This window comes from Molossus molossus, unplaced genomic scaffold, assembly GCF_014108415.1.
Source record: "Molossus molossus isolate mMolMol1 unplaced genomic scaffold, mMolMol1.p scaffold_m16_p_19, whole genome shotgun sequence".
NCBI lineage: Eukaryota > Metazoa > Chordata > Mammalia > Chiroptera > Molossidae > Molossus > Molossus molossus.
The window spans coordinates 1,764,526-2,041,239 of NW_023425354.1; the positions used below are offsets into that span (position 1 = coordinate 1,764,526).

The 276,714-nt window shown below is 59.5% G+C and overlaps 8 protein-coding genes and 1 long non-coding RNA gene across 14 annotated transcripts in view; 3 read left to right on the plus strand and 6 right to left on the minus strand.

Annotated features, from left to right (window-relative positions):
* Nucleotides 1-233: 233 nt before the first annotated feature.
* Nucleotides 234-99,931, minus strand: RNF213 (ring finger protein 213). Of its 5 annotated transcripts, XM_036267868.1 has the most exons (67): nt 99,719-99,931; nt 94,676-94,882; nt 94,458-94,543; nt 82,898-83,335; nt 82,559-82,681; nt 81,910-82,064; nt 81,062-81,220; nt 80,672-80,874; nt 79,161-79,444; nt 78,282-78,538; nt 77,465-77,662; nt 75,505-75,727; nt 75,023-75,078; nt 73,587-73,740; nt 66,052-66,222; nt 60,691-60,780; nt 59,964-60,086; nt 57,214-57,394; nt 53,945-54,118; nt 53,061-53,210; nt 47,848-48,437; nt 46,991-47,156; nt 45,512-45,729; nt 44,530-44,670; nt 44,288-44,452; nt 42,543-43,698; nt 41,742-41,935; nt 41,399-41,554; nt 36,452-40,054; nt 34,853-34,989; nt 33,868-33,963; nt 32,674-32,792; nt 31,840-31,959; nt 31,272-31,348; nt 30,801-30,948; nt 30,498-30,636; nt 28,946-29,137; nt 28,324-28,469; nt 26,632-26,786; nt 25,101-25,307; nt 24,671-24,849; nt 23,919-24,039; nt 22,221-22,321; nt 21,951-22,133; nt 20,907-21,076; nt 20,715-20,814; nt 19,105-19,216; nt 17,162-17,369; nt 16,752-16,942; nt 15,931-16,053; nt 14,966-15,076; nt 14,346-14,582; nt 14,157-14,238; nt 13,497-13,531; nt 12,636-12,730; nt 10,875-11,034; nt 10,230-10,410; nt 9,245-9,336; nt 8,659-8,910; nt 7,617-7,749; nt 7,318-7,401; nt 6,399-6,579; nt 5,877-6,156; nt 5,112-5,306; nt 4,686-4,775; nt 4,425-4,603; nt 234-1,905 (listed from the first exon to the last, which is right to left on the minus strand). In XM_036267868.1, exons 1-67 carry the CDS (start codon nt 99,813-99,815, stop codon nt 1,752-1,754), a joined length of 15,483 nt encoding a protein of 5,160 aa, XP_036123761.1. In that variant the 5' UTR covers nt 99,816-99,931; the 3' UTR covers nt 234-1,751. The 5 variants fall into 5 exon arrangements, with proteins under 5 accessions (XP_036123761.1, XP_036123760.1, XP_036123762.1 ...); XM_036267867.1 differs by having other exon boundaries at nt 94,458-94,882; XM_036267869.1 differs by lacking the exons at nt 234-1,905; nt 4,425-4,603; nt 4,686-4,775; ... (5 more) ...; nt 8,659-8,910; nt 9,245-9,336 and having other exon boundaries at nt 10,314-10,410; nt 10,875-11,030; nt 94,458-94,882; nt 99,719-99,930.
* A 12,248-nt stretch (nt 99,932-112,179) lies between these two features.
* On the minus strand, nt 112,180-130,674 carry SLC26A11 (solute carrier family 26 member 11). The gene is made up of 17 exons (XM_036268622.1): nt 130,623-130,674; nt 129,411-129,642; nt 128,823-129,015; nt 128,409-128,494; nt 125,434-125,513; nt 124,366-124,508; nt 120,495-120,670; nt 119,471-119,543; nt 119,180-119,230; nt 117,480-117,540; nt 116,159-116,214; nt 115,595-115,735; nt 114,575-114,702; nt 114,286-114,385; nt 113,766-113,899; nt 113,318-113,390; nt 112,180-112,728 (listed from the first exon to the last, which is right to left on the minus strand). Exons 2-17 carry the CDS (start codon nt 129,591-129,593, stop codon nt 112,637-112,639), a joined length of 1,770 nt encoding a protein of 589 aa, XP_036124515.1. The 5' UTR covers nt 129,594-129,642; nt 130,623-130,674; the 3' UTR covers nt 112,180-112,636.
* A 112-nt stretch (nt 130,675-130,786) lies between these two features.
* Nucleotides 130,787-137,842, plus strand: SGSH (N-sulfoglucosamine sulfohydrolase). Its single transcript, XM_036268320.1, has 8 exons — nt 130,787-130,877; nt 131,791-131,951; nt 132,505-132,610; nt 133,161-133,311; nt 133,575-133,731; nt 134,015-134,096; nt 134,832-135,035; nt 135,549-137,842. Exons 1-8 carry the CDS (start codon nt 130,787-130,789, stop codon nt 136,106-136,108), a joined length of 1,512 nt encoding a protein of 503 aa, XP_036124213.1. The 3' UTR covers nt 136,109-137,842.
* Nucleotides 137,843-143,863: 6,021 nt separating this feature from the next.
* Nucleotides 143,864-158,053, minus strand: CARD14 (caspase recruitment domain family member 14). The gene is made up of 16 exons (XM_036269050.1): nt 157,962-158,053; nt 155,485-155,674; nt 153,274-153,499; nt 151,971-152,108; nt 150,840-151,165; nt 149,918-150,085; nt 149,114-149,233; nt 148,659-148,784; nt 148,276-148,425; nt 147,380-147,487; nt 146,823-146,965; nt 146,605-146,687; nt 146,158-146,218; nt 145,807-145,999; nt 144,352-144,469; nt 143,864-144,105 (listed from the first exon to the last, which is right to left on the minus strand). The coding sequence occupies exons 3-16, from the start codon at nt 153,482-153,484 to the stop codon at nt 143,864-143,866; spliced, it is 2,187 nt and encodes a 728-aa protein (XP_036124943.1). The 5' UTR covers nt 153,485-153,499; nt 155,485-155,674; nt 157,962-158,053.
* Nucleotides 158,054-158,172: 119 nt separating this feature from the next.
* LOC118634532 lies at nt 158,173-161,565 on the minus strand. Its single transcript, XR_004960371.1, has 3 exons — nt 161,413-161,565; nt 160,735-160,939; nt 158,173-158,419 (listed from the first exon to the last, which is right to left on the minus strand). It is a non-coding gene; the product is annotated as an uncharacterized LOC118634532 (long non-coding RNA).
* A 2,456-nt stretch (nt 161,566-164,021) lies between these two features.
* Nucleotides 164,022-174,119, plus strand: EIF4A3 (eukaryotic translation initiation factor 4A3). The gene is made up of 12 exons (XM_036269388.1): nt 164,022-164,236; nt 166,267-166,339; nt 167,744-167,810; nt 168,460-168,522; nt 169,037-169,169; nt 169,319-169,399; nt 170,268-170,409; nt 170,544-170,682; nt 171,226-171,341; nt 173,517-173,624; nt 173,703-173,830; nt 173,918-174,119. The coding sequence occupies exons 1-12, from the start codon at nt 164,068-164,070 to the stop codon at nt 173,932-173,934; spliced, it is 1,236 nt and encodes a 411-aa protein (XP_036125281.1). The 5' UTR covers nt 164,022-164,067; the 3' UTR covers nt 173,935-174,119.
* A 4,811-nt stretch (nt 174,120-178,930) lies between these two features.
* On the minus strand, nt 178,931-191,889 carry GAA (glucosidase alpha, acid). Of its 2 annotated transcripts, none has more exons than XM_036269538.1 (20): nt 191,880-191,889; nt 188,948-189,504; nt 187,988-188,133; nt 187,417-187,582; nt 187,239-187,335; nt 186,670-186,789; nt 186,476-186,594; nt 186,258-186,389; nt 185,305-185,415; nt 185,103-185,192; nt 184,912-184,996; nt 184,396-184,513; nt 183,991-184,124; nt 182,515-182,666; nt 182,236-182,384; nt 181,275-181,416; nt 180,689-180,838; nt 180,126-180,290; nt 179,726-179,878; nt 178,931-179,330 (listed from the first exon to the last, which is right to left on the minus strand). In XM_036269538.1, the coding sequence occupies exons 2-20, from the start codon at nt 189,470-189,472 to the stop codon at nt 179,271-179,273; spliced, it is 2,814 nt and encodes a 937-aa protein (XP_036125431.1). In that variant the 5' UTR covers nt 189,473-189,504; nt 191,880-191,889; the 3' UTR covers nt 178,931-179,270. The 2 variants fall into 2 exon arrangements, with proteins under 2 accessions (XP_036125431.1, XP_036125430.1); XM_036269537.1 differs by having other exon boundaries at nt 185,079-185,192.
* Nucleotides 191,890-193,463: 1,574 nt separating this feature from the next.
* CCDC40 (coiled-coil domain containing 40) lies at nt 193,464-235,302 on the minus strand. Its single transcript, XM_036268321.1, has 21 exons — nt 235,176-235,302; nt 225,961-226,082; nt 225,388-225,483; nt 222,596-222,892; nt 220,581-220,701; nt 218,878-219,050; nt 218,168-218,251; nt 216,608-216,827; nt 210,543-210,700; nt 210,249-210,371; nt 207,304-207,425; nt 204,605-204,848; nt 204,336-204,518; nt 202,339-202,584; nt 201,839-202,052; nt 200,594-200,763; nt 200,396-200,487; nt 198,401-198,521; nt 195,187-195,375; nt 194,719-194,877; nt 193,464-193,712 (listed from the first exon to the last, which is right to left on the minus strand). Exons 1-21 carry the CDS (start codon nt 235,300-235,302, stop codon nt 193,464-193,466), a joined length of 3,510 nt encoding a protein of 1,169 aa, XP_036124214.1.
* TBC1D16 (TBC1 domain family member 16) overlaps nt 226,018-276,714 on the plus strand; it is a 58,850-nt gene continuing 8,153 nt past the window's right edge. The window contains exons 1-5 of the mRNA XM_036268697.1: nt 226,018-226,063; nt 238,467-238,705; nt 239,857-240,454; nt 274,934-275,095; nt 275,997-276,144. Coding sequence (XP_036124590.1) covers nt 238,528-238,705; nt 239,857-240,454; nt 274,934-275,095; nt 275,997-276,144 — 1,086 coding nt within the window. The 5' untranslated portion in view covers nt 226,018-226,063; nt 238,467-238,527. The remainder of the gene's footprint in view (nt 226,064-238,466; nt 238,706-239,856; nt 240,455-274,933; nt 275,096-275,996; nt 276,145-276,714) is intronic.

Genomic DNA, 276,714 nt, shown 5'->3' on the forward strand with positions numbered 1-276,714 from the left:
CCGAGGCTGCCGCTTTTGGGGAGCGGCGTTAAACTCCGGGGTTCCTCAGCTCTGCTGTTGCCTTTTACCCTTGTGTTCTGAACCAGAGTGTACATTTTCTGTCTGGAACCTTCCCCGTGCTGGACACCTCTACAGGGGCATTTGCATAGTGAGGGACACAGGTCCCCAGAGCCAGCTGAGGATGGTCTGCCCCCAACAGAGGCTCTGCCCCCACAGAGACAGTTCCTTGGCAGCAAAACTCAAGTTTATTAAACAGGTATAACAAGTATAACAAAATTTGCATTTGTGTGTGCTAGGCCTGCGCACTTTTATACAAATGAGGTCACGCTGGATAACGACAGTTAAGGCTTTGAAAGCATAGCACACGCAATAAGACATCTTAATTTAAAAACCTTCATAAAAGCGGAGAGAAAAGTCCCCGTGCCCCCTCTGCTGAAAAAAGGGTCTTCTGCTCCAGTGTGGCAGTGAGGCACCAGAGTGGCACCTGCTGGCCTGGCCGGCTCCTCCCGCCTGAGGTATCACGGGACTGCCAGGTGCCAGCTGGAGGCCTGACCAGGCAGCCCCCTCTCCTGAGGCAGCGGCAGTGATGACGTGGCGCTCCAGGATGCAGACGCCGGCAGGAGTGCCTTTGCATAGTCGGGACGATGGGCCCACCAGATGACAGTGCAGGTGGGTCGTAGCAGGTGAATGCCCAAGGCACCTGGATCACTTGTACTCCCCTCGCCAAGTGCGACAGTGACGGCAGGGTGCGGGGTTCTTGGTGTTGGTGCCGGTCTCATCACCCATGGACCCGCTTTCAAGTCCACGGAGTCATGAACTCACTCAGAATGTACACTGAGGACCTTGCCTGGCTTGTAAACAGTTGTTTCTCAGTGGTCACCCAGGAGAACAGGAACTGGTCCAGAGAGGTCAGTAGGCATGTCACTTCCGGTGGGGACGTGCATGGGGTTGGGGCTGGGCGCCCTTGTTCCTTTTCCAGAAGCCCCACTGGCTTTGCGTTCTCTCTGAGTCTGTCTTTACGCCTCGGCCAGGAGCCCAAGCCAGCACCGGACACGGGCGCCCTCGGGGAAATCGAGGCCGGGCGGGGATCACGTGCATTTGGCAGAATGCCAGTCAAATGCTTCCTGCAGAAATGCCAGGAAGGGCTGTGCCCCTGACCCGAGTCCACACGGACAGACTTGCATTCAACATTTCAAAACACCGGAGAGAGGAGGGCATCCTCGTGCCAGTTCCTTCATTGCACAGGTGAGGAAACAGCCTCAGAGCGTCCGCAGTTCTAGTGCCCGGACCCTGACTGTGTGGCCGTGGCTCAGGGCAGGGCCCGCGTGAGGTCTCGCTGGTTTGGCTCGAAGTCCCATTGCTCCCAGGAAGCCCTGACGTGTGAGGAGGCAGCAGAGCCTTTGTTCTGTGTCCTTGGGAACCTAGGAACATCTGTACAACACTCAGAAGTTAAAGGAATGGAAGAGAGAAGAAAGCCAGGTTCTCTTCTGTGAGTGCAGAACACGTTAGAAAAACAAAAACAAAAGCGGAAATTAGTAACCCCGCTGCCTCTCCCTCGGACCAGGTAGTCGTCTGAGGAGGAGGCGGCCTGGGGCTGGGATGTTCCAGTGAAGAGGCTGGAGGCCGAGGCAGCCTGTCCGTTCGGCCGGGGCGCAGAGGACGGTGGCGCTCTCAGACCCCCTCTCGTGACCAGCGGCCGCCACCCGCTGAGGACAGGTGTTCCGGGGCAGAGCCGGCGCCCGGGAGCAGCTCTATCTCGCCTGTCGGCTCCGCTTCAGCCCAGCTGCCGTCTTCCACACGGAGACACAGTTGCAGAGCAGAATCTCCTCCGGGAACTGGGACTCCAGCTCGGGGGGAACGTCACCATATTTAGTTTCCATGTAGCTCACTAGAGTGTCTCTCAGGCTGAAAAAGCAAGGACAGGAGTCGGCCTTGAGAACAGCCTCCAAGATCACCGACAGACACATCGGCAGCCACCCTCCCAAGCCATCGATGGACCCGAAGGGCGCTTGGGACCAGAAACCCTGAGGGTCAGCTCCTGGCCGCCCTCGGCCGAGGGGGTGCTGGCGCCGGAGCCTGCTGCTTCCCGCGCGTCTGGGCACACCGCAGGACGAGCCCCTCGCCGAGGCCCGCCCAGCAGGGCGACCTGCCACCCAGCAAACAAAGCCCCCCCAGAACCGCCGCTACTCTGTTCCATATAAACAAACATCAGGCGTCTCTAGGAATGGGCTCCTTCTCCTCCACCACAAGTCCAGCGGAGTAAAGACTCCTTTTAAAAACATTTTTTTAATTAATTTTTTTATCCTCACCTGAGGACATTTTTCCATTTTTTTGTTCAGATAGAGTGGAAGGAAGAGAGAGGAAGAGAAAGAGAGAGAGAAACATCGACGTGAAAGGGACACATGGAGTGGCTGCCACCCACATGACCAACCAGGGCCGGGGACAAACTGCAACCGAGGTGCGTGCCCTTAGCGGGAACCGAACCCGGGTCTCTCTGGACAACAGGCCGATGCTCTAACCGCTGAGCCAAACTGGCCAGGGCTAGTGAAGACTTCTTTAAAAATCTAAAGATTGGTTGGCTGGTGTGGTTCAGTGGTTGAGCGTTGACTTTGCACCTAGAGGTCGCCAGTTTGATTCCCAGGTTGTGGGCCTGATCCCCAGTGAGGGGCATGCAGGAGGTGGCCAATCGATGTTCTCTCTTATCAATGTTTTTTTCTCTCTCTCTCCCTCTCCTTTCCTCTCTCTCTAAAATAAAAAAAATAAAAATTCAAAGATACAGCACCGGCTGATGTGGCTCAGTTGGTTGGAGCATTGTCCTGTACATCGAAAAGTCTTGGGTTTGATTCCTGGTCAGGGTGCATACAGGAGGCAACCAATAAATGTTTCTCTTTCACATCAATGTCTCTTTCTCAAAAATCAACAAAGGGCCCAGCCAGTGTGGCTCAGTGGACTGAGAGGTCCCGGTTCCATTCCCAGTCAAGGGCACATGCCTGGGCTGCAGGCTTGATCCCCAGTAGGGGGCGTGTAGGAGGCAGCTGATCTATGTTTCTCTCTCACATTGAGGTTTCTCTCTCTCCCTTCCTCTCTATCTCTCTAAAAAAAAAGAACATATTTTAAAATAAAAATTGGGTTGTCTTTTTTTTTTTTTTTTTTATCCTCACTTGAGGATATTTTTCCATTTTTTGTACAGATAGAGTGGGAGGGAGAGAGAGTGAGAAACATCGACGTGAAGGGACACATCGAGTGGCTGCCACCCGCATGACCAACCAGGGCCGGGGACAAACTGCAACCGAAGTACGTGCCCTTAGCGGGAACCGAACCCAGGTCTCTCCGGACCGCAGGCTGACGCTCTAACTGCTGAGCCAAACTGGCCAGGGCAAAAATTGGGTTGTCTTGAAAAATAAACAAATAAATGTAGCCTCAGGTGAGGATTTAAAAAAAAATCCAAAGGAAAAAAAATTAAAAAGCCCTGGCCAGTTTGGCTCAGCAGTTAGAGCATTGGCTCACGGACCCAAGAGTCCCAGGTTTGGTTCCCATTAAGGGCACGTACCTTGGCTGCAGTTTGTCCCCGGCCCTGGTTGGGGTCATGTGGGTGGCAACCAGTCGATGTGTCTCTCTTCATATCGATGTTTCTCTCTCTCTTCCTCCCTCTCGCCCTCCTGCTCTATCTAAAGATAAATGCAAAAAAAAAAAAAAAATCCAAAGATATAAATGTGTAGAGGTACATGCCACGCAGCACAATGGAGAAAACTGGCAACTCTGCCTCGTGCTGGCGAGGGAGCTGGGGTTTAACGTCTGCGTAGAAAACCAGCCAAGTCAAACGCCTGCCTCACACCACACACGGTCCACTGGTTGGCCACACAAACAGACGACTGAAATCCCTAGACGCGCAAGAGGCAGGAGCAGCAGACTGTCTCCCGGCCTTGGGATAAGAGAGACCTTAGGACTCTGCACCCCTCCAGAGGGCCCGCAGGAAAACCTTGTCACTCTGGCTCCGTGACATTCAACACCAAGACAGAGCCTTTGCAGCAGAACCGATGATACGTTAATCAGAATCTTTTAAGATCGAGAAACATTATCAGCAGATGTCAAGTGGTCACTTAGAGGAAGACATACAAAGGGCTGGTAAACAGAAAAACATCTTCAGCCTCACTCGTGAGTAGGAAAATACGAGGGAACACGAGACACCATTGTTTGGTGAAAGATGGCTAGTATCCATCTCACGCTACACGTGGGTGTCGCTTCTGCTGGGAAATTTAAAACGAATGCCTCTTTGACTTAGTAAGTCCGCTTGCTCTAAGGAGAACATGACTTTTGTGATTATTTTAAAAGATCCAGTAGAGACAGCCACCCCCAAAGCCAGCCCTCGGGTGTGCCCTGGCCACGGTCACGGCAGGAGCCTCGGCGGCCCGAGGGGGCCGTACCTCCACTGGGGGTTGAAGTCCTCCTTGGTGCGGGGGTTCTTCAGTTTCAAGACGATCATCTCGTGTAGCTCCAGAAGGAAGGTGTCCAGGCTGCTGTGGTTCAGGAACGTGCTCAGCAGCTTAGCATTTTCTGGGCTGAGCTCAACTCTGAACTTGGCGTCCATCTCCCCAAAGGGCTCCTGCGGCGCGGGAAGCAGCAGTGAAGGGGGGCCCAGGGGTGCGCGGCTGGCCCAGCCAGGGGGAGCGGAAGGCGGGGCTTACCTTTCTCAGCCGCACCTGCTGCTCAGACCTGTGCGCAGAGAGGAGTTGCCAGAGGGCGATGACGTGCTGGAGCTGACACCTGTGGAAGGCCTGCGCGGGGAAGGGGCTCCTTAGGACCGGCCGCCCAGTGCTCTGCCCGCGGGCGCTTGCATTTCTGCTGAGCTCATCCCAAGTCCCTGGGCACGGAGGCCACCCTGCTCCAGCCACTAAGGGGCCGCCTCTCCGAAAGGCTCCCGCCGGCGCATCTCGGAGCCCGAGCATCAGTCAGTGTGCAGGTGGCGGGCGCCCTCAGTCACACACGTGGCACGGGGTGGCTGGAGTCTTCTGTTCCCAGCGCACCTGTGACTTTACCTCCAGGGTCTGTTCTGTTTCCAGGCTGCCTAGACCAACCCTCTCGGGGCGGTGCTGACCTCCTCCAAGACCCACCTTTAACACCTGCTCTGTCTGGTCGCCCATGCGCAGCTTGTCCTGGATGTACATGTTCAGGTCCATGTTGGGGTCCTCGCCAGCGGTGCTCAGGAAGCCCAGGGTGACCTCTATGACAGACAGAGCCTCACAGGCGTCGCTGTAGGACTGCAGCTGCCCGCAGATGGCGCTGACGGCCGCGTTGGGGAGGGGGCTCTGGGAATGAGAGGGCAGCACGGGGGTCTGTGGCAGCTGTGCAGCAGGGTGGTAAGACGCCCACCTTCTCACCGCCAGGGCCACAGGGACGGGCTCTCCGACACCAGCCTCCAGAGTGGCAGCAGTGTCCCAGCCGCTTCTCAGACACAGATGGGGACTCGCCAGACCCTCAGAGCAACTCGTGAGGAGGTGCTCATGGACACGCGCACACACACACACACACTCACTCAGCACGGACACACCAGACACAGAGACCACACACACACATGCACACGGCACACACACACATACTTGGCATAAACGTACTACACACATGCATACACACTGAGCATGCACACGTCATACACACATGCAATGCCACATACACTCAGCAGCATCTCAGAACATGCACATGCCACACAAAGATACCACACACACACACACACACAGGCTCCCTGGCTTCTGCATCCGCTCACCCGGCCATGTCACCAGGGCCCGCGGGTTCAGAACGGAAACACCCAGCACGAGAGCCGCCCGTGCGAAGGGGCCAGCCCGTGTCACACGCGCACGGAGCAGGCCGCGCACGCTCACCTGGGCCATCTTGTCCCTGATGCCCATGAAGAGACGCTCGTGGTCCCAGTCGCGCCTGTACACCAGCGTGGGGATGCCCTTGAGGGTCAGCTTGGGTTTGCCCTGGAGGAAGCGGCTGATGACCTGGCGCTGGATCTTCTCCAGGTCGAACTCCTGCAGGTTCTCCTTGCCCAGCTCCACTCGGTACTGGCAGTTGGACAGGATCAGCGGCATCAGGTCCCGCTCCACCTCGTAACTGATGACGTGCAGGTCGGTGACCTCGGAGGCGTCGACGGAATAGCTGAGGACAGCAAGACACCGTGCTCGGGGGACCGTCAAGGGCTGTGGCCCTGGACCCTGGGCGGCAGGAGCCACGTCCTCTCCTTGCTGTGCTCGGAGTTTGAGCCGATGGAAGGACACATGGCCTGTGGACACTCGTGCATGGGGCTGGACGAGCGTCGGCCCCGGGAGCGGGCGCCTGGCCTGCGGACCCTGCTCCGGGCCCTGGGCTGAGAGGGCAGCACCCGCGGGCGGTGCGCTCACCTGCTGTTTTCCCTGGAGAACTTTTCGACCGTGTAGACCATGTCGTTGTGCAGCCTGATCAGGTAGCTGACCAGGGCTGTGGAGCAGAGGCCCGCGCCCTGGCGACGCGGCAGGATGACCTCGAACTCTGAGTCGAGGTCCAGGTCTGCGCTGCAGCAGTCTTTGGGCAGCTTGATCTCGCCTGGAAGGGCAGGGCTGTCCTTCAGCAGAGGTGGGGCTCCCGCTGCTTCCCGCTCAGCATCAGGGCCCGGAGCCCGCAGCAGGTGCCACAGCATGAGGGCTCCCAGCCTGGCTCGGCTTGGCCCCGCCCAACCCACCCCACCCAGCCCCGCCCCACCCAGCCCAGCCCAGCCCCACTCCACCCGCCCCACCCAGCCTAGCACAGCCGCACCCAGCCCAGCACAGCCCCACCCCACCCCGCCCCGCCCCAGCCCCACCCAGCCTAGCAAGCCCCACCCCACCCCACCCAGCCCAGCCCAGCCCCGCCCAGCCCCACCCAGTCCAGCCCAGCCCCGCCCAGCCCAGCCCCACCCAGCCTAGCACAGCCCCACCCCACCCCACCCCGCCCCAGCCCCGCCCAGCCCCACCCAGCCCCGCCCCACCCCAGCCCCACCCAGCCTAGCACAGCCCCGCCCAGCCCTACCCCGCCCAGCCTGGCAGAGCTACACCCAGGGACGCTCTAAAATCCCGCCCCCAGGTCTCTTCTGTGCTGACCAGTCCCGTGTTCTCATCTCCCTGTGGTTTCCACGTGGACAGAGCCAGGAGGCCCGAGGCTGGGTTTTTCGGGCCCTGCGCCTTTCTGTCCCAGACAGCTCCACCCACAGATGCAGGTTCCCTGCAGCGCGGACAGGGGCCTGGGGACAGGCTGTGAGGACGGCTCCTCCTGCCGTGCTGTGTGGAAGGGGAACGTGCCACTCACCGTGGGTCTCCAGGGACCTCCTCAGCTTGTTCCACGTGGACAGGAACACCTGGACTCTGTCTAGGAGCAGCCGCTTCAGCCCCACTGTCAAACACACGCCGGTCCAGGTCAGACCAGCGTCACCCGAGACCTCTCACCAGCGCGACCCAAACGCCGTGTGAGCGCCCGGGCTGCGTGTTCCGGGGTTTACACGCCCCAGCTCATGCGAAACGCGCCCAGTGCCCCGGGCTGCCCCACCCCCAGCTGGAGTGGCCCTCCAGCCAACACTCAGGTGCGCTGCCCTGTGACCAAAGTCCTACCTGAGTGGTGGCTGTCAATGAACCCTCTGATGGACTGGTACTCAGCTTCCGACACATTCTGGAATTGTTTCACTAGACCCCTCTGCAGGGCCAGAATCTCGGGCAGGAACTTCACCAGTCTGAGCTCTGCTTCCTGGGGGGGAGACCACCCGGTGACACCTCTCATCTGCGAGAGAGTGTCGCTGGGGGAAGGACGTGGGCTTGTGTTTCCATCTGTCTATGTGGTGCTCTGTATGTGAGCCTTGAACACGGGGGGAGGCTGCCCACTTCTTCAGCAAGCAGCTCCGGATGGCTGCCCTGTGTCAGCACGTCCTGCATCCCGGAGCCGGTGGAGCCGGACAGAGCCCTCTCTCAGACCCACACGCCCGCCTCGGGGCCACGTGACGGCTGGGTGCGGGGAGGGCAGCCCACCGCCCAGGGCCCCGAGTCCAGCACTGGTGCCTGTGCCACCCCAGGTGCCGAGCTGAGGCCCTGGACCCCAGAATCTTCACCGGTGACAGAGCGTGGCTTTCACGTGAAGCCCTACTGCTGTGACCACCGAATTCCTGCGGTGTGTCACTTCCTGCTGAGCTGTGAACACTGGTCCGTGGACGGCAACGGCTCCGTGGAAGGAAAGCTCACAGACGGAAGGGCACGGCGGTATCTCTGGTTCTGACTGACACGGCCCGTAGGTACGTTTCGTCTGCCCCCCTGCCCTGCCCCTCGCTGAGCCCTGATCTGTAAGCCCGGACGGCTCAGGAATGGGGAGATTTTGCCTCATTTTGGACGTTTTTCATTCAACCCCCAGGCATGGGGTGGGGGATGGAGAGGAGCGGACGAGGCAGGAGAGACTCCTGCTCTTTCTTGCTGGATGACGGGGAGACGCTCCCCAGGGCCCTCCGGGTCTTTGCGGATTCCTGCTACCACCACCTGAGCTCTACACCCCCATCCCTGCGTCCCCTGCTGCAGACGGTTCGTCCAGGTCGAACATGGAGGCGGCCGGTCAGCTGCCCCGGCCTCGGTCGGCGGGAGATCAGGCGGGTGGCCACGGCGAGGCGCCTACCTTCTGCAGGAACTTCCAGAGGACAGGCATGGTCTCTTTGCCGTTCTTCTGCTCCACGATGTGCCGGAGGTACTCCACGGTGATCCTGGTCCTGCAGTTCCACATCTTGGAGCAGTGGACCATGCTGCGCGGGGGCAGGCTGGACAGGAAGGACGCCGGGTCCCCGAACACGATTCTGGCCACCGGGTTGGAGCTGACACGCTCATCGCCACTGATGAGAGTGTTCACCGCCAGGAGGGTTTTATCTAGACGCTAGGTGAGGAAAACGTACGGGATGCTCGACGCGAGGCCCCACGGAGGACGGGGGGTCACCTAAAGATGACCAGCGGGCGAAGGAGGGCATCTGACCTACGCGTCTTACACGTACTCAAACCCCCACGGCTCACGCTCGCTCTCATTCACACGCCCGTCTGCAAGTTGCTGTCTTCCCAGGTAGAAGGACGCTCAGACCGACACCACTCCCGCCCTTGGACCCACTGATGTTTATCTCCTCGTGGGCTTTGTGACCTTGGCTGAGTGCCCCCCGGTGGCTGCCCAGGAGAAGGCCCTCGTGCGGTGCAGAGGTCGCTGGCACCCCCTCACGCACCTCCAGCACAGGTAAGAGGAGGGCTTCCACAGCCTTCTCCCAGGAGTTCCTCTTCTCTCGGGTCGACAAGACCGCATCCACGTCGAACGCTCCTGCGGAGAAAGGTGTGTGGGTTGCCCAAGGAACGAAACCCACAGCGGTCCCCACGGAATCAACACCACGCAGCTGTTAAACCGAGATAATGTTCCCTTTTGCGGGGGAGGGATACATATCTTCCGAATCAACCTGCGTGTTATTTTATTTATTTATTTACTTATTTATTTTTTATCCTCACCCGAGAACATTTTTGATTTTATCTTCAGATAGAGCAGGAGGGAGAGAGGGAGGAAGAGAGAGAGAGACGTTGACCGGTTGCTGCACACACGACCCCAACGAGGTTGGGGACAAACTGCAACTGAGGTACGTGCCCTTAGCGGGAACCAAACCCGGGACTCTCGGGTCCGCGGGCCGATGCTCTAACCGCTGAGCCAAACCGGCCAGGGCTTAACCCGCGTATTTAAAAATGGCTCCTGCCTGGCCGGTGTGGCTCAGTGGTTGAGTGTAGACCTGGCACCAAGAGGTAGCCGGTTCGATTCCTAGTCAGGGCACATGCCCAGGGTGTGGGCCTGATCCCCAGTGTGGGGCACGCAGGAGGCAGCCCGTTGCTGTTCTTTCTCATCGATGTTTCTCTCTCCCTCCCTCTCTAACTTCTCTCTCTGTAATATCAACAAAGAAAAAAAAAATTAAAAATGGCTCCTGCCGTGTGCTTGGTGAAGATCCCCGGTCTCTGACTCTGGACACTGCAGAGCCTCCCACATGCACCGGACACTTCTGTGCAAATGAGCGACTGTCGCAGGCCTTGGCCCGGCAGGTGCGTGTCTCCGCCCACAGACACACCGCTTCCTGCTGCCCAGCGGGCATGGCGCCACCCTCATCCTCCTGTCTCCCCTAGACCGGCGTGCTCTGCTGCCCACGGCCCCCGCCGGCCCCTCGCCCAGCCCCTCACTCTGGCCGGAGAGGTGGCCCTGGTCCTCGAGGAGGCTGCGCAGGACGATGTGGACCACGGTGGCCGCGTCGTCGGCCCCCTTGCCCAGCGTCTTCATCAGCTGCTGCAGGTCTCTCTGGATGTGCTGCTGCAGAAAGCTTCTCGGGTCCCTCACCGAAGGCTTGATGATGTTGGTCAGAGCCTGTGGGGGCCAGGGGACAGCACGTCAGATGAGGCCTGGCCTGGGGCGGAGACCAGGAGGGAACCCCGGCCCTGTCAGGAGCCGGGCTCGGACACGAGCGACGCCGGCTGGTTTTCCCCGGGAGGCGGAAGGCGGAGGAGCGGACGGGCAGGCTCGGGCTGGTGGTGGGAAGCAGGACTCAGAGCTGGCCCTTCCTGCCGTCGCGGTTCAGCGGCTTAGAGGACACGCCTGCCCCGGCCGCAGCCAGACGGGAGAGACCGTGATGGCATCCCCTCTCCGCGCCCAGCTGGACACCGGACTGCGCGCTGAAGACAGACTTGCGAGGGCAGGTGCGCACTTTCCGGTGCCGGGACAGCGAGGGTGGGCGATTTCGTGTCTCCGTGCGGGGTGGCAGCCCACGGGAGGGGCTGGGGCCTCTGAGGGAAGGACCCCGGGGCACAGGGCCGGGCAGGGCGGCGCGGTACCTGCGGGCTGTGGGCCGCCCCCAGGAACATCGCCAGGTGAGTGAGCAGCCTGGCGAGAAGAAAGACCCCCGGGGAGAGCTCGCGGTCCGAAACCACCACCTGGTCCCTGGCGGGTGGGTTTCCCAGCACGTGGCCCGTCTGCGTTCTGTCTGCGCTCTGCCTGGAAGACAAGGTCAAGGCTGAAGGTCACTTCTGCTCCGTTCCAGGGGCACGTCCAGGTCCTTCGGGCCCGCAGACTGGGTTCATGTGTTGAGAGAAAATCATGCCGAGCACTTTCCCTGCTAAGCCCAGACCGACTTCCTTCCTTCCTTCCTTCCTCCCTTCCTTCCTTCTTCCTTCCTTCCTTCCTCCCTCCCTTCCTTCTTTCCTTCCTCCCTCCCTCCCTCCCTCTTCCTTCCTTCCTTCCTTCCTTCCTTCCTTCCTTCCTTCCTTCCTTCCTTCCTTCCTTCCTTCCTCCTCCCTTCCTCCCTCCCTCCCTCCTTCCTTCTTCCTTCCTTCTTCCTTCCTTCCTTCCTCCTTCCTTCCTCCTTCCTTCCTTCCTTCTTCCTTCCTCCTCCCTCCCTCCCTCCCTCCTTCCTTCTTCTTCCTCCCTCCCTCCCTCCTTCCTTCTTCCTTCCTTCCTTCCTTCCTTCCTTCCTTCCTCCCTCCCTCCTTCCTTCTTCCTTCCTTCCTTCCTTCCTTCCTTCCTTCCTTCCTCCTCCCTTCCTCCCTCCCTCCCTCCCTCCCTCCCTCCTTCCTTCTTCCTTCCTTCTTCCTTCCTCCTTCCTTCCTTCCTTCCTTCCTTCCTTCCCTAATCCTCACCTGAGAACATTTTTGCATTTATCTTCAAATAGAGCAGGAGGGAAAGAGGGGGAAAGAGAGAGAGAAACGTCGGTGTGAAAGGGACACATCGAGTGGCTGCCACCCACACGACCCCAACCGGGGCCGGGGACAAACTGCCACCGAGGCACGTGCCCTTAGCGGAACCGAACCCGGGTCTCTCCGGTTTATAGGCCGATGCGCTAACCGCCGAGCGAACCGGCCAGGGCCAGACCACTTTCTTTCAGGAGTCGTCTTCTTTCCAGAACCACCGGCCTGGCCGACGGGTGAAAAGAAGCTGAGCGACGGGGCTGCGCGTGCGCCCGTCTCCTGTGCCGCCATCGAGGACGGGACCCCAGGCCTGGCGAAGGGCTTCCCACCACGCCCAGACGGCAGGTGCGGGTGACAGACGTGTCCCGCTGCAGAAATACTGGGGATCCTGGGGCATCCCTGCGGTCCCTGGAGACACCGACCACACCAGCAGAGCCAGGTGCTGTCTCGAGGCAGCACCGGAGGGCGGTGTGGCTGATGAGACCAGGTGTCTCTGGGCCTGCGGTGTTGGAGAAGACTGACGTCCTTCCTTCACCTTCTCAGGAAGAGGGAACTCAGAGAGTCTACCCATGGGATGGCGTCTGCCCAGACAAACGCCCGCTTGGGTTTGCAGACTTGAATGTCCCTCTGAATTAGGTCACCTGCCTACGTCAACAGGGCTCTGGCCCCAGGCAGGCCCGCGGAAGACACTGCACTAACGTGTGCTCACGTTAAGGACTCGTGCGTCTTCTGCTTGCATTTAAGAACCCGGGGGCCGGTGGCAGATCCAACATGTCACTGCAGTGTGACAGCAGGGACCGGGCCGGGCCACCCCATGTCTCTACAGCAGGGACACTGCACTCCCTGCCAGCTTCCCAGCTGCAACGGAAACCCCCACAGCCGGTCTGAGCGAGCGGCGACGCGGGCACGTACCCGATGGCAGTGAACCCTCGGTTGGCCTTGTGGTTCACCCCTCCGACAGGCGCGCCACAGTCCACGCAGACGCTCTGCTCCATGGGCCTGCCACACTGGGACAGAGGCGGGCACCGTCAGTGCCGGGCACGGTGCGTGGGCATTTGTGGGTCTGGGGCACATGTTCCACGCAAATGATGTGGGACGTGGGCATATTTGGACTTCCCTTCCCAAACAGAACAATGACGGTGCCCATCCAGTCTTCCCTCCTGGGCTTCGTCTGCTCCCAAAGTGACCCCGACTGCCAGCCTCAGGGCTTTGTTTTCGGGCACGGGGAACGTGGCCCTCAACCCCACCATGGACTTTTGACTTCATGAAACAGGACAGGACCTCCCACCCTCCCCAGCCTCCCCTGCAGCACCCACGTTAGACTCAGGGACGAGGAATTCACAGGTCCTTCCCCCACGGGCTGGCGAGCTCTGGGTCCCTTTGTCCTCTCTGAGCTAGTGCCAGCTTCCGGCCCAGTCATCAGTTTGCCATCACAGGGGACACCTATCCCTGCAGCAATTCTGTCTCCAAGGGATCCATGACATCTTTGGATGTCACCCTGGGGGAGACGGGGTGTCCCTGGCATCTGGTGATGCTGCTCGCCACCCTCCGTGCACGGGCAGCCCCCATAAAGACACGTGCAGAGAGCCGAGGCTGGGAGCCTGGTGGGATGCCCTGTGCTGCTCAGGGTTGGATGCACACCTTGAACAGCCCTCAGAAGAGTCTGCGTTCCCCTGGAAGGTTGAAGCCCTCATGGTCCCCCTCCTCCACACCCCAGACCGGAAGGAGCACACCTGTGAGCCCCCCAATGCCTGCCCCGAATACAAGACTCACCTCTCCTACAGTGCACGGGTGACCTCTGGGACACACTGTTGAAAGAACAGGGCACACGTTGGCCGACGGTTCACCCAAGGGCCCGCGTGGCCAGAGGGGCAGTGACTGTCTCCTCTCTGGCCTGACCACACCGGACGCCCAGAGCAGGGGGACTGTCTCTGAGCTGAATTCTACGAAGCTGGGAAATGAGTTCCAGGCCCCCCAGGTTACGGGGCGGCGGGAGGACAGTGTTCTCACGCCTCTGTTCTCTTTGGCTGCTTTTGACCATGAGCGTGTTTTATAACAGCTTTGAAACTAGTGGGAAAGGGTTCTTCACTCTGGCACCAGCAGAACGTCCACCGAGCCAGGCCTACATTGCTCTGCCTCCCAGTTTCGTTTTCCTAAAGGAACTACCTTGGGGACAGACGCTGGGACAGCCCCAGGTGTGGTTCTCAGTCCCCCTCCTCCAGGGACGAGACACACGTCCTGCAGGCCCACCCGCGACCAGGAAAGACATGACGAGGGTCATGTACACCCTCCTGCACACATGCACGTCCTGCCACAGCACCCACAGAACCCACGGCACCCGCCACGTGGGCCCTCACTCTCGGCCCACGGCTCCCGTGGCATCAGGAGGTTCGTCACCACGCAGAGGACAGTGACTGTCTCGCCAACACTTACCGTACCAGTAGACGTATTCCAGACCCTGCCAGGTCCGGGCTTGAGACAGCAGGTCCTCAGGCATGGTCGGGAGAAAGGCCCGCTGAAACGGGAGAGGAGGGGGCGGTGTCGTCGGTCCCGCACAGGCTGGGTCTGCGCACGCCCCGCCCTGGGGCCACCGCACCACCGCCAGGCCCGGTGCCGTCTTACCGCCATGGTTTCTGGGGAGAAGGCCAAGTTCTTCAGGGGCTCCAAGAGCCTGTTCTGCCCACAGAGGAGGACGACGGCAGCGTGAACGGCCACTTCGGTCACGGCGCCTTCCAGGCTGTCGCCGGGCACCATCTTCAGCAGCGGCAGAGTGTTGGTCGCGAGGGATTTTGCAAAATCTCTCATGTCAGGGGACAGGGCCTGGCTTTCTTCAATGAATTTGTTCACGGCCTCACGTTGCTGACAGAAACACGTGTTTCAATATCAAAAGGTGAAGACGACCCATCATCAGTCACGCATCTGACCCCAGACGCCCGTCAGACGTGGCGGTGAGTGGGCCAAATCGTCCCCTCGGAGGGGCGTTGTCCAGGGAAGGAAAGGCTGACATGCAGATGCACCCCAAGCGCTCATTCTGGCACCCCCTTCCGGGCAATGACTAGTGCCGTCCATTCTTGGCGTTAGTTCTGACTTCCCTCTAAAAGCTCTGGGTGAAGCAGACAGAGGTCCCTCCACAGAAGAAGGGTGAAGACCCCCAACCCTGAGAAAAAACTAGGCGCACAATTTGTGTTTGTGACATTTACTTCTATTCAGAAAGTGCCCCCGAGCCCCGGGTGGACACTCACCTCCGGCGTGGGGCGCAGGCTGGCGTTGCGGGACCGGTACAGCGCGGTGACCTCTCTGAAAAGCGCCAGCAGTAAGCACACAGCCTGCCGCGTCCGGGAGTTCCTGCAGGCCTGGGACAGCGGGGACAGCGCGGGAGGCTGGGCAGCGAGGTCCAGCTCTACCCAACGCCCCAAGCTGGGCGGGGGCTTTCCCAAGACCCCACAGCCTGCACCTGAAGGACCACCTTTGGGCCTCAGCTGAGATGGCGAGGCCCATCAACCAGTCTACCAAGCTCAGTGCGTGTGTACCGGGCGCCTCGTGGCAGCCGCTCTTCACCATCCACCCCCTTGCGGACGCCGTCACTGGTCCGGGAACTCTTCCCGAGCATGGGAAAGATGTCCCCCTTTGCTGGCACGACGCCAGGGTAAACGGGGCTCGAAAAAGAACGTCGGCCAGAACCCTCCAACGATGATTAGAAAAGCCAGCATCTTTCTTAAAACAAGCACACACAATCCCGGCCGGTGTGGCTCGGTGGACTGGGCGTCGTCACAGGCCCGGGTTCGATCCCCAGTCCGGGCACAGGCCCGGGTTTCGGGTTCAATCCCCAGTAGGGGGCCATGCAGGAGGCAGCTGATCAATGTTTCTCTCTCAGATTGATGTTTCCATGTCTCTCTCCCGAAGAAATTCAATAAAAACATATTAGGAAAAATAAGTGCACACAGGGTCACATGCACACAGAACCAGCCCACGCAGGACGGTGGTACGTGGCTGAGTGCTGCTGGTCCTGCCCACACCGTGTCCGATCAGAGCGACCTTGGAGGACGCGACAGAGCAGGGTTGGGGAGGAAGTGACCAATGCAGATGTAGCGCAGTCGGCCTGTGACCACCAGCGCGGCTGCCACCCTGCGGGACGCCTTCCGTGGCACCAAGGGGAGAGCACGTTCGGAGGGGTGCCACTGCGCCGAGGAGCCTTGACCCATCCTACCTCCAGAGCAGTCGGAACGGCCAGGGGACTGCTCCCCAGGACAGCTTTGCCCACCGCGTCACGAACAGCCTTGTACTCCAATCCGTGCACCAGGTAGCGGTCCATCTGGCTCGGGTGCGCCTCCTGCAAGCCCAGGAACACAGGGTTCACCACGGTGGGGATGGTGGGGAGCTAGTGACACAGGACCTCAGAGCCTGATTAGCAAAGAGCCGTCCGCACGGGTGAGGACGCAGTCACCCCTACAGGTGCAAAGGCGTGGAAATAGGTTGTGTGCCGGCCCCAGGCAGCACGGTGCAGGGCTGGGGAACTGGGGGGCGGGGCGGGGGGCTAACCCCACAGTGGCCGCCTGTCTCCAGGGGCCAGGTGACGTCACACTGTCGCTCTAAGCTCCAGCTGGCAGTAAAACAGCCGGGGTTTTAGTGCTGTGTTACAGCCCAGGACAGTAACAACGTGTTCACTCCTGAGCATGACGGAAGGACCCCCGCGCGGCCCCAAAGCCAAAGTGACCCTGGTCCTCCTGGTCTGTGACTGCCGAGACAGAAAGGCCTCGTCCCACAAGCCGTGGCACTGCCCCTGGGCCGAAAGCAAAGCCACAGAAGCCTCGGCCGGGCCCGACTCGTCGGGAGGGACGCCGGGAAGCAGGTGGCAGGGCAGGGCCCACACACCGCTCTTCCCCTCGCAGGCTGCTAAAGGCCGCGGCAGCAGGGTGCCTGGGGACAGAGGCAGCCCAGAGCAGGTGCAGGCCTTCCCCTGGGGGGGGGGGCGGTCAGGGAAGGAGGGACAGGTGGCACAGTGCCCAGGCTGCAGGGCAGGCTCCTCACCTGCAGGACAATGACTTCCTTGGGGAACACCCACTGGGCCGGGTGGCCGGGCCGGGAGAAACCGTGCACGAACTCCATTCCCTGCTGGCTCGCGAGCTTCCGCACCAGGTACACCCGGTACCAGTCGTTCCTGGCCTGCGTGCAGAGGCGCTGCACCTGCCCCAGGTACTGCCGCCTGTCCTCCGCCATCTCTGCGGAGCCCGGGACAAAGCGGTCAGCGGCGGGGCTAAGGGCCCTGTCCTCCCCGTCCCAGGCACAGAGCTAGTGAAACGACCTCAGAGTGAGACACTGACTGGGAAGAAAGGGGCCGGGAGGATCCTGAGGGCCAGTTTGCCCTGCTCCCCGAATCTCAAAATAATGGGGTCTCTGAGCTGAGGCAAGGAAAGGGGCAGATGAAGACTTGTCCCAACCTTCCCAAGGCTCAGAGAGGAGGTCAGCAGCCCTGTCCAGGCAGAGGCGGGTCCTGGCCACCTCCTGCAGGTGCTCCACAGAGGCCTCCGGGGCGGGCTGCCGGCCGCGCCCCCCGGGCAGACACGCCTGCAGGAAGCGGCCGTCCTCCTTCAGGGCCCTGGCGGGCTCGCTGGCCCAGAGCGCGCTGTTCTTCTCATGGATGGAGTCCTAGGGGCCAGGCAGAAAGAGAGGGTATATTCTTTGACATTTCTTTAAAAGCCTCACGAGAGGCTCTTTAATTGATCCTAAAAAGAGGAAGGGAGAGAGAGAGAAACATCAATGTGAGAGAGAAACATCGACTGGTAGCCTCTCTCGCGCCCCCTGACTGTGGGATCGAACCCGCAACCTAGGTAGGGGCCCTGTCTGGGAATCAAACCCACAACATTTTGGTGTATGGGACAAAGCTCCAACCAACTGAGCCATCCAGCCAGGGCGAATACTGTTCTTCTTATTTCTTTCTTTATTAATTTTTTTGCTTTGTTTTATCCTCACCCGAGGACATTTTTGCATTTATACTCAGACACAGCGGGAGGGGGAGAGAGAGAGAACCATCAATGTGACAGAGACACACTGAGTATCTGTCACCCACACGACCACAACTGGGACTCTGGTCCGTGGGCCGATGCTCTAACCACTGAGCAAAAGTGGCCAGGGCAAATACTCTTCTTTTTTATTTTATCCTCACCCGAGGACATTTTTCCATTTTTTTGTTCAGATAGAGTGGGAGGGAGAGAGAGGGAGAGAGAGAGAGAGAAACATCAATGTGAAAGGGACACATCGAGTGGCTGCCAACCGCACGACCCAACCAGGACTGGGGACAAACTGCAACCGAGGCACATGCCCTTAGCGGGAACCAAACCCGGGTCCCTCTGGACCGCAGGCCAACACTCTAACCGCTGAGCCAAACAGGCCAGGGCCGAATACTGTTTGTTTTTTTAACATGCGAGCCTCAACCCTCCAAAATGTCTCGTGTGACCGTGGAGAATAAAGGAAGGATGTAGAATGTTGTGGGTTTCAGTACGCATTTTTTGCATCATGGAAAAGTATTATCCCTTTTTACTTGAGGGGCAAGAAAGAGGGGACAAAGAAGACTGATGAGGAAAAAAATTGTGTATCATGTAAATTTTTTCATTCGCATTGTACGATGTTTGGAAGTGACAAAAACACAAAGAAAACGAAAATGGAAGGTAGCCATCGCCCTCCACCTGGAGCTGGGCATTGCAACTTCAGTGGTGTGTTTTTCTAGCTTGCTTTTTATTTTTTCCTCACCCACATAAATGCCAATGTGGACCATTACCGAGGGCAGAAGCCCTGTTTCCTGAAAGGGTGAGTAACGTTTTAACAAAATTAAAACTCCATCCTGACCAGTCATTCCTGCACGTAAACACCTGAGCAGTCTTGTAAAAATCCCCAGGACTGAAATCCAGAGGAACCATGAAGATAAGGGGTTAATGGGGGCCTTGGAAAACTTGGAGGGACCATAACAAAGAGACTGATGACTGCCCCGACCTCTGTAACAAGCTCATCTCTACCCTGCAGCAGACTCCTCCCTCACCTCGGTAGCGGTTCACATCAGCCCTGGGACCACAGGGCGGCGCCAAGAGAATGCAGTTTTTGGCAGATTCTGTAGTTTTGTGCCTATGCAAGCCTGAGAACAAAGAAGGCTGGAGCGGATACCTTCTCGGATCAGCCCGCCCGCACCCAGGCGCGTGCAATAAAGCCCGTTTGCTCTTGTGGATGTGATCTCTCGCCAGCTCGGACCTTTGGTTTCTGAGATCATTTTTTCTGCGGGGACCACCGCGATGGTTCCCCGTAACAACTACAGTGCTGCTCTGTGGATGTTTGGCAGCACTTCGCTGTGGCACGAACCACAGGCTTCCCAGGGAAGGGGCAGCGGGCTCACCTCCAGACAACTGCTGAACAGCACGTACAGCTCCGTCTTATCCTCCGGCAGGAACGATTTCCTTTCCAGCTGGGTCAAGTACTGCTGAATGTAATCCTTGACTTGGTGGAAGCTTCGGGAAGAGAGTAGGAGAGCTGACGATCAAAGGTCTGAGAATTCATTTTGCCGAAACAAAGTAGCTACCTGCTCCTCTCTCGATCTCCCTGTGTACACACAGGTGCACACACCCACACAGTATGGAACGTGATTTTATTGGCAACACTGTAGCACAACACTGGAGGGATAGAAAATGCCTTATTTCACACCAGCTGTTCTCAGACACCTTGGTTTCAGGACCCCTTGGCAGTCCTAAGCATTACTGCAAGCCCTGGCCAGTGTGGCTCAGCAGTTAGATCATCAGCCCCTGGACCAAAGAGTCTTGGGTTCGATACCGATCAAGGGCACGTACCTCAGTTGTGGTTCGGTCCCCGGCCCTGGATGGGGTCGTGTGGGAGGCAATCGGTCGCTGTGTCTCTCTCACATCAATGTTTCTCTCTCTCTAAACAAAATCAATAAAAAAAAAATATTAAAAAACATTTTTTTAAATAGTTGTGGCCTCAGAAGGAAGTGGCAAGAAATATTCAGAGTGATGAAAAGCAAGAACCTACAACCAAGATGACTCTATCCTGCAAAGCTGTCATTGAGAATCGATGGCCATAGAAAGAGTTTCCCAGACAAGAAAAAGTTAAAGGAGTTCGTCACCACCAAACCATTATTATATGAAATGATGAAGGGTCTTTTTGAAGAAAAAGATAAAATATATAAACAAACAAAATGGCAATGAATACATATGTATCAACAATGGAATCTACAAACAAAATGAACAGGCAGAACAGAAACATTCTCATAGATACAGAGAACATTTTGTTGGTTGCCAGATGGGAGGGGGTTGGGGGAATGGGTGAAAAAGGTGAAGGGACTAAGAAGAACAAATTGGTTGCTAGACTGACAAACCTCAAAGGGAAGGGGGTTGGGGGGGGGAGAAATAAACCAAAGAACTTATATGCATAACCAATGGACACAGACAACAGTGTGGGGAAAGGTGGGAGGGGATGGGAGTGGGGAGGAGGGGTCAATGGGGGAAAAATGAGGAACATCTGTAATACATTCAACAATAAAGATTAAAAAAAAAAAACCTTAAAAAAAATAAATAGCCGTGGCCTCACGGACCCCACAAGCGTCCAGACACCCACACTTTGAGAACCAGTTCCCTCTCGCGGTTTCCCAAGAGCTGAGGCGAAACCCTTTTCTCCGAAGAAAGCTTGGTCTTCCTCTCTCGCGAACACTGTATCCAGAGCTCTTCACCCAGGACCCCTGCCTCAGGGGCTCCCGGCCCCGGCCCCCTCCCCGCCGTCTGCTCGCTTCTCCCTAAGGGAAGCGGTGGCCGTGCCCAAGGCACTGTCCCGTGCGGACCGGCCGGCTCACCCCCACGCAGAAGCGAGGCAGGCGGGCTGTCCCCGGAGGGCCGCCCCGACCGTGGACTAGCCACTGTCCTGCAAGGCGCGCTGGGCAGCAAAGACCAGGCCGCGAGGACAGAGCACAGTCTGGGCCCCGGGAGGCGGCTCCCTCACCTGTACTTCAGGAGCAGCTTCAGGACCACGGAGCGGATGACGGGCGTCTTATCGACGACGTCGTCGAACGGAGACAGAGACTTGGTGAGTTCACAGTGTCCTTAAACCAGAGAGACAGGCACGGGCGCCGTTAACATCAGACACACACGAGAGGGACGGAGCTGTCAGGTCTGTGGGAAGAAAGTCACTTACGCTGGGGCGCGTCTCGTAAGAGCGTCTTCTGCACGAAGAGTAAGGACAGCAGAGCCTCGACCACATCCTTGTGCGGGGGACAGTTGTCTTTGAAGCACATGGTGGACACCAGGTCCACGAAGAAGCTGGTGCACAGGTGTCGGAAGTAGGCGTGCTTCTCAGTGGCGTGCCTTGGGGACGGGTGGACAGCAGTCAGACGCTTGTAGGATGGGCTCTGAGGTCCCTCCACACAGTGCTTAGGATGCCTGGGGCACTTGGATTTTTTATAAATAAAAAGATACAAGTATCTGCCCGGGCCGGTTTGGCTCCGTGGTCAGAGCGTCAGCCTGAGGACGGAAGGGGCTCGGGTCCGATTCTGGTCAAGGGCCTGCACCTGGGCTGCGGGTTTGATCCCTGGCCCTGGTCAGGGCATGGGCTGGAAGCAACCACTCGATGTGTCTTCTCACATCAGTGTTCCCTCCCTCTCTTCCTCTCTCTCTGAAAATCACTGGAAAGTGTATCCTCGGGGGAGGATCAACAAAGAAACAAAAACAGATGCAAGTATCTCCTTACGCTGGTTAGAGCTGGTCTGGAGAATGGCACCAGGCAGCGGTCACTGAGCGCTTGGACCAGCCGGCCACACTCTTAACATCCTAGGAGTGAGACACAGGCCCCACCGAGGGGTGTGCCTTGTGCGCCTTCTTAGGGGGCTCAGGAGGGGGGAAAGGGGAGGGAACCCAGCTGCCACGGGGCTCCTGCTGACGTGAACGACCGGCCCGGAGCGGGGCCTCAGTCACAGGAATAAACAGCGGCGACACAGTAAGAGGGTAAACGCCTAAACCCCGAGAGCTGCTTGTGCTGGCTTCACCACTGACGACCCCTGGTTTACCTCCTCCAACTGTGCCGTGTCCCCGGCTGCACACGTGCGTGTCTCGGGGACACAGTGACCCCGAGGCACATCCTCTCTCTCACGACTGTCCCGAGTCAGGGTGTCTCAGGCGAAGAGGTCTAGCTCTGAATAGTGTTCGCGAAAAAGGGAGACAAAGAGAGGAAAGGGTGTCTTACTTCAGCTCCTGGGAAACCTTGAGGGGGAACGGGTCTGGCAGTTCGGTTAAACAGAAGGGACAGGCCATCTGGCCGCTGGTGAGCCACTGCCGGATGCAGGCCAGGCAGAAGGCGTGATCACAGGGCAGGCAGATGGGCTCCTTCGTGTCCTCCAGGCAGACGGAGCACGGCCGGATGCCGAACCTGGGGCGCAAGGGCAGCGTCAGCGCGCAGGCCGAGCAGCGGGCTGGGAGGTGCTGTCCCTTGAGGGCCCCACACCGGAGGTCTCACCGGGTGAAGGTCCTGCTGGCCTTATCCTTACACTCACAGAGAGTGGCCATCACTGCCCGGAAAGGCCGGATGGTCTTGATGTCCGAGTTCTCTTGCAGACACTGGAGGAGAAAGGCAGAGACCGGGAAGAGAATTAGCAGCGGAGAGGGTGGGCTCGGCCAGGCCAGGCGAGTCAGCCCCGCCCCGCAGCAGAGGCGCCCCGCCCTGCTGGCGCTCAGGACTGTCCTGTCCGTCTACAGGCGGGCCCCGTGTCTGCGGAGCTTTCTCTAACTCTGAATGCTCCCGGCAACGGTACTGCCTTCGGGAGAGAGACGACATTCCCCACTCCGATCTTCCCTCTTCCTGTTTCTAAGGTCTTAGCCCCTCCTCCCACTATGACAGATTTCAAACTTTAAACTATAATATAACATCCACCTGTGTATTGACCACCAAGCTTTAAGAAATCTTTTTTTTTTTTTTTAAAGCCTGACCCAAGGATATATTTCTATTTATCTTCAGACAGGGTGGGAGGGAGGGAGAGAAAGAGAAACATGGATGTGAGAGGGACACATTGACTGGCTGCCTCCTGCACGACCCCAGCCAGGGCCTGGGACCGAACCACAACGGAGGTACGTGCCCTTGACTGGAATCGAACCTGCGACTCTTTGGTCTGCGGGTCGACGCTCTAACCACTGAGTAAAACTGTCCAGGGCTCATTTTAAGAAATCTTATCAGTTTGGGAACATTTGCTTCAGGTCACTTTTTCTTTTCTTTTTTAGAGAGAAAGGAAGGGGGGGGCATCAATGTAAGAGAGACACATCAATCGGTTGCCTCCCATACCAAACCCCTAAACCCGAGCGTGGCATGTGCCCTGACCGGGCATCACACCGGCGACTTTTTATTGCACAAGACAATGCTCAGCCAACTGAGCCACACCGGCAGAGCTAGATCCCTTTGTAGAGAAACAAAATGTTAACAACACCGTTGCAATGCAAGTGTATCCTTCCCCTCCCCAGAGAGAAGGGACACTTGCAGGTGTGGGTGAAGATACTGTTATCATTTGAGTAGTTTGGAACTTTGCATCACACTGTATCCAAGCTTCTGCAACACACTTTCTCCGTTGCTAAGTGAGGGTCCGGACCATTCATGGTAACTGCCGCATGGTACCGTATGATGGGTATACCAGTGATCTTTTCCTGTTGTTGGGCTTTTAGAATGTTCCCAATTTTTCACAGGTGGTGGCTGGGCTGGGTTGGGGCCCCTGGAGGCCTGGGCGGAGCCCTTCCTCCGCCCTCACTTTCTCTGTACGAATTGTTTCTGCCCTGACCTAGCACTCAGGACAGGGCGCACCACTGGGCAGATAGCACGGAGAACCCCGTGGCCTATGAGATGAAATCACTTTCCTTTGCACTTTATTTTATTTTTTAAAATATGTTTTCATTGATTTTCTAGAGAGGAAGGGAGAGAGAGGAACATCGGCCGGCTACCTCCTGCACTGGGGATCGAGCCCACAACTCGGGCATGACCGGGAATCGAGCCGGGACCTCTCAATCCCCGGGACGACGCTCAGTCCACTGAGCCACTCAGGCAGGGCCCTTCGCACTTTAGATAAAGCTGTCGGAGCCGAAAGGAGCCCGGACCCTGCGGGTCAGGCTGTGCCCGGGTGCGTTAGCCTTCGTGGGCAGACCCTGCCTGCTGAGCCCGGGCGCGAGCGCGCACCTTGTTCAGTAGGAAGACGAAGTCGGTCACCAGACCGCGCAGCTCAGGCACGCGGCTCTCGATCCCCAGGCGCACGTGCTCCACGAAGAGCGCGACGGAGAAGACGCGAGTCCACTGGCCCCTGTGGAGAGAGGTGCCCCTGCTCAGCTCTGACGGAAGGGCACGAGGCGTCACACGGAGGGGCAGAGGGTGCAGGCGGAGGGGCAGCGGTGTGAGCCCCGCGCTGTCTCCCGGCCCCCACCACGCCGTCTCCCACCAGGCCAACTCCCGGCCCCCACCACGCCATCTCCCACCAGGCCGTCTCCTGGCCCCCAGCACACCGTCTCCTTCTCAACTCTGCGCGGCTGTAACTCGGGGTCACACTCTTGTCTCAGCCTGTGCCTGGTGAGTCCCGCCACTCCCGTAAGGCCAGCACAGGACTTATCCCCCGGGGACGACCGCCCTGTGAGTCCCTCGCCGTCCTGCTTAGGGTCCTTTCCAGCTGCTCCCCAGTCACAGTGCCCCCATTGGGAGCACAGCAGCCACCCACCTTTCTGTCACCCCATCATTCCTGTGCTCCCTGAATGCGGTTTCTTCTTCTCTGGGTCTCTAGCATCAATGTGAAGCCTAGTGTGGGGTGGGGGGCATGATGGAAGGGAATGGAGGGGAAAAGGGCTCCTTCCATGCAGGGACCTGTGTCCTCTTTTTCTGTGACAAGCCCGGGGTTCGCTGGGCTACTATGAAGGGACCTGACGCCGGCCGCAGAAGCTCACCTGACTTCCCGGATGAGGTCCCCGGCCTTGCTCTGGTCTGGCGCATACCCGTCGGAGCAGAGCAGGTCCAGCGGCATGGACAGGTTCTTCACCATCTGCAGCCACGCCTGGGGACTGGGCTTCAGGAGGTCCCTGGTCAGCAGCTCGGCGCAGGCCACTGCTGCAAACGCGTCTAGAGTCTGGGAGACCGGGAACAGGCCCGTGACGCCGCGGGGCCCCGGCCGTCAGCAGCCGCGCTCCACATCAAGGCCCGCAGCCCGTCCTCACGGCCTCAGCACGGCCGACACTCGACGTGTGTCTGCACATGTGCGGGCGTCTCCCCTCGCAGCGGCCCCGCCAGCGTCCCCCCGGGTGGCCCGCAGGGCCCCTCCCACCCACTCACGGAAGGCCACCCCTGGCGGGGAGCACCCAGGGCCCCAGGAGGTCATACCATCTCGGGGCCAGTGCAGTCGTGGTGTTGTGAGGCTTCGGTGAGGCTGTCCAGGACCGGGGGGTGGAGAGTCAAGATTCTGGAGAAGTTCTGGAGTCGGATCCTGAAACTCTGATAGGCCAGGTGCACCCACGGGAGGGACAGCTCCTCCATGGGGCTTTCTGCCCCCAGCTGGCGGATGCAGGACCACAGGGCCATCTGTAGGAACTGGAGGGGAAAGCAGCCTTCCAGTGGGTGTTCGTGAATATCACACTCGCAGACACAGATACACACACATAGACAGAGATAAACACACAGAGAAACTCACACACACAGATACACACGCACAGATAAATACACACACATAAACATACACACAGATACACACGCACAGATAGACACATACAGAACACACGCACATACACACGCAGAGATAAATACACACACAGAGATAAACACACATATAAACATACACACAGATACACACGCACAGATAGACACATACAGAACACACGCAGATACACACACAGACACAGACATACACACACAGATACAATCACACAGATACACACGCGTGCGCGCACACACACACACACACACACACACACACACATATATATATATATACATGCTTCTCCCAGGGGAAAATCAGGACTATTCAAAATCAACAGAAAAGAAAATTAAAACTCACACGCACGAGGACCGTCCCGGGTCTAATTCCTGGTGGTCCCTTTAGCCCTGTTATATGCAGACCTGTCCTCCCTGTGGCCCTAAGTCAGGGCCAGAGCGTGTTCCTGACCGTCCCCACCTGGCATCGCCCACTTCGCCGTGAGGCGTGTCCTTTCCGGTGGCTGCACAGTCACCCATCCGGTGGCCGTACTTCAGTTCGTCCAGCCCTTAGTTTGGGACACTTACCTGTTTCTACTCTTCCGTGTTTAGGGACAAAGCTGCAAAGAACGCACCTGGTCTGTAGCCACGCTCCCAGGACAGAGACGCCGGCTCGGACCCGTCAGGCCCGGCTGGCCCGCCGGGGGCGCTCGGAGGCCCGCGCGGCTCAGCGCAGTGGCGACCGCGGGACAGGTGAGATAGTATCTAAATTTGCTCAGGTTCTTTTGATTTAATAGTGAGTCTGGGCAATTTTACAAGTGTTTTCTGGCAGTCTGTACAATGCTGTTATAACTTTCACCCGTTTTTTAAAGTTGGGGGATTTTCTTACTGAGTCCGAGAACGCTTTATTGATTAATCTTATTGGTTACATGTGCTTCTCAGATACGCCCCTTTCCCTGCGCATACTGACGCTTAAAGACGTGACTCTTTCCATAGACGCTTCCCTTCCTGTTGCTACCCTGTGACGTCAGTTAAACACTCATTTTCCTCGAGAGAAACCAAGCATTTGGGAAGAGGCCGCTCCAGGGAAACCGGCGGACTTGGCCGTGTTCCTGAAACCCTCCGCGCGGCGGGGCCCTGGGGCGGGCTGCGGGCGGGTCCTCGGCGCACGGCCGCCCACACCCCGCGCCTGCAGCCCGTCCATCCTGCCCGCCCCGGCTCTCACCTCCAGTTCACGCCCCGCGGACACCCTCATGGTCAGGAGCAGAAAGTCCCGGAGGTAGCCCTGCAGCAGCTCCTGCCGCTCGTCCGCCCGCCGCCGCGCGATGAAGCTGCCCAGCGGGGTCCGCTGGAAGATCTCCACCAGCTTCCTGGGCAGTTCTGCGGGGGAGACCACGAGTGGCCGGGGTGAGGACGCAACCCACGCTGTCCCCTCGCTCCGGGCACGCGGCCTCTGTGGGGAAGGGTCTCCGCGACAGCAGCCAAGGACAGTGTGCGGCAGGCTTCTAAGAGCGTTAGATACTTTCCCAAGGGAACCACAGACGCAGAGGTAGAATCGAAGTTAAATTTCGGTCGCGGACAGCCTCACAAGCCCGGAAGGGTATGACGACCTGAGCTGGACCAAGTGCCTGCCTAGCAGGCTGTGACACGTCCCGGAACCCCAGGATCCGGGAGCAGGTGGCCTCCAGGGGCTCACATGCTGCTCAGACCAGAGGTCTGCCTTCTCGGCACAGGGTGCTCCCCCACGGGGCATCGCCGCGGGGCGTGGCCTCGAAACAAACACTCTGCTGGGGACAAGCTGCTTCGTTTCCCCAGAAAAAGGGGCGGGAGGCTTACTCAGAAGAAGCAGCTCATCTTCAAGCATCCCGACCCGTGTGTGTTTTTTTTTTTATCCTCACCCGAGGACATTTTTCGATATTTTGTTCAGATAGAGTGGGAGGGAGAGAGAGAGAGAGAGAAAAACATCGACGTGAAAGTGACACATCGAGTGGTTGCCACCCACACGACCCAACCAGGGCCGGGGACAAACTGCAACCAAGGTACGTGCCCTTAGCAGGAACCGAACCCGGGTCTCTCCAGACCGCAGGCCGACGCTCTAACCGCTGAGTCAAACCGGCCAGGGCATTTTTTTTTTTTTTTTATCCTCACCTGAGGACATTTTTCCATTTTTTGTTCAGGTAGAGTGGGAGGAAGAGAGAGGAACAGAGAGAGAGAGAGAAACATCGATTTGAAAGGGACACATCGAGTGGCTGCCACCCACACAACCGACCAGAGCCGGGGACAAACTGCAACCGAGGTACGCGCCCCTAGCAGGAACCGAACCCGGGTCTCTCAGGACTGTAGGCCGACGCTCTAACTGCTGAACCAAACCAGCCAGGGCCCGACCCGTGTGTTTTAAAGGCAGTCCGTGTCAATCAATTTTGAAAAGATTATTTCATTATGACCAGCGACTTTTCCCAAAGCGCTGTGTGACTAATGGTGTTCCAGCCCTGGCTGGTTTGGCTCAGTAGTTAGAGCATCGGCCCTCGGACCAAGGAGTTGCAGGTTCGATTCCAGTCAAAGGCACGTACCTCGGTTGTGGTTTGTCCCTGGCCCTGGTCAGGGTCGTGCAGGAGGGAACCAGTCGATGTGTCTCTCTCACATCGATGTCTCTCTCTCTCTCTCTCTCTCTTCCTCCCTCCCTCCCACTCTATCTGAAGACAATTAGAAAAAAAATATATTGGTTTTCCTGGAACACCGATGGCCAGACCCCTGGTGTGTGATAGCAAGGCGTCGGGGGCTCAGGAGGGACGTAGACAGTCGTCACTGGCCGTTGTTGAGAACGGCCCAGGTGGGGACACTCCTGGGCCCTGGCCGTCCAAGAGCCTCGAAATGGGCCTCTCCCTGCGGACCACGCCCACCACGCCCCTGGTCACACCTTCGGCCTTGGAGATGTACTGCGCCTGGACCCACAGTTCCTCTATGTAGTCCCTGATCCTCCAGCTGAACGGGATGGTGCTGTGGTCCTGTTCTGAGAGCGTCATGTGGCTCGGCACCAGGATGTGGGACATCTCGCTCTGTGACCTGCACTCGGCGAGGGAGGACAGTACGGCCCGTGAGCTGCCACTTGAGACACGAGACAGAAGCCACCCGAAGCCGAGCTTCTCGGTCCTCAAGACCGCTCGTGCCTGAGGCTACGAAGATGGGCCGCACAGCTCACCGTCTGCTCGCGAGCCAAGGACAGCCCGGCCCGGCAGACAGACAGGCACAGACCACGGCTGGGGCAACTCACACCGCTCGTGGGTGCTCACACTGCTCACTCACATCTCTCACACGGCTCGTGGGTGCTCACACCGCTCACAGTGTTCGTGGGGTGCTCACACCACTCCTGGGGCGCTCTCTCACACCGCTTGTGGGTGCTCACACTGCTCACTCACAGTGTTCGTGGGGTGCTCACACCACTCCTGGGGCGCTCTCTCACACCACTCACTCACACCGCCTGCTCACACCGCTGCTGCAGCAGGCTGCCCTGTGACCACAAGAACAAAGCCCATGTTCACCTTGGACTAGCCGTCACAAGAGGAATGTTCAGCAGCTTAATGTCACTGAAAATAAACATCCAAAGATCTCTCGCCCAAGACGGAGAATCGGGCCTGGCCAGAAGCTCCAGGTTGCTGTCTCTGTCGATGACCGACACCATGCTCGCCAGCAGAGGGGTCACGGCGCCCTGGACTCGCTTCCAGAGGGTGTGCCTGCAGCGGGGAGACAGGGCCCGGCTCGGAGGGTGACCGAGGCAGGAAGGCACAAGGCTGCCCTGCGGCTCACTGGGGGTCGCTGGAGCGTGTGCACGGGGCCTGGATGTGATACGCAGACGTGTTGTTTGCATGAACCCTGCCACCCTGCTGCTACAGTTACGTTTACATACAACAGACTACAAAGCATTGAAAAATTCTTGTGGTGCCCTGGCCGGTTTGGCTCAGTGGTTGGAGTGTCGGCCTGCGGACCAGAGAGTCCTGGGTTCGGTTCCCGCAAGGGGCACATACCAAAAAAAAAAAAAAATTCTTGTGGTAAAACATAAGATGTCTACTGTTAGGTAGTTAACATTGGGGAGGAAAATGCAGGAGCTATTTTTTTTCTTTTTCTTTTTTTTATCCTCACCTGAGGACATTTTTCTATTTTTGTTCAGATAGAGTGGAAGGGAGGGAGAGAAAGAGAGAAACATTGACATGAAAGGGACACATTGAGTGGCTGCCTCCCACACGACCCCAACCAAGGCTGGGGACAAATTGCAACCGAGGTTCGTGCCCTTGACCAGAATCGAACCCACGACTCATTGGTCCACAGGCCGACGCTCTTTCTGTTGAGCCAAACTGGCCAGGGCTCAGACGCTATTTTCAAAAAAAGAAGATACACACTTTATTTTTTAAAAACAGAGCACATAGGAACCTGGAGAGAATTCAAAGCCTTCTGCAAAGGAAGCAAAGTGTGACCCTGATCACAGAGCTCAGTCGATTGAAGGGGGAAAACGCCGAACAGGCAGAGTGTGGAAGCCACGACGGTGAAGGGTAGAAGCGGGAGGGCCAGGTGGGGAAGGCGCACCCGGACAGGGAGGGCTGCACCAGACAGGCGTGCAGACACGTAGCTCTGGGTGTTGGAAAAACCCGAGTATAAAGACGGCAGGATCTGCACTCGACTCCTGAGAGGACACAGGAGGGCAGTCCAAGACAACTGGAGAAAGGGGTTTTATTGCCCAAGGACCATGGGCACTACTGAATTCTCCAGGCTCTGGTCCTTGTCCACCTCCAGCATGGGGTCTGGGAGAGGAATCCTCCTCCCGCCCTGCACACATCGCCACAACCTGACACAGCGTCCGTTTGCACGGTGTGACGCGAGCGCAGACGTAGACACAAACGTAGAGAGAAGACTTGGCAAACCCCCACGTAACCACGACCCCGACCATCGTGTGTGTGTTTTTTGCGGGGGGTGGGAAGACCACTTTGAATCGCTCAGAGAAGGAAGGTCTGGGCGCCCTGACCTCGGCGGGGAGAGGTCGTGAGCGTGGCTGCCCGACCCCCACGGTGTCACGGCCCCACGGGGGCTCTGACCAGGTACCTGAAGGTGCCTGCCTCCTGCAGGGCGTCGGGGTTGGAGGCTTCCCGCACCACCCAGTCCTTCCTGTCCAGCGTGTGGGTCTCCTCCTGCTTCGTAAGCAGGTCCTGGAGGCGCATCTTGGCTGCCCGCAAGAACGCGGCTGGAACACGGGAGAGGGGAGGGGCGTTGGCCGCGTGCCGGGACCCTGCACTGGGCCACCTGCGGGGGCCCGGTCTCCCCCGGTTAGAGCCAGGCCTGGGACCGCTCCAGAGGGCGCAGCGGGCAGGCCCTGCCCTGGAGGGCCAGCTGGGCCCTGGGACACACCTTTGCGCTCATCGTCCTCATTGAGGTGGTCGAGCAGGATCTCCACCCGCCTCACGTTACGCTGGTGGTGCGGGCTTGGGTCCTGCAGCAGGCCCACCGCGCTCTGTATGCAGCTGCGCAGCAGGCTGCCACTGTCCAGGGCCTGCGCCTGTCACGGGCACAACCAAGCTCCCGTTAGCCTGGCTGCGGACAGTCCCGTGGCACCTGCGGGGCGTGCCCTGGACAAAGGTCCCCTGCTGTCCCCCTGCCCAGCTCCCCTCAGAACCCCGGCGGGGCGGTCGTGTGAGCACGGGAGTCAGCCAGGTGACGGCAGGAAGAGCCCACGTCAGACCCTGTCCTGGAGATCTGTGTGCTTACGCAGCACGGAGGAAAGAGGGGATGGGCTACCCTGTACCCTGTGTCTGGCCCTCAACTCCCAGGGGGCACCCAGCAGCTCCTGGGAGACCCACGGAGTGAGAGAGCTGAACTCACGTGGCTTCTCGGGGGCGCAGGTGGGTCGACTTCCATCGGCTCCTCATGGCCCTTGCTGGCCCCGTGTCCCACCTTGGCTGCAACAGAAGCAACACGTCAAGCTACTGCCAGGCGCGGCCTGAGTGCCGGTCCCGTGCTGTCGGGCTGTGTGCAGGGCACTGGCTAGCGGCAGATCCCGGGGTTCCAGCTGCAGCGGGGACCCAAGGAGAGGCCAGGGCACGGCGATCCGCCTCTGGACCGCCCCTCGGGGCTCCTGCAGCCGGAACCCCTCACTTTGGCCTCACTCTGAGGGCTGATGCAGGAAGGGACTGACGTATGCGACAGGTACTCACCCCCAGAGCCTCCTGCACCCAGACCTACTTTCCCCGCTGGAGACACTGCCTCCTGCTTTGCCTTGGAAAGCAGTCGGGGTGCCCTGGGAGTCGTCCCAAGCTGCTGCTGCAGGGCGGGGGCAGGACTCGGGGGACAAAGGGCGTGGCCCGGTTCTCACGGCACGCCACAGCACTCCCCACGGCCTGGTCGCCAAGCCTGCCACCCCCCATCCCCACAGGCTTTCCCGGAGACGTACCCTCGGGTCCGCCGTGGGGATCGAACAGCTGGCTGATGGTCATGCCCTGCAGCTTGGTCACATCCGAAACCATGACTGTGGACTGCCGGAGGTCGTCAATGTGCACAGACTGCCACAGCCCTGCGAAGGCAACGCCCCCGGAGTCTGCGCGCCCGCCCGTGAGGAGCAGGGAGACCCCAGGTCCCCGCGGCTCCCACGCCGCTGCCGAGGGAACTCGTGTCCTGAATCTAAACCCTCGAGCACACGCAGAAGCCCCGCCCCACGCTGCATTCTGCACCTTGAACAGAAATCACGCCGGCTGGTTACCCCCAGTACAGGGCCGTGGGGCACGGTGGCCTCCCGTTACCCACGACACTACTGGAGTACACCGTTCTTGGCCTGGTTCTAGAACACCAGCTTTTTGACATAACACATTTTTGGTGAGTCGTTTTGCAGGAGAGGGGGCGGGGGAGACGCGGGGGGAAGCTTGATCTGAGATGGCATCCCCCCCACCCCAACACAGGCACCCAGTGTCAGTGTGTCCATGACAGGTTAGCCGGGAATGCCGGCATCACCCGCACGGTGCCCGGTGAGGACCCAGGGACCAGTGGGGTGCTCATCCAACGGAACAGGGGAGACGCTGCGTGGAGGCAGCGAGTCCAAAGGGGACACATGCCAAAGGCACCCACTGCCACAGCCTTTGGTCCCAAAGTGGGGACCCATCCAAGGGCCTCTGAAAGGGACACTGTTGAGGTGAACGTGGATGTCCTCGTTTCGGACTCGTGCACCCCAGGCCGAGGCAGAAATACGTCAGATGACACTATGTCACCATTTCCCCCAAGGTGAGTGTCCTACCTCCGTGGAAGCCCACGTAAGAGGTTCCGCTTTCCATCCGGGACAGTTTGGTGATGAAATAGATGAAGATACAGCCCTGGTCTCCCTGGATCTTGTTGATCTCGTTGAGAGCGGAATACCTGTTTCAAAAACACGGAAAAGCAAAACCAGGCAAGGCCGATGAACAGCACGGACGCGGCCGGAGCTGGCGTGTTCGGTCTCACTTCTTCCGTGTTAAATTCACTTCTCACCCTGTGGTGACCTCTGTGATTGCCAGACAATGAGGGCACATGCTCTCTAACCGGGCGTGTTTCTCCCCCCATACCTGGGTCCCTCGGCTTTGAAGAGGCATTTCTTACCGGTCAGAAACCCTGACCTGCGGCCCTCGACGGGCTTCCCTGACCCTCCTCAGGGCAAGTCTAGCGGGACCTCGCATTTCCGGGAGCAGGGTCTGGGAGCAGACCACCGGCGGCCCAAGAGCCCTGACATGGCCCGTGGCTTCCGGTGCTTTGGACGGTCCAGCATCATGGGGAAGGCACTTTGGAAAGCACCCATTTCATCTACGGACACTCACACCTCCAGTAACACACAGGACACCACTTACGTCCTGTTCCTACCCTTGACCTTGCAATACATCCAAACTGTGTCCTTTACAAGGAATAACTACCTCCCTGGCCGGTTTGGCTCAGCGGTTAGAGCATCGGCCCGCAGACCAGAGAGACCCGGATTCGGTTCCCGCTAAGGGCACGTACTTCGGTTGCAGTTTGTCCCTGGCCCTGGGTGAGGTCGTGCGGGTGGCAGCCACTTGATGTGTCCCTTTCACGTCGATGTTTCTCTCTCTCTCTCCTTCTCTCCCTCCCCCTCTATCTGAAGATACATGCAAAAATGTCCTCGGGTAAGGATTAAAAAAATAAACGAATAACTACCAAAAGACGCCTGCAAACCCACGCTCCACGGATAGTCTCACGTCCCACGGACGCCCTGTGATCCATACTTCACGCCTTTCGCCACATTTGCACGGTCACCAGCCCCTCCCATCACCACCCCTCCTGTTTCAGTTTCCACAAAAGGGAAGACGGAAAGGGAGGGTCGTTCTCATCGTCATTTCCGCGTGTATGGTGACACTGCGCTGTTTCAGGGAAGAGACTCTTGAGGAGCTCACAAATAAATTTCGCATTTCCTATGCGATGTCGGAGAAAAAGAACAAAAGCGTACTTGGCCGAAGCGATGAGCTGGGCACTGTGAACACCATCTTCGAAATCTGTCTGGATGATGAGGATCTTGCCCGTGGCTGAGCCTGTCAAGCAGTTTCTAAAAAAGGGGAAATTAGGCAAGTGAGTTCTCCATCCTAAAGAATGGGTGGTAAAGCCCCTACACCCCTGAAGGATGGGAACTATAAGGACTGCATAGGGAAAAAAACCGCCCAAGAGGGGTTCTCCTCTATAAAGTGAACAGACAACCCAGCCGAGAAAGAATGAACCCCAATAAGCATGTCCCAATGAAATCTGAGGACCAGGTTTCTTCCTTCTTTTTTTTTTCTTTATTGATTTTAGAAAAAGGAAGGAAGAGGGAGAGAGATAGAAACCTTGATGAGAGTGAACATCGATTGGCTGCCTCCTGCACACTCCCCACTGGGGATCGGGCCACAACCTGGGCATGTGCCCTGACTGGGAATCGAACTAACGACCTCTTGGTGCAGGGTCGATGCTCAACCACTGAGCTGCACTGGCCGGGTGAGGAACAGGTTTCATAGAAGGATGTTCATACAGAAGAAAACAGTGATGACAAGGACACTGAGAGTTTAACAACTGTCTTCCAGCCGGTGTGGCTCAGTGGTTGAACATCGACCCTGCACCAAGAGGTCGCCGGTTCAATTCCCAGTCAGGACACATGCCCAGGTTGTGGGCCTGAACCCCAGTGAGGGGCATGAAAGAGGCGGCCAGTCGATGTTCTCTCTCATCGATGTTTCTATCTCTCTCTCCCTCTCCCTTCCTCCCTCTCTAAAATCAATAAAGAAAAAAAAAAATATATATATATATATATTAAAGAATTTAACAACTGTCCTTTTCATAGTGATGGGACCTCATGTTCATTAACCAGTGCTGGTGACATCACCAGGGGTCACTCCAGCCACATGGGGGACAGACAGCGCAGCCAGGGCCGAGGACACAACGCAGAGGGAGGGGACAGGGGACCTCACCGAACTTCTCTGAGGAATGAGTACTCGGTGTCAAACTGCTGTAGCGACAGGATCATGGGTTTCAGGGCCCTGCCGGTTACTTCCGCTTCTAGAATCTCACAGTCATGACTGGTGAGCAGTCTGGAGAAAGTGGTGATCTGAAAAGTCAGGGAATGTAAACTACTGGCATGTCTCCTAGGTTTAGATCCCAGAAACATGAGGCTGTTTAGCAGATACCTTCTGTGGGCGTGGCAAGGTGCTGCTGGCACACAGACAGAAAAGAATCCAAACCCAGAGTTCTAAAAACGAGGCAGTGCTGAGGGGAACACTCCATGATCAGAAGGCACGAGGAGAAGACACCCTGTCCCTAGGGTGGAGTCTCTTGCTCAGACTCTGGCATCTTCTCCTGCTTTGGTCCCAACCCCAAATTCTGACAATCCCTTAGGGCTCAACACAAATGCCACCTCTCCCCTGGCATCTTGCTTCACACTTTCAGATGAAGTTGGCCAACGATGGCCCTTCCTTCCTACGGCAACTCTCTACCACTGGGCCACGACACTCAGTGCAACCAAAACACTCCTTATGGGAATGTGGATCTTGCGGCAGCGGCTGGATCCGTTGTTAGGCTGGCCTCACCGCTGAGCTTCCGACCCGATATCCAACTGCACCATAGTCATGTCCACCTTGGTGTTAGTGGGATACCAAAGGGAACTTGCTACTGCTCCCCCAAACTCACTGCTCGTCTCAGGATTCTCTATTGTGATTAACCAAACCTCTGGCCATCCAAGGAAAAACCCAGGGAGTCATCCCCAGACTCCTCCATCTCCCGCTGCTCTTACACGGGGTCAGTGGTTCCCTCTGTCCATTTATTCCTAACTACTTCTCATGTCCACCCACCGTCATCCACTCTGAACGCTATGGCAGCTGTCCTGTGGGTATACATTTTCGATGATAGTCTCTTATCAGATTGCCCCCCACCTGCATCTCCACACACATTTCTCCATCACTCCCCTGCTTATAGGATGGATCAAGCTCCCCAGTGCTGCTGACAAGGCCCTCGTTGCCGTCCCTCCAGCGGTCACTTGTCCCCACCTCTCGGCACTCACAGCGTGAACGGTAAGCTCCATCCGTGACCAACTCCTGGTCTCCTGCACAGACTCTGTTGTTTCACATGCTAATACCTTCACCTACAGTAGCTTCCCAACCACACTTCGCAATCTGTTTGGGGGCCAGCTCTTAACGAAGACCCCGTCCAACCTCCCAGCCTGACCTGCATTACCCCCCTTTGCCTGGACACTATGAAAGCAAGGGCTAGAACTGTGACAGGCGTTCACGTGCCCAGGGGCCCGCGCACAGTTCCCGGACACGGGCCTTCCTGTGCTGGGGCTGTGGTCCCACCGAGAGCTCTGCACAGGCACAAGCACCCGGACTTCGGTCAACCCGAACTTCTACGAACATTTAGGTGCCTTCACACTTTAGGTGAACAGGAAGCAAACATCTCAACGTCTCCCTTAATGATTGCTGGACACTGACTAGAGAAGATCCTTGGATTTCTGACACCAGGGATCAAGGTCTCTGAGGAGGAAGAGGGTGAGAGTCAATACCCTGGGAGACAATTACCTCCGTGAAGACGGCATGGCGCCCCGGATCCAGCGCACGCAGGTGAGCCTGGAGGAAGTCTGCAAAGGAGTTGTGTTGCTGCGTGTAATAGTACACGTTTGACAGGGACCGGGCAGCAAACGTGTCCAGGGCGGAAGCACTGAGCCGGACCACGGCGTCCGGTGTGGCGCAGTCCAGCAGCACCAGCTTGGCATCTTCCAACGCCTGCTGGTAACACTCGTGGGTGAAGGCCCTGGGACCGAGCCTCTCTATGACCTGGAGCACCACAGAGGCGCAAGTGTCCGAGTGGTAGCCGATGAAGACGTCAGGAGGGCTGTACCTGGCTATGCTCTGCGGTGCTTTGATATCGATGAACTTGTCCACCCAGGCCTTGAGCTCCTTCACAATGTCCTTCTGCCATTTCTCCAGAACGGTGTTGATGTCCAAATAGTGCTTCTCTAGTCGGTTGATGAGGGGGATGGGGAAGTGTTTGCAGACCACGTCTTTCTCTTCGATGACTATCAAGCGGAACTGTGGGTGAACCCGACACTTGACCCGGTGGGTCCCCAGACCGAGGTCCACGTACTTCTGACCCCCGAGGTAGACGTAGTACTGGTTGAGGGCGTCGTAGAGGCTCTCGTAGAGGCTCTGCAGATTCAGCAGCACCACCGTCTTGCCGGTCTCCATGCAGATTTTCACGCGGTTGATGTTTCTGCAGACCTGGGTGTACTCCTGGTCCCTGGGGAAACTGGAGCCAAAAATGATCTCCGGCTGTTGGTCCTCGCCGAAGAGGGTCCGCTGCAGGATCTGCAGCGCCACGTAGTTCCTGGTCAGCACCAGCAGGTAGCGGGACTCGGAGTCCCCCGGCTCTTGGCCTGGCGCACTCGGGAGGTCGCCGTGCACGTTCTGCCTGATCAGCTGCATGGTGCTCACCTCCTCCGAGAGCTTCGCCTCGGGCAAGCTGGCCGCGAAGATGTCCAGAGCTCGGATCTCGTCGTTGCCGCTGAAGTTGCGAAGGACGGCCTGCGCAATGTCGTGCGGGGACAGGCTCCTGTTCGAGGCCTTCGCGGTGGCGAAGACCATCTTGATGAGGCTGTAGTAGTCGCGGAGACCGAAGAACTCCTTGTCTTGCTGGCTGCACACCGTTTCGTAGGCTTTGGCAAAGGGTGCGAAGTAGCCTTGGATCCGCTCTTGGACGAGGGGCTCTGAAGAGCAGATGCCCCTGGCGCTCTGTATGAGCTCCTTCTTATTGGGGCTGCCACGGGACACAAAAATGCCCCGGTTCATCTTGGCGGGGTCCAGAGCCCAGTTGGAAATGCCGATGAAGCCAACCTTTTTGTGGGGGGCAGGGTCGTCTTCGATGCACCCGTCTTCCAGCAGCGGGTGCAGAGTCTTGAGGGGCATTTTGGGCGAGTCTTCGGCCAGCCCGACCTCGTCCAGCACCACCACGGAGACGTGCTGCTGCAGGTCCTTGTCCTGCTGTAAGCGGGCGCAGTGCTTGAAGGTGCCGATGATGCCCTGGGGGGTGGAGTGCGGGCTGCACTGGAAGGACACCAGGTAGACCTGCTTCAGTCTCCGGAACAGGTCCGAGTGGGCGGCCTGGCCCTGCATGGCGTCCGCCACGATGGTCTTGGCGAGAGATTTGGAGCTGCCGGGCTTTCCCACCAGGAAGAGCGGGATCTTCAGCTCGATGCAGATCACCATCATGAAGACGTTCTCCTTCAAAGCCAGGTTCTTGGCGATGGTTTTCCTCAGAGACACACCGTCCAGGAACAGGTCCTGCGTGCGCGTTATCTCGTCCAGCAACGCCCTGCCGTCGTCGTACGGCCGCGGAAAAAACTTGCAGATGGCCTCGCGGTACAGCTCCTGCTTCTCCAGCGAGGCGTGGTAGCACACCCCGACGGCCAGCACCAGCGACCAGAGCACGGGGTCTCTGTCGAAGTCCTCCGGGATGGCGTCGGACGCGCAGGCAAAGGCCTCCAGCTTGGACAGGAGCATCTGGCTGTGGTCGTAAAACCACCCGAAGACTTTCACGCAACGCTCCACGTCCCGCAGGCTGACGAAGCTGCACTCGTTGTCCCTGCTCCTCATGAAACACTGGGAGGCAGAGAGCACGTCGGTGATCACACGCGTCTCGGCTGGGCCTATCGCCGTGGCGTCCACCAGCCTCTGGACGATCTGCTGGATGTAAATCTTCTCCGTGATGTCATTCAGCTGCCCGAAGTCCCACACCAGAGGAACCAGGCTTGGCGGCAGAGCGTGGACGCGGTACACCAGCTGCCTCAGGGGGATGGCGCCCAGCCGGTCCTTGGTCTCCTCGGCGCTCACCCGGTAGCCCAAGCCGGCCGCCTCCAGGCGGGAGATCATCTCCTGGGAGTGCTTCCGGTACGGGTTGCAGGCCGCGATGATGTGCAAGCCGGAGTTCTCCGCCAGCGGCAGGCCGTCCACCGTGCGGTCACACAGGACCTCTTTGATGCAGCTGACAGCTTCCGTGGTGTTGGCCTCATCGAAGAACAAGACGGTGTCCAGCTGATGTCTGCTCTTATTGATGAGGGCAAGTCTTTCCGCCTTCTTGACTTGGCTGTAGATCATGGCTGCACTCGTTCCCCCGTGGACCTTGACCAACTTCATGGTTTCGGCGTCGACACCCCCGCGCCGCAGGTCGCTGAGGAACTTGATGAGCCTGGTTTTCCCACAGCCGGTCTCCCCCATGACGATGACGGGGATCTCACAGCGGAAGCGCATCTCGATGGCAAGGAGCTTCAGCATGTTGTCTGTTGTGAGCTCGTACGTGTCGTCAGGGTCCATGGGCCACTGGATCCCGAGTGCCAGGCAGAGTCGCTCCAGTTTCTCATCCCTGGGCAGCTGATCAAAGTCGATGTTGAAGGGCACCCTCTGCAGCAGCAGCCCCTGGTACAGCTCCACCGTCATGACGTTCTCCTTGATCACCTTCCTGGTCCCGTGATGGATGGCGTCGACGGTGCCATTCTTGTTGGGCTGCAAGTGGAACCCTATGAACGTCATGGTCGTGCGGTCATGGTTGAAGAACACGTACGGGTGGGGCTCCGATTCCCACCGCTTTCGCAGAGAGAAAGGGGCTATGTCTTCTTCCCTGACCCCGTCCATCCTGACCACGTGCTTCCCTGGGCTCTGGTCGGACATGTGGAGTGTCGGTGTGGCGAAATCTCTTGCCATGAAAATCATGAAGGTCACCACAAAGTTCTTGAAGCCCACCAGCGTGTCCCCGACGACCGCCGGGTTGCAGAAGAGGGAGGCCTCGCAGTCCCTGAGCTGGCAGTTCAGGAACCGGGCGAAGTTCCAGAGTTCCGACCAGGACGGGTCCATCACCCCACAGTAGATGAGGAGGTGCTGCAGGCACTCCACGGGGGTCCCTTCCACCCGGCCCTCTTCGTACTGAAACGTGTCTAGGTTTTGTTTCTGATGGAACCGTTTCAAATATTGGAACGGTCGCTGGAAATTCTCGCTGCGGAACTCAGTCGGATCCATCCCCGGCTCTCTGGGGTTCCGCCGAGGGTCGAGCTCCATGCTGATCACTTCCTTGGGAGGCCGGCAGGTGACTTTGGGGAAGATGTCAAGAAAACTGAACTGGGGGGCACGGGTCCTCTGGAAAGGAGAGAGATGGATAAAACGGTTAAGACGGAACCCTCCACCTGGCCTCCATCAGACAGACCTCCGTGAAAAACCGCTTTTCAGAAAGCGATTTCTGTGGACACTTCTCGGCATAGGTGACCGATGTCTGCACTCGGTCACCGTGGGAGCTGCGTCCCGCCAGGAAGTCCATGCTGCCTGAGCTTGAGGAGCGAAATCTCTCCATCATGCGTGTGTCTGTGTGAGCGCGCACGCGTGTGTGCGCAGGTGCATAAAATTCCTTTTGTTAAGAAATGTATGTGATGGCCCTGGCCGGTTTGGCTCAGCAGTCAGAGTGTCGGCCCGAAGACCAAAGGGTCAAGGGTTCAGTTCCCAGTCAAGGGCATGTACCTGGGTTGCAGGTTTGATCCCAGGCCCCTGTCCTGGTTGTGTGGGAAATAACCAATCAATGTGTCTCTCTCACCTGGATGTTTCTCTCTCCTTCCTTCCCACTCTATCTAAAAATCAATGAAAAAAATATTCTTGAAGATTAATAAAAAAAAAAAAGAAAGAAATTTATGTGATGGCCTTGCTTAGCTTGGCTCAGGTGGTTGGAGCATCATCCCCGACACAGAAAGGCGGGTTCAATTCCTGGTCAGGACATGTACTCGGGTGGTAGAATTGATCCCCCACTGGGATGCGTATCGGATGCAACCGATCAATGTTTCTCTCTCTCCCCCTTCCTCTCTCTCTAAAAAAAACAATCAAAACATATTTTAAAACATCACCTTATGTGATAAAACCTTATGGGATAAAAATCTCTTTTCTGTTCTGACTGGGTCCCAGCAAGACGAACTTACCTCGCTCAGAGGTACAGCTGCTACTTAACCCAGACACACAGCATCCACAGCAAAACAAAGCAAATTTAAGATGATGCTAATTATTATTATTATTATTATTTTTTTATCCTCATCCGAGGACATTTTTACATTTATCTTCAGATAGAGCGAGAGGGAGAGAGGGAAGAATAGAGAGAAAAATATCGACGTGAAAGGGACACATCGACTGGCTGCCACCCACACGACCCCAACCAGGGTTGGGGATAAACTGCAACCGAGGTACGTGCCCTTAGTGGGAATCAAACCCGGGTCTCTCTGGACTGCGGGCCGACACTCTAACTGCTGAGCCAAACCGGCCAGGGCTAAGATGATGCTAATTAATAAACCTATTTTTATTTTAGGCATTTAAAAATGTGAGTTTAAAGATGAGTTTTTCTTGACGAACCCTGCACTCAGCCACCTCTTTGAGGCAGAAGTCGGGATGGCAGACGGGTCTGAAGGGACCCCCCCCACCCTGAGGGGACGGCCCTGCGGTGCGCACCAGTTTTGACGACGTCCTAGGCAGAGCCGAATGCCCTTCCAGGATTTCGACGACGTATAAGTGGTATGGGTTTCGAAGCCACATTTTCCCGCTGGTGTCCATTAAGTACTGCAGGATGAGGAGTTTGAAAAGAAATACCCAGATTCCAGTCTGCACCTGCAGAGAGAATCACAGGGGTCTGTAAACTCGCGTGCGAAAGACCAGTTCCCCCAGCCGCAAAGACCTTCTCGCTCTGTCCGTTCATACGATGAGACTGATTATCAATACACGATAAAGAAATTCTTTATGCTGGGGAGGAGGAGGGGCAGGACGTGGCCCCGGGGCTGGAGTCCAGGGCACTTACAGAGGAGGTCACGTCAAAGTGGAACATCATGGGTCTCGTCTGATACTGGGTGCCCAGGTAAGGCAGCAGGGAGCCCAGAACTTGGTCTTCATCCACCTGAGGGTCAATCAGTCGAATAATTTTCAGAGGTACTTTTTTCCCCGTAAACTTCCTTTTCAGCGCTTCATGCAATCGCTTCACGTAGAGAGACTTTCCTGTAACATTAAAAGACGGAAATCAGGTGCCAGGGCTGTGGACGAGAGTGAGAGTATCTAGAAAGATTCAGTACACGTCGCTTCTCTGTGTGCACAATTCAAAACCGATGCAACATAACCCGGGATTAAAGGGCCCTCAGCTCTCCGGGCTGTTCCCTGCTCGGGGGGGCCCCTGCGGGGTGCCTGGGCCCAGGGCTCGATGTGAGTGTGCCGTGGGGGGCGGGGGGAGAGGCACTGTGAATGAGAGGACGTCACCAGGACCAACTTGGTGACGGAACAAAGGGAGGCACAAGGGGCATCTGTTTCTTCTCCAGACAGATTTCGTCTCCTCCTGCTCTCATAACCCACATCAGCCCCGAGGTGGCCAATGGAGTTAAAAACAAACCCACCAAGGAACTGCGGAGAAGCCTGTTTTGAGAAAGGTGGGTAGGCTCCCAGGAGCCACCTGAGCCGGAGCCAGGTGAGTGTCCCCTCCCAGCTTGGCTCTAATTTGCAGATGAGCCACACCTCCCCCAGACTCATCATCGGAGTCGCCTCCCACCCGCGTGGGACAGGGAGGAGCCACCAGGGGGCCCGCCGGCCCCCGCAGCGATCATTAGATTATTACCAACACCGGCTCTCTCTGAGGTCACGATCCCCACACACATCTGGTTCCTGAAAACCGTGGCGGCGGACGTGACCCCCGCTGGGACCTGGTAGTGATGTTCCAGGTAGGCCCGGATGGTGTCGAGGGGCGCCTGGGGGGTGACGGGGACTTTGTGCTGGCTGAAGGCCGAGGGCAGGTAGCAGTGTTCCCGCTCACAGTCGCAGACCATGACGAGCCGGTAGTCCTCCCGGTGAGGCTGCGTGCACAGGCTCAGGAAGAGCGCCTCCGCCCGGCAGGCCACCTCGTAGCTCAGCTGGTCGGCGTGCAGCAGGCTGTAGATGCCGCGTCCCCCGGAGCCGGGGCTCAGGCAGCGCCGCAGGAGCAGCGCCACCTCCTCGAATGTGGTCCCCGGGGTGCACAGCAGCACCTCATCGTAGGTGGGCAGCGGCTGCCCCGGGCTCTGCGCGTAGACAGCCAGGGCGGCCAGCAGCACCTCCGCGTGGTCACAGACGATGAGGTTGGGCTGGCCGACCTGCAGGCCTTTGGGGAGCTCCCGTGTGACCAGCTGGCCGTCCATCTCCGCCAGGCGAGCCAGGCAGAGGCCCAGGGCCTCCAGGTCCAGGCAGTGAGGCAGGAAGGCGGGCATGCAGGTCAGGAACTGGTGCATGATGACCCTCAGCTTGCCCGCCAGGCTGGGCTCACAGATGAGCATGCGCAGCAGCTTGTTCATGACGGTCTGCGGCGGGCGTCCGGCGGCCTCGCCATCGGGCCCCCTGCAGGCCTCTGCGACGTCGCGGGGGCTGCATTTCCGCTTGACAAAGGACAGCATGGTGAGGGCCTCGTGACTGGGCGGCTGCCGGCTGAGCTGCGCGCCCAGGTACACCAGCTGCTCCGCGGTGTAGTAGTTGAGGTGAAAGTGCTCAGCTCGCTTCTGGGCCACGAAGTCCTCCCACTGGCCCAAGAAATGCTCCATCTGCCGGCACACGGCCTCCAGCAGCGAGGCCAGCGGCCCGCACCCCATCAGCTTGCCCGGCAGCTCCAGGCCGAAGTCCATCCGCACGTGCGAGTCCTTCCGGGAGGAGCAGAACACCTCGGCCCTCCAGCCCCGGAACAGAAAGTTCCCGGCCGAGTACAAGTTTATGAAGGACTCCATCAGCCTCTGCACGTTGCAAAACACCTGCAGCGAACGGAAGCCGGAGGCGGCGTCACAGAGCTGACCAGAGAGCAGAGGACGACACCGACCTGGAGTCTGCAGGACCCCTGCCCCCATCGCTCGGGCTCTTCCCCAGGGAGGCCCGAAGTTGTGAAAACGGCTCAGGCGTGTAGCAAGTGCAAATGCACGTGAAAGAAAAATCTCAGAACAACGCCGAGACCCTGTTTTCTCGTCTCGGTTCCTTCCGACCTCCGGCCTCCATGAAGCCTGCTCGCCTCTCTGTGGTTTTGCATTCTTGCCGATTTGAATAGTAAGGCGATTTGATTTAAGTTTCTAAGCACCGTGCCCCCCGGGTCATCTCCCCTCAAAGTGGCGGATTCCCTGACAATGCTCTCTCCAGATACACAAAGGAACCACTAACCAAAGGGTCTGTCACACCTGAGCCGTCCCTTCGGGTCATGAGGTCGGGTGACAGGCACCCTGCAGACTCATGAATTTCAGAGAAGAGCAATTCCAAGCAATCCAATCCAAACTCAAACCCTCCTTACTGTCTGGGGCCACTCAGCAGGGAGTCCCACGCCCCACAGCCTCGATGACGGAACAGAGCCCCCACCTCGGAGAACAACTCGACTTCAGCGCTGTTGTGGTCTTTCTTGCCAGACATCAGCATCAGTTTGTTCAAAAGTTCCTTTAGCTCCTCCAGGGAGTAGATCCGCGGCTCCTTGCTGCCTCCGAGAGTCTCGGAGAGGAAGAGACGTAGAACCGTGTCTGGGGAAATCTGTGGAACAGGACAGGTTTAGAGGTGGCTTTCTGGAGGGAGAAGCCCCCCCCGATTCCCAGCGGCAGGCAGCTCACCCTCCGGCCGTCGGAAGGCGCTTCGATCACGTAGATGCCTCTGCTGTTGATGTCCGTAGCCAGCGCCAGGGACGAGCGTTCCACAGACCCGTGACTCTCCTTCACCGTCCTTAGCCAGTCCAAGTTCCGGGCGGAGTCACGCTGTCGGGCAGGGGAGAAAACAGGGATCGTGTCCTTCCTCTCTGCCCCGGCCCCCCCCTCGGCCTTCCGGGGCGAACGCTCCCGGCCCTCTCCGGTCTGAAGTGGGGGTAGGGCCTCCCCACCCGCTGCCCAGGACCCGTGCGCTCCGGCCGCCGTGCTCAGGACCCTTGCGACGTGGTGCTACTGTGTCCCTGTGTCCCACCTGTACTTGTGTCCACCTGGATAAAGTGGACAGAGGCTTTGTTCTGCTGGGCCCCCAACTGGGGGTGGGGGGCTAGAGATAACAGGGCCGTAACCCTTCTGTTCTAAATGACTTTTTGGGGTCCCCAAGTCCAGCCAGACGCATTGAGGAGAAACTACAACAAAGGCCTTTTGTTTGGACATGAGCATCCAACAGAGAAAAACAAATCCTACTCCCCTGCTCCCCAGTGGATCCAGCCGTCCTGGGGATGTGTCTGCTCCTAAGGCAGGTCAGGGAGCAGGGGTCCTCGGACCCCAGGGAAGACGGTTCCCTTACATGAAAATGTGTACGTCTTCTAATAAAATACTAATCGATCCCACGTGTGGAAAATACCAAAGAGTATACAAAGCTAAGTCACAGTTATCACCACTCAGAGAAAACACGGGTAACATTTTAGGAGGTTCCAGTCTCCCCCCACCCCCCGAGTTTTGCATAACAGAAATTAGACCGACTTACATGCACTTTCCTATCCTATTTTGTAACATGTGAAAACATTTTCATACAGGAAGAAACACTGTCCGCAAACACTGTGTCAGCGTCTGCACGGAAGCCACACAGCGGGGAAGACCTGCGGAGCCGCGGGCCGGAAGCCAGACTCACCAGTTTGGCAGGCAGGTGCGTGTCGTTTTCCAGAGCCTTCCAGAGCTCCTTCAGCTGGTTCATGAAGTCGCGGAAGTCTGCGCTGGGGTCCAGGTTGTAGAGAAGGGCGGTGTAGCCCTGGACGGCATCGTGGAAGTAGGCCACCCGGTCCACGTCCATGTCGTTCTCGCCCGCAAAGATGAAGGCCAGGTCCACAAACACCTTCAGCTCGTTGATGCCTTGGGGCAACAGGCGCGTTGAGCCTGGGGCCACACCCTGCCGGCACCAGGCTCGTGGACAGCGATCTTTCGTGAAGCTATACATGGGTGTTTAGTGGATTTTCAGGTGTTTTATCCTCTTTTACTTTCCATAAGAACCCTTCTCTTTGCCCTGGGCGCTGTGGCTCAGTGGTTAGAGCGTCGGCCCACGGACCGGAGAGTCGCGGGTTTGATTCCGGTCAAGGGCACGTACCTTGGTTGCGGTTCAAGGTCGGGTTGTGCAGGAGGCGACCAGTCGATGTGGCTCTATCACACTGATGTTCCTCTCTGTCTCTCTCTCTCTCTCTCCCTCCCTCCCACTCTATCAGATGATAAATAGAAAAATATCCTTGGGTGAGGAATAAAAAAACAACAACAAAGAATCCTTTTCTTTTGCTTATTTGGATGCCACGGACCAAGAGCAGTGTCCACGCACAGGCACCTGCGTGCACCGGGCTCCGTCTAATCCATGTGGCATCACCATTTTGTAAACATTTAAGCCTCGCACAAGGATATTTTTCCATTGATTTTTATTTTTATTTTTATTTATTTATTTGCTTAGATAGAGTGGGAGGAAGAGAGAGAGAGAGAGAGAGAAACATCGACGTGAAAGGGACACATCGAGTGGCTGCCACCCACACGACCAACCAGGGCTGGGGACAAACTGCAACCGAGATATGTGCCCTTATTAGGAACCGAACCTGGGTCTCTCTGGACCGCAGGCTGATGCTTTAACCGCTGAGCCAAACTGGCCAGGGTGTCCATTGACTTTTAAATAGAGCAGAAGGGAAGGAGGGAGGGAGAGAGAGAGAGAAACATCTATGTGAGAGAGACACATCAATTGGTTGTCTCCTGCACGACCCTAACAGGGGCCAGGATCAAACCTGCAATACTTCAGTCCTTGGGCCAACTAACTCTAACTGCTGATCCAAACCGGCCAGGGCAGGGGCCAGATTTTTAAGAAAATGACCCCCACCTGTTCACAGCAAGCGTAGAGAGTGGGGGGAACAGTAACCAAAAAAATAGTTTTTACACCAGAGCATGAAAAATATTATCCTGATATAAATTCTATCAATAATCACACACAGCATGAAAAATATTATCCTGATATAAATTCTATCAATAATCACACACAGCATACAACCTAAAGAACGAAGACGGCACCCGTGTCCTTCACACGGGACAGCCACCCCGAGCGCCATCGGAACACCCCGCTTCCTGCAGGCCCCAGTGATGACCGTACCTTCCAGAGCCTCCCGGACCCAGTTGACGAACTCCTTCCTCTGGGCCAGCTCCAGCAGACACTGGTACCGGGCCTCGTCGATGTCCTGCAGCAGCTGCTTGGCACGGATGATCCCCTGATTGATCTGGGCCAGTTTTTCATGACGAGAGTTCTCAAAGGTGTCAGTCTGTAAGACAAGGGCTGGAGCTGGTCACCTGGAGCCCAGGGTCTGGGAAGGAGTGCTGACTGACCCAACGGCCCCGGCCCTCCTGGATTTGCGGCGGCCAGGATGCTCTCATCCCAGCACTGGACAGCGCCCCCTGCTGTCCAGGGGTAACTCCTACAGCTGTGTAGCACATTCTGCTAAGCAGCTTCCACAAGAACCTGCCGGGCACATATTACTTTCCTGTCTTGTAGGTAGAGAGCCCAGAACCGACCCACTCCAGAGCCCACCGCTGGAGTTCAAGCCATGTGTGTGTGTGATTCCAATCATCGTCATCCCTGTCTATACTATCATATAGGTCACAGTGTACCTCATCAATGCTCGTCCTAAAAGAACAGAGGCCAAAAGACTGACTTCCGACAGGGATCACTCGTCGCGCGCCGCCCGGAGATGGGAGCAGAGTGGCCACAGGCAAGTCTATAAACATCTAACGACTCAAAGGACGTCTCAGTCCTTCCCTGTGTTCTTGACCTTTGCGCCAAGAAGCAGTCACCCACTTTATGAACAAGAAAACCAAGCCCCTGCCGCAGTCAGCATCAGCCACGTACGAACCAGACACTCCTGTCCACTTTGTAAAAGCCAGAGAGCCCGCGGCTCCCGGGAAGTCTGAGCTGGGACCCCACCCCCACCCAGGAGTCCCTGGCGAATAACTTACAATTCGTAAGAGTAAGTGGAGGACACTGAAGTCTCCGGTCAGGCCCAGGTTCTCTTTGATCTGCAAGATGACATTTGCCGCCCTGGCAGCCTGGTGCAGGTGGTGGTACTCCCTGATCTGCCCGACTCGCGCCTCGATCCAGTCCTCCTGGTCCCCGGGGTCCAGGGCACACATGACGCGGAGGTCAGAGGTGAGGTCGCTGTATTTATTCACAAAGACGTTGAAGATGGCTTCGACTTCCCCCAAGGTGACCTCTCCTGACTTCAGGTCCTTGTACAGTTTCTCGAACTTGCAGAAACTTGGGAGAAACAGCCTCTTATACGCACATTCCACGTCCATCACTGGCCGTTCCGACACCTGCCCCGGCGGCCTCCGCAGCCTCGCGGCGTCGGCCCAGAAGTTCCGGAAGACGTGACTGTCCTTGAGCCAGTTGATCTCTGTGGCCATCTTTTGGACGTTGGAGCTCAGGTGGTAATGGGTGCTCATGCTCTGGGGTGAGGAAGTGGGCGGCCTGTCCAACAGCACCACTGTGTCCAGCGTTTTCCGGCCGAGGTCCTCTGCGTGTCTCTCCGCGATCGCACTGCAGTCCACTGGGGAAACCGGACAAGAACGTCACAGTCAAACCTCCAGGCCGGCACGACCTGCCCTGCTGCTCGGAGGAGACTCAAGTGAACACCCTCCACCCTCGTCGGCACTTTGTTCTCGGTAAGAATCCGGACAGCACTGCCCCCGCCCCGCCGCCCTCTCGTCCATCAACTTTTACAACAAAGAAAACGTTGCAAGTTCCGGGCTGAAGACAGGTGCCCACGTCCCTGCCTGTCCCACCTGCTGCAAGGCCCGAACAGAGAGACTTCGGCAAAGTCACGACCGACAGGGCAGGGAGGGCAGACAGGAGCTCGGGGCAACAAGATGCTGGACGCTGGCGCGGGTGGACCCGGGTGGGTCCACGGGGAAGCTGGGGTGGGGGCGTGGAGACGAGGCCACGAGGGAGGACGGGCTGACCTCACCCTTCCTCCGCGGCAGCGGCAGGAGGTCACGTGCCCGAGACGGCACGGAGGGTTTAGGAACCGGAGGTCTCGGGTCCATGGGGGAACAGTGGCCTGCCCAGACCTGGTGCGGGAAGCCCTGCAGCCCACCTTTCTCTCCTGACCCCCCGACACCTGGCAGCAGCCTGTCCCCTCCAGGCCAGGACGGACGTGCGAGACGCCCCAGCGACAAGACCTTAGGACACAGGCCATTCGCGGCCACAACCTACTCTGAGTTCTCGGTCAGCTTGCGAGGCTGCTCACTTGTCTTTTTTGTTAATCCTCACCCGAGGATAGTTCTGTAAATTTTTAGATACAGGGGAAGGGAGGCGCGGTGGGGGGGGGGACATTGATGTGACAGAGACACATCAATTGGCTGTCTCCTGTATGCACCCCAACCATGGTGTAGGGATCAAACCTACAACCCAGGTATGTGCCCCTGACCAGGAATCGAACACGCGACCCTTCAGTGCGCGAGCCGACGCTCTAACCACCGAGCACACCGGCCAGGGCATAGGCTCCTCTCTTTAACCTAAAAAGTAAACCCAGACAACCGGTACCAGACTGGCTTCAGAACTCTTCTTGAAGACCCGTTTCACAGATTCGCCCAAAGGGGCTGGTTCCAGAAACCACCTATGAATTGGCCCCTGCTGGGATTTTCACCACGAGCACGCTTCCTCTGGGAGCGGCGTGGCCGTAAACACAGGAGAGGGTGACAGGAAGACTGGACACCATCCGGTGGCTGGGACACCTTCCCGGAAGCCCCGACCGCCTTCCACAGAGAGCAAGGACTGAGCAGACCTCAGCTTCCCACTTTTCCTAGCTCCTGGGGATCCACTGATGGAAGGGCGTCTCTTCGGACAGACACCTTCACTGCACAATGAGCCTGCAGCCTCCCCGGCTGAGCGCCAAGCAGAGGTCAGCTACCCCGCCAGCCGGGACTACCTGAGAGGCCCAGTGACCACTGAGTGTGGGCACGACTCCGCCGTTCCTGCATCCGCTAGCGATGGGCAGGTCTACAGGACTGCCTCCCCTGTCCTGTCTGCCTCCACCACTGCCCGGACAGGGACTTCAGGAGGAACCCCCAGCTGTGTCACGTGGCTGAGATGGTTAAGCAGATTCCCACCCCAGGGAGCCAGAGGAAACCACGGGAAGAAGAACCCCTGTGTGAGCAGCACAAGGAGGATCTGATCCCGTTCTGTGAGAAGGTCCTGGAGCTGTTGTGTCCCCAGTGCAAGGTCTGGCCTGACCAGCCACATCGGCCCCTGAAACCGATTGCGGAAGCTGAGCTCGTCACAGGAGGAAACTCCAAAGCTCCCACGGAGCCCCCGAGGATCGATGTTGAAGATGCGGAAGTGGGTTCTGAGCACCAAGCGGCAACAGTTTTGAGAGCAGAAAGAACTGCACGACGGATGGACAGAACGTTAGCATTCCCGGGAAGGAGAGCACGATGAGACTGTTGCCAGCCTACCTACAGACGAGAAGGATGCTGCAGAGAAACTAACGGAACACGGAAGGCAAATTTCAAACCATATGTTCACACGAAACCATCTGTTCCATGAAATGGCAGAGAAGTGTTTGCAGACAGACCTGGGTTTACTCACAGGTACTGAGAGGATCCACAACAGGTATGAAAACCTAGAGCCTTTTCCTATGAATTAAAGAAGGAGAGTTTCACGCTCCCCCTACATTATTTTGGTCTGCATAAAATGATCAGCATGTTTCAGGTAGATCTGACCCTGGATGCTGAACCTGCCCATCCGAGTCTCATTGTGACAAGAGGTAGAAGAAGTGACATACAGGACACGAGAGGGTCTTCATGATCCCCAGGCACTAACTCCTCACCCCGGTGTCCTGAGTTCGAGGGATCTGACGCTGGCAGGCACTTTTGGCAAGTAGAAACTGCCAGGACAGGTGACCGTTTCCTAGGTGTGTGTAAAGAATCTTTTCCCCAAAATACTCCCCTAGCACCACCTCCAAGCAATGGATGCTGGCATCATCAGCTCTGCACTGGTACCCACGGTTCATGCCACACAGGCTACTGCAGCTTGGCATGCATCTGGACTCTGCGTTGGAGAGGTTTCAGTTTATAATTTAAAAAACAGGTCATGTATGCGTAGCGTCACTGATCGGTTTACAGAAAAAATTGTGCCTTATTTATCTTGTGCACATTCTTCAGAATCTCTTAGAATCACTATCATGAGAGAGAAACAACTGGAAAAAAAAATTAAAACCAGAATCTCCAGACATGAGGGGAGAGTCAGGTGAACAGTAGATACTAACATTCACCAACAGGTAAGATGACTCAGAAGCAGTAAGAAACTCTATAAAAATAGAAAAGTCGGGCCCTGGCTGGTTTGGTTCAGTGGTTAGAGCGTCGGCCTGCGGTCCCGAGAGACCCGGGTTCGGTTCCCGCGAAGGGCACATACCTCGGTTGCAGTTTGTCCCCGGCCCTGGCTGGTTGTGCGGGTGGCAGCCACTCGATGTGTCCCTTCACGTCGATGTTTCTCTCTCTCCCTCCCTCCCTCCCACTCTATCTGAACAAAAAATGGAAAAAAATGTCCTCGGGTGAGGATAGAATAAATAAAAATAGAAATAGAAATAGAAAAACCTCTAAACCCAAGTGTCAGTAACCTCAGGAAGAGAAAACACCGTGACCGCGAACAAGCACAGGAGAGCAGAGAGGAAGGCTGTCCAGAGAGAACGGGTGTCCGTCCGGCGGCAAAGCTTCCTGTCCGCTGAACTGTGAGAACAGCGACGAACAAACCGGCGCACAGGCTGGAAGGGGAGCGGAGCAGAGCGCTCGGACAGGAGAGCGAGAACCAGAGGCGCGGGAGAGAGGACCGTGGAGCGCGAGGACCCTCCGGAGGTCCAGTCTCCAATCCGTGTCAGTCCTGGCAAGAGACAAGACACCCAGTGAAACAATTCAAGAGAACGTTCCAGAACTCGAGGACTTGAATGTCAAGACTAGAAAGACCCACCTAAGCATGCGCAGTACAATGGACAGAAAATGAACCCAAAGGCAGGCCCACATTCCAGTAGACTGGGACCAAGAGAGGGAAAAGGCCCCGCAGGAGGGACCCGTGCTTGGAACGGCGTCCAGCCTCACCATAGCAACGCAGCACAGACGGCAGGGCCCCATGTCCCCCCGTGAAGGGAAAGGACCGCCCGTCCGTCATCGTGACAGCCCAGCGACCGCCCTCGAGTGGGGGTTGACACCCTCAGACCCGCCGGGACTCAGGAATGGAGCCCCCTGCCCCTTTTCTCGGAAGCGTCATGGAAGATAACATTCAACCAAAACCCAGGAGTGAGACAGGATGACAGGATGCAGGAGACAGACCCACGGAGGAGGGGGGCCAAGGACAACCTCAGGATGCCGTGTGGGGGGACGGCTCCCAAAAAGAGCAACCCAAGCACATGCGAGGAAATTACAGTCTGGAGTTAAATGTATGGTCGTCATCATCATCATCATCATGTTTAGTAAGAATAGCATTTTAGGACATTTTAGCATTTATCTTCAGATAGAGCGGAAGGGAGAGAGGGAGGAAGAGAAAGAGAGAGAAACATCGACATGAGAGAGACACATCAACTGGCTGCCACCCCACACCGGAGCCGGGGACACACTGCCACCGAGGGACGTGCCCTTAGTGGGAACCGAACCCGGGTCTCTCTGGTCCGCGGGCCGACGCTCTAACGGCTCAGTCAGACCGGCCAGGGCTGAGTCGAATTTAAAATAAAACCCACTGAAAACACAGCGTAGGCCAAGACGAGGATTTTCCTTCTGGAGAAAACCCCGTCTGTGCAGGAAGGTAAGGAGGTCGCGGTCGCCCTCCCGGCTCCACAGTCTAGGTGTGGTCCGCGGCCCTGGCCACGCAGGCCCGAGAGAGAGCCAGCGGCGGATGCCGGGAGCCCGAGAGGTCACAGAGTGTGCGAGGCCGACACCGGAGGGACCCTCAGCCCTCGTCCCCCACAAGGCGCAGCGCTGCCTCGGGAAAATCAAGGAGGGGTCTCGGTGTGCTGCGCAGAGATGGCGACAGGTAAGAGCAAGGTGACTGACGAGTCTGGCGCGGTTTGGAATGAGCACCTGACAAAGAACCTGCTCTCCAAGAGAAAGACTGCAGAGGTGACAGGTGTCCGGGGTGTCTCTGACCCCGCCCCGTCATTCGTGGGGACTCCCTGGGCTCTCACCGGTCACCCAGGTGGACACCTCTTCGCACAGCTTCAGGAGACTGTCCACACAGCTCTGCTGGGTCTTCAGAAACTTCAGTTCTTCCCACCTGCAGTCCAGCACGTCCCTCATGTCGTATGCCTGCTCCCGGGGCGAAAGACCTTTTCTCTCTGGGGAGGAACGAGAAGAAGGAACTCAGAACAGACGTGACCTTTTCCACGGCGACCATTTCTTCCCTCTCTCAACACGCCGCACGTTCTGGGGCGGAGCGAGGGGGCGCAGGCCGGGCCCCTCCGTCCAGGTGTCCGTGAGCTCAGCCACGTGGACGCAAGCAGAGGAGCACCCCGACCTTGTCATGATCGGACCCCGTTCCTGTCCTTTCTCTTGAGGATCAGAAACCAGGCCACAGGCGATGCAGCCAGGTGCTGACAGAGACGTCTGTGCTGCCGCAGCCGTCCTGAGACGCCGGCACGCCGGGGCGGGCGTGGGCACAGCGCAGGCACCCCACCTGTTCCCCCACTCTCCCGCTGTGCTGTGGCTCCGTGGGGAAATGCTCCTATTTATAAGGAAACACACACTGAATCTGCAGGAAGGGAGGGTCGTCCGGGCGGCAAGTTATTCTGCAGGGGTGGGGGGCTTTCTCAAAGGGGGCTTTCCAATCTAGTTACCGCCTTTCCTAACGTTGTGCGGGTTTCAAGATAAATAATAAACGCAGTCGTTAATCTTTTCTTTTTTTCCAAAAGAAAAAAAGAAAAGAAAAGAAAGAAACCACCCCGTCAATTTAAGGGCAAGAAGAGCCCCTCACTGTAAAGGGGACGAGACCCCCCTTCTGCTAAACCCCGAGAGCGCAGACACCACGGTCCCCGCCTCGCAGCCTGGCGTCCGCGCTCAGCTCCGCACTCACTCAGGTCCCAGATGTCGAGAAACTGAGTCCTGTTGCTTCTGATCAGCTCCAGCTGTTCGACCAGCACCGTCCTGCTCAGGAGATCGGCGGTCACCTTGGTGAACACGGAGTCGGCGGTGGCCATCAGCTCCTTGCCTTCCTCGGAGATGTGTGCCAGGATTTTCTCATTGGTTCCTGCCCAGGGAGAGGACACAGTAAACACCAGCGTGTCCGATTCACGCCCGCCTCCCGCCACCTCCGCAAGCCGCTCTGTCCCGACGCCCAACCATCCAAGCAGAGGCCACGCCCAGTCTCCGGGGCTGCTTCTCCCCTCACTGGGGAGGTTTGGGTCTTACCCAAACTCACTTCCCCAGCACTTCCTTGGTCCAGCCAGGAGAACCATGTCCCTGGGGCTTTTAAAACCCATGTGCCCTTCCGCAGTCTCAAATCACACATCATCTCCCCTCAGACCCCCATCTCGAGAGCCCCCAGGCAGAAGAATGAACCCCGCCAGGCGACGGGACGCAGGTGGCAAGGGACCAGGTGGTTCCCTGGAGGTGTTTTCACGGCCCGTGGAAACACACATCGACCAGGCCCACTCCGCACTATCTTGCAAGATTCTGAATGTGAATTTCCGGATCAATCTAGAGGGCGAGGCTTTAAAATAGACTTGGTTTAACCACCAGGAGATTCCCCTCTAAGCGATACCCGGGTTACAAGATCAAGAGAAGACCAAGTCCCTCTGTGCCACTGAAAATCGACACAGCAGCTTTGTTGCTGCGAAACCCTGGGGGCATCCCAGGTGCCCTTCAGTGGGTGAAGGGACAGATCTGTGGTCCATCCGACGGCGGAATATTGGCTGGTGATGGAAGAAAGACGTGAGCGGTGGAAAGGAAACTTCCGTGCGTGTTGTTCGATGAGCAAAGCCAGTCTGCAAAGCCCACGTAAAGATTGCGAATACATGCTGTCCTAAGAAGCAAAACTGTGGTGGGGGTGGGGCACGAACAGGCAGAGCGCGGGGCGTGTCAGGGCAGGGAGATGGCTCTAGACCGCATCGCAACGGCAGCGCCCATCTTTGCCCATCTGTCCCAAGCACAGAGACACGACGGCAAGAGGGGGCCTCGGTGAACTTTGGCCCTTCAGTGTTAACAATGTGTCAGTGTCAGAGGTGGTGAGGGCTGGACCACACCCAAGCCAGTGAGGGGAAGTTCTGCGCTGGGGCGGGGGAGGGGTGAGTAGGGAACTGTGTACTTCATGGGTCGTTCCTCTATAACCCTAAAACTGCTCTAAAAATAATGGCTGTTGCCCTGGCCGGTTTGGCTCAGCGGTTAGAGCGTCGGCCTGCGGTCCTGAGAGACCCGGGTTCGGTTCCCGCTAAGGGCACGTACCTCGGTTGCAGTTTGTCCCCGGCCCTGGTCGGTTGTGCGGGTGGCAGCCACTCGATGTGTCCCTTTCACATCGATGTTTCTCTCTCTCTCTCTGTTCCTCTCTCTCCCTCCCACTCTCCCTGAACAAAAAATGGAAAAATGTCCTCGGGTGAGGATAAAAAAAAAAAAAAAATGGCTGTTGCTTTAAAAATACACAATCTTTTTGTTTGTTTTTTGTTTGTTTTTTATCCTCATCCGAGGACATTTTTCCATTTTTTACTCAGATAGAGCGGGAAGGAGAGAGAGGAAGAGAGAGAAACATCAATGTGAAAGGGACACATCGAGTGGCCGCCACCCACACAACCCAACTAGGGCCGGGGACAAACTGCAGCCAAGGTACGTGCCCTTAGCGGGAACCGAACCCGGGTATCTCTGGACCACAGGCCGACGCTCTAACCGCTGAGCCAAACCGGCCAGGGCTACACAATCTTTTCATGTGAGCTTTTGATAATGTTCATAAGCCCTAGCCGGTCTGGCTCAACGGTTAGAGCATCTGCCCTTGGACCAAAGAGTCGTGTGTTCGATTCCAGTCAAGGGCATGTACTTCGGTTGTGGTTCGGTCGCCAGCCCTGGTCGGGGTCGTGCGGGAGGCAACCAGTCGATGTGTCTCTCTCACATCGATGTTTCTCTCCCTCTGTCCCTCCTACTCTAACTGAAGATAAATAGAAAAATATCCTTGGGTGAGGATTAAAAATAATGATGATGATGACGATCCCCATAAAAGTCCCACATCAGTGATCTTATTTGATCCCTACAAGAACCCTGACATGGAGACAGCCTAGCTTTTATTTTGGCTCTTCAGCAATTTGATGAAACTGAGGCTCAGAATCAGCCAAATTGGGATTTTTAGATCTAAATCCAGTGCTTTTCCACTAAACCTGGACCTGAGGGCTCACACATACACCTGGATGTGCTGTGTGCCGGGCCATGGGGATCTCCGCTCTGCCTGCAGGCGCTGGGGCGTGGGGGGGCCGACAGCCAGACACACTCAGCTTTCTGTCCAGCTCAGCAGCAGGGGACTGTGCATTTGTCCTCAGAACAACAGAGTAGGTTTTATTTATCTATCTTTTTTAAAATCGATTTTAGAGAATGAGGAAGGGAGAGGGAGAGAGAGATAGAAACATTGATGAGAGAGAACATCGATGGGCCGCCTCCTGCATGCCCCCCACTGGGGATCGGGCCCACCACCTGGGCGTGTGTCCTGACCGGGAATCGAACCGGTAACCTCTTGGTGCAGGGTCGATGCTCAACCACTGAGCCACACCAGCCGGGCTAGGTTTTATTTATGTATTTATTTTTGTTAACCTTCACCCGAGGATATTTTCCCATTGATTTTTTTTAGAGAGAGCGGAAGGGAGAAAGGGAAAGGGGGAGAAGGAGAGACATTGATGAGAGAGAGACACATCAACTGGTTTCTTCCCGCACACACCCCAACCAGGGCGGGGATCACACCTGCAACCCAGGTACGTGTCCTTGACGGGGAACAGAACCCGAGACCCTCTGAGGCACAAGTCAATGTTCTCACCACTGAGCTTACCAGCCAGGGCCACAGAGTGGGTTTTAGAGCCAGACATGCTTGGGTTCTGAATGCTCAGTGTCTTGGAGACCTTGGGTAAGTCACACCCCTACCTCTACCTCTACCTGAAACACGGGACCTCCAGGGCGCACTGTCAGAACAGCTTCAAGGACACAGCAGCTGGTGCCGAGCAGGTGCGCCAGGGGCGGCGACCTTCCGTATTGGTTCTCGTGCACACACAAGACAGCCTGGTCCTTGCTGGGCCCCTGCATCCACCTGCTTCCTTGCCAGACAGCAGCCCTTCCTCAGTGTGTTGTCAGGACACCGAGGGGACCCCCCAAACATACCGTACAATTTGTAGAGATGCTTGACGTCCGGCCAGGTGAGCAGATGCTTCAGAACCTCCCCCAAGTCATGCACGGCCTCCCCATGGCTCCTCGGCCACGACTTGGTGATCACAACAGACACGAGAGTCCCAAATTTCCGCAGGTCACTAAGAGACAGTGCCCCGAGGACACTGGTCTGAGACTGTAAGAAAATGAGTGACGAGGAGGGAATTTAGATAGTGTTTTTTTTTTTTAATTAATTAATTTATTTATTTTTGGTTAATCCTCACCTGAGGATATTTTTCATTGACTATTTTAGAGTGGAAGGGAGGGGAGGAGAGAGCGAGAAAGAGAAATATCGATGTGAGAGAGACACATCAACTGGTTGCCTCCCGCACAACCCCAGCCAGGGCTGGGGATCGAACCTGCAACCGAGGTACGTGCCCTTGACTGGGAATCAAACCCACGACCCTTCGGTCCGAGGGCCAACAACCACTGAGCCAAACCCACTGGGGCAAAATGGGTGTGTTTGTTAATAATAGAAGTAACTTACTCAATAGTGTTTCAGAAATCTTTTGTGACTAGTTTTACAAGACTTCAGGGATAAAAAAGGAAAAAAAGCAAGAAGCAAATACTTAACTTCTGTAGGGCATTTTGCTCCCCTGGGACAGGTCTGGAGCGAGGAAGACCAGAGCCGCACAGACACCTCCCACAAGTCACCCCCTCTGGCTCACTGCCAGCCCCCGCGCTGTCCCTGGACTGTCGCATCAGGAAACAGTACCCACCGCCTCGGAATCTACGGCGTCCTGTACTTTGTATTCCCACACTGCCATGCTTCCCAAGGCTGCCCGCACACCGTAGACATTTCAGTGCACTTTCTGCAGCCCCACCAAGAAACAAAATGTTTAGGTTCAAAGTTTTTACAGAAAGTTTCAGGAATTACTTAAAAAAAATAAAATAAAGAGGTCGGGTTTGTTTGCAATAGATACTTCCTCGTGCCTAAAAGGATAAAAGCCTTCTCCAGGAATTTAGGAAAAGGATGGAACACCATGACCAAGTGGGATTTATCCCAGGGACGAAAGGTGGGTTTAATGTAAGAAATCAGTTAAGCCCTGGCCAGTTTGGCTCAGCAGTTAGAGCATCGGCCCTCGGACCAGAGAGTCCCGGGTTCAGTTCCCGCTACGGGCACGTACCTTGGTTGCAGTTTGTCCCTGGCCCCGGTTGGGGGTCATATGGGTGGCAGCCACTCAATGTGTCTCTCTCACATCGATGCTTCTCTCTCTCTCTCTCTCCCTCTCTCCCTCCCGCGCTATCTGAAGATAAATGCAAAAATGTCCTCGGGTGAGGATAAAAAATAAAAAAAGATATCAGTGAATGTAATACATCAATCATATCAATAGAAAAAAAATAACTCGACGATCTCAATAGACACAGAAAAAGCATCGGGCCCTGGCCAGTTTGGCTCAGCGGTTAGAGCGTCGGCCTGCGGTCCTGAGAGACCCGGGTTCGGTTCCCGCTAAGGGCACGTACCTCGGTTGCAGTTTGTCCCCGGCCCTGGTCGGTCGTGCGGGTGGCAGCCACTCGATGTGTTCCTTTCACGTCGATGTTTCTCTCTCTCTCTCTGTTCCTCTCTCTCCCTCCCGCTCTACCTGAACAAGAAATGGAAAGGTGTCCTCGGGTGAGGATTAAAAACAACAACAACAACAACAAAAAAAACATCGGACATATCCAACAGCCTTTCATGATAAAAACACCCAAACGAGGACTGGAGGGACTCCCCACTGGGTAAAGGGCATCCACCATCTACGGAAGCCCACAGAGAACTTCCTACCCAAGTGGAGAAACAAGACAAAGATATCTCCTCGCCACTTCTATTCTACATGGTCCTGGAGGATCTGCTCACGGCCACCAGGCAAGGACAAGGTACAAAAGGCACCCAGATTGGAGAAGGAAGAAGCAGAACTGTCTCTGTTCACAGATGACATGACCTCACACGTAGAAAACCCTGAAGAACCTCCCGTCCCACACACCCACACAGGAGGCTGCCTATGTGAGCTGGTATGGAGCGGAGCATCCTCTCACTTTGCAAAAAAAAAAAAAAAAGACCCTAAGTGAATGCATAGGATCAGACAATTTTCTTCCTTAAATGTTTTGTCAACCTTTGGTGTCTTTTTCTTTTTTTAATTCTCACCCAAGTATATTTTTCCATTGATTTTTAGGGAGAGCGGACGGGAGGGATGGGGGAGGGAGAGAGAGAGAAAGAGAAACATCAATATGAGAGAGGCACATCAACTGGTTGCCTCCCGCATGACCCCCACTGGGGCCAGGGATCAAACCTGAAACTGAGGTACGTGTCCTTGACCGGGATTCGAACCCTTGACTCTTTGGTCCACTGGCTGATGCTCTAACCGCTGAGCCAAACCGGCCAGGGCAGCCGTACCAAGCAGTGTCAGAGACAACAAATACCAGGAGCAGGGTTTTCACGGGGACCTTTAGGAGTGGCCTGTGACTCCCGCCAGGCTCAAGGTCACAGGCCTGTGATTGACGGCACATCCCTGTCATGCCACCGCAGGAAGCGGAGCGGCATTTCGAGGAGCTGGTCGAGGGTCCTGGGTTCCAGAACCAGCCCTGCAGACTCGGACGGGGACGCCCCGTGCCCTGCTGGCGGTCGGAGCCCAGTCTCAGAACGGGCGGGCACGTAATAGCCCTTCCTGTCGACATCGGAAGGCAGCGGTAACCCCGAAGGGGTCCCGGTGGGCGAGCCTGCTCACCTGGCAGGCCACGCTGACGGCTTCAATGACGCAGTTCTCCAAGCACTTGTACACGCTGTCCTCTGGGCCCTCGGCCTCCCACTGGGTGTTGCAGTAGGCGGAGATCTGGGAGGAGAGCGACTCCTGCAGGCGCAAGGGGAGCGATGAGAGCCCTGGGCACGGCCCCCCAGCGCCGCGGGGCACGGCCGCCCTCCTGCTGCTTCCTGTCCCGCTGTTCAATCAGTTCCCCGCTGCTCGAACCTTCTGCCCCCGCAATGGCCGTGACACCAGCGAGACTGCGGTGCAGTCGCTTCCCCACTGCAGTTTGCAGAAACAGGGAGGGCTGGAAAACGGACTCGATTTCTCCTCGCTCGCGTGTTCCGACCGAGACCCGTGGGACGTTACCTACCAAATCCCCACGTCATGCTTAAAAACCAGCTTCGACTTTCCCAGGGTCACGAGCCTGAACTAAAAGGAATACTTTCTTGTTGCCTGTCGCCGGGTTTCATAGAGTCCTGTCACCTCCAGGCCACCCGGTGGCAAAATCCTGTTCCCTTAGTCTTCCCTGGAAGGCCATCTGGGGTCGAACAGCAAGTGGACCGGGAGCAGACACACAGTCCCATCTACCTATCCCCGTGCCCGGGGGCTGTCCCCCCTTCAAAGGACCCTGCATCTCGCCGGCTGTCATCAGAAGTCTGGTCCTCTCATTGTGCCTTTGCCCCCGAGAGGCACCCCCCGACCTGGGTACCTGTTTGAGCCTCCCTTCCATGTCCCTCAGCAGGGACTGCTTCCAGAGGTACTCTTCGGGGAACTTGATCTCCACCAGCCGCCGCCAGACCTGCAAAAGCCACAGTTGAGTGACAGCGCCCATGACAAGGAAATGCCACAACGCCACAAGGAAAAACTCCACCCTGGCCGGTCTGGCTCAGCAGTTAGAGCGTCGGCCCGTGGACCAGAGAGTCCCGGGCTCGGTTCCTGCTAAGGGCACGTACCTCGGTTGCAGTTTGTCCCTGGCCCCGGTTGGGGTCGTGGGGGTGGCAACCAGTTGATGTGTCTCTCTCACATCGATGTTTCTCTCTCTCTCTTCCTCCCTCTCTCCTTCCTGCTGTATCTGAAGATAAATGCAAAAATGTCCTCGGATGAGGATAAATTAATTCATTCATTCATTTAAAAAACAAGGGAAGACTCCTATGGCAATGCGAAGGGCGCTGGACTGTGAGGTCACCTGGCTTCGGATCCGCGGCTGTCACCGAGCAGTCGGCGGGTGTCAGGGCCCCCACCTTAGCCCAGAAAACAAAGGGCCCTGATTGGACAGGTGACCACGCCAGTCCTCTGCTGTGTAAACTGGTTTTCATTTGGAAAACATTTCCCGCCAATGTTTTGTTTTGAAATATGACGCGGCGTGATGGACCTCCAGCAGATTCCAGCTGTTAACCCCGAACACGACTCCCCCTCTTCAGTCGGTCCCTGGGCGTTCCCGCTGCTGAGCCCCTGGGAGGGGGGGTGCCAATGCCATGTCGCTGGGCCCCTACGTGCTTGGGCAGGTGTCTCCTACCGTGTGGTCCCCCCGCTACACATCACAGTGGGTGGCACGCTCAGGACAGTGCACGTGGGTGACACAGTGCTCTAGGAGGGTCCCTGTCCACAACCCCCATTGTCCACGCACATGGTGACTCTCTGGGTCCAGGATGCAGGCCGGGGACAAGCTCTGCATGCGGTGATCGCATCTCTCTCCCAGGGGCGTCCTCGGGGGCCCTTCTCGTACAACGCGGAGCTCTGAAAAGCTCAGGCTGCCTGTTCCAGAGACCGTCTCTCAACCTACTCGCCTCCAAATTCTCCCATGATTAGATTCAGATTGAATTCTCTTCGGTGGGTTGAGCCACGCTGACAACATGCTGACGGACATCAGCACCTCCCTGTGACCACGCCCCATCTCAGGGAGGCTGCTGCCCCTGAGATCCGATGCCAGGAGGCTGAGGGTCCTGGTCTGGTCGGCCTGAGGGTTAGGTCTGCCCTTGGCTACCACGTCCTCGGTCACATTTCCACGTCCTCGGCCACATTTCCACGTCTTCGGCCACATTTCCATTCCTCCACTGTAAAATGCTTCCTGTGGTGCTGGGGGCGGAGGGCTCTGCATCCTTGCTCCCTAACACTTCGCCCTGCGGTCCCAGCATCCTGAGTAGATCAGCCTAGGTCAGTGATGGTCACAGTGATGGTCTCCCATTGTAACTGCTGCTTTGACATTTATTAGCATTCCTGCATACACTTTTTTTTTTAATAAAGAGCTTTCTTTTCTCCGTCCCCTTTCGTCCTGTAAACATCTGTAAAGGATCGATGAAGTCGAGTATCATCACACTGACACACATTTGGCTAGTGAGGGCCCCTTTGGGCTAGCTTCTGCTTCCTTTTTTTTTAATCTTTTTTCTTTATTGATTTTAAAGAGAGGGGAAGGGAGAGGGAGAGAGAGATAGAAACACTGAGGAGAGAAAACATCGACCAGCCGCCTCCTGCATGCCCCACATTGGGGATCAGACCCACAGCCTGGGCGTGTGCCCTGACCGGGAATTGAACCGGCAACCTCTTGGTGCATGGGTCAATGCTCAATCACTGAGCCACAACGGCCGGCTGTTTCTCTTTCTTTAAAGTGAGGACACATTTTTGCCCTGACCAGTGTGGATCAGTGGTTGAGCACCGTCCCATGCACCAAGAGGTCCCTGTTCGATTCCTGGTCAGGACACGTGCCCAGGTTTCAAGCTCAATCCCCAGTAGGGGGCGTGCAGGAGGCAGCCCATCGATGTTTCTCATCAATGTTTCTCTTTCTCTAAACTCAATAAACACATATTTAAAAAATAAATACAGCCCTGGCTGGTTTGGCTCAACAGTTAGAGTGTTGGCCTGCAGTCCAGAGAGATCCGAGTTCGGTTCCCGCTAAGGGCACGGACCTCGGTTGCAGTTTGTCCCCGGCCCTGGTTTGGTCGTGTGGGTGGCAGCCACTTGATGTGTCCCTTTCATGTTGATGTTTCGCTCTCTCTCCCTCCCACTCTCTCTGAAAAAAAAAAAAAAAAGGAAAAATGTCCTTGGGTGAGGATAAAAAAAATAAATAAATACAAAACAAGATGGAAAATTTCAGATCTACAGAAATGTTGCAGCGAAACCACTGAGAGTTCCCCTCTGCTCATGTCTTCCCCAGCAAGGACCCCTGCCAGGGCCGGGAAATGCACCGACAGTCCCACGATCTAAAACGCAGACTTGATCGGACATCGCCGCTGTTTCCCACGCATGTCCTCTGCCCTCCCGGGGTCGCAGCCAGGAGCGCACCCCGCCTCCAGGCCTGTTTCCCGCTGAATCGGCCGCTCCTTCCTGAAGCAGGGGTCTGTCCGTGGGAACCGCCCTTAGAAGCCACGATGGGCTCTCAGACCCGAGTGTCACTATTTCTAGGTCCTTTCAGTGGGTGGAGTTGGAACTGTTTTTGTTTTTTTCTTATCCTCACCCGAGGACAGTTTTGCACTTGTCTTCACATAGAATGGGGGGAGGGAGAGAGAGAGAGAGAAACTTTGACATGAGAGAGACACATCAACTGGCTGCCACCTGCACAACCCCAACCGGGGCCGGGGATGAAACGCAACCGAGGTACGTGCCGTTAGCGGGAACCGAACCCAGGACTCTGGTCCGCGGGCTGACGCTCTAACCGCTGAGCCAAACCGGCCAGGGCTTCCTTTTCCATTACAGTTCACACTCTATATTATTCTGTATTAGTTTCAGCAAAGTGGGTAGAAAATCATGTACTTTGCAGAGTGGTCCCCCCCTGCTTCAAGCCCCCACCGGCCCCATGCACGGCCACCACGCTATTACGGACTCCGTCTCCGGTGCCGCATCCTGCGACTGTTCTGTAAAGACCGACCCGTCTGGACTGCCGGACCCCTTCACCTTTCCACCCAGCCCCCCAGGCCTCCTCCTTGTTGGCAACGATCGGTCCGTATCTAGGAGCCGCTCCACCTTGTTTGCCGGTTTATCTTGTTCGTCAGAGTCTAGGTATAAGTGAAGTCATATGGTGTTTGTCTTTCTCTGGCTGATTTCACTTTCTCTGGCTGATCGAACCGGGACCTCTTGGTGCACGGGAAGGGATCATACCCTCTAGGTCCATCCATTCTGTCGCAAAAGGCACGACTTCACTCTTTGCAACGACTGAGCAGTGTCCCACTGTGAACGCCCAGAACTCTTTCATCCACTCGTCCCGACGGACACTGGGGCTGCTCCCACGTCTTGGCTGTTGGACACAGCGCCGCAACGGACCCAGTCATGTGTCACTCTCCTTCCCGAGCTCCGTCCAGCCCACAGTGCTGCCGTCTTCCCGTCCACACACCCCTCCCACCGTGCGGGAGAACCCGCTCCCGACAGCAGCGAGCCAGGCACACGCGCCCCGTCTTACACACTCAGAGCACAGCTCCGCGACCGCCACGCGCCGCACTTCCAGCGAATCGAGGCTGCCGTGGTCCCCTCCGCTCTGAGGGCCTTTCCCCACCGCAGGGACAGCTGATGGGTGCGGGGACGCAGGGACGGCAGATGGGTGCAGGGACGCAGGGACAGCAGATGGGTGCGGGGCATTTGTCTCTGTTCCGTTGTGGGATTTCCTGACCATCCTGCTGACGTCGGCAGGCTGCAGTCTGGCTCGGTGCGGTCAGAGGGGCCTGGGTTGGGCGGCTGGTCCCCCTTTCCACGACTGTGGCCTGGAGCTGGCGGTCGTGGGGACGCAGCCGAGCTGCCCACTGGGCTCTGAGGCTGAAGGCGAGGGGCCTGTTCTCGGGGCGCTCTGCACGAGCCGGGGTCCGCCTCCTCCAGCTCAGGTTTCCTCCTCTGTGAAACGGGGACAGCTCAGGACGCTTTCATGGTCACATCACCATCACCGCTCCGAGCTCAGTCCTTCTCGTCCGTCCGTCCGTCTGAAACTTGCCGCGATTACAGACGCTTTTCGAATCCTTTCATTAAAAGTCAGAAGCTGAGTGAAGTGTTCAGCTTTCTCGCTGTCTTCCTAGAGCACCTGTTCTGGCCCCGCCTGTGTCAGGGGGCACCACCTGCACACACTTTCTGTCTTCCCGGGAGGCAGGCGTGGACCTAGAGGCCTGGGTCTCCCTTGGAGGCAGAGAAACGGCTGGAAATGACGTGTGAGCCGTCGATACGGGTGACAGCGCCCCCGGTGGACACGGGGAAGAAAAACCTCAGCTTGGTCCACAATGCGACCAGGGAAGCTGCTCCCGTAGTGACCACGTGTCGCATACCTGTCACGGTCCCGCTGGCCACGGGCCAGGCGAACAGAGCAACCTTGATCATGACCTTTGTCTGCTGAAATTTTCCAGAGGGCCCTCACCCCTCTGGTTTCTGAGGGAACGAGGGGAAAGGTTTTGCTTTCTAGAAAAAGATGCGTGGGTGAGACTGCAGGACCGAGCCCAGTCCACAGCCAGAGGCGTCACGCTCCGTGGGGACAAGGCCTACAGAAACCTCACCTCACGGGGAGACATCTACGAGGGGTCCGCGGTCTGCCCGACACCCTGGCCCGCGTCGTAACTTCCGGTACGCGGAAAGGGAGGCGCTCCGAAGCCAGCGGAGCGGGAAGGGCTTCCCCGCGGCCTGTGCAGCCCCGCCGGCCGCTCAAGGTGTCACCGCGAGCTCGAGGCCGAATCCACGGGAATCCTCGGCCGCCCCGGCCCTGCACCCTGCTCCGCGCCCGAGAGGCTCTTCATTGCCTGGGGTCCTGGGGACCCTCCCACCTCCCTGAGGCGGACTTCTCTCTTTCCCGTGTCCAGATGCCACTCTGCCCAGTGTCCCTTTCAAGGAGTCCCCGCTCCCACCTCCTCTACGCCCACGCCATCAACTTAATTCATAACCTCAGCCCTGAATCAGGCCCCAAACACCCCCCTACAAGCCCCCGCCCTGGACAAGGTGTGCCCGCCGCCAGGGCGCCCCGCAGGCTGGGTCACCAGCACCTGCCTGGCCTCCCCGAACCCGCTGGGGATCGGCACAGGATGGGGCGCCAGTGAGGTCCCAGTGCGGGGGAGGCAGACGGGCCCACCTGTCGCCTCCCTGCAGCCACACGTCACACGCCGCGGCTCACCTGGATCTCCAGTTGGTACGTGAAGTTGGCGGCGGTGGCCTGGGAGCTCTGGAGCATGCTCTTCTTGAAGACTCCCCGGAGCCACTGCTCCGTCGTTCCGAGGGTCTGCTGGACCACGGTCCTCACGGACTCCTTCGTTCCCGGCCCACTTCCCTGCGCATCCGCTGGATCCTGTTCCCACGGGGGGGGGGGGGATCGTCCTGAGGTGTGGGGAGAGACCTCTGGCCCCCACGTTCAGGGTGGACGCCCGATAAGCCACATTTAGGTCACACAGACGTTCACACACTGGCCTCGCCAGCAACCCGTTTCCAAAGCACTTTACTGTCCCCAGAACTTCCCGGTTCACCCGAGTGGGTGACATGGGGACAGGTGAGGACAGGGATGCGTGCACATGGGCACTGAGCCTCCAACGACAGCTCAGGGGAGTCGGCCGTCTCATCCCGGGCCCATGGGCTCTGCCCCAGGAAAAGCCTTCACGCTGTCTCCAGACTCGGGGGAGAGACGCACCCCAGTGCAGCTGCCGGCAGCTCGGAGGCCGTGGGGACACCAACAGCCCACCTGTGAGCACGGAGTGAACCCACGGCCCCTTCCATCGCACTTTCCTTCCGTGCGGCTGCTCCCTCCCACCTCCACTCCCTCCACACCCCATCCCTGGGCCCAGGCCTGTGCGATGCCTCCCTCCCTCCCTCGTTCCACGAAGCACTCACTGCGTACTCCGAAGCCTCTCCCAAGGCTCTGTTCTGCATTCCAGAGAGCCCCCCAAATTGTGTGAGCATCAGAACCCACAAACTGGGTCTGCGGGCCCCTCTCCCGCCCTCCAGAGATGCTCCCTGAGAGCACCCCCATGCCCTCTGCCCCAGGGCAAGGGACACTGGCAAAGCGCGGCTGTTCCTGCCTGGAGCTGACAGGCGGACGGACAGACAGACAGGACACATGGTCATTAACCGCGGTAAGTGCCAAGGCAGGCAGGTACAAGGCATTTCCAGGCACCTGCAGGGCACTGGACCCAGCCTGGGGGGCGGGGCGGGGGAGGGGCTCTGCCCTGACAGGTGAGGGGTGGGCAGAGCGGGTGGGGTGGGCTGAGGTGCCGTGAGGCTGAGGCTGGAGCACAGCACACCAGGCGACAGTTCTCTGCTGAGAACTGGACGTGCCACCCTTGCGCCAAGTCCCCGAGCAGCACAGCACCTTCCGGAACAACCCAGAAGCTTCCGCAAGTGTGCACGCCCTCCGTGCTGGCCTCGCCTAGACCTGGGCTTCACCCCAGACACACTTGGCTGCCCGCAGGCCCTCCAGACGGATGAGAGGCCCCTTGTCCCTTGTTCTGCACGGATTGTCTCCTGTGGGGAGGCAGCCCTGCTCCAAGGCCCTGCCCTTTGCTCCCAGAGCCCCCGACAAACAACCTGCTTCTCATGCACCCCCACCCCCGTGCTGCCTGGGCCGTGTCTGTTCATCTTGGGGTCCCTGCAGCCAGCACAGGCGTAGCTCAGAGCCTGCAAATCTCCACGGGAACCTTCCCCTTCTCTCCTTGCTCCTCTCCTGCTGGTCCTTGGACCCCACTAACCCTTTATATCAGCACCCAACCAAAGCCCCCAAGCTCACCACGGCCCTCCGCTTGGCTGCGGCTCCGCAGGGTTGTGTTTTACGGCTCGGGCGGAGTATTTCAATCACCCTGTGGGTTATCTAATCTGAGATCCCAAACAACCTCTAAGAGCCCTCCAGAGCTGAGCGATGGCTCACACGCAGCCGACATGGAGGCTGGTCCTGCCTAGGGTTCTAGCGCCCAACTCGGGAGCCCACAATCCCCTCACCAACCGTGTCGATGACAAACGCGTCTCTGGCACCTTAAAGAGAAAAACCCAAGCCCTGGCCGGTTTGGCTCAGCGGTTAGAGCGTCGGCCTGTGAACCAGAGAGACCCGGGATCGGATCCTGCTAAGGGCACGTCCCTCGGTTGCAGTTTGTCCCCGGCCCCAGTTGGGGTTGTGCGGGAGGCAGCCACTCGATGTGTCTCTCTCACATCGATGTTTCTCTCTCTCTCTTCCTCTCTCCCTCCCGCTCTGTCTGGGGATGAATGCAAAAATGTCCTCGGGTGAGGAATAAAAATAATAAATAATAAATAAATAAATAGGAAAACCTGAAAGGGATAACGTCACAACACATCATTCTTTCCCAGCACCGAGGCTCAGTTCCGAGGTGGAATACGGGGCCCAAGTGAACGGTGCAACCATGACATCCGACACCACCTGCACACTGCAGCTGGCGAACTCGGGGGGTGAGGACCCCCCACACTGCAGCTGGCGAACTCGGGGGGTGAGGACCCTCCACACTATAGCTGGTGAACTCGGGGGGTGAGAACCCTCCACACTATAGCTGGTGAACTCGGGGGGTGAGGACCCTCCACACTATAGCTGGCGAACTCGGGGGGTGAGGACCCTCCACACTATAGCTGGCGAACTCGGGGGGTGAGGACCCTCCACACTACAGCTGGTGAACTCGGGGGGTGAGGACCCTCCACACTATAGCTGGTGAACTCGGGGGGTGAGGACCCTCCACTCTGCAGCTGGTGAACTCGGGGGGTGAGGACCCCTCCACACTATAGCTGGCGAACTCGGGGGGTGAGGACCCTCCACACTATAGCTGGTGAACTCGGGGGGTGAGGACCCTCCACACTATACCTGGTGAACTCAGGGGGTGAGGACCCTCCACACTATACCTGGTGAACTCGGGGGGTGAGGACCCTCCACACTATACCTGGTGAACTCGGGGGGTGAGGACCCTCCACACTATAGCTGGTGAACTCGGGGGGTGAGGACCCTCCACACTGCAGCTGGCGAACTCGGGGGGTGAGGACCCTCCACACTGCAGCTGGCGAACTGGGGGGTGAGGACCCTCCACACTATAGCTGGTGAACTCGGGGGGTGAGGACCCTCCACACTATAGCTGGTGAACTCGGGGGGTGAGGACCCTCCACACTGCAGCTGGCGAACTCGGGGGGTGAGGACCCTCCACACTACAGCTGGTGAACTCGGGGGGTGAGGACCCCTCCACACTATAGCTGGCGAACTCGGGGGGTGAGGACCCTCCACACTATAGCTGGTGAACTCGGGGGGTGAGGACCCTCCACACTGCAGCTGGTGAACTCGGGGGGTGAGGACCCTCCACACTATAGCTGGTGAACTCGGGGGGTGAGGACCCTCCACACTATAGCTGGTGAACTCGGGGGGTGAGGACCCTCCACACTATAGCTGGTGAACTCGGGGGGTGAGGACCCCTCCACACTATAGCTGGTGAACTCGGGGGGTGAGGACCCTCCACACTATAGCTGGTGAACTCGGGGGGTGAGGACCCTCCACACTATAGCTGGTGAACTCGGGGGGTGAGGACCCCTCCACACTGCAGCTGGTGAACTCGGGGGGTGAGGACCCTCCACACTATAGCTGGTAAACTCGGGGGGTGAGGACCCTCCACACTATAGCTGGTGAACTCGGGGGGTGAGGACCCTCCACACTGCAGCTGGCGAACTCGGGGGGTGAGGACCCTCCACACTATAGCTGGCGAACTCGGGGGGTGAGGACCCTCCACACTATAGCTGGTGAACTCGGGGGGTGAGGACCCTCCACACTATAGCTGGTGAACTCGGGGGGTGAGGACCCTCCACACTGCAGCTGGTGAACTCGGGGGGTGAGGACCCTCCACACTGCAGCTGGTGAACTCGGGGGGTGAGGACCCTCCACACTACAGCTGGTGAACTCGGGGGGTGAGGACCCTCCACACTACAGCTGGTGAACTCGGGGGATGAGGACCCTCCACACTGCAGCTGGTGAACTCGGGGGGTGAGGACCCTCCACACTATAGCTGGTGAACTCGGGGGGTGAGGACCCCTCCACACTGCAGCTGGTGAACTCGGGGGGTGAGGACCCTCCACACTTCAGCTGGTGAACTCGGGGGGTGAGGACCCTCCACACTATAGCTGGTGAACTCGGGGGGTGAGGACCCTCCACACTATAGCTGGTGAACTCGGGGGGTGAGGACCCTCCACACTGCAGCTGGTGAACTCGGGGGGTGAGGACCCTCCACACTATAGCTGGTGAACTCGGGGGGTGAGGACCCTCCACACTGCAGCTGGTGAACTCGGGGGGTGAGGACCCTCCACACTATAGCTGGTGAACTCGGGGGGTGAGAACCCTCCACACTATAGCTGGTGAACTCGGGGGTGAGGACCCCTCCACACTGCAGCTGGCGAACTCGGGGGGTGAGGACCCCTCCACACTGCAGCTGGTGAACTCGGGGGGTGAGGACCCTCCACACTGCAGCTGGTGAACTCGGGGGGTGAGGACCCTCCACACTACAGCTGGTGAACTCGGGGGGTGAGGACCCCTCCACACTGCAGCTGGCGAACTCGGGGGGTGAGGACCCCCCACACTATAGCTGGTGAACTCGGGGGGTGAGGACCCTCCACACTGCAGCTGGTGAACTCGGGGGGTGAGGACCCTCCACACTATAGCTGGTGAACTCGGGGGGTGAGGACCCCTCCACACTGCAGCTGGCGAACTCGGGGGGTGAGGACCCTCCACACTATAGCTGGTGAACTCGGGGGGTGAGGACCCTCCACACTGCAGCTGGCGAACTCGGGGGGTGAGGACCCTCCACACTATAGCTGGTGAACTCGGGGGGTGAGGACCCCTCCACACTGCAGCTGGTGAACTCGGGGGGTGAGGACCCTCCACACTATAGCTGGTGAACTCGGGGGGTGAGGACCCTCCACACTGCAGCTGGTGAACTCGGGGGGTGAGGACCCTCCACACTGCAGCTGGCGAACTCGGGGGGTGAGGACCCCCCACACTGCAGCTGGCGAACTCGGAGGGTGAGGACCCCCCACACTGCAGCTGGCGAACTCGGGGGGTGAGGACCCCCCACACTGCAGCTGGCGAACTCGGGGGGTGAGGACCCTCCACACTATAGCTGGTGAACTCGGGGGGTGAGGACCCTCCACACAGCAGCTGGCGAACTCGGGGGGTGAGGACCCTCCACACTGCAGCTGGCGAACTCGGGGGTGAGGACCCTCCACACTATAGCTGGTGAACTCGGGGGGTGAGGACCCTCCACACAGCAGCTGGCGAACTCGGGGGGTGAGGACCCTCCACACTGCAGCTGGCGAACTCGGGGGGTGAGGACCCTCCACACTACAGCTGGTGAACTCGGGGGGTGAGGACCCTCCACACTGCAGCTGGCGAACTCGGGGGGTGAGGACCCTCCACACTATAGCTGGTGAACTCGGGGGGTGAGGACCCCTCCACACTGTAGCTGGCGAACTCGGGGGGTGAGGACCCTCCACACTATAGCTGGTGAACTTGGTGGGTGAGGACCCTCCACACTATAGCTGGTGAACTCGGGGGGTGAGGACCCCCCACACTATAGCTGGTGAACTCGGGGGGTGAGGACCCTCCACACTATAGCTGGTGAACTCGGGGGGGTGAGGACCCTCCACACTGCAGCTGGCGAACTCGGGGGGTGAGGACCCTCCACACTGCAGCTGGCGAACTCGGGGGGTGAGGACCCCCCACACTGCAGCTGGCGAACTCGGAGGGTGAGGACCCCCCCACACTGCAGCTGGCGAACTCGGAGGGTGAGGACCCCCCACACTGCAGCTGGCGAACTCGGGGGGTGAGGACCCCCCACACTGCAGCTGGCGAACTCGGGGGGTGAGGACCCTCCACACTGCAGCTGGCGAACTCGGGGGGTGAGGACCCTCCACACTATAGCTGGTGAACTCGGGGGGTGAGGACCCTCCACACAGCAGCTGGCGAACTCGGGGGGTGAGGACCCTCCACACTGCAGCTGGCGAACTCGGGGGGTGAGGACCCTCCACACTATAGCTGGTGAACTCGGGGGGTGAGGACCCTCCACACAGCAGCTGGCGAACTCGGGGGGTGAGGACCCTCCACACAGCAGCTGGCGAACTCGGGGGGTGAGGACCCTCCACACTGCAGCTGGCGAACTCGGGGGGTGAGGACCCTCCACACTACAGCTGGTGAACTCGGGGGGTGAGGACCCTCCACACTGCAGCTGGTGAACTCGGGGGATGAGGACCCTCCACACTACAGCTGGTGAACTCGGGGGGTGAGGACCCCTCCACACTGCAGCTGGCGAACTCGGGGGGTGAGGACCCCTCCACACTGTAGCTGGCGAACTCGGGGGGTGAGGACCCTCCACACTATAGCTGGTGAACTTGGGGGGTGAGGACCCTCCACACTATAGCTGGTGAACTCGGGGGGTGAGGACCCTCCACACTATAGCTGGTGAACTCGGGGGGTGAGGACCCCTCCACACTGCAGCTGGCGAACTCGGGGGGTGAGGACCCTCCACACTATAGCTGGTGAACTCGGGGGGTGAGGACCCTCCACACTGCAGCTGGTGAACTCGGGGGGTGAGGACCCTCCACACTATAGCTGGTGAACTCGGGGGGTGAGGACCCTCCACACTGCAGCTGGCGAACTCGGGGGGTGAGGACCCTCCACACTGCAGCTGGCGAACTCGGGGGGTGAGGACCCCCCACACTGCAGCTGGCGAACTCGGAGGGTGAGGACCCTCCACACTATAGCTGGGGAACTCGGGGGGTGAGGACCCTCCACACTATAGCTGGCGAACTCGGGGGGTGAGGACCCTCCACACTGCAGCTGGTGAACTCGGGGGGTGAGGACCCTCCACACTGCAGCTGGCGAACTCGGGGGGTGAGGACCCTCCACACTGCAGCTGGCGAACTCGGGGGGTGAGGACCCTCCACACTGCAGCTGGCGAACTCGGGGGGTGAGGACCCTCCACACTATAGCTGGCGAACTCGGGGGGTGAGGACCCTCCACACTGCAGCTGGCGAACTCGGGGGGTGAGGACCCTCCACACTGAAGCTGGCGAACTCGGGGGGTGAGGACCCTCCACACTGCAGCTGGTGAACTCAGGGTCGGGGAAGACCCCCCACACTGCAGATGAATCCCTGACGTGCATGCCAGGGTGTATCTCAGAGACATAACGGGCGTGGAGAAAGTAGAAGCAAAAAGCAGGAATTTCAAAGACAAGGGAGCCCCTGCATTGGGAGAAACCAGTGGGAGGGGCACGGGAGGGGCTAGAAGTGGGAGGAGGGCAGGGCACCGTGCCGGCACGGGGGGTCGGGGGGTGGGGGGGTGGGGGTGGGGGGGGTGGCGCATGTGGCCTGTGCTACTGCATCTAAGTTCAAGTCCACGGGGAAAAGCTGAAGTGGGAAAGACCATCCGCTGATGAGCAGAGGAGTGTCACCTGCTGCCTTGGCCACATGCTCTGCTCTGTAACTGCCCAGTTACCTGACACTCTGCCCTTTAGCTCCTCCCTCCCTCCCAAGTAAGACCGATCAGAACCGGGCGGACCCACCCGGCACCAGCAACATCGTGGACAGAAGCAGCCGCTCTGCGTCATGCCCGCAACCCTCCAGGCGGCGGAGCGCCTCTGCGAGGGAGGGTGCCCGCAGCCCCGTCCCGTGCTGGGCACGGCGCTGTGCTCTGCTTACCGCCAGCGGCTTCAGACTAACGATGGCGCGGACGATCTCGGCGGAGGAGGCCGGCACCTCGTAAAACGTCTCGCTTTTCGTGAGTGTGCAGACAGTCTCGTGAAGCTTCAGGCACACGGTCAGGTAGGGCTGTGCCGAGGTCTCCTGGAGAACCCTGCCCGCAGGGAATGAAGAGGGGTCACAGAGGGCCCGGGAACAGGACGGCACCCATCACCCGAGGCGAGTTCCTTCCCTGTAAAATGCCAACAGGTAGCCCTGGCTGGTGTGGCTCAGTGGTTAGAACGTTAGCCCTTGCACCAAAGGCTCATGGGTTCGATTCTGGTCAAGGGCACATACCTGGGTTACAGGTTCAGTCTCCAGCCCTGGGCAGGGGTCGTGTGGAAGGCAACCAATCGATATCTCTCTCACATGACTGTTTCTCTCTCTCTCTCTCTCTCTCCCCCCCCCCTCCTTCCCTTCCACTCTCTTTAAAAATTAATGGAAAAAATATCCTCAGATGAGGATAAATAGATAAATAAATACATAAATAAAATACAAAGAGGAATGGCATTAATTTGATCCCATATAGGATAACATCAGGGAAATTTCATCCATCTCTCGAACTTGCAACCAAGACAAAGGACATAGTCCTTGGCGCTGCCTCCCTGGTGTGACTTACTGCAACAGAAAGAAGTCAAACTATCCCAAGGGTCTCCGCTTACTTGGAAAAAAAGCTAGGGATGTACATTACTAGAGAGTAAACAATCAGGTCCACTTGAAAACAATTCTGAGACCGTGGGAGGGAGGAAGGCTGGACGGCCGTGTGCGACGGATCCTCCGCCAGTTGGGGACCAGGTGTCTGAGGCCTGGCACGCAGAGGTGCCACCTACTGAGTCGCTCAGAGTGAGGCTTAGAAGGCAGGAGCAGGGACGTCCGAGTGAGGCGGCCGCCAACGCACAGAGTTCGCTGAGGTCCCTGAAGTCGCCTGACACCCCCACCTCTGGCCTGAACACCTCAAGAACTCAGGTGAGGCAGACGGGAGGGGCCTCAGGATCTCAGAAATCGCCCGCCTCCCACCCCGTGAACATCACCGTATTCTGCACACTGTCCCCTCCAGGTGTCAGAGGTCACACCAATGTGCTAAAAATTCTGGATAACTGCGTAAAGCCACCTGGACATTTACGTGTGAAGACAGAGTGTGGAAGGGACGCAGGGTCCCAGCGTGGGTGTGCAGTGTGGTGACAATAATTTAGAACTCAGTGGAAAGTGCATAGGAGACAAAGACCAGATGGAAATAACCCCAAATCTCAGCCGTTTAGAGCTATGATTTCCCCTTAAGAAACAGGACAGCTGCGTTGATGACTCAAAGGAAGGACCGGGGTATATACATCGGGTTGTGGCTACAGCTATGGGACCCCCAGGGAGGGACACCTAGCTCCTTTCCCTTTTCTACTTACTTGTCCTGAAACATGTTCAGGAGGTGCAGCAGCATTTTAAAAAGACTCTCAATGTCCTAGGTGGTGGAGAAAAGAAAGTCAGGGAAGGCTGGACCCCGGCAACCACAGCCTTTGCTGAAGCAGACCTGCCAAAACCCAGCAGACAGAAGGCCCAGCAGCGAATTCTTTTGTTGCTACAAACGACTTTTCAGGTGCTGGGGCACTAAACTTGATCCTTTGGAAATAAGATTCGGGATTTAAAATTATACCGTTGTTTCCACCCCCAACACGGGAGAGGAAGCCGGAAGCTGTGACGTGGACCAGCGCTCAGGGGTGACTTCGCACCCTGCCCCCCGCAGACGTACGTACGGAGAGGCTGGAGTTTTACTGGAACAGCAGAAGCGGGGACCCCTCCCCGTTCCCTGCTTCACCCTGGCTCTACACAGTTACTGTGGGGCCGCTTCTGCTAAGCGAGAACTCCAGAGCCTCTGGCAAGGACAGACCTCCAGGTTTCTCTGGGAGATCTCCCTCAGTCCCTGAAGCCGGTACAGGGTCCCCACGAGGCAGTCCAGGACTCGCGCCGGACAGCTCCGCAAGTAGTCGGTGAATTCTCGGAGGTAGGCAGCCAGGTTGCTCAGAGGCAGCAGACTGAACCAGGACCGGAACAGGTGTCCATCCACGGCCAGCAGGTGTTTCTTCTCCTTCATCACTTGGAGCAACTGCTTCCTGTGTGAGGGGACACGGGGGCGGAGATCCGGGAAACGGACTGAGTGAAGTCGCATTAGGAGGGGGCGAGGAAGTTCAGGCTTTGAAAAGTAATTTAAATGCCAATTAGTAGATCAAAAGAAAGGTAAACAATAACATGTTCAGGATTCATAATCACGGTGAGCCTTGAAAACACGATGCTCAGTGAATCAGCCAGACACAAAAGGACAAGCGCTGTGTGACTCCACTCATGGGGCACACCCGGTGTGGTCAAGGCCACAGGGACAGAAAGTAGGAGGGAGGCAGCCAGGGACTGGGGAGGGGCTGGGGAGTGAGTGTCTCAAGGACACAGAGCTTTGGTTTGGGAGGAGGGGCCAGTTCTGGAGATGGTGGTGGTGACAGCCACGCGGCCACGTGAATGTGTGGAATACTCGAGCCGTGCCTGCAAACACGGGAAAAGCGGTCAATTGTATGTTGTGTCTGTTTTACCACAGTCAAAAAACGCTAAGAATGAAGCCTTTCCCAGCTCTGGAGAGAGAACTGATACATAACATTGTGTCCCTTCCAGGTAAGGGTGAGTTGGTTCGATACATTGTATCGTGCGCCGTGTGGGGCGCTGGGGCCTTAACCACACCTCCATCCTGCTGCTTAGCCAGCATCCCCTGTGGTGGCGAGACACCTGAGATCTCCCCAGCAGCCTTCAGGTGTCACCAAGATGTACGTTAGCCCCGCAGACCTCACCTCATAGCTGGACATGTGTCCTCTGACCGACGTCCACCCTTTTCCCCAGCCCCGGTCCCTGGTAACCAAAATCAACTGTTTCTGTGAGTTGGACTTTTTAGATATCGATGAGTGAGATCAGACAGTCTTTGTCTCTGTCCGACTCACCTCACTGGGCATAACACCCTCAGGGGTTATCCACGTGGGGGCAAACGGAATAACACTGTTTTGGACACACACTTCTTTGTGATCTACCCTGTCTCCACAGGGAGACTGCTGTGAGCCCTGCTGCAATGGCCAGGGGGTGCAGAGGTCCCTGAGGTCGCTTCCTGGGGATAGCTGGATCACACAGGGTAGTTCTTCACTTTCTGAGGAACCCCCTTACTGGTTTTCAAAGAGGGTGCGATAGTTCACACATGATACGCTCTGGTGACTGAGTGAGTGCCTTGGATCAGAGTGGGAGCGAGCCCAGGGCAGGTCACAAAGCAGGGTGCCAGAGAGGTGGCAGAGGTTGGAAAACAAGTGGCTAAAGGGGCAGGACAGAAGAAAGCCCACTTCTGCCAATAAGGCAGGCTCCTAGGGCCACGGCTGGTATCTGGCCACGTCAACGGCTGTTTCTTCCACCGGTCCACACACTGAAGGGCATTCGCTCTACGCGGCACCATCTACGCAATCTTACTAGGTTTTCATTTCTAAAGGTCCCAAAGGTCGTGAAGGAGGAGTCACTTATTTTAGCTCACGCTTTACTAGGCCAGAGGCCGTGGGGCTGGGGGCGGGGCGCGCCCCGGGAGCAGTTTCCCGGCAGGTGCTCGGGAGTGAGGGCCTCATTCACGGGCTTTTCTTTGACCCCTGAGCTTAAACTGGACTCCCCGTTTGCTCTTGCAGTTTGTCACGGGCCATTTTTGTATTTTTCTGTATATTTCTTCTAGGTTTCAGATTCTTTAAAGGAGTCATTTCCCGAGAAGGGACGCACTACTTGTGTCCCTAGAAGCGGGACCAACGCGCCACGGAGCGCACCGCGGTGTTCACACCACTTACTCGTGTGCTCTCGTTTCCCGACGCTCCGAGAAAGAGATCCCTTCGAGGGCTGCCCAGGTGTCCTCAGACTGATGCCTGGAGTGCCTTCCTCCAAGGCACTGCCCCACACAGTGGTGGAGCACAGGCAGAGTGCCCACCCAGAGGAAGACCCCTTCGTCCATGCTGTCTTGGCACAGGCTCACCAAGGACTCTCGCCACCTGGAAATGGAGCAGAGATCCCGTCGTGAGCTGAGTGCCAACCTGGCTCACCTGAGGCCTGACGCCCCCGGGAAGGGCCGGCTCCTGCACAGGAGCACCCAGGGCGAGGGGGGGGGCTTCGCAGAGACAGGCCTGGGGAGAAACACATGCAGGGAAGACGGGCACCCTCTACATCACCCCCCAATGCATGGGGCACCAGACAGGCCCCCACTGAAGGCCCACAGCAAACTCCATCTTCCTTGACAATAGGGGAAACTGAGGCTCAGGTCGGCTAAGTACTCTACACATAGCCATCCAGTGTGAATGGATAAAAATTACACCTATTTATTTATTTTTATCAGATCAGCAAAATTATATTTTGGGGGTGCCGCAGAATTTTAGTCATTACTTTATGTGCCATGAGGTGATAGGTTGGCAACCACTGGGCAAGAGGAATGAATGTTGAAATGACAACAGTGAGGGTAACAGTCCAGAGACTTTTATTTCTTCTATGTTTTCATCCGTTCTATGGCCAGCACTTACTTTTATAATTGGTGAAAATCATTGGAAATGGCTAAAATCCTCTCTCTCTCTCTCTCTCTCTCTCACACACACACACACACACACACACACACACTACCTCTGAGACGTTCCAAAGATGTCGCTTAGGTCGGCGTGCAGGTGGCCCGGGGAGAGGGCCGCCGGGCACAGGAGGCTGCAGAGCGAGGCCAGGTCGTGCCGAGTCAAGGACAGCTGCAGCTCCTTGGCCAGATGGAGGACGATCAGCCCCGTCCTCAACCTGCTCTTCACCGGGAGGTCTGCAGGTAGAGGCTTCTCACTTTTTTCCAGAAACGGTGCCATTTTCTTTTTTAAATGCTCCCATAGGTCTTTCTTCACCTGACCCGGGAGAAAAGGGACACCCCGAACGGTGGAGCAGAACACGCATGCGCTGCCCCGTCACTGCCCAGAGGCCCACATCCCCGAGGGGCAGGGACAGCTCTGGGAAGGGGTCCCTGCCTTGCACTGCCTCACCACTGAACCCCAAGCACCTCCGTCTCCAGGCCTCACTGCCCTGGACCTTTGAAAGCCGCCACCAATAACGCCATCCAGAGATCCCCGCGAGGGGAGGAGCTTTCAAGTGAGGGGGCCCTGAATGCTTACGAGGGTTCAAAGGCTATCTTAGATGTGGCCCCAGATGTGTCTCCAAACTGCCCAGACCACACCACAGGCCAGAGGGGGAGGCAGTGAGGGAGGTGCCACCCTTCTTTCTACTCTGCCTGGAGGTCATGTGTGGAGGTGGGACCAGTGGGGGGTGGGGCCAGGCGAGGAGGTGGGACGAGCGGTAGGAGGAGGAAGAAAATGGAAACAAAAAATTCCCCAGAGGAGGCATTTGGAGAAAAGGGGCAGAAGGTCTACCTGCCACCATCTGCACCTCCCCACTGAGTGTAGGGGTCCACAGGCCACAAGGGGGCTGCTCAGAAGGTAGAGGAGGGAGTGACTGGCCCCTGAACCCCAATACCTGCTTCTCATCATACTGCAGGGAGCCCCAGAACCGCTCCTGGTCTTCATAGACCACGGGCTTGTGGACAACAGAATAAAACTGGCGAAACTGAGCGAAGAAACTGTTGAGGTTGTTGGCACTCCAAGCCTGGAGGATGCTGAAGAGTCCGTCCAGCATGACGCCGGCCGCGATCTTCTTCCCGTTCACAATGCTTTTTGTTGTCTGGTCCGTGAAATTATTTAGGAATTTCCGTATGCTCCCAGGGGGCCTCATGCAGATAATGTCATCGTACTGATGCCAGCCTAGGAGGGAGGAGAGGGGTATCACAACCCACCCGGCCCGGACACTCTGCCCCGGCTGGCGCAGAATGAACAGGAAGGGAAGGGAGGACGGAGGGGTGGGGTCCGCCGAAGGCTGCCGGACTCATGCCAGGCGGGTTCGCGCCATGGGGCCTGGCCCGCGGGGAACACGCTGTGTCTAGGACAGTGTGCAGGCACCGCACAGGGGCAGGTGAGACTGAGGTCACATGATTCAGCTGGCCTGAAAGTACTAGCAACACCTCTTTGGCAACCACAACGGCTCGGCAAACAAGGCACACAGCTCCCTAAAGGAGGACTGCTCGGAGGGTGAACACTTTATACTGAAACCGTGTCACCTGCTAGCAAGTGAGCACCACTCTGGAAGTGACTCGATGCCACTGTCCTCCCTTTCAGGAACCGTGATGCCCACCCATGAAGGATAGTACAGGAGACATGGCAGATGGAGCCCTCGGCCCAGGGCTCACACACACACACACACACACACACACACACACACACGGCTGCATGCAGTGAGTATAAAATACAGCAGAGCCCAGCGGTGTGGCTCACTGGACTGAGCATCATCCCAGGCACTGAGAGGTCCCGGTTCGATTCCCGGTCAGGACACATGCCCGGGTTGTGGGCTTGATGCCCAGTAGGGGGCGTACAGGAGCAGCCCATCAATGTTTTCTCTTGATGTTTTTCTCTCTCTCTCCCTAAAAATATCAATAAAGAAAAACAACAATTTCTCACTATTAAAAAAAAATAAAACAGGAAAGATAGAAAAGATATAAACAAGAAGAAGAGCGGAGAATAGAAAACAAGAAGAAACAACAGTGTCTGTGATAACAGTGAGGCAGTAGGTGGGCTTCTCCCAGTGTCTCAGTCCCGGGCGCCTTTCGGGGAATCTCCTGGCAGGGGGTCACCCCCCCCTTCACCTGCCCTGTCACTACTCCTGCACCCCCGCACGCCCAACCCCTGCTCCCCGAGCAGCTTCCTTCCCTGTCCTTCCCTTCACTATAAGCCCTTTCCCTGTTTCCTCTTGCACCTGAGCCTCGAGGTTAAACTGAGGACAACCTGCTTCCAAACTCAGGTGTATTCCACATGGAGGCAGGGTGGGGCCGATGCGGAGCAGAGAGGACCCCACGGGCCGAAGGAGCCTCTGCGCGGAGGGAGATGCCCAGCCCGGCCCTGCACGTCCACGGTGGGCACAGGCCGGCAGTGACTCACCCCTGGAGCTCAGCAGCTTAGACTTTACGTGCAGACAGCGGTTGACGTGCACGTTCTCCCTCTCTTGACGTTTGTAGATGAACTCATACTGGACAGTGTCCTTGCCAAGCTCAACCACGTACTTGTACGGAATGGGTCTGTCCAGGTGCTGCTTGGAAATGACGGTGCTGCCCTCGACGAGGAGCCCGTGGCCATCTAATTGTCTGTGGACAAACGGGACACCTCCAGGTTACCAGCAAGGTCCTCTGGGAGTTTTAGTTCCTCTCAGACACAGCATGGCGTACCGACCGAGACCTGTGTCGCTCACTGGGCTGAGTGCCGATTCAGTCCATGTCTACACTGGACGACCGCTACTTTCCCGAAGGACTGCTCGCCAGCCCGGACACTCACTTGGTGGTGAACATCTCGCACACGTTACGCTTCCACTTGGGCTTCCCAAGTTCTTCTCCGCCCCAGACGAACATTCTGTGCTTGCTGGGGTCGAAGTTGAAGTCCTTGGAGATGATGGCATGGAAGTACACCGTGACTCCTTCCTGGGGGCTCAGGGGGCTGCAGCGGAGCCACCAGGAAACACGATTAGACCTGGATCTGTCTACCCACCCGTGTACACGCACGTACACACACAAACACGCACCTGCACACGCAGGAATACACATTCATGTACACACATACACACAAATAGCTCATGCAATCACAAACATGCACACACTCACGCATAAACACATACACACATGCACACACAAACATGCACACATGTACACACATCCATGCATACACAACATGCATTCATGCATGCATTCTGATGCGTGCACATATAAACACACATGCTCGTCCTACACAAACATGCAAATGCACACATACATGTAAACACACACGCACAGAGTCCTTATGACCTCACCATGCATTGACACATACCCAGCAAAAATCAAGTCCATCGACACTTCAGACATACTGCCCACAGTGTGGGTCCTCTCGTCTCTCCCTCTAAGGGCTGGGAGGGTGGGCACAGTGTGGGGGCAACCTCCCTGCTCTTGAAGTGCTGGGGGGGGCTGACTTGTGCTCTGATATGTGACAGCTCTCCCCTGAGTTCTGTCAGGCCCTGGCTGCCTCTGGGGCCACGTAACTGGGCACTCAGCCCGTGCAGGACACTGGCAGGCCCTCCGCTGCCTGGGAACCCTGAGAATGCCTCTGCGGGGTCGGCAGGCTGCCCCGTCCCCTCCATGCCAAGTGCACCCTACCTCCCGGGACCGGCGCAGGCATCTGCTTTCTGGTTCTGTTTCTTCTCAGTCCTTGCTGCAGCCTCGTCCTTCCTGTGGTCCCCTCCAGGTTTCTTCGGGTCCTCGGGCTTGGCCTCCTCTCCGGAAACGGCGGTCTTGCCCTTGGTGTCAGCTTCCTGGGACCCGACCCCAAACCCCAACCTTTAACACCAACCTCCAAGTTTGCCCCCAACAGTCTGGGGCACCCACCACGGCTCCGGGACCCCGCGCCCAACCCTCTTCGCCTCGTCGCTCCTGGGGCCACCGGCCTCCTGCTGATCTTGGGGCAGCCACCAGGCTCTGCCTCAGGGCTCTGCGCTGCCCTTCCCTTTGCCGGGGACACCCCCGCTCTCCCCGGAGCTTGCCCCTCACCCACCCAGGTGCCCACTGCAGAAACCCTTCCTCAGAGGGGCCTTGCCCAGCCATGTGCCCACCTCGGGTGCCCGCCAGCCCTCACCCTCTTCCCTACAGCACGTCTGAGGGGAGCTCCGAGGGAGAGCGGCTGTTCACGGCCCCCCCACACCTAACGCATGTTCGGGGGACAACGAGCCGTGGGAGGAATGAGGCCGGAGGGGCCGGCCGTGGGGCAGGCTGCAGGGATGCGGACACCCCCCGCAGGGTGGGGCACTACCTGGCGGGGTTCTCGGGAAGCCGGGGCGCTTGTGGGCGGTGGTTTCGGTGTTTGAGTCTTATTATGGGCTTCGCTCTCCGTCCCCTTCTCTGAATTCACTGGCTCAGCTGTGCCGCCAACTGCCTGGAAGAAATAAAGACCCCAACACATCAGGGCCAAGTCCTGAGCGTCAGCCTGCAGCCCGGTGGAGGGCGCCCCCTCCCACAGCCCCGATCTGGGAGCAGGTCCCGGAGGACGACGCCCTCCCAGACAGGGAGGCCACCGGGAACCACACTGCACAGCCAGGCGTCCAAGACGGAGCGGGCCTGCCCTGCTCAGCACACCTTCCCCACGACTCACCCCAGAGGGCAGGGCCCCAGCCGGCTGCCCCGCGGCCTGCGGCTCTTCCCTGGGCTCCGGCAGCAGGGGCTCCCGGGCGGCGTCCTCCTTCCCAGGACCACCTTCACCGGCAGGGGCGGTGGGACCAGCCCCCTCCTCAGCCTTCCCTTCTGGGGGTGCATGTCCATGAGTCTGATCCTGGGGTGCTGAGCTGCCTGGAGACTTGCCCCCCAGGGCGGCCTCTGGGCCTCCTGCAGCCACGCCCGTGCCTGAGGGCTGGCTCGGCTGGCTGGGGGGGGCCCCCTGCTGCGCCGGGCTTTGGGGGGGGGCTGCATCCTGGAACCCAGGGTCTGCCAGTGAATTCGGACTACAGGGGCTGGAGGGGGCCGGGGACAGGGACTCCAGCCCCGTGGAAGCTGCGGCTTTTCGGTTCTTTTTCCTCCTGCTTCTCCTTTTCCTCTAGACAGAAGAAGAGACACTGGTCTTACTCCCTCGGTGCGCTCGCCTCTCGCCATGCCGGCTCCCCATTCCCTTCCAGTTGCCCCAGGGGGCCCGCCACCTCTTTATCTCGGGAAGAATGAAGCCGAGTCACAATAGCAACCAGAGCCCTGGACGGTCTGGGAGCATCGGCCTGCGGACCAACGAGTCCTGGGTTCGATTCCGGCCAAGGGCACATACTTCAGTTGCGGTTCATCCCTGGCCCTGGCCCTGGTCGGGGTCGTGCAGGAGGCAACCACTCGAGGTGTCTCTCCCTCTCTCCCTCGGTCTCTCCCTAAACATCAATAGAAAAATACCCTCGGGTGAGGATGGAACAAACAAACCAGAGGACCAGGGCGGCGGACAGAGCTGAGGGCCCAGCGGCTGGCGGCCTTGCTTCGGAGGGGACGGCCCGTGAGGACGGGCTGGGACGTTAGGAGCCTGCGTGGGCTCCGTCGGGTGCACCATGTACACGCGACTGAAACAGGGAGGGACGAGGCAGGAAGGAACGGGCGACCGGCGCCACCTGCCCGCGTGCAGGTGCCCCGAGCCTCTCAGGACCCTTGCTCGAAGGCGGGAGTCCCCAACTATGGAACCAGAAACGGTGATTGTGTGGCAGGACCTTCCGAGGACCCCCCAGGTCAATGCGCTGGACCGAGTGTTGATCGGTTCCTTAAGTGTGAGTGACCCGTGACTCCCCCAAAGCCGCTGTGGGCCCTGCGCCTGCCTGGGTGGAGTCACCTGGGACAGGGGGACGGGAGAACATGGGGTGTGTGCCCATGAGGTGGGGTGCCTTGTTCGGGTCAGCTCCTGGGTTTCCTCCAGTAATCTTGACCAAACCTCCTGCAGGTCTGCCCACAGTGACGACCAGGACACAAGGCTGTGCCGGGCAACCTGGAGGGCCACCTCTGGGCCTGCTGCCGCTGCGTCTGTCTCCACACACTCACACACATGCAGATTCACACACACACGCGCGCAAACACGGACGTGCATACACAGGCACACACGCGTGCACGCGCACACACAAACACGACACATTCATTTGCTTGTTCCCTCTGCCCTCGGGAAGGGAAGTTTGAGAGTCTGCAGTTAGTGCTCTGCCCAGGGTCCAGAGCAAGCCCCGGCCACCACAGGTGCCAACGTGCCTGTGCCACTGGGCAGAGCCGTCCACGGGAGCTCTGCCTCCCCGAAGGCCCGACCGCTTCCTCTCCCAGCGGTGGCCGTGAGGGCCGAACCTCAGCCCTCGGGGGGCGCTCAGGTCTGGGCACGGCTTGGACTCCCAGCTGGCAGCCTGTGCTCGTCCTCGGACCTTGCTTTCTTTTTCCTATTCCCACCTGACGCTCCCCGAACGCTGCTTCAAGACCTCTCGGGGTAGGGTTCGGGCCCAGCATGCAGGGCTTGGGGCTGCAACCTAAGCTTTCCTTTGACGAGAATCGAGTTTCAACACGGTGTGTGTACGTGAGCTTTGCACATGCGCGTTCCTCATACACCCCGACGCGTGTCCCCTCTCCACCTGGCGTGTGACCCAACACCTCCTTCCGCACACGGGCACTGCAGAGTGCTTCCTCTGCCGTCACACCTCAGCGGGCAGGGGCCCGAGGACCCGAGCACCGCTCCCAGCTCCCGATTCTTCTCTGTGGAGCTGAGGTGACAGGTCAGGAGGTGGGGGGACACCTCTGCGCAGACGCTGTGGCTTTGAAGTGGCAACGAGAGCAGCGGTTTCCAACCTTTTTACCTCGCGGCACATGAACCAGTGACTCAAACTCTGCGGCACCCCAGAAAACATATTGTGTGCCGATTAAATAGGTTTAATTTTTTTTTTTTTTTTTCAGAGCAGGAGGGAAAGAGGGAGGAAGCGCGAGAGAGAAACATCAACACGAGAGAGACACCTCGACTGGTTGCCCACACACATGACCCCAATCGGGGCCGGGGACAAACCGCAACCGAGGTACATGCCCTTAGTGGGAACCGAACCCGGGACTCTCCGGTCCACGGGCCGACACTCTAACCGCTGAGCCAAACCAGCCGGGGCAAATAGGTCTCATTTTGATTCACAGTGGACGGCGACTCTTGTGTTAGTGTTGTCACTTTTTTATCTGACAATCTGAGGCCAACGAGGTCGGTGCCCCGACCACGTGGTCAGGTGTTGCCTGTTTCACAAACTCGCCCAGCGCCCCAGTGGAACACCGATGCACTGGGGAGACGTCTACACAGAAACCAGAAAGACCAGCTGACCCGCAGATTCCACACACGCCACGCTGGCCCGGTGGCTACAGCATGCCTCAGTTTCCCTATCTGTACAATGCAGACAACAGGCTTCCCTATGTTATTAGGACACTACGCGGACTGGGTGGGAGAAAGCACACCAGGCACCTTAGAGACATGTGGCACACATGCAGCCGGGCTGGGCAGGGTTCCTTCCCACACGTCGGGGGCCCCGTGCCCCGGGCCCCCGGGGTTCAAGCAGGATTAACTCTATTCCAGCTCCACAGTCACCCAAGCACCCCGGCCACAGTGATTGGTTCAGGGATGGGCACGTGACCCAACCAGAGCCAATGAGACTTGAGGAATGCTTCCCCCGGTAAAGAGATGCTCCCTCTGTCTTCTGTAAGAGCCTCCAAGGGAGGTGCTCTCCTGTCCCCGACCGCTGTAGGGGGAGTGGACAACTATGGACGCCACGATGTGGCACGTGGAAGGGTCCCGAGTGCTGGAGGAAGAAATCAACCTCAGAAAGGCAGTGCAAGGACACAGGGAGACACCTAGACTTGAGGACAGACATCTAGCGCCTGGATCAAGACTTGCCTGCAACCATCTACTGGAGGGTGTGTCAGTTCTGTGAGTGACAAATCCCCTGTATTACATTAATCTGAGCTGGGTTTTTAGTTATTTGTAAGCAAAAGGGTTCAATGATTAAAATACTCAAACCTCAAATTAATTAGGTTGTTTCCAGCCTAAGTCAAGGTAATCAATGTTCCCCTAGCTTTGGTCAAACAAGAGGTCAGGTTCTCATAGACAGACTCGAGCACAGAATCCTCAGGGCTCGAGACCACCGAGTCAGCGCGGTACAGGAGGCCACGGTGCAGACGCCCAACCCTCCAGGCTCCTCGGAAGGTGGTGGGAGGGGTCTGAGCTCACGAGCAGGTGCCGGCTGCCCCCAGGAGACCTGGGTCAGGCCTGCCACCCGAAGGAGAGGAGCAGTGAGCAGGGAGGAGGTGAGAGAACGTGCACCACAGAGAGGGCAAGACCCTGCGATCCCAGGCGGCTGTGGGAGGGGCGGCGGCGTGGAGCCCGCAGGAAATGTAGGTGGGTCCTTTGGAGGGACAGTGACCAGTCCCTGGAAGAGCCTGTCGAGGGAAGTGTGACCGTCCAAACAGCAGCCACCAGGGGAGGCCCAGACCACACTGCACCAGCAGCAGACTGGTGGATTTCAGAGCCAGACGGCAGCCCCCAGCCCAAACCCCCTTCTTAATAAAAACAAAACCCCACCCTTTGGGAGGCTTCTCCTCATAAGCAAAGACACTTTCATTACCTATGTGAGCTAGTTTCAGTCTAGATATTATTAGTGAGCTAAGTAACCCCATGGCTGCGGTAACCCCAGCACTGCGGTAGCCCCATGGCTGCGGTAGCCCCATGGCTGCGGTAACCCCAGCACTGCGGTAGCCCCATCGCTGCGGTAGCCCCATGGCTGCGGTAACCCCAGCACTGCGGTAGCCCCATGGCTGCGGTAACCCCAGCACTGCGGTAGCCCCATGGCTGCGGTAGCCCCATGGCTGCGGTAGCCCCATGGCTGTGGTAACCCCAGCACTGCGGTAGCCCCATGGCTGCGGTAGCCCCATGGCTGCGGTAACCCCAGCACTGCGGTAACCCCAGCACTGCGGTAGCCCCATCGCTGCGGTAGCCCCATGGCTGTGGTAACCCCAGCACTGCGGTAGCCCCATCGCTGCGGTAGCCCCATCGCTGCGGTAACCCCATGGCTGCGGTAGCCCCATCGCTGCGGTAGCCCCATCGCTGCGGTAACCCCATTTCTTCAGTAACCCCAGCACTACAGTAACGCCAGCGCTACAGAAAATGAACCAAATCAGGACCTGAACTTGCAGAAACCAGAGGCTGAGCTCGGCGGCACCCACCGCTCCACTGTGTTGAGAACCGGGGCCCGGAACCCCAGGCGCTGGTGGCGGTGACGGGAGTCGTGGAGGGTTCTGGCCCTCACAGGGGACCTGGGCCCTTGCCCTTTGCCACAAACAGCACCTCGTCCAGCTTGTGGCACTTTGGGCAGGTGAGTTCCCCGGACACAGGGGCTAGTTTCACCAGAAATAAAAGGATTGGACAGAAAAACAGACAAGGGGGGACGGGGACACAATAACTGCCGAAGTGTAATGTCGGAATCCGGCCACGAGAGCAGGAAGCCAGGGGCGGGGCTCTGGCCCAGCCCAGCCTCAGCGCCCAGGCCTGCCTCCCTGTCGGGGGGCTGGCTCTGCAGGCGCTGGGCCCGCTACTGCCGCAAACTCCCGGCACGGGCTGCAGGGGGCGTGCCAGCCACCTCAAGCAGGTTGTGTCCTTTTCTCCTTTTGCTGGGGGCGAATTAGCAGCCTCCGGCTCATCAGATGTGAAGGCAGCTCAGCTCCCTGTAGAAGCACGACCCCCCTCATTCCCACGAGGCGGGTGGAGCAGCGGCCCCTCCTGCAGAACCCTCAGACCGCTGGGCCGGCCCGGCCAGCAAGCAGGGGGTCCCGAGTGTAGGGAACCCCAGAAAGGGCTCCTGCAGGTAGGCAGAGCGAATCCATGTAAGGGAGGTGCCCGCGCCGGTCAGTGCCTGTATGAGTTGGCATGCTTGACTTGCCATGCAAGGGGGCCTGGCCTGGCTCCCAAGGGCTTCCACCCCAACGTCTGGGCCAGTGCCCCCCACAGGGCACGCAGCTCGGAGCAGGCAGCCAGGCGGCTAAGGCAGAGCCAGGCCGGGGCTGTCGGGAAGTGGGGCGGCCACCCCCATCTGGGTGGCACTGCGCTGGCACTAGCCAAGGGCACCCATGTCCTCCTCCCACCAGCCTCCTCCTTTTTCTGAGGAAGAGGGTGAGGCCCTGAGGGGCTTCCCGATATGCCCAGGCCACACAGCAGGACAGGGCAGGGCGGGTCTGGCAACTGGCCGCTGGGCCCAGCACTGAGGCTCTGGTGCCGCGGACAGGGAGACGGCGGGGAGGCCTTGGGTGTGGGGTCTGGCCTCAGCCTCACCGGCGGGGACCAGGGCGTGTGGGACACCCAGGACCTCCAGGCACTGCCTCCGGGATCGGCCACAAGCCTCTGGACCATGTCCTGGGAGGCAGACAACTGGTATTTCTGCAAGGGGCCCTTGGGATGGGCCCAGTGGGTGAAGCAGTGCCCAGACCCAGAGCCCGGGCAGGAAGCTGACAAAGGAGGAGGCACAGAGTCACTGGGCTCCTCCGCCGCATCTCCCCAGCTGAGGGAGCCACCCCAGGGGACAGCATGGACAAGCAAAGGCACCCAGGTAGTCTGCAGCAGCAAGGTAGGTGTAGCCGGTCAGCCCAGGTGACAGGAGGGACAGCGACTCCCTGCCAGCTTGTTAACGGCCACACCCGGCACACACCCCATGACCCCAGACAGAGGACACCTCACTCCGTGGCTAGGGATGGGTCCAGCCTCATGGCCCGTGCCCAGCTCTAGGGCCTGCTCCCTGGCTCCCCAGCACTTTGTCCCCCAAAGCCACAGCAGCGCCACAGGCCAGGTCCTTGGCTGGCATGTTCATAACCCATAATTGATGATTGGTAAATTATTGTGCTGACTTGTTTAAAGCTCCATAATTGATGATTGGGAAAGTCACTGTGTGCCCGCTAGCTGAACCTGTTTTGTCAAGACCCCCTGAACCAAGAAATTGTTGGGAGCCGGCTACATGTCTGACAGAGTCCACGGAGCCTGGAGGCCTTGAGTCAGAGACTCGACCCCCGTCCCCCACCCACAATCTCAGGGAATTGGGCTTGCATTGTGTTTGTGCAGCTCGGGGCTAAGTGTGACCCGATGTACCTTGAAATACGTGAGATAACAGACTGGGTGCACCTGGGTGTTCCCGTTCTCCGCAAGGCAAACTAATTCTGTACAGCATTGTTGTAGCCCTGGGCATGGTATCAAGAAGATCCTATTTTCTGTGAGGCATAAAAGGCATGTAACAAAGCATATCGAGGCTGACCCCGAAGGCTCTGCCACAGGGGTGTTCGGAATCAGATGCCCCGGCTAATAAACGGCTCTTATTTGGACTTCTACTTTCTAGTGGTCTTTCTTTGACTCTGTCGCGCCACAACAGTCCCGACAAGTCACACACTTCCTGACCAGGAAGGTCATGTAGGGTCACTCCAGGGATTGGGGACAACCATAGGCCCCGAGAGCTCATCCCGGAGACAAGCCCACCAGCAGGCATCGGTGTGCTGCGTTCGGCTGCCCTTCGTGTGTACTTTTAGGCCTTTTAAAAAATGTCCTCTGTGCCCTGGCCGGTTTGGCTCAGTGGTTAGAGCGTCGGCCTGCGGTACAGAGAGACCCGGGTTCGGTTCCCGCTAAGGGCATGTACCTCGGTTGCAGTTTGTCCCCGGCCCTGGTTGGTCATGTGGGTGGCAGCCGGTCGATGTGTCCCTTTCATGTCGCTGTTTCTCTCTCTCTGTCTCCCTCCCACTCTATCTGAACAAAACATGGAAAAGTGTCCTCGGGTGAGAATAAAAAAATAAAATAAAATAAAATTTAAATAAAGAAATAAAAACGTCCTCTGTGACAACACCCTCCATGGCTTTCTTGTATTGAGGTGGAAAGTCACACGGCCCCTAACACTGCATCACCCCGAAAGGAAACCCCGCCCCCACCAAGCGGCCGGGGCAGCCCGGTGTCCCTGCGGCTTTCTCTAGATGCCCGGTGTCCATGGGAGCCTTCCGGCCCAGCTTCCCGCCGTCTATTTGCCCCCAGCGGACCTGGCACCCAGGTGGCAGCAGCTTCCTGCCCTGCGCTCGGTGTTTCCTGCCGTCTCTGCTCCGCCCACTTTTGGAACCCCAAGCGGAGGCAGGCAGGGGTGCCTGTCGCTGCCTCGGGGAGCCCCTGCAGCCAAGGCAGACCAGCAGGACCGGGGGCGGTCTGCTCTGCTCCCTCCGAGCCAGGACCCACAGCCGGCCGCCTTCAGACCCCACAGGCTCGGAGGCTGGACAGCCCAGAGCCCCGCCTCGGCAGCACCTCTCACTGGACACTGGAAGCCGGGGGCTATTCTTCGGAACCCCAAACAAGTTTATCTTGGTTTTGCTCTGGCTTTTTAATGCTTCTCAGGAGGGTCAGGCCCTGGGAGTCCCCTCTCGACCATTTTCACGGCTGGCGGTCTACTGTCGATTTTAAAAAGTTGAGCGTCGACCCTGCACCAAGAGGTCGCCGGTTCGATTCCCGGTCAGGGCACATGCCCAGGTTGTGGGCCTGATCCCCGGTGGGGGGCATGCGGGAGGCGGCCAGTCAATGTTCTCTCTCATCGATGTTTCTGTCTCTCTCTCCCTCTCTCTCTAAAAAATCAATAAAGGGAAAAAAAATTAAAATTAATAAATAAAAATAAAAACATTAAAAAAAAAGAGTCTATCTGATTTAGAAGTACAAATTGGGAATTAGACTGATGAACCTCCAAGGGAAGGGGGGCGGGAGGGTGGGCTAAGATAAACCAAAGAACTTCTATGCACATATGCGTGATCAATGGACACCGATAATAGTGTGGGGAAGGCAGGAGGGGTCGGAATTGGGGAGGAGGGGGTCAACGGGGATAAAAAGAAAGGACATCTATAATACATTCAACAATAAAGAGGAGTTTTTTTAAAAAAAAGTCTGGCCAGTGTGGCTCAGTAGTTGAGCGTTGACCCTGCACCAAGAGGTCGGTGGTTTGATTCCCGGTCAGGACACATGCCCTGGTGGTGGGCCCAGTCCCCAGTGAGGGGCGCGCAGGAGGCGGCCAGTCGATGTTCTCTCTCATCGATGTTTCCATCTCTCTCTCCTTCTCATTTCCTCTTTCTCTAAAATCAATAAAGGAAAAAAAATTAAAAAAGAAAAAAAGAGTCTAGCTGATTTGATCGCAAGAATGCCCTCACCTTTTTGTTTTTATCCTCACCTGAGGACATTTTTGCATCTATTTTCAGATAGAGCGGGGGAGGGGGGGAGAGAGAAACATCGAAGTGAGAGAGACACATCAAGTGGTCACCACCCACACAACCCTGGGTCAACCAGGGCCGGGATACACTGCAACCGAGGTACGTGCCCTTGACCAGGAATCGAACCCGTGACACTTCAGTCCGCAGTGTCACTTCAACACTCCGACTGCTGAGCCAAACTGGCCAGCGCCAAACGTACTAATCTTTTGCTTGTGTTTTTCCTCTGCATTCATTACTAGAAAACCTTTCCCCATCCAGAGATCAGACAGAAATTTATGTGTATTTTCTCCAGCTGGTTTTACATGCACCTGATTCCACTCCGGTTGTCTGTGCTGAGGTGCCCATCACCCCAGGGTGCGTTTTCATGACTGTGGCTTTGGGACGGTTTTGCTTGATCGAGTACACAGCCAAGACTCACTCAGGGCCTTTCTTTTTCACTATTTTCTTGGTTATTCCTGCCCATTTTTTCTCCAAATAAAAACCTTGAACTTAATTAACCCTTTCACCCCCAAAACCCCCACCTAGTCCTGATTCTCCTTTCAAGTTTCCCAAACTTCCAACGTCCTACAAGGCCCAGGCTCGGAGCTGGCCATGGGCACAGAACAGGTTGCTCTGCAGGGGAAGAACGCTCACACTAGCACACACACACGCTAACGAACGCACACCCACTCAACACAGCACACTCACACCTCCACCCATATGTACACACACACACACACACACATCCCAATGCACACCCACTCACACACAGCACACTTACACACCTCTACTCATATGTACACACCACACACATACAAACACACACACTCACACAAGCACACACATCCCTGATACACTCCCCCAACACCCACAGACACAATGTAACCCAACACAGCCACCTGCGGCCAGTCCCACCCCAGCCCAGCCACTACGAGGAACACAGGACCAGACAGGAAACCGCCCAACCCAGACAGAGAGACAGCGTCCCCCGATTCCTGCAGGGACCTCCCTCCTGCCTGGATGGCTGGGCTTCGGCACAGGCCCCTCCCCATCGTCCCTGAACCTGTCCAGGTCACTGCCCTGCAAGCCTGGCCTGGGGCTCCAGCCTGGCCCATGGCCCAGGAGTCACCCGAGGTCTGACCCTTGTCGGCGACAACAGCCTCCAGAGACATTTCCCCAGCACCCACCCTGTCCCGAGCTTGCAGGCACTGCAGGGTCAGCACCGGCAATGCAGGAGGACCAGAGAGGGCAGACACCCGCGGGCAGCACAGGCGCCCACACTCCCTCAGTCAGGGTCAGCGCCGGCAGTGCAGGAGGACCAGAGAGGGCAGACACCCGCGGGCAGCACAGGCGCCCACACTCCCTCAGTCAGGGTCAGCGCCGGCAGTGCAGGAGGACCAGAGAGGGCAGACACCCGCGGGCAGCACAGGCGCCCACACTCGCCCAGTCAGGGTCAGCGCCGGCCATGCAGGAGGACCAGAGAGGGCAGACACCCGCGGGCAGCACAGGTGCCCACACTCGCCCAGTCAGGGTCAGCGCCGGCAGTGCAGGAGGACCAGAGAGGGCAGACACCCGCGGGCAGCACAGGTGCCCACACTCGCCCAGTCAGGGTCAGCGCCGGCCATGCAGGAGGACCAGAGAGGGCAGACACCCGCGGGCAGCACAGGTGCCCACACTCGCCCAGTGTCAGGGTCAGCGCTCGGCCATGCAGGAGGATCTAAGAGGGCAGATCAACCCGCGGGCAGCACAGGCGCTCACTACTCAGCCCAGTCAGGTCAGGCGCCGGCCATGCAGGAGGGACCAGAGAGGGCAGACACCCGCGGACAGCACAGAGGCGCCCCACACTCGCACAGTTCAGGGTCAGGCGCCGGACCCATGCAGTAGGACCAGAGAGGTCAGGACAACCCGCGGGCAGCACAGGTGCCCACACTCGCCCAGTCAGGGTCAGCGCCGGCAGTGCAGGAGGACCAGAGAGGGCAGACACCCGCGGGCAGGCACAGGCACCCACACTCGCCCAGTCAGGGTCAGCGCCGGCGTGCAGGAGGACCAGAGAGGGCAGACACCGCGGGCAGCACAGGCGCTCACACTACTCTCCCAGATCAGGGTCAGCGCCGGCCATAGCAGAGGACCAGAGAGGGCAGACACCCGCGGGCAGCACAGGCGCCCACACTCGCCCAGTCAGGGTCAGCGCCGGCCATGCAGGAGGACCAGAGAGGGCAGACACCCGCGGGCAGCACAGGCGCTCACACTCGCCCAGTCAGGGTCAGCGCCGGCCATGCAGGAGGACCAGAGAGGGCAGACACCCGCGGGCAGCACAGGCGCCCACACTCGCCCAGTCAGGGTCAGCGCCGGCCATGCAGGAGGACCAGAGAGGGCAGACACCCGCGGGCAGCACAGGTGCCCACACTCGCCCAGTCAGGGTCAGCGCCGGCCATGCAGGAGGACCAGAGAGGGCAGACACCCGCGGGCAGGCACAGGCACCCACACTCGCCCAGTCAGGGTCAGCGCCGGCAGTGCAGGAGGACCAGAGAGGGCAGACACCCGCGGGCAGGCACAGGCACCCACACTCGCCCAGTCAGGGTCAGCGCCGGCAGTGCAGGAGGACCAGAGAGGGCAGACACCCGCGGGCAGCACAGGCGCCCACACTCGCCCAGTCAGGGCTGCTGGGAGGCACGTGCTGGGTCTGGTGGGAGGGAAAGGCAGCTGGAGGCCCAGAGGGACAGGAACCCAGAGACCAAGAGACGGGGCCAGCACACGGGACGGAGAGCCACTCCGCCGCCGCCCAGCATGCCGGCGTCACGCTGGGCTGTGGGGCAGTTCTGGGGCAGTGCCGTGATGACGTCCCAGAGAGGACACTGTGGGGGCCGGGGAACCATGGTCAGCAGCTGAGGAAACCACAGCAAAAAGAAGTATCCGGGCAGAACCAGGAGGCCCACCCGCCAGGGGCCAGCACTCACTTGTTTGCTGTTACAGGAGGTCTGGGAGGAGGGCTCGTCCAGATCTTTCTGCTCATCACCTGAGTCCAGGGATGGGAAGGGGCCACCTTCCTCCTTCAGCTCCAGCCCACTCTCCATCTCTCCCTCGGGGATCGACGTCACCTTGGGGCCACCTTCCTCCTTTGGCTCCAGCCCACTCTCCATCTCTCCCTCGGGGACCGGCGTCACCTTGGGGCCACCTTCCTCCTTCAGCTCCAGCCCACTCTCCATCTCTCCCTCGGGGACCGACGTCACCTTGGGGCCACCTTCCTCCTTTGACTCCAGCCCACTCTCCATCTCTCCCTCGGGGACCGGCGTCACCTTGGGGCCACCTTCCTCCTTCAGCTCCAGCCCGCTCTCCATCTCTCCCTCGGGGACCGGCGTCATCTTCGGGTGGCTCTCAGGCTCTACGAGGGCAGTGAAGGGGAGCAAAGCTCAGCCTCTGGAACAGGATCCTGAGCTGGTGAGTTTTAAGAAAAGGCAGACGGGGAGGCTCGGAGAGCTGAGTCCATAGGACCTGGGCCGAGGCCAGGTGACTAACCGACTCCATTTTCATCACCCGTGGACCTCCCTCCATATTTTCAATAATAGGGTCGTTACCCCGAGAAGTAAAGGAATTTTGCCTACGGTCACAGTTGCCCTATGTGTTGGGGGTTATCTTGCAGTTGCAGTATCAGAAACTGAAAAGGAAACTGAAAATCGTGAGCCCAGTGAACAATGCTAATTCTGACGTCTGTAATCGCTGTCACACCCACTATTGTACCCACGGGGGAGGGGGGCAAAAGGGAATAGGGCTTCTGTCTTTAAAAGTGGACGGACGATGATGTTTCTCTCTCTCTCTCTCCCTCCCACTCTATCCGAACAAAATATCGAAAAAATGTCCTCGGGTAAGGATTTAAAAAAAAAAAAAAAAGCCCTGGCCGGTTTGGCTCAGCAGTTAGAGAGACCCGGGTTCGGTTCCCGCTAAGGGCATGTACCTCAGTTGCATTTTGTCCCCGGCCCTGGTTGGTCGTGCGGGTGGCAGCCACTCAATGTGTCCCTTTCACATTGATGTTTCTCTCTCTCTCTCTCTCTCTCTCTCTCCTGCTCTATCTGAACAAAATATGGAAAAGTGGACGAACAGGAAGAATCAGGGCTGCTGATCTGAGGGGAGACCATGCCCCCCGCAGCCCACCTGCGAAAATAAAGTGCCCAGCTGTGCGTCTCATCTCGCGGACACATGACAACAGATGCCCTCTGGGGAGATGTCTCCCTTTGTGAAGGAAGTCTCCATGTGTGCGGGGTGCCCCTCACAGCACCAGGATGGAGGGGACCTCACCCCTCGGAGCTCTTCCCAAAGCAGAAGGCAACCACTTCGATCGGCACGAGGACTTTCTCGGTTGCCCTGACTGACTCCCACCCCCAACACCTCCTCTTGTCTTCCTCTGAGGCCGGTGTTTAAGGGAGTGCCTTCTGCCATTTGGGGGCATTCCTTGGCTTTCCTGGCCCTCCCCCAGGTAGGCGGGAGGCCTTCTGTCACTCACTGTTTTCTTCTGCGAATCAGCTCAATATGAGCTCAGCCAGGAACCTGGAAGGTAGAAGTATATGCTTCCTGCCCCTACAGCAGATGCCCGTGGGTCAAAGGTCTGGGGAACACCAGCGAGCATTCCAAGAGATTCCTGCTGTGCGCCCGGGCTGCCCAGGGCCGGCACCTGCCACACTCACCCAGACCTCCCACGGGGTCTCAAGAGAACGTAGAACATGTGTGTGTGTGTGTGTGGTGGGGGATGGCTGGCCGGTTGGGCTCAGCAGTTAGAGCATCAGCCTGCAGACTGAAGGGTTGTGAGTTCGATTCCTGGTCAAGGGCACGTACCTGGGTTGCAGATTCAACCCGCAGCCCTGGTCTGGGTCATGCGGGAGACAACCAAACCAATCTACGTGTCTCTCTCCCATCGATGTTTCTCTCTCTCTCTCTCTCCCTCCCTCCCACTCTCTAAAATCAATGGAAAAATATCCTCGGGTGAGGATAAACAACAACAAAACATATCCTTGGGTGAGAACTCAAAATAAATACATACATGATAAATGTATGTACTTCAAAAAGGAAATCGCCCTGGCCGGTTCGGCTCAGCGGTCGGAGCATCGGCCCGCAGTCCAGCGAGACCCGGGTTTGGTTCCTGCTGGGGGCACGTACCTCGGTTGCCGTTCATCCCCGGCCCCAGTTGGGGTCGTGTGAGTGGCAGCCACACGATGTGTCTCTCTCACGTGGATGTTTTCCTCTCTCTCTCCCTCCCACTTTGTCTGAGGATGAATGCAAAAATGACGTCTGGTGAGGATAAAAAAAAAAGGAAATGCACTACCCAGAACACCGCCCTCCCCATAACCTTCCAGCTCTCAAGGTCCCCCCTGGAAGCCACACCTGAGCCCTCAGGGCACTGGCTGGAGCAGTGGGGACTGGGGCTGGGGAGGCCTCCTAACCCCCTGCCCCGCAAATGCTGACTCTATGAGCATTCGAAGCCCTTCACTGTGAGACCAGCCCAACATCCGCCGTCCCCGTAGGCCTGGGGGTCTGGAACTGGCAGAGTCCCCTTCCACACCTTCATCTGGGGGCCTCCCTCTGGCAGGCCCCACCCACCTGCCCGCAGCCTCCCCCCAGGGGGAAGGAAGCCGTGGTCAGCAGTCTTGGTTTCACTTTCTATTCCTGTAAACAGAGGCACGGCACGGCAGGGAAGCCAGCAGACAGGATGTCCTGTGTCCCTGGGGTCACGCCCACGAACCCCTGGCCCTCAGGGGTGGCGTGTGCGATGCTCAGGGGCAGCGGAGCCAGGCAGGGTCTCATCATTCAGGCACAGGGGTTTGGCCCTACTGTGCGCCCCACAGCGGGACCAGGGCCAGCGCCTACTGCACCCAACAGTGAGTGAGAGGCCACCCACAGTCTCAGCCCAAAGGCCAGAGGGGCAGGTGTCTCCCATACGGGCTGGTCTGCAGGACCCGACTCAGATGAAGCCACTGGGGCTCCTCTGTTCGCCCCCCAGCTCATTCCCAGCCACCAGCCAAGGACCACACTCCTTGACCTAGTTACAGTAATTGATTCCAACCCTGTTACCTTACCACCTTCCTGACCTCTGACCCCCAGCCACAGGCCAGGACCAGCAGGGGCTGGGGCTGTTCACCCACCCAGCCCAGGGAGGCAGCACTCCAGAACAGATGCAGGGTGCCACCAGCACCCCATCTCTCCTCCCTTTACGGTGAGGTCAGCAAGACCTCAACCACGACTTCCTCCCATGGCATGGCTCCGGACCCACTGGCCTGGGTTCAAGCTGTGTGACTGTGGGCCAGTCACTCAACCTCTCTGTGCATCTGTAAAATGCAGATTTACGGCAGCTCCTCCTTCAACCCCTAGGACAGCTCAGGGCATGTCATGATTGGCCAGGATCTGGTTTTAATTTGTTTACTCTCTAAAGCCCCCACCCCCCTTCCCTGCCAAGGCCCCCACCAGGCAGCTGTTGCAGTGACCAGGGGGAGTCCTGGCAGGCGGCAGTTCCACCTGGACACCAGGAGCTGGGCCATGTGATGATGGGCGGAAAGAATCATGGTGGGAGCGGACACTTGGCTGACCACACATGCTTCTGACCCCTCAGGAGCCTCAGGTTTGACTGTCAGCCAGAGCTCCCAAAGGGTGAGTAGCAAAAAAAAGAAAATCAATAAAATAAAGTCCACAAACAAGGCACCTGCCCCTCCGTGCCTCCTGAGTGCACGCCCGGCATCTGCAACCTGAGCACTTGGCACAAGCGCACCAGAAACGGGAGCGACAGGAGGCTGGCACCCTCAGCCACGGGCACCTCGGCCACGGGCACCCTCAGCCACAGGCACCTCGGCCACGGGCACCCTCAGCCACGGGCACCCTCGGCCACGGGCACCCTCAGCCACGGGCACCCTCGGCCATGGGCACCCTCAGCCACGGGCACCTCGGCCACGGGCACCCTCAGCCACGGGCATCTCGGCCACGGGCACCTCGGCCACGGGCACCTCAGCCACCACACGGGCACATCCTCGGGGACTTCCCGGAGCCATGAGCAGGGAGCATGGACTGCTGGCATCTCCTCACTCGGTCCACGCGGTCCGCGCGCACACACAGCAGCACACTCGGGGTCCCGCAGCCCTGGTTCGAACCGGCTGCAGTTACTTATCAATACCTGCTGAGCACCAAGCACTGCGAGGGCCCGGGGTAAGCAGCGAACAGGAAAGCAAAGGTCTGCCCGGAAGCCACAGACAGACGGCAGATGAGGTGCGACTGGGGGCACGCTGCAGTTTCCAGGGGGCTCAGGGGGCCATGGGGGGGAGACAGCTCAGGAAAGCCGGGAGCGGGTGGGGCGGCCCCGCTGCCCTGAATGCTGTGGTCCAGGCTGGGGGAGGGGCTGCAGGAGAGCAGGTCAGAGGGCACTGGAGGGGCATTCGGGACTTTTACTCTCAGTGGCTGGCAGCGGGGGGGGGACACCTCCCTGGGTGGGCTGTCCCCATGCAGCCAGTGCGACCTCCTGGGAACGGACGTGGGTGTGAGGAGGGGAAGGGGGGAGGTCAAGGTAGGTGGGAAGCCTGAGGTGTGGTTTGGGGGCAGACACGGGAACCCTGGAGGCTTGTCAGATACTCAGGTGGGGAGGCCGCAGGTGGCAGTTTGATGACAAGTCCAGGACAAAGGGTTAACCTGGTGCCGCCAGTGCCTGAGCAGTGAGGTCACCAGAGCTGAAGAAGGACCGATGGCCCCGCGGAGGGAGGAGGAAGTATCCTGCCCGGGCCGATCCAAGAGGTCTGGGAGTCCGCAGGGCAGACCCACCGGACAGGTGTGGCCCACCTGGCGTGCTCAGCACAAGCTCAGGGGTGACGGCTCATCCTCGCCAGGGCACCCCTCACCCACCCCGTGCCTGGGGTCCCACTTTCATGCCGCATCCTCCAAAACCCCACATCAGCTGAGCTCAGCTCACACTTCCCATTCCCCAGGGGGAAGGGGAACCTCGAATTCTCTCCAAGAAATAAAATGGACATTTCTTAAAAAGTGTCAGGCTCCTCCAGCAAAGGACCCACGGAACTGTTCTGAGGTAGGTGCTTCTAGAAAGAGTCCGTTTGCCTCAGGAGACCTCACTCTGCAGCCTGGGCTGCCCACTGGCCTTGGTGCCCATTTCCAGGGAAGGAGGCGGGACCGAGCTGCCCGCTCACCCACTGCCCCTCTCAGCCCCCAGCCCCACCAGCACACCCTCGGGCCTCACCTGGGGCGGGGGCCGCGGTGGGCAGCCTCAGCCCACACTCACTGCAGAACTTGGGGGCGTCCTCTCTGGAGACATGCCGGCACCCGGGACACTCCATGCTCCGGGCTCTGCAAATGGGAACAAGCGCTGAGGGAGCAGCGCCTTTACTCAGAGCCGCTCGTCATGTGACCACATTCCTGCTTCAGTTTCATTTTCTGGAAAGTGAAAATACAGTGGCTCAGAAGGTCCCGGCTCAATCGAAACCCAGCCTGAGCCCCTCCCCTGCAGCTCCCAGTGGGGCCTCATACCGAGTCCCCTGCACATCCTGGCTGTCACCCTCCCCCCACCTGCAGCCTCAGCCCCCACTTCCCTTCCTGCTGCCCGCCCCTGCCGCGCCCCACCCCCCAGCCCCCAGGCTCTCCTGAGCACTGCATCTCTCCGCGAATCCGAAACTGTCCCACCAGGCTGAGCCGGGCCAGGGTGACCGAGGACTGGGTGGGAGGAGGGAGCTTCCCAGCAGAGACCCAGCACGTGGGTGAGGGTGCCCACTGCTGCCCTGGGCGAGGGGATCGCAGAGACGAGCCCTCGGCCCACCGCGAGGAGGGTTCGGAGAGGCGCGCGGGGGGGTGGTCCAGCGCCCGGCAGACAGCCGCTGCAGGGACTGTGTGCACAGGGCAGCGCAGGGCTCAGGGGCCCAGTCCGGGGTCCTAGGAACCGGCAGGGGTTGCCATCCATGAAGCTGTCTATCTGTCACTGACTCTCTGGCCCTCAGAACTCCTGCTGTGGGGGCAGCATCAAACCAAGGTCAGGGTCATGCTGGTCTATTCCAAGGCCAACACTCCAGCCAAGATGCTCCGGCCTCCAGAGGCCACTTAGCACATCCAGGGTGAGAGTGGAAAAAGGTGTCTCAGCTCTTGGAGCACAGAGATCCACTCGCCAGCCACCCTTATCTACTGGCTTCACATCCAAGAGGGCCAAAGCAGTGGCCACACCCCCTCCTGTGCCAGCTGGGTGGGCACCCAGAGGGCCCTCGGGCTAGGTCCTCCTGCTCCTGCCAGCACCTCCCCTCTCTCTGGTCTGTGGCATGGCTGCCGGTCTGCTACTGTTGGCTTGTCTCCGCCGCCACCAGATGGTGATCCTGGGGGCCGCTCAGGGCCAGACAGAAGACACTGGTGTGTGAGGTGTCCTGGCTTCACCGGCCACAGCCCGGCGCTGGCCTCGACCTCACCCTCTGGACCCCAGCCTCCGGGAGCAAACACCTCCACGGTGTGGGGACCCTCTCATGCAGTGTCAGTGACTCCCCACAGCCCAGGCCTCTCCTTCCCTAGTTTATCCTTCTTCCAAAGCCCTTATCTCCGCAGACCAGGGACTCACAGCTGGGCCAGCTGTCCTGGGAGGCGTCCTGCGTGCCACCCGGACCAGGGGCCCACGGGTGGGCTGGGGGCCGAAGGCCAGAAACACACTTCTCTCTTCAGCTTCCAGACTCTTCCTTTCCCTTTATTTCCAACCACTGACCTGTGCCAAACTCAACGCCCACTCCCCTACCACCACCCAGGAAAACCAGGGCTGGAGCGGGTGGGGACTGGAGGTGGTCAGGGCTGGACCGTCCAGCCCCGACTGTCTTGGCACCCCCTCATTCTGCGCCCGCTGATGGCTCTCCAGGCCATCACCAAACAGGTGCCAGCCCGGCCGCGAGCCCTGGCCAGGGGCGACCCTGCGCAGCCGGAGGAGCCCGCCCTCTGGGCGCTGGGTGGTGTGGGCAGCGACGCCGTTCTTGGGTGAGTTACTATGAAATGAAGACGCGGTGCGTTTCGGAAACAACTCTTTCCCTCTGTCCGGTCCGTCCGGGGGCACGTCTGGCTGTCCGGTCTGCTCTGGGCAGCGGGAGGGTGGCCGGTGGCCGGAAGGCGCGCAGCCCGCGGGCGGGGCGGGGCCGGTACCGCAGGGAAACCGAAACCGGAGCCTCGGGAAGAGGCGGGCCCGGCAGCCAGACGCAGCAGCGGGAGGCAGGGGACACTCCCCCGCTCGCTCCTGCGGGGCCGCGGTGACCCAGACACCCCGCGGGCGCCCCGCCGCCCCCTGGCACCGCACCCCAGAGACCCCGACGCGTGGGCACCCTCGCCGCCATGTGACCCGCACCCCGTACACACGGGGCCCTGCCCCCCTGAATCGTGGACCTGGTGGACCAGAATCGACGCCCCGCGGACCCGCGCCCGCTCACACCTGCGGCGCCCCCCCGCGCCCACGTGGCTCCAGCCCGCGCTGTTTGTCTCGTTTCCGGGTCCAGGTCCCACCTCTGCCCGCGCCGCGGGGTCCACAAGGGAGGCGCCCTCCAGGGGACCTGTGCCCGGGGCGGCGCCTCCTGCCAGCGCGGGGGTGGGGCGGGCAGCACCGACTCCGGCCGGGCCGCCCCGCCCCGCCCCGCCCCGCTGACCGCCTCGCAGCCCAGGCGGGGGATGCGCACAGGTCTCCAACCCAGTGCCCAGCACGCTGGGTGATGTCCACGATCTTGCAGAGCCAGCAGGAGAATGACCCTGCGGACACCAGGCGGGTCACTAAGCCCAGCTTCAGGCCACGAGGGTGCAAAGTGGAGGTCACCAGCCCCATCTTCGCTGGGCCTGGTGCCCATTAAGTGACCAAACGTGGCAGTGGAGGCTTGCTGCCCACACTCAGGTCTCCATTGGTCACTGATAACCAAGAGGCCACCTGGGTCTGGGTCTGTACTGTGGAGGAAAAGGGGCCGCATGCTCACCTGACAAGCTCAGGGAGGCCTGCGTGGAGCCTAAAGTAACCACACGGGATGGTCTGAAATGTGAACTTTTCAACTGGAAGCAGGTTATGCCAGGTAGTCAGGTCCTGGGCTGGCATCTTCCCTGACAAAGGTCAGTTTTCACCTTATGGACTCCCTGCTCTTTCTGCATCTGAGGTAACAGACCTTTGGAATGTAGGGTGACTGCCTTTTTCCAGACCCCTCAGGGCACCACCTGTGCACCAGGGCGGAGACCACACATCCTGTCATTGCTATTATCATGTTAATTGCTGGCTGCTAATTATCCTGTACCCATGTTGGCAAAAGATATGTGTGTCTGTCATTTTACTTTCCATCCAATCCCAAAGGTTCCCCTGCTCTGCTTTCTCCCGCCTCCCTGATCTGTCATCACCTGTGGATTTCGTGGACCCGTTTAAGCCTCTTCTGATTGTCATATACAGATGAAGGTGCAACCTGCCGTTCTCCTGGGCATTGCTCAATCCCTTCAGGTTTGCTTCACGACATTTGTCTGCATTTGTCTACAGTTTGGCTCAAATAAACTCACCAAATTCTTTTTTTTTTTTAATCCTCACCCAAGGACATTTTTCCATTTTTTGTTTACATAGAGTGGGAGGGAGAGAGAGGAAGAGAGAGAAACATCAACGTGAAAGGGACACATTGAGTGGCTGCTGCCACCCGCAGGACCAACCAGGGCCGGGGACAAACTGCAACGGAGGTACGTGACCTTAGCGGGAACCGAACCCGGGTCTCTCTGGACCGCAGGCCGACGCTCTAACTACTGAGCCAAACCAGCCAGGGCACTAAATTCTTTTTTAATTGTTTTATTTTATTTTATTTTTTTTATTGATATTAGAGAGAGGAAGGGAGAGGGAGAGAGAGAGAGAAACATGGATGAGAGAGAACATCGATTGGCCGCCTCCTGCATGCCCCCTACTGGGGATTGGACCCACAACCTGGGCATGTGCCCTGACTGGGAATCGAACTGGCAACCTCCTGGTGCATGGGTTGCCGCTCAACCACTGAGCCACACCGGCCGGGCTAAACTCACTAAATTCTTCACAGGTTTGAACAATTCTTACGTTGACAGCCCCCCAGCCCTGCTCTGTGCCTGTGTCTTCATCTGTGAGCTCACAGTCTTGCTGGAGAATTAATAATAATAATAATAATAATAATAATAATAATACAGCAAATGTTGGTGTTCCAGGCCCTGAGCAAAGTGTCTGATGTATCTTATTCCTCACCATCCTCTCCCCTGCCAACCAACACAGCCTGAGGGCACTCGTGGGGAGCTGGGTACTTACTGGCCACGGCTGTTACACATGACAATTAAAATTATTATTGACAAAGGCCGGTTCCTGCCGCACCCACCTCGACGACCCTCTGCTCCTTGCCTCCATTGTCCACTCACACTGTCCTTCCTCTGGGCCGCGAACAGCAAGCTCAGACCTTCTTGGGGCTCCCCTCCCGTGTGCCCCCCACTTGCAGGGCTCGCTTCTCCCAGCCGTTTGGTCCCAGCGTCAGTGTCTGAGCCCAGGCAGTGCTTGTGGGGGAACCGAGCAGAGGTCGCTGAGCCTCCCGTTTTCACCGGCGGCCTGCGCAGGCGTCAGCCAGTGCACCGCCAGCCGCCCCCACTGTCTAGCTCCTCTGGCATCCGGGCAGGATCCAGGCCACGTCCACTGCTGTGGCCTTCGGCCTCGTGGTGACTTACTGGGAGCCCCAGGAGAGGGAGCTTGCCTGAGAGAAGGGGCCACGGGGGGCCGACCACCCTGGTCACACAGCCAGGCTGGAAGCATCCTGGTGGGATCCCTGTGCGGGCACAGCCGGGTAAGGGAGAGCCCGCCTGCCCCCCTCGGCCACGGCCACGGCCCTGTTGGCTGGGTCGGGGCGATGTCAGCAGAGCTCCTCTGTGTCCAGTGGTGCGCAGGCCGAAACCCGACCTCTGCCAGGCTGGAGGCACCTCCTACGTGGGCCTGGGAGGCAGGGGCGGCTTGTGGACCTGCCCATGTCACTGCAGCGCCAGCTCTGACTGGTCCGATCCTGCTTCCAACGAGACCCGGAACCAACGTTGACCCCCTACCAGTAACACTTGGGAACACAACTTAGGAGGGACCCTTGTGAAGCCTTGGCTGCTGTCCCCATGGAACCAAAGGAGGGGACAGGATGGGAACCTCACGCCAGAACCCTTTCAGAGTGGACGGTCCTGTCCAGGATGATCCAGCGCTGAGACCCCTAAAATCCTGCCCGGACCCCGGCTGGGGAGAGGGTTGGAGCCCTGCCCCTGTCTCTGAGGGCGAACCCCAGTACGAGCTCTTTCTTTTCCCACAAGCTGGTGCCCCGGAGTCGGTTCCCACTCTGGGTAACGCCCTGTGCGCATCAGCACGCTGGGCCACCCCAATCACAGGGAGTCCTTGCGGGGCCAGCAGGGTGGGCACGGACCCACGGTCAGGCTGGCGGGGTCCGGACGCACTGCCTGGCCCAGTCGCCTGGCCTCGGCCACTTGACTGTGCCGCATCTGGGACGGTAAGACCAACGCAGCCTTTAGGAACTAAGATATTTGACAAAATTTTTTAAAATATCCCAGTCGGCCCTGGCCGGTTTGGCTCAGCGGTTAGAGCGTCGGCCTGCGGTCCAGAGAGAGCCGGATTCGATTCCGGCCAAGGGCACGTACCTCGGTTGCAGTTTATCCCCGGCCCTGGTTGGTCGTGCGGGTGGCAGCCACTCCATGTGTTCCTTTCACATCGATGATTCTCTCTCTCTCTCTCTCTCTTCCTCTTTCTCCTTCCCACTCTATCTTACTAAAAAAGTGGAAAAATGTCTTCGGGTGAGGATAAAAAAAAACGAAAACAAAATAAAAAATCCCAGTCGACAGTCAACAGCACATCACTGACACATGTCCAGCAGAGCGGCTGGACGGCTGCCTAGCTCACGAGGTGACCCTGCCACTTTAGGGCTCTCCCATGAGACCAGGTCCACCCACGGAGCTCCGTTTTGGATTTTAAGGCCGTTTTTGTTTTTTTTTTCAGAATTTTTTAAAAATTAATTTTTGTTACAGATGTTTCTCCTTTTCCCCCCACTGATACCCACCTCCCTCTCCCTCCCTGCCCTGTCCCCAGCTTTGTTGTCCATGTCCATTGTTCATACATACATGCATATAAGTTCTGTGGGGTTTTTAAGGCCATTTTAATGTCCCCAGGGGCTCCTCCCTCTGTCCCCTTCTCCACGTCCTCATCCACTCCTTAGACTCTTAGAGGGACGAGAGAAACAGTCGAGATCTGAAACACCCGGCCTGAAGGAGGCCACGGCGCTGCCCACCCTCCGTGTCTGCACCCCCAGCTCTATCTGTGCACCAAGGTAAACGGAGCTGCAGCGGGTGGTCAGGCCACCTCCTCGGACACGTCTCCCTCCGGCCGTGACCGGCCAGTCCAGCAGGGTAACTGGGGGCAGTGCTGAAACATTTCCAGGCATGGGCTTCGGGTGGCACCAGAACCACGAACGCTCAACCGCCCGAGAGGAAGCCCGCTTTGAGGAGGAGGCCCCGACGTCCCACGTTGAGACGTGGGTACGTGGTGTGGTCAGCGTGGACATCCTGTTTCGACAGGTGCAGGTCCAAGCCATTCAGTGTTTTCCCAAGAAAGTAGAGGTTGTGGACACTGTCCACCTCCAGGTGCCAAGAATCTGGTGGTAAGTGTCCCATCAACAGAATGGCTAACCATAAAGACGGTCAGCATCCGAAAGAATTGTCAAAACCCATGAGTATGTCACATACAGACAGAACAAGATGCCCTGGGCACCCCCGGGAACGGCCCGCCCCGCCCTGGCTGACAGCAATGCGGTAAATGTATACAGTGAAAAGTGATGCTTCAAAATAAGACACGACTTCTGGTCAAGACGGCGGGTAGGTAAACGCGGTATCCGTCCTCCCACAACCACACCAAAGTTACAACTAAACTACAGAACCACCATCATTCAGAACCGCCTGACACCAAGCTGAATGGAAGTCCTACAACTACGGAATTAAAGCAGCAGCCACATCGAGACTGGTAGGAGGGGCGGAGGGGACGGGCTGGTCCACACCCACGTGTGACAGATAAAATCAGGAGGACACCTCGGCTGGGAAGGTCCTTCCTGAGGACTGAGGGGTCCCAGTCCCACACCAGGCACCCCGCTCAGGGTTCCAGTGCCAGGAAGAGAATCCCCATCACTTCTGGCTGAAAAACCAGCGAGAACTGAGGCTCAGGGAGGCTGAAGCGGCTGGAGTCCCAGGCAGCTCCTTAAAGGGCCCACACACAGACTTATCGGACTCTCTCCCTCTGAGCTTGGAGGGGAGGCAGCTTGAGGGGCGCCAGAGACATACAGGGAAGAACTGAGCTGTTTGGCACTGGAGCGAGGGCTGGAGAGGGGGCTTCCTCGGGGACACACGTGCTGTCAGAGGCCTTTATTCCTTTGGTGAGCCCTTCCCCGGGGCAGCAGACACGCCTATCTGGGACCCCAGCAACCTGGCTCACACTGGTAGCCCCGCCCTGGTGACTACTTGAGGCCCCGCCCCACCCAACTTTCAGGCCCACCCAAGCTGTTGCCAGTTGTTTCACCATAGGATTGGCCTGTCTTGGAACCTGCTTCAGGTTTTCCTAAATTATTTCCAACAAGCAGCATCTGGTCTCAGATAGCCCCATACTTCTCCTTAAGTAATACATAGAAACAAACATAGGGAGGCAGCCAAAATGAGGACACAAAGAAACAGGTCCCAAATGAAAGAACAGAACAAAACCCCAATAAAAGAACTAAGCGAAATGGAGATAAGCAACCTAATAGATGCTGAGTTCAAAACACTGCTTATAAGGATGCTCAATGAACTTAGTGAGAACCTCAGTGAACTTAGTGAGGGCCTCAAGAGCATAAAAAAGGACCAGTCAGAAATGAAGGAGGCATTAACTAAAATAAAGAATAATTTACACAGATTCAATAGTAGAGTAGGTAAATCCAAGAAGCAAGACATCGATTTGGAACATAAAGAAGCAAAAAACATCTAATCAGAACGGCAAAAAGAAAAAAGAATACAAAAAAATGAGGATGGTGTAAGGAGCCTCTGGGACAACTTCAAGCGTGCCAACATTCGCATCTTGGGGGTGCCAGAAGGAGAAGAGAGAGAACAAGAAATTGAAAACCTATTTGAAACAATAATGGCAGAAAATTTCCCTAACGTGGTGAAGGAAACAGACACACACATCCAGGAAGCACAGAGAGTCCAAACAAGATGAACCCCAAGAGGCCCATATCAACATCAGAATGCAAAAGGTTCAAGACAAAGAGAGAATCTTAAAAGCAGCAAGAGAAATGCAGCTAGTTACCTACAAGGGAGTTCCCGTAAGGCTGTCAGCTGATTCCTCAAAAGAAACTTTGCAGGCCAGAAGGGAGTGGCAAGAAATATTCAGAGTGATGAAAAGCAAGAACCTACAACCAAAATTACTCTATCCTGAAAAGCTGTCATGTAGAATCGATGGCCATATAAAGACTTTCCCAGACAAGGAAAAGTTAAAGGAGTTCATCACCACCAAACCGTTATTATATGAAATGATGAAGGGTCTTTTTGAAGAAAAAGATAAAATATATGAACAAACAAAATGGCAATGAATACATAGCTATCAACAATGGAATCTACAAACAAAATGAACAGGCAGAACAGAAACATTCTCATAGATACAGAGAACATTTTGTTGGTTGCCAGATGGGAGGGGGGCTGGGGGAATGGGTGAAAAAGGTGAGGGGATTAAGAAGAACAAATTGGTTGCTAGACTGACAAACTTCAAAGAGAAGGGGGTTGGGGGGTGGGAAGAAATAAACCAAAGAATTTATATGCGTAACCAATGGACACAGACACCAGTGTGGGAAAAGGCAGGAGGAGGGCAGGGTGGGGAGGAGGGGGTCAGTGGGGGAAAATGAGGAACATCTGTAATACATTCAACAATAAAGATAAAAATAAAAAAATAAAATGAAGTGCACCGTAAACAACATAAATGACCTGATGTAATTAGGAAATAACAAAACACAAGGACAAAGGCAGGTGTGGTTGGCGCTGTGGCGCGGGGCTGGGAGCTGACAGAACGAAATGGGTGGAGGGGAGGATGGAGTCAGTGGGATAAAGGAAGGAGGGATGAGGAAGTCAGAGGACTTTTTAAAAAATGTTTTCATTGAGCCCTGGCCGGTTTGGCTCAGCGGTTAGAGCGTCGGCCTGCGGTCCAGAGGGACCCGGGTTCGGTTGCCGCTAAGGGCATGTACCTCAGTTGCAGTTTGTCCCCGGCCCTGGTTGGTTGTACGGGTGGCAGCCACTCCATGTGTCCCTTTCACATCGATGTTTCTCTCTCTCTCTTCCTCTCTTTCCCTCCCACTCTATCTGAACAAAAAAATGGAAAAAAAATAAAAAATGTTTTTATTGATTTTTAAAAATACATTTTTTCTTTATTTATTTTAGAGAGAGAGAAACATCGATTGGTCGCCTCCTGCGTGCCCCCCACTGGGGATCGGGCCCACAACCTGGGCATGTGCCCTGACCGGAAACTGAACCGGGACCTCGCAGCCCACGGGACCCTCCACCCACTGAGCCACACTGGCCGGGCACCAGGGGACTCGAGGGAGGCTCCCTGTGGCACGACCTCCAGCTTCGTCCCTAAAGACGGTGTGTGGATGCCGCAGTCCTGAGCCTGGACACCTCGTCGTCTTGGCCCCGTGTTCACAGAGGGCCCACTCCCCCGGGAAGGTCTCCTGGGAAGGTCTGCCGCTCGTTATTCCCGGGGTCAACGGCGTGACGTCAGCAGAGGAGCCCCAAGACAGCCACATCACCCGCCTGGCTGGACCCGGCGTGGTCCTGTGGGTGCTGCATCAGATGAAATGTCCTCTGTCTTGTCACTGAAATCACGTGTTCATAGAATGGGTTCGTAGGGCCACAAACACCCCTGCTGGCCCGCTGGCCGCTCGTCCTGGTCTGGGACATCGTGAGTCGCCTGCCGCAGGCGTGGTCCCGCCACAGCTCGGCCAGCAGACAGGCGCTTGGCGGGCACGCAGTGTGGTGGGAGGCCGGGGACAAGGGGCGTGGCCTGCCTAGGCGTCCGGCCAGCTCCAGGCAGGGCTGTGTGGCCACGCGGGCGGCACACAATGCCCCATTTATTCCGAGCCATGTCAATAAGAACCGCAGGGCCCGGGCCTGCAGGCCTGGCTCCCACGGCACCCACTGGCCAGGCTTCCGAGCTGCGGCTCCAGTCTGCGGGGGAGCGAGCGGACTCGGCGGTGCCGTCACTCACCGTGGGCTGCGTCAGGTTTTAGCCGTGGGAGCCCGGGTCTGGGCCTCGATGTTCTTGACCGTAGATCCTGCTCTGCTGGTCCGTGGAGTGAAAACTGTCCCGGCAGACGTCCCGGAGGAGAACGGTGGGGGCGGGTGAGAGCACCCACCTTGGGCTGCAGCCTGTGCAGACAGAATAGCCTCACAGAACATGCGGATCCGGCTCACTCAGGGAGATGGGGTGGGCGGACTGGGGAGGGACCTCACGGAGCACCCTGGCTCCCGGCGCGACGTTCCCCCTACGTCTGTCTTCTCGTCTGGAGAGGATACCAGCAGTCCGTTTAGGGCTCACCCTGATCCCATATGTTGTCATCTGAACTTGAATGACATCTGCAAAGACTCTATTTCCAAATCAGGTTGTGTTCACAGGTATGTAGGGGACACGGTTCAATCCACCACAGACGCCAGCTCCCTGGGCTGGGGCAGGGGTCCCCGCAAAGGCTCCCCGTCCGGCAGGAGGGTCCACAGGATCGGGAAGGCTGGGGCCCTTCCAGAGGATCAAGTTAGTTTATTTCTTTGTTTTTTATTTTTATCCTCACTCGAGGATATTTTTGCATTTGTCTTCAGATAGAGCAAGAGACCGGGGACAAACTGCAACCGAGGTACGTGCCCTTAGCGGGAACCGAACCCGGGTCTCTCTGGACCACAGGCCAACGCTCTAACCGCGGAGCCAAACCGGCCAGGGCGCATCACCTTAGTTTAGAAGGCAGAAGACGGGCTCTGAGCTTAGTCAGTAGCTGAATCTACAAAAGGTAGATAGGTCTACACAAAGCAGATCTTATAAAAATAATCATGCCGCCCTGGCCGGTTTGGCTCCAGAGAGTCCTGGGTTCAGTTCCTGCTAAGGGCACATACCAAAAAAAAAAAATCATGCTGCCCGGCCGGCGTGGCTCTGTGGATGGAGCGTCGTCCCAGGGTCCGAGAGGTTCCTGTTTGATTCCTCGTCAGGGCACATGGCCGAGTTGAGGGCTTAATCTCCAGTAGGGGACGTGCAGGAGGCAGCCGATGGATGTTTCTCTCTCACATCGATGTTTCTCTCTCTCTCCCTTCCTCTGTAAAAAAAAAAAAATCAATAAAAATGTATTTACATAAACAATAAAAATAATCATGCATCCATCAGAAAAGGGTTGGTTTTGATGCCCAGGTTGGCCCTGCTCCAAACCAACTTTTCTTTAGAGAGAGATGGAGGTCCCGGCCCCCCCGCAGCACCAAGGAGACACCCACCATTCCATCGGCTCAGAGTCCCAGCCTCTGCGGCCTCAGGCCTCCCAGGGCACAGGCCTGCAGGGGTGCAGCTGCCTGGCCCGAAGCTGCCACCTCACGCCCTGGTGCAGGGTGCTTCAGGCTGCAGGGACAGAGCATCACACCACATCCCTGCCCCACTTCACCTTCAAATAAATTGGTTACCGGGGGTGGGGGGGCCCTGCCACTGTCATTGCCTAAATCCTTCCCCCAACCCTGCCCCCTTCCTCCCTCCCTGTCCAATCATTGGGGTTCCTGCCAGGCATCTCCCCCCAAGACAGGCTTCTTCATGAAGCCAGACCCCAAGGGGGAGCTGCCGGATGTGCATTCGACATTCAGTTCATGGCCCGGGAGGTGAGGTTGGGGACAAAACAACACGAGCTGGTCCCTCCACAGCAACGACCACTTACTCAGTGCTGACTATAGTCCAGCCGTTCATCCCCTGTCCCTTTAACCTGTGCGACGCGAAGGGTCAGGGACAATGGATGCAGGCTCCGCGGCCGGCTGCATGGTGACTTCTTGAAGGGAACCCAGGAGCCCGGCTCTCCTTGGTGTGACTCGTGCAGGACTTCCCTCCAAAGAGCAGATTGAATTTAAAACCTGCCCTCGGACACGCTGACCGGCAACAATCCATGCGTAGGGGCTCGCTAAATAAATCACCACCCGGGTGCAGGACACCAGGCGGCCATGGAGAACCATGTCTTCCGATTATCACAAGGAATTCACAGTAGTGACTATGCGGGAGCGAGGCTCATGGAGCACCATGGAGGACAGGGTCCCATGGACTTGAGACACACACCCATGGGGACAGGGTCCAGAGCACTCACCCACATGGACCAAGGCACGGTGTCCTGTAGTTCTTACAATAAGCATTTATGGTTTTTACAAAATCACCGAAGCTATCCCTTTTTTATTTTTTTTATTTATTTATTTATTTATCCTCACCCGAGGACATTTTTCCATTTTTTTTTTTTTTTGTTCAGGTAGAGCGGGAGGGAGAGAGAGGAAGAGAGAGAGAGAGAAACATCAATGTGAAAGGGATACATCGAGCGGCTGCCACCCGCACAACTGACCAGGGCCGGGGACAAACTGCAACCGAGGTACATGCCCTTAGCGGGAACCGAACCCGGGTCTCTCCGGACCGCAGGCCGACGCTCTAACTGCTGAGCCAAACCGGCCAGGGTTATCCCTTTTTTTAAATGTAAAAAGCACCAAGTTATCTTTAGCAGAGACTGTGTGTGGCACAGCTCAGTGTTCCTCCCCGAACAGCACAGAAACCATCGAGGTCAGAGCCACCGGGGAGACGCCTCCGACTCTCCCCACAACCTGGGAAGGTGCTGGGCCGACACCCTGCTCCTTCCTCTCCCGCGCTCTGTCTTTCTGGAAGGCTCTCTCCAAAGCACTCTCTATAAAGCGCTCACTCCACAGGAGACCAGAGGGAATGTATCAATCACCCAGAGGAGCCAGCCAGGCCCGCCAGTAAGCTTCCACGTCCGAGTCCCCCTTCGTCCCCCTGGCAGGGTGGCATCCGGCCTCACAATGACAAGAACCTCCTGCGAGACTCTCCAAACGCCGGCCGCCCTCGGTGGCCCAGTCAGGCCTTCAGCAGGGCGACCCTGTGCCCCGGGACGGAACCGGCACTGGGGTTGTAGGGCTGGGTCCCCGGTTCTTGACTCAGGTGCTTCTCTGCAGAGAACCAAGTGGTGAACAGAGGGAAGTGAGGCCGGGTCAGCTCACAGAACGGGGTTCAAGGCGGGATTCAGGGCCCTGGGGCCGCCTCCACACCCTCATCACCTCGCCCCTTCCCGCACCGGTGACCCTCTGGTTGGTGGCGGCCCCGTGTGCCATCCGCCTGCCTCCTTCCAGCAACCGCATGAGACTCGGACACCATGCTGGGCCGAAGTCAGACAAGAAGGGTCCTGGGGCCCATTCACAGGATGCTCCGGAAGAGGGAGAACCAACGGTGTTGGAGGAGACAGGGACGGGCTGCCCCTCGGGGGGCTCCCTGGAGGTATGTTCTACATCCTGCTCGGTGGACGCCCCGAGGGACCCACCTATTCGAGCCTCAATCGTGGTTTAAGATCTGTGCATTCCTCTGTGGACCTCAGCGTAAGACACACACACCTCCGAAAATCACAACCCCAGCGCCAGGGGCCCAACCACCCATCATCCTCGATCCCACAGTTGGACCCCGGCTGCCGGCCCTCCTGCCGCCCTGACCCCTCGGGTGTGAGCAGAGGGCTGCCGGCTCTTCCAGTGACCTGCCTACACCCACCTGCTTCCTCCAGGGTGGGGAAGTGCTGGACACCCTTCAGGTCAGCGGACAGCAGGACACGGAGGACAGGCCCCTGTGGGATGAAAATGTCAGCACCAGGCGGGGCCGCCCACAGTCTCTGGGGATCCCCCCATTCAGGAAAATGGAGAGACAACCAGGCCCCGGGAATGGTGCTGAGAAATGTTTTCAAATAAGTACCCTCCAGGCCACACGCAGACGTGTGTCCTGCAATGTTCTGCGAACAGACACAGTGCCACGGTCACGAGCAAAGCTCTGCGGACAGACACCCCGAGTCGGATGTGGGTCTACGACCCTCGCTGTGTGACCCTGGGCAAGTGACTCAGCTTCTCTGGGCCTCGGCACCCTCATCCCGACACAAGGATGGTGGTGAGACTGACCGCACAGGCTGGCCCAGAGTGGCGGGCGCCAGCCGTGTGGGGACACCCACCTGCAGGCCGACGAAGGCGAGGGTGACGCCCTGCCTGCGGAAGTCCCCCAGGAGCTCCCCGAGTCCCAGTACCACAGTGTAGTCGACGCTGCAGACGTGGCTGCAGTCCAGGATGGCGCAGCGTGGCGGGGACGCTGCGGGGACAGGCGCGGGCGGGTCACACCTCCAGGGCAGCGCGGGGCCTCAAGAGCCCCGATCCCAGCAGGCGGGGAGGATGGGGCCGCGGCCGTAACAGCAGTTTCCCTCACAGAGGGAACTAGAGCCCTTCTCCCGAACACGACTCCCGGGAGAAGGTGCAGGCCTCAGGGACACATGCTGGGGAAACACCACCCCTGCCCCGAGCAGACGGGACCACCCCCTGGGATGAGGCACAGAGCCGGCCAGGGGAGCTCCCGAGACAACCTCCTGAACTCGCGGGGAGCTGCTCCCTGACAGCGAGGGCAGGGTTGTGGGGAGCAGGCTGTGTGCAGAGGGGGTAGCGGGGAGCTCGGGGCGACCCAGCCGGCCCTGCCCCACGGACCTTGCAGAGCCTGGGTCACCAGCGCCTCCCGGAGGGCCTCGATGGCGGGGAAGTGCAGGCCACTGGCAGGCTGCAGGACCAACACCGGACGCTCTGACACCTGGGGGGGGGGCAGAGAGTGCTGGAGGCAGTCGGATGGGGTGCGGTGCCAGGCTGGGGGAACAGGTGCAGAGTGGAGGGAGCCTCATCCCACCCATTGCCTCCTGAACAGGCCCTCAGCACGGCCTCGGGCACAACCACCCTGAGGGCTCAGAATGCAGAGCCCAGGGCCCGCCCAGGCGGCGGGTACCTGCATCTGCGGCCTGGCCACGGCGTGCAGCAGCAGCAGCACGGACACCAGCGTCCCGGCCAGGATGCCGTACTGCACCTCCCAGAGGCAGAACAGGAAGGTGACGCAGAGGGGCAGCAGGTCCAGCCCTGCGACAGAGGTGCCCGCTGAGCCCTCCTCCGAACTCAGCCCCCCTGCTGCCAGCACACCTCGCGGCTCTGCAGGTACCGGGTGCCGGTGTCACAGGCCCCAGCCAGCCCCGGGGACCTCAGGCTGGGGACGCGGGACTTGGACCTAGCTGCTGCTGGCCATGCCGGCTCAGGGACACGTCGGAGCAGAAACCTGCCCCCGCCTGGGCTGAGGGGTAGCGCAGACCTGCCCTTGAGAGGAAGCCTACAGGCACCAAGGAAGAAGGGACTTGGGGACAGGGCCAGGACTGGGAAGTGAGGGGCCGAGAGACCACGTGCCCCCTCCCAGGTCACGTGGACCTCCTCAGCCGAGACTCGTGACTTCTCTGAGCTGCTGAAGGAGGTGTGCTGGGCAGGTGGGGGTCAGTCCCAGACGTAACCCACAGAGGTCCTGAAGGCCCGTCACACAAAAGGCCGGACTGGTCAGGCTCCTCCCCTTGATGACCCCTGGTGGGCGGGGCTGACGAGATGACAACCACACAAACTGCCTAATTCCCTTATTGCTGGGGGAACAAAAACTTGTTACATTAAAGGAACTGCTGGTTCAGCTGTTACTCAGGACTCTGCTGGGCATCCCTGATGGGTATCCTGCCCCCAGCGGGGGAAGGGAGAGCGAGGGGCAGGGGGAGGGGAGGGAGCGGGGAGGGGAGGGAGGAGGGGGGAAGGTGAGAACCGGGGAGCTGCTTTAAGATGCTCTGGGAGGCCTGAGGATCTGAAGGGGGCAGGCTGACCCATGGCCCCCAGTGACACCTCCTAGAACGATGTGAACCTCCAGCTCCAACCCGGCCACAGGGGTTCGGAGGAGATGGCGGGGGAACCCTGGGGACCTCGTGCTGACAGAGGAACCACGTACTCTTCACGCGCCAGAGCGCCCTGACGATCTTGGTGTCGAACAGGGGGGCCACGGCCGTGATGATGACAGCCGCCAGGGCGGCCTTGGGGATGTAGTAGAAGAGCGAGGTCAGGTAGGCGAGTGCCAGCAGCACCAGAACCCCTGCAGGGCGGGGACACCGCTGACCTGGGCTGCCCGAACCCCGGGGGCGAGGGGCCCACCTGGGGGACACCGCTGACCTGGGCTGCTGCCCGAACCCCAGGAGCGAGGGGCCCACCTGGGGGACACCGCTGACCTGGCTGCTGCCCGAACCCCAGGAGCAAGGGGCCCACCTGGGGGACACCGCTGACCTGGGCTGCCCGAGCCCCGGGAGCGAGGGGCCCACCTGAGGGACACCGCTGACCTGGCTGCTGCCCGAGCCCCGGGAGCGAGGGGCCCACCTGGGGACACCGCTGACCTGGGCTGCCCGAACCCCGGGGGCGAGGGGCCCACCTGGGGACACAGCAGGAGCCAACCCACTGCACTGTGGTCTCCCCACCCCATGTCACTGCCTCGGCACAATGGGGCTGTGAGTGGGGTGCTCACCTGTCACCAGGCCCCCCGCTGGGGTGCACACCCCGGACTGGGCGTTCACGGCCGTCCTGGGGAGCAGCACAGAGACCCGTTAGTGGCAATCAGAGCAGGGAGGTGTCGGTGCACAGAGGCAGCTGGTCTCCGGGGACAGGGGTGCCTGAGAGGGACCATCGGGCTCCCCCAAGGCTTAGCAGCACAATGCAGCTTTGAGGTTCCTTCACCGAAGGGAGACAGCCCGGACCTTCTAAATAAGCCTGAAACAACCCAACGGCACTCCTGAGAGGGATCTGCAAACCACGCACCCAAGAGGGTCTGCAGACTCAACCCCCTGCTGCAGCCGAGCTGTGCCCCCCCACCCGCTGTGCCCCCACCGAATGGTGCGGCCCCTGCAGCTCAGGAGCAGCGGTGCTGGAGAGAGGGCCCAGCCGGTGTGGCTCAGTGGTTGAACCCCGACCCGTGCACCAAGATTCCTGGTCAGGGCACGTGCCCGGCTGTGGGTCAAATCTTCAGTGGGGGGCGTGCTGGAGGCAGCCAATCAATGTTCTCTCTCATCGATGTTTCTCTCTCTCTCTCCCTCTCCCTTCCTCTCTCTCAAAAAAAAGAAATCAATTAAAAAAAACCCTGTTTTCAAAAAGACAAGGCCCTCGTCCGCTCTGCTGTCCCCTAGGAGAGATCAGGACACAGAGACACCGGGATGGACACAGAGGGACGACCATCTGCCGGCAGCTGCTGCCAGCCAGCCTCCGGGGAGTACGCAGAGGGCCGTGGGTGACGCCGCCACCGGCGGTGCTGTTACAGCGACCTGTCAACTAGCACACGCGACGACGGGGTCCCGCTGCCCTTAGCAAGGGTGATGGGAGTTGGCTTTTACGGACAGATGCTGACGGAGCTGTCATGTGGGGGGATCCTGTTAACCGCCCCCGTCACCTCCGTGGACACACACTCAGCCACGAGGACACCAAGCCCTCCCCGTGCGGCTTCTCCAGGTGGCCCGGACAGGAATTCTGATTCCTTCGAGACGTCGCCACGCGGCCTGTCTGGGCAGCCGCGTCCAGGCCAATGTCAGCGCTCTGCCGGAGCTGGCCTTTGCCACCACGAGGACACCAGGGAACCGTGGCGTGACCCCGACAACACAGGACTGCCCTGCACATGCCTGCAACACCCCAACCGTGACCTTGGGCCAACTGTGTGTCCTCTGGAAATGCAGCCCGTGTGTCCACGCGTGCCCACGGGAAGCCCTCCCCAAGTCACCGTTCGCCGGCTGGGGGAGCGGGGTCTGGGAGCCAGACAGGACCCGCTGGCCTGCGCCGGGGCCTCCCCAGCGGGCACTCACCGTCCAAAGCTGCCGGTGACCGGGAAGGAGGACACGAAGGAGCCCAGAACGTTGGTGAGGCCTGGGAATGGAACGGGACAATGTTCGGGAGGGGAGACAGGTGGGAGGCGGAGGATAAAGCAGAGGGAAACAGGAGACGGGGGGAACCCCGGGGGACGTCCCACTGCTAATGGGAAGGACAAGGATGAGCTCCCTGCCGTGGTCTCTTGCTCTTCTGAGTGGCCTGTGAGTTACATGCACCTCCTCCCCACGCGTGACGGAGAGGAGCCCCTCCCAGGAGGAGCGGCCGAGTAAGTTCAGAGCTGGGCCCCGAGTGCCGGGCAGTCCGAGGCCGTCCGCCGCACCCCAAGCGAGGGACAGGTCATGGTCAGTGGGCCGTCGCGCTGTGAGGCACTGGTCGGCCCACACAGGGCAGAGCCGTGCCCGGGCCTGCAGGGACCCAGGAGTGGAGCGCGTCAGCCCCGTCTATCACGATCGGCCTGCAGCCTCCGCCTCGTCCAGGGACCTTCACAAAGCCACGGTCTCCCCTGCTCCGCACAACCCAAACGGTCCCAGGTTCAAATTCCGCTCAGGGTGGGGTCCTCTCAGAACCAGGCCCTCCTGGGTCCCGTACCCCGCTCGAGTCCTGGGCCACACATCGGCAGGTGTGGCCAAAGCCATGGTGGTCCCAACTTTTTCGGCCAGACTCGGATGGGGTCCCTCCAGGGCCGGCCCTCCGTGGGGCGCGCTTGCTGACAGCACCTGCCTGACGTCCCCGGGCAGCAGCCCAGGTACCATCACCGCCTCAGCTCTGCGGCCGTCCCCTGCTCGTCACCCGTCTGGGTTGCGCCCAGCCCCGCGTACCCTCAGGAGAGGATTCTGTGCTCCTCGCCGAAGTGGGAGCGAGCGGCTCGGAGGGCTCACGTCGGCAGCGCTGACGAGCAGGCGCACCGGGAACCACGACTTCCCTGCCCGGGGCGAGCGATTCCACCAACCGACCGGGCAACACCCCACCACCGGGAGCTCAGAGACGCGCCGGCACCGTCCTGGGGCCCCACGCCCTTCGTTGTCGAGAAACCCAGCGGCTGGGGTCCCAAGCCTGCCATGAATGTGTCCTGTGGAAATTCCTGGGGGGCCCCGCAGAAGGAACCCAGCAGTGCCGCCCGGTAGGCCTGTGCCCACCTTGTGAGGGGTAGGAAGAAAGGCAAGAAGGTCTGACACCCACAAAATTAACAGTAACGAACACCGAACTGAAGAGTCACGCCACGGTCTCAAAATGATCCACCCAGAGGCCAGAGGCATGAAGACAAAAGGTAACTAAGCCTGACACCGGGCACAGGCCCCTCCTCAGGCAGGCAGCCTGGGCCACCTGCCCAGCTGGAGGGAGGACACTGCGGTCAGCAGGCTCACCCGAGCGTCTACCTGGCCACATCCTTCAGCGGCCTGACCCCGGGGAGCCCTGGGCTCCCCTTGACATTACACAGGCCGCAGACCCCGGGTCTGGTACACAGCGGCGTGCGCTCCGTAAGCGTCTGTCAGCAGGGGCACCAGAGGTCAGCCCCTCCCCGAAACAGACTGAACCCGAGACAAGACTGAGTCCACACGAATACCGCAAAGGTCCCCCTCAGGGCCACCTCTGCGCTTCATCGCTATAACCGGCCCGGCTCGAGCAGGACCCAGAGATGCCCCCGGACCCCCTGACAGCGACGCTGGGGTCTCACCGATGGACAGCAGCTCCTGGTTGGCGTCGATGCGGTAATTATTCTGAGACGCTGAACAGAAGGAACAATAAAAACACTGTCACTAGACAGGTGACGTCAGTAGGAAAACGTTCATGAAATGGAAAATGGCACACATTCCACATGTAGTACTAGCTTCGTGAACGTAAATATACAAATACACACACGTGCCAATGCGGACGGGTACGTGTCTGTTTCAGAAGACAGAGCAGACAAGCAAGGCAGGCGGGGCCCAGGGGCGGATGCCAGGGAGGGCGGGGGTGGGCACCTTACCAAAGGATTTGGCCACTGCGATGCTCTCCAGGAGGCCCATCAGGGGCACAGCGGCCAGCCCGGCCCCCATGTCCTGACGGAGAGAGAGGGATGGGGGTGACTCTCGGGGGGAGGAAAGGACCCCTGACTAATGTCCACTCCAAAGGGTTCCCTTTCCGAATGCCAGCGGCCACTCAAGGTCCCACCACATGTCACTCTGCAATATGTTCAGCTCACATCTTTTTTCGTTTTTGTTCTGATTATCTTTTTTAAATATTTTTTTTCTTTATGGATTTTAAAGAGGAAGGGAGAGGGAGAAAGACAGACACATTGATGAGAGAGAACATCGACTTACTGCCTCCTGCAGGCCCCCCACTGGGGGTCAGGCCCACAACCTGGGGATCAGGCCCACAACCTGGGCATGTGCCCTGACCGGGAATCGAACCGGCGACCTCTTGGTGCAGGGTCCACGCTCAGCCACTGAGCCACACCGGCCAGGCTGATTATCTTTTTTGTGGGGAGGGGGTGTATCTTGGAATCTGTGTCTCACAGCTTTTACTTATCTCGTTTGTTACTTAGGAAACTTTGTTTCCTTTGCAGTCCACTGCCCTCGACCTCAGTAAAGCCTCGGGGGACACCGGCCCTCCTACCTCTGACCAGGTGGGTCACTCGACCTCAGTAAAGCCTCGGCCCTCCTACCTCTGACCAGGTGGGTCACTCGCTGCAGGGCCGCGAGCTTGCAGGCTTGGAGGCCTCTCCGGACCGCACAAGGCGCGGACGCAGCCAGTCCTGCTACGCCAGGGTGTGCAACGGCAGGAGGGCCCTGGGCTCAAGGCAGAAAGGGACCAGGGGGTACCCTGAGGCTGTGCCCCATCCGGAATTCTTCGCTGCCTGCCCTGCACCCAGAGACCCCGCTTCCTGGGGCCTCAGCAGGCCTGGTTGAGCTCAGAACTCCCTGGCCCTCAGCGGATGCGTTAGGGGACAGAACCAGGCCCGGAGGCCGCTGCGGCCTCGGCCCGGCTGGCCTGGCTCCGCGTCTGCCCACCTGGACCATGTCAGTGAAGGAGGCTGTCCTGTTGGCAGTGGTCAGCGAGAAGGGAGGGGTCCGCAGTGACGGGAGACCCTCGACGATCTTCCCCGTCAGGACGAAGGGCTGGTATCCAGTCACGTCGAAGGAGTACGCGGCCAGGGCGGCGAAGGAGACCACCAGGGCGTTTCGAGCTGGGGTGGACAGACAGACAGACTGGGGGTGAAACCGAGCTCCTCCGGGGAAGGAGCAGAGATCCCGCCCCAGCCACAACCCTTACACCCCAACCTGGGGAACCGTGCGGACACAAGCGACCCTGCAGCACCACGCACCCGTGACACCGTGGGAAGGCACGTAGGTGGGCAGAGGGGCGGCACACGGGGCAGGGGCAGGCCACCGATGGCCACGAGACCGCACAGCCGAGACCCACGAAGACCAGCTGCCCGGGACAGTGCCACCTGAAGGAAGACGGAGTGACCGCAGGCTTTCCCGGCTGCCTGGGACGACTCAGCACTGGACAAGACAGACGGGAAACTGTGTGTCTCTACGTGCAGCCCCCAGACTTAACTAGAAACGAAGCCATAAGGTCCGAGAGTCTGCAAAGGGGCCTGGGGGTAGGGGAGTGCAGTACGGGGTTTGAAGAAATGACGGCTGACTTGTTTTCAGATGTGTTGACAAGTGCGAACTCCCCCACCCAAGAAGCTCGATGGATTCCAGAAGCATGGGGGGAACGAGCTACATCAAGGCACATTGAATCAAATCAGCGCAAACCCCCGAAAACGAGATAGCGAGAGAGCTCACACCCAAGGAAGCACAGCAGGCTTCTTGTCACAAACAGAGCGGTGTCTCCAAAGCACAGAAGGGGGCGCCGTCTAGAATTCTGTATCGAGCAAAACGACCTCCCAAAAATGACAGCAAAATAGAGAGTTTTCCAGACACACAAAAGCGGAGAGACCCCAGCGGCCGCAGGCCCGCACGCCAGGAATCGATGTTGGGGGGCTGCAGGCGGAAGGAAGTGGTACGACGGGAACTGGGGTCTGCGCAGAGGAAGGGAGAGCTCCTGAAAGGGGACGATGTGGGTAAAGGCGAAATGCTTTGTTCTTAAAAGCAAGGGCGTGTTTATTAGTATTATTATCTTTTATTTTTTAAATGTAATTTATCTTTTTATTTTTATCCTCACCCAAGGACATTTTTGCATTCATCTTCAGATAGAGCAGGAGGGAGAGAGGGAGGAAGAGAGAGAGAGAGAGAAACATCGATGTGAGAGAGACACATTAACTGGCTGCCACCCACACAACCCCAACCAGGGCCGGGGACAAACCACAACGAGGTACGTGCCCTTAGCGGGAACCGAACCCAGGTCTCTCTGGACCGCAGGCCGACGCTCTAACCGCTGAGCCAAACCGGCCAGGGCGAGGGCATGTTTAAAGTGAGGGCACAATGATCACTGTGGAGCTTACAGGAGACGCTGAACAGGAACAGGTGACGATGGCACAAAGGTTCTTTTTGTTGTTGTTGCTAATCTCACCCGAGGATATTTTCCCATTGATTTGTAGATAGAGTGGAAAGGAGGCAGGGAGGGAGGCAGAGAAACACTGATGTGTGAGAAACACATCCACTGGTTGCCTCCCACATGACCCTAACCGGGGCTGAGGATAGAGAACCTGCAACCCAGGTACGTGCCCTGGACTGGAAATCGAAACTGCGACCCTTCCTTACACAGGATGAAGCTCTAACCACTAAGCCAAACCAGCCAGGGCCAACGGTTCTTATATCAACAGGAAGATGAACGCATATGTCAGCAGATAGAGAGATATGCTATAAAACCTAAAGCTACTAACAAAAACAAATAAACCACACACACATAGCAGTAACAGTCAATAAGCCAATAAAGAAAATTTTAAAAAATAATAAAAAATACTCAACCCAAAAGACTGTAGAAAGAGAGAGAATAGAACAAATGAGACAAATAGAAAACAAACAGCAATATGGCAGATCTAAAGCCAAACATACAAAATAATCACGTTAGCTGTAAATAGTATCATCCACAATTAAATGGCAGAGATTTTTCAGACTGGATTAAAAAACAAAGTTTATCTATATTATTTTTCACCAAAACACTTTAAACATAAAGATAAAAATAAGTTAAATACATTAAAAATGAAAGGATGGAAAATATATACTGATATTAATCAAAGAAAGCTGGAGTAGCTATATTAGTATCAAACAAAGTAGATTTTGGAGCAAAGAAAATAACCAGGAACAAGGAAGGTCATTTCAAGAGAAAATCATAATCTGATATTTGTATGTACACACAAGATATGTTCTTCAACCACAATGAAATTAAATTAGAAATCAATGGAAAATCCCCAAATCTTTGGAAATTAAATAGCTTCTAAATAGCCCTGATTCAAAGCAGAAATTAAATGTCCCACTTCAAAACAATCCCTGAGTCAAAGGAGAAGTCAAATGAAAATCAGAAAGTATTTAGAGCTAAACTAAATGAAAACACAACCTATCAAAATTGTGGAAGCAGCTAAAGCAGTGCTTTGAGGACATTTTATAGCATTATTAGAAAAGAAGAAAGGTCTCAAATCAAAGTCCTCAGCTTCCACCTTAAGAATCTGAAAAATAAAGGTAAAGTAAATCCAAAATAAGCAGAAGAAAATAATAAAGATCAGGGCAGAAATCAATGAACTAGAAAACAAAAGCAACACAGAGATTCATGAAATCAAAAGTTGGTTCTAATTTCCTAAAGCAATGCCACAGGTTCTGGAGACAAAGGAGATCCAGCCCCCGAGAAGCCTAGTTAGTAGCACAGCAGTATTTCTCAGACTTTACCTGGAAGGAAGTTAACACGCATATTCTAAGTCAGAGGCCTGGGTGGAGCCTGAGAATATGCATTTTCTCAGCTCCTGGGGATGCTGGTCTGAGGCCGCACTTTGAACGACCAGGTTCTAAGAACAGAGCGTCTGCCAGTTTTACTAGTCTACTGACTGAACTCTGGCAAGTGGCTCACGCAAGACGAAATGCCAGGTGAGTGGTGCAACTGGGACGTGAAATCAGGTCTTTGCGCCCCACACCTCGTGTTCTTCTACCCTGCCAAGCTCTCAGGATTTCCTCGAGGCCTTCAGTCTGAAGAACGGTCTGCTGAGCACCTCTGCGCACTGGGGACCTGAGCAGCTCGCAGTGAACTCAAAGGCTGAATCGAGCACCCCCCCCGCTGGCTGGATTTCGTGGCCACGGAAGAGCAGGGCCAGGCGAGGCGTGGTCTCCACTGCCCCTCAGGTCTGAGACGGTCTGCAGATACCCACGCGTCCTTCCATTCCTGGACCTGCCTTCCTCCCCGGGAGTTGCTGACCGGAAGCTCAGCCACAGGGACCTCTGAGGAAAGGTCTCCACCTCCCCAGCGATGGCCCTCGACCCGCCACGGCCACACTGACCCTCCTCACGTGGCCTTTCTGCATGGAGCCTGCCGATTTCACGTCCAGAGCAAAAGGTTTGCCTCCGGCAGATGCACGATGGAAACGGTACAAGTTCACCTTGTTTTTCTCCCCCAGGGACCTGCCCACACACCAAGCCTCTCGACCTGGGCACAGCTGACATCTGGGGCCGATCATTCTCTCCCGAGGGAGGCCGTGCGAGGTAAGATGCTTAGCGGCACCCCTGACTCCACCCACCAGGTGCCAGTCACAGCCTTGTCCGGACACTGCCAAATGCCCAATGCAAAGCAGTGTTCCCAGCCCTGCAGTACATCAGAACCACCCAGCGAGCTTCAAACATCCCAGGGCCCGAGTCACGCCCGGACCAGTGACACCAGCATCTCGAGCCAGCACCTGTGCATCCCCCCAGGAGCCGGTCCAAGTGTGGCACAGCCGGAAGCCCTCACCTGTCGTGACAGTCCAGAGCAGCCCGTGGCTGAGCCGCGCAGCGAGGGGCATCTCGTGGTGCCCAGGTGGCAGGTGGTCCTGCAGCAGTTTCAGCAGCAGCAGCAGCAGCATGCAAACCAGCCCCAGCACGGCATCGCCCACCCTGCAGACAGATGCCAGTCAGCGCCCACCTGGCCTCCAGGGGACTCCCCTGCTGGGCAGCTCGCTCGCTCTCTCTGCTGCTCTTTTCCCTTTTCCTAGAAAGCCTGCATCCCTGCTCTATTTCTTTTTCTTTTTTTTTTAACTCGGTAAGTACACAGGTCCGTGCGGGGCAGGGAGTCGAGGCCCCGGTCACAACGGCAGCAGGGCCGTGAGCCACTTGTAGCCCTGTGGTTCTCTGGGCTACACATGCCTCGTCCATTCCCGAAGGTTCGCTTCTGACAGCTTAGAGTGCCCCCCGCCAGGTCGGCCTCCCCTTTCTGACCCCAGGCTGCATGTCCCGCCCGGGTCGGGGAGCCCCGGACTTCCCGGGAGCTCAGTCCCGGAGCCTCCGCAGAGGAGAAAGGGAAGAGCAGACGGTCAAAGCTCAGCGGTGCTCACCGGGGGCCACACCTCCCCAGCTCCCTTCAGACCTTTCCTTCCTGTCTGCCCCTTCCTGCCGCCCTCGGAGGGGAGTCCCCGCAGGGGCCCTAGCTCTCACCGCGGCCCCACCTGCCCCCTGAACCCTGGGCACTGGGACAACCTGCTGGCACGTCCTCCTCGTGCCGCGTTCTCTCTTCCCCCCCGAACTACAAGCTGCTGCGAGAAACCGCCTGATCCTTCTGTTACGTGGTCTCTTCCCACTGCGAGCACCCAGACACTGCACGGTCAGCCGACCAGCTCGAAGGCGGCCCAGCGTGGCCTCTCGCCCTCCCACGCACACCGATGGCTCCAGCAGGCTGAGCCGGCAGCCACCGTGATGCCGACGGTGCTGCCCTCGGACCCGGACCCGTCTACAGCAAGACCCCCGAGGATGGACTGAAGGCCACCGGGGAGGGTGCAGGTCTGGAAGGGAGCGCTCCCTGCAGGGGCAGCAGTGAGCAGGTTACCTGGTGTTTCCGATGTCACGGAAGACGTGGTACACTTGCAGGAACAACTGTCGAGGGGCGTGCTGCAGTCCCAGCAGGTTCTGTCCAAACAGAGGCTCTGATGAGGCCACCTTCCCCACGAGGCCACAGGCCCACAGGGACTCACCGCATGGGTCCCGGGGACCACCTGCCCAGTCCCAAAGCAGATCCAAGTTATGCTCAGGGGAAGGGCGCGTACACCACCCGGGGCCCACGCACACCCCTGCAAACTACTTTCCTGTCTCAGGAAAACCCATCTGGACGGTCTCAAAGCGGGGAGGCCAGTTCGACGACAGCCTGCCCTGTTGTGATCGGATCTCAGCCGTGTCCGTCATCGAGCAGCGCCCCTCCAACCCATGCAGACCCCGCCCACCACGAGAGGCCTGCACGCTGGCAGCACCCTCTGCCACAAGGAAAAATTGGGGCGCTCCAATGCAGCAGCAAAACCTTGCGGGGGGAATCCAGGTGTCCAGGGAAGTAGCTGGGGGACCCTCTGCCAAGTCAGGGCCTCCCACTACGTTCTGGGCTGTCGGGTCCTTGGGAGGGAAAGGGGGCTCCATTGCTTATTCCGCATGATACTGGTGGGGAGTGTGGGGAGCATTCAAGGGGGCAGTCGAGGCCCAGACCCCGAGGTGGTCAGCTCTAAGGACCCCAAGCCCACAGTGCACACAGCCCTGATGAGCAAGGGCATGGGGGGCTGTGGCCGCAGGCTGGGGGCTTCTGTCCTGGGCTGGGCCTTCCACCTGGAGGACCCTCCCCAAACTGCAGCCCCAGGGCTCTAAGGTGGCTGTCGTGACCTGGACTTCAGCGGACCCAGGGTCTCCAAGGACAGACGCACAAAGAGGCCACCTCTGTACCCTCTGTGATCGTGCAAAAGAACATTCTTTTTTATCCTCACCCGAGGACATTTTTCGATATTTTGTTCAGATAGAGTGGGTGGGAGAGAGAGAGAGAAAAACATCGACGTAAAAGGGACACATCGATCGAGTGGTTGCCACCCGCACGACCCAACCAGGGCCGGGGACAAACTGCAACCGAAGTACATGCCCTTAGCGGGAACCGAACCCGGGTCTCTCTGGACTGCAGGCCGACGCTCTAACCGCTGAGCCAAACCGGCCAGGGCCAAAAGAACATTCTTGATACGAAAAACAAAGGATGTTGTCTCCAGAACAAGTAACAGACCGCCCCAAACAGCACTCGCCAGCTCTCCCTGGCGGGTGTGCACGTACACAGGTGCGGTCGCCACACCTTCCTGGCTGCTTCCTCCTCCGCCCGGAGGTCGACTTGCTCATGTGGGCGCTGTGAGAACCACAGGCAGGAGCACCTGACCCAGCGCCTCGCGCGCGGAGGGCGGGATGCCAGCCACCTGCACCCACACACGGCTGCTGTCGGTTTTCTCCCTCTGCCTCCACGGGGAAGACGCTTCGAGCCAGCCCGGAGAGAGCCCTGGCGCGAGCACCATGCCTGACAGAGGCCGCGATGGTGACACCAGGTCACAGGCAGGGGCCAGGAGGGGCCCCTGGCCTTCACCTGTGCAGTTCCGCTCAGTGTCTCCCACATGCCCAGCTGAGCGCTTCCCTTCCCTGCCAAGCACAGCCCTGCCCTCCAGGAGCTTAGACTCCCAGGGGAGCAGGGTGAGTGGCTCCGGGGCTTCTTATGGAAGTTTAAACAGAAACACGAGGCCCTGGGTAGCTCGGTGGGACAGACCGTCGTCCAGCGATGGCCAAGTTGCAGGTTCCGTCCCCAGTTAGGACACACACCAAAATCAAAAAAGAATGTTCTTCTGGCCCTGGCTGGTTTGGCCCAGCGGTTAGAGCGTTGGCCTGCGGTCTGGAGAGACCCGGGTTCGGTTCCCGCTAAGGGCATGTACCTCGGTTGCAGTTTGTCCCTGGCTCCGGTTGGGGACATGTGGGTGGCAAACACTCAATGTGTCTCTCTCACGTGGATGTTTCTCTCTTCCTCCCTCTCTCCCTCCCGCTCTATCTGAAGATAAATGCAAACATGTCCTCGGGTGAGGATTAAAAACAAAACCAAACCAATGAGTACATAAATTAATGGAAGAAATTGATGTTTTTTCCTCTATCCCTCAGAAAACACACACACACACACACACACACACACACACACACACACACACAGAAGCATAGCATTTGAAAAACATTAAGCAGAAACTATGCCCAACCAGTGTGGCTCAGTGGATTGAGCATTGTCCCAGGGACTGAGAGGTCCCATGTGATTCCCAGTCAGGGCACATGCCTGGGTTTCTGGCTCGATCCCCAGTAGGGGGCGTGCAGGAGGCAGCTGATGGATGTTTCTCACACCAATGTTTCTCTCTCTTAAAAAAAAAATCAATTGCTCTAGCCGGTTTGGCTCAGCGGTTGGAGCGTCGGCCTGCGGTACAGAGAGACCCGGGTTCGGTTCCCGCTAAGGGCACGTACCGCGGTTGCAGTTTGTCCCCGGCCCTGGTTGGTCGTGCGGGTGGCAGCCACTCGATGTGTCCCTTCACGTCGATGTTTCTCTCTCTCCCTTCCGCTCTATCTGAACAAAAAATGGAAAAATGTCCTCGGGTGAGGATAAAAAAAAAAAAAATCAATTATAAAAACAAGAAAAATATTAAGCAGAAACTCGAGAAAACATGAAATTGAAATCTCCTGGCTACTAGCGTGGGGACTCGTCTGTCAGAATCGGGCAGTACGCCAGAAGCACTCTGGGAGCTGAACGGAGCACACGGATGGGCACAGAAACCCCAGGAAGAACAGGGGCTGTCGCCGCCGCCCCCCAACTCTCCTGCTATAGGATTTGACCTTCACTCAACATGTGCCCGAAGGGTCGTCTCGTTCACCGAGACCCACGCGGCACCTCGGGCCGCTGAGTTCTGGAACGACAGGGTGTCTGCAGTCCAGCCCGGGCCGTGGCCCTGACAGCAGCAGGGGCCCGGCGCCAACAGGCACACGCACCTTGACCTGCCCGAAGCCGATGGTGACGGCAGCGGCCGAGGTGAAGCCTTTGATAACGGGGCAGGAGATGAAGTCCAGCAGGAACCCTGGCGGGCCAAGAGCGGATTCTGAGCCGGTCCCGGAGGACGACGGGCGCAGGCTGGCAGAGGGGTGTGGGTGGGACCTGATGAAGTGGGTGGTGCACCGTTTGGGCTGGTTTGGAGAGCGGGAGGGGGGCTAGGATCTCAGGCCCTGGGTCCGTCTCCTAGTCTCCTGGCTCCTAAGCAGAAGAGAGTGCCCGCTCCACCCTGAGAGGGTTAGCCCTTGAAATGTACAGAGAAACGCGGTGAGGGCAGGGCAACCCCAAAGGCAGGTGCCTCGGTTCAGAGCAGAACCAAAGCCTCGCCGCCCCCACAGCAAGAAGGCCCGTCTCACCCAGGCCCAGGAACCTCATGGCTAACTGGATGCAGCCCGACAGGAAGGCCAGCAGCACGGCGTAGGCGGGCTCACGGAAGGTGTAGGAGGCGACCAGGAGGGACATGATGGCCGTGGGGCCCAGAGTCACGTCCCGGGAGGTGCCCAGGAACAAATACACAAAGCACCCCATGAAGGCGGAGTAGAGGCCGAACTGTTGGGGAGAGAGAGCAATGAGCACCCAAAACACAGGGTCACGGAGTCCCTGGTGTCTGAGCACAGGGATCTGGGGGTGCCCTGTGAACTCGGGGCGCACCAGCATGCACAGGGGAACTGCTCAGCCTCTCTCATCCAGGTTCCAACCTGCAGTGGTCAGGAGACCTTTCCCCTACCAGCCTGGAGAACACGCGTGGCACCGTGCCGAGAACACCACAGGCCTGGGCCCACCCAAAGGCAGTCATGTGCTCTAGACTCAAAACCAAGGCCTCGGCGGCCCCAAGGCTGAGCCCAGGGTGCCCCCTCCTTGTCTGCAAACGACACTATGCACTTCTACTCGGCTTCTGGGAGGCCCAGCGTGGGGCTGGGCAGGGCGCTGAGGGCAGCCCGCACCTGGGGAGGGAGCCCCGCAACCTCAGCGTAGGCCAGCGCCTGGGGAATGACCATGAGCGTGACCGAGAGCCCAGCGATGCAGTCCATCTTCAGCCACTGCAGGGAGTAGTTGGGCATCCAGGCCAGGATGGGCAGCCACCTCCGGAGGGTGGTGAGGGAGCAGCAGCGGGTCCTCGGGGCCATGCCAGGAGGCCAGGGAGTGGCCTGTTCCGCCGCCTGCGCAGATGTCCAGCTTGTGGTGGGGGTGGGGGGACACAGTCAGGGTCCGGGTTTCAGAGACCCCGGCAGTAAGGTGAGGGTCCATCAGGAGAGACAGTCTGTCTCCCCCCACCCTGGGGTGCAGTCAGATGGGCTAAGTCCTCCCCCCGGGGCCGCTCTGAGAGGGAGCCAAGGGTGAAGGAGGCCCCCACCGATGGTGGAGACCTGACCTGTCGGCTGCTGCCCCTCAGTGCCGCCTGCCCAGATGCCAGGTGCCTCTCTCCCTCCCTGGATGCTCAGTGGGAAGACAGAATAACTAGTTTCTCAGCAAGAAGCCTAAACACGGATCACATTCCAGGTTGGCCCTCCCTGGAGACTGTTTCCCTCCCCAGGAATCCAACTGGGAGCAGGGCAGAGTCCACGGGGGCACCGTCCTCAGGCTGGTGGGGGACCGGAGGCCCTCAGGGTCCCCCGGTTTCCCTGTGCACAGCGCAAGGGGCTCCATCCAGGAGGCAGACAGCGCTGGGCCAGGAGCAGTCTCCCACCCCCACCTGTGGCGCTCGCATCCCTAGAGGAGCCCCGAGTTCTAGTTGGTTATGGAAGACGTCAGAGGCCTCTCCACTAATTCCAAGTGCGCGGCACCCTGCGGGACCACCCCAACCCCCGGCGCCGCGGGGCTGCTCTGGACAGAAGCCTCCCCCAGCCCGGGCCGCGGTGTCTAAGGGCGAGGACCACACACCAGCCCCAGGAAGACCAAGGGCGACAGGGACCTGGGAAGAGACGCGCTGGTTGGGGAGCTGGGTTCCCCGCGGGAGGCGCCCGCACCCTCCGGCCCCCGCGCCGCCCTCCAGGCCGGCTGCTCCCAGCGACCCCGGCCAGTCCCGGCAGCTCGCCCACCGCGCCCCGGGGCCCCCGCTGCTCCCCGCCCGCTGCGGACTCAGACCCCGGCCAGTCCCGGCTGCTCGCCCACCGCGCCCCGGGGCCCCCGCTGCTCCCCGCCCGCTGCGGACTCACCGGGCGCCCAGCTCCCGGACCCCCGACGTCGCCACGGCGGCGGCACCCGAAGCACCGACTAGGGAGTGGGACATGGGCGGGGCCAGGCACCTCGTGACCGGGCGGGGCGGGGCCTGGCGCCCACGTGACGCGGGCGAGCCGGCCCCCCCACCCCAGCCACCGCCATGGGCCCCGGGCCGGTCTGCTGGGCGCTGCTCGCCCTGGGGCTCTGCTGCGCGCACCGGGCGCGCCCTCGCCACGTGCTGCTGATCGTGGGTGAGTGCGCGCCCGCACCCCGCCGCCCGCGTCGCCCCGCGTTGGCCCGGGTGCCCCTCACTGCCATCCCTCCCCGTCCCCCCTCTGGCAGCCTCGGGTCTGCAGGGGTCGCCCCGGCATTCGGCACCCCGCCCCTGCCGCCAGCCCTGACCCTGCACCCTCTCCGGTGCCCAGAGCCCAACCTCGGGAGGCCCGCCGCTTTCCAGAAGTCAGGGTCCACAGACCCCAGAGGGGAAGCCAGGAGAGGGGCTGGTGGTACCCAAGTCCCCAGAGGCCAGCCAGAGTGTCCTGGGGCTCTGGTCGCCTTCCCAGCGCTTTCTCAGACCCCCAGGGCTCTGGGGGTCAGCTCTGCCCCCCACCGCAGCCTGCCTGCCTCTCAGCCCCCGCCCCGCCCCTCCCAGAAACTCCGGGCTTCTCCAGCGCCTGCTGTTCACGAGACTTCCTGTTTGGGTGACCAGCCAGGCTGTCGCAAGGCAACCTCTTCTTTCCTCTTTTTATGGGGTCTGGCCCTGTGCCACGGTCACTCTTTCTGATTAACTTTGTGGTCTGTGGCCAGGCTCATTGTAATGTGACCAGCTCTCCACTGGGGGGCTCCCATCAACTCCCCGCCCACGGACACCAGTGGGAAATCACATCCACGCACTGCCTCACCAGGCCTGCCCCCTGACGTGCCCACCCGAGTTCACGCCCACCCGACTTCCATGCCTGCTAACATGCTCATCTGGTGGTCACACATGCCACTCGGGCATCATGCCTGCTGAATAGAACGCCGTGCAGGTGCGATGCCCACCCCGGGGGCACGCCCACCTGAGCATCACTGGCCCAGGCCACTGCGGCGGGACCCAGTCTTCTTCCCTCCCGCCCGTGACTCCTCCTGAGCCAGCCCCCGTGTCCTGTGTCCCCACCTTCTCAGCGGACGACGGAGGCTTTGAGAGTGGCGCTTACAACAACAGCGCCATCGCCACCCCCCACCTGGACGCCTTGGCCCGGCGCAGCCTGGTCTTCCGCAACGCCTTCACCTCTGTCAGCAGCTGCTCACCCAGCCGGGCCAGCCTCCTCACCGGCCTGCCCCAGGTGAGGCGCCGGGCGCAGGGCAGGGCCCCTCCCTGGCCCCCACCCCTGCCCCAGATGTGCTTCCATCCCCCACGCCCCACGCCCCCCGAGGCTGAGGCTGCAGGTGGGAGCCTCCGTGGACGGGGGTCTGTGGCCTAGCACAGACCCCTCCCGAAAAGCTGATGAGACACTGCGCCGCGGGCTGCAGGCTGCAGCCACGAGGGAGCTTTTCCTTACCAGTTGATGGCCTTCTGGTCGGAGTTGGTAACAGGGCAGACTGTCTGGCGCTGTAAACAGGCGGCCGGTGGAGAGGCCTCAGCCGCCTTCACTCCACGGCGGTGCTTGTTCAGGGGGATTGGGAAGAACAGATGAGCAAAGAGGAGGAAGTGAAAGGCACCCCCAGTTCCGGTGCACACCTGTCTCCCAGTCTTGTGTCTCCTGCCCATGTCCCTTGGGAGGGACCTGTTGTGGGGCGAGGAGCACGAGGGTGCTGGCCCCTGAGGCCCGGGTGATGAGAGGGTGAGCAGGAGCGGGGCTCCGGGGGGCCCACCTGCTCACGGTGCCCTGCCTGCAGCATCAGAACGGCATGTATGGCCTGCACCAGGACGTCCACCACTTCAGCTCCTTCCCCGGGGTGCGGAGCCTGCCGCTGCTGCTGAGCCAAGCTGCCATCCGCACAGGTGAGGGCTTGGTGCCCGTGCCCCAGTGGCAGGGTGTGGGGCCGTGGCAGGTGTGGGGCTGTGTGGCAGGTGTGGGGCTGTGTGGCAGGTGCGGGGCCGTGGCAGGTGTGGGGCTGTGTGGCAGGTGTGGAGCCGTGTGGCAGGTGTGGAGCCGTGGCAGGGTGTGGGGCTGTGTGGCAGGTGTGGGGCTGTGTGGCAGGGTGTGGGGCTGTGTGGCAGGTGTGGGGCTGTGTGGCAGGTGTGGAGCCGTGGCAGGGTGTGGGGCTGTGTGGCAGGTGTGGGGCTGTGTGGCAGGTGCGGGGCCGTGGCAGGGTGCGGGCTGTGTGGCAGGGTGCGGGGCTGTGTGGCAGGTGTAGGGCCGTGGCAGGGTGCGGGCTGTGTGGCAGGTGTGGGGCCGTGGCAGGTGCGGGGCTGTGTGGCAGGGTGCGGGGCTGTGTGGCAGGTGTGGGGCTGTGTGGCAGGTGTGGGGCCGTGGCAGGGTGCGGGCTGTGTGGCATAAGAGGAAGCAGAGGTCTTGGAAAGGGCTCCGGACAGGCCTCTCCCCCTCCAGGCATCATCGGGAAGAAGCACGTGGGGCCGGAGACGGTGTTCCCCTTCGACTTCGCGCACACAGAGGAGAACGAGTCTGTCCTGCAGGTGGGGCGGAACATCACTAGAATTAAGCTGCTGGTCCGGAAGTTCCTGCAGACCAGGGACGACAGGTGCGGGGCCCCTGCCCCCTTACCCTCCCTCCCTCGGCAGACCTCTGGGCAGTTAACGTGGGACGCACGTCCAGCATCTTCCTTTGGGGTTCCCTAGACGTGGAGCGGGGTAGGGGAGAAGGTTCCAGACGCTCAAGTTAATCTTGTTGGAGGAAGAGGGGGCATGGGGAAACTGAGGCAGTGAGGCTCGCGGAAGACTTGCAGAGACGGGGGGCAGGCAACGCCAAGGGTGTCCTTCCTGAGGGCTGGGGCTCCCTGTGCAGGCCCTTCTTCCTGTACGTGGCCTTCCACGACCCCCACCGCTGCGGGCACTCCCAGCCGCAGTACGGGCCCTTCTGCGAGAAGTTCGGCAACGGAGAAAGCGGCATGGGGCGCATCCCAGACTGGACCCCGCAGATCTACGGCCCGCAGGATGTGCAGGTAGGGCCCCTCCCGGGAACCGCAGCCCTGGCCCCAGGGGTGGGACTTAGCTCGGAAGAGGTGGCCCTTTGCTCACGGACCCGAGTCCCGTCTGGGGCCTGCAGGGGGCAGTGTGAAGAGGTGATGATGTATTCGCAATCGTGGGTTGGGGGCCAACCCTCTCACATGAGGATTTCAGGCTCCGGGTGGATCCCAGCACCTCCACCTTCCACCCTAATTCAAGGGCTGGACACTCGTTCTCCTGGCCCCGTTCTGACTTGGACTCCCCACCCCCTGCCCTCAGGTGCCTTACTTCGTCCCCGACACCCCGGCAGCCCGGGCTGACCTGGCCGCTCAGTACACCACCATCGGCCGCATGGACCAAGGTGGGTCCGGAGCCCCGGCGTGGGGTGTGCCGCAGCTTGGACAGGGTCTGAAATTGGTGGGCAGGGCCATGTCCCCCCCGGGAGAGCTCCTCTTTGCCTCCTGCTTTTGGGGGCCCCAGGACCTCTGGGCTCAGGGCTGCATCACAGTCTCTGCCTTCAGTATGTGGCCTCTCTTCTCTCCTTACCCCTTGTCATCGGGTTCTGGGTCCACCTGGGCACTTCATAACAACCTCATCTCGAGATCAGGGACAGTCACACCTGCTGAACCCCCTTTCCAAATAGGGTCGCATCCAGGGTTCCAGGTGGACATACGCTTTCGGGGGGACCACCTTTCTACCCACTACAGGACATTGGCACATCTCCCTGCTGGTGCCGTCAGTTCACAGTGACCTGGGAAGGGGGTGTAGGTGGACTCCTGTGTCCTGCCCCTGCCCAGGACTGTCCGTTAGTTCCACGGGGCTGCCGGGGTGTCAGAGAACGCAGGAGGCAGGGTATGGCGGCTGGCAGGTGTGTGGGGTGGCACGGAGGTGCTGAGGGATGGCGGCGTCCCCGGAGGGAGGGCTCAGGCGAAGGCCCTGCAGGGCCTGCTCCAGGATGGGGACCGGGCGGGGTGTGGGGCCGGAGGCCCAGGCTGGTGGGAAGGACCTCGGGGTCCAGCAGCCGGATGCGGGAGGAATTAGCGCCCATTCTCACCTCCGGCTGTGGTGGCTGAGCTCCGTTACCCTTCCCCCGCAGGGATCGGACTCGTGCTCCAGGAGCTGCAGGGAGCCGGCGTCCTGAATGACACCCTGGTGATCTTCACCTCGGACAACGGCATCCCCTTCCCCAGCGGCAGGACCAACCTGTACTGGCCGGGCGTGGCGGAGCCCCTGCTGGTGTCGTCCCCAGAGCACCGGAAACGCTGGGGCCAGGTCAGCGAGGCCTACGTGAGCCTGCTAGGTATGCGGCTGTGTCCCGGGGAAGGGGATGGGGTGGCGGGACCACCAAGTCCTGAAGCGCCGCACCCGCTACCTCAGGTGTTTCCACTCGACCTGGGTGTGGAAGGGACCCCGTCGGACGTAATGAGGCTCACCCACAGCGCCTGACTCAGTAGATCTGGGGTGGGGCCTGAGAATCTGCATTTATGAGAAGTTCCCGGGTGATGCTGCTGCTGTAACCCCCGGGGCCCGGCTTCGAGGAGTCAGGCAGTAGCGGGCCCTGGCGCCCCAGGGCCCATGTCTCCCTGTGGCCCGAAAGCATCCGTGGGGACTCTGACCACAGTGCAGAACTGGTCTGAGGTCACCCGAGGCGTGGTGGTCAGGGCAGGCGCAGGGACGGCTGTCGGGCCCACGGGACTCCTCCCTTTTGGTGACGTGAGGTGTGAGGTGGCCCACCAGCTTTCAGAGCGGCCTGGCTCGGGCCCGCGGGCCGGCCTTGCCCCGCACGGCCATGCTGACGCCGCCCCCTCCGCAGACCTCACGCCCACCGTCCTGGACTGGTTCTCCATCCCGTACCCCCGCTACGCCATCTTCGGCTCGAAGCCCGTGCAGCTCACCGGCCGCTCCCTGCTGCCGGCGCTGGAGGCGGAGCCCCCGTGGGCCACCGTCTTCGGCAGCCAGAGCCACCACGAGGTCACCATGTTCTACCCCATGCGCTCCGTGCAGCGCGGGGACGTCCGCCTGGTGCACAACCTGCACTTCAAGATGCCCTTCCCCATCGACCAGGACGTCTATGTTGCGCCTACTTTCCAGGACCTCCTGAACCGCACTGTGGCCGGCCAGCCCACCGGCTGGTACAAGGACCTGCACCACTACTACTACCGGGAGCGCTGGGAGCTCTATGACCGCAGCCGGGACCCCCGCGAGGCCCGGAACCTGGCCGCCGACCCGCGCTATGCCCAGGTGCTGGGCCTGCTCCGCGCCCAGCTGGCCAAGTGGCAGTGGGAGACGCACGACCCCTGGGTGTGTGCCCCCGACGGGGTCCTGGAGGAGAAGCTCTGGCCCCAGTGCCGCCCTCTGCACAACGAGCTGTGAGTGCCCCAGGCACGTGCCCCCCGACCTGGTCCTCGCGCCCACCCTGCCGAACCAGGGCACAGCCAGCCCCGGGCACGGGGCCCACAGCCCTTCCTCTGCGCCCGTCTGAGGAGGGCTCTCCTGATGCGGGCCTCATCCCCCCTCTGCCTGGGGGGACCGGAGGGGAGGGTGTGTGCCCTCCCACGTGGGACGTTGTGCTTCTGTCTGAGCCGTGTCCCAGCACAGGCATTCCAGGGGACCTAGCACAGGGCAGGGTCCCAGCCCACGACAGGGGAGACATGGTCTGGCACGGAGTCTTGTGTTCTCAGCTGGGACCTGGGCTTGAGAACCTCTTTCTCCGGAAGCCACAGATGTCCTGTGCCCTTCCCGTGAGAGACAGGGCATCCACGTGCCAAACCCCACTCTGGGAGCGCAGAATTGACTTTATCCATCTCTGGTTCTGAAATCACTTTTGAGTGTCCCACGGTCAAGTTCCTAACCCCCCAGGCTGGGTTTCCGCGGGGCCCCCAATCCAAGCAGGCTCCCCAGGACAGGTTTGGCCTGTGGCGCTCCGCCCTGTTGGACGCCCGGGATGAGACCCGTCCTCAGTCCACGTGGGCGCTGCTCCAGGACCGCTCTGGCCCCGCCCCGCCCGTGAGGAGCAGAGGCTGTGCCTGGGAGACCCTCCCTCCCGCCAACTCCGTCCTGGGGTGTAGGGCAGAGAGCCACGGGCCAGGGCGCTATGAAGGTTCATTTCAGTAAAACACACCGAAGTCCATCTCTGAACTTGTTTATGACAATGCAGCCTGCATCCCAGACTAACTTTCTGGGCACTCAGACTCGGGGCCCTGCTGTCCAGTGACGTTCTTTCTGTCTGTGACAGTGGCAGGCCAAGCTGGTGGGAGGGGACCTGGGTCCTCTCCTGAGCCACATTGTCTCCAGGGCCTGGAGTGGAGTCCGGGTGGCCTGAGACCAGGCTGGGGTGGGACGCGAGGTGCAGGGGGCAGTTCCTGGTCCTGGGAGCAGCCCAGCTGGGCACCCTTGAGGTCCTGGGCAGGCTTGGCGGCCACCAGGCACAGACCCACCGAAAAGACTTTCCTCCTCCCGGAGTCATTTACTGGTGAACGGTCTCCAGACGTCGGGGCGGGGGGAGTTGGCCAGGACTGCAGAGCAGGGGGGCGTGTGCTCTGCTCTGCGCAGCAGCACCATGACCCTGCGCCACCAGGCTGCGCCCTCCTGCTGCAGTGGGTTTGGGACGAGCCCTCTGACACTGAAATGCAAAACGAAGTGCAGTGGTCGGGTCAGACGGGCAGTTACCTGGGGACATCTGGGCCTCCGGCTCCGGAGGGTGCCAGAGACACCCCTCCATGGGAACGCTCTCGGGTGTCTGGTTCAGACCATGCCAAGCCCTGGGGAGGTGAGATGGTTTGAATGCCCATCTGTGACCCGCACGTGGTGAGGGGAGCCGGCGGGGCCTGTATGGTGGGCACGCCAGAGCTGTCCCGCAAGGCCCGGGGCTCAGCAGGATGTGCAGGTCCCTGTGGCCCCGCGAGAGGACTCGGGCATCAGTATGGGCTCTGCTCTGTCCACACGACCTTCTTCTGCTCGTCGGAGACAGCGAAGCGGACACAGCTGAGCAGGGTGTCCAGGTCGCTCCAGCCGTCTGGGGCCAGGCTGCAGCAGGGGCAGGGCGCCTTGTCCAGCTCGCCCTCCTCCTGCCTGCTGGCATCCAGGAGCTGCTCCTCCGAGGTGCCCAGCCGCTGCAGGGCCTTCCTGCCGGACCAGAGACGGGCGGGGCAGACTCAGGGGAAGCAGCGCCTCGCTGCCCCCCTCCCCCTGGGATCCTAGCAGACCAAACCCCTGGATGCAGGCTGCCCGGGGCAGAACCCCAGGGAGCTGACCCCACCCCCGGGATCCGAGCAGACCAAACCCCTGGATGCAGGCTGTGCCTCCCCCCCGGGATCCAAGCAGACCAAACCCCTGGATGCAGGCAGTCAGCTTCAGGGGTCCTTGAAGAGACATGGCCCAGGTGATGGGCCAGGCGTCTATTAACCCCCTTAGGTGTGAAATTACACAGGGTGCAGGACCTCTGGGTTTGTTCCCAGGTGTGGTCCTCATGCACACGGGGGGCTGTTCCCTGTGTACCCCAGTGAACAGGTGGCCTTTTAGCAAATTAAGGCGGCTTCCAGGTTCGTGCTGTCCTCTGGGCTGATTCCCGGGGAGGGGGCGGCTGGACCCTTGTCCCAGACTTGTGGGGGACCGCCCCAGTGACCCTGCCAGGAAACCGCATCACATGCTCCGGAGGCCCGAGGGGCGCACCTACTTGAGCTTCCTGGCCGCCTTCTCGTTGACGGAGACCTGGACGATGATGGGGAAGATCTCCATCCCGTGCAGGGCGCGCACGCTGTCCAGCCGGACGTCCAGGAGCACGTGGATGTTCTGGGGGGAGGGAGGGGTCAGGAGTGACCCAGGGGACCGGGAGAGCTGCACCCACAGGCCAGGACCACGGAAGACGGAGCGAGCACCCGAATGCCCACGTGCCCAGGTGTCTGCGGTGCAGGCTTCTGCGTTTCCCCCACCTCGAGGGTGCTCCGCCGAGTGAAATGAGGCAGATGAAAACGGATGAAGCCCACGGCTTCACTCACACGTGGAACAAGATAGGCGTGAACAAACAAAACAAAAACTAAAGACAGATTGCTGGTCACCAGAGGAGAGGGTGGGGGAGGGGACACGGGGGAGGGGCAAACCTATGGTGATGATAGAAACTAGACTGGTGAACACCTGGTGTGTACAGACATCAGGTTACAATGTTGCACACCTGAAACCTGCATAATGTTATTAACAATGTTACCTCAGCCTAAAAACTGACCCTTGCCCTGGCCGGTGTGGCTCAGCGGTTAGAGGGTTGGCCCGTGGACCAGAGCTGCGAGTTCAATCCCGGTCAAGGGCATGTACCTCAGTTGCGCTTTGGTCCCCGGCCCTGGTGGGGGACTTGCAGGAGGCAAACAATCGATGTGTCTCTCTCACATCTATGTTTCTCTCTCCCTCCCTTTCACTCGCTCTAAAAATCAATGGAAAAATATTCTCAAGTGATTAATTGTTTTAAAAAACAGTAATTCTAACCCAGGCCGGTTTGGCTCAGCGGTTAGAGCATCGGCCTGTGGTCCGGAGAGACCCAGGTTCGGTTCCCGCTAAGGGTGCGTACCTCGGTTGCGGTTTGTCCCCGGCCCTGGTTGGGTCGTGCGGGTGGCAGCCACTCGATGTGTCCCTTTCACGTCGATGTTTCTCTCTCTCTTCCTCTCTCTCCCTCCCACTCTATCTGAACAAAAAATGGAAACATGTCCTCGGGTGAGAATAAAAAAATAAAAAACTAGTAATTCTAGTAACAAAAGAATGTTCGTCTGCGACTTTGCACTGGGCAGTGGAGACACTGCGCTGGGCCCCAGGGAGCCTCTGCAGGGGCTCAGCCCGGCGGGATGCGGCGGGAGGAGCAGGGCCCTGCCTGCGGCAGGCAGCTGGCCTGGCCCTTCGCATCCACCAAACGCTTCCTAGTTCACAGCGAGCTTCTTCCGTGTATCTGAGCCCTAGAACATGGGTGTTCATCTCACGTGCTCGCTGAGCAAATGCCACCAAACACCTCTGTCGAGGCAATAGGCTCCGGGAAGGTCACAGGACTCTACATGGTGAAGACAGGGCTTGGTCTTCCTGCCCCACCGGGGGTGTCCAGGGCCGGCAGGCCAGAGACCAGTGCCCCTCGGATGTCTGGCCAGTGTTTCCTGCCTGATCCCAGCACGCCCTCTGGAGACGGAGCTCCCAGCCCCCCAGCAGCCTGCCCTGGCCCCTACCTTCTCCATGAGGTGCTCGACGGCCGGGCGGGTCACGCAGTAGTGGCCACCGGAGGCCTCCCGCTCCTGGATGATGTCCCCTCTCTGGCTGGAGGCATCGTACTCCTCCTGGCTCAAATACTCTGAAGGTGACAGTGGACAGGGGTGTCACACACCCAGGGAGTCCCCACGCAGTGCACGGCGGAGGACCCCCCGGCTCGGGGGAGGCTCTTCTTACGGTGTCCTCTTAGTAAGCTGACCCTGCTCTCCCCACTCAGGAAGCCGTGCCCTGAGCCGTGGCACCCAGCAGTGCTCCTCAGTGCCAGGATGGGGCAGGCGGGAGGGAGGAAGATGAAGGAAGGATGGAGGGATGGACCAACACACAGATGTAATTAAGCCCTCCATCACTTCCCGAGCTCCAGACTTCCACACCACCTTATGCCACCTGAGACCCCTTAGGTCCCAGAAACCAGGGTTCTCGGGTGATTTTGCCCCAAGGGCACTGTGGATGTCTGGAGACATTCTGGCTGTCACCACTGGGGGGCAGGGGTGTGCTCCTGACATGGAGCAGGTGGAGGCCAGGGATGTCCCTCAACATCCTACAGGGCACGGAACAGCCCCAACCCGGTGCCAGAGTGCTCAGGCTGAGAGCCCGCCCTACACGACCCTGTGAGCACCCCGCCGGTGCCGTCCTCCTGAACATCTCCCGCAGACCTGTGTGCCCTCGCCTGGCCTCCCCTGTCCCTGGCGCCCAGCTGGCAGACAGCTCCCGGGTGAGTGACCCGCCCGCCCACGCCCCCCCCTCCAGCCGGGGAAGCGCCCTTGCTGCGTGGACTCGGGCAGACTCTGCGCCCGGACCCAGGGTGCCAACTGGCCGGTGTGTTTCCAGCACAGGCTTCTGGCAGGTGGGCAGTGCCCTTCGGTGCTTCCACCCCCAGGCAGGAGCCTGTGCCAGAAGTGACTGCTGGACGGGAGAGCGCCCCCATCCACGGCTACGCGCCCCAATCCACGCTGCCCACACCTCAGCACGGGGCCTCGCTTGGAAACAGCGTCTCCGCAGATGGGACCAGCTAAGATGAGGTGATACGGGGCTGGAGTGGCCTCACCAAGGACTGGGCCCTCACACGGTCATGTGAAGACAGGGACACGGGAGAAGGCCACGTGACACGGGGGCGGAGCCTGGAGGGATGCAGCCGCCGGAAGGGAAAGGAAGGCCCCTCCCCAGAGCCTCGGGAGGGGCGGCCTGAAGCACCCCTGGTCTCGGACTCCTGCTCTGGGGCCTGCAGATAATCTAGGGTGCTTTACCCCCGGTGTGCGGGGACCTGCTGCAGCAACCCCGGGAGCCACACGGTCACCTGCACGCTGCCTCCTGAAGGCCGTGAAGGGTTCTGCCAAGGCCCTGCCCCATGGCCAGGCGGCCCCGGTGAGAACGTACCTGCCGGGCATTTCTCAAACCCCTGGAGGAGGCACAGCTTCTCACTCAGGATCCTCCCAACCACCCTGGGCACGAAGAGCACGGGCCGGGGCCAGTGGGGCCTGCGGGGGTGCACCCGAGTGTAGGGCGCCAGGGTGATGCAGCGCTCGGCCCAGAAGCACCCGGGGGAGGCGTCTGCGGGGGAGAAGAGCCGTGAGTGGCCCTGCTGGCAGCTGTCCCGGCTGCTCACCAGCCCCGCCCCCAGCAGGGCCAGTGCTTTGCACCTGCCACAGTCCCCACGCGGACAGGAAAGGGGCCACGCCCACACCCCCCCGAGCAGCCCTGCTACCTGTCCACCACAGAGCCCCGTGGCTCCCCAGCCGTGGGGTGATCCCACCCGCCCTGCGTGACCCACAGAGAAGCCGGCCGCCCTCCTCCCAGGACCCTGTCCTCCCCTTGCTCCAGGCTCCGCCCCTCCCCTTGCTCCAGGCCCCGCCCCCCCAGTCAGGCTTCAGGCTGCTCTCCAAGCCCCCTTATATTATGCACCAAAAAACTTTCCAAGGAGGAAATAAACTCAGGTCGACTTAGCTTACTCTACATTCACTTCTGACCGTCTTTCTAGCTCGATTTGACCTGCACGGGGCGCGTGCTGTGCCGACCACCCTGTGCTGACCACCCTGTCCCGGCCACAGGCCCGCACGAGCACTCAGGAGTGACCGAGGTCGGCCGATCTGTGCCACCCTGTCATGGCCACAGGCCTGCACGAGCACTCAGGAGTGACCGAGGTCGGCCGATCTGTGCCACACTGTCACTGGCCTAAAGGGCCTGCAGTCGGCAGGACTGCACCGGTGGCTGTGCCTCTCATCGCACAGGTCTCAGGAGGAGACATTCAAGATGCCCAGCTCACCTGCTCTCCGGAAAGGCGCAGAGACCCAGGCACGGTCCCTACCCCACCAATCCTGGCCCAGCTGACTGCGGCACCCTGACCGAGCTGCCCAGCCTGCAGCCCCTCCCAGACCCTGCCCCGTGGAGCCAGCGGCCCCCCCAGCGCACCCGCCTCACCTCCCAGCCTGCTGGGGTCAGCCGGGGCCCCGTCGGAGGACGAACACAGCGAGCTGGCTCTGGCTCTGTCCACAGTGACCACGCGGACCAACCTCTGGGGCCCTCCGGAAGACGGCTGGAGGGGGAAGGGACCAGGAGTCGTCCCAGCCGTCCACACAGGGCTGGGGGCCTGGCACCCGCCCCGTGGGGAATGCCAGGTGGTCCCTGGCCCTTCGGGCTGTGCCCACCGAGCAGGGAGGCAGAGGTCCTGTCAGGGCGTGTGCAGAGGCTGACGGGGCAGAGAGGACGCACGGCCCCGCCCGCCCTGATGCGCTCAGGGGGCCTCCCTGGCGCCTGGTCGGGCCAACAACTATTCTATGTGAGAACACAGTCCCGGCCTCAGAGGGAGAAGGATGGGGTGAACGGCACCCCAAGGGAGCACTGAGGACCATCTGCTCATGTCAGAGGAGTGTGCAGGCTGAGTGCCGTGCGGACCCAGGTGGAGGGCAGGTGAACGGGGCCCCTCCCCAAGTGGGACGAGAGCTGGGGGAGGGAGGCGGGGGAGGGAGGCCGGGGAGAGAGGCCGGGCCACCCCAGCAGGACCCCAGCAGGGCCCCAGTGCAGGGCGCCTCACCTTCCGGGAGGTGCTGCTCTGCAGGGCCATGTCCTGGAGGAGGGTGATGAGCAGCTGCTGAGCCCTGTGCAGGGGACAGACCCACCCAGCTGCAGGGAGGGCTTCACGCCCCAGGGCCTCTGAGACCTGCTAAGCCTCAGCCCTCTCTGCAGGTGCCAACTGAGTGTCCGGGGGTGAGCCCGGGAGACTCAGCTCCTGCCCTCGCTGCTCCAGCGTGGCCTGAGGACCTGGACTGGCCCCCCGGGGACAGCACGTGGGAACGCAGTCCCAGCCTCCCTGAGCCTGCGGGCTGAGCTCCAGGGAACTGGGGTTTGCCATGAGGCTCCAGAGGCGCCTCACCTGACACCACGCTATGGGCAGGACGGCCGATCGGGGACACAGCTCTCGGCAGGCGTGACGCTGCCTCCAGGGGGTGGCCGCTGGCCTAGCTGGCCCAGGCCCGAGGGTTCCCCAGGATATGGGCTTTCTGTGCTAAGCCAACGGTCCTCAACACTCCGGCTTGGTCACCCTGCTCCTGGGGACGCTGGCCGTGCTGGAGGTATTTGGGGTTTTCACAAGTAGGGGCACAGGGAGGCCAGGGATGCTGCTCAGTGCCCTATGGGCCCAGGACAGCCCCCCACAACAGAGGAAGCCAGCCCCAAACGTCAACGGTGCTGAGGTTGAGAAGCTCTGGCCCGGATGCTCTAGAACTGAGGTCCGTCCCTTTCACAGAGCCCCACGCAAGCAGTGAGCCGGAGGTGGCACCTGGGGACCCCGCTCTCGGGGTCTCATCACACACACTCGTTCCTGCCGGCCCACGGAGGCTGCTCTGCTCTGCACTAGGCCAGGCGGGGTCCCGCCGGCTGGGGTCGGTGCCTGGCTGCTCACCGGGCGTAGGTGGGGATGGTGCCGCGCTCCGTGTCCTGGGTGCTGTAGGGGCTGACGCGGTGGGCGCGCCAGCAGCCGCGGCCCTGGAACAGGGTGTCGGTCACGTGCAGGACGTCGCCGCAGTGCACCTGCAGCTCCCCCTCCACCCGCCCTTCGATGGCCAGGTTGACCCGGATGTAGAAGGAGTCCCCTGACGTGGCCACTTTGGCTTCCAGGTCCTGCACCAGCTTCTTATAACCTGATCGAGGAGGACAGAGGGCAGGTCAGCCGAGGCAGCAACCCTGCACGAGGAAGTTTCTAGAACGTGAAAGGAGGAGACAGAAAGTACCACCCCAAAGTCTCAGGAGCCTTTCTGGTGCTGGAGTCAGGGTGTGGGAGGTCCCCCACTGCCTGGGGTACGGTGGCTCCATAGTGAGCCAGGGGCCCACAGGGATGGGACAAGCTGGCAAGTCCCGAGAGGTGGGCTCCCGCTGGGAGGGTGTACCCTCCATGTTGACCTTCACGGACAGGCAGCAGAAGCCGTTCACCCTCCGCAGAAGTCCGATGGCCTGCTCCAGGGTCGTGTCCTCCAGGACGGCCTTGAAGGAGGGCTCGTAATCCACCTGAGGGCAAGTCACCTGGTGGGCCTCCAGCGACCGAGTCTGAGTGCGGACGTCACCTCACAGAGGAGCCGCTAGCCCCAGCCATCCAAACGCACCCCCAGAGCCTCTGTCACGGCCCCGCACCAGGACACCTGGATTCGGCTCCTCCAGGCCACACACACCCCCCGAGCCCACGCCAGCCCACGGAGCGCACGCCAACGCCACCCCCGGGGCCAGGGCCTGCTCAAAACTGGACCTGCGCCCTAGCGTTCTGGGTCACAGGCGCTCAGCTTCGGGACTGTGGACACGCGGAGCCGGGTCACTGTGTGGTGGTCGGCGCACCCCGCCTCCACCCCCAGACGCAAGGCCTCTACCCAGCTCACGGGCTCCCCCTGCCGCTCCGGTCAGTCCATGTTGCTTTAAGCTGAGGGGAGCGTGTACTTTTACGACGAGAAAAACACCAAGACGTGTCTCTAACGCTGCTGGGACTGAACCGGCCCCACCTGGGCCTCAGCATTGTCCCCCAAACACCAAGCTCTGCCACTGGAACCCCACGCGAGCTGACAGCTGAGGATCCCACGAGGGCTGAGGACCACGGAACGAAGGGCTTCCGTGTCCTGTGGAGCAGGGTTACTGGTGACGGAGCAGGAGCTCGGTTCCGGGTCACTCGAGACGGAAGAACACGGCTCAACATGTGGGCCCCCGTTCGGAGGAAGAAGCCCGTGGGGTTCACGGGACTCCTGAGCAAGGGCCTCGGCCTCCTCCCTGCCCTGCTCAGTGCCCACCTTCACCCTGCACCACCTACCCCAGCTTCCTCCCGGGGGAACGGGCAAGCCTCAGGAATGGGTGATGCCTGTTTTGGGAATTTCTTGCTATTGCTAAAAAGCTTAAAGTTCAATAGTTCTGCTTTTCGGCTACATCAAAGACCTCCCCGCACTGTCTTCACTTAATAATTAATTAAATTGCCCGGGCCAGTGTTACTCAGCGGTCAGAGTGTGGGCCCGCTGGCCACGGGGTTGCGGTTCGTCCCCAGCCTTGGTCGGTCGTGCGGGAGGCAACCAATCGATGTGTCCCTCTCATGTCGATGTTCCTCTCTCTCCCTCTCTCCTTCCACTCTGTCTAGAAATCAATGGAGAAATATCCTTGGGTGAGGATTAACCAAAAAGAAAAAACTTAAGTTGCACATTTATGTTTCCTGCAGTGCATGAATATTTCACAATAAAAAGTTTCAAAAGATGCCCACAGTGGTTAAAATGGCGAATTTTATGTTGTGTGTATTTTAACACACACACGCACACACACTGACAGTAAGTCAACCACCATTAAAGAACACAGGGCAATGAAAAGCCCCCGCTCACCATCATGATCTGGGTGCCGGGGCGCAAGGCCATCCCGTCCGCTGCCGAGCCCGGGGTGACCCGGTGAATGAAGATGCCCGTGAGGTTCCCGCCGATGACGCTTATCTGCTCCAGCAAGGCGTCCCCCTGGAAGGCCAGCGCCGTGACCTGGCTCAGGATCTTCCGGGCCGGCCTCCGGCGCACCGGGACGCTGCTGCGGGAGGGGAGGGCTCAGGTGCAGCCAGGGCTCCGCCCACCAGCCCCTGGCCAGCATTCTGGAACTCTCCATGCCCCTCCGGTTGGACCCCCCTCAGGCTGTCACCAGCTGGCTCCTCGCTGCCCCCTGCTGGCCCCGCCCTGCCCTCCGCTCACCTGGCTGAGACGCAGAGGCCCCTGGAGACCAGCTTCGGGGTGCTCCCAGAGTCCGAAAGGTCTAGGCAGAAGCAGAGCCTCAGCCCTCGAGGCCCCACCCCGGACGGAGCTTCGCTCACCTGTGCCCCTCGCCCACCAGCCGCCCACCACGGTCCCTCCACTGAGCCTCATCCTCCCCCCTGCTCACCTCCCGCAGACAGGAGGAGCTGGCGGCCAGCTGCACCTGCCAGGGTCTGACCTACGCTGTGTCCTCTGTGATATCTGAGCACTGCCCACATCTTGTGAGACAGGAAACCTGGAACCTGGACCTCTGGTTCCAGTCAAATCCGGCGGAACCTGGGGCCCGCATTTCGGTACCGACCTGCGTTTCCGCATGGCAGCGACTGCCTCCGGCTTACCCCGCCACCCCACATGCCTCCTGAAGGCCCAGCCCAGAGGGACACTCACCGGCTCTGTCTACAATCTCGTAATCCAGGTCTGTGTCGCTCGACTTAGCTCCCGGGGAGGCTCCCCAGTCCACCTCGGAGAAGCTGCAAGGAGGGAGAGGGAGCCGTTATGGCTGCATCGCCTGCTCCTCAGACCCGGCACCCGGCGCCTGCCCTGCCCTTGTCCCAGGTGAGCTGCCAGGGGACCCGTCTCATCTGGCCCGGTGCCCGGCCCTCCACCTGAAAGACCAGGAGTCTTCCCAGAGGTCCTCTGTGGCTCGCTTATACAGGGACAGCTGGCTGGGCGGCACCGGGCTGCTGGAGCGGAAGCTGTCCACCAGCTCGCGGCTGGACGTGGCGCTCAGGTCCGACCAGAGCTGAGGCTACAGCGAGGGAACAGGGTCAGCTTGGAGCTCACACGCATGCCCGCGACCCTCCGCCTGGCCCCTGCACAGGGCCCGAGGCGGGCGGGAGGGGCACACAGCCAGGGCCCTTCAGTTGAGCGCCTGCTGTACGCCAGCCCTCCAGCAGCTGCCTCCTGAATTTTACATCTCTCAGGCCTCCCGATAAATCTGCGGAATGGGCAGTATGGTCCCGTTTTACACATAGTGACCGAGGTCCTGAGAGACCAGTGGTCATGTGCTGTCGGTGTAACATGCACGACGCTAGTGGGGGCCTGAGGACGCCAGGTGGATAGTGTGGCCTGGACGCAGCCCCTGTCCACGAGGTCTCTGCAGCGTCCCTGCGGGCGGGGCCCCGTCTGCGCCCTGTCTGCCCCAGCAGTGGGCCCGCGGTACCTCCGAGGAGCTGCAGTCGCTGTCATCCCTCGGGCCGATGGCGAACATGCGCACCAACCGCTGTTTTTCCCTCCGATAGGGCTCCCGGGGCCCCGCGTCCTGCTTGGGCTGCAAAGGCACCGGGAGGGCGGGCCGGTTAACTCAGGACAGGTCCCCTGGGGTGCCTCAAGGTTTCTACCTGGTCACCACGCTCTGTCGTCGGCTTCCAGACAAAACGACTGTCCCCTCCTCCCAGCGTGGGACCCCTGGCTGACCACCAGGACGCTGCATTCTGTTAGAGGGCACGCGTGGTTCCTTACTGGTTACACAGACGGTACATCACGTATGCACGCTGTGTCTATGCACACGGCACACAGAAAATGGTGGGGGCAGACCAGTTAGGGAAGGAAGATTCTCCCCTCCTCTGACGTGCAGATACAGCAGGTGGCGGTGTGCAGTCTGTGTGTGTGTGTGTGCATGTGCGTGTGCGCACACGTGTGCGTGTGTGTGTGTGTGTGCATGTGCGCGTGTGCATGTGTGTGTGCACAGTGACCATGGCTGACGTGGGGAGGGGGAGGAGGAAGGGCTGGGGCCTGCACAGGGGAGGGTCCGGCTCGGCCTCCCACCGGGTGCCGGGAGCTGCCGGCAAGACCAGAACAGATCTCACAGTAGGTTTAGCTCAGCTCGGCCTGCTCTCTCTCCTCATCCCAACACCACACTTGAAAGGCCCCAGACCTCCTGGACTCCCCTTCCAGGACGAGCACGGCCCCACCGTCAAGGGAGCGGCGGAGTCGCCTCAGCTGCCACTGTGCATCTCCGATGCCAACCCGGCTCGGCTCCCACCGCACCCACCCACGCACAGCCTGCCCGGGCCCAGCCCTGCGCCCCGCTCCGGGCCCACGGCAGGGCGGGCTCACCCGCTGCGGCGACGCGGCCTGCAGCCTGCGGAGATGCTGGCGCAGGCCGCAGACCTGGTCGGTCAGCTCAAACACCTCCCTGCGGAGGGCGTCCTTCTCCGTCAGGCTCTGAGAGATCTCCACCTGGGCCTTGTCTCTGGCTGCGTAGGCCTGCGGGCCAAGACACAAGGACGCCCGGAGCATGAAGGGGCCGGGGAGGCACGGGGGCGCCCGGCAGAGAAAGGCCACAGGTGGTAACGGCAGACCGAGGGAGGACAGACCCCAGAGCTGGCACCAGCTGCCACGGAGGGCAGGGCGGCGGCCCCCAGCACAAGCACGCGCGAGGCGGGGGCTCCCGGGACAGCTGCCGCCCCCGCCCCCCCACCTGCCCCCGCCCCCCGCACCTGGTCCCGCTCCTTCTGCAGCCCGGCCAGCTGGCTCTGCAGGGCGGTCATCTTCTCCCGGTAGATCTCGCAGTCCACCTTCGACTTCTGGAACTGCAGCAGGGTCTGCTCCTTCTCCTCCCAGTACTGGACAGAGGGGACAGAGCCCGTGGAGTCGGCTGGGTGGGTGGGGAGCCCCAGGGGGAGCACAGTGGTGCCGAGGAGAAACAGGCGAATCCCCATTCTCTCCCTACCCGACTTCCAGGACCACTGAGAGTCCCTGCGCTCATCACCGGAGCTCCACACCCAGCACCCGCCAGGCTGCCGCACCTGCGGTGGTTCCATTCTTCCCGAGTCCCAGGGGGCACCAACACTTCCCCTCTGCCTGCCTCCCTCACATCCGCAACAGGAGTCAGCAGAAATAACACGCCCCTCGGGCAAGCTCGGTCCTGCCTCGGCATGGACTAGAGGGTCACCTGCTTTCGCTGCCTCTCGGCCGCCACCGCCCGCTCCCTCAGGGAGTGGATGCGGTCTACCAGCTCCTGCTTGCTGTCCAGGGCCTCGTCCAGGCTCTGCTCCAGAATGTCCTTCTCCACCTGGTGCAAGGAGAGGTCAGCCCAGGCCCTGCCTCCCACGTGCCGGCCCGGGGAGACTGGGCGTGGCTGAGTTCAGGGACGACTGCCCACTCGGGAGGGGCAAGGCGTCAGGTGGGAGGGCTGCCCGTGGGGTCTGCTGTGCGTGGCTGGTTGAGATGGAAAATGCTGGAAGCTGAGGATCCTCAGGGTGAAAGCTCCCGCTGGAGTCTCCTGGCGCTCCCTCTGCAGCAGGGCTGTGAGCTCGCCACCCAGGCGTGTGGCGCCGGGCCCTGCGCCCAGGGGACGCCTATTGGACGGACAGCTCAAAAGTAGGCCCTTGTTGACTCAGAGACAGAAGGGGAGCTCGGGGCTTGCATGCTTCCAGGGCGCTGGGCATCCCTGACCCCTCTGCGCCCTGGAATTCCCGCTCTCCAGCAGCATAGTTTGTAGGCACACAGGTGTCTCTCCCTGTCCCCCCAACTTTAAAATGAACCCTATTACTTGTAACCAGCCCGATCCACTCTGAAACAGCATGGTTGTAGCAGAGGAGCTGAGCGGACGTCCTGGTCATTCTGCCAGCACTGGGCCGTCACTAGGTCCCCATCACTAGGTCCTTAGCCACACCTCAGCGGGAGCCTGTGGGCATCCCAGGGTCCGGGGGCCACGGGGAGGAAGGGGACCATGCTAGGGGGCACCAGGACCTACCAGGCTGAAAGTCAGGGAGCGGAGTTTCTCGTTCTCCTCCTTCAGGCGGCTCAGCTCCTCGGCTCCAGGCTCCAGGCCACCGGCCATCTTCAGGGACCGCTCTCGGAAGTCCCGCTCACAGGAGGCCGACAGCCGCTCTCGCTGCAGCTCCTGCTTCATCAGGTACAGCTGCCGGGAGCAGAAGCACGGGAGGGACGCTGGACAGCGTGCCCTGGCCAGGCCCAGGCCCAGGGAAACGCGCACGCACGTGTGTGCATACGTGCTCATATGTGTGTATATACATATGTGTGCACATGCATGTGTGTGTGCGTGCACATGTGCAGAGACAGAGAGCGTACTTGTAAACTAAGGCCCAGGAATGTCCTCTGTACTACTATATTTGTAGATTTTTAAAAAATAAATTTGAAATTATTTCTAAAAAAAGTTAAAAATTAAAGAAAAAGCAATGCCATACATAGTTAAGCCAAAAAGCAAACGCCCAAACAATAAGAGATGAACATTGAAAGACCTGCCGCCGATCACTAAGATAATGATCCGCAACGGAACAGTGAGTCAAAGACATTGTTGGGGTTTGAGAGGGGGCTCCTAATAACACCCCCGTCCCCCTGCCCAAGTCCAAAACCAGCTCAGAGGCACAAGGAGGGGCGATTAAGGTCCACTGTCCCCGGGGTATCAACAGCTGGTGGGTCCACTGCTTCTGAGCCCAGAATGGCCAGACCCACCCAAACACTGGTGGGTGGTCCCCCCACAGTGGCCTGTCACAGACCAGCCAGGCCTTGGGGAACGACAGGGCAGGCTCGATGCACGGAGGCTACAGGAAGGGGAACTGGTGGTGAAGGCAAAGGGTCAGCTTCCTTCAGGGGTGGCTCAGCCAAGGCTGGTGGGAGGGAAGGCGCCCAGGCGGAGGGGGACGGGCAGGCACCTCCTCCTGCAGGCCGCGGCAGCGCGTGGTAGCCAGCTCCTTCTCCTGCAGTGCGTTGCTGTGGTGCAGTGACAGGCTGAGCATCTCGTCCTTGAGCTTCAGCACCTCGTGGAAGTGGGCGCTGACCTCGCGCTTCATGCGGCTGTGGTCCGCCTCCAGCTGCTGCAGGCTCTCGGCACGCGCCTCGGCGTGGCCCAGGCGCTCCTGCAGCCGCTGGCACTGCCGTGCCAACGCCTCCTTGTGCCCCTTCTCCTGGCTCAGCTCCTCCTGCAGGCTGCTGATGGCCCCGGCCAGGCACTCGGTCAGCTTGGACGTTTCCATGAGCCCTGGGGGAGGCCTGGGCATCACACCTCACCCCCTTCCTGTCCTCTAGGACACTGCTTCCTGCACCCACACTCTCGAGAGGACCCCACCCTGGTCTGTCTCCTTCAAGTCTTCCAGGCTGAACTGCACTTGAGATTTTGCACAAGGAGTACCCAGTCTTGGCTTCCCTGTGCACCCCCCTGGTTCAGCCCCCGGGTCCCCTCCTCAGCCCAGATGTGCTCCGTGCTAACGCACTTCAACGTCATCCTAAGAAAATAACAGATCTTCATAAGAGATCTGCAAACGCAGGCGTGGCCCGCAGGCCGGAAAGGCAGACCTGTCTCCCGCGCGGTTTCCAGGGGTGTCTGCCCTGCTGCTCTGAACACCCAGACTGCTCAGCACCCCCTGGGGAAGCCTGCGGTTGCTCAGTGCTGAGACCGGTCTCAGCCGCCCAGCCGGAGTGAACACTTCCTGGCAGGCGCCTCTGCTCAGGACTGGCTGCCCCCCACCCGGCACGGGCCCCCTGCAGGCCCAGAGCTCTTCCAGGGGAGGACACGTCCCCTCTGCCCGCCCCCGAAGGCTCTCCCTTGGTGTGGCGAGTTAGGGACGGACGTTTCCTTTTAGAGCCCAAGGCCAAGGGCTCCTTCCCCACCTGCCCACCCGCCACAGTCAGTGGGGGGGTCTCTCACCCACAGAACACTGGAGGGGGCACAGGGACGGAACCTCTGCCTGACGGTGTCAGGAAAGGTGTCGGGAACAGCGCGCCAGCCAGGCGGGACCCCGGCGGCTACACGGACACCCAGCTCTGGTCCAAGGCCAAGCGCTCACCACTGAAGGCGCTGACGTCCACGTCGGGCTGCAGCCCGGTGACCAGCGTGTAGACGTCGGGGTTGTGGAACTTGAGACTCTCCAGGAAGGCCAGGGCCCCGTTCTTCCCGCGCGTCCTCAGCAGATCCAGCAAGTGCCCTTGGGGGACAGAGCAGTCTGGCTACCCAGGAGCCGGACAGGCTTCCCCATGGGGGGATCCCTGCACCACGAGGAGCCAGGACCCCAGGGGTGGGGCGCACACTGGCTCCTTCGGCCCTCCTAGTGGGAGCGTCTCGAGAAGGGCGAGGCTGGTATTTACTGAGCAACTGCTACGACCCAAGTGCTGAGTCGGAGGTAAAAGACTAAAGGAGACGACCTGCTCTCCAGACCTGCCAGGCTGCTGGGGCACGCGCAGGTGTGTGCCCCTCGCGCAGGTGTGTGCCCCTCGCGCGTGGGAGGGAGGGTGCCAACAGCAGCTACTGTTTGAATCAGTAGCCTGGGCTCATTTCTCCTGCGTTTGAGGTTCACAGGCAGCAGGCCCGGGCTCTGAAACCAGTGTCTTATAGACAGAAAGGACTCAGTTCTCCGGACAGCCTCGGAGGTGGCGCTGTGAGCCATCCCGCTTTGAATGGACACACAGACCGTCAGTGCCCACGCCGCAGACGTGGAACAGGCTGCTTCGTGGCCCCCAAGGTGTGTCCACCTGGAACCTGCCAGTAGGACCGTGTTTGGAAAGTGGGTCTTTGCAGATGTCATTAAGTTACGAACCTCGAGGGGAGAGCATTCTGCGTAATCTGGGTGGGCCCTAAACCCAATGACAAGTGTCCTGCTGAGACAGGAGGAGAGACAGAGAAGGCCACGTAGGACAGAGCAGAGGCTGGAGGGATGGGGCACGGGCTGAGGAATGCCTGGGGCCACCAGGAGCTGGAAAAGGCAGGAAGGACCCTGGCCTGCGCCCTCAGAGGGAGCGTGGTCCTGCCCACACCTCCATCTCAGACCTTTAGTCTCCAAACTGAGAGAATTCGTTTCTGCCGTTGGAGGCCTCCCCACTTCGTGGTCACTTGTTACGGCAGCCCCGGGGAATGGAACACAGGGTCCCCAGGTCTGGAGCTCGGGTCCCTCGGCCTCCGCCGGGCAGAGGCCGGGGGCGGGGCCCAGGGCCGGCGCGCAGTCTGGGGGCGGGGCCCAGGGCCGGGCAGAGGCCGGGGGCGGGGCCCAGGGCCGGGCAGAGGCTGGGGGCGGGGCCCAGGGCCGGTGCACAGGCGGGGGGCGGGGCCCAGGGCCGGGCACAGGCGGGGGGCGGGGCCAGGGCCGGCGCGCTCACCGGCTCTCATGGCGGAGTTGGTGAAGCGGGGACTGTGCAGCACCTCCTCCTCGTCCAGCTGGCTCAGCACGCGGGCCTGGCGCAGGTAGGGGGTGAGGCGGCTGGGGCACACGCTGCGCACGATCCTGGCGCGGTGGCCCTCCGTCAGCTCCCACAGCGTCTCCTCGTCCAGCGCGGTCAGCGCGGAGTGCGTGCGGCACAGCTCTGCCATGGCCGGGGCCCTGCCCTGCCCGGAAAGGGTGGACGGAGGGCTGGAACCGGTGCCGCGGCCCCCTTCAGACCACCTCTCCCCACGCCACCGGTAGGGTAGGAAACGGCCGATTGGGACGAGGACACCAGCCCTGGTCCTGGTGTCCTGTGACCTGCGGATGGGACATCAGTCTGGTGCCCGGGGCAGAGCGAGACCTGGGTTTCTCCTGCGCTCGGGGGCCTGGGGTTGCCTCTGACATGCAGGCGGCTGCCCCCGTCCAGACCGCTACTGACCTAGGAGGTAGGTCTAGGCAACACATTCTAACGGGGTGGGGGGGTGCAGCCCCGGGGGCCGGAGGTTGGATCTCCTCTGCGTGTACAGCACAGGTGGGCGTCCACAGGCGGCAGCACACCTGTGACGCCGACATCACGTGGCAGGGCGTGGAGGGAGGAGATGCCTGCAGAGGCTCCTTAGGGTGATGGCGAAGCCCTGAGACGCAGCCCTAGGGCGAACGTGAGGTTGCTGGAACTGGCCCCAGAGGCAGTGCCCCGGGTCCACATCGCGGGGTGCGAGTGGGGTGATCCGTGGGAAGCAGGGCTGGGGCACGGGCGCTCACACAGAGAGCATCCTGCTGTACTTGGCACGGTGGACACCTGACACTCGCGCTGAGACCCTGGGAAATGGGTTAGGGGACCGACTCTGTAGACGCACAGCCTGGGGGTAAGCAGTCAAGGCCACGCCCCTTGGCTGGAGGGGTGCTGGGATCTCAGATGGCTGGTGTCCAAGGGCTGAGCTGCAGCAAGCCTGGCAGACCCCTGGCTGGGTCCCAGGCTCCAGGTCTCCTGGGGCATGTGCCTGAAGCAGCCCATCACCGGCCCAAAACGTCAGCTCTCAGCTCTCCGAGCGGCATGCTGACTACTGGAATCCAAGCCCTCTGTGGGGAGGACCTCCGAGGGCTCCGCTCAGCCGCCCTCCCAGCTCGCCCTGGGCCCGCCCTGTCCGGCCACTGGGACAGCTTTGCTCCTCCCACTCATCTCTTCCCCGTGTGAGGTCTTCAGCCCATGACCCATCTACATCCTTCTACAATGGTTTTACACTGTGCATGTTTCAGGCACATAAAAAAGCCCTGCAGCCCGGCCGGTGTGGCTCAGTGGAGGGAGCGCCGTCCCAGGGACTGAGAGGTCCTGGTTCGATTCCCGGTCAGGGCACATGCCCGGGTTGTGGGCTTGATCTCCAGTCAGGGATGTGCGGGAGGCAGCTGATCGATGTTTCTCTCACATTGATGTTTCTATCTCTCTCTCCCTTCCTCTCGCCCTAAAAAAATCAATAAAAACATTTTTTCAAAAGCCCTGCACATGGCAGGACAGTCAGTCACACCCCCACCTCGCACGTCCAACCCGCACTAGCACTTTGGACCTCAGACGCCTTCGTAAGGAAACACGTCGTTAGAGAAGCTCAGTCCTGTGCTGTCCCCCTCCCCTCCCTCCGCTCAGCCAACGTGGGGACAAACACAGCACTTGGCGTGATTCTATGCAAACAGTAACTTCACACGGCGCCTCTACTGTCGACTGTACAGCAGCTGTCCCGCTGGGCGGGGCACCACCTCCGCAGGTGTTCCGGGTTTAGCACACGGATACATATGGCTACATAAACCTTTTTTAACGGATTCAATTATGTGAATGAGGCACAGTCCGTTTAGCAATGGGCCTGTGGCTGGGTATTACGTTGTTTCCACCTTTTCTCATCACACTCCGTGCTGCCAGTGTCCCTGTGCACAGGTGGGCACAGGTAGGTGTTTCTCCCGGACCCAGGAATCCCCGTGATTTGGTTCTTTTCACTGGGATGACACCGCACCGGTTGCCACTGAATGCCTTCAAGGCGTGGACACTGACCATGCTCCAAAACCAGAGCGAGTCAACCGTGTAAACTGGGGAGAGTGGGAAACAGCTGTCGGAGGGTCCTTCTCCGTGGACAGCCCCCCACAATCCACCCGTGGGGCCCGGTCCACAGCGTGCACTCACCAAGAGAAGCGTCCGCTTGTCCACGCAGGAGCTGGTCAGGGGGCGATGGGCCCGGTGTCTCCTCCTGGCTGCAGGACCCCGGGCAGGACCGGGCCGGGCAGAAGAGCCTGCCAAACCACTGCGAGGTGATCTGACGACTACTTCACACCATGTGACTTGCTCCAAAACTCAAAGTTCAGGCCCCCAAAGACTAGTGCAAGGAGGGGAAAAAGACAAACTTTGATCCAGGAAACAAGAGACAGATCTTTCACCCAGGGTTTGCTCAGTAAACATAGCAACCTCCTCGGCACTCGAAAGAGAACTGGGCTCTGAGGCCCCGGACACCCAGGGGAGCTGGCAGGTGCCGTGTGCTGTGGGCGCCCTGGGCCCCTCACCACGTGGCCAGACCCATGGATACCTCCCCCCAGTGTCCCTGGGAGAGGAGCCCGAGGGAGGCCTGCTGGACAGGCGGGCAGGTGAGTCAGGGGGGCAGGCCCTCCAGGAGGCCTGTCTCGCTGCCCTTTGTTGGTTCATTCCTGGTTTCTTAAGGGGACAGTTAATGGATGCTCATGAACCAGGGTGTTGTGGGTTGAGTGGTGTTCCCCCAAAAGATATGTTGATGTCCTGATCCCCAACACTTGAGTGTGACCCTTTTTTGGAAATAAGGTCATTGCAGATGTAACCAGGTTAGGATGAGGCTATTAGGTTGAGCCCACATGCTATATGATGGGTGTCCTCGTGAGAAGCGACCCAGACACACAGCGGGTGCCAGGTGACAACCAACGCAGGCTGGCGGGCCCAAAGGCTGTCGGCAGCAGCAGAAGCTCAGAGGGTGGGGACAGCTCTCCCAGGTGCTCAGAGGGAGTGGCCCTGCTGACACCCTGACTTTGGACTTCTGGCCTCGGGGTGGGGGCGGGGGCAGCTGGACGAGGACCCTCTCATATGCAGGCCTCGAGAGCCCAGGCGCAGACCAGGGATGGCAGGGGCTGCTGAGCTGGGGAAAGTTCTGAAGAGCCAGGGGAAGGGGCAGGAGCTGGGTGCTCAGCTCTGCGTCAGTGGGGAAGGCGGCGGCCGCTCACTCCTGGGACAGGGTTTCTCAACTCCACTTAACACAAGACAGCGCAGCACCTCTATGAAGCCCTTACGGCCCCCAGACTTGCTCAGCAAACAGCCACTGTGAAAGGTCCAACTGTGACCACAAGGCCTTCCTGAGACTGCAGCCAACGGCCCTGGATGAGCTTGGGTCCGAGAAGTCAGTGACCCCCAAATTCGAGCTAAATATTGATTTTTGTTTTTAGCAAATCACACTCCAGCACGGTCTCTGGTATCATAGTATCGCCTTGTTGCCAAGGGGCCACAGGGCCAGCCCGAGACCCTGGGCGTCCTGACGACCGCCTCCGAGGCCCGCTGCCCCTGCCTTCCTGCTGGGCGGGTCCGGAGTCCCACTGCCAGCCCCACCCCCACTGGCCTCCTGTGGACGGTCTCAGAGCACCTGCCTTCTCAGAGCCCCTCCCATCAAGGTGAGCTCAGAAAGCCAGGGCCCGCTCAAGCCAGAAGCTGCCTTGCCTGGGCAGCTGAAGACAGAGGTCTCTCCAGGACTCTCTAAACCCCACCCAACTGCCCCTGGCTCCTGGGCCCCCGGAGCCACTCAGGGTTTGGGTGTAAGTGGGCGCAGCCCAGGGGCAGCCACTCTCGCCCACCCTCCCTTCAGAGGACCCCACCTGGCAACAAAACCGTGAGGGTTTCCTTGCAACTCAGCACCAGTTTGAACAGGGGTGAGTCCTATCCTGCTAGTAACGAGGGCGCAGCCCAGATCCTAAGGGTGTTTTGAAATCCGCAGAATTCTTAACCTACAGCAACACGACGCCGGGCTGAAGATCACCAGAGTCCCAAGTTTCTGCGATGTGGGTCCTCCTGTTTGGCCCCTCCCCCATCAACATTCTTCTCGTACCCCAGGGTTGTCTCGCCTGTGAAGTGGGGAGGGGAATGCACGCGCACACGCACACGCACACGCACACACAGGGCTCCAGAGCAGGAAGGAGTGCCTTAGAGAACGCTTAGGGGATGGACAGTCACAAATGTGATGGGTGAGGCGGATGGGCCCCAAGCACAGAAGGAAGAAGTGCCCCTTGTGCTCCTCAGCTCCAGTCTGGCACCAAAGTGCCACTTTCCGTGTCTGCTCTGCCCGCACCACGAGCAGGCAGCTGGTCCTCCGTGCTCCACACCTGAACCTGGAAGCCTCCTCACCCTTCTTTCATCCTGGGCAACGACGCGGACATCGGAGCCCAAAACAGAGCATCCTCCACCCAGCATGGCCCAAACTGTCCTGCGTGAAGGCGAACTTTGCCAGAGCGCTCGTGTAACTCAACCAAGCGAAAAACAGTCCACAAAGCAGGCACCACGCCCTTCTCAGGAGGAAGCCGGGCTTTCCCCCGCCCCTGCCCCAGGACAGTCCTCAGACCCCATTCGGGGCCTGTCCACCCTCCCTGGGTGCTGACCTGCGCTCCTCAGGACCGACTCCATGCTGCCCGTCCTGGTCCTCCAGGAGGGACGACCGTGACAGTCTCTGACAGTCTCGGCTGAACAGCAGCTGACGAGCAGGTCTGACAGGCATCTCCGCCCCGCCCCGCCCCGCCCAGGGAAGTGACACTACGTGGGCCTCCCCGCCTCAGAGCCCAGCACACGCCCACAGCAGGCTGGCACGTGCAGTTTGAGACCCGTGGGAACCTTGTGGAAATGGCCCGCACACCTGGCCTCGGCATGGGGGAGACCCTCTCGTTTGTGACGGTCAGCCGGGTCCGTCACCGATCCCTCAGACCACGTCGGGACCGCCAGGACCCGTCTGGAGTCCCTCCAGTTCTCACGGTCCGCATGGGACATCTCTAAGCAATTCCAGCAGACCCGTCTGGAAATGGGTGATGGTCACTGCTCCACTCTGGTGGTGGTCTCGGTTCTCCTCCGCGAACGCACAGCAAACCCTGGATTTTCCAGACCTCCATCTCACAGACGGGATTTAACGGACACAATTTCTGGTCTGTAGGTCATATGTGAAAAGTAACACCCTGTTAATTTTATAATAGGTTGAATCAAGATTTTCTCATCATGAAATGAACAGCCCTGGCAGGTGGGACTCGGTGGTTAGAGTCTCGGCCCACGGACCAGAGTTGTGGATTTTATTCCCAGTCAAGGGCACGTACCTCCATTGCAGTTTCGATCCCTGGCCCCGGCTGGGGTCACGAGGGAGACAAACAACCGATGTGTCAATGAACAGGTTGTTTTTGTTATTAGTTCACTGTTATTTCTAACACAGTTCAGTGAACAGGCTGTATGTTGGGAAAACTTGTAGTTCTGCTGACGTAAGTAAATATCACACACCTACAGCTATAGCATACATATTTATTTACTTTTAATTTAATTTTTTTGTTAATCCTCACTTGAGGGTATTTTTCCATTGATTTTTAGATAGAGTGGGAGGGAGGGAGGGAGGGAGGGAGGGAGGGAAAGAAATGTCGATGTGAGAGAGACACATCCATTGGTTGTCTCCCGAATGACCCCAACCAGGGCTGGGGATCAAACCTGCAACTGAGGTGTGTGTCCTTGACTGGGAATTGAACCCGTGACCCTTTGGTCCGTGGGCTGATGCTCTAATCGCTGAGCCAAGCTGTCCAGGATGAGTCTACATATTTAAATCCGAGAGTCACTGCTCATCAACCACACTGGGTGACGATGAGCCCGAGAGCACACGGCACCGTCTGTGTCTTTCCGGGGCAGCTTTAACCGGAGCCCGCTGTGCTCACACTCCAAGCCACGTCCAGCTGTGTGCATCTGCTGACTCATGGTGACGGGTGAACACACCTGTTCACTACACCTACTCAGTGTAAATTCAAAATTACAATAACACGTACACAAAACTTTCCTGTGAAATTAAACTTTTCATACATGCTTAATTTTAATTATATAAATGTATCTACATAGGTACAAACAGGTAGCCTGGCTGGTGTTGGCTCAGCGGATTGAGCACAGTCCCATGGACTAAGAGGTCCCGGTTCGATTCCCGGTCAGGGCACATGCCCAGGTTGTGGGCTCCATCCCCAGTGGGAGGATGTGCAGGAGGGAGCAGATCAATGTTTCTCTCTCACATCCATGTTTCTTTCTCTCTGAAAAAAAAATAAAAAACATTTAAAAATAAAAACAGGTAAACTAATTAGTCAATTTTTTTAACATACATACTTGGTTATATAACGGACACCGCTTCGCCAGAATCCTTCCATCCTATGGAAGTTTTACTGTACACCCAGAACCCACACCTGCTGGACACCTGCATGGCTGTGCCTGGTCAGCACCTAGCTGGACCCTGCAATGATCTCTTAGCTGCCTCCCATGGTCCCCATAGCCAGTTCTCAACACAGCAGGCAGAGTGACCCTATACAGGGGGGAGGGTCCTGTCATGTCACTCCCTTTGGGCAATAAGCCCCCGTGTCCTCACCATAACCCAGGCACGAGGGCCTGCTTATCTTGAGCTTGCAGACCTCACCCCTCACCTGCTCTACACACAGGGGCCTCCTTGCTGGTCTGGTGTTCTGTGCATGTTCCTGCCCCAGGACCTTTGCACTTTCCATTCTCTGGGCCTGCAATGTTCTTTCCTTCACCTCCTTCAGGACTCCACTCAAGGCTACCTTCCCAGAGAAGCCTTTCCAGGCCATTCTATTTAACATCATAGACACCTCACCCCCTTTTCTGGCTCATTTTTCCGTACTGGACCCATGACTCCCTGGCGTACTGTGTGTTCTGATTCCTTGCCCACCTCCCCACTATGAGCCTGTCGCCTCCAGAGGACAGGAACTCTTTGTCTTTCTGTTGTGGAGCCAAGGTGCCTTCATCCTGGGGCACCATGCACTCCTCTCCCCGCACAAGGACCCCCTGAAGTGGCTGCCAGGACAGCCGAGATGCACGGAGGCTCCACTGCATTGTCTGTAAGACCTTTCCTGATCTGCCCGTCACCCTCCTCCCGCTCCCCACTGTGCCCACATCTGTGATGCCACAACCACACTGGCCTTCCATCCCTTGATCATGCCAACCTACTGCCCATCTGGGGGTCTTCGAACTCCTGGCCCCCCTTCCTAACACTCCTCCCAGGGTGTTACTGTGGCCACGCCCTCTCACAACTCCGGTGGCCCTTCCTCGCACCACCGGTGTCCATGACCCACGGCCCTCTTCCCTGTGCCTCGTTCCATTCGCATTACTGACGATGTAAACACTGCATCAGCTTACTGCTGGGCACGTTCTGCAGGCTTGCCCTTTTCCGGAACACAGCCTGGGAGGGCAGCGCCGTCTGTCCTGTTCACACCCAGCCCAGAACCTCGGAGATGCTCCGCACACGTCTGCTGCCCAGACGGCCGATGCCAGTCGGGTGGGGTCAGGCCGGACAGGCTTCATGGGCTGCGCCACCAGGTGAGTGGGTTGGAGAGGGCCGCACCTAGAAAGGAATAGTGTTTGCCATTGAGAACTAGGTAATGGGTGGGGTTTCTGGCAGGAAGTCCCTCCTCGGGGACAGCCCCTCTGATCCAGGACATCACCTTCTGTGGTGATGACTCATGGAAACCAGACCAGCCCAGGAACACTACACGCAAACCTCCTCCTGCCCAGGACAAGACGAACCACCTTGACCGTCTACACCCCAAGTCCAGCCTGGGCCGGAGAAAGCAGGTCAGGAGGAGCAGCCCACAGAGCCATCCTGTCTCCCCAGCACTCCAGCCTGAGCTCCGGGGGCTCCTGGACAACCAGGCACACCTACTGTGCACTAGGCCAGCCAAGGGGACACGGCCCTCCCTGAGACTAGTGCACACAGGTGAGGTGACCTCCTCCCCACATATAGAGGGTGTGAGAAGTGAGGCGCAGGCGTGTCTGTCTGTGTTTTGAGGGATGGGTATCTAAGCTGACTCAACTTACCACAAGGACCCCAAGGAAGACAGTCTGCTTTGCTCCCCATTGTTCCCGAGAGCACCGTTCCCCAGGAGACTGCACCGACACCTGTCCCACCCCTCAGCTCCACCATTTTCATGACTCTGCCCTAAAAAGGTAAAAGATTATTGGTGTCAAACAAAAGGAAGAGGTCTCTGAGATGTGTATTCACAGCGAAAGAAACATTGTCAGAAAATGGCCTAAAATGTCACAGAAGCGTTGTGATGGCTCATGAGTGAGGTTAGGCCCTGGGCCCGGGCTTGAGTAGGAAAGGCCAGTGATTTCTCTCCACCCTTCCTCACTCCGGACCTTGCCGCCCTGTGCTCTCTCCACCCCCGGAGCGCTGTGAAGTCCTTTCAACAGCACTGCCAACAGGACTATCACCAGAGTGAAAATGTTTCTGTAACGTAGCAATATTTTAACAGTAAAAAGAAACAAATGAACTTAAAGTAACATTTAACTCGCCCTGGCAAGTTTGCTCAGCGGTTAGAGTGTTGGCCTGCGGTCCAGAGAGACCTGGGTTCGGTTCCCGCTAAGGGCATGCACCTCGGTTGCAGTTTGTCCCCGGCCCTGGTTGGTCGTGCGGGTGGCAACCACTCAATGTGTCCCTTTCATGTCAATGTTTCTCTCTCTCCCTCCCACACTATCTGAACAAAATATGGAAAAATGTCCTCGGGTGAGGATAAAAAAAAATAAAGTAACATTTAACTCAGTATATCTAAAATATTCTCCTTTCAACATAAAAACAATGTAAAAATTACAGAGATTTCACAGAATGCTTTTCTTTTCTTTGTTAAGCCTCACCCGAGGATATTTTTCCAATGGTTTTTTTTTAGAGTGGAAGGGAGGGAGGAAGAGAGATAAAAAATAAACATCGACGTGTCTAGACCCATCAATTGGCTGCCTCCCAGACAACCCCTGACCAGGGCCGGGGATCAAACCTGCAACCCAAGTACGTGCCCTTGACTGGAAATCGAACTCAAGACCATTTGGTCCACGGGCTGACGCTCTAACTGCTGAGCCAAACCAGCCAGTGCAACATTTTCTTACACTGTCTTTGAGGTTTGCATTTTACAACACAGCCCTTGAGCACGGCTTACAAGACAGTGTGTGTGCAACCTCACAGGAGGCGCTGGGTAACCCTGTGTGCTGGGGAGACTGAAGAACTTACATTTCTCTTTATTTTAAAGACTAAGAAAGAATCATGGAAGTAGGGAACAGACTGACAATACACAGAGGAATGGGGGGGTGGGAGGGGAAGGAAAAGATAAACCAAATAACGGCTTATATGCATATACACACAACCAATGGACACCGACACTAGGCTGGGGAAGGCAGGAAGGGGGTGGGAGAGGGTCAATGGGGAAAAAGGGGGGATATCGGTAACACTTCCAACAACAAAAAAGTCTAAAAGATAAAGCCAAAAAAAGAAACTTAGCTTTATAAACATTTACTAATTAACACAGGCAACCTTGCCAAGCACGCTTATTGGGTCAATTCTCTTGCAAGGGCTGGACCTGTTCTGACGGCAGGGTGAGTGTCCCGGGAACAAACCCTCAGGAACTTGCGTGCAGGCCATCAGCCTGTTACAACCCGGTCACTGGTGCCTGGTTTGGTGGACGAACCGACTCTGCTGCTCTAACTACACCACAGCAGGAGGGAGCTCCGGCGCTCCAGGCCAGGGCCCTGCATGAAGGACGTGCCGAGTGATGGAGCCAGAGCAGTGGGAGGGCAGTGGTCACCGGCACCAGATTCTCAGACAACAGAAGGAACGGGCCAGGCGGAGGGCGGTTCAGCGCCCGGGTGGGTGCTGCAGGAGGCGCGGGTACTTAGTTAGGGAAGCGCAGGGTGAGTTGGCACAACTGGTTGTGTTGGCAGCACAACGCCATCGCCTCCGGGGTCCTCTCTGCAGGGCAGGGGCCCGTCCGAGGCCGGGAGGGGGCGCGCCCCGCGGGTCAGGCGGCCCGGCCCCTGTGCGGCGGACGTCGGAGGACCGGTGTCCGCTCCCCCAGGCGTGGCCTCTGTCTCCACACTCGACTCCGTAGGCGGTTAAAAGCGGGCCACCGAATCGGAGCCGTTTCCAGGTTTCCCGAGGAGACACGTGCAGCGCGGGCTGCCGTCGGGCATCAGCGGCACCGACAGGCAGCGCGTTTCCCACGCTGTGCCCGGCGCCCTCCGCCCGCCTACAGGCGAGAGGACGTGCGTAGGTTCTCGTTCGAGGCAGGGCCGCCTGGGGACCCCACCCGGAGCAGGGCCGCCCTGGCCCCGCCGGAGCGGAGGCCCCGCTAAAGCAGCGACGGCGCCTCACCACGAATCGCCGGCTCCAACCACACGGAACTTCGGAGCCGCGCTGCCTCCGCGGCTTTTATAGGGCTGAGCGAGGTCCCGCCCCTCGCGAGATCCTGCGAGAGTTCACGTCTCGCAAGAGCACTAGCAGCACCGCCCCTTTTCCTGCAGCCAGCTCCCGGTCCTCTTCCACGTGACGAGGAGCTCCCCGCCCCTCCCCAGGCACGGCCCCGACGCACGCTCGTACGCACGCACGCAGGCGCGCGCGGTGACGTCCTTCCTGTCGGCGGCGGCTGCGCGGGGCCCCGCTTCCGCTTTCGCTGCGGCGCGCGCTCCGCTTTCAGCCGACGCGGGATCATGGCGGCCACCACCACGATGGCGAATTCGGGCTCGGCGCGCAAGCGGCTGCTCAAAGAGGAAGACATGACCAAAGTGGAGTTCGAGACGAGCGAGGAGGTGGACGTGACCCCGACGTTCGACACCATGGGCCTGCGGGAGGACCTGCTTCGCGGCATCTATGCCTACGGTGGGTGGGCGCGGGCCCGGGGCGCGGGCGAGGGGGGCGCGGGGCGGGAGCCAGTGGACGCGAGCCGGGGGGAGGGCGGGGCCCGGAGCCCCCCCCGCCGGGCCGGACGCCGGGGCCCGGAGCCCAGGCCGCGCGTGGCGACCCCCGCCCCCAGCGCGCCGTCATCACTCCGCGCCCGGGGTCGGCGTGCTGTCCTCGGCGCAGCGCTACTCCCGGCCCGTCGAGGCCGCGCGGCCCTGCGGGCACCTCGGAGCGCCCCGTTCCACGGACCGCTGCCCCGCATCCCCCGGCGTGAGGCTGCGGCGCTGCCCAGGCGCCTGGGGGTCCCCCGAGAGCCAGATGCGCCCGTGCCCTGGGGGAGCTTCGGGGGCGTCTGCGAGCGGGTAGCCTGCAGCCAGGGTTGTTCCAGGCGGTGGTAGTGGCTGTGAAGATCGGGACGCGGGGTGATTGAATCGAGAGTGCCTGGGGGAGGAGAGACAGCCAGTAAGTAAGGGGGCTCCCAGGAGCGGTGACATCGGAGCTGAGAGCTGGGTCAGGAAGCCCGTTAGGAGAAGGCTGGGGAAACCGGGCAGAGGGAGCAGCAGGTGCATCCCGGAGCAGAAGGACGCCTCCTGTCCCTGGAGCCCAGGGGTAAGTGTGGGGAGGGAGGCGGAGCCAGCGTTGTGCTGTGAGGTGGACAAGGGATTGAGCGCAGTGCGAAGCCATTGAAGGGTTTTAAACTGGATAGTGACAGCCAGGTTTGCAGTTACAGAGGGCGTCCTGGCTGGCGGTGGACCTGGGGCGAGGTGAGGCAGGAGAGGAAGCAGGGTTGAGTTAGGAGGCCTTTGCACTGGAGAGGTGATGGTGTGGTGGTGGAGGCGGGGTGCTGCTACCAGGGTTCGCTGGTGGGTCGGTGTGAGCAGCAGAGGGGAGAGGACCAGTGTGACTCCTGGCTGTTGTTACAACCACCCAGGTGATAGTGCGTTAACTTAGGTGAGGAGCACTTGAGGGAGGCAAAATCAGGTCTCTGTTGTGGATGTGGTGAGCTTGAGGGGCCTGTGAGCCATCCCACTGGCGATGTTCAGAGGCAGTTGTCTAAGTTGGAGCTGGGAAGATGTGGGGTTGGGGATGCAGATGGGAGTGATCTGCGTCTGTGCCTAAGGCCTGGGACTGGGACGTCTTTTACCCAGCAGTCCTTGATACCAGAACAGTTCAGACAGAGCAGAGATGTTGCTGAGGGGGTGAGAGGTAAAGAGTCATTGTGGCCTGTCCTGGCAGGGAAGCCGACAGCCCAGCCTGCCTCTTGGTACCCAGGACATCCTGCCCTAAAACACTTTTCAGTTTCCCATCCCTGTGCTCGGCCATCAAGAGGGCTTTAAACCATTTGCTACATTTGCTTTGTGCTAGGTGGAAATTTGTACTACATTTTAAAAGACTACCGAAAATAATTAAAATATAGTTTTGTACATGAAGTTTTGTTTGTTTACTTAGAAAATATTTGTAGTCCATCAGAGTGGCCCATCCAGTGGTGATTTAGACAGCTGGTTGAGAGGGATGGGGTGCCAGTCATGGAGCTGCATCCCAGCAGACGCAGGACACCATGCAGTACCGCCCAGCAGTGGGCTGGGGACGTGTGACTGCAGCACTGATGGGTTGGATTTCCTTCTCATTGAAAAAGCAGTGGGGAAAAAGGCAATGTACGTTATTGTGTAGTCAAACAGTAACAGAACGGGAGTGAAAAGTGAGCCTCCCCCACCCGTTCACTAGGAGTTCCACTGCTAACGTTTTGCTTGTTTTAAACCTCTCTGGGCCTGTATATTCTGCAAGGATGTTCCTTTTATGGAGATTTTGTCTGTACAAATAAGATCCCATGTTAGCACGAAAACCTGCTTCAGCCAATTCATTCAGCAGCTGTGTCATGAGAGCTTAGTATGCTGGACATTGGTATGGGTGGTTGGGGGGGGGGGTGGAGGTGGAGGGAGCCCATGATGTCTGGTTGTGAACACGCTGGCCTAGTGGTCAGAGCTAATCCTTTCTGTTTTCATTTATAGGATTTGAAAAACCATCTGCAATCCAGCAACGAGCTATCAAGCAGATAATTAAAGGGAGAGATGTCATCGCACAGTAAGTCTGCTCCCTGGGACAGGGGTCACGTGACAGTTGTAAAGCAAGTCCACTGGACCCTAGAACAACACGTGCTCGAACCGCGTGGGTCCACTTATTCCTGGATCTTTTTCAAGAAATACAGTGAATGTGTTCTCCTTAACATTTGCTTAATAACATTGTCTTTTCTGCAGCTTTGTTGTGAGAATGTAGTATGTACCATCTGAAACAAGTTACTTGCGATGGTTTGCGTTGTTGGTGAGACTTATGGTCAGCAGTGGGCTGTTAGCGGTTAAGTTTAGGGGAAGCTGAAAGTTGTGTGTGGATTTTTTTTTTTTTTTATCCTCACCCGAGGACATTTTTTTGATATTTTGTTCAGATAGAGTGGGAGGGAGAGAGAGAGAGAAACATCGACGTGAAAGGGACACATCGAGTGGTTGCCACCCTCACAACCCAACCAGGGCCAGGGACAAACTGCAACCGAGGTACGTGCCCTTAGCGGGAACCGAACCCGGGTCTCTCTGGACCACAGGCCGACGCTCTAACCGCTGAGCCAAACTGGCCAGGGCTGTGTGTGGATTTTTAAAAAAAAATTTTTTCCCTTCACCCAAGGTAGATGGAAGGAGAGAGAGAGAGAGAGAGAGAGAGAGAGAGAGAGAGAGAAAGAAACATCAACATGAAAGAGAGACATGAATTGGCTGTCTCTCGCATGGCCCGAGGTACATGCTCTTCGCCAGAATTGAATCCATGACTCTTTGCTCCACGGGCCATGCTCTAACCACTGAGCAAACCAGCAGGGCATGTGTGTGGATTTTTGACTGCGGGAAATTGGCATCCCTAATGCCCGTGTTGTTGAAGGGTCAGCTGCATAAACGTTTTGGGGTGACTGTTTTCTGTTTTCATATGCTCATTACCGACTGTTTCCTCGACTTTAGCCCCAGGGCGTTTATTTGTGTGTGTTTTTGTGTTCTCTATTATAGAAAACTTTCGTTTTTTTTAGCCAGCTTTATTAGCTATCTGTTGGTATGTGAAATTGTATGTCATACTTTCTAAATAGCTTTATTCCCGATTTACCTAATTTTTAAAGCCTTATTTCCAAAAACACTGGAGGACAGTTTCAGTCGAGACCATACTGTGTAAAGGGAATGCCACCTGTTGGGGTCAGATTCTGCAGCTCCATGAGCCTGGTGCAGAAGCCATAGCTACTGTCCCGTCACTGGGAGTTACAGTGTGGCATCAAGCCTGTGTCCCGCCCCCTCGCCGTGAAGGTGTTGTTGGTCTGTTTGAGCGGTGGCGGCATCAGCTTGGGAGAAGCTGTCTGGTGCTCCCACCCCTCAGAGCAGGGCTGTGGCAGGGTCTGTGAGCAAGGACGGTGGCCTGTGGCCCACGGTTCCAAGTCCCACTTACCTGTGTTTTCTCCACTAGGTCTCAGTCTGGCACGGGCAAAACGGCCACCTTCAGTATCTCCGTCCTCCAGTGTCTGGACATTCAGGTGATTCGCTGCGCTGTGTTCTCCTGGGAGATGCTCCTTTTCCTCTGTACCTGCAGTATTAGAAGTGCAGTGTTTACGTTTCTAGTTGTACTGACTCAGAACGTTAAAGAGAATCTGAAATACACGTTAGTATCTGAGCCAATACCCTGTCATAAGTTCCACTGTATTTAGATGTAGAGATTTTTTTTTTAATCCTCACCTGAGGGCATTTTTCTATTTTTGTTCAGACAGAGTGGGAGGGAGAGAGAGAGAGAAACATCGACGTGAAAGGGACACATCGAGTGGTTGCTACCCGCACGACCCAACCAGGGACGGGGACAGACTGCAACCGAGGTACGTGCCCTTAGTGGGAACCGAACCCGGGTCTCTCTGGACCGCAGACCGACGCTCTAACCGCTGAGCCAAACTGGCCAGGGCTAGATGGAGAGATTCTTTAAACCAGTGGGAATTCTTGTCTGCGAACAGCAACGCTCAACAGCACACCTGTTCCTCTGGATTGTGGTCTCGGAACATTAGGATTTGTTCACCTGTTAGAAAGCAGATGTGCAGTTAACTTGAGATAATACTCCAAACAGATCTGAGTCTGAGTGAGCGTGGTCCACCTTGAGAATACTGAAGAGTCTGTTTCCTGCCCATGTTTTCCTGCCAGGTCCGTGAAACCCAGGCTTTGATCTTGGCCCCCACGAGAGAGCTGGCTGTGCAGATCCAGAAGGTGAGACATCTCCGGTGCTGGCGCCACGCCTGCAGCTCCTGGCGCGGCAGCCAGGGTCCAGTCCCGTTTCTCTGTCCCTCAGACTGCCCCTGTCGTCACAGTGCCATAAATCATATGCTATGTGAATTATTGGTTTGTGTTAAGTCATTTTTAGTGTAGCTTTTGTGATTCCAATAGTTTCTGATAGTCTTAGAACAGTAATGTCTTTCAACACCAAAATTCCATTTTAATAAAAATAGAACTGTTTTACGTTTATTGTGAACAGTACGGAAGGCTATACATTAACATGCTAATGTTGTTTCTGGGTGCATGGGGGTATGAATTTCATACATTTACTGACTTTTTATAACGTGTATTGCATTTATTGTAACAAACCATTAAAGCCAACTTGCTGTCTGGTGTGGAAAGCTCTCACAGGGAGAGTGGGGGCGAGAGTTGGGCTCTGTTCATGGTGTAGGCGATGGCATAGATGATGCTTCGGCACCGTGGAGTAGAAATGCCTGTGTCCCCCCAGGGTCTGCTGGCTCTGGGAGATTACATGAACGTGCAGTGCCACGCTTGCATCGGGGGCACCAACGTCGGGGAGGACATCCGGAAGCTGGACTATGGGCAGCACGTGGTGGCCGGCACGCCTGGGCGTGTGTTTGGTGAGCACTCTGTGGCACACCTGCATGAGGGGCCCGCTCAGCACACGCGTCTGTGCTCGGGTCGCTGGTAGGAAGTGGAGGGGTCGCTGGAGTGGTGAGCCCTTTCCTCCAAGCGGGATGTCTCATTCCTTCTCAATCTGCCTTCATAGACATGATTCGTCGCAGGAGTCTGAGGACACGTGCTATCAAGATGCTGGTTTTGGACGAGGCTGACGAGATGCTGAATAAAGGTGTGTGTGTAACAAAGGAATTGACTTTCTGCCTGTGTGTGATTCTGAACGTTCACAGTGCAGGATGGGGGTGCTCTCAGGGGTAGTGTGTCCGTGGGGGACAGGTGTGCCTCGGGCCTTGGGGACATAAAACGTGCGCTGGGGTCGTAAGGCTGATCACAGCCGGCAAGGCAGCCTGCCATGCTGAACAGACGCGCTGCTTTCTGTGTCTGTTCAGACGGGCGATGGACACGTGAGCTGCGCTGAAGCCATAGACACGCCTGGGGTGGGTGGGGGGTCAGTGGCGTGTCAGTGAGCAGGTGCGGGGCAGAGGGCATCTGCGGCCCAGACGCTCCCTGACCCACTTAGCCGTCGCTTGACTGGCTTGTAGGTCTGTTTCATGCAACCTGTGCTGTATTCAATAACATAAATTATCTGCCTGTTTAATTGGGAGGTTTTCTTATTGAGGTATAATTGATGTAGAACATGAGTTTAGGGTGTGCACCATAATGATTTCATATCCGTGGGAGGTAGATTGTTAATTGGGAGATTTCTTGGTAAAAATCCAGATCTCTGGGTTCTGTTAAAACGTGGCCCCTCTGGCCACCGTGGGCGCACGTGGATGCGCGTGCTCACAGCAGCAGCTGGGACTGAGTGGAGAGCCGCGTGCCGGCATCCGAGGTGTGCGGCTCGGCTGGGTGTCTGTGGCTAGGACTGATCCCAGAGTACAGCGCGGGGGGCGGGGAGAGGAGAGGGCATGTGTGGTTTCTGCCGCGAAGAATTGTAGGCCTTCGAGTGGCAGCTCTGCCTGCAATTAAACACGAGCAACTTCTGTGTCAGAATGCACAGCCTTATATTATAGCTCACCGTGTCGTGTCCCTCGCCCCAGGTTTCAAAGAACAGATTTACGACGTGTACAGGTACTTGCCCCCGGCCACGCAGGTGGTGCTCATCAGTGCCACGCTGCCTCACGAAATCCTGGAGATGACCAACAAGTTTATGACGGACCCCATCCGGATCTTGGTGAAGCGGTGAGCACGCCCTGCTGCTCCGTGGTACTGAACAGGCAGCGCGGGCTGTGTTGGGTCATAGAACATGCGATCCTGATTTTCTTTTTGGAGAAGCCAGCTTGTAATGTGGGTAACGGTTTGTCTCGGTCCTCCAGTGACGAGTTGACTCTGGAAGGCATCAAGCAGTTTTTCGTGGCGGTGGAAAGGGAAGAGTGGAAGTTCGACACCCTGTGCGACCTCTACGACACGCTGACCATCACGCAGGCCGTCATCTTCTGCAACACCAAGAGGAAGGTGCGCCCCGGCTCCGCGCCCTGTGGGGAGAGCACGCCCGTCCTCGGGGCCCTGCCTCAGGCTGTGGGACGTGGGCCCTGGGACAGCCGCTCACCGCGCTCTTTCTAATCCTCACCTGCGGATATGTTTCCATTTATTTCCCGCTGTGGGTGGGGGCATCCATGGTAGAGAGAGACATCGATTGGTTGCCTCCAGCATGACCCCGACCAGGGCCGGGCCCGAACCTTTTGCATGGAAGCCACATGGATGAGCTGTGACCAGAGCGTGTTCAGTGAGACGTACCAGCTGGTGGTGCCAGGCCCAGACTGAAGGCTCGGGTGCTGGTTTCAGGTGGCCCGGGTGGTGGCGAGCTCCCCGGTGAACGCATGGAAGGGTTCTGCCCTCTGCTCGCTGGGCGGAGTTCAGCCTGCCCCCCGTCACGGCTAGAGGGGGGGTCAGAGCACTTGTGAGGGGTCACCGGGCTGCGAACAACCGCGATGACTTCCAAATACCACCTCTGCTTTGTGTACGAGCTTACGGAGCATCTGCCGATTTGTTTGGCAGGTTGACTGGCTGACAGAGAAAATGAGAGAAGCCAACTTCACAGTGTCGTCGATGCACGGGGACATGCCACAGAAGGAGCGGGAGTCCATCATGAAGGAGTTCCGGTCCGGTGCCAGGTGGGGGGCACTGCGCCCAGCCCGCTCAGCGGCCCTTCTCTGTGTGGCCCTGTGCTCGTGGCGGGTTAGGCTGGGGGGGGGACAAGCCCTCGCAAGGAAAGCCGATGCTCACGTAGAAGGCGTTTCTCTGCGTCCACGTGGGGTTTTCCGTGTGTGTGTGTGTGTACTTGGTTTTTAGCTTTGTTCCATTGTGGTCAGAACACGCTCTGGGACTGCATTCCCGTGATGGGCTCACAGCGCTCTGGGGCCCAGCATGGTCCTTCTACACCTGTGCACGCAAGCAGGCTGGTACTGTGGGTGGTTGGCAGTGTCCTGCGCATGCTCATGTGGTTCCAGCTGCCGATTGTCTTTCAAGTCACCTGCCTCCTTACCTGTTGGCTCTGCCCTTGCGTTTCGGGAGTGCTGTAGATGAGGTTACGCCCGAGGCTTTGTCAGGTCTTGTCGTGTCCTGAGACTGCGGGCTAATCAGTTGCTGGGGGGGTTGACTTGGTCAGGAACGTTTGTCTCTGTTAGAGGTGCCCGTGTCTTCAGTACACTTTGCTTGCTCAGCCACGCCGGCTCTGCTTCGCTGGTGTCCACCTGGTGCGTCCTCAGCCTCTGCCTGTCCGCGCCTTAGCCTTGGGTGTGTGCCCCGCAGGGGTGCAGCTGGTTCGGCTGTGCCCTCCTTATATCCTCCAGGGATCGCTGTCTTTTCATTGGAGCATGTAGGCCAGTCTCGTTTAATGTCAAGGTCGCTCTCTGTTGTTTTAAGTTGACTGTCTTGTTAGTGCATCTTACTGAATCTTTTCTGTGGTTCCATTTTCTTTATATCAGGCTTGTAAAGATCGTTTTCCCCACTCACTTCGAATAATGTGTTTCTTTATATTACGTGGCAGCTGCTCAGCAGAGCGTGACACCAGCATCTACTGGTACTTCTCCTCCCTGGTGGTGCAGGGAGCTGGGAGCCAGCTGCGGTGACCCCCAGGCTTCTGTGGTGTGTGTTCATTATGCAGCCTTCAAACCCCCCAGTTTCCTTGCTTTATGTAACAAAACCCACTGACATTTAGACACATACTTGCTACAGCTGTTACCTTTTCCTTTTATCTCTGAACTCTGGCAAGGGTGAACTTTTTCTGCCCCAAGGGTTCCATTTTTGCATTTGGTTTGAGTCTGCAGGGGCAGTGGGCCTGTTTCGGTCTGTATGGAAATGTCACCGTCATCTGGATAAATATCACCGTCTCTGCTGTGTCCGCAGAGCTAGAGTTCTGGGTGGAGCATCATTTCCTCTCCACTGTGTGGGGTCGTCCTCAGAGCCTCTGCTCCTGGTGGGAGTCAGCGGCCAGCCCGGGGCTGCGCCTGAGGCACAGTGGTTTTGCCGCACTGCTCTCGAGTTGGCGTGGTTTCCAGCAGTGGTGACGCTGACGTGTGGCTGTGGCTGGCCCTGTGCGGCGTGGCTCTCCGTGTCCCTTAGGCAAGGCCGCCCTCCCTCCCTCTGCTTGTGTGGCGGTGACCTCGGGTTCTGTGAACTTCTCTCCTGTCTGTTCTCTCAGTACTTGAGCGTATCTAGACCACTAGTGTTCAATCGAAATACACTTCACAGACATCCGTAATACTTGCAACAATAAAGGTAAATTTTAAAAAAGAAGAGAGAGACAGTTCACACCACGTGTTAGTTTCATGTTTTCTGGTGGCCACGTCCCAGTGAGGAAGAGAAGCAGGTGGAGTGGGCTTTGAGAGGTTCCATTGATCCCAGCAGCGTAGCATTTCCGTGTGATGGGAAGTAGATATTGGTGAGATTTTCTTTGCTGCTTTTTTTGGTACCAAGTATTCAAAGTCCAGTGTGATTCTTACAGAACATCTCCTTTCAGTCCAGTTCCTTGGGGGCCTCAGTGGGCAGGGCGCTGGTGTCCCCTGTGGGACACGCAGCCTGGCGCGGCAGGCTGTCCTGGCTCAGGGACGATGGGGGCTGCACTTCAGACGCGCCCCCTCCCTGAGGCTGCCCAGACCGTGCGGAAGGCCAGTGCTTCCCGCCAGGCTGCGGGCGCGGCCCAGGGCAGCCGCACGTGGTGTCGTGGAAGATGTCTGGGCCTTCTCAGGTGGCGCACGCGGCCCGAGGCCCCACGTCAGCCGCGGGACCTGATAGGTTTTGGACCTTCATGACTAAGGTGATGCCCTCATGTCCTCTTCTTTCCGCAGCCGAGTGCTCATTTCTACAGACGTCTGGGCCAGGGGCTTGGACGTCCCGCAGGTGTCCCTCATCATCAACTACGACCTGCCCAACAACAGAGAGCTGTACATACACAGGTAGGGTGTGGGCGCCCCCTGGCGGGCCTGCCGGACCCCTCCCGCTGGCTCGCCGAGTAACCGTGCTCTGTTCCCAAGGATCGGCCGCTCGGGCCGCTACGGCAGGAAGGGCGTGGCCATCAACTTCGTGAAGAACGACGACATCCGCATCCTGCGGGACATCGAGCAGTACTACTCCACGCAGATCGACGAGATGCCCATGAACGGTGCGCCGCGGGGCGGCCTGGGGCTCTGGGGGTCTGGGGCCCTGGCCACGTTCCCTTCTCACTTGTCGGTGTTTTCTCCGCTTGCAGTTGCCGATCTGATCTGAGGAGTCTGCCGCGCCGAGGATGAATGGGGCTGCTCTTGCCCCCGCGGGACTGTTCGGGGACGGTCTCTGTTGAAGGGGTTGTTCGTGCTCTCGTGGCCACCAGGACACGCCAGGGTCCTGCTGTCTTTCTTACCCATGTGTAAATACAGCTTTGCTCTCGTCTTTTTCATTAAACATTCAGAACTCTGCCCGCGAGCTCGTTTCCGTCCCTGGGGTCCGCCAGCTGCGCGTGGGCTGCGGCCCGGCCGAGCGCTCGTGTGGGGGTGGGCTCCCCCCGCACCGCCGGGACGGCCATGGGCAGGTTGGGACCTGGATTTGCGTAGTTTCTGGCAGGAATTTCCTCCGTGAATTCCCTTCCCGGGGGTTACGGGGTCCCAGATGCAGTGAGTTCAGGGTGGCGCTGGCAGTGGTGGAGCGAGGGAGCCGCGTGCCCGCTGCCCGGTCTCGTTCCCGGGGCGGGGGCTCTGGGCTCTGGGCGCACTGAGCGCAGTCGCGGTGGAGGCACGCGTGGCGGGGGCATCGCCAGGACGGGGCAAGGGAGGAGGGGGGCTGAGAGGCTGGACTCTCCGTGGGGGAAAGGCCTCGGCCAGAATGGGGAAGGCCTGCGAGTGTTCGGCCTCGCTGGCGATCGAGAGACGGTGTGGCCGTGGAGGCTCAGCCACGTCGCCCTGACCGCCAGCAGGGGACACGGGGAGGGCTTTGCGGACAGCAGCCTGCCGGGGCAGCGTCTTTCTGTCCCGCCGTCGGCCCTGCACAGGATGGGGGTCAGGAGGTCCTCCGCTTTCAGCTGACTTATCGTACTTCTAGAAACATCATTCCTTGGGTATAAAACTACGTGTTCATTAGAGGAAAATTCATAAAACAGAAAAATAGTCATGAAAATCACCTGCTGTGCAGGGGAACAGCTCTGCCAGGGCACCCTGTGACCTTGCTTGTCTTCAAGGTCACACAAGCAAGGGCCCTGTGGTCCTCGGAGCACAAGTGCTCGGGCTGTGGAGACGAACACTGACCTACTCGGAGGCAGGACCACAGAAGCTCAGTCGGCGGCAGGCGCCCAGGCCCCAGCCCGGGTGTGACGTGTGCGCCACTGAAGGTGGGGGATCGTCCAAGGTGCGGGACACAGGACTGGGGTGTGAACCCCCGAGAAGCCAGTAGGAAAGCAACACCGCGAACACGGGACAAAAGGAACCCCAAAGAACACTTCCTCAGAAAGAGCTGGTGAGAGAGACCCAGAAACAGCCAGACGGTGGGTTCAGAATAACCGCCTGTCATCACCTCCGCTGTCGACGGCCACCTTCAGACAAGAGCGCGCGACCCACGCGGCAGGAGGCCTGCAAGAAGACGTCCGTGAGACCGTGGGAAGAAATCAACCCCAGTGCCAATTGTTTGAAAAGATCAGCGGTCGACACGTTTTGAGAGAGGCTGACCAAGGGAAAAACAGACCCAGATTACCAGTCAGGACAGAGGCTGTTAGCTGACCTCAGAGTAAACGGGATCCCGGTAGGATGTGCGGACACCTGGACACTGAGGTAGGTGGCGGGATAAAACCCCCAGTAGAAACCCCAGGAAGTCAAAGGCCGAAGCTAAAGCAAGACATTCCGGAGTGGAGCAAAAGTGGGGTTGTAGTTCGCAGGGAAAATATGCAGTCAGTAATGATAACAGGAGAATACACTGTACTTAGCACTGCAGCCCACTTGGCCCACCCTGTAAACAGGCAGTTAAGATTCAAGTGAAGAGAGGGACAGCCCCTGCAGCACCACCCTGACCAGCGTGGCCCCGGAGCAGCCGTGTGGGCAGGGGACAACCTTCAGGGACGACCACCAGCCGGCAGAGGCTGGTGAAGTTATCAAAACGACGTGAATCAACATCTGGGCATGTACCAGCTTCAGAACAGGAGACCCCGGAGCATGAGCAGCACGAGAAATGGGCCTGTCGGTTACGGTCCGAGCCCAGGTCCCCCTCACTCCCACCAGGCGTCCCCGGGTTCGGGCCGGCAGTGCGGGAAGGCGAGGAAAGAGGTAGAAGGCAGGGAGGTGGCGGTCGGCCACGTCGGCGTCCGAACTTGTACCCCCACATGAGCAATAGCATTAGAACAGGAAACTTGAGCCCTGGCCATTTGGCTCAATGGTTAGAGTGTCGGCCCGAGGACCAATGAGTCGCGGGTTTGATTCCGGTGAAGGGCATGCAACTCGGTTACGGTTCGGTCCTCGGCCCTGGTCGGGGTTGTGCGAGAGGCAGCCGGTTGATGTGTCTCTCACATCCATGTTTCTCTCCCCACCCCCAGCTCCCTCTCTATCTGAAGATAAATGAAAATAAATACACGCGCACACACACACACACTATTTTGCCCTGGCCAGTTTGGCTCAGTGGTAGAGCGTCGGCCTGCAGACCAAAGAGTCTCAGGTTTGATTCCAGTCAAGGGCTTGTACCTTGGTTGCAGTTCATCCCCGGCCCCGGTCAGGGTCATGACCAGGCGGTGGGAGGCAGCCAGTCGATGTGTCCCTCTCACATCGATGTTTCTCTCCCTCCCTTTCTCTCTACCTGAAGATAGAGAAATATCCTCAGGTGAGGATTAAAAAATAAATTAGGGAAATGTAAAGAACCCCATTTACCACAGCATCAAATATGGGAAATATCAAATATGTAGCTTGGGGCTACATTTGACAAAATGTGTGAGAGCCGCACCCCCAAGCCACCAACATCGCTGTTAGAGATGAGAAGGGGGAGCCTGTCCCAGGGGCTCGGAGTCGTTCGGAAGGTGACAGGTCTCCCCAAGCTGACCTACAGATTTGACAGTCCTACAAAACACCAAGAGACTACTGGGGCGGTTGACAAGGTGTTTCTGAAATCTGGAAATACAAAGGACCTAGCATAGTAAAACAACCGGCTGCGAGAAGGTGAAGTGGACAAGCCCTGGCCGGTGTGGCTCAGCGGTAGAGCATCGGCCCGCAGACCAGTGAGTCGCAGGTTCGATTCCGGTCAAGGGCACGAACCTCAGTTGCGGTTCGTCCCTGGCCTTGGTCGGGGTCATGCAGGAAGCAACCAGTCGATGTGTCCCTCTCACGTCGATGTTTCTCTCTGTACCTGAAGATAAACAGAAGGATATCCTCGGGTGAGGATTAAAAAAGAAAAAGAAAAAGTGGGCAAAGTCAGATGACTTTCACTACATATCAAGAAATATCACCGAAGACGGGGTGGCCCGGCAGGAGCACAGCCCTGTGGGTCCCTGGAACACGTGACAGACCCAGGCGTGTGCAGAATGAGTCCCGAGGCAGTTCAACGGGGACAGCACGGTTTTTACAAAGGGCCGGAACCCTTGTAGCCACGTGCACGAGAACCTCGGCCAGCTGTTACTTCGCAACATGCAAACCGAGCCGGACACGTACGACCTAAAGCGTCTCCAGGCGGAAACAGGCGGAACGTCTTAGTGACTTTGAATCTGGCAAAGATTTCTTTAAAAGGGTGTGAAAGTGTAAGTGGGGCTGATTAAAATGAAGATTTTTCATTCCTCAAAAGACATTGTTATGAAAGCGAAAGGGCAAACCACGGGCTTGGAGAAGACACTTGCAAAGCAGATACCTGACTTACAGCCCGAATAGGTAAATCTTTGCCGGAGCAGGTGATGCCCACAGATGTCCCGTCCTGATCCCCAGAACCCACGAACAGGTCACATTAAATGGCATGATGCACTGGCCGACGTGACGAGGCATTTCGGGATGAGAGTGTCCTGGACTATCCAGGTGGGCCCAATCTGATCGCCTGAGTCTTTAACAAGTCAAGGCCATTCCTGGCAGCGGGTTAGCGACGGAGGAGGCAGGAGAGCCGCGGGTGAGGAGGCGGACTCGCGGTGTGTGAAGACGGAGGGCCACGGGCCAGGGTGGGGGCCGCCTGGAGAAGCCGCGGACGGCTAGCAGACCGGCGGCAGGGGACCCAGACCTCAGCCCGCACACGCCTGAGCTTCCAGGAAGGGGGGCAGCTGCCCAAGTCAGCCCGGTGAGACCCTGTCAAACTTCTGACCCACAGAACTGAGATAAAATAAATGTGACTTCAATCTACTGAGTTGGTGGTGGTGGTTACAGCAGCTACAGGAAACCAACCTATTTTATAAACGAGTAGTAAGTGGGCAAAAGAGCTGAACAGACACTTCACCCACAATGATGGGTGGCAGCTAAGTCCATGTCACCTGGGACAGGCGGATGGGGACCGCAGCAAGCCCCACGCTCACCAGGAGGCTGAGGCCGGAGACATGGTGATACAAGTGCTGGTGACAGGTGGAGGGCCTGCAATTCTCCCTGCCGGGCAGCGTGCAAAATGGAGCAACCACAGTGGAAAGAAGTTTGGCAGATTTAAAAAATATGAACCCGACACCCATACTTGTGACCTGACCACATCGCCTTGGTATTTGCCCGAGAGAAATGAAACATGTTCATTCTCAAAGCCTCACCACGACTGCTCATTGTAACAGCCGAACATCGAAAACAACGCTGACATCCATGAAAAGTCGGCACATCCGCACGGTGGAAGATTACTCGGCAATGAAAAAGGACAGGGTGTTCGTACACATGGATGAATCGCAGTCATTACGCTGAGTAACGTTAGTGAGACAAAAACACATGCTGTAGGATTCCACTGAGATGAGGTTCTGGAGAACATGAATTCCGATCTTGGCCAAAAGCAGACCAGTGGCTGCCTGGGGACAAGGGTGTGGGGGTAGACCCTGTCCACACAGCTCCCCGTCACAGTAAAGACGGGATACTGGGAGGTGTGGCGAGGGGAGGGTGTGAGGGCACTGCTTTGAGGCTGCACAGTTCGTTCAGCCCCTCACCCACCACCAATCAGGAGTGTCCAGGGGCCCGTGGGGGATGGAGTGTGTACCTCCATGTCAGGCCCTCGGGCACACCCTCCGTACCCTGGACGCTACAGGGACCCGCAGAGACTTGACTACAGATGCCCTTTTATTACAAATAATTGCACTTAAAAGGGAAGGTTTCCCCAGTCCTGTGAATTCTCCCGAGTTCCCCAGAAAGCAGTCTGCGGCGGCCACCCAGCTCCATCCTGCCGTCGGGGCCCAGGTGCCTCAGCGCCCCACGCACCACCTTCACGTCACCTGCAGGCAGCTGGCAACTGATGCTACGCGCGTGCCAGGCAGGGGTGGGCTATGGGGAGCGAGCCTTCAGTGAAACGTCCAACCCAGGCCACCCTCAGGGCGGAGAGCCGGGCAGAGGGGCTGGCCCAGAGCCCAGCCCGGGAGGTAGACAGTGAGCCGATCTGGGTGCTGGAGGGACGTCAGGCCCCTCGAAGGGTGAGCTCCAGGCCCCACACGCCACTGGCCTCGGCTAAGACCAGCTGATGAGGAACTGCTGTCCCATGGTCAGCGAGACAGGGATGTCCAGGGTCTGGGAACGAGAAAGAACCACTGGCCACCAGGCCATCACCGGCAGAGGAGAGACCCCGACGCTGGGCAGACGAGAGCCTGGACACGGGCGGGCGGCGGCGGCCTGAGAGGCTTCTCTCGGTCCCTCCCCCGCTGACAAAGCTCATGTGCTTCATCAGGCCCCGAACACGTGGCCGTCAGGGCAGACGCCGGCACCAGAAGGCGACAGCGTGAGGGGCCGATCCTTCCCACCCCACAAGGATCCAGTCCGCCCCCCCAGGAGGCTTGAGTGTCCATGGCTTCCAGACAGCATGTCCCATGATGCCAGCTCGGCGGACAGCGCCCCAGGATCCTAGGTGCCTCCTGCCCCTCCCCCTCCCGGGGGACAAGCCCTCTGGCTTGGTCTGCGGCTCTTGCCTGGGTGTCAGGGCTGTATGTGAAGTCGAGGACAGGGACGCCGTTGGAGAGGACCTGCTGGGGGGCCGAGGCCACTCCCAGGACCGTCACCTTCCGCAGCTGCAGGCCAGCCCCCTCACCGCTCACGTGCACCAGCTGGTTCACAATGGTGTTCTGGCCCCGCAGAGACACAGCCGGGCATGAGCAGATGGCCCAGGCAGGAAGCCCCCAGGATGGGGCCCTGGACACACAGGGGAGGGCAGGCGGGCACCCCGGCCCGTGCTAGCAGAACACTCAGGACTCCAGCCAGGGGGCACTTGGGCTGACCCTCCAGGGGACAGGTGGCTATCCCGGGACCCCAGGCCGGGCTCCCTCCCCAGACCAGGGCAGTCACCGCCGGGACTGGCAGGTCAGGACTCACATTCCTGGCCTGAAAGACGACCTGCGTGTAGGCCCCGCGCTCCAGCACCCCCAGGCTCTCCCCGTCGTCCCAGAAGAGCTCGCCTCGGGCCTCCCCGCGCGGGGTCAGGGCCACAGCCAGCGCCATGGGCTGCTTGCGGGACTCCGCGGTCGTGAGGGCGGGGCCCTGGAAAGTGCACACGTCACTGCTGCACACCTGGCGGAGCCCCCAGACCTGGGGCGGGAAGGACGCGAGGACAGACCCGCGCCCAGGAAACCCGCGTCTGCGACAGCTTGCAGCCCAGGGGCCCGGACCCCCGTGGCGGCCGGCCTGTCCGAATGGAGCCCGGAGGACGAGAGGCTCACAGATGTTTGCAGACCGGCTGCCTCCTGGGACAGGCGACGGAGCAGCCCCATGCCCCACGCCAGCCACGGGTCACTGCACCTGTATCCAGAGCCTCCGTGCCGGGCCCGCTCACCCCCCACCCAGACACGGCCCCTCTGCCCGGGACCTGAGGCTGGACGCCCCGCGGGACACAGCAATGTGGGTCCCAGACCAATGGCCCCAGTGTCCGGCCCAGGTACCTGCAGGGGGATGATGTGTCCAGCCCGGAGGTGGACGTTGATGGTGTCCAGTGGCGCTGGCAGCGACACCCACTGCCCCTCACTGTGGATGGCAGACCGGACGGGTGCCGGAGGTGGAGACGGGAGGCTGCCGAGCGCCGCTACTGGGACCTGGACGGGGACAGCGCGTCACCAAGGGTCCTGGGCAGTGGCGAGGCCCAGTGCTGTCAGCAGGAGCCAAGGGCTGCACACGGAGGCCCAGGAGGCCAGGCAGACACAAGCCGGTGTGACCTCAGGGACAGAGACCTGGCCACTTAGTGGGAACATGAGGGGCCCGAAGCCCGGGTCTGGGTGGGGCAGGTCAGAGGGCATTGGGACGGGCAGGATGTTGGGAGCAAAAAAAGAGGGGTCCTGCTCCACCTGTGGCAGGGAAGCCCGCAGGACCCCAGAAAGTTACAGCTGGGGCCTCGGTTTGCTCATCTGGAAAATGGGTTCCTGCAAAGATCACGTGGGATGACGCCGGGGAGCACCCAGGCGAGCCCACACGGATGGGACAGGAGGAGAGACCCCTTTGTCCCCAGTCCTCGGGGAGAGGGCCCGGACTCACCGCCTGCAGGTCGTACCACGTGCCAGAGGGGAAGTAGCCGGTTACTTCCACCTTCCCGGCCTCGAGCACCGGCGTGATGAGCAGAGCCTCCCCCCACAGCAGCTGGCGGTCCACGGTCCAGGTGCGGGGGTCCTCGGGGAACCTGCTCAGGAGGAACAGGGGCGGGGCACCTGAAGTCAGTGCACCCACGAGGCCAGCAGGGAAGCAGCAGGGGCCCCAGGAGCCAGGACCCGGGGGAATGCGGCAGGTCTCCCTCTAGCCGCCCTGCCTGGTCAGCACAGTGAGGCGCCAGGCGGGGGGCCACCCACGCCGCCTGTTCTGCAAGCTGTCCTTGCTGCTGTCTGTCTGTCCTCAGTGCTGTCTGAGCCCTGGACGCCCGGGGGAGGGGCCTCTGCCGTGTCATTGGTGACGCCTCCCACTCCGGCGGCCTTTGCCATGTGCTTAGAGCCGCTCAGCGGTTCAGTTTCTGTGCAGACAGGTGCCATTTCCCCAAGTTAACCCTCGTTCCTCTCTGCTGCGCCTGGAAGCCGCCCACAGCGGTTCCTGTCCTGCAGCTCACTGTCGACATTTACCTGGTTACCCCACCGGGAACTTCAGCCTCAGGCGAGGGGAAAGCAGCCTGCGTTTCCCAGGGGTGACTGGTGACCTCCCCTCCAACATGAGCTGCCATCTAGGGCGCAGCCTGTCCCCGCGGGGGCGCAGCCCGTCGGGCCCTTTCCCTGGACCAGCCCCGAGGACGTTCAGTCACTATGGTCGTATAACCAGTTCCCACTGGGGGCCGGGTCCCTGCTCTGCCCTTCATCCCAGGTCTCCCGAGCTGGCATCTACGGGGTGCGACCTGGGGTGCGTGGGAGGGGTGCGGGGGTGCCCGGTAGGCCCAGGTTTTGGCCTCGGCTCACTCAGCTGCCGGGCTGTCCCCCCCAGGGGCACCGAGGGACCCCGTCCTGCCCCGGGCACTCACTCCAGAAAGAGGGGCCGGGCCACGGTGTCGCCCCTGGCGTGGGCGCGGAGGAACAGCGTGTAGAGGTGGGGCAGCAGGGCGTAGCGCAGGCCCAGGGCCGTCCTCATGGCTCGCTGAGCCTGCTCGCTGAACCTGTAGGGCTCCTGAGGCTGTGGCGGAGACAGGGCGGAGGAAGCACCGGTCCTGGCCCCAGGGGCCGCCCTGGTCCCCTGCTCCTCTGGGCGGGCTGTGCCGGGCCTGTCAGGACCGGACCCCGGACGGAGACCCGCCCCCACCTACCAGGCTGTGCAGGTCGTTGTGGTTCCGCATGAAGGGGTAGAAGGCCCCCAGCTGGGTCCAGCGCACACACAGCTCCTCCGTCGTGTTGCCCAAGAAGCCGCAGACGTCGGCCCCCACCAGGGGCACCCCCAGCAGGTTGAACAGCAGGGTTTCTGCAGGGCAGACAGGGCCTGAGGCCACAGCCCTCCCACACCCCGGCCAGGCCCTCGCCGGCCTCGGCACGGTCCATCGGGGTTGGCAGGGGGACAACCTGTACCTGCCGTGTGCTCCCTAACACCTGGGCGGGGGCCGGGAGCACACTAGCCCGTCAGGGTTGAAGGGCGTCCTCCAAAAATAGAACATTCCAGTCCTAACCCCCAGACCTGTGAACGGGACCTTACTGGGAAATAGGGTCTTTGCAGGTGTGACCCCATTAAGATGAGGTCATTAGGCCCTAATCCGATACGCCTGGTGACCTTACAAGAAAATAAAGACACACGGGGGGAAGCCGTAAGATGACAGAGGTCCGAGGGGTGCAGCCCCAGGCCCAGCACCGTGGGCTGCTGTGCGGAGAGGCAGGAGGGACTCTACCAGGGGCCCGGGGGCGTGGCCTGGCCCCGCCCACACCGTGATCAGGCCCCCGACTGTGCAGGACTGCCTGTGGCTTTGGGCTCCCCAGTGTGTGGCACCTGGTGAGAGCGGAGGGGTCAGTGAGCCCCTGCGCTGCGAGGAGCCAGGGTCCGGGTGGGCTCAGCCTGGCGCCCGCCACTGCTCACGGCCCAGGGCCCTGGGGACTCGTCTGGTTGTCACCGGTGCCACCCCGGAGCGGCATGACCTCTGCCTGGTGACCAGCAGCTCACAGCAGAACTAAAACCCCGGAACTGGAGCAGGACGCCAAGCCAGGACCTGGACCCCGAGGCGGCTTGAGAGACTGGCCTGCGGGTGCTGGGCGCCCCCACCCCCACCACACCTGCCCCAGGGGCAAATCAGAACCAGGGGCACCTGTGGGCAGAGCCAGCCTCTGAAGGAGGGAGGCACTCTCTCCCCACAGCTCAGCTGGGCAGGACGCCCCTGCGCCCCAAGTTCTGCACCTGCACCCCACTCAGAAGCAGGCCTTCCAGGTCGAAGCGCTTCCGCCCGGTGTCGGAGGCTCCGAGCTGCCCCGGTGACCCGGCACGCCCTCCTCCCGACCGCCCCGGGCTCCTGGCCACCAGTGGCATCGGAACAAGAGCTACGCTGCCCTTTGCGGGGGGAGGGGGAAGCGGGCACCGAGACCGGCGGGGCAGGCGGCGCTGGCAGACTGTGAGGCCAGAAGGGACACTGTGGGAGAATCTGCCGCCTGCCAGGCCACGTGGGGATGAGGACAACGAGAAGAGGAGGCCACAGGTGCGCCAGCTGCACAGGTGCGCCGGTGCCCGTGTGCCCGAGCCGTGCCGAGCCCAGCACCCCGCTCTGATGCGCCTCCCGGGGGCCCACTGCTCCCGACGGCGCTGTCACCTGGCACCGACGAGGACAGCTGCTCCCAGCTGCTCCACACGTCCCCAGTCCAGTGGCCGGCGTACTGGCCGTGGCCGGCGAAGGTCGAGCGGGAGATGACAAAGGGGCGTGTCCCCCGAGCCTTCACCAGGGCCCTGGGCGGAGTGGGGGACAGCGCTGTGTGGAGCGGGTCACGGCCCCCGGCGTGCCCGGCATGTAGCAGGGACCAAGCGGGGCGGGTGGGGGAGGCAAGGCCAGGCCACTGCCGACGCTGCTGGGCAGTCAGCTGCCGGGCCTCCAGCTTCTCTCGACACACGTCACAGGGGGGACAAGCTCCTCCTGGCTCTGAGGTGCTGGCCGCCAGCTGGCCCGGGGGCGGCCTGGGCTCCCTACCTCCCTGCACCCCCACCGCTCACGCAGCCTCACCTGTGGGAGGCCAAGGCCTCGGTCAGGCCGTACATGTTGTGCAGGTCGTAGTGGGTGGACAGGAACTGACGGCTGGAGGCGCAGATGGTGGCTGCCCGGAGGGTCCCGCCGACCACCCCTGGGGAGAGCGAGGCTGTTTCCGCCGCCTCCGCCCAGCGGCCTGTGCCCCTACCTCCCGGAGCACCCTCGGAACCTGGGGCGTCTCACGCAGGCCCCGCTTTCCGAGGGCAGGGACAAGGTGATGCCGAAGGCTGCCCTTCGCGGACCCAGACTCACGGCACCTGCCCTTGACCCACCTTAAGTCTCTGTCCGTCTTCCTGAGCCCGACAGGCCCGCCCTCACGGGGTCTCACCTCAGCTGCACGGCTGGGGCCACACGGCAGAGCTGGCGTCTCCCACACCTGACCCTCACTCCTGGGCCCCCCCTCTTGGCTGGCTGCAGCCGTTGACTCCTCAGGGGTCCCAGACCAGAGGCCCTCCCATCCGTAGCTGGTGCGGGCGGCAGGTGGGAGCTCACCTGGTACGTAGGGCGGGTTCTCCAGGTCGCTGTCCGGGCAGCCGTCCACCGAGCCCTTCACGAAGTTGGACGGCTCGTTCATGTCCTGCAGAGAGGCCCTAGAGGTGGGCGCAAGGGCGGGGCCGGCGCCCCAGGCTCAGGGACACCCAGGGCGGGGGCACACTCACAATCCACATGCCGTCAAAGGGCACCTGGGCGTGGAACTCGGCCACCATGTCCTGCCACCAGTCCAGGGCCTCGGGGTTGGTGAAGTCGGGGAAGGCAGTGGGCCCTGGCCACACCTGGGTGAGAGGCCAGAGGGGAGAAGCCCAGTGACCCCAGCTGGAAGGAGGCCACCGTCACCCCGCTCTATCCACTGGCCAGGACCGCCCCTCGGCCCCGCCCCCACTCTACCTTCCCGATCAGGGGCTGCCCGGTCTCGTTGGTGATGAACACCCCCCTCCGCAGCCCCTCATCGTAGGGTCGGTAGCTCCCGGGGGGGCCGGAGCTGCTGATGGCAGGATCCTGGGAGCGAGAGACCCGTGGGCGAAGGAAACGCCCCAAACCTTGGCGCCAGGGCCGGGAAGGGGACACAGGATGTCACCGAGACACCGCAGGCTGAGGCCCTCGTGTGTGCGGGTCCCGGACACGCACGCCGGCCTCGGGGCGCCACCTGGGTGCACCTGGGCGCGGGCCTCACCTCTGCTCTGGGGGCTTCAGGGTTGCACAAACGTCGCATAGTGAGCATTTCTTTCTTCCAGACTAAACAAAGGTCTGCGTCTGCCTCCCTGCTCTGAGCGGCCACTGACGCCAGCAGCCGCGGAGGGGCCGCGAGGAGGCGACCGGTGACCGGTGACCGGTGACCGATGACCGGCACGACGCCAACCGGATTTCCTCTCCCTGGGGTTACCCCTCCCCTCCGCCTCCTCCAGCCACAGGCTGGGCCCCCGAATCACATCCGTCTGGCTTTGGGGACAGGCCCAGGGAGGGTGTATTTTCGTGCTGGGCCACCCAGCCCTGCCGCCTTCCTGAGACAGAGCCGACCTGGGCACGGGGGCCAGGAGACACGCGAGCCCCTGCACACTGCTCCACCTGGCCCTTCCGGTGCTGGGCGATGTCAGCGGAGCGTCCCCCCCTTGCTCCGAGCCAGTCAAATAGCCTAGAACCGAAAGGGTCCTGAGCAGCAGGCAGAGACCCGTATGCTGGACACCACTGGGCAGCAGGGGCCACGTCCGCAAACCTGAGATCCTTCCACGTCTAGGACGCTCAGAAAGCAGCCTCGGTGCCCACGGCGGGCACGGGGAGGGTGCCAACGGGAGTCGGGCCACCAGGCCGGTCAGCCGCACGCTGGCGGGAGGGGCACTCACCACGATCATCACGTACCGCCGGCCGCCCTGGTGGAGGTCCCGCACCATGGCCGGGAAGTCCCCGAAGCCGTCCTTGTTGAAGGTGAAGTCCCGCCTGGCGTCCATGTAGTCCAGGTCGTTCCACTGGACGTCCTGCAGCGTGGCACCCGGGCGGTGGGCCCTGGCCTGCGCGGGCGAGCCCTGCGCCCCCCCCCGCGGCCCGGGACCCCCGCACTCACCAGGGGAAAGCCGGCCCTGGTCATCTTCTCCACCACCTGGCGGGTGACGGCGGTGGAGGAGTAGCCCCAGCGGCAGAGGTGGAAGCCCAGGCCCCAGTATGGCGGCATGAACGGGCGGCCTGTGCGACAGGGAGGTGGCTGGGTGAGGGGCGGGGGGCGAGAGGGAGTGGACGGGAAGGGGGGGGCAGGCCTACCGACGACGTCCAGGTACTGCTGGACCACACTCTTGGGCTCCGGGCCCAGGAAGACATACACGTCCAGGATCCCACCGGTCGACCTCCAGCTGAGGGCCGGGCTTGGCTGCAGGACCACATCTGTGGGGGGCAGACCTGGGGCTCAGGGACAGAGACCCGCCTGCCCCCAGGGCCCTTGGCACCTCACAGAGGGACGGGCCAAACTACCTCTGGTGAAGGGGGTCCTCCCACAGGGAGCCCGGGAACAGCCTGCGTAGGGACAGGGGACCCTGAGGACTTGCGGACCCTGGAGCAGGGCAGGAAGAGGCTGAGCGACTGGACCTCAGGGCTCCCCTCTCGGGCCCCTGCCCCAAGCCGAGGGCGGAGCTGGAGAGGCCACAGCCCACGTCATTTCCCAGGAGAGCAGAGGCCTGACCCTGTCCGCAGCCTGTCTCCTGTCCCCCAGCTGGGGAGGCAGGTGCAGAGGCCCCGCTCCGCCCACACAGGAGGGTATCTGGCCACGCCCAGGGCGGCCCCTGGCCTGGGAGCTCTGACTGGGGGGTGGGGGGCGGACCTGGCCGCTGGCTTACCCAGGGCGTTGCTGTTTAGCAGGAAGACCCCGTGAGCCAAGCCCCCATCCTCCAGCACCAGGTAGAAGGGGTGGGACCCGTACAGGTTCACGCCGGGCTGGGGAGCAGAGGACACAGCGCTTGGCCCCTTGCCCGTGCGGCTCCTCCAGTTCGGGCCCCACCCCGGCCACCCCTGTACCGTGGGCGCAATGTCCCGGTTCCAGAGGGTGATCTTGGTCCAGTTGGTGTTGAGCAGGAGGGGGCCGAGGTGCTCAGCGAGGCCAGTGATGTACTGGGACGGCAGGGAGGTGGACAGCTGCAGAAACTGGTCAGCAAAGAACAGGGGCGCCACCGTGGTGTCCAGCCTGTGGGGAGGAGACCAGGCCGCCTCGCCAACAAACCTGACCTGGGCCCTCCCGGAGGGACCCCAGGCCCCGGTGTGCCGAGGGGGCCGGAGCGGCCTGGCCGGCTCTGGACACGCTGACCAGACAGCAGCAGCATGTGAGGCCCGCCAGCCTGGGGTACCGGACGCGGTGTGGAGAGCGCCCTAGCACGCTGGGGAGAGGATGCTGCCTGGTGTGCCCACGCCACCCCGGGCGGGCGGGCTCCATGTGCCCTGGCTGCAGGCGGGAGCTGGGGAAGGCAGCCCCCAACCCCTCCTGACTTAGCAGTTGTGGTGCTGAGCTCCCAGCAAGGGGACAGTGGGCCAGGACAGGTCAGGAACAGTGCCGTCCCAACTCCCTGCCGTCCCACCCGGGGTCAGCACTCACAGCACCCGGCCGTCCAGCTTCCGCCGCACCACCACCCCGAAAGGATCCTGGGAGAAGTCCACACTGTAGAGCGTGGATGGCGCCCGGCTGTGCACTCGCGGGGTCTCCAAGGGCACCTCGTAGCGCCTGTTGGCGGGATCTTTGATCTGGATGAGAGCGGCGGTGTCATGAGGCTGTTGCTGGGCCGGCGACCATCCCCACACCTGCCCACTCCGTCCTGCAGCCGCCGGGGCACGAGGGGTCCGTTCGGTCGCCTCCCTGCGCTCGGTTTCCCTGTGGGCACACCTGCTGTGGTTGCCAGGTTGACGACAGAACCCAGTGAATCGAGCTTCAGAGAAACACATTTTAGTGTGTCTCAGCGCAGGGCGTCTGCACCGAAAGCATAAACTCAGCCCTGGGTTGTCTGGCTCAAGGTCACTAGGCACCGGGCACTTCTGTTTGCTCAATCTGGTAACACTGTCCAACCGGGCACACCTGGCACACGGCGGACGAGAAACGGAACCAGAGCCCTGCCCGGGGCTGGTGCACAGTAACCACTGAGCAATGACACGGTTAAGGAGCGAAGAGCAGGGCCGGCTGCCTGTGCACTACTGTCCGCAGGGCCTCACAGGGCAGCTGCTCTGTGCCCGCCTGCGTTCCGGCGGCTGGGAGAGCGCAGACAAAAGGCCCTGCCTTGGGGACAGAGCCGGCTGCTGGGACCCCACCACCCCCTGCCTGGAATGTCCCCCCTTCCTCCCTCACCACCGTCCCGTCTGCTGGCCGCAGGTCCTGGGTGAGACATCACTTTACCCTCTAGGACAAGTTCTAGGACCTCCTGGTCACTATCAGCTCACACCAGGACTCTCCGCGAGGGCCCAAGACACCTTTGCGCAATAAGCCGAGACCCCACCGAGCCCGTGTTTGCCCTGTCCTCACACTCCGCCCCATCTCGGCGTGTGCCCGGCCCTGCAGCCTGCCCACCGTGAAGTGCAGTCGGCTCTCGGTCTCCACCAGCACGTCCAGCCGCAAGGTCATGATGTCCTTGGGGAAGAAGGTTGGGGCGGCGCGGGTCAGGCTGGCGGTGTAGCCCGTGTCCGTGGTGGTCAGGTTCCCCAGCTTGTAGCTGGGGTAGCTGGGTGGGAAGAAGCACCAGGGAGGCCCCATCTGGGAGCCCCGGGGGCGCCCCACAGGCGCGTAGCAGCAGCCCCGGGCCTCACACTGCTCCCGGGTGATGGCCTTGTCTGGGGCGCAGTCGAAGCGGCGGTTGGGGGGCACGTCGCACTGTGTGGGTGCAGCTCTCGCGTGGGCCTGGGGCCGCAGGCTGCTGGCTCCCTGCTGGGGAGCGCGGAACATCTCCTCGGGTGCTTGGAAGAAGCCGTGCAGCTCTTGGGGGACCAGCGTCAAACTGTTGAGCAGGACATGCCCCAGGAGGGCAGCGGTGACCAAGGAGAGGAGGGCGCAGACCGCCAGCAGGGGTCGGGGGCAGGACGGCCTCCTCAAGCCCATGGTGTCAGTTCCTGGGGGACGGGTCCTGAGGCCTGTGAAGAGAGGAACCAGGCTTAACGGGGAGCAGCCGGGGCCTCGGGGACTCTAAGCAGCTTCCAGGCGTGACCTCGTGCGGCCGGCTGTGCCCAGGGTGGGGTGAGGTCTGCCCAGGAGGTGGGCAGGTGAGGCTCACCCAGTACCAGTCGGACAGACATGGGGAGGGGACACAGGGAAAGGAGAGAAAACGGGTTTGGAGATGCTGTGAAGTGTTACAAATGAAATGCAGGTAGAAGGTCTGTAACAATGATGTAATGACTCAAAGCCCACATGATGGTGACAAGCAGGTTCCACAGCAGTGTGAGCCTGCTTCTGCAGAGACGGAGGTTAAGTTGTGACCAGTGGGGCGGGAGTGGGGGTGCGCTCAGCGGTACCCGCCCCTGCCCTCTGCCGCCTCCTGCTGACTTGTACGGGATACAGCCTGGGCAGCACTGTGGCCCAGGGCAACACTCAGGGGTGGCAAAGCCACAGGAGAGGCCTGGACCCCAGGAGCGGAAGACCAGAGCCCCTCAGAGCCGCGCCAGCCCAGAGGTCAGGTTGGGGGGAAGCGGGCTCGGCTGGGGGAGCCTCGGTGGTCCTGGGTCTGTCTTTGCTGCAGCAGCCGCATTGAGCCTCGCTCTGGTTACTCGGGACGTAAGGCTGCTGTTAGCTTCATTTCGCTTGTCTGTGTGTCCTGAGCGTTTTATAAGGAACACTGTTGGTCTGGCTCCTCCAGGGAGCAGACACGTGGAAGGACGCAGGGATCCTATTAGGGGGTCCTTCCTAAGAGCAAAGGGGGAGGTGCTGGAGGCTGGGAGAGCCATTACACCCCACGGGAGTCTGAGCCCACGGGAGGGCGGCATGGTGGCTGGGTCAGCGCCCCAGACTGCCTGCAGGCGGAGGAAGGTTCAGCCAGGCCACGCGGTTGGAGAGGGTCCTGAAGCCAAAGCTGGCCATCAGGGATTCCGGGGCTCCGGAAGCAGCTTGCTCTAGTTACGCATCATGGGCCAGAAGCACCCTGGTCTCAGGACAGTGGTGGACTTGAGGGAGCAGCCGCCAAGCAGGGTCAATTCCAGTCCATTCTGACGCCAGCTCCCGGACTTAGCACACACCCCACAGGTTAAGGGCTCGGTCCTACAAGACCACCCCGCGCTCACCGTCCTAAGTCCAGGGTCAGCACCACACTTCTAACCAACCAGCGAGGACTTTGAGGTTCCACAACTCCCCGCCTCCTCAGGTTCAACACTGGCCAGAACGAGCCACAGAACTCGGGTTTGTAATAAATGATACAACCAGGAACCACAAGGTGGTGAGGGAAGGGGGAAGGGGCGCCGGGTTTCCACGCCCTCTGAGAGCCTGCCACCCTCCCTGCATCAAAATATGTTCACCAGCTTGGACGGTCTCCAAACCCCAAGAAGTTTAGGATTTCATTATGTAGGCTTGATTGATTAGATCACTGGCATTGGTGATCAATCACCAGCCCCTCTCAGCTCCCCAGATGTTGGGGGTGCAAGTTCCCACCCTGAGTCTTGCTTGTCTTTCTGGAGACCGGCCCCGAGCAATGCCGTGCATCATCTCATTATCATATAAAACACACTCCTCACTCCCAAGATGCCAGGGGTTCAGGACTGGGGAACAACGACTAAATACTTATTTTTCTATCAGTGTCCCAGCTCCACCTGACCCTCTCAGACACATGTGACACCTTGAGATGCGAGGACTCAGAAACTAGGGAACTCAGAGCGCAGAGCAGGGTCCCGGTGGGGAGCTCTAGGTGCCCACCCCTGCCCACCCAGAGTGCAGAAACGGCGGGGTGCTGGGCACGGGGTGCTGGGCACAGGGGTGCTGGGCACGGGGTGCTGGGCACGGGGCGCTGGGCACAGGCGGGACCAGCCCACCCCTCGCGGTTTCCAAGCTACGGCCTGGGAAGAGGCCCAGACGGGAGGCCGTGGGGGTGGGGTGCCGCTGAGAGCAAGGGGAGGAGCGGGAGGTCGGGCCGGGGGCACCGCCCTCCAGTGGCCGCTTGCAGGTCACCGCCTGCAGGGACGCGGCTCCGGCCTCAGCTCAGCTCCGCCCCTGCAGCGGGAAGCGAGGGGCTGTGCCTCAGTTTCCCTCCTGGCCCGGCACTGCGGGCTGAATGAGGACCGAGCAGTGTCCGGGGTCCCCACGTCCTGGGGTCCCCACGTTACTGCTGCCCCGCCGCGCGCGGACCCCGGCTCGACGTGCCCAGCTTCTCCAATAGGAAATCACTGACGACCGGCCGGTCAATCGACCCATCGATCCCTCCCGCTCTCGGGCGTCACGAGTGCCCCGACCCGCCAAGCCTCCGGCTTGCAGCGGACCGCGCGGGGCCCGCACACCAGCCCCGGCCCGCTAGCCGCTGCCCGCTCACCTCCGCGCACGCGCGCACGCTCCCGGACCACTCACCTCTGCGCACGCGCGCTCAGCGCCAGTCCCGCACACCTTTGCGCACGCGCGCCGGGCCCGCAGCTGCGATCCAGGGTCAGGTGCTGGCGGTCGCGGTCAAGGAGGGAGCGGACCACGTGACCGCCAACGCGCAGGCGCCCTGGGTTAGGATGCGCTTCTCTGGCCGTGCGCCCCCTGGTGGAGGGGCGAGCCGGGCCACATGCCGTATCCTGACCCTCCCGCTGCGCACCTGCGATGTGGGGGTTGGGGCGCGCCCCTTGCGGTGGACCGCAGCTCCCCGGAGCGGCGCTCTGACGCCGCGACCTTGCCCTTCGGGGTCGGGGAGGGGGCGACACCCACCCGTAGCACATGCCAGCGGCTGTCAGGCTTCCTGGGAGCTGCCGGGCTGCTCCAGGGCCCCGCTCCTGCCAATCTAGCCTAAAAGGCGGGCGCAGGTGTTCAGCACCCAAAAGGCAGAGGGAGCGACGTCAGAGCCGCTTCAAGTAACTTAACCGTATTGCGTAGCGGACAACACTGTCGTCACGCGTGAAGCTGACCGTCGTGACCACGTTAGCTTTGCAAGGATGTCTCGTACCGTGGGAAGCGCCCGTGTGTGGACGAGCGCGCACGAGGCGGTCTTGCCCGCGGGGCGCCCACCCGGGACTCGCGGGAAGGACCTGCCGGGCGTGGGGGGGGCGCCTGGGGGTGGAGGGGCTGCGCGCCTCCCCGATTCTGTTTGGCTTTCGCGTTTCTCAAACGTGTTAGGATCAATAAGCCTTTCTCCATATTCGGAAAAATATTTATTTTTCTGTTGACAGGTTTGAAAGTGAAATTATGTTGTGGATAGTTTCCCTTTACACTGCAGAGAAGCCACGGGAACAGGTGCTCAGGAGGAGGGTGGAGGAGGAGGCTCCCGAGACAGTGAGGAGGGTGGGCGGGCTAGGTCTAACTGTGCTCCCTCGGGCGCCGTCTTATTTCAGTTGTTAGGTCTCCGTGTGGGGTCACTGCTCCTGCACTTTATCCCTGGAGCTGAGCAGCTGAACTTAACCCAGGCGGGGCGTGGGGGCAGGAGCAGGGGCCGGACTTTTCTGGGGGGTGAGAGTGAGCAGGCCGCTGATGAGAAGAGGGTGTGCCTTTTCAGATGGCCTTAGCAGAGGGCGGGGCCGAGGGCCACCACACTGCTGCTTTCCAGGGGGCCCCTTCTCTGCTCACCCACAAGACTTACAGGGGACCAGCCCGCAGTGAGGAGGAAGCTCAGCCCCCTTGACCTGCAGGAACAGACCCAGGCTTTGCTCGGGAATGGGGTTTGCGGTCACAGGCTCTGCCCCTGCACACTGGAGGCTTGCCTGACTGTGACCAGGAACATTGGGGTTTGACTTGCTTTAGAAGGGTGGGTGGCTAGAAAAATTTCCGACAGTGCTGGCCTATTTATTTCGCTTAATCGGGGTCATTCTCTGAGGGTAGACATGGCTTTCGGTGACACAAAAAGATCCTAAGTCCCAGGTGATACACAGAACCCTGGTCTCTTGCCCGGGGTGCCGGCCCAGGAAGGCGCGGGCCGGGCTGCTCTCTACGAGGGCCCGGGAGAGTCCAGCTGGTTGGCGATGGTCTGTCGGAGCTGCAGCAGGGCCTCCTGGAACTGGGGGTACTGGTCGTTCACGTGGTCCAGGATGGTGCTGATGGTGGCCAGCCGGTCATTCAGACGCCTGCGCTCCTCCAGCCGCGACTGCTTAGAGCGGAACAGGAACACGTACCTGCCGTCCTTCACCGCTTGTAGGTGCTTGGCGCGTGTCTGCAGGGCCACCAGCTCGGAGACTTTCTTGGGTGGGATAAGAGGCCCCGTGTCAGGCTGTGCACATTAAAAGAGGACACCCACCGGTCCCCCTACAAACCAGACTCAGGAAATGACAAAGAACAGGGCTGTGCAGGAAGGGGTCGGCTGGAGGCACTGAGTCCCCACACGGAGGGGATGAGGCTGGGTGGAGCCTTCCTCCATCGGCTAAGAGGCAGGTGCCGGGCCACGTGCCGGGCTCGGCGTGGGACGCTCCCATCTGTTCTCTCCCTGTCTCTGCTGACCAGGCCCAAACCCCTCAGTCCTGCCAGACCTCCTGGAACTGGGGGTACTCGCTCTGCTCACACCACGTCCGGTCTTGAAGGAGGTCCCCCGGGGGCGGCTCTGAAATCCTCTGCAGGATCAGACGGCTGCCACCAGCCCACTGCAGGCCACGGCCCTGTCCCTGCACCCCTGTCCTCCACATGAACTTCAGTGGCCTCACACAGGCGTCCTGTGTCCACCTTCCATTCCTCACTCAACCTCGGAGCCAATCACCCTGCTCACCCGTCACCCACGGCCCCAGACCCCTCCGACGTCTGCCCGCCTCCCTGAGAGAAAAGCCCGAGGTCGTGACTGTGGTTCCCCAGGGAGCCCTCTCTGCCCTGCAGTCCAGCCTGCGGGCCTCTGGGGGCCCTGGCGCAGTCTCTGCTCTAGCTTTCCCCACTGTCCCTCGGCCTGGGAGGCTCGCTCCCTTGCCTCCTTCAAGTCTGACTCGGACGTCAGTTTCTCCGACTCCCTCCCAAGTGGGCCCCCACCGCGCTGCTTCTCTGTTTACTTTCTCCAGAGCATCTCCCGCGGAACCACTTCTCCCGGACTGTTTGTTACTGCCCTCCTGCCCCGGAGCGCGGCCTCGAGAGGGGCAGGCTGCTGTCCGTTCTGTTCCACTCGTGGCTCTGGCTCCGGGACCCGTGCGTGGCCCACGGGAACCCCGATGCGAGGGCGGACCCCGCACCCGGGTTGTCGTGGCCCAGGTGGCCCTCGGCCTGTCTACCTGTCGCTTGAGGGCCGTGAGCTGCTCCAGGTTGGCTTCGAGCTCCTCGGTGTGGCTCTGCATGGTGGAGAGCTGTGTCCGCTTCTCCAGGAGGGAGTCGCTCAAGCATTTCTGGGTTTCTTCCAGCTCCCGGATGCTGTTGCTGTACCCCTCGGTGGCCTAGGGGACAGAGGGGGTCAGCCTGGGGCCCTGAGCCTGGCTAGCCGGCGGACAGAGGGGCGTCGGGCCCTGCTGAGCCTGCTGTGCACACAGTTTGGGAGGATTCCCAGAGGGGACAAAGATGGGCCCTGCCCCTCGGGAGCTGGGAGCCGGGTGATGGGGGGGACGGTCCCAGCTAAGCCCATGCTGCCGCCCGCTCCCTGGAGGCAGAGGCAGCTCGGAAAGCCCTGGCCAGTGCCATGCCGACCGTGAGTGCAGGGGAGGGGTGGGCCCCAGAGGTGGACAGGCCGTCCTCGGCAGGCTCCCTACTCTGTGAAGGTCCCTGATCTTCCGCTGCAGCTCCATCTGCTTGTGATGGAAGTCTGTCCGCGTGAGCACCTTCCTGTCCATCTTGCTCTGCCCCTCGGCCTTGGTGGAGATGCTCTCTCTGTGGGCAATGGCCAGCTCCATGTCTCGGATCGCCTTCTCCTGTTGCTTCAGCAGCTGCCCGTGCTTGACCTGGGTACACGAGGCAGAAGGGCTGGTGGGAGGCCAGCCCGCCCGCCGCACCGACAGATCCGGCAGGGGGTGGCCGGGGTGAGGCCACCGGAGGTCAGGAATCTGGAGGCCTGGTCACCTGGTCAGAATGATTTTAAGGTCTGGACAGAGAATGAAAGGCAAACAGGGAAACACTGAGGGCCGGTCAGAGACCAGGGGTCAGGAGACAGGAGGGCCACGTGCAGAGGGACTGGACTCTAGAGCAGAGAAGGGACATTAGCCCCCCGACGCCGGTGAGATCCAGTCACTGTGTGGTTTGGTCCATCGTATCGTCCCCGGTTAAGTTCCCAGTTGGGGCAAGCACACCACAGTTTGTGGGTGGTAATGTGGAGGGCCTGTGGGAGCTGGGCTGGGGACTGGGGTGTAGTGACAAGGTCAGTAAGGGTCATGAGGGAACTTTCTGGAGGAGCAGAAGTGTCTTGATTGGGTGTCAAAACTTGCCATGCGCTTAAAATAAGTACATGTCGTCCTGGCCGGTTTGTCCCCATGGTGGAGTGTTGGCCAATGGACCAATGAATTGTGGGTTCAATTTCAGCCAAGGGCATGTACCTCGGTTGCAGTTTGTCCCTGGCCCTGGTCAGGGTCATGCAGGAGGCTGCCAGTTGATGTGTCCCTCTCACATCGATGTTTCTCTCTCTCTCCCTTTCGCTCCCTCTCCTTCCCTCCCACTCTATCTGAAGATAATATGGAAAAATATCCTTAGGTGAAGATTTAAAAAAAATAATAATAATAAATAAGTACATGTTATTGTATGTAAGCCATGCCTCAATCAAGTTGATTTAGCCCGGCCGGTGTGGCTCAGTGGTTGAGCGTCGACCCTGCACCAAGAGGTCGCCAGTTCGATTCCCGGTCAGGACACATGCCCAGGTTGTGGGCCCGATCCCCAGTGGGGGGCCTGCAGGAGGCAGCCAATCGATGTTCTCGCTCATCAATGTTTCTCTCTCTCTCTCCCTCTCCTTCCTCTCTCTCTAAAAACCAATAAAGGAAAAGATAATAATAAAGTTAATTTAGAGTGAAAAAGGATAAACCCCTGAGTTAAGAGGGGTGGAGGAAGACCTAGTCCACCCCGGTTTTAAATGGACTGTGGACTGATGACACCTCCAGCACCCCGCTCCATCCCGCCTGGATGGGAGTCATCCCTTTGTCCTGAGCCTCTCGCGTCTGTCACTCAGCAGCTGTGTGGATTATCAGACCAGCCGCTGGGACGAAGTGCCTGTGGTCAAGTCACCCTTATTTTACGTAATAATAATGGCCCCTTCTCTCTGACAAGTGAGATATGCCGGAGAAAAGCTAGAGGGTGCTTCCCTGAAGGGAAGGTTCGTATGTAGAGGGAAAAGCAGTATCCAGAGGCTCGGTACTATCCGGTACGATCCACGGTTTCAGGCGTCCACCGGGGGGGTGGAAAGCTTCCCCCGCAACAGGGGGTGCCTACCGTAAGCGTATTCACATAACACTGTTTCATTGTGGCAAAACAACAAACTAGAAACAATCTGAATTTTCATCAACCTGGGACTGTTTCAATAAATTATGATATGAGCATAGTCTATCCTGTAACTGTTCATGTCTGAGTTGCTTTTTAAAAATCAGCGGCTGATTTGTCCTGGTCAGTTTGGCTCAGTGGTTACAGCATTCGCCCATGGACTGAAGGGTCATGGGTTCGATTCCTGGTCAAGGGCATGTACCTGGATTGCAAGTTGGATCCCCGGCCCAGTTGGGGTCGTGAGGCAGGTGGAGGGGGCAACCAATCAATGTGTTTCTCTCACATTGATGTTTCTGTCTCCCTCCCTCCCTCCCTCCCACTCTATCTAAAATTCAATGGAAAAATATCCTTGGATGAGGATTAACAACAATGAAAATCAGTTGCTGATTCATACGTACAATTCCTGTTTTTTAAGGAGAGAACAACCAACCAGTAGAAGGGCGGCCGTCCCCGTGTGTGTGTGTGTGTGTGTGTGTGTGTGTGTGTGTGTAGAGGGAGGGGGAGGGGGGGAGGAGGAGGGGGTGAGGGAGAGGGGAGGGGGGAGGGAGGGAGAGGGGAGGGGGAGGGGGAGAGGGAGGGAGGGGGGAGGGAGGGGGAGGGGGAAGGGGGAGAGGGAGCTGGGTTGGACCAGCTGCAGCAACAGACCGGGCTTCTGTGGTTTAAAAAGTCACTTAAATTGTGTTTGTTTTTTTTTCAAGTGTCAACTGTGCCCTTGATCAGAATCCCTCTGAACTCAGCAGCCAGAGGGGTTGTTATTAAAAACAGCCTCATGAAAGTGATGTCACATTTCACTTTGCTTTTATTTATGTATTCATTTATTTATTGTTAATCCTCACCTGAGGGTATTTGTTCATTGATTTCCAGAGAGAGTGGAAGAGAGGGAGGGAGGCAGGGAGAGAAACATCCATGTGAGGAAAACACGTCGATCGGTTGCCTTCGGCACGTGGGGGCCGGGGATCGAACCTGCAACCCAGGTATGTGCCCTTGACCGGGAATTGAACCCGCGACCCTTCTGTTCGCGGGCTGACGCTCTAACCGCTGAGCACACCGGCCAGGGCTGTCACATTGTACTTAGATTACCTGCTCTTGCCTCCGGAACGCCCCGACCTCTGGCTCAGTGACAGCTTGCGATTCAGTCACTGGCCTCTTAGGGCCCAGGGAGAGGCGGCCGCGGAGCACAGTCGTTGGGGGGAGCCACGGGGCACGGCGGGGCTGCTCTCTGACCCTTCTGTCACCTGGGGCTCTTTTTGGTCCAACGGGGCGATACACCTCATTAGGGGATCCTGAGATTTGGGGCCACAGTCAGCATCTTTAGTAGCGGGCGTGGCCGGCGCCGGGCGAGGCCGGGGTCGAGGTAGGAAATGCCGTGTGCGGCTGTGTGGCTCTGTGACTATTTCTCAGCAGGAAGGACAGACCCTGACGGAGGTCAGCGAGGGGGCAGCGTGTTCCCTTGAGCTGGGAGAGCGGTCCCTGCCCTCCCCGGGGCCCGGCCCCCCGCGCCCCCACCTTCATCCTGTGGATCTCGGCCCTCATGGACTGGATCTCCGTCTGGCCCGTCTTGGAGTCCACGGAGGCACGCATCTCCTTCGCCAGCAAGATCCGTTTCTCCCAAATCATGATCTGGTGCCTTCGCGGGAAGAGGCCGTGTCAGAGCCGGGGGTGGGGGCGCTTTCTCCCGGCAGCTCCCCTGAGCGCCTGCTCGGAGGACCCCTCCGGGTGGAGAAGCCACGGTGGGCATGGGGGTCAGGTCTGGGCAGGAGCGGGCGGTGCTCAGTGTGGGCCATGGCATGAGGGCTGAGCTCTGTCATTGCTGTGGTCACTATGGGCCACCCTCTGCCTTCTTTTCCATGAAGAGATGCCCTCAAGGGACAGATGGCACATTTTGATACCCAGGCCCAAGCGCAGGGTGTGACAGATAAGAACCAATGTCCCCCATTCTGGGACCAGAAAGTCCACCTAAACCCCTGGGCCCGACATCCTCTCTCAAGTTCCTGCCAGCCTACCCAACCCCGGGCAAGGGGCTGTGCCACCCTGGAGACCCGGGTGGGACCAGAGTCTCGGAGGTTTCCATGGAGGTGGAGGGTCGTTTAGCATCCTGCCGCCCTGCCTTCCTCTCCGCCCTGACGCGTGCCCCCCAGAGGAAGCGCAGAGACGGCAGGAAGCCTGCTGGCGCCCACCTGTGAGGGGGCCCACCCACGGCTTCTCCCGTCCACGGCGCCCCGTGTGCGGGGGGACAGGTGGGGCTCACAGGCTGGGCCTCCACGGCACTCACCACCCAGAGGAGCCCACGGACGGGCAGCCTCGGCTGGGGCAGAGATGGGCGTCTGGTTAGCTAGGGACTGAGGGCTCGAGCGTGGCAGGAGGAGTCTGGGCCCACAACACTGTCTCAGCCTGCTCCGCCGCCTGCCTCGGCCTCCCCTGCCCCAGCACGGGCCCTGGCCGCCTGTGGCTGGCACAGCTAACTTGAGGTGTGCCCGATGTGGGAAATGCACAGCGACCTCCAGGCCGAGTCTGGGCACAGGCATGTCAAACCCAATCCCGGCGTCCACCAGCGACGCTGCATCGGCACAGCCGCCCGCGTGGCGCTGTGGGTGGCTGCGCATGCGCGCTGATGGCAGAGTCCCACGGCTCCCACAGGTCGCGAGGCTCGAAAAGCCAGAGACATTTACTGCCTGTCTCTTTCCAGAAAGGGTTTGCCCGCCTTTGAAACAGACAAAACTGTGACGTAAAGAGAGAGAGACAGACAAAGAGACAGAGAGGCAGAGACAGACACGCAGAGAGAAACAGAGAGACAGAGACAGAGAGACACAAAGAGATAGACAGATAGACAGAGACCGACAGAGAGAGAGAGAGAGACAAAGAAACAAACAGAGAGACAGAGACCGACAGAGGTGAAGAGAGACAGAGACACAAAGAGACAGAGACAGAGAGACAGAGACAAACAGAAAGACAGAGACAGAGACCGAGAGGCAGAGATGGACAGAGACACAAAGAGACAGAGAGGCAGAGACAGACAGACACAGAGAGACACAGAGAGACACAAAGAGATAGACAGATAGACAGAGATAGACAGAGACCGACAGAGAGAGAGACAAAGAAACAAACAGAGGTGAAGAGAGACAGAGACACAAAGAGACAGAGACAGAGAGACAGAGACAAACAGAAAGACAGAGACAGAGACCGAGAGACAGAGATGGACAGAGACACAAAGAGACAGAGAGGCAGAGATAGAGACAGAGAGGCAGAGGCAGAGGCAGAGGAGGGGCGTGAGCTGCAGGAGGAGCTGAGAACATCCCACTCAAGTGCAGGAGTGGACACGGGGAGAAGGAAAAAGCCCGGATACACCAAGAGCCTGAAGCTATTAGAGTTTGCAAGGATTGCTCTTATAATCATGCAGCATAAAATAGAGTTTAAAAAAGTTCAGCCCAAGGAAAGCTGCCCTATTTCCCAGGGACCCTGCCGGGCAGGGGCAGTAGGACCAGGGCACCGAGTGGCACTCACTCGGCCTCCACCAGGTGGTACATGATGGACGTCTTCTCTGCGGTCAGCTGCTCCAGCTTCTCCTGCATCTCGATGGCCTCCCTCTCGGAGGCCTGCGGGCAGCGGTGGGGACAGCTGAGCCGTGGGCGCTGGCGGACACGCGTGCCCACAGCCGGGCCCTCCCTGGAGCCCGTGCCCTCGGGGACGGCGGGCACCGACCTTGAGCGTGTGCACGAACTCGTTCTCGGTCACCAGGTTGTCCTGCTGCAGGCTCTCAGAGTCGCTCCGGTTCTTGCCGACCAGCATGTTGAGCTTCCTCAGGTCGTTGTCCAGGTCCTTCATGTGCCGCTCGATGTCCTTCTGCTCCTTCTTCTCCTGGTCGATCTTCTCTGTGGCGGAGAGCAGGGGCCAAGGGGTTCCGGTCCCAGAGGCTGCGAGCAGGGGCCGCACCTCCCCAGCTCCCCTCCTGCCCCACTGTCCTCTTGGCGCCCCGCCCTGGTCACATCCCTCCAGGGCCCGAGAAGAGGAAGGGGGTCCTTCTGGCCACTTGGTTTCCAAAGCCCGGCCCTCTGAGAACCTGGAAAGACCGGGGTGTGGTCGGCCGGCAGGCGGGGCACCGTGAAGGAGACCACGTAGATCACCGGTGGCCAGGACACTGGTGTCCGGGAAAGAGGGCCCTGCCCCCACACCGCCGCCACCAAGCTCGGGGGCAGGAGGCGGAAAACAACTACCCTAGCCTCCAACAGGTGAGTTTGGGTGCCCCAGGGTCAGGCAAGCAGGTGGCAGGACTACTGGGAGGAAATGGGGTGCGATGTGCCCAGGCAGAGGGAGCCCTGACCCCTGGGCGGCACCCCGAGGGGCTGCATGGCCAGGCTGACCTGCCTGATTCCAGGTCAGAGACCAGGTAGGAGCTGAGGGACCAGGACCTCAGCAGGTGGCCATGGAGCGGATGGTGCCCAGGAAGGTGCCCGCCTCTCCCTCTGGATTTTGGCAGGTGGGAGACCCCTAAGATTTAGACACAAGCTGGGGCGACACGGGACTGGGGGACAGTGGGACAGTTTTCTAAGTTCGGCTGCAGGGGAAGAGAGGCTGTTCCTGAGTCTGGGGCCCGAGGCGTCACTGATGTCCCCGGGCAGGCACCTGCCCCAGGACCCGCAGCGTCCTGGCGAGTTCCGCGGAGCTGCCCTGCGTCGAGCGGGAGGGCACCCTGCATGCGACTCTGGCCGCAGAGCCCTGAAGCCCCGAATTAGCCAATTCAGTCCATTTCTGAATCTGTCCGCCACCGTGACTGCAAACCACCCGCCATCCGGGGCGGCGGTCAGGGCGACGACCCGTGGTCACACACTCCGCCAGCGTGGCTGTGCTCTGCCGTCCAGGCTCCGTGGAAACGCAGCGGTGCCCTCGGCACCCCCCCACCCCCTGCACGGTGCCGTCCCCAGAGCCCGGGAGTCCCGGGAGCCTTACTCTCGATCCGCAGCTTCTTCTGCTCCAGGATGTGCGCCTCCTTCTGGAACTGGTGCAGGGCGGCCAGCTGCGCCTCGCGCTCCTGCGAGGCCTTGACCATGTCCTGCTGCAGCCGCAGCCAGCTCACCTGCGCCTGCGTCACGTCCGCACCCTGCTCGTCCAGCAGCTTGCTCAGCCGCTTGATTTCCAGGTCCAGGGGCCCCATCTCTTGCCCCTGTGAGGAGATTCCCCCGGCGGCAAATGAGCCTCCTGGTTGGCAGAGGCCTGCTTTCCGGTTGGGCTGCAGAGGGCCGGGCCCTGATTTCCTGCACCCGCACCGGGACTGGGGGGCATTTGCTCAGAGGCCTGGGCCCTGTCCTTGCGGGCCCTCCCCTGAGAGCCCAGGCCGTGTACCCGTGAAATGTGTGGGGAAGGAGGGGCTGTATCCCACGTGGGTTCACGTCTAAGCATAAGACATTCCAGGCGCGCACACCGCCAGAGCGCCCCGGCCCGGGCCGTACCCCCAGCTTGAAGACCATCTGCTCCAGCTCCTTGTTGAGCGTGTTGATGAGGCTCTGCTTCCTCTCGATCAGGATCGTGCGCCTGGAGATCTCGCTCTCGCTGTTGCTGATGAGGTCGTTGACCCTTGTCACCTCCACGTCCAGCTCGGCCAGCGTCCTCTGGTGCATTTCCAGCCTGCAGTTGGTGTTGGTGATGTCCAGCGTGGCTTGAGCGATGTCACCGTCGATCTTGGAAAGGTGTGTCACCTGGAGGGGGCACAAGGAAACACGTCTGCATGACGGATTTTCCCGGGAGGCTCGGGAGGAGCCGGCTGACCCACCGCGTCCCAGACCATCCGAGGAAATTTCACAACCTCGTGGGGAGAGCAGGAAGCCCGTTTGCTCTCCGTCTCCAGGACCCTAGCCATGTCTCACAGCAAAGAAAGGTAACATTGTTTCTTCTTAAACAGACAGGAGCACTCAGAAATGTGTGAACACAGGAACTCGCCTGTGACCCTGCCTCGGGGTTGGCACCACCATCCCTGAAACCAGTCCCCCGCTTCCAGTCTTTCTATATAAATCCCTCCCCCAAAACACAAAAGCAGGGTCACAGTCTACACATAGGTTTGTAAGCTGCTCCTTCATTTGATGTCTTCTATTCTCGTCACCCCATTTTTGATGGCCCTGCACTGCTCCCTCGTATCTGCAACGTGGTCTCGGGTTTGGGCCGGGGCTGTGGCTGGGCACGCCTTCTCCTGCCCCCCAGTATTAATGGAGAGCCTCGTCGATGCCCGAAGTAAGCCAGGTCACTGCTCTCTGAGTCAGCAATCAGTTACCAACGACTTCTCATCTGTAGCCGTGGAACAAATGTCCCTGCATTTTACTAAAAAGCTGGACACGATCCTGCAAGGAAAAGGTCCCACGGTGCGGTGTTGTCCACCACCCAGCTGGGGGCGCGTGGCCCTGGGCTCTCGCCAGCCTGGGCTCCGGGGGCTGCAGCCGCGGAGAGCAGCTGAGGGCCTTGCAGGGCCGGCCGCCGTCCCGGGGCCTGACCAGCCCACCCGCTGCCTCTGTGGCTCCCAGAAGCCGGGTGCACGCGGGTTCCCTCCTGTGACACTGTATCAGTGGTATTTGTGAGTCAGGCGAGGAGGCAGCTCCCGTTGGGAAGGGTCCTCTTCCCGGGCGGCGGCTCTGCCCTGACCCTACCAGACCGCCGCGGCCCTTGCTGCCCACACAGAGCCTGCTCGTGGCCCTTCTTCTTCCCGGCCATCTGGGCGCCTCCCCGTGACCCCTGCTGGCTGTTTTACAGGTCCCTCCAGGGGCACCCAACATGTCTGGACTTTAAAGCCAGCCCGGCCAGCCCTGCAGTAACACTCTAGGGCCCTCCTGCCCGGTGAGCCCATCCCTTTCTTTGCCAAGATCTTTTGAGATCACCAGGCCACCCTGGGGTCTTCACAGGGCCCCCACTTTCCTCTCTACCCTGGCGCTCAACACCCAGTCACCAGCCAGAACACCCCAGCCTCCCACCTGCTCCATTCCCAGGCTGTTCGCGTCGAGATCACCCTGGCCTCCTGGGACGTCAGTGCCACCCTGAATGAACTCTCTCGACACCCCCGTTGACCCGTGCCCACCTTGTCTGTGGACCCCAGCTCCAGGTGATTGGCCCGTCCACAATCTCCGCCCCTCATCCCAGACAGCCCCCAGGCTGCCACCAGCCCAGACTGAGAAGACTCTTTCCTGCCCTCTTCTGGGCACTCATGGTAGTACATGTGCGCGCTTCATGGGCGGCTGGGGACAGGGTAGGCCTGGGGGCCTGGGCACTGCCTTGGAGGGGCTGAAGCAGGGCCAGACGGGTCACTTCACACCCACCACCCTCCTGAGCTTCTCCAGTGCATCTCAGGGCCCTCGCTTGTGCTCCCAGCGGGTGGTCTTGCCCCCAATCCCCAGGGAATGGACCGGCGGGCCTGTCAGCCATGACGTCCTCCCTCCAGGCCGGCTGGGAGGAGGGGCGGACGCACCAGGTTGGTCTTCTCCTTCTGCAGCTTCCGGGCCAGCTGGTGGAAGTACTTGGTCATCTTGTTGGAGGTCATGTGCTCCTGCAGCTTCTCCACGATGGAGGCGTCCAGCTCCCTCTTCACGCCCAGCTCCTGCCAGGCGCTCTGGCGCAACGTCTGCAGCTCGCCCAGGCTCGCCGCGTACTCCTGGGAAGGGAGTCACAGGTGGGCCCGTGGGGGGCCTCGGGGGCCCTCTGAGGGGCCTGGGGGCCCTGCCGGGGGGCAGGCCGTACCGTGTGGGCCTTGCCCAGCATGTCCTCCGTGTCCTGCAGGACCAGCTTGTAGCTGCTGAACTGACCCTGGAGCACCTCCTGCCGGGCCAGGCACTGCGCGGTCAGCTTCTGCACCAGGCCGGCCTCGGTCTGCGCCCGGTTCAGGACGCTCGCCAGCTTCTCGTTCTTTTCTTCCTCCTTCACGATGGACTTCCTGTAGGCCTCGACCTGCCCGTCGATGGACCTCAGCCGGTGCTGCTGCTCACTGCCGAGGGGGGAGCCAGGACAGGCGGTCAGCACCAGGACGCGCCGGTCCCCGCCCTGGAGACGGGCACTGGGAGATGGACTCTCAGTAGCAGCCAGGCCTCGACGGCTCTCTGACACCCTGATAGGACTACTACCCATTTCAAGTTCAAGTCTGAAACGCTTTTAAGGCTGTGACTGTGGGGAGGAAGGGAAGGAAGCTAACGGGCAGAGTCGGCCGGCTGCCTGTCCCCTGGAGTCGTGGCGATCATCCTAGGAGGGGAGCATTGTCCCAGTTTAGAGACCTGCACCCCGAGGCTGCCAGCACGTGAGGGGCTCGCCGCACCCCTCGGGCTACTGCTTCCCATCCTGCTGACCGGCCGTGGAAACACCAGTAACCACTGTCGAGGTCACAGGCACGAGTCCTAGGGGGCAGAACTGGACTTGCTGGGGGGCGAGACGTTGCCCCTTTCCCTCCTGAGCTGTCCTGCTGCGTTTCCCATCTGCCCCCCTGAGCCTGCGCGTGCCCCAGAGGCTGGTAGCGTGTCCCCATCCAAAGGAGAAAGACAGCCCTGGCCGGTTTGGCTCAGCGCTTAGAGCGCTGGCCTACGGTCTGGAGAGACCCGGGTTCGGTTCCCACGAGGGGCGCGTGCCTCGGTTGCAGTTTGTCCCCGGCCCTGGTTGGGGTTGTGCGGGTGGCAGCCGCTCGATGTGTCCCTTTCGTGTCGATGTTTCTCTCTCTCTCTCTTCCTCTCTCTCCCTCCCGCTCTATCTGAACAAAAAATGAAAAAATGTCCTCGAGTGAGGATAAAAAAAAAAAAATCAAAGGAGAAAGACAGCAGCACTTTAAAATCTTTTTCTTCGTTTTATAAATGTTCTATAATGCGATCACTCATCCGTGATAGAAATTATTACGTGCACGCACGCACACGCACACTTTTTTTTTTTTTATCCTCACCCGAGGACATTTTTGCATTTATCTTTAGACAGCGCGGAGGGAGAGAGAGAGAGAAACATGGATGTGCGAGAGACACATCGACTGATTGCCACCCACACGACCCCAACCCGGGGCTGGGGACGAACTGCAACTGAGGTTTGTGCCCTTAGCGGGAACCAAACCCGGGGCTCTCTGGTCTGCAGGCCGACGCTCTAACCACTGAGCAAACCGGCCAGGGCCACACACACACTTTGAACACTTCCGTGATGGGTGGCTGCCGACAGAAAGCTGTTGAAACAGACAATTAGCCAGTGGACAGGACGACGTCCCAAGCGCTGGGCCCATCTGAGGCTAAAGAGGGGCCAGGCTACCGGGAAGGAAGACAGCGGGGAACAGGGCCCAGGGGGACCCTTGGGGGCCCGACCCTGAGGGAGCGTAACAGAGGGTATGCGTCCCAAGTTTAGCGCAGCAGTCTGTTTTCTGGCTCGTTTGGGGAAGTTTCCCGTGAAAATGACCTGTTTCCCTTCAATGTGTGACTTCCGTTTCCGGACATGACCGTCCACCTGTGGCTGGGACTCACTTTGATGGGACTTTGTCAGGCATTGGAAGACTCCATGGGTAGCTGGGTCCAGACCAACACCGCGTGCCCGCCAGCTGAGCCCGGGGGAGGGATGGTGGTTGGGCCTCCACAGGGGAAGAGGATGGGACACAATGTGTTGCTAGAACAGTCCTGGCCTCCTCACCATGGCCCTTTGTCCGGGGACACATGTCTAGTGGGTGCTCTCCGTAGGAACAGCCTGGGGGACTAGGTTAGGAGAATGGTTGTGGGGGGACGCTCCAGGTTAAGTCCTGGAGGCACCCAGTGTTGGACGATGGGGAGACCACAGAGGTGCCATTGAACCCGTGGTTTGTCCTTCCTCAGCAAGTCTTCCTTGGACACCTGTTCTCCGCCAGGCTCCATGCGGGCACCAAGCAAGGGAGCACGCACCCCTGGGCCCTCCCCTCTGGGTCCCTGCCACCTGCGCGGCTTGGGGAGGTCAGGCAGAGCTGTGCCTGGGGCCCTGTCTCAGACACCAGCTAGGACACGTCCACCCTGGCTCGAAGGGGCAGAGGGAGACACAGAGAGGCTCCTCCTCCCCCCTCGAGGGGAGATTAAATGGATTTGGGCAGAACAATCATTAAGGATGGAGTTTCCACACGCAGGTGGCGAGACTTGAAATGAAAGGGACACCTTATCTCCCGCAGATGAACACCTCTTTCTCTTCCTCCGGCTTCCCCTAATCCTCCAGGAAGTCCGGGCGTGAGAGCCAGGCTGTTCCCGGGCCGCAGGGGGTTTGAAAGGACATAGAAACGCTGAAATCTTGGGGAACAAGAAGTGAGCTTGCAGGACGGAAGGGGGGCTGCAGGCACCTCCTTTGTCCCCGGAGGCCGCTCACCTGGGACAAGGGCCACCCCACCTCTGCAGCCGGTACATGTCACGGTGCCAGCTGCTCAGTGACCGCTCACCCGGCCCCGCCTGGCGCCGAGCCTGGGCCGATACCTGACCACCTGCTGGATGGTCCTGTGAGCCTCGTCCCGATGTTTCATGCCCACCAGGCAGGCGGCCCACTGCTGCAGGATCCGCTTTTTCTCCACGTGGATGGCGTCTATCTCTGTGCAAGCCTGCGGGGGGCGGGGGGGGGCACGCTGGTCTCGTTTCCTTCCACTCAAAGCCCAGGAAGAACGTCGGGGAGCCCCAACATTCCCACGTGGTCTTCCTTCCCTGGTACCCCTGGCTTTTTTAATCCTCACCCGAGGATTTCTTTATCAGCTCCAGCCAGAGGACAAACACACAATTAAATGCAGCTCCAGACTCCTAACACCCCCATCTGAGCCATTACTCAGGGCTGTGGCTCGGGGCCAGGGAAGAAGGCGGAGGCCGGACCTGGACCCCTGCCCCACGCTGGACCTCAGACGGGGCGGGGGCGACGCCAGGCACAGGCTGAGATGCAGACCTCGGCTGAAATCAGCCTTTACGTGTTTTATTTTCTTTCTTTCTTTTTTTTTTTTAATGCTCACCTGAGGTTATTTTTCTATTTATCTTCAGATAGAGTGGGAGGGAGAGAGAGGGAGAGAAAGGAAGAGAGAGAGAAACATCAATGTGAGAGGGACACATCGACTGGTTGCCTCCTGCAAAACCCGACCAGGGCCAGGGACGAACCACAACTGAGGTACGTGCCTTCGGCTGGAATCAAACCTGAGACTCATTGTTCTGCGGGCTGACGCTCTACCGCTGAGCCAAACCCGCCAGGGCCAGCCTTTAAATATTTTAAACATGCTCCTCATTTTTTAAAAAATGTATTCAGCCTGGCCAGTGTGGCTCAGTGGACTGAGTGTCATCCCATGGACTGAGAGGTCTCGGTTTGATTCCCAGTCAGGGCACATGTCTGGGTTGCAGGCTCGATCCCCAGTAGGGGGCGTGCAGGAGGCAGCCGATTGATGTTTCTTCCTCACATCGATGTTTCTCTCTCTCCCTTCCTCTCTCTCTACAAAAATCAATAAAAACATATTTTAAAAATAAAAAAATGTGTTCGTTGTATGCAAATCGGAATATGCAAGTCAGCAAAAAAAACCAAAACCCCACATTACCCATAATACCCCGCACTTAGAGTTTATCATTTCTAATAGCTGGTGCCGGCTTCCCGTGTCTGTGTGTGTGTGTGTGTGTGTGTGTGTGTGTATGTGTGTGATGATATTCTACATGGTGTTCTGTAACTTAGTATCAAAAAGTAGCATATTGTGAGTGGGTTTCCATGGCAGCAAATATTTACTGCTGACCTTGAACAACTTCGGGGCAGGGGGCCAGCTCCTTGTGCAGGCATTTTCTGGTGTGTTAGATTTTTTTTTTTTTTTTTATCCTCACCCGAGGACATTTTTCCATTTTTTGTACAGATAGAGAGGGAGGGAGACAGAGGAAGGGAGAGAGAGAGAGAAACATCGACGTGAAGGGACACATCGAGTGGCTGCCATCCGCATGACCAACCAGGGCCGGGGACACACTGCAACCGAGGGACGTGCCCTTAGTGGGAACCGAACCCGGGTCTCTCTGGACCGCAGGCCGACGCTCTAACCGCTGAGCCAAACTGGCCAGGGCTAGATTTTTTTAAAAATATGTTTTTATTGATTTTAGAGAGAGGAGGGGAGATAGAAACATTGACTGGCTGCCTCCTGCATGCCCCCTGGGGATCGATCCTCACCCCGGGCATGTGCCCTGACCGGGAATCGAACCTCTCGGTCCATCGGACAATGCTCAGTCCACGGAGCCACACCAACCGGGCTGGCACGTCAGGTCTTTGCCCACTGTGGGTGGCGTCCCTCACCACAGAACCTCATCTTTTCCTTTCGAGCTCCTGCTCTCCACGTTACGCTTAGAAGGCCTCTCTGGGCCAGGATTTTATCACAATTTCCTTTTTATTTTCTTCTGATACATTTTCCCCATTTAAATGCTTGACCCCATCTGGAATTTATTTTAGTGTCTGGTATGAGGAAAAAGTCTAATCCCCCCCCCCCCCAATGATTAACCACATGTCCCAACACCACTGGGTGTATCATTCACTGGTTCTCTGTAATTTACAAGCTACTACGTCTTTGTGGACACGTTTGCTTGTTGCCGGGCTCTGCCGGGCTCCCCCGGCCTCCCCGTCTGGCCCGACCTTGGCACACATGGCGTTAGCTTCTCGGGCGATGCTGGGGTGACCCACCAGCCCGGTTGTCCAGGACGCTCCAGTTTTAGCGCAGAAAGTCCCACGTCTCAGGAAACCCTCAGTGTGGCTCCAACAGGGACCGTCGGTTCCCCTCCATGAACCTGCCCTTCCCAGAGAAGCCGTGGTGGGGCCTCCAAATTATCTTCAGATGCACTGAAGAACTGCTATGCTGACTAACAGTTGTTTGTCCTGAGATTCTGACCGGAACACGTGAGATTAAGTGTGTTTCTCGGCTGGAGGCAGCTTTCTCTGGGCCCTGCCTGTCCACTCACCCAGCAACCCTCTGCTTCAGAAGAATGGCCATTTCTTTCCTGTGTCCCTAAACAGGTAAATGCCAATGTCGAGTCACAGATTAAATAAAAAGTCACAGCATCTTTGGTTTCTAGCGTCGGCCACGGAATCCGGTGCCACTCCGGGCCCGTCCCCTCCCTTACGCCGCTGCCGGGGGTGCAGGGCTGCTAGGCGCTCCGGCCGTCCCAGGAGCTCCCTGAGGGTCTGCCCAGCTGGCAGAACAGGGTCCCAGTTCCTGGGAGGCCTCTCCGTCTGTCGGGCTGTGGGAGGGGTAACTACACCGCCACCAGTCAGTCGGCACCTGCTGCGTCCCCACCTGGGTCAGCCGGAAGCTCAGACACTGGCAGGGACCACAGCTGTCACTCATTCAACAGGCATGCGGGCACAGCGGGTGCCACAGGGGGGCGCCACAGGGGGGTTTCCGCAGCGGAGCGCTATGGGGTCCCCTTACCTCGCTCACAGCTTTCCTGAGCACCCGGGTCTCCTCGGCCTGGGCGAAGGACTGGGCCTCAAACAGGGCGATCTGTTCTTCCAGATGGTTGGCTTGGGTGGTCAGCTGGTCCACGTGCAGGTCCTGGGAACCGAGACCACATGCCGGCCTCTCGGCACTGCCCGGAGCTGAGTGGGTGACCCCGAGGCTGCCCACAGCCTCTCCGGGCTGCGGCGTTCACGCCAGAGGCACAGCCGGGCGCCTTCGGGGACACCGGGGGTTCGGGGGCGTCCCGCACCCGGACTGGCAGGGTACCTGCTGCTTCTTGTCCAGCTCGGCCCGCGCTCGCTCCGCTTCCGACTTCTTCACCACCAGCTTCATCACGCGGATGTCGTTCCGCACGTCCTGGTCTACGTTCTGCATGTAGAACAGGTTCAGGGCCAGCGTCTCCACCTCGGCCTGCAAAGCCGCCACTGCAGAGGAAGCGCGGGGGCCGGGCCGCGGGGTAAGTCCGGCTGCCGCCTCATGGCACCGGCCACCCTTCTTCTGGGACATTCGTCCTCTGCTGACTGGCCTCTAACAGCTTTGTGGAGGGGCGGGCAGGGCGGGCAGCATTCTTAAGCGGCTCCCATAACCTTTGGCTCCCGCGTTATTCTGTGATTATGTTCCCTCGTGCGGCGGAAGGGAGCTGATCAGGTGGGCCCGACCTACGCAGGTGAGCCTGTACAGGAAAGAGCTTTGCCCCAGCCAGTCTGCTCAGTGGTTAGCGCGTCGGCCTTCGAACCAAAGAGTTGCCGATTTGATTCCAGTCAAGGGCACGTACCTCGATTGTGGTTTGGTCCCTGGCCCAAGTCGGGTCATGCGGGAGGCAACCAATCAATGTGTCTCTCATGTCGATGTTTCTCTCTCTCTCCCTCCCTCCCACTCTGAGGATAGATGGAAAAAAATATCCTTGGGTGAGGATTGAAATAGTAATCATAATAAAAGGAGAGAGTTTTCTCTGGCTGGTGCCAGAGGAGGAAGTGAACAAGTCTCAGGGTGAATGGGGTGCACGGAGGGGTGGGGTTTCCGTTGCTGGCTTGAAGGTGGAGGGGGACACGCGTCGAAGAGTGTGGGCTGACGTGGCCCCTGCTGACAGCCCGTAAGGAAGCGGGACCTCAGTCCTACAGCCACAAGGAGCTGAATTCCGACAAGGACGTGAACAGGTCTGCAGGTGGGTTTTCCCGAGAATGCTTAGGTTAGGCGTGGTGGTGCCCCAAGCAGAGGCCCCGAGGGCCACGCCAGGCTTCTGCCCACAACCGAGGGCGGATGTATCAGTGGGGCTTGTTTTAAGCCCTGAAGTTTGTGGCGATTTGTTATGAGGCAACAGAAAATGTGGATGTTGTCACAAACGTCTCAGATGTGTTTTTTTCCCTAGTTTGTGCGCGTCATTGAACTCTGCAGGCAAGTTTTATACATCAGACCTGCGAAGTTCCTCCCGTCCGGCCTCCGTACTTTGTGTCCTGCTTAAAAAGGCCGGCCTCACCTGGAGGTTACAGAAAGTGTCATCTGACACATCCTTCTGATGCTCCCATGATGTTCCTGCGTCTTCACCGTAACCAGCACCCAGTTTTTGTACTGTGTGAAGTGGGGCAGAGTATTTATTTTCAGGTGGCTAAATGATAAAAATTATTAGTATTTTAAAAACGCAACCTGCCCGGCCGGTGTGGCTCAGTGGTTGAGCGTTGACCCTGCACCAAGAGGTCGCTGGTTTGATTCCCGGTCAGGGCACATGCCCAGGTTGTGGGCCAGACCCTTAGGGGGGGCGTGCAGGAGGCGTCCACTTGATATTCTCTTTCATCAACGTTTCTGTGTCTCTCCCTCTCCCTTCCTCTCTCTCTAAAATCAATAAAGGAAAAAAAAGAAAAACGCAACCTGGCCTAGCTAGTGTGGCTCATTGGATTGAGTGCTGTCCCAGGGACTGAGAGGTCCCAGTTCAATTCCCCATCAGGGCACATGCTGGGTTGTGGGCTCCATCCCCATAGGGGGCATACAGGGGGCAGCCAATAGATGTTTCTCACATCGATGTTTCTATCTCTCTCCTTTCCTCTTTCTCTGAAAAAGAAATCAATAAAAACATAAAACATAAAAAATAAATAAATAAATAAATAAATAAATAAATAAATAAAGGACCTGTGTATGCTTATGTAATTTATAACAGCTACATAGCTGGGTAACTGTCCTGGGCTCTGTGCTCCGCACCTCCGGTCTGTCTGTCTGTCTGTCTGTCTGTCCGTCTTCTGGTCCCACTCTGATTTCACTGCGACAGGTAGGTACTGTGTTCTGACACCCGATAGAACAATTTTCCGTCCTTAGCCTTCCTTTTCACGGATTTTCTTGGATGTTCCGGTGCATTTAGTCTTCCAGGTGAACTTCCAGTGAATTTGCGAAGAGTGGGGGGCTCCCGTGTGTGGCTGTGGGGTCATCTCCGGTGAACTCTGACACGTGATTCAAAGCAAGGCGCAGAGCACGGGTACAGCAGGCAGCTGCCGGCGTGAAAATTAAAGGGAAAATAAACACACGCCCTTGTAACGTTGCTTTTATGTGCAAATGTATCTTTAAAAGAATATACAAAAAGCAATCAGAGTGTCCCTGTGGAGGCGGTGGGGGCTGGGAGACTTTTCACTCCAAAGCGCTCGAATTTTGAGTGACTACTTCTTAAAAATAAGTAAATAAATAACTATGTTAAATCAGTTTAAGTTCAGCCCTGGCTGGTTTGGCTCAGCGGTTAGAGCGTCGGTCCACGGACCAGAGAGTCCTGGGTTCGGTTCCTGATAAGGGCATGTACCTTGGTTGCTGTTTGTCCCTGGCCCCGGTTGAGGGTTGTGTGGGTGGCAACCTGTCGATGTGTCCCTGTCACATCGATGTTTCTCTCTCTCTCTTTCTCCCTCTCTCCCTCCGGCTCTATCTGAAGATAAATGCAAAAATGTCCTTGGGTGAGGATAAAAAAATAAAGAAATCAGTTGAAGTTCACCCGAGACGTTGAGCTACTTTTCAGTTTGGAGAGAATGACGCTGTGTGCCGTGTGTCCTCCTGTCTCGTAACTCGCTCCTTTCTGGTTTCACGTTCTTTAGCGGAGCTGTGTGTCTTTCAGAGAGCCCCACTCGCTTCTGGTGAGAGTCACTCCTAAGTACTTGTGGTTGTGACAGATGTTGGGGACGAGATGCTCACAGAATTGTAATTCCTCACTGGACATTACGGAATGGAAGAAAGCGACAGACCTGGTTATTTGGTTACTTTACTCATTTCTTACTGTTTCCGTTAGCTTTTCTTTTTATTTATTTTAATAAAGTAGTTTTTTAAAAAAAATTTTTTTTATTGAATTTTTAGAGAGAGGGGAAGGGAGAGATCGAAACATGATGTGAGGGAGAAATATTGATGAGAAACATGGATCAGCTGCCTCCTGCACGTCCCCTGCTGGGGATGGAGCCTGCAACCCGGGCACATGCCCTGACCGGGAATCGAACCAGGACCTCTCAGTCCCTGGGACAACACGCAATCCACTGAGCCACACCGGCCGGGTGAGCTTTTTATTTTCAATCAGCAATCTTGAATCTTCCAGATAAGCAATCGTGTCGTTGGTAGAGAATGGGATCTCCTCATTGCAATGCCCCAGACGCTGGACTTGGCACCTGTTTAAGGTTTCTCCAGGGCTCTCGACGGGGTTAAGCTCCGTTGTCAGCTCCTGATAAATACTGATCAAGTCCTTTCCTTCGATCCCAGTTTAGGGGCACAGTGAGTTTTATCAAACACCCGACTTGGCATCCACCCAGAAAACACCCCCTTCCCCTTTAATTAATGAACATAATTTAGTCACTAAGTTTCCTAATTCTGAGTTATTCCAGAAGCGAGCCCTTCCGAGGAGGTTCCCTTTACGACAGTGCCAAGCTCAGTCTTTGGTTTCTGAACAGATGTTGGACACTCGCTAACATTTTATTCAGGGCGTTGGCGCCTAAGTGGGGTGCCGTCCGGTTGTCTGGCTCCGTGCGTGGCCTGCTTTTGCAGTGAGGATTGTACAAAGCCTTGTAAGACAGGCCTGGGAAGCAATTCCCAAACTTCCCACCCACGGAGGGTCGAGGAACGGGAAGCTTTGTCCTGCCTGCAGCGTTTCCCTTCACCTCTGGAATTTAAGGGTGTCACCAGCTCTGTCTCGGCGCGCTTACTGTATCTGCCACTTACACGCCCGCCAAAGAGTCTTTTTTTTTAATCCTCACCCGAGGATATTTTTCCATTTTTTTTTGTACAGATAGAGTGGGAGAGAGAGAGAGAGAGAAACATCGACGTGAAGGGACACATCGAGTGGCTGCCACCCGCACGACCAACCAGGGCCGGGGACAAACTGCAACCGAAGTACGAGCCCTTAGCGGGAACCGAACCCGGGTCTCTCTGGACCGCAGGCCGACGCTCTAACCGCTGAGCCAAACTGGCCAGGGCCCGCCAAAGAGTCTTTACATCTGAGGACTCATCCTTGAACTCATGCAAATGTTTCCCTCGGAGGGCATCGGTCAGTGCCCTCATCTCCCGGAATTTCTACCTGCTGCACATTCACGCTCCCAGATCTGTGACCATGTGGTTCACGTCTTTCTCGAAACGTCCATCACCTGAGGTGTTTGCCCTTAATTCTGGGGAGAATCCCTCGAACCGGCGTTTTCGTTTCCATGTTCAGTTTTCAGCAGTATTGATTGGAATGCTCAGCACCTTTTTCTCGGATGACAATTATTTTTGACTTCCAAGTACCCTTTTCTCCAGCACTTCGGTCTCACCTGATGGATGAGCTGCCCGGGTGCCAGCCGGTGTGCGTGGGCTCTGCCCTGGCGTGGAGGCGTGTGCCCGTCCGGCCAGCCTGCCTCTGCCTCCGGTGTTCCTGTGAGGGTCTAGTGACAGGTGGGCTTGACCTCCCTCCCAGGTGAGGCAGGCAGCCGTGGACGTGGTCCAGTGGCAAAGCCCCGGGTGAGCACAGGGCCGGGGCAGTGGCGCGCCCAGTGGGCAGGCTGGGAGGGGAGGCACGGTGCCACGGCTAGAACCCGAGCTCGGACAGACCTGCTCCTGCTTCCTGGCGACCTTGGGAAAGGAAACAAAGTCTGTAAGATGCTTGGATCTTTCCAGAAGCCTGTCCATGCTCTGAGCCTCCGCTGAGGGGCCCTGGTGGGCACTCCCTGGGGCGTATGGGGAGGCCATGGTGGAGAGGCCGTGCCCTCCTTCAGGCTGGTCTCAATTCTGTCACCTCTGGAGGGCGCGGCTCTTCAGTGTTTCAGTGTGCAAGTTTTCGGTTCTGCAGTAGCAGTGGGGGAGGGCGCCTCAGGAGTGAGCACTGGCCACGCCCCCACTCGACACGGCCTCCGCGGGGAAACTTCTGCCCCACTCAGGGTCCCGAACGTCTCCTTCCTGCCGCCTGGGCGGACACGGTCCCCTCCCACCTTCTGTTAGGTCACTTCCCCATCACAGCAGACACACAGAGTTGATGAAGTTGGAGACACAATAAAGCACAAAGATAGAATAATCTGCAGTGGTTGGAGGAAGTCACTGTTGGCTGCGACTTGACCTCGCTCTGTGCAGGGCGTGGCTTCAGCGGTACCAGTCCCGGCCCCACTGCCGCATCCGGTCCAGAACCACCCGGCTTCCCCATCGCCCGCCAGCTGCGGGGCCTGCAGGCCGTTCGCCCTCAGCGGTCCGCACCCTTGCGGCTCCACCTGGCTCCACCTCCTGGCCCCCACCCACTCAGCCCTGCGGTGGGTTCTTCCCCGTCCGTCCGGACCGGCCCGGCTGCTCGCCTGTGACTCTGCGCCCTGCCCCCAGCCCAGGCGCAGCCTGCTAAGTAGGTGCCTTTCAGACATTTTCTAATAAGGCTGGGGACCCCTCCAGGACGCGTGTTTCTCGATACCCTCTGATGGCACGCGGGGCCGCCCCCGGGGACGAAATGGCACGCGGGGACGCCCTCAGGACGCAACAGCACGTGGGGATGCCCCCGGAACGCGATAGCACGCGGGGACGCCCTCAGGACGCGATGGCACGTGGGGTCTCCCTCGGGGACGCGAAGGCACGTGGGGTCTCCCGCGGGGACGCGATGGCACGCGGGGCCGCCCCCGGGGACGAAATGGCACGCGGGGATGCCGTCGGGGACGCAATAACGCGCGGAGACGCTCTCAGGACGCGATGGCACATGGGGTCTCCCGCGGGGACGCGATGGCACGCGGGGCCGCCCCCGGGGACGAAATGGCACGCGGGGATGCCGTCGGGGACGCAATAACGCGCGGAGACGCTCTCAGGACGCGATGGCACGTGGGGTCTCCCTCGGGGACGCGATGGTACGCGGGGATCCTGAGGGACTGGGAGTCGCTTACGCTTTTTGCGCTCCTGGTTGGTCGCCTCGCTGGTCTTGATGTAGAGCACGCGCATGCGCTGCAGCTCCTGCTCCATCCGCTGCCGGTCGCATGCCGCGAGGGAGTGGCGGTCATGGCTCTTCTCCAGCTGCACCTGCAGGTGGGCCAGGTGCTGCTGGACCCTGTAGAGCTCCACCCCCAGCTCCTGCCGCTGGACTCGGCTTTGCTTGGTGGCCACGTCCTGCGTCAGGGAGAAACTGGGTCAGGGGGACCTGGGCACACAGCAGGGAGGAACTGGGCAGGGGGACCTGGGCACACAGCAGGGAGGAACTGGGCAGGGGGACCTGGGCACACAGCAGGGAGGAACTGGGTAGGGGGACCTGGGCACACAGCAGGGAGGAACTGGGTCAGGGGGACCTGGGCACACAGCCGGGAGGAACTGGGCAGGGGGACCTGGGCACACAGCAGGGAGGAACTGGGTAGGGGGACCTGGGCACACAGCAGGGAGGAACTGGGCAGGGGGACCTGGGCACACAGCAGGGAGGAACTGGGCAGGGGGACCTGGGCACACAGCAGGGAGGAACTGGGCAGGGGGACCTGGGCACACAGCAGGGAGGAACTGGGTAGGGGGACCTGGGCACACAGCAGGGAGGAACTGGGTCAGGGGGACCTGGGCACACAGCCGGGAGGAACTGGGCAGGGGGACCTGGGCACACAGCAGGGAGGAACTGGGTAGGGGGACCTGGGCACACAGCAGGGAGGAACTGGGTAGGGGGACCTGGGCACACAGCAGGGAGGAACTGGGCAGGGGGACCTGGGCACACAGCAGGGAGGAACTGGGTAGGGGGACCTGGGCACACAGCAGGGAGGAACTGGGCAGGGGGACCTGGGCACACAGCCGGGAGGAACTGGGCAGGGGGACCTGGGCACACAGCAGGGAGGAACTGGGTAGGGGGACCTGGGCACACAGCCGGGAGGAACTGGGCAGGGGGACCTGGGCACACAGCAGGGAGGAACTGGGTCAGGGGGACCTGGGCACACAGCCGGGAGGAACTGGGCAGGGGGACCTGGGCACACAGCAGGGAGGAACTGGGCAGGGGGACCTGGGCACACAGCCGGGAGGAACTGGGCAGGGGGACCTGGGCACACAGCCGGGAGGAACTGGGCAGGGGGACCTGGGCACACAGCAGGGAGGAACTGGGTCAGGGGGACCTGGGCACACAGCAGGGAGGAACTGGGTCAGGGGGACCTGGGCACACAGCCGGGAGGAACTGGGTCAGGGGGACCTGGGCACACAGCCGGGAGGAACTGGGTCAGGGGGACCTGGGCACACAGCAGGGAGGAACTGGGTAGGGGGACCTGGGCACACAGCAGGGAGGAACTGGGCAGGGGGACCTGGGCACACAGCAGGGAGGAACTGGGTAGGGGGACCTGGGCACACAGCAGGGAGGAACTGGGCAGGGGGACCTGGGCACACAGCAGGGAGGAACTGGGTCAGGGGGACCTGGGCACACAGCCGGGAGGAACTGGGTCGGGGGACTGGGGCACACAGCCGGCAGTTGTGGGCGGAGCAGGACGCACCAGCCCGCGAAGCTCCAGGTCCAGCTTCTCGATCTGCCGGGTCAGGTAGCTCTTCAGGGCAGTCTGGAACCTTAGCATCAGGGGCTAGAGCAAGGGCAAAGCTCCCGTCAGCCTCCTGTCCCATCCCAGCCCCAGGTGTTCTGGGGGAAGGGGGCAAGAACGACTTCCACACGGGGTGCCCACCCCTTCTGCCCCAATTCCGACTCTGGAAGCCACAAGGTAAAGGTGCTAGAGGCCTGTCCTAGGCACCGAAGACCTCAGGGCATATTTTGGCAAAAGGACAGGGCAAGCGGGGGTGGTGGCCCTGGCTCACTGCAGGGGATGCTGGTACCAAAGGGGCACTCAGCACCTTTCCCAGAGCAACTAACTGCTCCCCTTCCTGCAGGGCCGGAGCCCAGGGCTTCCAGGTGGATGCATCCAATCAAAACGCGCCTTCCCTGTCCGCCCAAGACGCCCCCGCCAAGCATGGCCCCGTCCCGAGGTCAGCAGTGCCGGGCGAGAAAGGCTGTTGGGGCACATGGGCCTAAAAGGAGAATCGGCTCTACAGAGCAGCGGGCAAGCCCAGGCAGCGTCACTGTTCAGTGCTCCGGCGACCCGGGCCGGCGTGGGGATGGCTCTGGGGGCGGAGGGCCGAGAAAGGCCTGCGTGGCAGGTGCAGGAAGGTCTCTAAGGCATCCTTCTCTGGGCAGAACTGGGGGACCTGTCCTTACGTGGTTCGGGTCCAAGACCAGCAGCTGGGACGCCTCGTCCACCTCCTCGCTGCCCTCGGACTCCACCGGCTCTGCGGTCCCCTCCTCGGAGAGGCTCAGCTGCTGGATCCTGTCCAGGAAGGAGGGCAGGGACTCTGCCCTGGCGGGGGCACCCGAGTCCTCCAGGGAGAAGCCTGGGGGGACAGCGAACTTCCTGGGGCGCTCACAGAGAGAGTTGTAAGGTCAGGCTGGGTTCCGACCTCGTGCCCCATGAGGGAAATTAGAGAGAAACCCCCCAGAGAGGTGAGGTTCGGACCACTGTTCACAGCGTCCTCTGTTCATGAATCTCGTCCTCACCCCACACACTCCAAAGAGAGGGTCACATACGCTAATAGTGGATAAAAGCTGGCTTCTTACTGATGGGCTAGATTGATTTGTTTTCAAGAATAACATTGATTTTTAGAGAGAGGAAGGGAGAAGAGAGAAACATCGATGTGAGAGGGAAACACGGTTGGCCGCCTCCTGCACGCCCCCTACTGGGGATCGAGCCGGTAACCCGGGCATGTGCCCTGACCGGGAATCGGACCAGTGACCCCTTGGTGTATGGAGCGACACTCAACCAACTGAGCCACACCGGCTGGGGCGAGACTGGTTTTTTTTCTTTTTTTAAATGGGAGACAGTGGATAAGATGGAAAAGAAACGAGGTGTCAGTGAGGCGGTGGGTCCACTTTTGCTTCTCGCCTGGACTGGAGCAAGCCTGTTCTGAGTTTGTCCAGACACGTGTGCCATTGTGTCACTTGGGACATTTGTGTCACAGGCTGTGATCAGCGTCCTGGGCTGCCTTCCTGTGTACACAACACCGGGACACAGAGCCCAGTAAGGACAGGGGTGGGCGGGAAGGCCTTGGAACAGCACATGCGCGCCCAGGGGGCTGTGGCCGAGCCCGTCAGACCAGGTGGCCCTGAGAACCGGCCGGGGCTGCGGGCTGGGGCGTCCCCGGGTGCTGGCTGGGGCCTGGCTTCGCCTGTGCTGGGACACGTTATTGAATGGCTCGGGCTCTTCATGAGGTGGAGAGTAGTTCTCATCCGTTACCATGAAGATGAAATGAGAAGAGACAGTCAGTGCCCCGTACATGTTATCCTTGCCCGTTCGTCATATTTGTATCACCCTGGCCAGTTCGGCTCCGAGGGTAGAGCACTGGCCCTCGGACTGAAGGGTCTTGGGTTCAATTCCCAGTCAAGGGCACATACCTGGGTTGCAGGTACAATCCCCGACCCCAACGTGTGGGAGGCAACAAATCAGTGTGTCTCTCTCTCTCCCTCCTTTCCTTCCACTCTAAAAAAATCAATGGATTGCCCAGCCGGTGTGGCTCACTGGTTTGAGCATCGACCCTGCACCAAGAGGTCGCTGGTTCGATTCCCAGTCAGGGCACATGCCCAGGTTGTGGGCCAAATCCCCAGTAGGGGGCGTGCAGGAGGCAGCCAATCGATGTTCTCTCTCATCGGTGTTCCTCTCTCTCTCTCCTTCTCCCTTCATCTCTCTCTCAAATCAATGAAAAAGAATTAATAATAAATCAATGGAAAAAGATCCTTGGGTGAGGATTAACAACAACAAAAATAATATTTTTATCTTTTGGCTCACAGTGGGAAATGAGGTAAGGGTGGGGCGTCCCTGGCACAGAGGGGGCTGCGAAATGGCTTATCCCGCAGGTGAGGCCCGGTACCTGGCTCCTCCGTGGACAGGGACAGCTCGCCCAAGGTGAGTCCGCTCGGCTGGCTCAGCGTCCGGCGGTGCTGCAGGCCCGGGGGGGACGCCTCCTGCGGCAGCTCCCCATCGGGTCCTTCCTAGAGCAGGAGCAGCGAGCCCTGAGTCCACAGGGGCTGGAGCAGGGCTGCGGGGTGACTGGATTCGGTTCACCCCGGTGCTCAGAATGCAACCCCGTCGTTAAAGCAACAGAAAGTCGTTTGGATGTAAAGATTATTCGGCTTTTGCACACAGTCGGAATGGAGACCGGCTACCCCGGCCTCCCCGCACCCCGACTGGAGCCGGGAGTGGTCCCTGCCTGTCTGGTTCTGTGAATGCGAAGGAACAGCGTGTGGGGCGTGGGGTTCCCCCTCCAAACGCCGATCCCCCAGGACGGCAAGCCGCGCCTTTGGCACCCTCTCGACGGCCTGTGGGAACGCGGCTCTGGCAGGGGTCTCCCGGGACGGCTGTTTCTCTTCTTTCAAACCATTCGCACGAGGGACGTTTTGATAAGAAAATATTTTCCCTCGCTAAAACCCCCAGGCCCCATTTTACTTTTAAAAGAGACTCTTGCAAATATTTCTGTGGACAACAATTGTGACTGAGGATAAAGTGGCAACCATTATTGACAACAGCGCCCCGGAGGGGGACACTGCTGTTCCCCTTCCCGGTGGGGGAGGCGGCCCCCGGGAGCTGGAGACCTTGCCCTCGTCGGAACAGCCGGAACAGCCGGACAGCGGCGCAGGGCAGGTCCAAGCTGGGCTGTCGATCCCCCCGCAGTGCACGTTCTAACTGCGTCCTCAGGGAAGTGGACTCCAGACCCGGTGTCTGAGGCACTCAGAGTCCAGTGCCCACCTCTGGGGGGTCCAGAGAGGGCTTTTCTTCATGAGAAGTGAGGGAGGCGTCCGTGTACACCCCTGGACACAGCAGCCTGCGCGCCCACGGTTCCCTCTGAAGGCCCAGCCGAGCGCCAGGAGACAGGCTCCCTTTAGGGGGCGTCTCTGCTGTTCTGGTTGATCACATTTGCAACCTGTTTCCCAGTGAATTTTCTAGAAACTAGACCCAAGGATGGAAACTGGGTTTCAGCTCCACAGGTGACCCGAACTTCAACTCGGCTCCTTGTAGCTGGCGAAGACACCGTCCATGTTGTCGTCAAGTTCTGAAAAGTGGCCTTAAGTGTGTTTTACCATTTATAGTCACAAAGCTGAGTTAGGGCCACCAAATGTCAGACCACGTTATTCCCCAAAGGCCTAACCCTTTTCGGAGTCACGGGGCGGGGAGACAGCCTGGCTTCGTGGTTCAGAATGGGAGCTTTGGGGCAAAGGCCACCGTCTGCCGTCCCAGCCGTGTGACACTGGACTAGGGGGCCCCTTCGCCCTCTTCCCTCATCTGCGCGAGGGGTTAACGCTCCTGCCCACTTCACTGGGCGCAGTGGGGCCACGGAACGCGTTCTTCCCGCCCCGCCCCTCACTTCCCTTTCAGAACCACTCAAACCTGCAACCGACAGGTGAGCCCCCCTGAGCGGGCCGGGGCCTGCACAGGCCGAGGGGAGGGTTCCAGAGGCTGCCCTCGTTGGGCATCGCTGTAATTCCTCCGTCTCCCTGGCCGCATTCGGAGTGCTCTGTGGCCACCCAGGACCAACGGTCACCGTCTCGGACGGTGCCGACAGAGGGCACCGCCATCTCCACGGTGTTCCCGGGACGAGCTGAGACCCGAAACCTGGATGCTGCCCATGGACTCCCCAGCCTGGGCCCTCTGGTAGGCATTGCGAGTGGTATTTGAAGTGTACCCCAAGTTCCTCCCATAGGGGGACAAACCACACGGGCAGTAACACGCGTGGAGATAGCAGACCCCAGGGCGGCTCACCCTGTGCCCAGCGGCATCCTGACCCACTCGCTCTGAGGAGCCTGCGGCCTGCTGGGAGGACCCGGGGGAGAGGCCCCCCGTGGCTCTGCGTTCCGAGGGACGGAGGGGCCCTCTGCCTTCGTGACCAACCTCCGTCCTCGCGCTGTCGTCTGGGGGTGTGGAGCCCTCTGCCTCCTCGTCCTCAGGACTGATGTCTGAATAGGTCAGGTCTGCAGAGCCGACTTTCCCTTCGGGGAGCACGGTTTCCATCTCGGGCTCCAACTCCTGTTCAAACTCCGCCTCCCCTTCCATTTCCAAGTCCCCCTCATCTTCCATGTCCCCTTCGGTTTCGACTTCCCCAAGGGTGGTGAACTCCGTCTCGGAGCTCCCTGGAGTGTCAGCAACTTCTCCGTTTTTCTGGTCATTGCTCTTCTCTGGTGTTGATTCCTGTGGCCGAGTGGCAGGGAAAATAAAACCGGAAACAAAGCGTCAGGGGCCCGGTGAGGCCTTATTCTTAAGTGTGATGCCCGCCCGGAGACACGCACCCGCACCGCTAAGCATCGCACCCCCCCACCCCCCGGAGAAACGCACCCGCACTGCTAAGCATCAACCCCCCTGGAGAAACGCACCCGCACCGCTAAGCATCGCGCCCCCCCACCCCCTGGAGAAACGCACCCGCACCGCTAAGCATCGCGCCCCCCCACCCCCTGGAGAAACGCACCCGCACCGCTAAGCATCGCCCCCCCTGGAGAAACGCACCCGCACCGCTAAGCATCAACCCCCCTGGAGAGACGCACCCGCACCGCTAAGCATCGCCCCCCCCCCCGGAGAAACGCACCCGCACCGCTAAGCATCGCCCCCCCTGGAGAAACGCACCCGCACCGCTAAGCATCAACCCCCCTGGAGAGACGCACCCGCACCGCTAAGCATCGCCCCCCCCCCCCCCCCGGAGAAACGCACCCGCACTGCACCGCTAAGCATCACTAGATCACTCCCTGCTTGAACGGCTCTGCTCTCTCTCTCTCTCTCTCTCTCTCTGATTACTTTTTCCCTCTGTTGCAGGAAATTAGTTCTCAACAACTTGGGGCAATCTGAGAGCAGGGTGTGCCTGGCATTCCTGCTGGTACCAACACCTTGCAGGGGGTGCAGAAAACAGGTTCCGTGAAGCTAAACGGAGTCTGTTCTTGGGGGAGGCACACGTTCCCCAGCAAGTCCTCCCTCTCTGACTGTGACCCCTGCTCCACACCAGCCCTGAGCAGCGTCCCCGGAACTTCACCCTGTTGCCGTCGGGGTTCAGCCCTTCCTCTCCTTCAGAAGTTGAGCCTCCTTCCAGGGGAGCCCTGGTTGCAGAGGGAGGGAGGAGGGAGGGAAGAAGGGAGATAGAGAGGGAGGGAGGGAGGAGGGAGGGAAGAAGGGAGATAGAAAGGGAGGGAGGGAGGAGGGAGGGAAGAAGGGAGATAGAAAGGGAGGGAGGGAGGAGGGAGGGAAGAAGGGAGATAGAAAGGGAGGGAGGGAGGAGGGAGGGAAGAAGGGAGATAGAAAGGGAGGGAGGAGGGGAGGCAGAGAGGGAGGAAGGAAGGAAGGAGAAAGAAGAAAGGAAGGAAGGAAGGGAGATAGGGAGGGGGAGGAGGGAGGGAGGGAGGAAAGAAGGAAGGAAGGAAGGAAAGAAGGAAGGAAGGAGGGAGGGAGGAAGGAAGGAAGGAGGGAGGAAGGAAGGAAGGAAAGAAGGAAGGAGGGAGGGAGGAAGAAGGGAAGGAGGGAGGAAGAAAGAAAAGAGGGAGGGAGGAAGGAAAGAAGGAAGGAAGGAAGGAGGGAGGGAGGAAGAAGGGAAGGAGGGAGGGAGGGAGGAAAGAAGGAAGGAAGGAGGAAGGGAGGAAGGAAGGAAGGAGGGAGGAAGGAAGGAAGGAGGGAGGGAGGAAGGAAAGAAGGAAGGAAGGAAGGAGGGAGGGAGGAAGAAGGGAAGGAGGGAGGGAGGAAAGAAGGAAGGAGGAAGGGAGGAAGGAAGGAAGGAGGGAGGAAGGAAGGAAGGAGGGAGGGAGGAAGAAAGGAAGGAGGGAGGGAGGAAGAAAGGAAGGAGGAAGGAAGGAGGGAGGAAGGAAGGAAGGAGGCAGGGAGGCAGGGAGGAAGGGAGGAAGGAAGGAAAGTGTCTCAGGTAAAGGGCAAATTCTTTACAATAGAGTCCATGCTTCTAACCGAAGCAGAGCCGGGCGGGGCGGGGGCATGTTCATCAGACCCTCCCCTGCCTGTGCTCAGGGTCTTCGCCCAGGGGCTGCCTGACCAGGACCCCAGCCCGGAGAGGGGAAGGGGTTGCCTTCCTGGAGGTGGCGGGTCTCCGCTCCCGGGGCCACCGCTGAGGCAGCCCCCAGGGACCCCCTCCAGACACCTGCGTGGGTCCCACAGCCCGGGTGGCCAAGCCTAGTGGGCGTCATGGTTTCAGCCGGGCGAGTGGATCCCGGGTTTGCGGGAGTGGACCACCTGGAGCCAGGGGAAGCAGGGTACGGGAGCGGACAAAGGGGCGGTGAGGAAGGAGAACGGGTGCCCAGGGGGTAGGGTGGCCGGGAGGCGGGACGGTCCCGAGAGTGGGGAGCGAAGGGGCCGCGGCAGGAGGAGAGGGGCAGAAAGGGAAGAGCGCCCCGCCGGGTGCCACGGGGGAGCTGTAGGGCCCTCCGAGACCCGTGGTCCCCGGACCCCGCTTACCCGCCGGCCCCGCCACCCGGCTCCGCCATCTCCCGTTGCTAGGCGACGCCGTCAACATCCGGCGGGCGGGGAGCGCGCGCGGGGCGGGCGGCCTGGGCGCGCGGCCATTGTGCCACTGACGCGCACGGGAAACCCTGTAAATGTCGGTACGTTAACGCATAAGTATGGACTCTCCGTCGCTGTCCCTCAGTCCGAGCTCCGGCTCGCCTGGCGGTGTCTGTAAAGCGACAGTCGTGTCAACGTACGTCCAGCCGGGCAACTCCGATGCCCCAGGGGACTGCAAGTGCCCCCGCGGGGGCCGGCGGAGGTGGGGGCGCGAGGAGCCCGGGAGCTGGCTGCACCTGCGGGGACCGGAGACCCCAGCCTGGTGCCCGCCCACCCGTCTCCAGACCTGGGGGCTCGGGGCCCCCTCCGCGGGTTCCTGCGAAGCGTCCTCGGCGGAGGAGGTGCCAGTGGCCTGCTGCCGTCCCCTTGGTACCCCAATAGGAACAACACGAATTCGGAGGGCCGATGGCGAGCGACAGCGCGCACGTGGACTGTCCCGGGGTGGAGGGCGCGGGGCTCGCGTTTGGAGCAGAGCCCGGGGCCGGGGTCCCGGGGGGGTGAGACCCGTAATTGGGGTGACCTGGACCGCAGACCTAGGGCCAGAGGGCGGAAGGAGAAGAGAGAAGTGGCGGGGTCGCGCCGGGTCTGACCGGGGTCGGGGGCGGGACTGGGGCGGGCTGGGGGCCGGGTTGGGCCGAGGGCGGGGACCGGGTTGGCCCGGGGCGGGCCGAGGGCTGGGCCTCGCCGCGCGTCTCCGCCCCGCCGCGCCTCACTGGCGGCGATAGCGGCGGCGGTAGCGGCGGCGGCGGCGGCGGCGGCGGCGGCGGCGGCGGCTCTCGGAGCCGGCGCGAATCCGGCTCCCGTTGTGGGACCCGGGTGGGTATTGGGGCCTGGCCTAGGGCCACGGGGGCGGGGTTTGAAGGGTCTTCTGGGGACCGGGTGGCGCCCCCTCGGCAGGGACAGGGGGGGCGCGTGGGGCGCGTGGGCCTGCAGCCGCGGGGCCCGGGAGGGGCCAGGGTCTGGTCGCAGCCTGGAGAGGTGCGGGGCCCGAGCAGGGGCCGGGCGGCGCTGGCACTCCGGACCACCCGGGGAGCATCCTGGGGATCCCCTCTGCGGAGGCGGGGCGCCCGGGGCAGGGAGTGGGCCTAATTTGGGGCGACTCCGTCCCCGTCTGTCTGGAGCCGTGGACCGGAGAACTTGCGGTCTTTGTCTGGCTGGCTGGCCCAGGCACGCGAACGGGAAGTTGTAGGGGCTGCTGTTCGCAGACGCAGCCCCCGAAGTGTGCTGTCCACCCCACCGCGCGCCCCTTCGCATTCCCGGCCTGTGGTCTGGCCAGGAACCGCCTGTCAGGAAACTCACTTCCTTAGGCCCGGGCTCTTCCCCTTGTTCTCTACTTTGCAAAAAAGAAAGCAAGAAAGAAAAAAGGAGAAAGAAACATAGGCAATTTAAGATTGCTAAATATAACCACGGAACCTTGCCAGAGCCTGAATATTGAAATCCTGTGACTCCCCCCTTGGCGTCCCATGTTGGCCAAGTCTGGTTCAGATTCTGTTCAGAAACAGAAAGGGGCAGGGCTGCTCTCTTTCCTGGGGAGTTTGTTTTGCTGCCTCCCCCAAGTTTGCAAGAGGCGGAGCGGGAGCTGGGTGGCCGCCCCTGGGACTGATCCTCTGCATCTCTACCCCTGAGGACACCCCATCTTTTCTGTGGAGAGAAGAGGCGAATGGTTCCCACGCAGCTTACCAGAGGGCTGGACCAAAGGCCCGATTTGAGAATTCCCTTCCAGGTTGCCATCCACTGCGTAGAGAAGTTTTTAAAAATCTGTTAGTTTTAGAAATTCCTCATTAGTAACATTCACATTGAATTGCTCGGTGAATACTGAACCATGAACGCTTCTGCAGAGGAAGGGTTATTGCCGCGAGGATAGGCCTTTTCGTAGCAGCCGAAGTTCCTGTACCGCGTGTGCAGTGTGGTCACTTCTCCAGCACCTGGTGGTTTCTGGGCGCTTATGGTGAGCAGGGCCTCAGGCTACGGCTAAAGAACGTTCTCGTCGCTGGAATTTTTTTTTTTTTTTTATCCTCATTTGAGGACATTCTTCCATTTTTTGTACAGACAGAGTGGGAGGGAGAGAGAGGAAGAGAGAGAGAAGGAAACATTGATGTGAAAGGGACACACGGAGTGGCTGCCACCCGCACGACCAACCAGGGCCGGGGACAAACTGCAACCGAGGCACATGCCCTTAGCGGGAACCGAACCCGGGTCTCTCTGGACTGCAGGCGGACGCTCCAACCGCTGAGCCAAACTGGCCAGGGCTCGTCGCTGGAATTTTTAAACGCTCCAGTGATGAGGTTGTTGTGTAAATAGATGCTGATATCTATGCATGAATTCACTGGACCCACAAAACAACCCTGGAAAGTCAGGACGGAGATTATCCCCACTCCACAGACTGGGAAGCTGAGGCTTAGGGAAAAACTTCTTCAAGTTCTTGCAGCTGGGAGTGACAGGGTTCGGGGCCTGAGTGCAGGACGCTCCGGCTCCAAAGAACCACGGTGCCGCACTGTCTCCCCTCTGGTAACTGGCCGCCGTCATTCACAGTAGACTCTCCCTGTCCCCTTCGCGCAGATGACAGTGTGTTTCACTCTGCCAGGTGATCCCATGTCACCGGTGGTGGCTAAGCATTTGAGAAGACAGCGATGGGGTTGGCACCACCTGCCTCCAGCTGTGCTGTCCTCTCTGCCTGGGCTCTGGGTGCTGGTGCAGAGGTTCCAAGCACGGCCTCCAAAGCGGACTGCTGGGTTCAGATACCCACCCTGCTGCATAGTGCTGACTTCCTTCCTCTGGGCCTTAGTTTCTTAGCTGTACAATGGAGATAATGCCGCCGGCCTCGAAGGCCCTTGGCAAGGCTCACCTAAAGTGGTTCTCAACCTTCCCGATGCCGCGACCCTTTAATACGGTTCCTCATGTGGGGACCCCCAACCATAAAATTATTTTTGTTGCTACTTCATAACTGTAATTTTGCTACTGTTATGTCTTAGGCGACCCCTGTGAAAGGGTCGTTCGACCCCAAAGGGGTCGCGACCCACAGGTTGAGAACTGCTGAAAGCATCTGGTACCTGGCAGGTGCTAAGGGCTTGTTACTATTTATCATTGTTGTTATTGATGATCATTGTTAGGGTTTTCAACTGTAACTAGATGGGTAGAAACATTTTGGTTTTGGTTTTTGATTCTTTGTATGTGTGGTCCATCAGGTGGAAAACTGGTCATAAGCAGAAATGGAATTTGCTGGATAGGTATATTTATACTCATCTTTGTAACTTTGCAGAGGGGCCGGGGCCTGGGTCCCTGCCGGCTGTTCCAGGGATCGGGGCAACCTGGTTGCCTGGCAACACACATCTTGAGTAGAGATTTCAGGGTGTCTCCCCCCACCCAGCTGAGAGACCTGGATTTTTTCACCAGCCTGAATTCCCTTTTGTAAGATTGGCTACTTAGTTTCCTGTAGTGTTGGAGGATGAGGCTTGATGGTGAAACAGCTATAGGGCAGAGGTGGCTTTCTTGATGTACATTGTTCTCAGAGGTAACATTGTCTCATCCAACATCGTTTCACTGGAACATGGATTAGATACTGTTGGAACTTAACTCTTGTTTACATCAATTAGCCTCTGGTAAATGAGTTTCGTGACAGGTCACTTTGAGCTGTGATGTTTAGTGAGACTTACTGTGTATGGAGTCTGTTGAACCTTGATGAGCCAAGTGCACAGAAAGAAAGCACAAGTCTGCCCCCCCAGCCCTAAATTCGGGGAAATGGTGTAGGAAATCTTTCCCCGTTCACTTCAGTGGTGGTTTTTTATGCTCTTGGCCACCCGTGCGTCGTGGGTCACTTGGTCGTGCATCTCGGATAAATCTGCTTTGATGAATTGTCCGGTAGCTGCTATCTGGTCAGTCCTGGCTCCTTAAGGTTGGTTCTGTCTTGGCTCTTTGGGGGGAAATTCTATTCCAATCGAAGTGACCCCTGTGTCAGGTCCCCGGTCTCCCCTCGCCCTCCTGGCTTTAGCTGCGGGCCCAGTTCCCGCCCCTCAAAGGTCCTTCGCTGATGGCAGTTGGTCCAAGGCTCTGGCACTCGGTTTTCTGCCCTAAACTTGTCCCTTTGTCTTAAATGCGAGTTGCCCTGCCCTCGCGTCCCACGGAGGCCTGCCCACAGCTGCCTGTCTTTCCGTGTGGATCCTGCCGCAGGTGTGGTTGTCTGCAGTTGTCTGACTTGAAGTCAAATACACCTGAGAGGAAGGGTTGTCTCCCTCACGGGTGTGGAGGAGACCCGCTTCTCCAAACCCGGGCTCCTGACCCTGGCTGCTGCAGGACTTACATCATCCACCATTTGAACATGAAATGGGGCGTCCCAGAGACCACAGGGCCTGGCCGGAGACCACAGGGCCCGCAGAGACCACAGGGCCTGGCTGGAGACCACAGGGCCCACGGAGACCACAGGGCCCGGCCGGAGACCACAGGGCCTGGCCGGAGACCACAGGGCCCGGCCGGAGACCACAGGGCCCGCGGAGAACGTAGGGCCCGGCCGGAGACCACAGTGCCCACGGAGACCACAGGGCCCGGCCGGAGACCACAGGGCCCGGCCGGAGACCACAGGGGCTCATGGAGACCATAGGGGCCCAGCCGGAGACCATAGGGCCCGCGGAAACCACAGGGCCTAGCCGGAGACCACAGGCCCCACGGAGACCACAGGGCCCGGCCGGAGACCACAGGGCCCCACAGAGACCACAGGGCCCGGCTGGAACCACAGGGGCTCATGGAGACCATAGGGGCCCAGCCTGAGACCACAGGACCCACGGAGACCACAGGGCCCGCGGAGACCACAGGGCCCAGCCCGTGTGCCTGGTCCGGAAGGGAGGGCGCTGGGGCCTCCCCGGGGTGTGCTGGCAGCAGGTGTTTAGCGGAGGGAAAGGTCCTGTTTGTGTGTCTGTCACTGTTTGATGCGGCATCACCGTGTCCCGCTCTGTGTTGATTGGCCTTGGAGGGTAAAGCAGATGAACCGGTTTCTGCCGGCCACGTGCCCGGTGCTCAGGGAGCAGTCTGGCAGTGGCCAGGCCAGGGGGTAATCACCTGTGGGCTCTGTCCCCTTAAGTGTTCCCCAAAGTGTCCTGCACCCTGCCTCGCCCTCTACAGCAGGCAGCTGTCCCGATGGGTACGGTGTGTGGGGACAGCTGGCTCTGTGAGGTGCTGGGACCATGTCTGTCCTGCTGGCCGCTGCGTCCCTGACCTAAGGTGCCCCGAGGCAGGGCAGGGCACGGCACGGCGCAGTGACTGGGAGAAGCCCGGGCTCCCAGCGGCTCTGGGTGGTCATGTCTTTGGTCTTCCCAGGAAGGTTCTGGAAGAGACGTTTGCCCCTTAGCTCCTGTTTGGGGATGTATGAGGCTCGTCCTCCCAGGACAGGAAACCTAGGCTTCGGGCTGAGGACAGACGCTGGTCTGCGGGTGTGTAGCTTTCTCGGTCCCAGCCAGCTGCTCCCGCGGCGGTGGACCAGGCTGGGCCCGCGTGCAGTGCTCAGGGAGTGGGCTCTGCTGGCCGTGGGGGAGCAGGGAAAACCTCCCCAGGTCACAGTCGGTTCCTCACGGTGCCCTTGGTGTGTGGGCTGCAGGAAAATGGCCCCAAAGTCATCCACACCCTAACCCGGGGACCCGGGAACATGTTAGGTTACACCGCAAAGGGGTTAAGGCTGCAATGGGACTGAGGTTGTTAATCAACTGACCTTGAACTGGGAGAGGGTCCTGGGGTCCCCGGGGGCCCAGTGTCCCCACGGGGTCCTTGAGCGGGTGAGGGGCGGAGAGTCGGCGTGCCGCCACGTGAGAAAGACGGAGCTGTCGCCCAGCGCCGGGGAGGAGGCATTCGGGCCTGGGTGGGGGCTGAGGGCCTGGCAGCTGAGGGCAGGAGAACACGCCCCGGAGCCCCCCCCCCCCCCCCCGCCCCGGAGCCCGCGATGAGCACCCGGCTTCCGTGGGCGAGGCCGGGTCAGACTCCTGGCCTCCCGGTGGGAGGTGGGGCGGGTGCCGGGGCCACAGGGACCCATCACGCTCGGAAGGGAACTGCTCGGAGAGAGCGGGTTTCGTAATCCGTGTTTCGGTCATCGCTGGCTTTTCGGTGACTTTGCCTCTCTTTCCTCGGGTACAAATCACCGAAAATCGGGAACAAACTCTGGGTGTAGATGTCGGAGCTTCACCGCTGAGTCACAAAAGCCTTGGCTGCCTGTGGGCCAAGTGCCAGTGGCCCGTGGCCTGTACCGTGGAGGGGACGCGTGTGGGTCACGCAGGCCCGGGCAGGGCTTCGACTGAGAAATCTGCCCCCGCCCGCCCCGCCCGCCCCCTCCCACAGGGGACCGCTGTGGCTCCTGCGCTCCGTCCTCTCCCGGCAGCTGCCCGGCTCCAGCCACCTCCAGCCCCGCTCCTCTGCCACCAGCCACGCTGCCTCCACCGCGCTGACCGGCCACACGCGGCCGAGAACGCGTTGTCCACGGCGCTCCTCCTAGAGAGGTGTCGCCTAACGGGAGAGTGTCCCCTGGTTGTGATTCCTGCAGCGTTTGTTTCATGAGCCTGCGCGTTTCTTCCGAGAGCAAGCCCGCTGCCCCCCCCCCCCGTGTGAATCACACAAGTGTGTGTCGTGCAAACACCTGGCCCTGCCTGGGGTTCCTGCGGCTCGGAGCACGACAGTCAGCGTGGATCCCTCTGCCGTCGAGGGGTCCGGACCGGCGTTGTCCGTCACACCCCGGAGTCAGGGCTGCTCGTCCGTCTGCTCAGCGCGCCGCCACCTGCTCTGTGCTGCAGCCGCCGGCTGTGGTGTCCTTCCCGCGGCAAACACGAGGGCCTGCCTGCAGCTGGCATCGGGCGGGGCATCGTGACAGACCGTCAGCGAGTCTCGGACTGAGGAGCTTATAATCCAAAGTGAATAATGCCAGACGGCCGCAGCCATTTAAAGTAAAGACACGAAGGGACACATTCGGGGGGAACAAGTCTTTTTTATTATTGTTTTAATCCTCACCTGAGGATATTTTTTCCATTGATTTTAAAAAAAAATATTTTTCTTTATTGATTTCTAGAGAGAGAGGAAGGGAGAGGGAGAGAGAGAGACATCAATGAGAGAGAACATCGACTGGCCGCCTCGTGCACGCCCCCCACTGGGGATCGGGCCCGAAACCTGGGCATGTGCCCTGACCGGGAACGGAATGGGTGGCCTCTTGGTACATGGGTCAGCGCTCAACCACTGAGCACACCGGCCGGGCTGATTTTTTTTTTTTTAGATAGAGTGGGAGGGAGGGAGAGATGGTTACCTCCTGCACGCGCCCCGACTGGGGCCGGGGATCGAACCTGCAACCCAGGTATGTGCCTTTGACCAGGAATTGAACCTGTCACTCTGGTCCTCGGGCTGACGCTCTAACCCCTGAGCCACACTGGCCAGGGTGAGAATGAGTTCTTTATCGTTGTCAGGGATCTGCCTGGAGCCTCCGCTCCGTCAGGGCTGGGGGGAGGGTTCGTTCTATTGGCACAAAGTGCTCCGAGCATCTCGGCTGCTGTTCAACTTCAGCAAATTCTAAGTCTTACAGAGACGCGGGCATCAGCGCTTCCCAGCCGCCACTTCTCTGTCCCTTTGAGCATCAGCGGATTCTGTGTCTTAGGATCTCTGCTGAGGACACTCGAAGGTTGTGCAAGAGGTGCCCCTCCCCCACCTGTGCCTAGAGTGAGGAGAACAGGCTGCGGTGGGGGGGGGGGCGGGGAGGCCCCCTGCCGGGGAGGGGCCGGTGCTGCGGGCACCCTGGGTTCTGTGCCTGGGGCACAGCTTTCGGGTCTGCTAGGCAGGCGGTTGTTTTTGCTCCCACTGCCCCGTAGAACCTCAGATCCCGAAAGTCGTAAACTGCTCTGCCCCTGGTGAGTGAGAACCACTCAAGGTCGTGTGTCTTTTATTTATTTATTCTTTCTTTCTTTCTTTATTGATTTTAGAGAGAGAGGAAGGGAGAGGGAGAGAGATAGAAACATCGATGAGAGAGAACATCGACTGGCCGCCTCCCGCATGCCCCGCACTGAGGTCGGGCCCGAGACCTGGGCATGTCCCTGACCGGGAATCGAACCGGCGACCTCTTGGTACGTGGGCAGATTTTATTGTTTTAGAGCAGCGTTCAGTTTATGAAAAAATGAGCAGAAAGCACAGTGTCCACTCACCCTCCAGGTGCCGCTGTCATTGTTTACGTGGTGAAGTACATGCTACGTCCGCACCACCCCGACCGGGAGGTGCCCGCTCTGTGCCGCCAGCACCCCTCGCCCCCCAGCACCCCTCGCCCCCCAGCACCCCTCGCCCCGCCAGCCTTTCACCCCCTCACCAGCCCGCTCCCCGGACTCACTCAGGGAGGCGCAGGCCCTTGATGAGCTCTGCTCCCCCTACGTGCCCCTCCTGCTCTGTGCCCCCCCAGGCATCAGTACTGGGCATGACACCACCCTCTTCCTAGACCTGCGCTCCCTCCCCGACACCTTCAGGCGCGGCCTGCATGCTGTCCCACACGGTCCCCGGGGCAGGGCTCCCAGGAGCTTCCCAGCTCCCCCTCCTGGGTGCGGAGGTTCGGGGCGCCTGTGGGGGGGTAAAGTGCCCTGTGTGGACCCCATGACTGTACTGAAGGCTGTGAAGTGCCCGCTGCGTCTATGCCCAGCCCCGCCACACCCCCAGTGGGTGATCTCGGAGGTTCCCGGGGGATTTAGCCGCTGAGTGTTCTCGCCTGGAGCAGGGAAGAGGCGGGTGTGCAGAGGGTGCCTGGTGGAGCCTCAGGCCAGCAGGTGGCGGGGCCGGCGACGAGGGCCTGGGGTCTCCGGGCCAGGACCCTTCTCCCCCTCCCTTGGCAGACTTGAGGCAGGCGTGCCAGTGGAGGGGCTGGAAAAGACGGGGTACTCTGCCGCTGTGGGCAGCCGATGGGGAAGGTGAGATCGGGGAAGTGAGGTGTCAGGATTGAGGGTGAAGGTGCCAGGAGCGAGTCCTCATTTCTGCAACCCCCATCCCACACCCCTCCCCCGCCTCCGGGCCTCCCTCCTCCCGGCCAGCGGGGGCCAGGCCTGGGCCCCGAAGCGTCCCCACGGGCAGCGGGCAGCGGGCAGGGCACCATCTGAAGCCGGGGGTCAGGGGCCAGGACGGCCTGGACCTTAGGAGTCCAGGAGGGTGACTTAAACAGTGGCACGAGGGGACCGGCAGTCCCTAGAGTGGTTCCGATTGGGTGGATCGGATCTTAAGGAGGCTGGACACTGCTCTGAGCGTTTGCTTCTAGTCTGAGAAAGGGTCCCTTCTGCAGTCCCTGTTCACGGGGCCGCGGGGACACTTGAGCCAGCCCTGATCAGACAGGCCTGTGCCAGCCTGGCCGCTCCTGCACCCCGGCCTGGGCCCTGGCCCTCGCTTCCCGCTGCCCCGGTGACAGGCAGCCCAGCCGAGGGTATTAGCCTGGGGACAGGTTGGCTGCTGGGCAGGGACAGGGCTCTGCCCCTTAATCCTGTTTAACGTGTGCTGGGGGCAGCGGGGGAGGGTTGCCCCGTGGCCGAGTCTGCTAGCTGGGGACAGCGGGGGAGGGTTGCCCCGTGGCCGAGTCTGCTAGCTGGGGACAGCGGGGGAGGGTTGCCCCGTGGCCGAGTCTGCTAGCTGCCCAGCGAGAGGCAGAGGGCGGTTGGCTTCCTGTCAGCGCCCCGGCCCCACCCAGCCGCCTTCCTCCGAGGGTGCGGGAGAAGTTCCCAGTCTCAGCTGGGACTCGAGGCACCGGGAGGCCCTCTCTCAGGCCTGGGTCAGAAGTCTGGGGTTTGTCCTCTGAGTTCCATAGAGAAGCATTGCTGTCCCAGGGCTGGGCCACCACCCGGCCTCAGAGCCGCCGTGGCCCCTGGGGACGTCATGAGCTGGGGGTCTCCCAGCTCCCCCTCCTGGGTGGAGGCCTCGTGCTCACCCGGGAGGGGTCTGGCCCTCCCTGCACCCTCCTTCTCTTCTGACAGCAGGGTCGGGGTAAACTCAGATTTAATCCAGCAGCGGGAGAGGAGAGCCGGAGGGGGTGCTCCAAGGCAGACGGAGCCCGCGGCCACGCACGAGCAGCCCACGGCCATGCCAACTCGAGCGGCCCCAGCCCTTCCCACCGCAGTGTCGACAATCACAGGACACGAGGCTGTGGTTGTGGGGCCACGGGGGAGCTTGGTGGCTGTGGCCCCACGAGGTAAAGTGGGTGAGTGGTGGCAGTCGCTCGGGCCACACGGACGTGAGGGGCCTTGGCCACGCCTGTGAGCAGCTTGGCCCGCAGGCCCTGTACCTGCAGATCAGGAGCCAGCGATGGGGACAGGGCAGGGAGGGAAAGGGGTTCAGGTGCAGCGATGGGACAGGGCAGGGAGGGGAAGGGGTTCGGGCGCAGCGATGGGGACAGGGCAGGGAGGGAAAGGGGTTCGGGCGCAGCGATGGGGACAGGGCAGGGAGGGAAAGGGGTTCGGGTGCAGCGATGGGACAGGGCAGGGAGGGGAAGGGGTTCGGGCGCAGCGATGGGGACAGGGCAGGGAGGGAAAGGGGTTCAGGCGCAGCGATGGGGACAGGGCAGGGAGGGAAAGGGGTTCGGGCGCAGCGATGGGGACAGGGCCGGGAGGGAAAGGGGTTCGGGCGCAGCGATGGGGACAGGGCAGGGAGGGAAAGGGGTTCGGGCGCAGCGATGGGGACAGGGCAGGGAGGGAAAGGGGTTCAGCTGCAGCGATGGGACAGGGCAGGGAGGGAAAGGGGTTGGGCGCAGCGATGGGACAGGGCAGGAAGGGAAAAGGGTTCGGGTGCAGCGATGGGACAGGGCAGGAAGGGAAAGGGGTTCGGCTGCAGCAATGGGACAGGGCAGGGAGGGAAAGGGGTTCGGGCGCAGCGATGGGGACGGCAGGGAGGGAAAGGGGTTCGGGTGCAGCGATGGGACAGGGCAGGGAGGGAAAGGGGTTCGGGCGCAGCGATGGGGACGGCAGGGAGGGAAAGGGGTTCGGGTGCAGCGATGGGACAGGGCAGGGAGGGAAAGGGGTTCGGCTGCAGCGATGGAGAGCTTTCTCGGGGCTCATCCCTTGGGTCCTCATAAGCCTGTGGCTGGTGGGTCCCCCGAACTGCTGGGTCCTAAAGGGGGCAGCCACTGGCTGGGCACAGTCCCCACAGTCTGCTGAGGGGGTCAGTGGTGCCCTCGCCTGGGTCAGTGGTGCCTCCCGGGGTGGGGCCTGGGGCAGAGGTTTCTCGCCGAAACCCCAGCGTGCTCCGCGGAGCGTGTGGATAGGGAGCCCCGGGTTAGCGCGAGGGTCTGTCGCCTGTGGGATGTGGGAGAAGGTGTGTGAGCCCAGAGCTCAGGCCAGGCCACACGGTCTCGGGTCACAGCCGGGGGCCGCCCCCTTTTCAATTTCCGTCAGGTTTTCTGTAACAAGCCTCCAGCTGGGTCAGGCTGGAAGCGGGGTCCCCTTCCCATCAGACAAGTGGCTGGCGCCGCGACGGAAGCCACGTAGCGCTCAACAAGCGGGTCGGCACCGGTCCACACAGTGCAGCTGTCGGTTCCATCAAGGCTCAGTTTGGGTGGAACAGGCCCCCAAACACACACACACATTTAAAAAACAGGCGAGAGTTGTCCAAAGAGAGCAAATATTGGTGGCCAACAGTCAGGGGACAGACTGCCCCCCAGAGGCATGCGCCCCCCAGGCCAGCGGGGTGGGTGGGGCTGGAACTCTGCTCTCCGAGGCGGGGTCTCCTGCCCCAGGGTTTTCCGATCACCGAGGGACTTTGGGTGCACTGTTCCCTGGGTTCCCTGATCTGCAAAACTGCGCTTCTGGGACGTGGTTTGGGAGCTGGGGTGGGGGAGGGGCGGGCCACGGCTGATGGCAGGCAGGGACACGCCGTGTTGCAGACACTGGTATTTGGGAACCCCACCCCAAACCTCCCAGCACATTCCTGTACTTATCCTCAGCGGGGGCTCACCGTCTCTATGGGAAGGTGCCCCGTCGGGTTGGGGACCAGCTGAGGGGTGTGTGCAGCCCAGCCTGGCCTTAGAGAGATGTAACCAAGTGACACCGTCTGAGGGCCGCCGCTCAGCCCAGCCTCACCCACGGGAGGCCACGGGAGGCCACTGAGCTCGGGGAATGTGTCTGCTCCGAGCTGAGACGTGCTGATGTACGAAATACACACAAGAGTCCGAAGTAGCCCAGGAGGCATTGCTTCGTACCGATGACAGACCGAAAGGGCGCCCTGTGGGGTCAGTAACCCCGAGACTCACGCCCCTCATTCTTTTGTACTTTTTACCGACTGGCTGGTGGGGTGTTTGAAATGGTTCGCGTGGCCGGCATGGTATTTCTCTGGGGCGGCGCTGGCCTAGAAAACGGGGTCCCAGCTGGTGTGGCTCAGTGGTTGAGCATCGACCCTGCACCAAGAGGTCACCGGTTCGATTCCCGGTCAGGACACATGCCCAGGTTGTGAGCCTGATCCCCAGTGGGGGGCGTGCAGGAGGCGACCAATCCATGTTCTTTCTCATCCATGTTTCTCTCTCTCCCTCTAAAATCAATAAAGGAAAACAATTTTTTTTTTTAATAAAAGAAAAGGGGGTCCGTAGCTCATGAGCTGATCTTGGAATTCTTGAAGAATTCTTGCAGTTTAAAAGTATTCCAGACATGGGGTCGTCATTAGAGCAGCGCAGCTTCTCCCGATCTGCTGGAAAGATCACGCGGGTCACGATAACTTCCAGGTTCACAGCGTGGTCGTCACCTGTCGCGGTGGCTCGGGCTCCGCTGCGCGTGGAGACTGGTGCACGGCCCAGGGACAGCGTCTCCACAGTGCGATGACTTTGGGGGTGACCGGTGGGCACTGCCCTGAGTGTGTGATCACACTGTACGGTACGCTCAGAGATCCGTGTGCGCCAAGTACACTTTAGTAAAAATAGAAACTGAAACAGAGGCGGGAGAGACACCCCTTGACCCGGATGTGATCTGGGAGAGAGGACAGGCCCCGCCCCAAGTGTCCAGAAAGTGGCTAAGCCAGGGGCAGCTGTTTCGTCCCCAGGGGACATTTGCACCATCTGGAGACGTTTTTGGTTGTTCTTCTGGGGGGAGGGGTGGTAGTGGCACCTAGTGAGGAGGTGGGGGCTGCTTGCTGTCCCCCAGGGCCTGGGATGCCCCGCGGCTGAGAATGACCCGCTCAGGCACCACAGTGCCCGGCTGGGAACCCACTCCGCAGCGAGCCAGCGTCTGCCTTGGGCCCCATGCATCTCCTCTGTCTCCCTCCCCAGGCAGGTGTGGACAAGCCCCACTGGGCCGAAGTGGGCGGAGGATGGGAACATTCCCCCGGCGATGTCTCTGGGCCGCCTCCTTCGCCGGGCCTCCTCCAAAGCCTCGGACCTCCTGACCCTCACCCCGGGTGGCGGCGCTGGACCCCCCTCCGTGCTGGATGGGGAGATCATCTACTCCAAGAACAATGTCTGCGTGCACCCGCCGGAGGGGCTGCAGGGGCTGGGGGAGCACCACCCAGGTGAGCCCAGCAGAGGGGGGACTGGGGCTCCCGGCAGGGGGGGCTGTCTAATTACCGAGCCCCAGGTTCAGGGCTCCTGTTTGCCCTCACCTTGACCCTGTGCACACCCGACTGCTGGGCGGGGCTGCGGTGGGCAGGTGCTGGGCCCCGGTCTGAGGGTGCTACGTGTTCTGGGTATGAAACAGAAGGAACAGCGTGTCCCTTGCAGAGCTCCGTGGTTTAGCCCTGCTGGGGTGGAAGTCGGGGGGGCCTGGTCTGAGGCTCTCCTCCAGTGATGAGCAGGGAGACACGGCCTCCGCGCGGTTCCCCTTGTGCTCAGCCGGCTGGGAGCCCCGAGCTCTTCTGGCACAGGCCCCGGGCCCCGGGGGAGGGCAGGGCCAGCTCTGGCCCTAGATAACGTCTCCGAGCCCAGCCCAGGAGGCTGGAGGCCTGTGCAGTAGGCCTGGGAATCAGGACACCCCGAAATGGCAGGTGGTCCCATGGGAAATGCCGCTGTTCCCCCAAACAGAGAGTCAGGAGCCCAGAGAGCCCACCCCCTTGCTGCGGGTCTCAGAAACCGCCTTGTCAGCAATCCAGTGTGTGACGTGGAAAGATGAGCCCTTCTCCCAAAAAGCTGCATTAAAGAAAAAATGCCGAGAGGGCAGTGGCCGGCCGACGGGAAAAGACCCGCACGCTGGCCACCCAGCTTGGATTCCGCTTGTGAAATAGTCTGTGGCCCGCGGCCCTCCTAACAGTGCTGTGACTGCGAGCCGGGCTCCGGGCCTGGGTGGGGACGCTGACTGACCCCAGGCAGTGGACCGGGCTCTGAACCGAGGCGGGCTCTGTGCTTGCAGAGTACACGCCAGGCCGCTGCCGGGGCCGTGCTCCCGGGTCTGCTGTGTGTGCACCAGGGGCCTTTGCTGGGCCGTGCTCCCGGGTCTGCTGTGTGCACCAGGGGCTGGGGCCGTGCTCCCGGGTCTGCTGTGTGTGCACCAGGGGCTGAAGCTGCTGTGTGGAGCCCAGCGCTCCCAGGCGTGTCTCACGAGGACCAGGCTGTGTCTGAAGCTCCCTGGGTCTGCACAGCCCGGGGTGTTACTGGCCAGGGCACCGCTGAGAAAGCGGCCCTGCCCTGTGGGCACCGCCCTCCCTAACCACTGTCCTCCACCCTGCAGGGTACCTGTGCTTGTACACAGAGAAGGATGAGCTGCTGGGGGCCACCCTCATCCTGGCGTGGGTCCCCAACTCTCGGATCCAGAGGCAGGACGAGGAGGCGCTGCGTTACATCACTCCCGAGAGCTCCCCGGTGCGCAAGGCACCCCGTCTGCGGGGCCGGCGTGTCCAGAGCTTGGGTGCCCCCCATCAGGCCTCCCCCACGGAGCCGAGGCCCACCCTGATCCCCAGAGACGAGGACATCCTGGTGGTAGCGCAGAGCCTTCGGGACACTGTGCATGTAAGCCCCTCACCTGAGGATGGGGAGAAGCTGGCCCCTGGCCTGGGGATGGACGGCCCCCTTCTGGGCCTGCAGCCAGCCCACAGCGACTCCGGGATCTTGTCAACGGTCAGTTCGCAGGACGGGACTGAGGAGGGGCGGGAGCCCCGGCCCGAGGCCGGCGAGGAAGAGGGCTCCCTGGAGCTGTCGGCCGACGGCGTGAGCAGGGACAGCTCCTTCGACTCGGACTCGGATGCCTTCTCCTCCCCTTTCTGCTTGTCGCCCGTCAGCGCTGCCCTGGCCGAGAACAGCAACTCCGTGTTCCTGGAGAGCGAGAACAGGTGAGTCCCCGGTTCTGGGCCTGTGTGGGGACAGGCGTGGGTTTTGCCGAGTGCTGAGGACCACCTGCGCCCTGTCCTGCTTGTGCTGTAGGCCGCAGCAGCGGGGCCCACCCCTTTATGCCAGCCGAGGGGACTGTGCCCACACCATCAGGCCCCATGGGGTGTGGTTGTCATGGCCGCCACGCAGCGTCCTCAGGGGTCCGCAGGCCCCACAGGTGGTCGTGCACGAGGCTCATGAACAGCAGCCTTCTGCTAACCCAGCATGGCCAGGGCCAGCGCAGGGCGGGCCACCTCTGGCCTGAGGTCACCCAGCCAGTCCCCTGGCCCACCAGGCTGGATTCCAGCCCAGCTGGTCCACACTAGGCTCGGAGCACGTGAGGTCCCCGGGCCCCTGTGAGCGCGGCGGAGGAGCGGGGTGCAGGGACGCGGAACGCTTCGCCAGCCTCAGCGGGAAGGAATTTGAGATGGATTCATTCTGATAGTGTTCCCTCCATAAACTGGGGTCCATTAAAGCCCAAGGGTGGACGGAAAACATTTGTTTCAAGTACTGGAGCGCTCATGTGAGAGAGGCAGTGAGCTGTGACCCAGGGCTCCAGGTGCCCGGTCAGGTTCACTGGGCCGGAGACCAGGTGGGGATGGAGCCCAAGCCCCTGCCCGGGTCCAGCCGGCGGGCTGCAGAGCTCCCCCTGGTGGTGCCACGTTGCCAGCGCAGCCATACCTGCGGGGATCCTGCACCCCAGGGTCCAGGCAGAGGTGTCTTTACTGTGCCCTGGCTAGGTGGCCCGGCTGACCGCTGGCCCTGTAGCCAAGGTCTTAGTGGCAGAACTAGAATCAGGGCCTGGCCTGCTGGGCTCTGCTCAGCACCCTGATTTGGGAACTGGGGAAGCTGACTGGTGTGGGGCGGGGCAAGAGCCTCCACTTCCTCGTTCGTAAGTTGGGGGTAGTAATGTTTGTTTTATGGGGTTACCCTGAGAATTCTTCCTGTCTTTCTTGGTGGCTCTCCAGCCTGGCTGCCCTGAGGGCCCCCAGGGGACCTTCGAGACAGTGCTGGTGCCCAGGCAAGGGATCCTCACCGGGGGCCAATCCTGCCCCAGGGGACGTGTAACAATGTCTGGAGACATTGTGGTCGCCACTGGGGGCGGTGCTATTGCCTTTTCGTAGGTGGAGGGCAGGGATGCTGCCCAGCGCCCCACAGTGCCCAGGACGCCCCACGGCTCAGCAGTCTGGCCCAAATGTCCAACATGCAAGTCTGAGAGCTCCCGAGGGGGTCCGGCTGCCGCGGACAGACGTGGGCCAGAGGAGGGAGAGCAGTCGTTGGTCCTTTTCAGTTGTGAAACGCGCAGGACACAAATTACCGAAGTGGCCGTTAACGTGTACAGCTCAGTGGTACGCGGCACATTCAGTGTGGCGCCACCACCATGTCTATCTGGTTCCGGAACTTTCTTATCGCCCCAAGAGGGACCCCTGTGCGGATTCGCAGCGACTCCCCAGCCGCACCCCCAGCCCTTGGCCACCTCCGGTCTGCTCTCCGCCTCCCGGATGTTTGGCCACTTTATTAAAAGTGGGATCACGCAGAATGTGGCCTTGTGTGTCCGGCTGCTTTTACTCGGCATAACATCCTCAAGGTCCGTCCCTATCGTAGCGTGTGTCAGGACTGCCTTTGCATGGCTGGCCAGTGTCCCAGGTGGTTCTGACCAGCAGCTGGACTTGAGCGCCGCGCTGCGTACCGCGTGGGCTCCTGAGCTCTGGCAGGTGGCGTCGCTCAGGTGCCGGGGCCGCCCTGTGACCAGCCCGTCCTGCAGTGATGCGTTGGAGCCGGCTCTGCCTCCCAGACCCTGCCCCACGCGGTTTCCTGAGGAGTCCCGTGTGCCCGGGGCTCTGCGGAGCCAACAGCGCTCGGCGCCAGGGCATGGTCCAGGCTGGGCTCGACGCGCGGCCCCTCCCTCGCGTGGCACCAGGAACTCCGTGTGGCCGCTCTCCTGGCCCGTTCGGCACGTGGGATCCCACTCAGCCGTGCAGGGCAGGTTGCAGGAGCTTCCAGAAAATGCAGATGTGGATTCCGAAAGGGACTGGGCAGGTCTGGAATCCACATCTTTTCACGGGTGGTTTCAGTGTGAGCCCCACAGTCCACATCTTTGTGTCCCCCACTGCACTGGGGACCCTTTTCTGCTCCCTCTCATCCCCTGCAGTGCCCGCATGATGATGGGACTGGACATCCCGCAGTAAATGCCCAGCTGTACCGGGCACCATAGGACTGCTAGGAGCGGGGCCCAGGGAAGGGCAGTCTGAGCTCCCCAGGGCTTCCCAGTGGGTAGCTGGGGGGGAGAACCCTGCAGTGAGGTGGATCAAAGTGGGCGAGGCATGGTCCGGGCTCCTCCACAGAGAGGACCTCTGGGCCGAGCTCCCAGAGTGCAGGCGTCCGGCTGGACCAGACACCCCTCAGTGGGCTTGGCCTTGAGGACGGCCGTGCGCCCACAGCTGCTCCTGGAAGTCTCCTAACGTACCTGGGAATGGGTCCCCGGAGGCGAGGTGGCAGGCTAGCTCAAGGGATCCCTCTAGTGGCAGAACCAAAGAACTACATGTAGAGGCTGACCATGTCCGGGAGGCCCCCAAACATTTTGTTGTGTGCCGGGTAGTTCACAGAGGGCTGGTGGTTAAAGATGGCATTGTCCACTCCTATGCCACCTGCGGGGTATAGCTGGCAGGGCCTGGTCTCCCGATAGCGCGGCCGCCTGATGACCTTCCCAGCCCCCCTGCACAGTGATGGCCCAGGCCTCACCGTCTGGGCCCCTCCGCCCGCTGAGGCCTGAGTTCTGCCAGCAGGGTTAGCTTCCGCGGCGGCTACCCCTGCACCTCCCATGACCAGTCCTCAGGGCTCGGGGTGGAGTGAAGGTGAGCGTGACCAGGCAGGATCGGCGGCCAGCCCGTCATTCGCTTCGTCCTGAAGGCACCTGGTCCAGTCTCAAGGGTCCGCTGGGTGAGGATGTAATACGACAGGACCCCACCCCCATGTGGACCCCACGTGTCATGTCCGTCAGCCCCGCTGTGGGACGTGCACGGTGACAGGTATGGCCTGACACGCCACCCCTCCCCCTCAAAGCAGTGTCTCGCCTGGAACGCGCCCTAAGACGTAGCCCGAGTGACAGAAGTCGAGCTTGCACGAGGATGTTCCTCATGGTGGTCTCTACATGTCCGGCCGTGGAGGGCGCAAGTCAGTCACGGCCCATCTCTCTTGTCAAGGTTTTAACGGGGCCCGTGTGCCCCTGAATCTCATGCCACCTGTGGTGTGGGTGCTCACGGGCGCGCATTTTTTTCAGGAGGGCACATCATCCGAGTCCCAAAGGGCCTGTGACCCCCAAAGGCTCGGAGCTGCCACGCGGGGATCACACGCGTCAGAGACCGAGCAGCGCGGTCTGGGCGCATTCTGGCTGAAATCCGTGAAGAGGCCTGGAGCGAGGTGCGGCCGTCCAGGGGCCGCCCGGCAGGACTGCGGCCCTGACGCAGATTCCAGGTCTGCGCCGTCGGAGGTCGGCGGCGGTGTGCGAGGGTTACAGACGTAAACAGCACAGGGTGACAGGGAGACATGCCGAGAGGTTAGGATGATGTGACTGAGTAGTTTTTTTCTTTCCTCAATTTTCTAAGATAGTACACTGTCATTACGTGGCCCTTACGGAGAAACTGGTTCAAAAACAGCCAGTCGCCCTGGCCGGTTTAGCTCAGCGGTTACATTGTCAGCCTGCGGTCCCGAGAGAGCCGGGTTCGGTTCCCGCTAAGGGCATGTACCTCGGTTGCAGTTTGTCCCCGGCCCTGGTCAGTCATGTGGGTGGCAGCCACTCGATGTGTCCCTTTCACATCGATGTTTCTCTCTCTTTCTCTTCCTCTCTCTCCCTCCCATTCTACCTGAACAAAAAATGTCCTCGGGTGAGGATAAAGAAAAAACAGCCAGTCGACCCCTGCACAGCTTGCACGCCCCGCCCCCAGCTGTCTTGCCTGCTTGTTGATGAGAAGCCCCCTAGGGTGTGTGAGGTCCTTCCAATGAAGCTGATGATAATGGCCTGCCACCCTCAGTCCCAGAGCTTGTCCTCGGAGCCCCACCCCGGGGTAGGTGGATGCTTTCTGTCCTCTCTCCTAGGACCCTCTGGCTATGAGCGGGTCGCAAGTGGAGGGTGGTGGCGTGCGGGTTACAGGGCCACGCAGGGTGCCCCAGGAGCTGCACTGGTGTCGCGGCCCGGCCAGCTCAGACTCCCCAGGAGAGCCAGGCACTGTGACTCCGCCTCACTCCCTCCATGCGCACACTCCCCTCTGCTGTGGAAGCCCCAGCCGGTCTGCGGGCCCCTTCCGGGGCCCCTGCTTGCGTGTGAGCTTCCTCTGCAGCGCCCGGTCCCCGTGCTCGGGGGTGGGACTCGCCGCTCCGTCTCCCGCGGGGCTGGGTGCTGTCCGGTGTGGCCGCCCCAGCCACCTGTGCCTGGAAATCGGCTACTGTGACGCAGCTACTGGATCTTTAATTTTGTTCCTCTTCAACGAATTTAAATTTTAGTAGTCACACGTGGGAGGGGGCTTTCGTGTGGACAGCGCAGGGGGGGTGTTGTCACCTCCTGGCACAGAGCAGGCCCCCCAAATGCTCTGTTCAAAGAAAAGGGAAGATAGCAAACAGGTGCCCCCTCTCAGGTGGCAGGTGTCGTAGGGGTGGCCAGAGGGTTCAGGTTACCGTGAAGCCACAGGCAGAAGCCAGTGCAGGGGGGGGGGGGGCTGGGACCGCCTGGTGCTGCCAGCCCGGGGGGGGGGGGGCTGGGACCGCCTGGTGCTGCCAGCCCGGGGGGGGGGGGGGCTGGGACCGCCTGGTGCTGCCAGCCCGGGGGGGGGGGGGGGCTGGGACCGCCTGGTGCTGCCAGCCCGGGGGGGGGGGGGCTGGGACCGCCTGGTGCTGCCAGCCCTCAGCACAGGGCGCGAGGCGGAGAGAAATGGTCTTAGGTGCCTCTTGCCCGTAGGCAGGACCGTCTCGCCATGACACCAGGTGTCAGCCTCGAAGGCTGCATTATTAATGCCTGTTGTCCTCAGGGTGTGACAGCTTGTGTCCTCTCACTTGGGACAGAAATGGGGCGCTCTGGGGGAACCCCAGCCTCTGAGGAGGATCTGGAACCCATGAGCTCAGTGTACTAGGTCCGGGGCCCATTGCCAGGGACCTGCCACAAGGGACCGAGAGGGTGTCAGCGGGTCACCTGAGGCCTGCTGGGCACGGCCGTGTAACACCAGACTGTGGACATCATCTCTCTGCTCCTTTCCTGTCCACCCATCTCAGGGCAGCAGGCGGGGGTGGACAAACCCCCCAAAAGGGGGCGGGGACCCGGGGGCTGCAGCGGCCACTTAGGACAGGAGGGGCCTGCCTCTGGGACCAGCTGGGAGTGGCCGCTGAGGTACAGGCAGGCCCTGGAGAGAGACGGCGGGGTGGCCAGGAATGGGCGCGGGATGGGCGGCTAGAAGCGGCGGTGCGTCCCCACCCTCCCGATGTGAGGAAGGGACCCCGAGCACTGAGGGCCAGCCCCCCTCGCCTCTCCTGGGCCCCCGCAGCAGCCTGGCAGCCGGCGCGCCGGCAGCTTCCAAGGATCTGTTGTTTGGGTTTGTTTGTGGGCCTGGAACCGAGAGCTGGGATCTCTCCGACGGCGCATCTCTGACTCCGCAATCTGTTCTGCGCCCCGCGAGCACGCGTCTTGTCGTATGTTTCGGTAGCACTTGGCAGGCTCCGTGCCCGCCTCGCTCCCTCCCCTGCAGGTCCCCCGTGAAGGTGGCAGTCACCAGCTGCTCCCCCAGCGCCCCCGTCCCTGGGGGGTGACCGAGACCAGGGGTCTGAAAGGGCGGCCCGCAGGTCCGCAGCCTTGGGCGGCCGGCCCGGCCCGGGAGCCTCACGGCTGCAGGAAGCCAGGCGGTGCCCAGAGCCAGGATGGCCCGTCACTGTCCCTGTCAGCACTGTGAGCTCATGGCAGGCGGCGGCTGGGTCCTGTGACGTTGACAGGCAGCTGTTCGGCTCACACGAGCTGTCTGGAGAGGGCAGGGAGGCCCGTGGGTCTGTGTTCAGAGACCCCAGTGGAAACCTGAGCCCCACCATGATCCCGAGGGCATGACCTTGGCGAGATGTTGACCCTCCTGTGCCTCAGTTTCCTCGTCTGTGACAGGGGGTGGTTGTGAGTATCACGTAGAAATACTCTGATACTGTAACGGCGGCTCCGCGTCAGGTCACATTTGTCCCAACCCACAGAGCCTATGACACAGAGCGCCGCGCGGTTCACCTCGGACTTCAGCCGTCAGTCACAATCGTCGCCGCTGGCTCGGCGGTGTGACAGACCGCTGGTGAACCAGGCGTCAGGGACGGGCGGAGCCGCGTGTGCAGGGCTTGTGTGGGCCTCTCCGTACCTTCCGCTCACTTTTCTGTAAACACAAAACTCTGAAAAGTAAAACCTCAAACACGTCCGAGCTCCTGAGCTGCACAGAGACGGACAGAAGCCAGCACCGTGTGTCTCCGGGTCTGAGCCGGTGTCAGCCCGTGGAAATGCGAACCGCGTGACGGGATGTGAATTTGTGTCACGTCTTTAAAATGTACAGAGAGGTTCCATGTACTTCACCCAGCCTCCCACGATCCTGCATAAAACCCCGGTCACGTGCCAACCAAGAGCCCCAGGTGGGCATGGTCCTCGGGGCTCCCTTCCATTGGTGTGTGGTCAGCTCTGTGGGTCCTGGGGTTGGACCCATTCGACCAAGTGTGGGGTCAACAGTATTTGAAAACCAAAAATGTTACTTTGTTGTTGACTCTGCACTGAGCATGTCATTGTTCCCTAAACAACACAATATAGCAACAATTTGAGTATTTACATTGTATCAGGTATTATGAGTAACCTAGAGATGATTTGGAGAATACAGGGGGATGTGTGAAGGTTTGAGGGGTTCAGGAACTGATCCCCTGTGGGTGCCAAAGGGCGGCTGTATGTGTGTCTAGTCCTGTGCAGTGGTAGCACATTGTAGCCCTGTGTAGCCACCACCACAATTAAGGAACAGGTTGTCCCGTCACCACACTGCTCCCATAGGTAATCCCTGGAACCCCCTGCTGTATTCTCCATTTCTGTAAGAATTTTATGTAAATGGGATTGTGCACTCTGTAATCTTTGAGATGGGCTCTTTTCACTCAGCACAATTCCCTGGGCTCCCTCCAAGTGCGTGCCAGCAGTCCATTCCTTTTTCACTGCTGTGTAGTATTCCACGGTGCATGCGCACCATTGGGGCATTAGTCGGTTGCTTCCAGTTTGGGGTTTATGAACACAGCTGCTCTGAATGTTCCCGTCCAGGCTTCTGTCTGCCCGTGGTTTTCTCCTCTCTGGGTAGGTGCCCAGGAGCGCGGTTGCCGGGTCGTGTGCGATTCGTGTGCTTGTTTTAAAGGAAATTGCCAACCTGTTTTCCAGAGCGCTTGTGCCACCCTCCACTGTCACCAGCGACATGCGAGTGACCCACTTTCTCTGCAGCTTCACCTGCGTTTGGCGTAATCACTATTCTCCCCCCATTCTGATAACGTGTGTAGTAATAGCTTATTGTGGTTTTTATTTGATTTTTCCAGTGACGTGAGCATCTTTTCCTGTGTTTATTTGTCATCCATTTACCCTCTTTGGTGAAATGTCTCTGTGTCTTTTACCCATATTCCAACTGGGCATTTCTTTGTAACTTGTATTTTTGAGAGTTTTTTATATGGTGTAGACACCGGTCTTTCGTCAGATGCGGGACTTGGTATTGTCCGCAGACTACAGCCTTCCTGCTCCCGACGGGGTCTGTCACAGGGCAGGTCTTCATTTGATGATGTCGGTCTCTTCAGCTTTTGCTCTGAGGGGTCTCGCTCGTGGTGTGAAGTGGAAGAACACCCAGCCCGGTCCTGGGTCCCAAAGAGGGTCTCCTGTGCTCATTTCCTGGACGTTTCACCCTTTTACACTCAAGTTGCCGACCCCTTTGGAGTGAACTTTCGTGCGAGGAGTGAAGTAGACGTGGCGACTCGTCTTGTGCCTGTGGACGTCCTGCGGCGCCTCCCTCAAGGGCCTTCACATCGCTGCCCAGACCAGCCGAGCACGTCTGTGGGTCTGATAGCCACTCTTTTAAAAGTGAAAGGAAGAGCCCTGCCAGTTTTGCTCAGTAGTTAGAGCGTCGTCGGCCTGCAGTCCGGAGAGACCCGGGTTCAGTTCCCGCTAAGGGCATGTACCTCGGTTGCAGTTTGTCCCCGGCCCTGGTTGGTCGTGCGGGTGGCAGCACTCAATGTGTCCCTTTCACGTCGATGTTTCTCTCTCTTCCTCTCTCTCCCTCCCACTCTATCTGAGTAAAAAATGGAAAAATGTGCCAGCAGTCCATTCCCTTTTCACTGCTGCGTAGTATTCCACGGGTGAGGATAAAAAAAGTAAAAGGAAGAGCCCTGGCTGGTGTGGCTCAATGGTTAGAGCGTCAGCCCATGGACCAGAGAGTCCCAGGTTCGGTTCCTGCTAAGGGCACATACCTCGGTTGCAGTTTGTCCCCAGCCCCGGTTGGGGCTGTGTGGGTGACAGCCACTCAAAGTGTGTCTCTCCCATCGATGTTTCTCTCTCTCTCCTTCCTTCCTCTCTCCCTCCTGCTCTATCTGAAGATAAATGCAAAAATGTCCTCAGGTGAGGATAAAAAATAAAATAATTACCCGTATGCCTGGCCGGTGTGGTTCAGTGGACTAAGCGTCGTCCCATGGACTGAGAGGTCCCAGTTTGATTCCCAGTCAGGGCACATGCCTGGTTGCAGGCTCAATTCCCAGCCTGGGGCGCGCGGGAGGCAGGCGATGGATGTTTCTCTCTCACATCGATGTTTCTCTCTCTCCAAAAAAATAAATAAATAAATAGTAATAATAGTAATGCCTGCGTACCTACCATAACAGCGCTCCACCATGCGGTCTGTGTGAAAGGGTGTGGGTGAGAGGCCTCACCTTCCACGTGAGAACCAGGTCTGGGGCGCCAGGCACGTCCCCTGGGACCCGCGTGCCGGGTGCTCTGCCCAGGTGGCTCGGGCCCCTGCTCAGCGGCTGTGGTTGTGCAGGTTGGTGTACGCCTTTTTTTTTTTTTAACGTTCTCTGGTCACCCCTTTTCTCCTAGACTCCCCTTTTCCTTTGTCCGTGATGGGTGGGTGGCTTCCAGAAGGAGGTCTGGGGAGTGTTCTATTGCCCTGACCCCTCCCTGGCTCTGAGCAGCCCCCCCCCCCAAGTCTCCGGCCAAGTGTCCCCGGAAGCTAGGTTCCTAAGCTGCCTGGTGGGTCTTGAAGTCCTGCTGGGGCTGCAGGGCAGGGAGGGGAGGGGGCGGAGCCGCCCGCAGAGCACCCTCCCCGGCCCGGGCTCCTGCTGGAGGGATGTCTGGGACACGCAAACGAAACTGCTGTCGCTCACAAACCACAACAGCCCCTCTGGGGATCCTTGACGCAACCCTCGATGAGTGTGGCGTGGGGCTGTGGGATGTCCCAGGGCCCTGGGGAGCAGGCCGCCCCGCCCCAAGCCCCCCGCCTGCCTCTGGCGAGGCCACGTGACCTCCCGGGCGGTCACAGGGGACCCGTGCCTGGCTGCTGCAATGTCACCCAGTGCCTGATGAAATCGCCTGAAAGTGGGGGTGACTGGGCTTTGATCCGACCCGATGCTGTTGGTCTCGGCGTCCGTTAGCGGCTGAGCAGAGACCAGCACGTGCCTTAAAGCAGCGACGGACAGACCTGCGTCCGGGAACCTGAGGCGGGGTTTCAGGGGGCAGCTGACGACCCAGCCACACCGCTGGTTCCTAACCTGTTGGACAGCCAGGGGCCACTGGCAGCAGGTGGTGGCACAGAGGGTCCCTGAGTGTGGCAGCCTGGAGCCAGGGCCTGGTCACGTCCCAGCTCTGCCCGCCGTGCCCCAGCAGTCACCACCCGCACTGCGCCCCGAGAGCTGGGGCAGGGCTGCCCCCGTGTCGTGCACAGCGGTCTCTCCGGGCACTTGAGGCCCCGTAAGCCTGACTGGGCACCATCCCCACGGTCTCATCCTTGAGTCCCCAGGGGCGGAGACATTGAGCCGGGCCCACGGGCTTCCATGGGCACACCCCACTGTTACAGTGTGATGCTGGCTTCAAGAACGGGGTGCAGACCCCCTAGAGAAGTGGGGGCCTTTCCTGAGGGGCTTTTGGGCTAGAAAGCACTATGGGGGGGTGCCTGCCAGGGTCCGAGGAACAAGGGGGTAAGAAGTTGGAGTGGAAACGTTCTGGGAGGAGGCAGAGTGGCTCCCACATGGGGGTGGAGGTGGGGTGGGGGATGGGAACCTGGGAGGGGTGTGGCCTCTTGCTGGAGCCCCAGGGCTGGGGGCGGGGCGCTGTGGATGGGGAGGCATCAGGATCTGTCTGCTTCTGTAAATATTTAAACCCCGGGAGGATTATTTTTGGTAGCTACGGCCTCTCTCCGAGCCTGGCAGGCTGCCGGGCAGGGTGTCGGGTGACAGATGTCCCCGTGCACGCTGCCCGCGCTCCGTGTGGTCACTGTTCCGATGGCCACGATGCAACTGGGGTCATTGTCCCCCGTGGGGAGAGCGTGGACAGAGGCTCCTGGGCTGACACCTTGGGGTGTGACCAACCTGACAGCAGGGGCCTCACATCTCAGAGTCCCCCTGACAGTAGCTGAAGGTGACAGTTCCTCGAGCTCCCGAACCGCAGGCGGTGGGGGGCAGCGCGGCACCCCGGGAGGTCTGGGGTGAAAGGACGCATTGTGTGTCCCCCAGCAGGGGGGTCAGAGAGGCGTCCTGGGCCCCTGGACAGATGTGCAGATGTGATCCTCGCGGGCCGGTGCGAATGCAGGGCTCTGAGCGCCACCCCAGCCCCACTGTCTGCCCAGTGACGGCCGCTCCCTCTGGCCCCGGAGTCGGTCTGTCTGGGCTTCATGGTCCCGCCACTTCCCCATGAGGACCAGGCTGCAGTCACCACCTCTCACTCCTTCTCCTGAAGAGGGATCTCCGTGTGCCCAGCAGATGGCAGGCTTCCCCCAGATCAGCCAGGGTGCCCACTGCCCGGGCCATGGGCCTCCCGCCACCCCCAGCCCCAGGGCCCCCCCGCGGCTAAGGGCCGGAGGACAACCGGAGAAGAAAGGTCCACCTGCCTGGGGTGGCCCAGCGCCCGCCGGCCGCCCGCCCCTCGTGACCTGCTCCCACGCTGGCTGCTTTTCTGAGCGGGCACGTGGACGGGCACCTAAAGCAGGGCGGCCAGTCCCGGGAGGGGCAAGCTCAGACCCCAGCCTGGCTCCAGGGCTGTGGGCCCGGCCATTCTCCCCTGGGCTGTCTCTATTTTTAGCTGACGGATGTCTGCCCGGACTTCCCACCTCCTCTCCGGGTGTCTGGGGGAGAGGTGTCCGCGTGCCTGTCCCCAGCCCCACCTGTCCCAGCAGCGGCCTCCCCAGAGACCAGCACCCAGCCGTGCCAGACCCGGGTGGGGTGGGGTCAGCTGGCCGCAGGGACAGCCTGGCTCCTGTCACTGCCCTGTGGACAGGCTGAGCCCCCGCGCAGCCTGGCTGCGCCTCAGGAGGGTCTTGTCTGGAGTGCACTTTGCCGGACACCCTGCTGTTTAAACAGTTAGTACATCACTATGTAGATACTACGCGGTCAGTGTAGACATGTCAGAGGAGACACTGCCCCAAAGGACGGAAAGTGGGGACGGAAGGGGGTGCACCCCGTGTTCACAGCAGCCCCGCGTCCGTATGGATGGAGACAAACACGGTGGAACAGGACTAAGCCTGAAGCAGGAAGGGGGTCCCGGCACCTCTACACAGACGGACCCGAGGACACTGCTCAGGGGGCTCAGCCAGACACGGCCAGACCAACACTGTGGTCCACTCCTGTGCCGTCGGGGAGTCCAGTCCACAGACAGCAGAGGGGCTGTCGGGCTGGGGGCGGGGCACGTGCTTCATGGGGATGGGGGTTCAGTCTGGGGCGCACGGTGTGGGTGGTTGCACCACAGTGGATGTGCTTAATGCTGCCAAACTGTGCGCTCAAAGGGGCCAGAACGGTTCCAGTTATGACGCGTGTTTGTACCACAGCTGGGAAGAGGAGGAGGAGGCGCCAGGGTGACTGGGACGGAGAAGGCCCCTGGGTTTCCTTCCAGCCTGGGGAGAGCTCCCCAGCTGCGCCCCTCGGCCCGATGGTGTCCCCGAGGCGGGCAGCCCTCAGCCACATGCCCGGCCCAGGCGAAGAAACCACTCAGCCGTCGGCGGGGGCGCGTGGCCGGGGCTCCTGCCTCCCAGTGTCCTCTGGTTGGCCGAGTGCCGGGGCCGGTCACGCACACACCTCCCCGTGAGACGGAGTGGGCCCGAAATCTCAGAGCCCCGTCAAGATGAGGTCCCAGCCTTTCTCAGAACTTAGAAAAATCCACTGTCCATGGTCTTCCAGGAACTGGGCCCGTCGCTGAAGGCAGGGCACCCAAGGGCCGGGGCTCCCTCAGCATGGCCCTCGAGTCCCTGGCCACCCCGGGGGGTGGGGATCAACCAGTGGGCTTCACCCCACCATCTGCGGCCAGCGCGGGGATCCAGGGGTGCGTCCGGGATGGGCTGGCTGGGGCACCTGCCTTGAGGACACAGAGGGACCCCTCTGCACCTCAGACATCTTGTCCGGGGACACTGTGTGACGAGACTGGCCAGGCCCAGTGTCTCCTGGTGGCTTGGGTCCTGCTTGTTCCATGTTGAAGGCTCTGGAGTCTTCCCGGCGTGTGGCAAGGCAGCCAACGGCGTCCGGCATGGGACGGGCTAGTGCCCGTCCCCTAGGTCCCGCCCCCTGGGGCCGTGCCGGACATGCCACTCAGCCACCCCGCACAGCCCAGGTCAGAGCTCCCTCCACGGTTGCTCGCTGTTGCCTTGGAGCAAAGCACAGGGGCTGGGGCACATTTGGGGGCGAGGTCCTGGGCCAGAGCCCGGCTGCCCGGAGGGTATGCCTGCCTTCTCACAGGGACCCAGATACAAAGGCCCAGGGTCCGGAAACAGCTCATACACACGGACCTGTGAGCTTGGTGGGTGCTCGGGCCGAGATCAGCCCGAAAACTGCTGACAGGCCCATGTCCCCGAGGCGCGGGGTCCCCAGTGAGGACCTCCTGCTGCCTGGGGCCCACACTGAGGTCATCGGTCCCGGGGTGGCCCAGCCAGAGCCCAGTCCCTATGAGTCAGCACCGTCTCTGCTCTGACAGGGCCAGGGCCGTCGGGGCCCCCCGCCTGGGAGAGCCCCGCCTGGGAGAGCCCCGCAGCGGCATCTGGGGCTGCAGGCCGGGCGCTCGCGGTGGGCGTTCCCCGCGGCAGGAAGAGCTCATGTTCTCACCCTCCCGACACCCCCGCGGCGTGTTTATTCTGGGGCCTCTCGGACACCCAGATAAGGCTCGGGGCGGAAGGGTGACCTGCTCACGGGCGGGGCAGAGTCCACCCGGCTTGGCCTGCTCACCGCGTTGGACGGCAGGTGACCAATGGGCGGTGTGGCCGCGCACACCCACGGAAGGAGTGAGAGCCAGGTGCGGCCCAGGAGGGCTCGGCTGGAGCATGCACCCCAGTTATGAAAAGGGCAAAACCCATCCCTGGGATCGCAGTGGGTCTTACGGGGAAAGCAGGGCTGCTATTGAGGGTCTGTGGGGTCCCCCACACTGGGGCTGCCCACGGGGCCACCCCGAATCCTGTGTGTGAGTGGGGCTCCCAGGTCAGTTCTCCCCGACCACTGAGACTGTGCACGGGCCCAGAGCGCTAGTCTGTGTAAGGACAGTAGGGAATGTCCCGCCCATCTCCTCGGCTGTCCCGCCCCCCAATTTAAGAAATGTCCTTTGAGGAAACTTTTTCTCTCTTACTCATTGAAAGGCTTTTCCTCGGCAGGACTGAGGGCACTGGGTCCCCAGAAGGGGCCCGAGGGGAGAGGCAGGTGTGGGTGGTGACGTGGGTGACACCGTCCTGCCTGGCCGGAACCCAGGGACGCAGCCTTGGACAGGTCAGGACAGACTCCACCGTGCTCGTTGGGATGAGGCTCTGGTTTTGCAAGGGCTTCAATGGACAAAGCAAGCAGGGGCCACGGAGATTTGTTTGGGCTGATTACAATGAATGGACCAGCATCCCACACATAGAACCTTCCAGAAAATTCCTTTTGCTCCTAGAGTTAATGATTTGGGTGGTTCCCCCCCCCCCCTTTGTGTTACTGGTTTGCTGAGCTGCTGATGTGCTGGCAGAATTCTTTGGAACATGAAAACGTAAATTCAGCAGAAGCCTGATCAGAGCACAGGTGGGCAGTGGGGTGCGACTTTGGGCCACTGGGCAGATCCAAGGCCGGGAGCCCTGGCTGGCCTCCCCCGCGCCCCTGGGCACGGGTCTGATGGAGCTGTGTGGGGTTTGGACTCAGGGCACACTCTCCGCGGTGGACAAGGAGAAACTATTTCCCGTCTGGGCAAACTGGCCGCCGCGTTTCCGAAGCTGGGGGAGAGGCCCGCGGCCCGGTGCGACTTCTGGGGGTGTTTTTGTTTTATGACTTTGGAATGGACATAAAAGACTGGGCAGATGCACCTGGCCCAGGGGCCCCGGCTGGTGGCCAGACCCTCACCTCCCTGGTAGGTGTCAGGGAGAAGAGTCCGCGTCAATAAATGCATTGATTTCTGAGTGTGCGTGAGATCTCCCCCCAACCCCAAATCCCAGTGCCCGGGACCCCAGGGGCCACCCCTGTCCTTTCATAACTGAACATTGGCCTGGGCCTGGGCAGGAATGGAGGGTCCTGGCTTAAAACACACTCATACACACGTGAACACGTCACACACTGTACACACACACGCACGCATTCACATCTACACACAACCATGTCACAGTACTCACATGCATACTCACACATGTACACACAACACACGTGTACGGCGCATACACATGCACACCTGAACACACATCACACATGCACGAGTCAGAAGAGAATGTCAATACCCTCTCAACTTCTCTGCGTGTTTAGTTCGTTTCTTTGTGTTTGTTTTAAATCGCTTTCGGAATTTCTGGGCTGCCTAGTTCCTGCACAGCTGCGCTGTTCCCCTTGGGCCCACACACGGGCATCCCGTCCAGACCCGCACAGGGGCCTGAGCCTGCGCCTCCACATGCACCGGTTAAAGGCTGGAGGACAGGCCCTGCCCGCCGGTGGCCGCTGCTGCTGCAGGGGCCCTGCACCCTCTCGTCAAAGCTCCTTGCTCTCACCTAATGCCCTTCGCCCCGAGAACCGGCGGGGACAGCACCCAGGGCCCTCCGGGAGGTGTGAGGCCGCAGTCACACACTGGGAGCGACCTGCTTCCTGGGGCCCCCACCTCCACCCCAGCCTCACTCCTGAGAGAGCACTGGGTCCTGGTCCCCGGGCGCTTGTTTATTGGTTTAAAAATAGCCATTCTCAAAGAAGTGCTGCCCTGCGCCCCCTCCCCCAGCTGTGCTGGGACACTGCCCCCTGGTGGTTAGGGTTGGGGCCACCGCCTGGAAAATGCTCCTGGCTGGAGGGCTGATTCTGCTTGGGGCAATGATGCTGGTTGCTGCCCCAGGCTGACCCTGGGCCTGACCCACCTCTGGTGGCGGGAGGGCCTCTGGGGACACAGGATCTGTCCTAGATGGCTTTGCTCGAGGCTGCTGCAGGAAGGGAGCTGGGAAAACAGCAGTGGGGACCAGAGGGTGAGAGGGGACAGCTGGCCTCAAGTCCAGCTCCTCCCAGCATCATGACCAGTGCCGCCCTGGCCGTGCCCCCGCCCCTGCCCAGCCTGCCCAAGGAAGGGCCTCAGGCAGGGGTGTGGCTGCAGGCTTCTCACTCAACCGGACCTTCTTGTTGACCTAACGGGTGACATCTCCCACTGAACACAGGACACAGGGCTGGGCACGGCCTCCTGCAGGGTCTGGTTAGTCAGGCCTTCCCTGGCGAGTGGAAAACCCAGCAGGGACACTGGTTTCCCAGATCAAACCCATTCACCGGCCGCGGGCACAGGGCTTCTCCAAAAACGGGGGCCGCGAAACCGCGTGGCGGCGCCGGGGTGCGGGGTTGGGGCTCTGGGGCTGATTTGGTGCTCCAGCTCCGGTTGCCTCTGTCACGGGGACGGTCACAGATGCCCTTGTGTCTACAAAAGGAGCGTAGACCTGTGACGTGGAGCCGGCGCCCAGCACGTCCTAGGGGCTCGAGGTCTGGGACCCGGGCACAGATGCCTGATGGCTTCGGTCCGCAGCGGGGGATGGTTCACGCCAGCCGCTCCTGCTTTCTGATTCCCTGTCCGTGTGACGGATGGCAGATGCCAGCACCGTCAAAATACAAACAGATCGCAGGCAGAACACTTCAAGGAAGAAGTCAGCCCTTCCAGAGGGCAAAGGCTTCATGGGCAAAATTCTCTTCTGGTAACTTTGTGCTTTCTATTTCAGTTAAGCTTCTCCAAGCAAGCTCGGCAGTGGCGGGGGGCTCCTAGTTGGGTCCCCCTTGACCTCTGCCACCTTGATGGGCAGCTCGTAGTGGGGCCGGAAGTGGGGCCTGGAGGTAGAGGGAGCGGACCCATGGGGGAGGACAGCCCGTGTCCCCGAGGGCGGGCGGAGGGGAGGATCGCAGTGAGCGAGGTCTCCACACAGAAAGTTCACTAGCTGCTGAGCAGCACTGAGCACAGCTGCCGGCAGGAGGTGCAGGTCTGGGCACAGAGGGGATCCATGCAGACGGCTGCGGGAGAGAGGGCCATCCCGGCCGGCGGCGTCCACCCGCCCCGGCTCAGCGCCAGGTCTCAGGCGTGGGCACGAGTTCCCCAGTGGGGCGGAGGAAAGGACCCAAGCGTGGACCACGAGATGGACCGGCCCATGTTCCTGACAGCTGTCCCCTTGGAGGATAGGGGCCAGCCAGTCCGAGAATGTGCCCCTGGCCTTGGGGTGGCAGGCCTGCCTCACCCGCACTGCCTTGAATAGTGTCCCCCAAATTCATGTCCCCCCCAACCTCTGAGTGGCGCCTTAGTGGGAGGGATTAAGATGAGGATCAAGATGAGGTCATCCGGGGTGAGGGTGGGCCCCAAACCCAGTGAGCGTCCTTAGAACTAAGAGACAGCAGGGGTCATTTTGGAGCAGCTACGTGCCAAGGAGGCTGAACTCGGAGCGACGCGTCTACAAGCCGCCAGGTGCTGGAAGAGGCAGGGCCCGTTCTCCCTGGACCTTCAGAGGGAGTGCAGCCTCCTGGGCACCTTGATCCTGGGCCCCTGGCCCCCAGAGCTGGGACAAAGCTGTCTGTGGTTTCCAGGCTCCTGGTTCATGGTAATTTGTTACGGCAGCCCCGGGAAACGGTGTCACCGGCCACATCAGAGACCCTGCCTCGGCCCAGGGGATGTGAGGCCCTCTGTGGGTGCTGATGTCTGAAGCCAGAGACCAGCCAGTGGGCAGGAGGAAGCCGGGGGCCCCAGGAAGCAGGGAGGCGCTGGGGCCGCCTTGTTTTCTTACCATCTGAGCACTGACTTAGGCGTGGCCGTGGGGCTACTGGTTTCATTTCCCTGTTGAAACTGGTTTGCTCGGGGTCATTTTTGGTTTCTAGAGGGTTTTCGCTTTGTCTCCTTTTCCTTGTTTGTTTTAGCCTTTGATGTTTTTAATGACTTGGGTTTTTGTTTTTCTTTTTCTTTTTCACTATAAAAGTGACACCTCCTTACTAAAGAAATGTTGGAAAAGACAGAAGAGGGAAGGGGTGCTGCCCCCCGCACAGCCGTTGATACCATCTGGGCGTGTCCTCCGGCCTCGTGTTCATTTCGCTATTTGATTTTGGTTTTGTTTCTGATGCCTAAGTTATTTTGCAGAGTTGTAGGCATGAGATTTGGTTATTTGATTTTAAAAAAAGACATAATTACATTTTGTTATATTTGATATATGCAGAAATATATGTAGGGCGGGGCGTGTAAACCACACAGCACAACAACACGCCGGCCAGTGCCGGGCCGCTCCGGAACCGCCGAGCCCCAGGCTCCTCCTCGCGCGGCTGGGACCCTGCGCCCACCCCCGGCCCGCCCGGCCCGCGGAAGGCTGGCGCTCGGGAATGCCGAGTGCATCACTTCCTCGCTCTTCCGGAGCAGGTTGGCCACACATGTGCGCGCTCCCCGCAGCCCACCCACGCCGTGTGACGCGAGCCTTGGGGAGTGTCATCGTTCTCTGCGGCCTGTGAGCCAGCTGCAGCCGGGTTCCGCCGCGCGCCCCGTGCCCGCCGCGCGCCCCGTGCCAGCCGCCAGCGCCCCATGCCCGCCGCGCGCCCCGTGCCAGCCGCCAGCGCCCCGTGCCCGCCGCGCGCCCATGCCCTGTGCCCACCACCAGTGCCCCGTGCCCGCCGCGCGCCCGTGCCCGCCGCGCGCCCGTGCCAGCCGCCAGCGCCCCGTGCCCGCCGCGCGCCCCGTGCCCGCCGCCAGCGCCCCGTGCCCGCCGCGCGCCCGTGCCAGCCGCTAGCGCTCCGTGCCAGCCGCTAGCGCTCCGTGCCCGCCGCCAGTGCCCCGTGCCCGCCGCCAGCGCTCCGAGCGGACGGCCCTCCAAGGCCCGGGTTCTTGGCGCTCGCCCTGGGGTCTGTTTCCCGGGTCTTCCTCCATGAGCAGTGCTGCAGCGACAGTTTGGTGCCGGGAGGGGGGGGGGCAGACCTGGGTGCGTGTCAGCTCAGCTTTGAGAGCCAGATGTCCTCTGCGGGCGTTGGGCCCGCGCACGCTGCGCCCCGGGATCGTGTCCATTCACCTCCGGTCAGAAATTCTTCCCAGGCTGCTCTGGCTCCGGAATGGCCACCTTTTTAATTTAGTTATTTATTTTAATTTTTTAAATCCTCACCTGAAGATATTTTTCCATTTATCTTCAGATGGAGTGGGAGGGGGAGAGAGAGAAACATCGATGTGAGAGGGACACATCCACTGGTTGCCTCTCGCAGGACCCCAACCAAGGCTGAGGACCAGACCGAAAACGAGGTACGTGCCCTTGACCGAAATCGAACCCACAACTCACTGGTCTGCTGGCCAACGCTCCAACCACTGAGCCCAACCCGACAGGGCGATGGCCACCTTTCCAGATGCCGACAGTCTCCTACTGGGTGGCTCTAGGGCATCACACTGGGCCACACACTTCTCAAGGGCATTCCCTTGTCTCCAGTTTTCAGCTCGTTCTGTGGGAAACAGCCGTGCCTGGTGCTTGTGTACAAACAGGATGATTCCGCCTCCGCCCCGGCCGGTTTGGCTCAGCGGTTAGAGCGTCGGCCTGCGGTCCTGAGAGACCCAGGTTCAGTTCCCACTAAGGGCACGTACCTCGGTTGCAGTTTGTCCCCGGCCCTGGTTGGTCGTGCGGGTGGCAGCCACTCGATGTGTCCCTTTCACGTCGATGTTTCTCTCTCTATCTGAACAAAATATGGAAAAGTGTCCTCAGGTGAGGATAAAAACAAAAAACTAAAAAAAAAACAGGACGATTTCACCTGTGGTTCTGCAAACGAAGAAGGAAATAGTTGTCATTCTTGGGGCATGTGCCCATTGCTGCTTTAAAGGTCTGAGCCTTGGCCGTGCACAAAGATATAAGTCCATGTGTACACACACGTGCACACAGGCTCCGTGTACACACGTGTACAACGGTCGATGTAAAGGCATGCGTGCAGAGGTTCGACGCATACCCATGTGTATGTACATCACACATACTGAAGTTATTTATTTCACAGAAAGATTAAGATGGGAAACATCCCAAATCTTGTCTCTTTCAGCTTTCTTTTTATTTATTTTTGTTACAGATTTTCTCCTTTTCCCCCCACTGACTTCCTCCCCCCGCCCCGCCCCCCTCACAGCATTGTTGTCTACGTCCATTGGTTATGCTTATATGGAAACATCCCAAGTCTTGACGACGAGTGTTTACACAAACCGTGGGGCCTGGAGCAGCCCTGGGAAAGAGGCGTGGCCGCCCGAGTGGGGACCAGGCCGAGGCCGGAGTGTGGTGACCGAACCCAGCCATGGGGGTGTCGCGCGGGGCTCGCCTGGGCTGCCGCTGGCGGAGGACCGCGTGGCACAGTTATGTGGGTTTCCACACGGCTGAGTGTCTGGGTGTATGACCGGCCCGTCCTTGTCCACTGCAGCTGCTGGGGGTGGAACCCGCTGCTCACGTCGCCCCAGGCAGAGGGGTGGGAGTAAACCACCGAGGACACACCAGCTACAGATCCGTTTCTCTGTGACCGATGCTCTTGACTGCGTTTCCGTGTGTTTACCCCGCTGCTTCTGTTGTGAAGTGTACGGCACTGGCCCGCCTGACTCCTGGGGTCTCTCTGGTTTTTAGAAGCTCGAGTCAAAGAAAGGTGGTAGCCCCCCTCGGAGGGACCCTAACCCCCTGCAGTGCCACCCTGTTGGAGCCCAGGACGCAGGAGATGAGTCATCCCCCTGGGACACGTCACTTAGTACACTGGGGAATCTCTGTCCCTCCCGCCAGCACCAGGGACAGACAGCTTGGCAGTCGGGCAGTCGGAGGGCTCCATGGTGGGGAGAGGATGGCTGCCCCCCCCCCCCCAGGACGGCCTTCCTAAGCTCCTCCTCCCCAGGTCAGTGACCAGCTGCCTGGCTACTCTCAACACCCTCCCTACCCTCAGTAAGCCCGGAGCACGAGCCCCGTGTCACTCCCGGGGCCCCTCCCAGGCTGCAGGACCGCGGGGGAGGGGCAGGCCCAGATCCAGGCAGGCCCAGGAAGTCACTGAGTATCCCCAGACCGGGTTTGGAATAACCACTCGGGACCGGCCTTCTCTGTCACAGGCTCCCAAGGCAGTTTAAGGGACCCGGACTGGCTGAGTGAGACCAAGCGGTGTGGGCCGGCGCCACGCCCAGAGCTCAGAATCCAGAAGGTTCTGGCTGCCAGCCCCCGGCTTCCTCCCACCGCTGTGTTTCTCGCCTGGTCCCTCCCTCCCTCTCAGCAGCTCCGTCAACGTCAACGATCAATTGGCCCTTTCATGTCTGAGGTGCTTCTGTGAGCGCAGGTCGCTCCTCTGGACAGACTCGGCGCCCCGCCTCGCCCCCGGAAAGCTCCCCATCTTCTGGTCGCGCTGGGAGGGCTCACGGCCCGCAGGGTGGCGGAGGGGTCCTTGCCGTGGAGCCGAGGAGGAGGCACAGTTGGGCCGCACGCCTGAAACAGAGTTCATGAAATTTAATCAGGTGCCTAAGGGGAACACCTAAATTTAGTCAAATTATTATTAGTATTCATTCCATTTTTAAATTGCCTAAGGGAACGTCACCAGAAAAGTTGGGAAACCACCAGCCTGGGTGGGGCCAGTTCTGTTTCTGCAGAGCTGAGGGACGTGCCAGGACCCACAGGGGTCCTGGCAACCCCACACCCGCCACCACCAGCACCCATGCCAGGAGCTAGACGGTCCAAGGGAAGCGGGTGCCCCCAGTGGGGTCTCCTGGATTTGGCCACAGAGAACCTGCAGGGAACCACGCATGAACGTGCTCCACCCGGGCGCTGGCTTGGAGCCCCCCCCACAGCTAGGCCCTCGGCCAGCCACGGTTCACCAGGTCTGCTCCTTGGTACCCAGGGACCTGTTTCTTAGGTACTTGGGACCTAGCTTGGCCTCAACCTGGGCTGGTCCTGTAGTCTGGGGCAGGCTTTTTGGTGGCTGTGAAGTTCCTGGAAAGGTGTGTGGAGAAGGACAGGGTCCCTCCCTAATCCCAGTCACCAGATGCGGTCGGGGCCCAGCAGACCGCAGGGTGGCCGTTCAGGGCTGCGGTCCTCTCCAGCAGAACCTCGCAGGGCGGCAGGGCACCTGGTTAGCCTGGCCGAGCGTCTTCCCACGGACAGGAGCTAGGGGACCACGACCGTGAGGCGTTTGTCCCCACAGAAACATGCAAGAATTTTCACACCCAGGTGTTCCTCTTCTGCCTGTCCCACCCTCCCCCACCTTCCTCCCAAGGTCAAGGTATTGGTTTGGGTTGCCGAAAGGGTCACATGACTGGCCTGAACCCTGGTTTGGGCTTGACCCTGGGGACCCTGAGTTCCTCCTCTCAGCCGGGCATCAGGAGCGGGTGTGAACCCACCACGCGTGCGGGCTCCGGCTGCCTCCGCCGGCGCAGGGCGTTGCCAGGGTGGCTCTGGGCTTCCGCTGTCAGGGATCCGCGCTGCCAAACTGGGTCACTCCTCATTTTCTCCGTCACACGGCACCTCCCCGGTTCCGCCGTGACTGGGCTGAGCAGGCACAGCTAATGAGAGCACCTCCGTTTAGAAACACCCCGTCTCTTACCCGTGTGCAATGGCTGTAAAATGAGGGGGAACCGTGAAACTCAGCGTTCGTTCTCCTTGAGTTCCCGAAGCTCTCCCGCTGGTGTCTCAGCGCGGGATTTCAGGGGCGCAGTCAGCCGGGCACCAGCAGAGCAAGGGGTTCTCAGTAGCCCTGTTCGGGAGCAGTAGGCCGCTCTCTAGGCTGCTGGGGCTATTAATTATTTTGCTTTATTTATTAGATGTACCCAGCGTCCCTTAGCCTCCAAGCATACTTGCAAACGCCTTCAGGGAAAAAGAAAAACAAATGATTCCTGCCATCAGAGCCTCCAGCCCACAATGAACGGTGCCTCGTAATCACGTTAAGTGGGGAGCGCCTGCGTAGCATCCGTGCGCGGCCGGAATCTACCTGCTTGGCAATTACAAACGCATCCGACGCAGGAAGCTCCGACTCAGCAAGGAATCGGGTTGGTTAAGGAAAATTGCTCATAGTTTTGCTTAGAAATCTGGCGATATCGTTCTCTTTGACTCAGAAAACAGTAAAATAAGACGGCGCCCAGCGGATGGTGCGTTCTGGCCAGCCCAGCACCGCTCCCCCGGCGGAGAAGAGAGGTTCAGCCTGGTTATCTTTTCCTAATTTGTCTTGGCAATAAAGCTGAGTAACGTGCCCGCTCGCTTCCTCCCCGTGATTTACACCTTTCATAATTAGCCCTGTGCGAGCTCACGTGGGCCAGGGCCACGTGGCCGAGCTGCTCGGCCGGGTGGCTGAGGCTTGTCCTGCGCGGTTCAGCGCCGGGCTGCAGGCCATGGGGGCTGTGATTTATGCCCTGCGCGGCCTGTCTGCCCCCGCCCGCGGCTGTCGCGTCCCTCTGGATGGGGAAGCTGCACTGGTCCCAGGGGTGGGCTGACGACACCCCCAAGCTCGGCCACCGCAGATTTTAGAGGCTGGAATAGCGGACTCTTCGGGGCTCAGACCACTCCATTCGAGGTTTCTGAAAGCATACGATGCGCACACGGGTGAAGGGACCACCATCGCCCAGGGTTGGTGCTCTGGCTGGCGCTGACTGACGGTGCCCCAGGAGCTACCAGAGCCCACTCTGCGCGGGCGCAGCCTCCATGGTCCGCGGGAACCGGGCAGCGTCCGGCCCAGTGGGTGGGTTGAGCCTCCACTGCGTGCGTACGTGCATGCTTGTGCATGTGCACCTGCGCATGTGCACCGGCGTGTGTGTCCATGTGCACTGCGTACCTGTGTGCATACCTGCGTGCATGCGCACCTGCATGTGTGCGTCTGCGTGCATGTGCGCCGGCGTGCGTGCGGGTCCGTGTGCACTGCGTACCTGTGTGCATACCTGCGTGCATGCGCACCTGCATGTGTGCGTCTGCGTGCATGTGCGCCGGCGTGCGTGCAGGTCCGTGTGCACTGCGTACCTGTGTGCATACCTGTGCGCATGCGCACCTGCATGTGTGCGTCTGCGTGCATGTGCGCCGGCGTGCGTGTGTGTCCATGTGCACTGCGTACCTGTGTGCATACCTGCGTGCATGCGCACCTGCATGTGTGCGTCTGCGTGCATGTGCGCCGGCGTGCGTGCGGGTCCGTGTGCACTGCGTACCTGTGTGCATACCTGTGCGCATGCGCACCTGCATGTGTGCGTCTGCGTGCATGTGCGCCGGCGTGCGTGTGTGTTCATGTGCACTGCGTACCTGTGTGCATACCTGCATGCATGCGCACCTGCATGTGTGCGTCTGCGTGCATGTGCGCCGGCGTGCGTGTCCGTGTGCACTGCGTACCTGTGTGCATACCTGTGCGCATGCGCACCTGCATGTGTGCGTCTGCGTGCATGTGCGCCGGCGTGCGTGTGTGTTCATGTGCACTGCGTACCTGTGTGCATGCCTGCATGCATGCGCACCTGCATGTGTGCGTCTGCGTGCATGTGCGCCGGCGTGCGTGTCCGTGTGCACTGCGTACCTGTGTGCATACCTGTGCGCATGCGCACCTGCATGTGTGCTGCGTGCATGTGCGTCGGCGTGCGTGCGGGTCCGTGTGCACTGCGTACCTGTGTGCGTAGCTGCGTGCGTGCGTGCGTGCGCGTGCATGTGCACCTGCGTGCGTGCGCGTGCGTGTTCTTCATTACCTAATTGTCCTGAGCAGAGCCTCCAGCACAAAGCGGAACAGAAGTAGAGTGAACATCTTTGTCTCGTTCCTGATCTGCTCCTGATCTGCGGGGAAAGATTTCAGTGTCTCTCCATTGAGTATGACGTTAGCTATTGGTTTTCAAGGGTGCTGTTTTTAGTTCGATAGTGTTTTGCCTTGTTTTTATGAAAAGGTGTTGGGTGTTTGTCATTGTGTTTTCTGGGCAGCTACGGATGATTATGTGGTTTGGGCCTTGACTGTTCCGGTGCGCGGCGTTGATTGATCTTGGTCGGCTGAGCCACCCGGCATTCCTGGCGTAAATCCCACGTGGTCATGGTGCATAATCCTTTATATATGTGGTTGGATTGTTTTGCTGGTGTTTTGTTGAGAATTTTGTGTCTGTGTTCATAAGGGATATTTATAAACGTCTAGAAGTGTATGTTCTTGTGATAGCTTTGGGCATCAGCAAGTGACTTTATACAGTAAAAGCAAAACACACAAAAGAGAATGATACATTTCTAAGGCATTTCCAAGAGATTAAAAGAAATAATCCACATCGGTTACCTGCTGCGCGTCAGACACTTTGCTTAGTGGCTTCCCTAAGGATCAAGGGAGAGTGAGAAGGGGCCCTGGCCGGTGTGGCTCAGCTGGCTGGGAGTGGTCCCGTGCACCCAAAGGCCCTGGTTTGATTCCCAGGCAGGGCACACGCCCCTGATCTCCACGATGCATGTCGATGTCTCGCTCTCTCTCGCTCTCCCTTCCTCTCTCTGAAAGTCAGTATAAAAAATCTGAAGGAAAAAGAAGAGGGAGAAAGTGGTATTTAAACACAGCTTGGAGAGTGGAAAGAACTGTCATGGAGCAGGCAGCCAAGGGCGAAGACAGGACCTCCTGGCTGGAAAGGAAGGGCGTGTCCAGTTCGCCAAGGAGATCGTGGGGGTGTAAAAGGGTACACTGGGTTGAGTAATGTCCCCAGGATTCATGTCCACCTGGAACCGCAGAATGTGACCTTATTTGGAAATCAGATCTTTGCAGATATAATGAGGTAAGATGAGGTCATTCTGGGTTGGAGTGGACCCTGATCCAGTGACTGGGTCCTTATGAGAAGAGAAAACAGAGACGCCCACACAGGGGACGAAGGCCCAGGAGGCTGGAGGTGGAGATTGGAGTGCTGCATGGGCAAGCCAAGGAGCCCCGGAAGCTCGGAGAGGCAGAAGGACCCTCCCTAGACCTTCAGAAGGAGCCTTCTGGTCTCCAGGGCTGTGGGAGAAGGAATTGCGGTTACTCTGAGCCCTGCGGTGAGGTGACTTGTTACGGCAGCGACAGGAAGCGGACATAAGGAAGAAGGGGCAAAGATGAGTGGACAGTTCATTCTCCCCCAGTTTGGGGAGCACCCTTCACGCCAGGTAGAGATTGGCACTGGTGGACAGACACTGACCACTGATGTTCTGAGCTAGGTGTCCGGGGCAGAGAGGAGGAGTAGGCAGTTTTCAGGGGCATCGTTAAGAGATGCTTTTTTAAAAATAGAGTTTTGTTGTCTCTGGTTCTTCCTTTTTGCTCTTTTTGTTGTTGCTGCCATTGTCCCTGGAAGTTACACACCACGGGAGCCTGGAGCCCGAGCTGTGGGTCAGCCCCGTGCGGCTGCTGTCCACGCTCTGCCGTCTGCCATCTGTGAACCGGGGCAAGTGTTCCTGGCCTCAGTCTCCTTCGCTGCAAAATGGGTTGACACCTCCCTGCTAAGGCTGCTATGAGGAAGCCGTTCAAGTTTTAACAGAGCTCCTGGCCCACAGAGGCCTCCGGGAGATGTAACCATGATGAGGACATTATTTCTACCTCACCTTTTCCTTCTCTATTTTTCTTTTTGAAATTATCCTTATTGGTAAGAGTATAGAAGATCAACTTACTATTTCTGATTATCAAAATGATACATTATTCTCTTGGCCAGTTTGGCTCAGCGGTTATAGCATTGGCCTGGAGGACCGAAGGGTTGTGGGTTCGATTCTGGTCAAGAGCACGTACCTGGGTTGCAGGTTCTATCCCCGGCCGCCCTAGTCAGGGTTGTGCAGGAGGCAACCAATCAATGTGTCTCTCACATCAATGCCTCTCTCTCTCCCTTCCTCCCTTCTACTTTCTCTAAAAAAAAAAAAAAAGTCAATGAGAAAATATCCTCAGGTGAGGGTTTAAAAGAAAGGATACATGATTTCTTTTAGAAAATGTATGAAATAAAGTACAGTCACACCACCTAAAGATGATCATTGTTATCATTTTGGTGTAGTTTTCGATTTATACAAGATACCTAGGCAGGTATCTGCCAACGTATGTTATACGTAAAATCACATCGACAGCGTATTTCGTGGTGTTGCACCCTATTGTCTTCCTTCAACAGAACAACATGAACATTTTCTTTGGTCAGTAAATACTTCTCCCCTCCGGACCGCAGGCCAACGCTCTAACCGCTGAGCCAAACCAGCCAGGGCAGTAAATACTTCTATGAAGTGAATCACAGTAGATTAAACTTTTCCCACATTGTTAGACATGTAGGTTCGTTTGTATTTCCTAGAATTTTATATAAACAAGTCATGGAGTATCAGCTCTTGTTTTTGGTCTGGCTCCTTTACCCAGCGGGCGGATTAGGCAGCGTGTCCACGCTGCTGTGTGTGCCCAGGTTTCTTCGTTCTGGTGGCTGAGTCCTAGCCTGTGGTACGGGACCCCCGCCGCTCGTGTACCCGTTCACCTGCCGGTGAACACTGGGCACTTTGTCCTTAGCTCCTATGACTCCAGCTGCTGAGAACCGGGGTGTAGAATGCATGCCTGTGGACACCTGTTTCTGCTGCTCTGGCTAACTCTTGGGAGTGGAATGACCAGGTCATGTGGTAGGTGGTGTTTGACTTTTCACATTCCAGAGGCAGGGCGTGAGTTCCAGTCCCTCCCTGTCCTCATCAGCACTGGCTGTGGTCGGTCCTTCAGTCCAGGCTCCCAGCAGGCTGCCGGAGCAGCTCTCTCGGGTCTTCATTTGCATTTATTTCCCTGATTGCTGGTGATGCCAAGTAGCCTTCATGCAGCCTCTTGAGTCTGGCTCCTCTCGCTGAACACGATGCACTTGAGGTTCACCCGTGCGGCTTGCTCCTTTGTATCACTGAGTCGTAAGTATTCCGCTGCACCCCTGTGACATTGTTTGTTTTTCCCTCCACCAGTGGAAATATGCATGTTCATTCCTGTTTTTTACAATTGCAAATACAACTGCTATAACGTTCCCACAGGTTTTGTGTGAACACTTCATTTCTCTTAGATAAACACACAGGAGCGCGATGTTTGACCTTAGACACTGCCAGACGGTTCCTACGTTTCATTTTACATTCGTTATTCATTTTACGTCCCCACCAGCGAGGTATGAGGGCATCCACCAGCCTGCGGTGCTCGCTCTCCCGTTCATTTGTTGGTTTCTCGATCATTCCGACAGGTGTGCCATGTGTCACATCATGGTTCCTCTAATCGATGATGTCAGATGCTCATTTGCCACCTTATGTGGTGAAGTATCTTTTGCCAATTTTGAAATTGTGTTGTTTGTTTTTTAATCACTGCGTTTTGAGGGTTCTTTTTTGTTTTCTTTAATCCTCACCTGAGGATTTTTTTCTATTAATTTTTAGATGGAGTGCGAGAGAGAGAGAGAAAAAAAAACCATCAGTGTGAGAGAGACACATCGATTGGTTGCCTCCCACACAACCCTGACTGGGGCCGGGGTTGAACCTGCAACTGAGGTACGTGCCCTTGACTGGGAATCGAACCCGGGACTCTCTGGTCTGAGAGCTGATGCTCTAACTGCTGAGCCAAACCAGCCAGGGCTTTGGGGTTCTTTATATGTTCTGGGTACAAATTCTTTATCAGATGTGTGGTCTTTATTTTCTTCACAGTGTCTTTCAAAGAGCAGAAGTTTTTCATTTTAGTGAAGTCCAGTGGATCAGGTGTTTTCTTTTATAGAGCATGCTTCTGGAGTCGTACCCAAGAGATCTCTGTCTAAAGTGCCTTGGTTTGCAAGAGTTCCTCCTACATATTCTGGGTGTGGGTCTCTTATAGGATATGTGTGTTCTGAATATTTTCTCCCAGGCTCTGGCCCTCACTTTTGTTTTCTTTAATGCTGTGTTTTGAAGAAAAGGGTTTTTAATTTTCCTCATGATTAATTAATTAATTCTTTTATGGTTTGTGTTTTTTTGTGTCCAAAGAAACCTCTTCCAAGGTGACAGAGGTTTTTTTTTCTTATGGATTCTTGTAGAATTTTTAGTTTTAGGTATCACATCTAGGTCTGTGATCCATTTTGAGTTAATGTGCTGTATCCTTTCTTGTTGTATCTTTGTCAATAAGCAGTTGATCATATTTGTCTACATCTGGACTCTCTGTTCTGTTCCATTTCTTTGAAAGTCAACCCTTTCACCAATACGAAGCTGCCTCCGTTGCTGTAGGTTTATAATAAGTCTCGGTATCAGATCATTTCTCCGTTTTTTAAAAATTGCTTTGTTTATTCTAGGTATTTTGCATTTCCATACGCGTTTTAGAGTCAGCTTGTGAATTTCTACCCCTAAAAAATCCTGCTGGGATTTCTATCAGGACTGTGTTGATATATAGATGCACCTGGTGAGCTCTCCATCTTCCCGTGTCCGCTGCCGGGATCCATGAACATGGTATATCTCTCCACCTACTTCCGTTTCCTTTCATTTCTCTCAGCCGCGTATTGTATTTTTTAGTATATAAGTCTTGAATTCTTGAATGTCATATATTAAACTTATTTCTAAGTATTTTATGTAGGGTTTTTTGTTTGTTTTTTTACTATAATAAGATTTTTTTTTTTTTTTATCTTAACCCGAGGACATTCTTCCATTTTTTGTTCAGATAGAGCAGGAGGGAGGGAAGGAAGGAGGGGGAGAGAGAGAGACAGAGACAGAGACATCAACGTGAAAGGGACACATGGAGTGGCTGCCTCCCGCATAACCAACCAGGGCCGGGGACAAACTGCAACCGAGGTACGTGCCCTTAACAGGAACTGAACCCGGGTCTCTCGGGACTGCCGGCCGACACTCCAACCACTGAGCCAAACTGACCAGGGCGGATTTTATCATTTTTAAAATGACCACCGATTTCATAGGCCTCCCGCAAAGTGGTATCTTGTTCCCATTTCCGTGTATTCCGTTTCTCCGGATGTGAACATTTTATTAGTTATTTGTGTTTAGTCTCGATGTGACTTACATACTTTCTTCAAATTAAAGATATTCATCCTTGTCACAGAAATGTTTGTTCTGCCCTGGCCGGTTTGGCTCAGCGGTTCGAGTCGGCCTGCGGACCAGAGAGTCCCAGGTTCGGTTCCTGCTAGGGGCACGTACCAAAAAAGAGAAAAGAAATGTTTGTTCTTTAATTTTTGTCCCTTTTTCTTTTTCTTTTTAAGAACAGTTTTGGGTTCACAGCAAAACAGGGCAGAAAGTAGAGCGGTTTCTCGAGTACATACCCCTGCGGCCCTGTGCACAGCCTCCCCCACCCTCGCCATCCCCACCGGAGGTGCATCGGTTGCAGTGCATGAACACTGCTGTGTCACCGCCACCCAGGGTCCACAGGGTGCATGGGGCACTCTTGGTGGTGTACACCTGTGGGCAGGGACAACGTGAAGTGACTGTGTCTACCACTGCGTACCGTACAGAGTAGGCTCACTGGCCCGAAAACCCTCTGCTCCGCCTGCCCCGCCCCCAGCCGCGGTCTCTCCTGTCTCCATAGCTTTGCCTCTGGCAGAGCGTCAGGCAGTTGGGCTCACACAGCGTGTCCCTCTCAGATCGGCTTTTCGTTTGGTCTGTGCCTTCGTCTCCCCCATGTCTTTCCTGGCTTCAGAGCTCACTCCTGCTTAGTGCTAAGTGATACTCTGTCATCTGGAGGTGCCGGGGCTGGTTTGTCCACTCACCCGGCGATTACGAGGGGCCACCAAAGGGGACACTGTCTCCAGCCCCTCTCCCCACTCCTCCCCACCGCCGCTCCGCACACACCCTGCACCACCTGCCAAGCCCTGCGCGCCCTTCCCAACGCGCCCTGTCCCGCTCACCCCACGAGGCAGCCAAGGGTTCCGGAATCCAGATCTGGGACAGAGTCATGGGTGGAAGACCCCTGTGCCAATGCTGTGGCCCAGGGGACTGGTCCCCGTGGGGAGGGAGCCCCGGAGAGACGCCCCCCACCTCCCCGCAGCAACATGCCTCCAGGCAGAAGTCAGCTTAAGCCTTCCCCAGCTCCTTAGTGGGAAATTATTTGCATGAATTAGTTGATTGATGAGTTAATTGAAGACACTGTGCTTGGTGTGACGATACCACTGGCGTTCTATTAACTTATTGTTGAGCTGACTCAAAAGTCTCAGAAAAAAGAAAAACAAGAGCAAATGTAATTAGTTTGGTTATTTGAACATGTTACAATCTGGCCCGAGGCCCCTGACCTTGAGAAGCACAGCTCAGTCCTGCCCGTGTGGCTCAGTGGGTTGTCATCCCATGGACTGACAGGTCCCAGTTCGATTTCCAGTCAGGGCACATGCCTGGGGTGTGGGCTCGATCTCCAGTAGGGGGCGTGCAGGACGCAGCCAATTGATGGATCTCTCTTGTATTGATGTTTCTCTCTCTCTCTCCCTTTCTCTTTCTCTAAAATAAAATAAAAATCAATAACACTTTTTTTTTTTTTTTTTAAGAGATGCCTGGCCTGTGTGGCTCAGTGGTTGATTATCAAACCCTGCACTAAGAGGTCGCTGGTTCCATTCCTGGTCAGGGCACATGCCCAATTTGTGGGCCAAATCCCCAGTGGGGGGCGTGCAGGAGGCGGCCAGTCAATGTTCTCTCTCACCAATGTTTCTGTCTCTCTCTCCCTCCCTCCGTCTCTCTATAAAATCAATGAAGAAAAAAAGTAAAAAATAGAAGAGAGAGAGAAAGAAGCACAGCTCAGTCATTTGTCATTTTTGTTTGAGAGCATCTGCTTCCTGTATGTTTCAGTACGTCTCTGTTGCAGCATAACAAGTAACTTTAAATGTTGCAACTTAAAACAACCACCTTTCATTTGCTCACAGTTCTCCTGGAGCCAGGCCGTCAGGCTGTTCTGCTGGGGCTCACTCAGGCCCCCTGGCCATCTGGGGGCAGGACAGGGTGGAGGGTCTGAGATGGCCTCTGGCCAGGCTTTGTGGGATCAGTGCTGACTGGCATCTCCCTCTCCTCTTGGTCTCTTGATTCCAGGCTTCTTGAGGCCAGAAACTCCCAGAATGTCACTTACACCACAGCGTGTTAGCCAAAGCAACTGGCAAGGCCTGCCCATGTTCAGGGGCAGAGCAGCGGACAGCACTGGACAGGATGAGTTGCAAGGACCGAGGCCGTCGCTGACCTGTGACTCTGCCAGCGCTGCCTGGCACAAGGAGAGAACCCCCTGCCCCGCCCGCTGTGGGGGTGCTGGACCCTGTCTTCTCTGCCTCCTGGTGATCCTTAGAGAAGGACAGAAACTGGGAGACGTGACATTTCTTCTTCTTTTTAAATCCTCACCCAAGGATACTTTTCCATTTATCTTCAGATAGAGAGGGAGGGAGGGAGAGAGAGAGAGAAAAACATTGACATGAAAGAGACACATCGACTGGCTCCCTCCCACATAACCCCAAACAGGTCCGTGACCTGACCGAATCCAAGGTACATGCCCTTGACCGGAATCGAACCTGCACCTCTGGTCCACGGGCCAACACTCAACGGCTGAGCCAGGGTAACACATTTCTTAATGTTGAACATCTTCTGGCTTTAGCTACAAAACATTGTAACTTCCAGCACCTCAGGGGTTATAACCTAGATGAACCATCCCTGCCCCTTTAATGCACCACACATAATTTTATGAACAAACCAATTATCTGCAGCAACATGAATCTGTCTAAAACCGAGTGCTCCACCTGTGTAAAAAGAGAAAAAAATGGAAACTGTATATATTTCCATTTTCCCAAGGTTTTATTTCCTTACGATTTTTTCCCCAGCCTGTGCTGGGAGCTGGGGATGCAGAAGCCACCAAGAAACGGCCCCTGACCCCGTGGCAACCAGTCTTGAGGTGGACACAGGTGTCCACCTAGGTGGCCCAGATGACCATCCAGGCATCTGCTGCGACAGGTCCTGAAGAATGGAGAAATGAGGCCCCGCAGCTTTGCTCCAGGGTGAACTTGTGGAACCTGGCTGTAGGTCCCAAGCACAATGTCTTGAATTAATTCATCAATCAATTAATTCATGCAAATAATTTCCCAGTAAGGAGCTGGGGAAGGCTTAAGCCGACTTCTGCCTGGAGGCAGGTTGCTGCAGGGAGGTGGGGGGGCGTCTCTCCGGGGCTCCCTCCCCACCAGGGACCAGTCCTTCGGGCCACCGCAGTGGAGCAGGGGTCTTCCACCCATGACTGTCCGAATGTGTCTCTGTCCTGGATCTGATTTCTTGAACCCTGGCATGGGACGTGTTGGAAAGGGCTTGCGGTTTTGGAGGGTGGTGCTGGGTGCGTTCGGAGTGGGGGTGGGGAGGTTGGGGAGAGGGGTTGGAAATAATGCCACCCTTTGATGGCCCCTCTCGGCGGGTTTGGAGGCGAGCCCAGGATGGGCAGGCGGGCAGGGAAATCCGAGCACAGGCTCTCCTGCCACTGGGGCCTGGTGGGGTGGGGTGGGGGTGTCTTCAGACCTGCAACTTGCCTCGTTCTGCAAACAGCAATAGCACAGTGCAGCTCGGGCAGGGTCCACCCGTGGGAAGCGGGGATCCCTCAGCCTGTCTGTCCCCGTTTGCCATGTGGCAGCTGTGGTTCAGCTTATCTGCCGACCTTTCCACCGGGCTGTTTCCACCAGTCTCCTCTGGGACAACCCGGGTGCCCCGCGGGAACGGAGGGTGCGGCCTTCCCGCCTCTAGCAGGTAGGGCAGCGGAGCCGCCTGGGCCCGCACACCCGGCCCGCGGTGTCCGGAAGCTGCTCCGATCCTGCCGAGGCGGCCTTTGTCGTCCGGAATCTCCAGTCACGAGGGCTGTGCTCAGACAGTCCAGAGTGGCTTCAGTCACAGGCGTGGCGCCCTCTGAAGGCGTGTCCGGAGATCGGTCACCCCTGACACCGACGTTCTGGGCTGCACCCCCGAGCAGGGAGCCGCGATGGCCGCCGCCTCTCGCCCACGCTCGCCCTCACCCCGCCGTGTTTTAGCCACATTCGCTGGACGTTACTGTTCGACCCCGAGCGGCCACATTTAACCTGTGATGGGGCTGAATCCACGCAATAACGGTTCGCATCTGGGATTCTAAACAAATTCATGAGAAAACTGTAAAGCCGAATAAGTGGGATTGTGTTGCTGAACTTTGAACGTAGAAGCAGTAAAAGATGCTGGTGAGGACATGGGCCACAAAGCTTGGGTTCGGGTCCCAGCTCCGCCACCTGCCAGCCGTGTGACCCCAGGAAGGGTGCTCAGCCTCTCTGCGCCTCTTCTGCACGTCGTGGGTCCTGATGCCTCTCATTCCGAAGGATTCTTGTGATGATGATAACAGCACGTGAGAATTGGCTAACCCGGGGCCAGGCCCACGCAGAGTGTTTAATAAATGTTCACTATTAGTATTAATAATGTTAGTAACCCAGATGTTTCCTGACGGAACCAGTGCTTTTTCAGGAACATGGGGAACTGGTCTGAGCCCTAGCGGAAGCCCCACGCTGTCTGACATGGGCAGGACACCGCCCGAGGACCCGGGTGCCCAGCACTGAGCGCTCTGCAGCCCTTTCTTCTGCACAAAGTCCTGTGAGCAGCCTCATGTTGCAAACAAGAGGGCAGAGGCTCAGAGAGGCTTGGTGACTTGCCCGGTTCACACAGCGAGGGCGTGTCCACGTGACCTCATCTGTCAATGTGGAGAGGGATGGAAATTGATCACGAAAATGCTCTCCACATGTAAATGCCATTGGGTGTGACTGGTAGTGGACTCGTTCATTCATTCGTTCATTCATTCGTTCATTCATGGGTGTCTGGAGAGCCCGCTCCTTGCACTTGCTTTCAGGGGTCTGAGCGTCTCAGCCTGGCGAGCCTGTTTAAACAGTTTCCCCACACCCTCCCCGTCCTGCCCCCTGGGCTTCGAGGACAGAGAGATGTGTGGCCATCACATGCCTGCTCCCCCAGCTCCCCCTCCAGCGTCGATGCCCACCTGCGGTTCCCGGACGGCAGCGGCCTCCTGCAGACCCCGCGCTGGGATGAGCCGCAGAGGGCGCGTGCCCTGGAGCAGATCTGCGGCGTGTTCCGCGTGGACCTGGGACACATGCGCTCCCTGCGCCTTTTCTTCAGGTGAGAGCCAGCTGTCTGTGCAGGCGGGCCTGCGTGGTGTCCCTGCAGGCGGTGCTCGGGTCCCGGGCTCTGGCATCACTGATGCCATCGGCAGTGGGGCCCCGCGACGGCTGCCCCACAGGAAGTGGGGCGGGGTAGCTCCCAAACTCACTCCTCAACCTGCAGAGTGGCAGTGGCCAGCTGATGCGTGGGACTCTGGTTTGGGGGTCAGGGGACAAGTCGAACTGGTGGCTGCAGGCTGCTCCTCATCACGCACCAAGTGGCTCTTGATATCGGACGGGGCACCCTTTCCCTCGTGATGGGCAGACTATCCCGGTTAGTGTCCTGCCCAATAGCCACATCACACCCCTCCTGAAAGGCAGGGTACCCAGCTGCCACATGGCACCAGCCAAAGACCCCGCACTGAGAAGATGCCCGAGGGGCCCCAGACCCAGAGCCGCATTCCAGTCTCTTATGGACGGGCAGCCCAACCTGGTGGACGGGTGGCGACTTCCCGGAGGATTCTCCTAGAGTGCCACCCACGCCTGCTGGAGGAAGCCCTTGGCAGGAGGCTCTCCGATGCCGCCCCTCGGGGTTCAGACCTGATTCTGCTAACAGCACCTGCCCCCCCAACACTCTCCTGGAGAGAAGGGACCACATGTCCTGGCAGTCGAGGTCTCCTGGGGAGCAAATGAGGACACGCCTGGGTCCCTGCCTCCCTAGGAGGGAGCTCGCAAAGGGGGTGCTTGCTTCTGCCGGGATGTAACTCTGTCCCCCTCACGGGCCAGCAGCCCAACTCCGCAGGGACTTCCTGTTTCCTGCCTCCAAGGTCAGTGGTAGTGGCCTCTGATTATACTTGGCAATAAAACCCCATGTTTACACATTGGTCCCTTTTCCTCCCCGTCCCCGCCATGGCCCTCAGCGACGAGGCTTGTACCAGCGGCCAGCTGGTGGTCGCCAGCCGGGAGAGTCAGTACAAGGTCCTCCACTTCCACCACGGCGGCCTGGACAAGCTGGCGGACGTGCTTCAGCGGTGGCAGTACTGCGCCGAGACCCAGCTCAAGGACCAGGTAGCGCAGTGGAGAGGCCCCTGGAGACCCCGGCTGCGGAGCCCGCCCGCCTCCGCGGGGTCCCCGTTCCCCGCACATCTCCCCTCCCGCCTGCCTGGTGGGCTGGGACCTGGCCGAGAGGGCAGCGAGCCTGGGTTGAAAACCGGCGCCCAGGGCTGCTGGCAAAGCCAGGGCTTTGCTCTCGACGTCATGTTTTGACAAGGCTTCCTGCCATATTTTGCTCTATCTACATGCAGATGTAATAAGCACTCTTTCATTATCTGTTTAAGATACTGGATGTGCTTATTAGAAACAGGGCCGACGTTAGAAGCCCCTTCCCAGCGAGCCTCCTGCTGGCTCCCTTGTTACAGTAGCCCGGCTTTCTCCCCTCACTGAGCAACCTTTGATTTTTGAATTAAATGTCAGCTGCAGTTTTGCCTTGGATTCGTGACTGCCCGGGAGACAACCTGACAGGCGGGCTCCGCTGGCGAACAGCGGCCCCTTTGTATGTGGCCAATCACATGTAATTTACTGCAGGCCCTTCCGGCAGAGGCCAGGGGAGTTGGGCCCAATGAGGCATTAATTCCATTT

Bases quoted from the DNA above. Each gene is read 5' to 3' on its own strand.
- GAA (XM_036269537.1), bottom strand. From the start codon at position 189,472: ATGGGCTTGAGGAGGCCGTCCTGCCCCCGACCCCTGCTGGCGGTCTGC. The intron at 188,134-188,947 runs GTGGGCAGGCTG...GCTCTCATCCAG, and splicing joins AGAGCCGACTGCACTTCACG to ATCAAAGATCCCGCCAACAG. The intron at 181,417-182,235 runs GTGAGTGCCCGG...CCTCCTGAGCAG, and splicing joins GCCCGGCCCCTCTTTCTGGA to GTTCCCCGAGGACCCCCGCA.
- CARD14 (XM_036269050.1), bottom strand. From the start codon at position 153,484: ATGGCAGAGCTGTGCCGCACGCACTCCGCGCTGACCGCGCTGGACGAG. The intron at 148,426-148,658 runs GTGCGGGGGGCG...CTTGGCCCGCAG, and splicing joins TGCAGAAGGAGCGGGACCAG to GCCTACGCAGCCAGAGACAA. The intron at 144,106-144,351 runs GTACACCCTCCC...CTCCTCGATCAG, and splicing joins CGTGAAGGTCAACATGGAGG to GTTATAAGAAGCTGGTGCAG.
- RNF213 (XM_036267867.1), bottom strand. From the start codon at position 99,815: ATGGAGTGTCCCGGGTGCCGGCATGTCTCCAGAGAGGACGCCCCCAAG. The intron at 53,211-53,944 runs GTGAGTGCGGAG...GTTCCTCCCCAG, and splicing joins TCTCGACATCTGGGACCTGA to AGAGAAAAGGTCTTTCGCCC. The intron at 15,077-15,930 runs GTAGGATGGGTC...CCGCTGTCCCAG, and splicing joins CCGTTCCGACTGCTCTGGAG to GCCTGCAGGAACTCCCGGAC.
- CCDC40 (XM_036268321.1), bottom strand. From the start codon at position 235,302: ATGGCCGTGGGCTGCTCGTGCGTGGCCGCGGGCTCCGTCTGCCTTGGA. The intron at 219,051-220,580 runs GTACCGGGCCTC...CTGTCCCCCCAG, and splicing joins CCTGTCCACGGAGGAGCCAG to GCTTCTCCCTGGAGGACTCG. The intron at 210,372-210,542 runs GTACCCTGCCAG...CTCGGTTCCCAG, and splicing joins AGCTGGACAAGAAGCAGCAG to GACCTGCACGTGGACCAGCT.
- SGSH (XM_036268320.1), top strand. From the start codon at position 130,787: ATGGGCCCCGGGCCGGTCTGCTGGGCGCTGCTCGCCCTGGGGCTCTGC. The intron at 131,952-132,504 runs GTGAGGCGCCGG...CCCTGCCTGCAG, and splicing joins TCCTCACCGGCCTGCCCCAG to CATCAGAACGGCATGTATGG. The intron at 133,312-133,574 runs GTGCGGGGCCCC...CTCCCTGTGCAG, and splicing joins CTGCAGACCAGGGACGACAG to GCCCTTCTTCCTGTACGTGG.
- EIF4A3 (XM_036269388.1), top strand. From the start codon at position 164,068: ATGGCGGCCACCACCACGATGGCGAATTCGGGCTCGGCGCGCAAGCGG. The intron at 164,237-166,266 runs GTGGGTGGGCGC...TTTCATTTATAG, and splicing joins TCGCGGCATCTATGCCTACG to GATTTGAAAAACCATCTGCA. The intron at 173,625-173,702 runs GTAGGGTGTGGG...TCTGTTCCCAAG, and splicing joins AGAGAGCTGTACATACACAG to GATCGGCCGCTCGGGCCGCT.
- SLC26A11 (XM_036268622.1), bottom strand. From the start codon at position 129,593: ATGGCCCCGAGGACCCGCTGCTGCTCCCTCACCACCCTCCGGAGGTGG. The intron at 128,495-128,822 runs GTGAGACGGGCC...TTGGCCCGCCAG, and splicing joins CATGAGGTTCCTGGGCCTGG to GGTTCCTGCTGGACTTCATC. The intron at 112,729-113,317 runs GTGGGTGTAGGC...GGTTCTCTGCAG, and splicing joins CCCCACCCTGGAGGAAGCAG to AGAAGCACCTGAGTCAAGAA.